The sequence below is a fragment of the Stenella coeruleoalba genome (assembly GCF_951394435.1).
Source record: "Stenella coeruleoalba genome assembly, chromosome: 14".
In the NCBI taxonomy this organism is placed as follows: Eukaryota; Metazoa; Chordata; class Mammalia; order Artiodactyla; family Delphinidae; genus Stenella; species Stenella coeruleoalba.
Window position 1 is genome coordinate 74739813 of NC_137160.1, and position 242904 is coordinate 74982716.

General features: G+C 52.1%; 8 protein-coding genes and 1 pseudogene across 20 annotated transcripts; 4 read left to right on the forward strand and 5 right to left on the reverse strand.

The window, feature by feature from the left end:
* The first annotated feature begins 4945 nt into the window (after positions 1–4945).
* SLC8B1 (solute carrier family 8 member B1) lies at positions 4946–36879 on the forward strand. 2 transcript variants are annotated; one of them, XM_079942202.1, is made up of 15 exons: positions 4946–5212; positions 14574–14726; positions 14816–14868; positions 15018–15075; positions 15192–15297; positions 15379–15546; positions 16464–16571; positions 19244–19303; positions 19530–19660; positions 21155–21296; positions 27403–27524; positions 29069–29222; positions 30008–30088; positions 31247–31311; positions 34305–36879. In XM_079942202.1, exons 1-15 carry the CDS (start codon positions 4979–4981, stop codon positions 34500–34502), a joined length of 1833 nt encoding a protein of 610 aa, XP_079798328.1. In that variant the 5' UTR covers positions 4946–4978; the 3' UTR covers positions 34503–36879. The 2 variants fall into 2 exon arrangements, with proteins under 2 accessions (XP_079798328.1, XP_079798327.1); XM_079942201.1 differs by having other exon boundaries at positions 4946–5182.
* A 12-nt stretch (positions 36880–36891) lies between these two features.
* On the reverse strand, positions 36892–99876 carry TPCN1 (two pore segment channel 1). Of its 3 annotated transcripts, none has more exons than XM_079942197.1 (28): positions 99771–99868; positions 96833–97069; positions 68825–68952; positions 63163–63339; positions 62704–62817; positions 61747–61877; positions 60802–60890; positions 59028–59062; positions 58420–58478; positions 58074–58173; positions 55977–56093; positions 55629–55753; positions 54351–54399; positions 53761–53824; positions 52664–52708; positions 50226–50282; positions 50094–50147; positions 48888–48960; positions 46535–46642; positions 45430–45501; positions 44795–44884; positions 43289–43404; positions 42489–42535; positions 41863–41931; positions 41581–41665; positions 40297–40436; positions 40022–40102; positions 36892–38384 (listed from the first exon to the last, which is right to left on the reverse strand). In XM_079942197.1, exons 2-28 carry the CDS (start codon positions 96942–96944, stop codon positions 38265–38267), a joined length of 2457 nt encoding a protein of 818 aa, XP_079798323.1. In that variant the 5' UTR covers positions 96945–97069; positions 99771–99868; the 3' UTR covers positions 36892–38264. The 3 variants fall into 3 exon arrangements, 2 of the variants coding, with proteins under 2 accessions (XP_079798323.1, XP_079798322.1); XM_079942196.1 differs by having other exon boundaries at positions 99532–99867; XR_013831240.1 differs by lacking the exons at positions 36892–38384; positions 40022–40102; positions 40297–40436; ... (1 more) ...; positions 41863–41931; positions 42489–42535 and adding an exon at positions 45125–45155 and having other exon boundaries at positions 43389–43404; positions 99532–99876.
* A 198-nt stretch (positions 99877–100074) lies between these two features.
* Positions 100075–118713, forward strand: DRC10 (dynein regulatory complex subunit 10). Its single transcript, XM_079942682.1, has 5 exons — positions 100075–100161; positions 110700–111521; positions 114599–114832; positions 116517–116588; positions 117930–118713. The coding sequence occupies exons 2-5, from the start codon at positions 110793–110795 to the stop codon at positions 118245–118247; spliced, it is 1353 nt and encodes a 450-aa protein (XP_079798808.1). The 5' UTR covers positions 100075–100161; positions 110700–110792; the 3' UTR covers positions 118248–118713.
* Positions 118714–120131: 1418 nt separating this feature from the next.
* RITA1 (RBPJ interacting and tubulin associated 1) lies at positions 120132–125163 on the reverse strand. Of its 3 annotated transcripts, XM_079942382.1 has the most exons (4): positions 125027–125163; positions 124714–124853; positions 123933–124298; positions 120132–121190 (listed from the first exon to the last, which is right to left on the reverse strand). In XM_079942382.1, the coding sequence occupies exons 3-4, from the start codon at positions 124241–124243 to the stop codon at positions 120683–120685; spliced, it is 819 nt and encodes a 272-aa protein (XP_079798508.1). In that variant the 5' UTR covers positions 124244–124298; positions 124714–124853; positions 125027–125163; the 3' UTR covers positions 120132–120682. The 3 variants fall into 3 exon arrangements, with proteins under 3 accessions (XP_079798508.1, XP_079798507.1, XP_079798509.1); XM_079942381.1 differs by lacking the exon at positions 124714–124853 and having other exon boundaries at positions 125027–125152; XM_079942383.1 differs by lacking the exon at positions 125027–125163 and having other exon boundaries at positions 124714–124976.
* Positions 125164–125228: 65 nt separating this feature from the next.
* On the forward strand, positions 125229–147335 carry DDX54 (DEAD-box helicase 54). Its single transcript, XM_079942380.1, has 20 exons — positions 125229–125751; positions 128419–128548; positions 131809–131879; positions 132481–132669; positions 132788–132837; positions 133939–133980; positions 134106–134201; positions 134889–135010; positions 135120–135181; positions 135259–135390; positions 136551–136761; positions 139153–139287; positions 140261–140491; positions 140578–140651; positions 141254–141466; positions 142596–142738; positions 142827–142940; positions 143556–143660; positions 143959–144071; positions 146135–147335. The coding sequence occupies exons 1-20, from the start codon at positions 125428–125430 to the stop codon at positions 146365–146367; spliced, it is 2790 nt and encodes a 929-aa protein (XP_079798506.1). The 5' UTR covers positions 125229–125427; the 3' UTR covers positions 146368–147335.
* A 632-nt stretch (positions 147336–147967) lies between these two features.
* On the reverse strand, positions 147968–157199 carry CFAP73 (cilia and flagella associated protein 73; the record flags this gene model as incomplete). The annotated part of the gene is made up of 7 exons (XM_079942988.1): positions 147968–148045; positions 152765–152923; positions 153207–153428; positions 153947–154147; positions 154467–154571; positions 155479–155587; positions 157144–157199. The coding sequence occupies 7 exons, from the start codon at positions 157197–157199 to the stop codon at positions 147968–147970; spliced, it is 930 nt and encodes a 309-aa protein (XP_079799114.1).
* Positions 157200–166296: 9097 nt separating this feature from the next.
* Positions 166297–199446, forward strand: RASAL1 (RAS protein activator like 1). 7 transcript variants are annotated; one of them, XM_079942981.1, is made up of 22 exons: positions 166298–166937; positions 167483–167619; positions 171696–171752; positions 174201–174314; positions 174473–174534; positions 179534–179663; positions 182112–182193; positions 182337–182468; positions 184257–184345; positions 184605–184722; positions 184856–185009; positions 185387–185451; positions 185745–185857; positions 187919–188111; positions 190799–190936; positions 191498–191642; positions 192850–193022; positions 194075–194212; positions 194300–194435; positions 195171–195291; positions 196272–196348; positions 196609–199446. In XM_079942981.1, the coding sequence occupies exons 1-22, from the start codon at positions 166905–166907 to the stop codon at positions 196746–196748; spliced, it is 2547 nt and encodes an 848-aa protein (XP_079799107.1). In that variant the 5' UTR covers positions 166298–166904; the 3' UTR covers positions 196749–199446. The 7 variants fall into 7 exon arrangements, 6 of the variants coding, with proteins under 6 accessions (XP_079799112.1, XP_079799107.1, XP_079799108.1 ...); XM_079942982.1 differs by having other exon boundaries at positions 166299–166937; positions 167411–167619; positions 196609–199445; XM_079942983.1 differs by having other exon boundaries at positions 166299–166937; positions 167430–167619; positions 196609–199445.
* A 19-nt stretch (positions 199447–199465) lies between these two features.
* DTX1 (deltex E3 ubiquitin ligase 1) lies at positions 199466–236854 on the reverse strand (the record flags this gene model as incomplete). The annotated part of the gene is made up of 10 exons (XM_079942987.1): positions 236619–236854; positions 235169–236121; positions 217290–217968; positions 202525–202586; positions 202005–202166; positions 201641–201702; positions 200856–201014; positions 200600–200761; positions 200420–200509; positions 199466–199690 (listed from the first exon to the last, which is right to left on the reverse strand). The coding sequence occupies exons 2-10, from the start codon at positions 235425–235427 to the stop codon at positions 199466–199468; spliced, it is 1860 nt and encodes a 619-aa protein (XP_079799113.1). The 5' UTR covers positions 235428–236121; positions 236619–236854.
* A 2180-nt stretch (positions 236855–239034) lies between these two features.
* On the reverse strand, positions 239035–239490 carry LOC307197297 (small ribosomal subunit protein uS8-like; annotated as a pseudogene). Its single transcript has one exon. The product of its transcript is annotated as a small ribosomal subunit protein uS8-like (transcript).
* Between the last annotated feature and the right edge of the window lie 3414 nt (positions 239491–242904).

A 242904-nucleotide genomic window follows, 5' to 3' on the forward strand; every position in this document is an offset into this window, starting at 1 on the left:
CGTCAGTAGCAAAAACCTGGTAACAACACACATATATCCATCAACAGAAAAATGGATAGATAAACGTTGACGTAGTCCTGCCATGAACTGTTCATTACACGGCACGGAAAACGCACAAACTGTCACCACACAGACGACAGGGTTGAAGCTCACGAACAGGATGGTGCTAGAAAGAAGCAAGTCACCTAAGAATAGAGAAAGCACTATTTGATTTACATAAACTTTTTTTTTTTAATTTTTGGCTGCGTTGGGTCTTCGTTGTTGCGTGGGGGCTTTCCCTAGTTGTGGCGAGCAGGGGCTACTCTTCGTTGCCGTGCGCAGGCTTCTCATTGTGGTGGCTTCTCTTGCTGTGGCTCGCGGGCTCTAGAGCGCAGGCTCGGTAGTTGTGGCGCACGGGCTTAGTTGCTCCGCGGCATGTGGGATCTTCCCAGCCCAGGGATTGAACCCATGTCCCCTGTATTGGCAGGCAGATTCTTAACCACTGCGCCACCAGGGAAGCCCTGATTTATATAAACTTCAAAGACAGGCAAAACACATGTCATTGCTTAGGAATACTTATATAGTGGTAAAGCTATATAAATAGGTATATAAAATCTATATAGATTATATATACTATATAATCTATAGTATATATAATCATATATAATATATATCATAGATTATAACATTTTATACATTATAATGTATTTATTATGTGTATTATATATAAATATTATCTTATAGAGGATACATTATATACATTATATGTGTGAATAAATACATGTATAAAACTAAGTTTTACACTTATAGTGATGGAGTGATTTACACAGTCAGCAGGTTGATGGTGATTTAAGGGACCCCTGAGGTACTGATAGCTCTGTTTTTTAACCTGAATGGAGGGCATTTGTTTGTCCATTTTATTATTTTTAAGTTGTAAAGAAAAAATGTTGCCTCATTCCAGTTCTACAAGGATCTAGTCATCAACTGCTATAGTTGCCCTCCTCCAGTATACCCTGAGGGGAATTCAGGATGGAGAAAAACAGGAGGAAGTATTCTGTGTTTTGGATATATGGCCTCTAGATGGTCAACATGCATATCTAGGGAAGGATTTCAATGACCCCAGATTCTTGCATCTTCCCATCCATAGAAAAGCACTAAAATCATTAACTTGAGACGTCTGATTTTAGTGATTAGCAGTAATCTTTTACGGAGATGTATGCTTGACTACATGTATTTCCCAGCCAAAAAATTTATATATATACTGGCTTCTCCCTGACCTCTTTGGAGCAGTTCCTCTGAGCTTTCTGAGATGCTGTCTCTCTGACTATAGTCCTCAGTGAGGTCCCAATAAAACCAAGACTCAACTGTTGTGCATTTTTTTCAGTTGACATCACCCAGGCCGTGGGCCTTCTGAATAGGGAGGCTGAATGTCAGACAGATCCAGCCTTACCTCTGAGTGATGTAGGACACTCAGCCCATGGCGGTGAAGGGGACTCACTTGGGGTCACACAGACCTAGGTGCAAATCTTTGCCACTTCCCGGTGGGTGTCCTGGGGACAGGTTGTTTCATCTCCTTGAACCTCGATTTCCCTTCTCTGCGAAATGGAGATCTCAGTAGCCCTCACCCCACAGGGCTATTAAATGGGACAAGCACGCGGACACTCACTGTAATCTACGTGGCTATACTCTGTAATAATCACTGTAATCTATATGCCAAGATTCCAAAGATATCGTGCTCTAGACCACAGGGTTGGTGGTCACCACAGAGACCACAGTTGTCCTCTCTAGGGTGGGCAACTAGAGTGCTTGGAAGGTAAGGAAGGCGGGGGCTGGCAGGGAGGAGGGTGGAAGACCACCCAGAGATGGTAGCATTTGAGCTGGGCCTGGCACATGAGTAATAAGAGTTTGTCAGGTAGAAAAAGGAAGGGCTGGGACTTCCCTGGTGGCGCAGTGGTTGAGAGTCCTCCTGCTGATGCAGGGGACGCGGGTTCGTGCCCCGGTCCAGGAAGATCCCACGTGCCGCGGAGCGGCTGGGCCCGTGAGCCATGGCCGCTGAGCTTGCGCGTCCAGAGCCTGTGCTCCGCAACGGGAGAGGCCACAGCAGTGAGAGGCCCGCGTACAGCAAAAGAAAAAAAAAGCAAGGGCTGGCATCCCGGGCAAGGGGGCTCAGAAGGAGCAGCGGTGTGGCCGTGTGTAAGTCCCCCGCTTCCGGGGCTAGAGTGGGGATAAAAGATGAAGTCGGAAAGGTGCGCTAGGACTGGACGCTAAAGGGCCTCGATCGCCCTTCAGAGGGCTCAGAGCTGGGCCTCCGTGCTGAAGGTGATGAGGAAGCAGGACGGACTTTGAGAGAGGGAGGTGGTGGGATTAGATGCGCGCAAACTGTGGAAGTGGGGGTGGGGCTGCTGGAGGAGGAGGAGCGTGACCTCAGCCTCAACATCCCCAGTGCCAGCCTCGGTGCCCTCCCCACCCCAACAGAAGGAAAGACGGAGGCGACCAGAACTTCCCCCGGAGGCTAGGAAACTGGGGAGGGGGGGGCTACATCCGTCAGGGCGAGTAGATCGACTAACTCCCCTGTTTTGACTTATTTGCCATCTTCTTCTTTTTTTCTTTTTCAGCCCCACTGCGTGGCTTGCGGGACCATAATTCCCCAACCAGGGATCGAACCCGTGGGCCCTGCAGTGGAAGCTCGGAGTCCTAACCACCGGACTGCCGGGGATTTCCCTGACATATTCTTCTTTTTTGTTGTTTTGTTTTGTTTTGTTTTGTTTTTTTGCGGTACGCGGGCCTCTCACTGCTGTGGCCTCTCCCGTTGCGGAGCACAGGCTCCGGACGCGCAGGCCCAGTGGCCATAGCTCACGGGCCCAGCCGCTCCGCGGCATGTGGGATCCTCCTGGACCGGGGCACGAACCCGTGTCCCCTGCATGGGCAGGCGGACTCTCAACCACTGCGCCACCAGGGAAGCCCCATATTCTTCTTTTAAAAGCCACCCTGCTAGAGGGAAATGCTGAACCCAGTTAGGAGATCTCTCAAAGGGAGGCAGCACAGCCAGAGTTTTTGTGTGTAAGGCGGAGCGTTCCCTGCCTGGGATCTTCTCAAATACTTTTTTTTTTTTTTTTTTTTTTTTTTTTTTTTGCGGTACGCGGGCCTCTCACTGTTGTGGCCTCTCCCGTTGCGGAGCACAGGCTCCAGACGCGCAGGCTCAGCGGCCATGGCTCACGGGCCCAGCCGCTCCGTGGCATGTGGGATCCTCCCGGACCGGGGCACGAACCCGTGTCCCCTGCATCGGCAGGCGGACTCTCAACCACTGAGCCACCAGGGAAGCCCCTCAAATACTTCTTATCACCACTGATTACCAGAAGCATTTTGACGCCGTCTCACCCACCCGTCCCTCGGGAACAGAACCCTCTAGTTTCACCCTACAATGTACCTCTCCGGCCTCCTACTGTTTATACCCACCAGGTTTCATCTCAGCTTCTGCTTTAGCGGCGAAAACAGAACCGACAGACCTCGAGGGAGCCTGTGCCTTTAAGGGAAGAGGCGGGACGAGCCCTTGGGGGCGTGTCCTCTGGGCGGGTTGTATAAGGGGCGAGGCCGGCGCCGGGCTAGCGGAGGCCGAACTAGGGCTGAGCGGCTGGGCTTAATTCGGACGCTGCCGCAGGCGGGAACCCCGGGCTCTCAGCTTCAGGAGCAGAAGTTCGGGTGGCTCGGGCCGGTGGGCAGGGACTGGAAAGACTGCGAAGCCCGGCGGGGTCGAGGTGCGGAGTTTGCTGGTCCGAGGCTCCTCGCAAGGTAAGAGGAACCTCCCCGCCCGCCTGGGCGCCGCGGGAGGACTGGCGCCCGGAGTTCAGCTTCTCAACATCCGCCCGGATTGGGAAACGGAGTACATTGACGTTCCCGTGGTCTGGCACCTAGAAAGTGCAGCCGCAAAAGTGATTACTACCCCAGTTTCCTGCCCCTGCCCCTTCCTGTCGGGTGTGCAGATCTGAGCGTCTGAACTCCTGACCTCGGACAGGCACAGGTGAAGCGCTCCATAAATAATCCCTTGTGAATGAGTGCGAGAAATCGGCGGCCAATAAATAGGAGACACGTGCTGATCCTCAAGTTGGGAACACCTGAGGCGCGAGCCCTGATTAAGCCCTTATCGTTTGCTCTGATGCTCCAGCATTTGTCTTCATTTTACAGATGAGGAATCAGAGGCTCAGAGACATGAAGTGACCTCCCCAAGGCCGCACAGCTCGTTCGTGGCTGAGATTATATTGCAGACCTGGAGAGTCCGGTTCCAAGTCAGTGCCAAGTGCAGTTACAGAGAACAGCAGGAGGGAAGGGCCTGTCAACAGGTGAGGAAAGAGTGCTGAGACAGGCCCTTGTGCCCCCTTTTCTTCCCCCAGAGCCGCGTCCTCCCCCTCCTGCCCCTGCCAGGACATTGAGCAAAGATTTACCGAAAAACGTTGGTAAATCTGGGCTTTGTTGTTTTCTGGGCTTTGCTTTTCCTGAAGGCAAAACAAAACATGCTCAACTACAACATGTGGAAGAGCCAAAGAAGAAAATTAGTGTGCCGGGGACTTGTTTTTTTCTTTCCAGTTTAATTTCTTTGGAAGAAAAACAAAGCTGGTTTTTCCCTGGTGTTGAGGGAAAAACACAGATGCTAAAGTCCAGCTCAGCTCTACTGCTGACAGGCTGTGTGACTTTGAGCAATTCACTTCCTCCTGGGCCTTGATTTCCCCATCAGGGCAGTTATTAGCCTGGGTTTCCGTGGGAACACTACTGGGGGTTCAGGAAGAAGCACTATCTAATCTGCATGCTAAATGATTCAGGCCCATCCGGAATGTGGGCTCCTACCTGGGCTTTCCGTTGGTGTGGGGAGGAGGAGGGGCAGTTCTTCAGCTGAAAAAGTTTTCAGGCCCCTCCTGTTGGGTCCTGCAGTCTTCAGTGACACTGTTCGTCTTTCTCACCCCTACCCTACAGGCCACTAGAGGTGCCAGCTGTTTGGAACTGAAACATGACAGAAGGGGAAGCGGAGAGTGAGGGCCAGGCCCCTTGGGGGCTGGTGGCCAGAGGACTGCTGAAGCTGTACTGGGTGCTCAGCTGGGTCTGTGTGCTGCTGATGGTGGAGACAGTGTCGGGGGCCGGGGGCCCATCTGCAGGGACCCGCATTAGCTCCCAGTTTCCAGCCTCGGGTGTGAACCAGAGCCCCGTGGTAGACGTGAGTGTCCAGGTGGGAAACTGGCATCAGGTGGGCGTGTATTCAGCCAATCAAGTATGTATTGAGCATCTACTGTGTAGCAGTAGATGTGAGCTGAACCTTGGGATATGCCAGGGCACGTAGACTGTAGACAAAAACCCCTGCCCTCACGGAGCCAGCAGTCTCTTAGGAGAGTGGATAAAGAAGTAAGCATGTAAATTTCAGGTGGTAAGATGCTACGTGCTCAGCAGATAATGGGATAAAGTGATATTGGAGGGTGGGGGCTGTGAGGAAGAAGGAGTATTTCCAACTATTTCAGCTTGGGGGGTCACAGATGGCCTCTGTGAGGAAGGGACCTTTGAGCCAAGCCCTGAATGGAGAAAGGAAGCCACTTATACAGACATCAGAAGGAAGAACATTCCAGGTGGAGAGAAAGGCACGTGCAAAGGCCCTGAAGCAGGGACAAACTTAGTTTCTGGAGCTGTGAGGAGGCCAGAGTGGCTGGAACAGGGTGAGTGAGGGGGAGAGTGTTAAGAATGGGGATGGAGATGTGGTGGTGGTCAGATTACCTTATAGGCTGAGGCTAAGAGGTGGGATTTGTTTTATGACAGTGGGGAGCCAGTGGAAGGTTTTAAGCAGGGGGATGTCAAGATCTGATTTATTTCTTCAAGGGATGTCTCTGGCTTCTCTGGGGAGAATGGATTGAGAGGGTTGAGGGTGGCAGCGGGGAGAACAGTGGGAAGGCTCCTGCAGCTCGCCAGGTGATGGTGGTAGTGGGAGAAAGGAAAGAAGTGGTGGGATTTGGAGGAAGTATTGGAGGCCCAACAAGCAGGGTATGCTGATGGCTTAGACGGAGGGGCATGGTGGGGGAAGAAAGAGAGGCGTCAAGGATGGCTCCAGATTTCTGGCCTTAGCAGTGGGGGGGTGGAGGAGGATGGTAGTGCCACTGACTTGTATGAATGGAGAAGCAGTGGGGACGCTTGGTGAGAGCAAGGAGGCTTCCTCCCAAGGCAGGGAGGTTTGGGCCGTTGAGACAGGCCAAACGGAACTTGCATCATTCTGTTCTGATACCTGTAAGGGGAGGAGAGGTCACAGTGGATCCAGAGTGAAAATCTGAAGGCAGGAGGCTGCTCAAGATGACCCCCTGCTGCACGGGGCTGGAGTTCTCTCTTTGTATTCTCTTCAGTGAGAGAACAAGCGGAGTAACAAACTCCTCCCCGCTTGAACTGACAGCTGAGAGTGCTTAGCGCCCACACCAACTTTCTGGGGCTGCAGAGTACCTTCATGCCCATGATTCGAGGCAGACAGACAGGGAATTATGCCTGTTCTACAGATGGGCAAGTGATTTGTGGTTACTGTGGTTATAAAATTGCTGCCTCTTGGGGGCAGGAAAACGGGGGTTAACTGTGGCTTGTGTCAGATAATCTCTCTGAGTTATTGAGCACTTAGGCCAGCAATGCGCCTAGCTCATCAAGTCCTGTACCCAAACCCCTGAGATGGGTATGGTTATCTCTGTGCTATAGGTGAGGACGTTGAGGTTCAAGGAGGGGAAGTTGGCCACGAGGGAAGTAGCAGAGCCAGGATGTGAACTCGTGGCTGCCTCATGCTGAATCCAGACCCTTCTCCTGTGGTTCACTTGCCTCCCAGGACTGACACAGGTGGCTGCCCTCCTGGAAGTCCTGCCAGCCTCTGGCTGGCTGCTTTCTGGCCAGCTTGCAGGCTGGGAAAGGCCACCCACGCCTCACCTAGGTCCTTTTGCATAGTCACTCGTTCAACAAATATTTATTGAGCACCTATTACGTGCCAGGAACAGTGCCACATGTGAGGGGTAAATCAGGGAGCAGATAAGCTCAGTTCCTGCCCTCATGGAGCTTATACTCTAGTGGGGGACACAGATGAGAAACAAATCAACAGGTAAATCCACAGTATTTCACTGGGGGATGAGGAGAACAAAACAGGGTGGGATGTGATGGAGTGAGATGGAGAGGGGTAGCCGCTCTGCCTCGGGCTGTCAGGGAAGGCTTCTCTGAGGACAGAGACCTGAAGCTTTGCAAAGATCTAGGGGAACAGCAAGTGCAAAGGCCCTGAGGCAAGAGCAGAATGACGTGTCACAAACGAACTTTGAGAGGCCTCTGCAACAGTGAGCTGGGGGTGAGGGATGAGAGAGGAGACAGGAGAGGTAATGGAGGCCGGATCGCCTGGGGCTGTTTGGACCGCTGTGCGAAGTTGGCCCGTTCCTAGGGGTAAGACGGGAGCCATGGTAGGATTTAGAACACAGGAGGGACGTGATCTGATTTCAGTTTTTACAAGGATCCCATTGGCTGCTGTGGGAGAATCAACTGTAAGGGCGGAGGCAGAGAGTAGGCTGGCAAAGCGATCCGGTGAGATGCTGGTAGCAGCTTTGGGAAGGGGTCCAAATTAAGATTTTTGGAGGGGAAGTAGAAGACAAGGTTCTGCTGGGCCACCCAGTGCCCCATGCCCTAAGCCCGGGCTGGCCCAAGTGTAGCCTCAGGGGCCAGGGACAGGTTTGGCATCAGACCACCAGGGCCCAGTGGTTCCAGGACACTCTTTTCGGGAAAGAGGAGGGTCTGGAAAAAAAATCTCCACTTAGGACAGATCTGACCGAGGCTGGACATTTGGGGCTGACCCTTGTGGGGGGTGGAGGGGCCCAAGCTAACAGGTGCAGGGAGCTGTTTAGTCTCAATTTTCCCCTCTGGAAAAAAGAGTAATCAAAGCTCATTTTACTGAGCACTGACTGTGTACCAGGTACTGTTCTAAGCACATGGATTAACTCATTTAATCCTTCATTTCAGGAGTCGGCAAACTTCAGCCCACAGGTCAAATTAGGTCCACTCCTGGGTGTTGTAGTCCAGGAGCTGAGAATGGGTTTTATATTTTCAAATGGTTGAAAATTTTTTTTAAAAGAACACTATTAAGTGACACATGAAAACTTTGTGAAATTTGAACCTCAGTGTCCGTAAGTCCAGTTTTATTGGAATACAGTCACGCCTGTTTATTATGGCAGGTGATACTCTCACACGACAAAGCAGAGTGGCATGGTTTCAACAGAGACTGTCTGGCCTGCAGAGGGGAAAATATTTAGCCTTTTATAGAAAGAGTTTGCCGACCCCTGCCTCATTTTATAAAGGAGGGAACTGGGGCACAGAGAAGTTACGTGAGTTGTCCAAAGTCACACAGCTATGAGTAGGGAAGCAGAATTTGAACCCAGCCTGCATGGTTCCAGAGCCCTCTCCTCATACGCACTGGACCACCCAGCCTTGCTGAGCAGTTGTCACAAGGCCATGGGGCCTTTGGGAAATGGCAGTGTTCATTTTCTGCTCCTGGGTTGGTGTCCTGGTGAGAGTCCTGTGATTTTTGCACCCCTTTGAAAACTTGCCCTATTGGGGTCCAGCTGCAGGGCTGGGAAAACAGGAGGAGGTGTAGCTACAGGACGTAGGAGAGTGGAATTGTAGCCCCAGGTCACATCTACAGTGCCTCTTCGGGGGGCTGATCAAATGAGGTTAAGAACGTGAGAAGCCTTTGAGAGTTCTTTAGTGTCTGCAGTTAACTGACTCTAGATGAGTGTTTGAGTTTCCTGTTGCTGCTGTAACAAATTATTACAAACGTAGTGGCTTAAAACAGCACACGTTTGTTATCTGGAGGTCAAAAGCCCAAAATGGGTTTCACTGGACTAAAATCAAGGTGTGGGCAGGACCGTGTTCCTTCTGGAGGCTCCAGGGGAAGGTCCATTGCCTTGCCTTTTCCAGCTTCTAGCAGCTTCCTGCATTCCTTCCTTATTTTGTGGCCCCTTCCTTCATCTTCAAAGCCACCAGCGTAGCATCTCTCTCAGTCTCTCTCTCTGACTCTCTGACCTATGCTTCCATCACGTCTCTTTCCGTGACTCCGACACTCCCACCTCCCTCTTAAAAAAAATCCTTGTGATTACATTCAAAGGCCTCCAGATAATTCTGGATAATCCCCCCATCTCAAGACCCTCAATTTAATCACCCCTGCCAGAGTCCCTTTTGCCATGTAAGGTCGCATATCCACAGGCTCTGAGGATTAGGACCTGGACATCTTTAGGGACCACTGTTCAGCCAGGGAGGATGAACCAGGAGCTTGTGACTCCACATGTCCCTCCCAGCCCCCTCATCCCCCAAGCCATCCCCGTACTGCCCATGCACCTGCACAAGGAGGGGCCGCTGGCTGCAAGTAACAACATTTGGAGAGGGCATCTAGGTAGGGAAAACCTGAGCCCTTTTTTTTTTAATCCTACTATAGTTTAATTAACGGTATTGTACCAATGTTAATGTGTTAGTTTTTAAAAATATTTGTATTTATTTTTGGCTGCGTTGGGTCTTCGTTGCTGCACCTGGGCTTTCTCTAGTTGCGGCGAGCGGGGGCTACTCTTCGTTGCGGTGCACGGGCTTCTCATTGCGGTGGCTTCTCGTTGCGGGGCACGGGCCCTAGGCACGTGGGCTTCAGTAGTTGTGGCACACGGGCTCAGTAGTTGTGGCTCGTGGGCTCTAGAGCACAGGCTCAGTAGTTGTGGCTCGAGGGCTCTAGAGCACAGGCTCAGTAGTTGTGGCGCACGGGCTTAGTTGCTCTGCAGCACGTGGGATCTTCCCAAACCAAGGCTCGAACCTGTGTCCCCTGCATTGACGGGTGGATTCTTAACCCCTGCGCCACGAGGGAAGCCCCCAAGCCTTTCTTGTTGGGCCCCAACTAACAAAATGGAAACGATTTAAAATTGTCCCCTTAATATCGGAGCTGTTTAATTGTTTGGCTTCTTAATGGAGCCAGCGTGGACTCTGATAGTGTGCGTTCTGCTATTCAGTAATAAAGGGAGTGTGGAGAAGCACTTAACAAAACATATGTGGCACCAAGCTGCCAGCGTCCAGAGTGGGTTTGGTGAGCACAGCTCTGCAGGTGAGGAAGACAAGGCCCAGACCCCTTAAGGGGCTGCTGAAGGTCACCCAGCCAGCTGGTGGCAAAGCTGGGTCTCAGACCCAGGACTGCTCTTCCTCTCAGCTGACCCTGTCTCCCATACCAGTCTTACTGGTATAGGATTGAAAACTGACGGCCCACGGGCTCGTCTGGCTGCTATGATTTTGGTTTTGGTTTCAGTTTTTTTGGGCAGTGTGGGGAGGGGTTTTCTTTCATGTTATAACTTGGATGCCTTTCAGCAGGGCATGCACCCTCCAGCTCACCACCATTGCCAGCAGCCGTGGTGGTTTTAGACATTTATATGATCTGCCTGGCCCCCAAGGCATTGAGTTTGCAACCCTTTCCTGTCCAGCCTGGCCCTTGAAACTTGTTCACAGAAGGGAAAATATTTGACCCTCTCTGGATTCCCTGGGTGTCCTTAGTGATTCAGGGAAGAGGATGAGAAGGGAATGAGATGGTCTGAAAAGTCACCCACCCCAGACTCAGAGCAATGCTCCTTTAACTCTACCACCCCTGGGCAGAGCTGGGTTCAGGTCCTGATGGGCTTCGAGGGAGGGGATGGCCACCTTGGGGCACGGAGGCAGGTAGGCTGCAGAGAAATGCGATTCTGGAGACCAGATTTGGGGGACCCGCCTTGCTGACTCACTCTGCTGTCAGGGAGATGGAGACGAGCTGGGCTGGGACCATCTCCCTGCGTCCTCCCTGGCTAACCGTGAAGACCAGGAGGTGGGGAAGAAGGCAGGAAGAGGAGGCTGCCCTTGCCCAGTTGAGCTGTTTCCCCAAGAGCTTCAGCTAGTAACTTTCAGGGAGACCTGAGTTTGAAACCAGCTAGCAGTGGTAGGCTGTGTGCCCTGGGGCAAGTCACTTTGCCTCTCTGTGCCTCAGTTTTCTCATCTGTGAAGTGGAAACAATTGTACCAGGTCTGGTTTTTTTTTTTTTTTTTAGAAGATGTTGGGGGTAGGAGTTTCTTAATTAATTAATTTATTTTTGCTGTGTTGGGTCTTCGTTTCTGCGCGAGGGCTTTCTCTAGTTGTGGCAAGCGGGGGCCACTCTTCATCGCGGTGCGCGGGCCTCTCACTATCGCGGCCTCTCTTGTTGCGGACCACAGGCTCCAGACGCGCAGGCTCAGTAGTTGTGGCTCACGGGCCTAGTTGCTCCGCGGCATGTGGGATCCTCCCAGGCCAGGGCTCAAACCCGTGTCCCCTGCATTAGCAGGCAGACTCCCAACCGCTGCGCCACCAGGGAAGCCGCCTAGGTCTGTTTTGAAGACTGAGCTGGGGTCCAGCACAATGTGTGGCAAAACAATTATGAGGCCATACTGTGTGCAAGACTTTGGTGGGAGGGACAGACATTAAAACAAGTCTGTGATCCTACAAATAACTGGGGATTTCAAAACACGAGAAGTGCTTTGTAAGAGAAGACCGAGGGTGATGGGAGCTTATAACTGGAGGATCTGCCCTATGCTGGGGGTGATCAGGGAAGGCTTCCTGGAAGAAACGTCTAAGAATTGGAGGATGAATGAATGGTGGTCTTTTGAGGGAGGTGTACCAGGCAGAAGGAACAGTGCATGAAATAGGTACGGTGGGTCAGTGTGGCGTCTGCAGAGAGCCAGTAAGCAAGGGATGAGGAGATGACCTGAGGGCTCAAGGACAAGAAATCTCATCTCCAGTTTGGCATTGGTGGGAGTTCAGAGAAGGCTTGTGGAGGGTGTGGAACTGTGAGTTGACAGAGCTTTTTAAAAAAAAAAAAAAATTGGAATATAGCATACATAACCTAAGATTCACCATCTTAACCATTTTTAAGTGTACAGTTCAGGGGCATTAAAAACATTGACACTGTGCAACCGTCACCACCATCCACCTCCAGAGCTCTCTCATCTTGCAAAACTGAAACTCTCCTCATTAAACAACTCCCCATTTCCCCCTCCCCCCAGCCCCTGGCAGCCACCGTTCTGCTTTCTGTCTCTATGAGTTTGACTATTCCAGTTACCTCACATAAGTAGAATTACATATACAGTATCTGTCTTTTTGCAACTGGCTTATTTCACTTAGCATGATGTCTTCAAGGTTCATCCATGTTGTGGCCTGCGTCAGGATCGCCTTCTCTTTTAAGGCTGAACAACATTCCATCGTGTGGATATGCCACGTTTTGCTTATCCATTCATCCATTGATGGACACTTGGGTTGCTTCTAAACCTTTTGACTACTGTGACTCATGCTGCCATGAGTATGGGTGTGCAAATGTCTCTTTGAGACCTGACTTCCAATTCTTTTTGACATACACCCAGAAGTAGATTTGCTGGATCATATGGTAATTCTGGGATTTTTTCCAGTTTTATTGAGATACAATTGACCTACAGCACTGTATATAAGTTTAAGGTGTACAGCATAATGATTTGACTTAACATATATTGTGAAATGATGCCCACGATAAGTTTAGTGAATATCCATCAACTCATAGAGATAGAAAAGAAAGAGGTTTTTTTTTTTCCTTGTGATGAGAACTGTTAGGAAATACTTTAACAACTTCCATGTATACCATACAGCCGTGTTAACTATAGTTATCACCTTGTGCATTACATCCCTGGTACTGGTTATTGTATTTTTAATTTGGGAGGGGAACTGCCGTGCTGTTTTCCACAGCAGCTGCACCATTTTTACACCCACAGCAGTTGCACAAAGGTTCCAATTTCTCCCCATCCTCCCTAACGCTAGTTATTTTCTGGTTTTGCTCATTTGGTTTGTGTAGTAGCCATCCTAATGTGTGTGAGGTGGTACTGACAAAGCTTTTGAACATAAAGTTTGAGAAGGGGGAGCTTCTAGGCAATGCCTAAGCACATGCATAACCTCACAAGGGCCTAATATCCATTATATAAAGAGCTTCTATAAATCAATAAGAAGAAGCAAACAATTGAAAAAACTAGCAGTTTAAAGAAGGAATACAAATGGCCATTAACACACGAAAAGAGCACTTCACCGTCCTCCGGGACTTGCAGCTTAACAACAGGGAGATTCCTACTACATTGGCTGGAACCAGACTTATGGTAGCCACCCTAACCCGGTAGGGGTGCAGGTGTAAACTCCTTTCCCATTGCTGGTGGCAGTGTGTCTAAGTAGAGCTTTAGGGAGGGTCTTTTGGCAAAATCCATCAAATGTTTAAGATGTTTCTCCCTCTGCAACAGACACTATCAGGGCCCTGCCCATATCCTTTGGACTCTGCCATTTTGGTGGGCTTCTGTGGACTTCGAGTTCCCAGCATCTTTTTTCAGAACCACCCATAAGCATGGTAGGCCAGAAGTGCTGGGGATCTAGCACCTCCCTCCCCGGCAGTGCTCACCTGATGACTGATAAGAGTTGGTGTATAAATACCCCAGCTCCCTTGCCCTTGGGATTACCAGCCCATGGTGGGAACAATCTCAACCAGCCTTCACTGGTTGCATTTCCGTCCCTGAGTCTCTTCTCCCTCTCGGTGCTTGTGTTCTATACACCTCCCAAATATTCTGCTTACTTAGACATCCTTGTCTCTGGGTCGCTTCTGGAGGAACTCAGACTGGGATACTCTCTGACTCAGCACTTTCACTTCTAGAATTCTCCCTGACAGAATATTCTCACATGTACTCAGAGTCATGTGCAAGGAAGTTGATTTTGGTAATAATGAAAAGTAGACACACTCAACCGCCCATCAGTAGGGAAACGTTACCTCTACTATGTATCATCCATGATGTGAAATCCTAAGACCCTGCAGTGGCAGGGGGTGGCGAGGGTGGTAATGGTTAAGGACAGGGGTTCTAGAGCCTCAAGCTGCCTGGGTTCCAACTCTGTCTCTACCACTGAGTGGGCCCTGGGATAGTGTCTTAGTCTCCTCATCTGTATAATGGGCAGGTTAACAGTACCTTCCTCATAAGATCATTGTGCAGATTAATTGAGGTACATTTTAAGCTCTTAGCACTGAACCTGGCATATAGAAATCCCTCAGAATATTTTGACTTTTATCATCCTCCTCATCATTATGTGCATCATAATGATGGCACCTACGTGAAGTGGTAAAAGTTAAGTTGCAGAAACGAGCTTCAGGATGGACTCATTTCTATGAGATAAACTGTAAAGTAGGATGTATATACAAATATCGTTAAACTGAGAAATGTCTGTAAGGGTCTGCTTCAAACTGATCATAGTAGGACATCTGGAGAGAGGCGGGATCATGGAGGGCAGGGATGAGAAGGGAGAATTTAGAAATCTTTATGTATTGTTTCTTTTTGATTCATTTTAAATACACCTATTCAGGACTTACGTGGGTTAGTTTCAAACACAAGTTTATTTTTAAAAATTAAAGTGTGCAGCTGGCACCTGGAGGCCTTGGGAGGCTTAGAGACCAGGATGAAGGAGGTTATCTTCACTGCTTAGGTGGGGCTGGGCCAGTCAACCACAGGGTGTCGGACCTTGATGTCCCCCCTCCCTTCCCACAGTGTCGAGAAGTGTGTGGCCTGAATGCCTCTAGCCGCTGTGATTTCGTCCGCTCCAACCCTGACTGCCGCTGTGAAGGGGGCTACCTGGACTACCTTGAAGGCATCTTCTGCCACTTCCCACCCGACCTCCTCCCTCTGGCCGTCACTCTCTACGTGAGGCCCCGCTCCGGGGAGCTGGTGAGAGGGGCTGGTGGCCCCGGCGGGACTTAATGCCCTTTTCCCTTTCCGGCCCCCCAACCCAGGCTTTTTGGCTGCTCTACCTGTTTCTGATTCTGGGAGTCACCGCGGCAAAGTTGTGAGTTTGGCCTTGGGCTCATATCCACCTTATAGATTGGAAAATGGAATCCCAGGAGGTTGACATTGGGGTGACCCTGGGCTTGGGGGAAGGACGGGGGCAGGAGCCACTCATTGTGGAAACACTCACTGTTTGCCTTTTCTCCATAGTTTCTGCCCTAACTTGTCAGCCATTTCGACCACACTCAAGCTTTCCCACAATGTGGCAGTATCCTTTGTCCCCGAGGGATGGAGGGCAGTTAGGGCGGGTGGCTGGGAGACAGGGTGGCAGCTCATGGCCAGGAAAGGCCCCTGCGCTGAGGCCCCTTGACACGCTCCCCCCATGGCGTCACCTTCCTGGCGTTTGGGAACGGGGCACCGGATATCTTCAGCGCCCTGGTGGCCTTCTCAGGTCCGCGCACAGCCGGCCTGGCCTTTGGGGCACTGTTTGGTACGAGAGGCCCCGGCTAGGGTGGGGTGGGGCAACAGGAGGGGGCGCAGGGTAGACCAAGCTTGGCATCCTCTCCTCCAGGCGCAGGCGTGCTGGTTACCACCGTGGTGGCCGGTGGCATCGCCATCCTGCACCCCTTCACAGCAGCCTCGAGGCCCTTCCTCAGGGACATCATTTTCTACATGGTGGCCGTGTTTCTGATCTTCACTGCACTCTACTGCGGCAGGGTCACGCTGGCATGGGCCCTGGGTGAGTGGCCACAGGACCAGTGTGGGGTCATCCCAGGGCTGATGCGTGGGAAGCATGGGGGCACAGGAGGGAGTGGTCAGCAGGGCACAGAGTCACCTTTGGTTCCAGATGTTGGAAACCCTACTCAAGGTGGCTTGAGCGAAAAAAGGGGACTCGTGGTTCGGATAACCAAGGAGGGCAGGGCAGAGTCGGGGTGATGTTCTGAATTTTCACAATTTCAGGTTTTAACAAGCAGTACAGCCAGGATGCTGACTGTGGCCGTCAGGGTCCCGGCAGCATGTCCATTCCATCCAGATGGTTCAAATGACATGAATGGCAGGACAATTTACAGAGGGTTAAGGAAGCCAACAAGGGATGCTGAGATGCAGAGATACCAGGGACCAGCAACAGTGGGAGCCCCTGAAGGGGCAGAGAATGGGGTGCCTGGAGCCTGCTGAGGGCTACAGGCCCAGACCTGGGACCACCCAACATGAGTGACAGTTATGGAGGGTCACAGTCCCTGCTGGAGACAGGGTACCACAGCAGGGAGGGAGCAGGGAAGAAGCACCCCAGACCCTCCCCTACTGCCTTCTGTTTTGCTGTCAGGGCTCCGTGGGTGGACCCAGGGCAGCCAGGGTTCAGGTGATGCAGTCTGCAGGGCTCAGCCTCCCAGGCCACAGAGCAGGACACCGACCCTTCACACTTGAATTGTGTCCTAGAGGCCACTGTCTATACCAGGCGTTACACCCACCGTTGACTGCCAGATTGGTGGTGGGGAGGGGGCGGGGCTCCAGGAAATGGCCATTTGCCTACTGGTGCTGGGCTGGGCTTGTACAGATAGCCACCGCCACCAAACCCCAGTGACAGAACTGGCAGCTCTTGTTCTCTGGGCCCTGTGGCCAGGATGCCACTTGGTGACAGCGTGCCCTTGTCTGCAGGTTACCTGGGCTTCTATGTGTTCTACGTGGTCACTGTGGTTCTCTGCACTTGGATCTACCAATGGCAGCAGAGGAGATCCTTGGTCTACTCCGTGCCAGGTACTCCAGGTAAGGTCTGAATGGAGCCCCCAAGGGAGCACCAGTGGGCCTGGCGCCCTCCTTGCCCTTCACTGCTGCCTTGTGTCTCTTGAGGCCTTTGCCAGTGCCCATCTCCTACTTTTTCTACTCACTTGACCAGGGTCCCACCTCTGCACTTTTCCTTGTGCTGGTGAAGCCTCATCATCACCTGCTTGTCCAAGTTCACTAGTTCTTCATGCTGCTGCCTGTTGCCAGGGCACATCTTCAAGCTGTCACCACTTGCATCCAGGAATGCGCCCCCTACCGTCGGGGTGAAATCCAGATGCTTCCATATACGCAAATACTTGCACACACATATCTGCAAACACACACAAATACACATCCACAAATACATATACAACACGCACATACACAACATATACATATATAAATACACATTCACAAATACATATACATACACAGCCCACACATATATACAAATACGTGCATAGCACACACTCCCAAATACACGCACATATACAATATATATACATACATGCTACATACATGTACACAAATACATGCACAACACACATACTCAAATACATGTACCACACGCAATACATGCGCACACATATCCACACACACACCTACATCCACAAATATACACACAAATACACATATGTACAAATACACATATGTACAAATACACATATGGCATACACAACACACATATAAATACACGTGCACAAATACATATACACATAGTCCACATGTACACAAGTTCATATATAAACATGCACGCACATATACAGAGACACACATATACAAATATATACATAGCGCACATACAACACACAAATACAAAATACATACACATATACAATTTATTGAGTAAATTATCAATAATTGTCAATAATTATTAAATTATCAAATTCATTCTTTTCAGTAAGACTGTAAGATAGGGCCTATAGTATTAGCGTCTTTTTGGGTGAGGAAACAGGGAAGTCAAATTCTTCCCAGGCCATAGGTACTGGAGAGGGGCAGAGCCAGGACTTGACCCTTGTTCCTCAGACCCCAAAAGCCATCCCCCTACCCACAATGCCAGAGGCCACAACTGGGAACCTACAGACCACCTCTTCTGTACAGAAGTGTTGTTTTTTTGTGGTGTGACCAGTGTGTTCTTTTAAAAAATATTAGGCCAAGATTTAAAATGGAAAGATTTTGTTTTAATTTTTAAAATTTTATTTTATTTATTTTGGCTGTGCTGGCTCTTAGATGCAGCATGCAGGCTTCTTAGTTGCGGCATGCCAACTCTTAGTTGCGGCATGTGGGATCTAGTTCCCAGACCAGGGATCGAACCCGGGGCCCCTGCATTGGGAGCGTGGAGTCTTACCTACTGGACCACCAGGGAAGTCCTTAAAATGAAATGACTTGATATAAATTGTGACTTCTCTTGAAACATGAGACCATCTGGTCCTCCATCCCTGCCTGGCACAATGCCTAGAACTGAATGGGGCTTCCCTCTTAGGACAAGGTGTGGGTCCCCAGTTTGCCCCAGTCCCCACCACTCTCTGTCATCAGCCCCAACACGTGGGGGTGGATTGGTTGCAGACCTGATTGGAAAACCAGAATTCCGCCTCCTAGCCTGTTTCACTTGGCCCCATGATGTGCTTGGTCCCTTTCAGCGTGTGAGCCTGAGAACCTTGCACTGGATCTGCTGCCATTTGTGCTGGGCCTCAGCTTTCTTCTCCAGACTCATTTCATACCCCAAACTCCATGCCCCAGCTGTGCAGGGCTACCCCCGTGTCCCTGAAGACGCTATGCTCCGTCTGGCTATCTCTGGGCCTTTGCGTGTGCTGTCCCCTCTCCCTGGTGTGCACTTCTTCTGAAAGACTTAAGGACTCAGCCTGGAGGGAGCTCTGCAGAGAACCCCAGGTGTCCCTTCTGGGCTTGTACAGCTTTCAGACTCTCCCCAGCACAGCCTTTATTTCTCCATTCTGTTATTAATTTGCTTGTATTTCCGTCTGTTGGACTGTGAGCTTCCAGAGGGCCAGACTCTATCTCATTACCTCTCAAATCCCTGGGGCCCTGACACAGGTGCTGGTGACTCCTCCTACAGGAAGTCTACCATGATTTTTCCTCTTCTGCCCTCTTTATCAACTGAGCCTTCAGAGTTCAGTACATATTACCCTGTGCTGTCTTTTAAACCCATCATACGCCTCCAGGCTGGAACAGAAGGGGAAAATGAGACCTGGAGAAGGGCCCAAAGTCACACAGAGGAAGAATCAGGACTAGCACTCCTCACTTGAGAAAGGCCATTTTCCTTTTAGGAAGCCCTTCTTTACAGGACTCAGTTCTCTAATCATTCCCAAGGACTCCCGAGAAAAGTTGCAACTGGAAAAGAAAAATATGGTGGGTTCCAAATTCTGAAAGGTACAAAATTGAAGTCAGTAGGTGTTTCAATTATGTCTTCAAACACCCTTATTCAATTTAGCATTATGGCTGCCTCATTACATTTGAAAATGTTTTGTGAGTTAGACTTCCTCAATCTGTAAGAATTTCTGAGCGGGCAGGGTGATTGCTGAGAAATCCAAAGTACAGAGGGCCTGGACACTTGCACCCTGAAAACTGTCCTGTCCCAGAGGTGCTCTACCCTAGAACAGTGGTGGAGGGTCTGGGTGCCCCAGTTGGCTCATGGGAAACTCCCCTCTCTCCTCCAGAGGTGCTGTCAGGTTCCGAGGAGGATCGGGTGTCTTCTAATACCAACAGCTATGACTACGGTGAGTCCAGTGCCCTGTGCCTGGCTGGGATGGAGAGGTGGGGAGATGGGGCCATCCAGGTCCCACCTCGGCTAAGCTCTGGGCCGGGTTTACCTGCACCCCTACCAGGCCCTGGGCTTTTCCTTCTTCCCAAGGGTTGGGGGGACTGGTGGGATGGGGAGGGAAGAGGGTTTCCCGGAGGCTGAGCCAGCCATGGACAGCTGCCCCTCCCACCTTTCACCCCCAGGTGAGGAGTACCGGCCGCTGTTCTTCTACCAGAAGACCACGGCTCAGATCCTGTTGCAGGCCCTCAACCCCCTGAATTACAGGAAGTGGAGGACCAAGCCAGTGTACTGGAGGGCCCTCAAGGCGTTCAAGGTAAGGGGGGACTCTGAGCCAGGCTCCTGGCTTCATGACAGCACAGGACAGTTGCCCCTCGACCTTCTCCAGAGCAATGAGGGGAGGGTCGGCCTCTGCTGAGGACTTGATGGGGAAATAGATGAGCTGGAACTTGATGGGGAAACTGAGTCATGGAGCATAGCTGGGGCTCTTCCCCCCATGGAGGAATGAGAGCATCTTCTCAGGGACAGAGAGAGAGGAGATGGGACCCCTCCTGACCAGGTGAGGGCAGGGAACTGGGACGGAGAGGGAGTGGGTCATAGTGAGTCCAAATGAGGCCGAAATTGCTCTCCTCTGATCCCCACTGCTTCCCTGAGCTAAATGTCTCCTGAGGTCTCGATGTGGGCAGGGGTATCCAGGCTGGTTTACATGAGGCACAACTGCAGCTGCTTTCCACCACCCAGACCGAAAAAGTCAGGGGTCTCACCTCACAGCCCTCCAACGTGGATACCTCTTAGGCCTTCTCAGACCCAGGGGTAGATAATAAACTATATTTATACCCCACAGTGGCTCTGGCTACATCATGACCTTGGGCAAGTCACTTCATCTCTCTGAGCTGCAGTTATCTCCACTGAAAAATGGGTATAATGACAGTACCTTTCTTCTGGAGTGGTTATATTAGTAAGTTATTGCTGCAACAGTGCTGTGTAACAAACAACCCCCCAACATCTCATTAACTTATGATGACAATATTTATTCTTGTTCAAGAGCCTATAAGTCATCTAGGGTGACTCTGGTTGGTGGTTCAGGTCTGCCCCCCATCTCATTCTGGGGCCAGTGGGAGTGTGCTCTTTTCTTGGCAGAAAAGACCAAGGCAAACTCTCCAAGCACACTTTATGCCTCTGTTCACATCACATTCACCAACAGCCCATTGGCCAAAGCAAGTGACATGGCCAAGTTCAACATCAGTGGGACAGGGAAATATATTCTGCAGACTCTAGTCATTTGACAAAGTGTGGGAGTGTTTAATTCTGTTACAGGAAGGGACTGAAGAGTTGGGAACCATATCCAGCCTACTACAGTGATTGTGACAATTTAATGAACTAATATATGTAAAGGGCTGACTCTGGTGCTTAGCATATAGTAAGCACTCCGTAAGTGTTATCAGTGGTTTAGTTACCGGCTGAAAACACAAGGTGTGGGGTTAGTCAGAGCTGCCCCTCTATCCTGGTTTCATATACCCTTCTGTGTGGCTTTGGCAAAGTTTCTTAACCTCTCTGAGCCTCAGTTTCTTTACCTGAAAGGTAGGAAAATTAGACTTCCTATTCACAGCGTTGTCAGAATTAGCAGTTGGGGTGCCGTACTAGCCCTCGGTGTGTGGCAGCGTGTTACAGCAGCAGTAGGAGGCTAATCCCGGCACTTTGGGGCCTGCACACAGTGGGTGCTCTATTAGCAACAGCCGTGTTCTTGAGTAACTGAGCTCAGGGTGGGGCCAGCCGAGCACAGGCCTCGCTGCCTTCCCACACTTGACAGCTGCCCGTGGAGTTCCTGCTGCTCCTCACTGTTCCCGTCATGGACCCCGACAAGGAGGATGGGAACTGGAAGCGGCCCCTCAACTGCCTGCACCTGGTCATCAGCCCCCTGTTCTTGGTCCTGACCCTGCAGTCGGGGGCCTGTGAGTATCCCCTCCCCCAGGCAAGCCCACCTCCCTCTGCCCCATACTCCTGAGTTTTCTTCTCAGCCACACCAGGGGACCCTGGGCCAGAGGGGCCGTCCTGGCACTTAATGTATGCTTGTGCCATGAAGGACGCCAGTCTCCCGCAGTCTCTTGGTCCAGGCCCACTGGCTCCACATGGAGGCTGGACACTGGTGGCCCTGGGACCAAGTGCAGCCCTCTGGCTCGTTCCCTTGCCTTACACAATTTGCAGACTTCACGTCAAAATCCAGGCCTGGGCTTCTCAAGAAGGTCTGGGCCACATTCCTAAAAGCAAAATCGGCTGGAGCTGAGCAGAGGGGCACCCCCACACACACACAACGCAGGTGCCCACTGAATGATTCCTCACAGATCCCTCCATAGCCTACTGGGTGACCTGGGTGGGTTACTTCACTCGTTTGTGTGACCTGGCCGGTCCCCACTGGCACTGAGTCTTCCCCCGCCTGCCCCAGGCTTTCCTTTTCTGAACTGCTCTGGCTAAAGCAACACCCAGTCTTGTCGGGTGTCTTCTAACTGCCGCTACATAGGTTCTTCCCGTTGTCTGACCTTAGTATCTCATGCTGCCCATTCCTCTCTCTGTCATCTGGGCTCCTGCCCCTCAACCCAGGGGCATCTCCTGGAGTGGAGGTAGGGCTCTGGTAGCAAATGCATGGCTGGCTGTGGCTTTTTTGCTAAAGAGTGTCTGGATGAAAAGCCTGCCAAATTCTCTGTGTTTCTCCTCCATTTTTTGGGAGGACACAGGCACTGAGGGAAGGAGCGCCCATCAGGACACAGTGTGGCCCCAGAGCTGGGAAGGGCGCCCCCTATGGGTACCAGCTGTCTGGTTCATTGTGGCCGGCCTCTCCAGCCTGCGGGCTGGCTTCACCATCCTTGTGGCTTCTTAAAAGAGGGGCTCCCAAGCGTTAGTCATTCAGGAACGATCTTGATTTTTCTCTCACTCTAAACTGTTATATCTGATACTTAAATCAGCTCTTTTTTTTTTTAATTTATTGGAAAGGAATCTGTATCACTTGCATCAGTAGGAAACTGGCATCATTTCCAATGCATTTAAGGTATTTAAATTTGTTACAGTGAGAGAATCGAAGAAGGAATCCATTTCCTGAGATGTGATTCTATGATATTTAGTGTCTTGTCCACCTGCCCCAACACCATCTAGTGGTAGCTGGTCCAGGCTAATGCATTTGTGACCCCGCTTCTGGGCCGAGCACTGGATGGAACCCCCAGACTGTGGGAGCAGCACAGTTATGCATGATGTACATAGCAGTTTATGGTAAAAATGGGTCATTTTAATACACAGTACTCAATAATCCTGTAAATGTCCCATTAAAAAATGTCAGGGAACAGTTCAAGTAGAATTTCAGCTTTGGGTGCTGATGGTGGAGCTGAAGCTTCTTCCCTGAGTCTTAGGGAGATGTGTTGTCCTTCTTTTCTGGTTTACAAGACCAGAGTAATGAAATATACTACAAAGCCTCTTCATTTTAGGAGATTATTTTCAATGATGCCGATTACTGGTATTAATACTAGAATTAGAAAGAAGTATAAAATAGATGCTAGCTTTCCAATGATGTTGAAGGGGTGTTCTACAGGTTGTCCTCCAATTCATGTTAGTGTTGATAGGTCTGCCACTAGTACTCAGTACAGACACTGACTAAGAGGTCAGAATGTTGGGCTTCCCTGGTGGCGCAGTGGTTGAGAGTCCGCCTGCCGATATGCGGGGGACACGGGTTCGTGCCCCGGTCCGGAAAGATCCCACATGCCGCGGAGAGGCTGGGCCCATGAGCCGTGAGCCTGCGCGTCCGGAGCCTGTGCTCCGCAACGGGAGAGGCCACAACAGTGAGAGGCCCGCGTACCAAAAAAAAAAAAAAGAGGTCGGAATGTTATGCTTCATTGCTTGGATATGTGGAGTATTGGGATAAATGCTAGGATTAAGATTGAAATGACGAGGGCTGGGACTCCTCCTAATTTGTTGGGGATTGATCGTAAGATTGCCTATGCGGATAGGAAATACCATTCTGGTTTAACGTGTGGTGGTGTTTTGAGGGGGTTTGCTGGGATCTCCTAGTAAGTTGGGTGAAAATAAAACGAATATTAGTAGTGCTAGAACTAGTAGTAAGGCACCTAAGATGTCTCTAATGGTATAGTAGGGGTGACATGGAATTTTATCTATGTTGGATGAAATTCCTGTGGAATTATCAGGTACTGTTTCGTGAAGGCATAGCAGGTGGACAGCTGCTAGTGCTGTGATGATAAACGGGAGGATGAAACGGAAGGCAGAGCCTCGTGAGAGAGTGGCCTTATCTACAGAAAAGCCGCCTCATTCATTCGACACGTTCTGTCGAGCGTATGGGATTGCCGAAAGAAGGTTGGTAATGACTTCTCCGCCTCAGAATGATACTTGTCCTCGTGGTCATACATAGCCTGTGAACTCAGTGGCTGTAACTGTGAATAGCAGAATAATTCCACTATTTCATGTTTCTAGGAAAGTATAGGACCCATAATATAGGCCATGTCCTCCGTGAATAAATAGGCAAATAAAGAATATGGAAGCTCCATTTGCATGTATACACCGAGTGATTCATCCATCATTTACGTCTCTGCAGATGTGTGTCACTGATGCGAAAGCGGTTATTGTGTCTGATGTATAGTGTATTGCTAGGAACAAGCCTGTCAGGATTTGTAAAATTAAATACCTACTAGAGAACCAAAATTTTATCACGATGAAATGTTTGATGGGGCTGGAAGATCAATGAGTGTGTTGATAATTTTTATTAATGGGTGTGATTTTCAGATGTTGGTCATTAGTGTTCTTATAGTTGAATAACAAGGATGATTTTTCATGTCATTGGACATGGCTAGATTCCATGTAAGAATGATAACATACATTTATTTTGAGTACTATTTTTGTGATTAGTTTGGTGGGGTGTTCTTCAAAACTTTCACCTATTTATGGAGGACTTGGGTTGATTGTGGGTGGTGGTGTTGGTTTTGGAATTCTGTTGAATGTTGGTGGTTCGTTTTTAGGCTTAATGCTATTTTTGATTTATCTAGGGGGAATACTGGTAGTATTTGGTTATACAATGGCTGTGGCTACTGACCCTGAAATTTGGTTTCTTTTTAACTATTTTTATTTATTTATTTTTTATAAATTTATTTATTTATGGCTGCGTTGGGTCTTCCTTGCGGTGCGCAGGCTTCTCATCGTGGTGGCTTCTCTTGTTGCGGAGCATGGGCTCTAGGCGCGCAGGCTTCAGTAGTTGTGGCTCACGGGCTCTAGAGCGCAGGCTCAGTAATTGTGGCGCACGGACTTAGTTGCTCTGCCGCATGTGGGATCTTCCCGGACCGGGCCACGAACCCGTGTCCCCTGCAGGCGGATTCTTAACCACTGCGCCACCAGGGAAGTCCCGAAGTTTGGGTTTCTAATAAGACTGTTTTAGGAATACTTCTCTCAGGACTGATTGTAGAATTTTCAACAGTGCTATATGTTTTAAAAGACGAAGAGGTGGAAGTTTATGTAAGTTCAATGGACTAGGAGATTGGGTTATTTATGATACAGGTGATTCTGGCTTTTTTCAGCGAGGAAGCCATAGGAATTGCAGCGTTATATAGTTTTGGTACTTGACGGGTGATTGTTACTGGTTGAGTACTGCTTATCGGTATTGTGGTTATTATGGAGTTTGCTCGTGGTAATTAAATAAAATTATGCTTAGAGTAAGGGTAATGAGGAATGATAGGACATATAGTGTGATTAGACCTTTTTGGTCTGAATCTACTGTAGAGAAATTTTAATTGAATAAGGGAAGTGGTTTTTGGTAAAACTCTCTCTAGTCAGATTAGGTCTAGGAGAGAAGATGCTGATTTTTGGCTTGTTGATAGATTTAACTAGGGTGGTACGCGGTGTATGATAGTGGGAAAATACCCTACAAGTTTGCAGAATTTGAAGGTGCTTGAGGGGTAATTAAATTTTAAGTTTTGTAGTTTTTAGTAAGATTAATTTCACGTGCTAAAGTTAAGGCCTAGGACAGTCACTGTCAGGGCAGAACCGTATGGAGGGCAGCTAACGTTAGGCAGAACCGTATGGAGGGCGGCTAACGTTAGGCAGAACCGTATGGAGGGCGGCTAACGTTAGGCAGAACCGTATGGAGGGCGGCTAACGTTAGGCAGAACCGTATGGAGGGCGGCTAACGTTAGGCAGAACCGTATGGAGGGCGGCTAACGTTAGGCAGAACCGTATGGAGGGCGGCTAACGTTAGGCAGAACCGTATGGAGGGCGGCTAACGTTAGGCAGAACCGTATGGAGGGCGGCTAACGTTAGGCAGAACCGTATGGAGGGCGGCTAACGTTAGGCAGAACCGTATGGAGGGCGGCTAACGTTAGGCAGAACCGTATGGAGGGCGGCTAACGTTAGGCAGAACCGTATGGAGGGCGGCTAACGTTAGGCAGAACCGTATGGAGGGCGGCTAACGTTAGGCAGAACCGTATGGAGGGCGGCTAACGTTAGGCAGAACCGTATGGAGGGCGGCTAACGTTAGGCAGAACCGTATGGAGGGCGGCTAACGTTAGGCAGAACCGTATGGAGGGCGGCTAACGTTAGGCAGAACCGTATGGTTATTGGGGAACTGAACGTTGCTGGAGATAATAAATCCGGCAAAAATGCTTCCGGCTAATAAGCATTTGATAGAATTAATCAGGAGCGGGTTATTTTCATTGATTAAAGTTAAGGCGGAGAATCGAGGGTAGAGATAGAGAGCCCTGCCTGGGGCGGGGGGGAGGGCCGTGTCCACCAGCCAAGCCTCCCAATCTCACTGCCAACCTCCATCCTCCCTCTCTAGGCCACCCCCAGAGCCATCTTTCTAAAGTGCCACTTTTCACATGTTGTGGTCACTCCTCCACTCTAAGACCTCCATGGCTCCCGCGTGCCTCTTGGAAAAAGCCCATGTCCTCCAACTATCATTCAAGGCCTCTGAGACCCTGAGCCAACCACCTTCTCCAGGCCTTTTTCTGCTATTGATGACACGAACTTGCTCAATTCCTTCCCACCCATCTCTTCCCTCTTCCTGTAGAACCCTTGTGCCCCTCTCTGCTTATGACTCAGCTCACATCCTCAGCATGCCAAGAAGTCCTTCCTGACTACCCCATGCCCCAGCCACCTGCTGAAATTCCTCTAACGCAGGAATGGGGAATATAGAGAAAGGCCCTCTCACCCAGGCATCAGGTTCCAAAGCCAGCTCTATAAGTAAAAGTCACATCCGTCAAAATTACCCCCTGAAAGTCTCCCACAGTGTATTGTGCACACAATTTTATATATTCAGCCCCCCCCGTGTAATCCTTATGCCCACTGATGTTTGTGAGCCCATGAGCTAGACTAAAGAAAGAATAAAAGGAAAGTCCTGTTACGTGTGCCTGGGCAGTTGAACCATCCATTGCCTTTGAGACTAGTGGTGAAAGGATGGTATGTGGAGAATTCTAGAGTGTTCTGCCTGCCTGCAGGGTTTCCTCCCTTCGGTGTTTTTATATGAAGCCTCTGGAACCTTTGTAACTTTATAATGGACTGGTTTGTGGAGTAGACTTCTCAGGAGAGCCAGGATCAGTGGCTAAGGTTGTATTTGACTGTACAGTTCATCTCATGGAGTGATGCCCATCCATTGGTAATGCCTGGCTGGAGGGTGCTGTCTTGAAGCTCAGTTGGACCAAAGCATCATGGTTGATTAGTGATGTCTGCCATGGGCACGGGAAAGGATAGTGGTGGTGAGTAGTCTTAGCCATTCCCATCCTAGCTCCACAACAAAAGGCTGGAGAGTGTTTTTCATGTGTCTGTCTTTTCTTTCCAATGTAAGTAGCTTGTGGGCAGGGGCTGTGTCTTTAATTTCTCTGTCTCCCTGAAGTGTCTAGGACAGGGCTGGGCACATAGGAGGTATCTACCCTATATCCAAACAATCGAATTTTATCTGTGGGTTTTATCCATGGGTCTCCCCTCCACAGCATCTCAGTCATTCTTAGGGGGCTTCCAGGAGGAGGCGCCAAGTTGAAGCCACGGAGAGTGCCAGCTCCCTTTCTCGTCCCTCTGCAGATGGCGTCTATGAGATAGGTGGCCTCTTTCCCGTCTGGGCCGTGGTGGTGATCGCAGGCACAGCCTTGGCTGCAGTGACCTTTTTTGCCACATCCAACAGTGAGCCCCCCAGGCTTCACTGGGTAAGAAACCTAGACTCTCCAAGCCGGGAGAGGGGACACTGAGGTCTCCTGGGCAGATGTTCTGGGACAATTTGGCCGCTAATCACTTCCCACCATGACAGGTCTTTAAAGCCACTTTTAAGGAGTTTTGTTACTGTTCAGGGTCCACTTCGTTTGGTAACAGCTTTATTTTATTGCGCTATAATTCATACACCATACAAGTCACCCGTTTGAGGTATACAATTTAATGGTGTTCATTATATTCAGAGAGTTGTGCAACCATCACCACAATTTGAGAGCATTTTCATCACCCCAAAAAGAAACCCTGTTCCCAGTAGCAGTCACTCCCCATCCTCCCCGCCATCCCCTGGCCACCACGAGTCTGCTGTCTGCCTCTCTAGATTTTCCTGTTCTATATATTTCCCATACATGGAATCATACAATATGTGGTCTTTTATGACTGCCCTCTTTCCCTTAGCAAAATGTTTTCAAGGTTTATCCATGTTGTAACATGTATCAGTACTTCATTCCTTTTCATGGTTGAATACTATTCGATTATACAGATATAGCATATTTTGTTTATCGATTCATCCATTAATGGACCCTGGGTTTTTTTCCCACTTTTTAGATATTATGAATAATGCTGCCATGACCATTGCTTTAAATTTTTTTCTGTAGAAATAATTCTTTCATTTCTCTTGGGTGTATTTCTGGGAGTAAGTAGAACTGCTGGGTCAAATGTGAACTGTATGTTTACCTTTTTAAAGACCTACCAGACTCTTTTCCACCATCCTAACTGGGAAGCACCTGGGTTCCTAATAATCACATTCCAGTGATGGAGTTGTTTGGTCTTTGGGGGTGTTTTTTTCCCATTCTCTCACCTCTGCAGGATGTTAAAAAAATTTTAGGTAGTTTGTCCAGAGACCTTTTCCTCAGAAGTTTACTTAATTTTTTTCTTTTTTTTTCCTAATTATTGCTTTTAAAAATTCTAGTTTCTATTTTCAGAAACTCTGAATGGATGTACCAGCCCAAAGGAAGTTGAATTTTCAGCCAATTGATTATTTAGAGAAATGGTCTTAGGCAGTGTTTCTTACTAGTCTTTGAAGTACTGACACATGTCCCAAGGTGGATGCACCTTGAAAACATGATGCTGAGTGAAAGAGGCCAGTCACAAAGGACCACATATTGTGTGAGGCCATTTCTATGACATGTCTAGAATAAGCGAATCCAGAGAGACAGAAAATAGGGGAGTGATTGCCAGGGGCTGGGAGGAAGGTTGGGTGGGCTGGGAAGTGACTGATCACGGGTATGGAGTTTCTTTTTCTGGTGATGAGATGGCATTTGGTCCATAGACTAGAAATCTGATGAAAGCTATGGTGAACTCCTTTTTGACAAAATGGTAATATTGATCTAGCATTTTATTGAGCACGTAATATATGCCAGGCTCTAACTGCTTTGCATCTACTAACTCATTTTATGCTCATGACAACCTCACGGAGTAGGTACTGTTATTGTCCCATTTTATAGCTGAGGAACTAAGGCTGTGTCCCTGTTCCCTCCCCCAGCTCTTTGCTTTCCTGGGCTTCCTGACCAGCGCCCTGTGGATCAACGCAGCTGCCACGGAGGTGGTGAACATCTTACGGTCCCTGGGTGTGGTCTTCCGGCTGAGCAACACTGTCCTCGGGCTCACGCTGCTGGCCTGGGGGAACAGCATTGGAGGTGACTTGGGGCCGGGTGGGCTTCTAGAATGAGCACAGCTACCTCACTGCTTTTTGCTCCTCCAGACAGAATTGCATGTGGGTAGGGGCGTCCAGTGCATCTGCCCTCAGCAGGTGGTCAGTGCCCGTCATTTTGGAGTGACCATCATTGGGCATCTGGGTGGGATGGCCCGGAATGTACCTGAGCCGGGAGGCTCTGTAGAAGCCCCCAGCCTCTTCCCCACTCTCTGATGCATGGACACTCAGTGGCTCCCCAGACTTCAGGCAGGACATGGAGCTCATTGCAGCCAACCAGGAGGAATGTGTCCGTGGGTGTGCGACATGGGTAGGCATTCACTCATACATACAGATATCCTTCTCTAGCTAGAGCTGCCAAGTAGGGCTGCTCAGGTTGTACACTGCCCAAGAGCATCCTGACAAGGGATCAGGGGGCCCAAAGTCTAGCTCTCCTTCCACTCACCTTTTTGGGCCCCTTTTCCTCATTTGCCCCGAGGTACTGTGTGTGCTAGCAGCAGACGGGACATGGGTGAAAGATTGGTGGTGGCACGTCACACCCTCAGAGTTGCCCCTGGTGGAAAAGAGGCAGGTAGAAGGAATTAAGAAGGGAATTGTGTCTTACGGGATGATGTGGCCTCCCATAGCACCCAGCCAGCTAGTGCCAGAGCCAGGCAGACCTTCATCAGTGTTTGTTGACTGAATGACTGTGGGTAGAATGAAGGAGTGAATGAACAAGGAGGGCTAGGGGAAGCCCTGCACACCTCAAGGCCTTCTCGTGTTTCCACGCAGATGTCTTCTCAGATCTCACGCTGGCCCGCCAGGGCTACCCGCGGATGGCGTTCTCGGCCTGTTTTGGTGGCATCATCTTCAGTATCCTTTCTGGGACCGCCCTGCCCTCAGTGCTGGGAGCCGAGGGTGTGCTCCACGCCCCCCCCCACCCCAGATTGGCTTTCACTGGAGCACCTGGGGCAGGTGATGCATCTGCTTGAGCCTCAGCTTCTTCATCTGTAAAGATGGGGATATTGAGAGGACTGATCTCATAGGTTGTTATAAGGATTGAATGAGGTGACAGAAGTGCTTTGCACCTGGCAAACAGCAGTGATGGCAGACATTCGTCTTGTTAGGGCAGAGGTATTATTGGTAGGTGCCCACGCACTAAGCTTGTGGAAGACCCCTCCCTCTTGCTTACAGATGTCATGGTCTGTAGATGTCAGGGTTGGCAAACTTTTTCTTAAAGGGCCAGAGAGTACATATGTTAGATTTTGTGGACCATAGGATCTCTTTTGCAGCTCCTCAACTCTGCTGTTGTAATGTGAAAACAGCCATGGGCAATACATAAACCAATGGGCGTGACTGGGTCCCAATATAACTTCATTAATAAAAGCAGGCCTTGGGCCGGATTGTCCTGCAGGCTTTAATTTGCCACCCCTTGGTCTATATAGAAAAGGCAGGGTCAGGCTGCCTGGGGCTGTGAAAAAGACAGGGCTTTGAATCTCGACAGTCTTGGGTGCCAGTCTTGGGTGCCGGTTTCAGCGCTGCCGCACGCCAGCTGTGTGACCTGTGTGCAGCACGTTTCCTGCTGTCTGTCACTCCCGGTGCTCACTGTGACCCGCTCCTGGCTTTAGGGCTGTGGCTTCTCCTGACCACAGCCCTAAAGCCAGGTTGGGGTGGGAAGGACGGAGCCCTGGCTGGAGCAGTGTCCCCTGAACAACCCCTAGGGGTGGCCCCGAGACATGCTCCGTCACCAGTCTCCCCAGTGGACCGTGGGTGGTCACTTCGCCTCGCATCCCATTTCTCCATCTTACCAGGTACCAAGCGTTTCTGTCACCTCCTGCGATTCTTACAGACTGAGGCAAAATGTGCACTGGAGACTCTCTTAGAGGCGCTAAAACTGGATAAGGTCTCCTCAGGTAGGGTGGCTTTTGGGGAGGGGGGAGCACAGCCAGAGATCAGAAAGAAAGCCAGTGGGCTGTGTGGTCGGGGTTATGCGGCGTTATGTTCTGGCAAACTTCCTGAGCTGGGCTGCAGATATCCTGGTGGGCGTGGGGCTGGGCTGCCTGCTCCAGATCTCCAGGGGCCACGTGGCGGTGGAGGTGAGTGGCCAGATGCTTTTGCAGGGGCCTCCTCATAAAGCTCTCTTCTCCTCCTCCCCTCTCCTCCCCCTCCCTCCTCATCCCCTCTCCTCCCCCTCCCTCCTCATCCCCCTCACTTTTCCCCCTCCTCCTCCCCTTCCTCCCCCTCCTCTCCCCTCCCTCCCTCTCCCTCCTCCTCCCCCTCCCTTTCCCCCTCCTTTCTCCCTCCTCCCCTCCTCCCTCCCTCCCCCTCCCTCCTCATCCCCCTCCTTCCCCCTCCTCCCTCTCCCTCCTCCCCCTCCTTCCTCATCCCCCTCCCTTTTCCCCCTCCTCCCTCCCTCCTCCCCTCCCCCTCCTCCCTCCCTCCTCCCCCACCCCCTCCTCCCTCCCTCTCCCTCCTCCTCCCCCTCCCTTTTCCCCCTCCTCCCCCTCCTTCCTCCCTCCTCCCTCTCCTTCCTCCCTCCTCCCTCTCCCTCCTCCTCCCCCTCCCCATCCTCCCCTCTCCCTCCTCATCCCCCCTCCCTCCTCATCCCCCTCCCTTTTCCCCCCTCCTCCCCCCTCCTCCCTCCCTCCTCCCTCTCCCTCCTCCTCCCCCTCCTCCCGGTCCTCCTCTTCCCCCTCCCTTCTCTGGACCGGAGACCATTCACATCTCAGTAGATGACACTTACTGGGGAGAGGACTTGTCTACATTTGCGACATGTCTGATGTGTAGAATATCTTAAAAACATTTTGCATATGGGGTTAAAAAAGGTATTCCTTGCAAGGTCACAGAGTAATTAAGATGTAGCTTTGAGGGAAAGGGGCGGGAAGGCCCAGGATTGGGGTCTTGGTCTCATCACTGAAGTCTCTTGCTATGTGACTTTGAATGAATCAGGACTCTGAGGATATTTGAGCCTCAGTTTCCTCACCTGTGAAATGGGGTTGATGCCCCCACCACCACCACCACCACCACAAGCTTCCTGGATAAGCAGACATGAGGTACGGGCCAGGCTGAACACCTTATCCCACCACTGCCTGGGGTGAGAGAGAATGTTGGCAACAGCCCAGAAAGGGGGGATCTCCATAGATTTGGAGAAGTTCTGAAATGCACTGAGCAGCAGAGTTTCTGTGGGTTCAAGGGCACCCAGGAATTTCCTGGGAGCGCGTGAGACCTCCTGACCCAGGCATTCCAGGGGCTGGGGGCTGGAAACCTGCATTTTAAACATGCTCCCTGGGGACCGATGAAGGTTAGGACACTTGGAAACAGGTTTCCAACAAGGTTGAAAACTCAAACACTACTTCAGGGCAGGTAACCAAATCTTGTGGGTGACTCAGGTGGGCCTCCTGTGGCCAGATAATCCAGCATTTCTAGAGAAGAAATCGAGATTCCTAAGTGAACTTTTCTCTTTGGAAATGGTGCGCAGGGCCAGCAGCACCCCGTGCAAGGCAGAGTCAACCTAGATTCGGGCCCCAGCTTTGCATTCCCAAGGACTTGGATTCAGAGGCCAAACCAGAGAAGGATGGAGACGGGGAGGGGATGTGGCCCAGGGGATGGTTTTAAGGCTAATCGCGTGGAAGCACTTGGAATGTGCAGCTGAATGATGGCGTCGTCAATGGGAACAAAGTCGCCCACCTCTTTCTCCAAGAGGCAGCTAGTTGTTGAACAGATTCTTGCGGCTGACTTGTAATTAACTGGCAGCAGGGCGGCCTTTCACAGTGGCCACGCCCATAAGCAAATAGCTACTTACGCTTGAAAAGTTTGCTTTTCTAAGGGGTAAACACCCTCTGTCTGCAAATTTTGTTTATACTCTTCAGGGGTTTAATAGGTTCCTTTCATTCTCATTTTCAGGCGGCTTCTGATAATGAGGCTTTAGGGGTTGGCCCCCTGAGGGCCCTACTTCTTTTCTCTGGCTCCTTGTGGAATGCGTGTGGGGGGGGTGTGTCTGTCTGTCTGCATTCCACTGCCTTTGTGATCCTGCTTTTAATTGCATAAGACATAGGGCATCGTGAGAGGTCATCATAGAAGGATGTCCGTGGCATATGGTTGGCTGAAAAACAGGTTGCTCTTAACCACACGTACCTATTGTATGGTCCCATTTGTGGTTTCAGGATGGATGGACAGGCCTGTATGTGCACACGTGTACCCACACATCTGTGGGTACACGTATCACTGTATGGGGAGACAGGGTAGGGTATGAGCTTGGACTTCGGACTTGGGCTCTGTCACGTACTACAGCTGACCCTTGAACGACATGGAAATTAGAGGTGCTGAGTCCCTGACACAGTCGCAAATCCGAGTACTGCTATCTCTGCCTCAAAAGCAAAGGAACTGATAAATGACTGACGGGGGACAGGATGCCGAAAGAGTTTGCATAGAGTCACGACTCAAACCCTAGCTCTTTCGATTCCACGTACTGTGATCTCTAATTCAACACCAACTCCCCCCCCCCCCCCCCGCTTAATTTAAAGATCGTGAAGTGAAAATACAAGTACTATAGTTGTTGAAAAAAGTCCGCATATAAGCGGACCCATGCAGTTCAAACCAGTGCTGTTCAAGGGTCGGCTGTACTGGTTTCCTCACTGTGGACTGGTAGCTAAGGTGGGTGTAATATACCTAGCATAGCACCTAGGGTTAAGTCTTCCATATATGTTAGATAGATGCTAACTAAATCTGAAAGGGAGAGAAGTAGGAGGAGGACAATTTCATTGCCTTTTATTCTTCTGTGTTGCTGGAGAATTTTTCAACTACTGCATGTAATATATATATGTATACATATATATGCATATTTTTATATATACATACGTATCTACATATATATATATATATATATATAACCTGTATGAATTAGTTTCCTGGGGCTGCCATAACAAATTACCACATACCACGTGGCTTAAAAACATTGAACTTCAAGGTGCGGGATGCCATCCCACTGGGCAGGCCAGAAGTCCCTCCCTGGCCCCTAACGAGGGGCCCTCAAACCTCAGTTGGACTGTCGGCTGCAGTGACCCAGCCTCTCTCCCCGTGTTCCCCGCAGCTGGAGCCTGATGGACTGTTGGTGTGGGTCTTGGCTGGCACCCTAGGCCTCAGCCTCGTCTGTTCCCTGGTCTCGGTCCCACTGCAGTGCTTCCAGCTGAACAGAGTTTACGGCTGCTGCCTGCTTCTCTTGTACTTGACCTTCCTCCTGGTGGCCCTGCTCACCGAGTTTGGAGTGATTCACTTGAAAACTGTGTGAGTGAAGCTGTGTCGGGGTCCGCCTGGTGGTCGGGAAGTGTCGCTGCAGGCGGTGAGATGGAGGATGAAGTTTCTTCATTCGAACCCGCTCAGGCGAGCGTGGCCGAGACCGTGAACGGGGTGTGCACTCTCTGCTGAAGCTTCCCAGTCGCCGCTGTGTGCAGTTAGGTCAGCTAAACCTTGTTTCTGGGGCTGCGGAGGCTGGGCTTCCCTGTGGACAGAGTTCCAGGCAGCAGGTAGACTTCCTTGCGTTATCTCCAGAGCCTCTTGAAAGTTGGGGTCTGGGGCGAAGGGGATGCCTGGGTGCCTTCCAGGCTGGAAGACCCCAAAGAGTTCAGGGCTGGAGACAGTTGTGGAGGCCCAGGCCCCTCCCCACAGTCACGCCCTGTCGCCTTCCTGCTGCTTCTCTCAGGGCTGCCAAACCCGTGTTTAGGGAGTCAGGGTGACTCGGACCTGGCAGATAGAACAGCTTGTGTGCTGTGGGCCTCGGGCCGATGCGGGCTGAGTTCTAGAGCTGCGCTGTCCAACAGAAATAGAATGCGAGACATGTACCTAATTTTGAATCTTCTAGCCGCCACGTTAATAAAGCCAAAAGAAAAAGGTGAAATTAATGATAATATATATCACTTCAAGATAGCAGCCAGTGGCACTGGCCCACGAGTGGCTGCCGTGTCGGACAGCACAGCTCTAGGCTGCCTCTAGAACTGTCTGCTGGCTTCGGAGGTTTCCCCAGACGCAAAACAGGAGTCAGTGTGACTGTGCCCTGTGCCTACCTCAGGGGGAGCCCTGGGCTGGGGCTGCTTTGCCTGCGACCTCCTGGGAGGGTGATGAGCGCTCCCGGGCGCCTTCCTGCTGTCAGCCAGTGACCCGCCTTTTCAATAAGCAGCGCTTCTGTTTGCTCAATGCCTTATGCCGGCAGTAAAGGGACTCAGTTGTCTTTTTTTCCAATGAAAAAATTATTAAATATTTCAAGTAAACAGAAAACAACATACAGCCGGCTGTTACTGGTTCTTCCTAACCTGGGTCAGGCTGACGAGTGGTCGGTTCCAGGGCCGAAGGCGCTTGGCCCTGACGGATCTGGACTTGGCGGCACGTCTAGGGGTGGGGCTGAGGTGGGGTCAGGAATGGGCATGGATGGGTCCTCTCCCTGTTCCCCACGATCTCAGAAGCCACCGAATGGTGCCTGGTGGAAGTCACGAGGCAGCAGCCGCGTGTACAAAGCAGAGGCTCTTTTATTAATACGCCAGAAATCCGGAGACGCGGTGGGTTTTCCAGGTAACAAATCCCCATTGTACAAAAACCTTACAGCGTCGCCCCCTCTGTCTGTACAAAATGATTGTCACGTGGTGTGGAGTAAGGCTGGGTTGGGGGAGGGAAGCAAGGAGGAGGGGCCAGATGGTGTCCCCCCGAAAGCGGGGCAGGGGCCCAGGGCCATCACAGACACTGACAGGTGGTGTGACCCAGACCCAGTCGGTGCATCTCACCTTGGTGGTGGTCAGCTGACGTGGGAGGTGAGAGGGCATCCGAGCTGGATGTCCTGGGTCCCCAGAGCTCACAGCGCTGGGTGACACCCGCTCCCTGCTCGATGGCCTGTGTACAAGTCGGAGGGTCAACTTGAGGAGGCCCCCAGTGACCCCGAGGGGGCAGCTGTCCTCAGCCTCAGTAATGAGGGTGCCCACCAGTGGCTGGAGTCTGGTGCCTCAGCACTGTTGCCACTTGGCTTTCATCCCGTCCCTGGCTAACACCAGGGCCTTTCACAGGATGGGGCTGGGAGGCCTGGACTAGATCCCACTCTTCCTGGTACCAGCCTTCACCCTGGGGGCTGGGGGGCTGCGCTCAGTTTCCCTGGTGCCCCTCCCAGGTTTCAGCCTCCTGGGGGCAGATGCTGAGGTCGGGGGACTCATGCCCTCCTCTGGAAGCCGCCCCTTGACTCCTGCTTCCAGAATGCCCGTTTCAATAAACAAAAGCTGAAAGGCACCCGAATATGCAAAGTTACTTCTCTGGAGCGGGGAAGGGGTTCTGGCCTGGGGCTCGGTGCCGAGCTGCCTGCGATGGCCTGTGGCCCTCCAGAGAGAAAAGAGGACGTCTGTCTCCCGATTCCCTTGGGGAATCTCAGTGGTTCTCAGTGATTCGTTGTTTCCCTAAAGGGCTGTGCTTTAAAAACAGAAACGTCCACCACTTCTCCCCTAGTGAGGGGCAGAGCTGTGTGGTGCTGGCCATGGGACCAGCCCGTCCAAGGCCACAGTCGAGAAGACTTGGCCGTGGGGATGGGGTACCACACCCCGGGATCAGGCCCTGCCCGTCTGGGAAGAGGATGTGGCGAGGGGGAGTTTGCCCACCCGCCTCCCTAAGTCACAGAGGCAGTGGAGGCAGCTGGAAAGCGGTGCAGGCCGCTTCCCCTGCCCCCTCCCCCCCCCCGCCCCTTTCATCCCTGCTTCTGCCACCTCTGCTGCCTGCACTGAGATAGGCTCACCGCCCAGGAGAGCTGAGCCGAGGCTCCCTCTGCTCTGACCCTGCTTGTTTCTGCCGCTGCCACCACCGCTCACCGGAGCTGCCAACGCCGACAGCCTGCTATGGGCTCAAGCCCCTACTGCATCCTGATCTCAGAGAACTCTCCCAAGGTCCCTGGGGAACTCAGGAAACTGACAGGCCACCTGAACCTACTCCGGGGAGTGGAAACCTCGGGGTGAGCCGTGTCCCCAGCCCTACCTCAGTCAGGTCGACGGAGGGCGACTGCTCAAGGTGAGGGGGGAGCTGGCCAAGGAGACCACGGGTTCAGCCGCAGGGCGGCCGTGGACAGCCTGAGGTGAGCCTCTGTGCTCTCTGTTCCCGTTTCCAGCAAATGCACCCACGTGAAAGGATCTGCTGTTGTCTTTAGCAGAATCCTGAATTAACCAAAATGTCTCTTTGCTTAAACAGGACGATCCCAAGGAAAAGGGATTTAAGGAGAAAAAGCCCATTTCAGGACCTGGTGTGGGTGGTAGCCATCGGCCTGGCCTCTTGCCCGTCTTCCTCCTCCTACTGGGCTGTGATTCCAAAGGCCATCTCAGGAGGATTTTCAGCAACAAGGGTTGAAACCAAAAGAAGGGTAGGTGAGAAGGCTCATGGAGCTGGGATACGGCCTCGCTCGCCTCCTGGCACTGGCTGAGATCTGACCATACGGAATAACCACAGCCCTGGATCACTCGTTCCAATAGGTGCTGGGTACTGGTCCCCCAAGGGAACGCCCAATTTCATTATTATATCTAGAGACATACCAACCCAAGGATGTGGGTTCTTTCCTTCCTAAGTGGTTTTGTCCCTAAAGCAGAACACAGACAGCCCAGGATGTGGGCCACAGGCAGGTTAGTGGGGAAGCTAGCTGTCAGCCTGGGCGGGATTCTGAAAGCAGCAACAGGAAGACGGTATAGATCTGGCCTAGGGACGCTGGCCCACGCTGAAGGCAAGCCCTGCAGAGATCGGCAGAAGCCATTCAAGTGCTCTCGTGAAGGGGCCTTCTGGAGCTTTCCATGTTAAGAAGAGCTCCTAGTGGCCTGCTCCCCCCAAAATGAAATTGACTTCTGGGGTTAACAGGGCAAGGTGGGTACAAACCAAACCTCAGCTTGTCTGCCTGTCTTTCCTTTTTCCTATATATAAATATTTGCATATTTATGAATGTATGTATATATATATATAAAACATATACACACATTATCCTGATACATCGTAGTAAAATAATACGATTGTGTTATTGCATAGAAGAGATGGCTTTTGCAGGCTGGGCTTAGGTGATGGTCTGGGAGCGCTGGCGGCTGCCTGGAGGCTGCGGGGTGGTGGGGACCACACGGCCGCTGAGCTGTCGTTGCTGCTGCTCCTGCTTCCGGGCGTGTTCCTCATACCACTCCTAAGGCAGAGAGCAGACAGGGTGCTGAGCGGGCCCCAGCCCTGCCCCCCAGCCTAACGGGGTCACCCAGGCTGGGCAGCGCTGTGACCCTCCCAGGCCTGCTGGGAGTTCTGAATAGGACCCTAAATAGAAAACTGGCGACGCAACCTTTCCCTTCTTAACTAGAGATTTGCAAACCTCCTTGTCAAGTGCGCCTGCTTTCAGTGAGGCCCAGGTAGTAATAACACCCTTTACTCGCGAACACGATCTGTGTGGTTCACCAAGGGATGTGTGCCCCCCACCCCCTCGCCAACCCCCTGTGTTACCCCTTTTGAGCTGGGTGTCCTCATTTTATACCCAGGAAACCCGAAGCTCAGAAGTTGTATAAAGTTGTATGAAGCTTGAGTGCCTCTCCCGACTCCCCGGTTGCTTTGCTGCCCTCCAGAACGGCTGTGAGAGCTCACCCGCCTAAGACTATTATCATTATATCATCCGACATTTTCAGGGACAGACGTATTCAGGTAATTGAGAAATTTTAAATATAAACCCTATGTTTTTAAAGAGTCTGAACCACAGAACTTTAGAGCTTAAAAAATTAGAGAGATGGCCTAGTTCTGTGCCCCCTCATTCCACAGAGGGGGAGACTGAGGCCAGGAGTGGACGGCCCGGCGGCGTGTCTAGTGCCGTCCCCTCCTCTGCTTCATGAGGCAGGGACTGTCCCCCTCTCATAGATGGGGATGGGCTGCGTGACCTGCCCAAGGTCACGGAGCCTGGGATCAAACCCAGGTTTTATGACACCAGAGCTCATGTTGATTCCTCATCTCTGTGACTCTGAGTGCAGTGATTCGCCAGGTCTTCGCCCAGACCCCTTGTGTTTTTACAGATAAGGTGCGAGTCGCTTCAGGGGACTGCGGCCTCCCGGCCTTTTGGGCTCAGACCCTGGTCATCACTGTCCCAGGGAAACAAGGGTTTCCAGCCTGAAAACAGCATAGTCACAGTGGCTGGTGAGGGAGCTGGGAGCCTGGGCGGATGGGTGGCCCGCAGTCCATGGCTCTGTCTGGGCTGCAGAGCACCAGCCCACGGGCTGCTTCGCAAGCTCTTTTCACTTAGCAGCCAATGTGGGAAGACGGGGAGAGTTCGCAAAAAAAATATCTGACTTTTCCCTTCTCTTAAATTAGAAAACAAAAACAATCAAAAACCCCAAGAGAGCCAGGCGCAGCAGGCCCTTGTTCCTATCGGGTAACGTCTGGCTGGATGTGGGAAGGACCATCCTCTTTGAAGAGGCCGGTCCAGGCCAGCTCGCCAGGGCCCCCCACGCTCCCTGCTCTGCCTGGAACGTCTCCCGCTGTACGCGTTTCCTTTGCTGTTCTGGCTCAGAGGAGGAGAATGAGATGAGGTCAGTGACATATGTGGAAGAGTGGACAGGGTGGCTGCCTATGTTGGGGAATGCTTCAAGGGTTCAAGGCTGAGCCCTGAAGCCCCCCCCACCGCCGCCGACCCGAGCAGTGGTCCACTGGTAGTGGTCAGCAGATAATCCCACAGCTCCCCACTAAGCTCCCCACACATCAAGATGGGGACCAGAGAGCGGCCTCTGCTCGGCAGCGGGAGGACCACCCCCAGACAGGAGGATCTGGGCAGCGCGGCCGGGGTGCTCCTACCTGAATCTCCTCTTGGTACATCTTTAGGCTCAGATCGCTTTTGGTCCTCGATCTCCGTCCCAGAAACACCAAGGTATTTTGCTAGAGAAGAACAGAAAGGCTGCAGGGACCAGCTGGAGCCAAGGTCCTGGTGCCCGGCCTCACCCCCTCCTCTGGCTTCTGCAACGGTGCCCCCTAAAAGTGTCACCAAAACTTGAGGGGATGGACAGCGGGGGAGCGTTTGCACTAAGCCACAGCCCGCTCCCTCCGTGGGACGAGGCCCTGTCGCTCCCCACCTCGTATCTCTCCATCTGGGAGAGGATCTTGAGCAACTGGGCGATGTCAGAGGCGGCTCCCCAGGCCTCCTGGTAGAGCTTCAGGACAGCAATCAGCTCATCTTTGGAGATTTCCTTCTCAAGGGTGATACCGCCGTCAACTGCAGGACGGGAGGGTGGCAGGGGGAAGGAGCCTGGGACTCAGAGCCCCCCGTCTGGCTTGGTTTAGCCATCCTCCCTGCGCCCTATGGGGGCCTTAAGGTTCCCTCTCCCAGCAAAACTCTGGATCAGCACGACCACCTCCCCCCACCATCTGGAACTCACGTCCCTCCCCATCCCCTCCCTTTGCTGGGGCAGTCAGGAGCACTGGTCAGGCCGCCAGCTTACAGGGGACAGAGGATTTCAGGAGGGAGTCTCCGAGCAAAAAGAAAATGATCAGGTAGTCTGAGAGGACAGAGATTTGGAAACAAGTAGGAACAGGGATGTGGCAGTTCTGATGGAGAATCTGGCAAGAATGAAGGATCATTAGGCAGAAAGTGATGCACTCCAGGAAAAGGGAGACAAGGGGTTGCAAGCTGCAGAAGGAAGTAGTATTAGGCTCTGTGGTCAACGGTATTTACACCGTTTAAATCAAGAGCCAGAGGACAAACACGGGGTTTAGAAATGCGGAGACGACAACTAAAAGGGGGAACAGCTAAGGATGAACAGTCGGGGAGATGAGGAAGGCGGGACAGAGGGCTGCTGGGGTCACAATCAGCCTGTGATTTTTCTTGATCTCCGGGCTGTACTGTTCTGATTTTTTAAATGAGATCACGTGCATTTTTCTGTCATTTAGTATTTGAAAAATCAATGCAAATAAGAGATCAAGAAAGCTAAGCCAGGACTTGGGTGGTGGCCCAGTGGTTAAGAATCTGCCTGCCAATGCAGGGGACATGGGTTCGAGCCCCGGTCCGGGAAGATCCCACATGCCGCGGAGCAACTAAGCTCGTGCGCCACAACTACTGAGCCTGTGCTCTAGAGCCCGCGAGCCACAACTCCTGAAGCCCATGTGCCTGGAGCCCGTGCTCCGCAACAAGAGAAGCCACGGCAATGAGAAGCCCGCGCACCACAATGAAGAGTAGCCCCCACTCGCCACAACTACAGAGAGCCCGCGCGCAACAACAAAGACCCAACGCGGCCAAAAATAAATAAAATTGAGGGGAAAAAAAAAGAAAGCTAAGCCAGATCAGTAAGCTGAACTGCCAAAAGACTGGACAGACAGACAGACAAGCGGCAAACGCCCCTGCTCCAGCCACTTGCACAGACCTTCTGAGTCCCGGTTCTTGCGGCTGTAGTTCATGCGGAAGACGAAGGCTTCGAGAATGAAGGCGACAATGATAGTCATCACCACCTGGCCAGGCATGGAGAAGACGAGCAGAAAGAGAGGAATGAGGGGGGCGTGAGCTGCTGCGGGGCCCCAGAGCCGACAGAGCCCGGTCAGACGTGTCCCCGGCCCCCTCCTCCCTGAGCTGCTGCCCAATAAGCAGGGGCAGCTGGAGGCTTGGAGGATGGAGGAGGGTGGAGGGCATTCTGTGTCCCTGGACCTACCATGGTCACGATGTAGAAGGTCATGAAGTAGAGGCGGCTCCAGTGGGAGGTCTGCGAGGTGATGCCTTCCTGGAGACAGAGGGAAGCAGGGAGTGAACGAGCTCCTGGGGTGGGGCCGGGTCGCTGTCTACGCAGGCTTCTCCGTGGCCCCTGCTCTCTACAGACCCTTCCTGATCGGTTGTGGAAGACAAAGGAGGGGGACCTTGCTCCCTTGGGTCTAAAAATCCCTCTGAGCTCCTAAGGCCTGGACACTCCCCCCAGGACTGAAACGGCCAACCTTTGGAAGAGTTTAAGGAATGGAAAAAAGCCACCAACCAGCCACACTTGCCACACTGTTTCTTGATTGAAAAGTCTCCCTCACAGTGGTGGGAGCAGGACAGAGACCCAGAGGCTGACTGGCCTCTCCTGGCTGCTGGGGGATGTGCGGAAAGCAGGCACAAAGGCCACGCCCAGCAAGTGCGGAGGGGCAGGCTCTTGGGATTCAGGCCATACCGTGGTGTCCCTGCAGAACCCTGCCCCCGCGGGGGACGGGGAGAGCAATGCGCCCCAGGCTGCGTGAGGGGAGACGGGAGCTGGCCTCAGAGAATGGTGGGAAGATGCCCCCAGAAGCTGATGGAGGTCCTTACCATGATGATGTACCAGTTGTTGACAACTGTGAGCTCAAACAAGGTCACTGCCGAAGGGAAGGGAGAAACAGAAAGCATCTTGATCAGACCTGCTTTTGCAAAGTGAGTGTCAAGCGGCCTCTCTCCACCTATCCTGGGTACCACGCACTTGTCTGCCGGGGTGGCCTGTGAGCTCCCGAGAGCAGCCACGGCGCTTCCTGAGCGTCCACCCCACAGGGGGTGCTGCCATCTTGGCCTTTTGGTCCCCAAAAGGGTGCCTCTTTGGCCTCAGCAGCTCGTGATGGACCAGGGGTGGAGATACTGGGGAAAGAGTCCCCGGACCTTCCTTGGTGTAGATCTGGGATGTCGTGAGGGGATCCCTTCCTCTTGAGAAGCTGTGTCTGGCCTCCTGGCCTCTCCATGGAAGCCAGGAGCAGAGCTGTGTGGGCCTGGCCTGGGTAATGCGGGACGCTGTGGCTGGCTGGTGTGGCCAGGTCCCACCCTGCAACTGTGGAGCTGTGACAAGGGGGCTGGTTCCCTAGCATCGGGCTGTACCCATCTCCCAGCCAAGCATGAAGCTCTGCTGCTCCCCCGATGCTGAGAAAGTAACAGGAAACAAGCCCTGGGGTCTGGCCTGGACAGTACCCCCAAGGCTGGGCAAACCACAGGCTCCACTGGGGCCAGAGAGGACTCGAGAAAGTATGGCAAACGGCTCGGGATGGGGAGGCCTCGGGCAGCTCTGCTCCGCCCCACCCCACCTGGGACCTGCGGTGACCAAGGCAGTACCCAGGGCACGGCCCGCCTGGGCTTTCCGCACTCACCAAAGCTGTTCAGGATGTTGTCAAAATTGTTGAGATAGTAGTAGCCTTCCTCCACCACGGTCCTGTTGTCCACGGTGTGATTGAGCCAGCGGTAGGCGTCTGCCACTGTGCTCGTACTGGCCGGGGGAGACGGGACGGGGGGACAGAGGGTTGAGTGGGAAGGTCACGAGATAACTGGTCACCTCAACAAAGTACAGAAAGTTTAAGCAAACCAAGGTCTGACTGAGGACCATCTCTCTTGGCCCAGCCTGGTTTCCTGCTGAGCCCCCAGCTCCCTTGCCTGTCTTCCTGTCTCAAGGGGAGTCCCCAGAGTGCTGGTGGGAACACCCAGACTTGCACCCCATTCCACCTTCACTTGGCATTTCTCTGCCGCCAGCCAGGCCTTCTTGCTCTCAGCTGCCAGAGCCCGGCGCTCTGGGAGGGGAGACAAAGGCAGTGCCTCCTCGAACACCACCCCCAGCCCCCTGCCCCCTGCCCCCACCAGTCTGGGATCTGCCCTGGAGGCCGGGTGCCAACGGCAGCCCTCGAGAAGGGTCCTCCCCTCCTCGGGCTTTCCCCAGCACCTGGCTGGAGTGTTCTGTTCTGTTCTAATCGGTTGCCCCTGTTCTGAGAGCTTGTTTGCTACTTTCCTGCCAACCTCCTACGGCTGATCTGCTGTAATTCACGGGGATGTTTTGACAAGCCTGGTCCTCGGGCCCCCAGGGAGCTTGTTCCCAAGGCAGAGTCCTGAGCCTCTGGCCTGTGTCGGACACGCAGGGTGGGGTCTGGAGTTTGCCCTTTTAAGCAGCGGCCCTGAGGATTCTCATGTGCCCTAAGGTTTGTGACCCACTGCTGCAGGCTCTGGTTCTCAGCTTAGCCTGACGCTCGAAACGGCTACCAGTGTCTCTGAGAACTTTCTTTATCAGTGCTTGAAACCATAAGGACCAATTTTAAGAGAACACTGGATGGAGAGTGAATGGCAGAGCACACGGATTTCATCATGGGGGCTTAGGAGGTAAGGGAGTGATCAAGGGAGGTTGTGTCCCCCGCTCTCTATCCCTGCCCCAGAGACCTTCCCGCATGTGTCTGCCCTCATCCTAACAGGCCACCCCTAGCTGATGTGTCTGCCCAGGTCCCCAGTCACCCCCGGGGAGAAGCAGGAGGAAGCGGTGGGACTCGGGCCCCCCCAGGCTGCTCCCGGTCCTGGAGCCGCCGGCGCCCAGCCCGAAGGGTAAGCTGATGGAGACCTGGCTGGAGAGTGGCTCCTAGACCCTGCCTGGGGGACAGGGAAACTTGCTCAGACATCCTCACTTCAGAGAGGACCCTCTGCTTCCAGGCCCCCTCCCTTAGCTGCTGCACTGAACTAAGAAGCCCTGGAAGCAAAGCAAAGTGATTCTCAGGGCTTCAAAGGGTGCTGTGGCCTGGGGAGGTGGGCCCCTGAGGGATCAGAGGTCAGCGTTCCAGTCCTGGCTGGGCTCCTCCAGAAACGCAGGCTGCCTGGGGCTGGGGGCCCCGTTGCATACTCACTTGCAGCAGTTGGGGTAGAGGATCCCACAGAAGAATTCCATGCCCACGATGGCGAAGGAGTAGTAGAAGGTGAGCAGGGTGAGGCCCAGGCTAGGGAGGAGGGTCAGAAGAGACAGGGTGATGGAGGGCCGGCGGGAGAGAGCAGCTCGCCCGGCGGCCCCGGCATCCTCAGACCCCTGAGCTGACTGATGGAGACGCATGCCCCTAGCCAGGTGCACCAGCTGGACAGTGCCTGCAGGGGAGGGGCCTCGGATCCAGGTCTGGGGTAGAAAACAGCTCGAATCAGGACTCTATTACCAGACGCCCCTCTACCAGCGATTCACCCCTTACCTGTGAAGGTAGACTCACAGGTGACCCTTACCTGTGAACATAGACACAGGTGGTAAGTGAGTTGACAGCTCCCTGCCCTCCCTACTAAATATTTCAGACAGGTCAGTGGAGAAACGTGGAACCAGGGAGACCTGTGGTGGTCAAGGTCTCGGTCTCCTTGAAGAGATCTGACCCTGTCAGGCCCTCGATTTTCGTCCTTTTTGGGACTCCCCCTCCCCCTCCCCCCGAGACCACCCAGCTGCCCACCCCGAGGGGGCACAAGCCTCAGGACGCCTGGCCCTGGGGGCCAAGAGGCAGGGCAGTACCTGGCCATCCGGGGCAGCAGTTCAAACATGGTGTCCAGCACGTTGCGGTAACGCTTCTTCAGTTTAAACAACCTGAGCGAGGGAAGTAGGCCGGTCACTTACGGGTGCTGGGCGTGGCCGCAGCCCCTCCGTCCACAGCACCAGGTGGGGCGCGGCAGGCCCGGGGCCCCTCCACCACCTGAGAGCCTACTTTCCCCAGAGCCGCCAGCCGGGCACTCAGCTCGGGCGACTCGCACCCTGGGCAGGGGGAGCGGGGGCGCCAGGACATCGCAGCTGGACGGGCCCTGCCCTGAAAGGAGGCAGGGCAAGACTCTCGTGAGCAGGCGCGGCGGCCACACAGCTCCCGGATGAAGCCCGGAGGCCAGGGGCGGGGCGGGTCCTTGCCTGGGACGCTGCGGCAACCCTGGGAGGGGAGAAGGCCGCGCCTGCAGAGGAGCCTGCAGTGCGGCAGCTCCTCCAGGTAAGAGAGGGGCGCCCTGTCCCTCACCTCCACCTCTCCTCCTGGGCAGGACGGGAGGGGGCGATAGACGTGAATAGGATCGCAGCTGGATATTCTAGAGGAAAACCAGCCTTCTGAGGACACACAGAGATCTCTAACTAGTAAGGGACACCGTCCACGGATCTCCACAAATTTGTGCTGGTTTCCTACGGTGGTCCCTGGGGGAAAGCTGAGAGCAAGTGAGGGTTTTTCTTGACAAGGGACTGTGCCAGACAATCGCGGCTGGCTGTGGTAGGGGCTCAAAAGTCCCTCTGGACCCTCAGAGGCCGAGGCTCTCTGGTTGATGACTCTGAGCACGTGTGTTTCTGTGGCTGCAGCCGACACCAGCACAGGCCAAGTTCACTGGAGCCTTGAGCCACGTTTCTCTTCCACAGTCAGAGGCAACTGGTCCCAGGATGTGAGGAGGTAGGCACACCTGCCCAGGTGGAGACAAGGCCCCCACCATCCCCCCTCCCCCCACCCACACTAGGTGCTCCTGCAGGGGCCGCGCCACCCCTGACACCAGGCCTGTGAGCCTTCTGGCTCCTGGTCACTCCCCAGACCAGTCTCAAGGCTCTCCCCACCCTCCCCTGCCCACCACTCCCAACCCCAGCCCTGCCCTGTCACCTCAGCAGCTGGAGGGGACGCAGGACCACTATGAAATAAAAAGGCTCCATGTTGAAGGCCAGAGCCAGCAGTCCCAGGAAGGCGAACGCTGTGACGAAGAAGTCGAACCTGTGAGGGAGGAGGAGAAGCCATGGTCTGTTCGGCCCACCCCTAGCCTCCCTCACGACAGCCAGTGGCTCCTCGGCCCTGTGCCCAGCACTCCCTTCCAAGGAGCCCGCACGCCAACCACCGCAAAGGCAGCCACAGGCCCCGCAGTGGCCCACAGCCAGCCAGCTTCCTACCACTATCGGGTTTCTGAGGCTGGTGTGGCTGGGCCCCAGTCACAGCACACACCTCAGGGGTCAGACATGCCTATGGACGTCCCTGGTGGCGCAGTGGTTAAGAATCCGCCTGCTGGGTCTGCCTGCAGATTCAGGGGACACGGGTTCGTGCCCCGGTCCAGGAAGATCCCACATGCCGCAGAGCGGCTGGGCCCGTGAGCCACGGCCGCTGAGCCTGCACATCCGGAGCCTGTGCTCCACAACGGGAGAGGCCACAACAGTGAGAGGCCTGCGTACCGCAAAAAAAAAAAAAAAAAAAAAAAGAGAGAATCCGCCTGCCGGGCTTCCCTGGTGGTGCAGTGGTTGAGAATCTGCCTGCTAATGCAGGGGACACAGGTTTGAGCCCTGGTCTGGGAAGATCCCACATGCCACAGAGCAACTAGGCCCGTGAGCCACAACTGCTGAGCCTGTGCGTCTGGAGCCTGTGCTCTGCAACAAGAGAGGCCGCGATAGTGAGAGGCCCACGCACCGCGATGAAGAGTGGCCCCTGCTTGCCACAACTAGAGAAAGCCCTCGCACAGAAACGAAGACCCAACACAGTAAAAATAAATAAATTAATAAACTCCTACCCCCAACATCTAAAAAAAAAAAAAAGAATCCGCCTGCCAATGCAGGGGACACAGGTTCGAGCCCTGGTCCGAGAATATCCCACATGCCACGGAGCAACTAAGACTACGGAGCTCATGCTCTAGAGCCCGTGAGCCACAACTACTGAGCCCGTGCACCACAACTACTGAGCCTGCACTCTAGAGCTCACGAGCCACAACTACTGAGCCTACACTCTAGAGCCCGCGAACCACAACTACTGAGCCTGCGTGCCTAGAGCCGGTGCTCTGCAACAAGAGAAGCCACCGCAATGAGAAGCCCATGCACCGCAATGAAGAGTAGCCCCAGCTCGCCGCAACTAGAGAAAGCCTGAGCACAGCAACGAAGACCTAACACAGCCAAATGATAAATAAATAAATAGACAGATAGATAAATAAATAAGAATCCGCCTGCCAATGCAGGGGACATAGATTCGATCCCTGTTCTGGGAAGATCCCACATGCCGCGGAGTAACTAAGCCCATGCGCCACAACTACTGAGCCTGCGCTCTAGAGCCCACGAGCCACAACTATTGAGCCTGCGCTCTAGAGCCCGTGAACCACAACTTCTGAGCCCGCGTGCCACAACTACTGAAGCCCGTGTGCCTAGAGCCTGTGCTCCACAAGAAGAGAAGCCACTGCAATGAGAAGCCCTCGCACAGCAATGAAGAGTAGCCCCTGCTCGCCGCAACTAGAGAAAGCCCGTGCACAGCAATGAAGACCCAACGCAGCCAAAAATTAATTAAAAAAAAAAAAAAGCCTAGAAACCCCTCCTGAAGGTCCCGCACTGGTCTCATGGCAGACACGGGTTACACCAGCGACTGAGGGGTGGGGCAGGACCACAGGGGAGTCCCACAGGGAAAGCAGGACAGAGAGACCCTCTCCTCCCAGATACACATTAAGGCCCTGCAAACTGCATGCCCACACGCTACTGCTCTGCCCGACTCTTCCCTACTTATTAACTTGTTTTTACTCTCACGACCCAGGACCCTGTGAGTGCAGCCCGATTTCACGGGTGAGTTAACGTTCATGGGCAGTGAGCCGCCTCTCGGGGTCTCTGGACAGGGAGAAGGGCCACCAGCTTGACGCTGACCAAGCATCAGGACCTGCAGCACTTCCTTCTCTGCGGGTGTCATGGTTTTCGTGGAGGAGAAAAGAGCTTAGTTGTCAGGGAGGGGTGTGGGGTTAAGTGACTCACAGAGAGCCAGCTGGCCTAAGGACCTCAAGAGGCCGTGTCCAGGAGAGGGGCTGGCGGGGGTGGTCTGAGAGAGTAAGATGAGGGCCTGACCCTGGGGAGGCCTGGAGCCACTGGCAGAACTCTGCCAGGAGACAGGGGCCTGACCTAGCCTCGGACCTTCCCTCTGAAACTGTGCAGTGGGTGTGGACGGAGAGGACCTGTGGCTTTCGTTAGAGTCTCTGACGTGCGTGAGAAACATGCTCTCTACTCACAGATTCCATCCGGAGGACAAGTACTCAACGGGGCCGAGGCCGGCTACTTTCAGGAACAGCTCCACTCCGTAAACTGTAAGCAGGAAGACGCAGTTAGCAGCGGCCCTGCCACAGCCTCTGCCACCCCTGGCCTGGCTCGTTTCCTCCTCGAGACTCTCCCAAGGTCTGGTCACGTGCCCTCCAGACACCCACGTCACACCCGCACCCCTGAGAGAGTGTGGGCTCCAGGGCAGGGCCTGGCCCAGATGCTGGCCAACCGGGGCCGCCCGCTAACAAGAAGCACTCGCTCCCACTCCCTGGGAGTGGCCACAGGCATTGTCTGTCCATCCAATAGGTATTTCCTAAGCCGTTCTCCCGTGCCAGGCCTTGCACTGGGTGCTGGGTGCCCAGCCCCGAACAACGCAGAGCTTAGAGTCTAGACTCAGGGGAAAGACAGCAAACTGATAATGTCAGACTGGGGGAAGGAGACTGGGGGAAAAGTGTGACATTTGAAAGAAATCAGGGGCCAAGCCGGATATGATCTTGGCCTGCTTGAGGGGCAGAAGGTAGGTTGGTGTCACTGGAACATAATGAAAGAAGGGGCTGAAGAGGGAGCTCTGGAGGGGGCATCAGAAAACACAAGTGACACAGTTGGGAAGAGATTCCAGGTCTTTCTGACCCCAGAGTTTGTGCACTGAATCACTATGCTACTCTGAACTCCACAGAAAAAGCCTAAGGGCACTGATCAAGGCAGTAAAAGTCATGCTTTTTAAGAACAGTGAAAACAACTTAGGACACAGTGTTATTAGTTATGTCTAATGTTTAGACATAAAGGGAGAGGGGTGTCAGGCAGAGCGGTGTGGTGAGGGGATGAGTGCGCCAGGGAGAGGAAAACACCTGTGCAGAGGCCCAGAGGCAGGAAAGGGCAGGGGCCCTGGGAAGTGGGATGTGTTCGGGGGGGGCTGCAGGTGGGGCGCGGGTGGTGGTACTGGCAAGAGATGAAGCCTGAGAGGGAGGCTGAAGGGGCCTAAACGGGAACTTGGTCTGGAGGCCAGTGGGCAATCACCAGAGAGTTTGAAACAGGGATGGGTAGAATCAGACTCGACTTCTGCTCCACCCTCATCATGCTCCCCCACTTTAGAGAAGAGCCATGAGATCTTAACCCCAAAAGAAGTTCCAGCCAGTGGTTAGGACAAGCACTTGAGCAAAGCCATGTCAGAAACTTACTGGTCAGAAAGACGAGGTAACTCCAGGGCACATGCTTGGAGAAGAAGTTCCCACCTGTAAGAAGAGAGGCAGCAGTTCAAGAGGTGGGCCAGGTGTGCCCACAGGACAGGCCAGTCCCTTAGCCGGGCTCACCTTTCAGCATGAAGGTCTCCACAAGGATCCAGACCCCGTTGACTGCCACCACCAAGTCTGCAACAGACAGGCTCATAATAGAGAAAGCACAGGTGGGTGTGGAAATCTACAGGTCACAGCTGCAGCCCCTGGTTAGTTTCCAGGCAGCTCAGAGATAAGCAGAGAGCAGGGCTTGTAACAGATAACTTCCTGCTTAATGCTTTTACCATGAGCTAAATCAGCCAGTAGTTTCTCTTAGAAAATAGCTACAGATTTCTAAAAGTCACCCTCTATGTCACTACAGGGATACCAGTTAAGATGTTTCAGTAAAACCTACAGATTATTCCAAGTTGGCGTAAAAGATGGACCATATACAAAGGGTTTGAGTATTGAAAACATTTGTTTTCCCCTAGAGATATCTGGTTTTTAAATGACTGCAGAAACTAGTTAGCAAAATTGCATATGCGTTTGGCCTTTCACCTAGCAATCCTACTTTTAGGGATCCATCCCAATGAGACATTAGCAAAAACACAAATGACGTCTGAAAGCTATTCACTGAGGAACTATTAGTGATAGCAAGGAAACTAGAAACAACCTAAACGATCAATAGGAGACTGGATGAATAAACTATGATACGTTCATGAAATGGCGTACTCTCAGCTATAAAAAGGAATGAAGAACATCTCTGTATATTAATATAGTGTGGTCTCTAGGATGTATTGCTAACTGAAAAAAAAGGTTGAAAAAAGTGTGTAAATTATGCTAGTTTATTTAAGGCAGGGAAATATGCATATATGCATCTACTTACAGTTTTTAAAAAAATGGAGGATAAACTACAATAAAAGTTACCCACTGGGGGAGGTGACAGGATGGAAACAATTCTTCCTTGAATATACTTTCTTTTGTAGATCTGACTTGGAATCATATACATATTTTACATAATTATAAGGCAAAATTCAATGTAAAAAGTGACCTCTAAAAATATTTTTTCAAATGAAATAAAGAAATGTAGATGGTGACATACCCACATGGAGAAAAACTACTCCAGATGAATTTAAAACACAGTCATCTGAATCCCTGGAGTGGTGTTTCTAGCAATTATATATTAGGGTTGTGTTGGTATTGTTTTTTGGAGCTATTATGTGTGGACTGTGGGATAAAGCAAGTGAGGGACTGTGTCAGTGTTGTTGGGAACTAGGATTTTAAGCCTGGGAATTTAGACGTGAAAGAATGATGAGGGCTTCCCTGGTGGTGCGGTGGTTAAGAATCCACCTGCCAATGCAGGGGACACAGGTTCAATCCCTGGCCCGGGAAGATCCCACATGCCATGGAGCAACTAAGCCCGTGCGCCACAACTACTGAGCCTGCGCTCTAGAGCCCGCGTGCCACAACCACTGAAGCCCGTGTGCCTGGAGCCCATGCTCCACAACGAGAAGCCATGACAATGAGAAGCCCGCGCACCGCAACGAAGAGTAGCCCCTGCTCGCCACAACTAGAGGAAGCCCGTGCACAACAGCGAAGACCCAACACAGCCAAAAATAAAAACAACTAAATTTTAAAAAAAGAAAAAGAAAAAAAAGAATGATGAAGTTAGGTAAAACCCCTATAGTCCACAATTTGAATTAAGAATATCAGGATAAACTCACAAGACAGTTTATCTTTTAAAAATCCAAAATCCTACCTCTGTCCATGGAAAGTCCTGGAAACAATAACCAACTCCAAGCAATGAGCACCTCTAGCATCTCAGATTGTGGTCTCTAAACACCATTTCCCATTAAATGGAACCAGCACTCCTTAGAAAGAGTGAATTCAATCAAGCCTCTAGAGTAGTAGAAATGTCTGCATCTGTGCTGTCCAATTGGTCATCATTAGCCACACATGGTTACTGAGTGCTTGAACTGCGGCTATTGTGACGGGAACTGGATTTTTAAGTTTTGGTTGGTCTAAATTTACATAGCCATATACGGCTGGTGGCTGCCACACTGAACAACACAGCTCTAGCTATAACTACCAAATTACAGTAAGTAAGCAACAGAGGAACATGCAAAATCAAGAAGGAAGGACAAACAATCCTGTTCCTTCAACTAAATATTGCAAGAGGAAGAAAACGGATTGGGGGAGAAACCTACAGGTTAAAACAGACTGAAGTGACATATCAACAAACCACAATCTGTGGTGCTGGAATCTGCTTCCAAAAACACCAGGTCTAGAGAAGGGGTGATGAGCTGGACTGAGGGGATCAGACAGACAAGAAAGACAGGCAATGAGATGATAACTGTTGACGCTGGGTGACAGGTACATGGACGCTCTTTACAATCCTTCCACTTTTATACATGCTTGGAATTTTCTGTAATAAACGGCCAACATCATAACTGCAGGATTTATCCTTGTATCCCCACCTTCCGGAGCAGTAAGACTCAGGAGGAAAGGGACCTAGAGCTGTGATATTTCACACTTACACATGAAATACTGGAAGGCCTTGGACTTCACAAGGATATTAATTCCTATTTGAAGAGAAGACATGTTAACAGTGAAATTTTCATGTACAAGTACACGTTCCCCTACCACAGACATCATGCGTGTAAGCAACCGGAGTGTTTATGCCCAGGGGTGAAAAAGGAAGGGCCTGCTCTCAGAAGGACACCCACGCTTGTGCCCGGACCCCTGGGCAAGACTGCACTGGCAACATTCCCTCTGGGAAGAGGCTGAGCAACCTGGAGCCGGGACAGAGCAGAACAATGCTTTGCTGGCCGCTGCTGAAACTGTAAGTCTGCTCCTGGCCTAGAACCGGCACTGTTTATTTATCCCCTTGAGCAACTATCATCCCAATGGAGTGGAAAACTCGCTGAAGAATATGGAATAATAATAACAGCTGTGCTCAAAGTCCTAGCTGTGGGAGAAATAACAAAATAGGACATACCATTTTAACTCTTGTTCATATGGCCCAGACCCCTGTGAGCTAACCATACCCCATGTGGAACTTCAAAACTGGCATTAAATTCAGGGAAAACTATTAGGTAAGTAATATGGGGCCCTCCGATTTTAAAATCTTCAATTTTATACAATGCAAGCATTATGTGAGGGATCAGATACACCAGCTATATATCCTGACACTGGAGGAAGGTCAAAATCCATCATTAGGTAAAAAGGCAGGTTTCAGAACAGAATACATAATGTAATCCCCACTACTGTTTTTAAAATGCACAGAAAACCAGAAGGAAACGTATCAGAAAATTAACCGTGGTTATCTCTGCCTGGGAGACTTTCATTTTTTTCTAATTATTTGACTTCGTATCAATTTTCTTCAATAAATAAATATTCCACAAATTATTTTTCGTTTGGTTTTTATGTTACTGATTTCCTTCCTAATCCAACACTATTTCCCTGCTGGGGTAATCACACTCTGTCTCTTTTACACACATAGACATTTCGCATGCACACATGCACACATGCTCACACACACACACACCCCCTCTGGACATGTTCTTTAAATGCTTATCTGTGGTCACTGGAAACCTCCATTCGTCCCCAGCTGCCATATTCAGGTCAACCTTACCTTTGAAGATGAGGAATGCTGTCCTGGGAAGCTCATCAAACCAGTGCTCTCTATTTCTCTTTGCCTGGCCAAGGAACAGGGCCATAGGAGAGAGGGCGTTAGGACCAGCGACCAGAGCCCAGCCCTGGGGGCATGGATGCAGCTTCCCTTTCCTGCTCTCCTGGCTAACTTGGGAAACCATGAAAACACTCAGGGATCTAAAGAACAACAAAGCCAGCCAACGTTTGCTGAACCCTTCCATGTGCCATGCACTGCCATTGTTTTTATAGAATCCTGAAAATAATGCGGTAGGTAGGGACTCTCATGACCCCACTTCCCAGGTGAGACAAGCCTTGGAAGGGTTCCATAACTTGCCTGATGTCACATGCTGACTAATGGGGTCTGAGATTCAGTGCTTTTAACCAGGACACCGCATTGCAGATGGACAGGCAGATGCAGGGCCAGGGGCCACCTGTTATCCCTCCAGTGCACAATGCCCAGCTGAGAGCTGAGATGTCCCAGCAGGGAGAGAGCTGGACAGCCGGGCGCCTCCTGGCCTCAACCCCCTCCCAGGGAACCGTCTGCCGGGTCACTCCCTGGAGAGCACCCACCTTCCACTTCAAGGCGGCAACTTCGTAGATGTCTTGAAAGTCCTTCAGGCTGTCATAAGCACGAGGGCAAAATAAATCAGAGCACGTTCCCACCGAGCCGCGGTCCTCTCACTCGCCTGCCTATGGTCACCTTCGAGGGGTGCAGCGGGGGAGGGGAGGAGGCGACATCTGCGAGTCCCAGCGCACCAGGGCCCAGGGGACCCGTACCTGCAGGCATTTCATCTCCTCCTTCCTCCAGGGACTACGGATACTTAATCCACTCAGTCTACACAGACCACTGCCGGCTTCCGTCCCCCAGAGAGGCAGCCCCCAGATCACCACCATTCTTAGACAGACAGGGACTGAGCCTCCTTTAGCAGAGGACTTAATAGAACAACCGGGGCAGAGAGTTCAGCCCAGAGCTCACTCACTCTCGTCTCTACAGCTGGCCTGCCTCATCTCAGATCAAAAAGAAGGGTTTTGGGGCTTCCCTGGTGGCGCAGTGGTTGAGAGTCCGCCTGCCGATGCAGGGGACACGGGTTCATGCCCCGGTCCGGGAAGATCCCACATGCCGCGGAGCGTCTGCGCCCGTGAGCCATGGCCGCTGAGCCTGCGCATCCGGAGCCTGTGCTCCACAACAGGAGAGGAGGCCACAGCAGTGAGAGGCCCGCGTACAGCAAAAAAAAAAAAAAAAAAAAGAGTACATACTGAGAAAGAGACAGAGAGAGACAGAGAGACAGACAGAGAGAAGAGAAGGTGTGTGTGTGTGTGTTTCACGTTGCTCTGTGGATTAGCTCACATGCAACCACCTTGCTCATGGCTCAAGGGTGAGCAGCTGGGCCAGTCCATTCCACGAGCCAATACATTCCTTTTTTTTTTTTTGCGGTACGCGGGCCTCTGTTGTGGCCTCTCCCGTTGCGGAGCACAGGCTCCGGACGCACAGGCTCAGCGGCCATGGCTCATGCGCCCAGCTGCTCCGCGGCACGCGGGATCTTCCCGGACCGGGGCACGAACCCGTGTCCCCTGCATCGGCAGGCGGACTCTCAACCACTGCGCCACCAGGAAGTCCCATTCCTTTTCTCGTCTCAAGTTTAAACTGGATTTGGGTTGGACTTTTGTTACCTGTAAGAAGAAGCCTGAGGAACAGGGTCTACGTGCGTAAGAATCTCTGAAGAAAACTAAAGTCTCTAGAGCCTCTCTGCCTGCCCGCTCCCCAGCCCCCGGGCTTTTGCAGGCCCCAGCTGCCTCTTGTGAACGCCTCGTCCGGCCACACTGCGCCCAACTGGCATCCGCTCTCACCTGAGCAGAGGCGAGTTGCTCTGATTCAGGGCCTTGAACGTGAGATAGCGCTCCCCGGCAGTCATCCGGGGCTTGTAGAAGCGCATGAGGCCTTCAAACTGCCTGTAGGAGATGCCGGCAGGCCCCTGGGGGAAGAGGGAAGACGGCCACGTGGAACACAGCGGGGGCAGCCATGCCAGATGCCCAGCATCACACGGGATCCCAGGACGCCCTGTTCTCTTATTCTCCCAAGGGCAGGACTCCTGGTTTCGGAAGCTGCCGGCCCGCCCATGCTTCGGGGATACCGTGGGGCAAGGGCTGGGGAGCAGGGACCAACCTCCCTCCCTGGCTCAGCCCCTGCCCCGCTACCCGTTGGCTGATGAGCAGGCGGTAGGCGTGCTGGATGGCGGTTCGCTTGTGTAGCAGCAAAGACTTGAACTTGTGTTTCTCGATGTCATTGAAGGTGTCAAATACCACGGCCAGAAGCTGTGAGGGAAGAGCAGAGACCTGGCTCCTGTGCCCTGCGGGGCCTCAAGAACCAGGGAGTCGTTCTCCAGCCTCCAGAGGGTGCTCTTCCAGCCACCCCAGAGAAAGGGGTTGAAAAGAGCCTCTCGCCTGCCTCAGGTGGCGTAGGAAGTTCATCTCCAAGACTCAGCAGAGGAAGGTCATTCATTGCCACTTGTAAATTTCCCCCCTAAAGATTCATGAAGACACTGCTATTACATTTTCCCCAGGTTTTTCTTCTCTCCGCCTGTAGCTCATCCCTGGCTGGGCAGTTTTATAAGGGGAGAGAAGCAGCGAGGGGAACACACTGGGTTTTTTGCCCAATTTAGCTCCTTGTGATGGCCGGGGAGGCTGTGTGTCCATCCTGTGCCCTCCCAACCTCAGAGCAGGAAGGAACATCGCTGTGCCGATGCTTCCTCTCCTGTCCCCTTGCTCCTCCTCCTGGTGAGTCCGCGTGGCTCCAGAAAGCAAGGGTGTGAGGTGGCCTGCACAAAAGGGCACAAGGCTCTGGAACTTTCTAATTCCAAATTTAGCAGGTGAACAACACAGTCTGCGTTATCAGAACGCGATGGGAGGCCAGGTGCAGAATTTGGAAGAACACTTTTTGGAAACACTTTCTTTTTCTTTCAAAAATATTTTGAGGGGAACTCTCTTGTCCTTTCCATCCCTTCTAACTGGTCCCCCATACTTCCTTTTAGATCAAGGGAGAGTTAGCATCTGTAAAGGGCCAGAGAGCAAATCTTTTAGGCTCTGCAGGCCAGATGGTCTCTGTAGAAACCACTCAACCCTGCAGCTGCAGCATGAATGCAGCCGTGGACGATGTGCAAACAAATGGGCCAATAAAGCTTTATTGACAAAAACAGATGGTGGGCTGGGTATTGGCCCTGATTGCTGACCCATGCCCTATATTTTCACAGCTCTAAATATCTTTTAAAGCAAATCAATTACACATAAACTATTTTTTAGATTCTAAACTAACAACAGTGTAAAAGAGCTGTAAGATGTTCAAAGAGACATCTAACATACTTATTTTGGGTTTTGAGGAATTAAAAAAAGAAAATATTTTCCTTCTTAAGATGTCACACTTTTAGGAGATTTCACTGATCTAGCCCAGAGAAAGTGTTTTCCATTTCTATACTGGGCCTGACTGTGGTGACTGGTGTGAGAATGCTCTTCAGAAGTATAAAAATAAAGGCAAGACTTGATAAGGCCTCTTCCTGGTAATTCTGGCGTTGATGTGGGCTCAGCGCCAGCCTGACGGCCCGGTCCGGGAGGCAACCTGCTGGTGGCAGGACACTCCTGGTGGCTGGCCGAGCCTCTGCAAACACCTCCAAAGTTCCCAGTGTGCATGGGGGCTTTGTGTTCTCCCTAAAGGAATATGTTCTGTGTTCCATTTCCCCATGGTTCGTGATAAATGAGGTGGAAATACACACGTGGCACGTGGCTGCAGCAGGATGGAGTGGCTAGGAGCAGGGCTCTGGAATGAGACCAGCTCACCCGGCCACCCCGAGCTGTGCAGGCGCAGGCGAGTTAGCCTATCAGTCTGATCCGCAGTTTCCTCAACTATAAATTGAGCACAATAAGAATTCCAGGGTTTAAGTGTTAAATTATTTAACCCTCATCCATCAAACACTTTGCACAGTGCCTGGCTAAGGCTTAGTAAGTACCAGCTTTTATAGTTATTACATGTTTGCCGTGAGAAGGAAAAGATCCCAGGGTAGCTTTGGTTTAAACTCTAGCACTGTCAGCAGCAGTGGCGGCAGGCTAGTTACTGCTGGCAACCAGCTGCACTTAAGTCCCGACAGGGAATTCCTAGCCACACCACACTTGACCACGGTCTGGGACCTCCTCCCCCAATGGTCTGCCCTCGGAGGCCGAAAGCTGTCCCTACCTCATCCCCACAGTGCCCAGCAGAGTGTGGGCAAGGGCTGCCTCAGTGGAGCGCGAGGCAAGGTCACTCACCAGGTTCATGATGAAGTACAGCTCGATGGAGAGGTACACGATGAAGAAGACGCAGGACCAGGGGTTCCGGGAGTAGGAGGGCATCATCACATCTGGGAAGCTGTGTTTGCAGAGTGTTACCCGCAGGGCGCGTGTCTGCTGGTCTTCGTCTTCTATAAGGACACCTCTTCTCCTGCCTGGCCGGCCCCCTCCCCCCTCCCCTACTCTTGGCTCACCAGGCCACTCCCGTCCCTCATGGGGTCCCAAGAACCTGTCTGGGCCAAGATGTGGAATATTCTTGGCTGAAAAGAGGAAAAGACCCCGGGCACTAGAAGAGGGCAGAAGCCAAAGCAGGGCCCGAACTTACTTGGCGGTGGTCAGAAGGACGAACAGACTGACAATGCTGTTCTCCAGGGTGCTGAAGTACTGCGGGGGAGAGGAGGAAAGGAGGGGACGTGGCCGCCAGGCCGAGGGCACACCCCACCGGGAACAGGCTGCCGGCGGTGGGCCGCCTCCAGAGCCCTCCCCCTCCCTGCCCCGCCCACTCCTTCTTCCTCCCAAGGGATCCCTGAAGGATGGCAGAGGAACAAGCAAACATGGAGTCCAAGGCCTCCTCCTTCCTGAGCTCAATGCTTCCTGCGGCAGCAGACAACTGGCTTTGGGACTTGTCTCCCAGGGAACCACATATGCACAATTAGCTGAGCTCTCCTCCACTGCTCCTCTGCCAAACTGTGCCCGTGTTCCACATCTGATCCCAGAAACACCCCTCTCAAGGCCAGGGCAGGGGGCCCCCCTTGGCATTCAAGGAAGGAGACAGCTCAAATCTGGGTGACGGGGCACTTTCAGGTGCCAGAAGCGATGACGAGAAACCAAGCAGGGCACCCCCTCCTAATACAGCTAGGGGGGCAGTCCAGCCACCTTATCTGAGGGAAAGGGCCTCCCATAAAGGAAGAAACAAACATGCTGATTACTTACGGGGTCTGAAGGATTAGGGGAGAACAAGTAGAAACCTAGAAGAAGGTGGTGGGAAACAGATTGAAAAAAGGGTTAGAGCAGAAGAGTCCAAATCCAGATGTCAGAAGGACTGGACAAATAAACGTGAATCAGTGCCGTAGGCAGAGGAAAAGCATAGGGAGTGGTGGGGACTGTGGCAGAACACCAGATACCTGCTGCCACTCAGGAGGGTGACCCAAGTACCATCAAACATATGATTTAAAAAGGCTGTATAGGGACTTCCCTGGTGGCGCAGTGGGTAAGACTCCATGCTCCCAATGCAGGGGGCCCGGGTGTGATCCCTGCTCAGGGAACTAGATCCCACACGCATGCCGCAACTAAGGAGCCCGCCTGCTGCTACTAAGACTTGGGGCAACCAAATAAATAAAATTTTTAAAAATAATAAATCTGTATAGTAAAAAAAAAAAGCAGTACGTACAGCACGGTGACGATAGTTAATGATACCATATTGTATATTTGAAAGTTGCTAGGAGAGTAGATCTTAAAAGTTCTCATCAGAAGGAAAAGAAATCGTAACTCTGTATAGTGATGGATGTTAACTAACCTTATTACGATGATCACTTTGCAGTATATACATAGCAAAGCATTATGTTGTCTACCTAAAACTAATACAGTGTTATATGTCAATTATCTGTCGATTTTTTTTAAAAACGGAATTAAAAAAAGTTAATAATTTTAAGGCCGAAAATCTGTATTTTCATGTTAAAAAAAACTAGTTTTAAAATGCTGGCTCAACACTTTCAGACCAAAGAAAACTCATCCACAGGCTGGATTTGGAACCCAGACTGCCGGTTTGCGATCTTTGGTTTTGAGAACATGACAGTCAAGCACAACTCCAAAGGGACCCTGTTGTTCCCCTGTCGCCAAATTAACACCATTAATTTTTTCCCTCTCAGAATGAGCTATTCCCCTGAGTCCTTGAAATCCGGAGTGGGAAAGGGAGTAACTCTGCCCTCAGGGGAAGTCAGCCCCCTTGGAACACAAAGGAAATTCTATCGAGAGTGGGGTGGAGGTGAGGTAAGTGGGAGTCAGTGGCTCAGGACAGAGCAGTCACGAGAAGCCGGGGCTTTCAGTGCTGGTGGGGGCCTTAGAGCCAGGGCTCTCTAGTTCCACTGTCTTCACCATCTGAGTACTGGAGAAGGGACCTTGGGCTACCTCGCCGCGTTCTAAGACCTCCACGGTCTAAACCCTGTGTCTGAATGTGGCTGTCGCATCAATACTTGATCTTATCTGAAGAGGCAAGGCCTCCTCGGAGTTAGAAAGGCCATGACCTTGCTTTTACATCTAGTGAAGCTGAAGTGTGCAGACCCTAAGGTCCCAGGCACACGCTGTAGAGAAACCCTCCCCCGTGTGCGCCAGGAAACGCACGAGAATGTTCACTGCAGTGTGACCTGTGATAGTGAAAAGTGCCCACCAACAGAAGACGTGATAAATAAATTTGGATATATTCACATATCAGATCACGACACTGCGGTGAAAATGAATGACACACATCTACGTGCAGCAGCATGAATAAAGGCCGGGGGTACCTCTGGGAGCCGAAGGGAATCGAGATCAGGAAAGGGTACAAAGGTGGCTTCCTTTTTTTTTTCCCGATATTGCATTTCCTCAGTTGGGTGTTTACATCATTGTGAAAACCTTCCTGAATTTCTGAAACGGTCAAAGTACCTTTTTTTCTCAACTGTGAGTTTGCTTTTAGCGAGCGCCTGCATCCTGGGGCGCAGGAGAAACTCACCAAGGATGGCGAAAATGATCATGAAGAAGAGGAGCAGCGAGAGGATGTCCATGAAGGGTGGCAGGGACTGGAAGATCTGGCGCAGGTTGCTGGGGAGACAAACGGGGCCAGGAGGAGTGAGGCGCAGCCGGGGACGGACCAGGGCCCCGGGGGTGCTGGCTGGGACTCCTCAGTGGGGTACGTGCCTGTCAAGATGGGGGTCTGGTGCTCCCGACCCCCAGAACACTAAATCCCCTCTTGCCCTGGCTTGTGACATCATGCTTAGTGATCTCCTAGGCCTTCCACTCAGTGGGTGATGGGGAAAGAACCGGGGCAGGTGTAGCACTTACAGAGCCCAGGCAGGCAAGTGCCTGCAAGAGACGGAGATGGCAGGAGAAGGCCAGGTGCATGGACTCGGGTGACAAGGCCAGCTTGCCTGGGATGTGGGAAGACATTTCAGGGCCACCCAGTCCTAGGACATTTGTCTCCGGTTTTAAGGACGGGCACCAAGCGTGAATGGCCAGCCCGCTCTCACCCACAGTACCCCAGCCAAGAGGCTTTCCAGACGGATTCTCAAAACTCAGTTTGACCTCAGGCTAACGGCCTGGTTTGAGTTCAGTACCCCCAATCTCAGGGGAGGTGTCAGGACAGCCTGCTGAGTCACGTGGACTTTGCTGAGCTCCTGCTTTAGGCTGTGTTTGGGCAGGTACTGTGCTCAGAGAGAGGACCAGCCCCAAAGAAGCACAGGTAAGGCAGGAGAGAGCCCTGGACCCGGAGTCAGGAGACCTGAACTTCAGCAGGAAGACCACCTGCCTCTCTGTGTGGGTTGAGTAGCAGAGGGAAGTGGGCATGACTATGTCCTACCCAAGTGCAGGAGTGGCCCTACTGCTACATCACTCACTGGCCCGGAGGGCCAGGCCAGGCCCTGATAGCGACTGTCTGAGCAGCTCCTCCCCCGGGCCTTACCGCCGGACGCCACCGCAGTACCGACAGTCCACCAGGAAGATGCAGCGCAGCGCCCGGGTCACCCGCACGTGGGACGTCTGCCGTACCAACACCACGATGGCCTCAACGAACTGCACCACCAGCACAGAGGTCTGTGGGTGGAGGGCACAGTGCGCCGTCAGCTCCTCTGACCCAGCCCCTCCTGTACACCCTGAACAGAGGGCTGGTTGGATACTGCCCAGCGCCGCCCGGAGTCCAGAGAGACCTTTCCCTCGCCCTTTCTCACCTCCCCCAACATCAAGCGGGCCCCAGGGAGAAGCCCTCTGGCTGCTGGCATAGATGTGCAGTCCCAGGAGAATGAGCCCCAGGGCGATGCTCCCAGCAGCTCATCAGATGATACCCGCTGAGCAAAGCTGCTATTCCGCAGGCCACATCCAGCCACCCTCTGCTTCCAGCTCTCCCCGCTTGCACCGTGAGGGCCCCTGAAGTCTGCAGCACACCCTGACCTCCAATTCCTTGGGCACATTCTCTTGTACAAGCGTGTGGGCTTTTTACACTGCCAAACGCCACTCTGACACATCCCGACTCACACCTCTCTCTGCCGCAGAGAGAGAAAGCATATAATATGGTCCTGATCGGTGTGGGCGTGGAGGCCACACAGAGCTGGCTTTGAATCCCAACTCACCGGGATTTAGATCCCATTCTCTTCCAACTGGCTGCACGTACGATAGGAAGAGCACTACACCTCCCGCAAACGTCATCGTGCCAGTGCTTGGCACGCGCTAAACGCCGAACCACATTCGCTACTGTTAGCATCACTGTGACACCTGGAGCAAGGCGGGAAGCATGGCGAGTACAGGGACCCAAGGTTACACTTCTGAGCGCAGGACCAGACCCACGGGGGACTTGGAATTGAACTGAAGATACAGACTTGAAGTTGACAGGGGAGGAAATGCTGTAGGGAGGTGGGCACAGCACCTTGACCATGGTCCGTCTGTGCCGGATGAAGGTGTGAAGGCCCAGCCACCGCAACTTCATGCAGAGTTCAAACACGACCACCATCAGGGCAAACAGCTCCAGGGTCGCATGGACCTGCAGCCAAAGGGTGTGAAGGAGACGTGGCTTCCCCAGCGCCCGCCCTCCCCCAGCAGCAAGCACACCTGCCCGCCTTTTCATCTGAGGTTGGAGACAGCGGGTGGGACTGCTAATCAGGTATGCTGCCCACCTGGGGGCCAAAGCGGGCTACGGGTTCTGAGGCAATCCGAAGGCGCCCCTCCCTGGAATTTACAAAGGAGCAGAATCCCAGGGAGACGGGGGAGGTGCATTCAGTCGGGCGGGGACCCCGGGCAAGACGTCTGCCCTTCCAGAATGTTCCCTCTCAGTCTTGAGTTACTCTGCCCCCAGAGAGCCGTGGCTCCCAGCCATCCGGACACTCACGTAAATGCCCAGCCGGAGCGCGGGCACGGCCGGAGCCTCGCACAGGGACAGCAGCAGCAGGAGCAGGGCTGCGGACAGCTCCATCAGGTAGAAGAGGTGGTTGTGAGCAAAGAGGTAGGCCGCCAGCGCTTTGGCATTCTTGGGGTGGGTGAAGAACTTGTCGTTATTCTCACCTTCCTGAAAGAGCAAGCGTCACGTGGGCGAACGCGCCTGGAGACGATAGGGCGGCCAGGATGCGTGGTGGGCGGGGAGGGGGGAGGGCCCTTGGCCGGTGGGAGGAGATTCAGGCCAGAGTCGGGAGATGATGGAGAAGCAAAAGTGTGATCTTCGTAGAACCGCACACCAGTCAAGTCTCACCCTGGCCCGCTGATGGGGCTCCAAAGACTTCCTTCTTCCCAAAACTACTCAGAGGAATCAAAGAAAAAAAAATCCAAGAGATCGAAGAGAAGCGGGCACATCTGGTCCCCTCTGAGGTCAAACGTTCACTCTCAGCTGTGTCTGCGGGATGTTAAGTGCTTGAGGTCGGGGGGGGTGGGGTCTGGGGTAAACTAAGAACAGCTGAGTCCTGGCTCCCCCCCCCTCCTCCCTGGGTAACACCGAGAATGTTCCTTCACCTTTACAACCATCAACACTCGTACTCACTCCCCGGGTTCCTGCAAGACACTTAGGACGGCATCTGGCACACAGGAAGCTCCCCGCCAGAGGTTACCTGTTATTATTATTTTAAGTTATAGTAACACTGAGCGGAAAGTGTGAGGGTACCTTTATCACGCTCCTTCTTTACTCAGCTTTCCCCATCCCACTTCTTAATTTACTCCATTTCCACCTAATTTCCTAACCGCTTGATGCCTTCACCCCAACAGTAATGAGACAGCAGCTGACCCCCAGCGAGTGCCCTCCAGGCCCGGCACCATGCTCAGCACCACCCTCCCCCACACCACCCTCCCCCCGCCCCGCCCCGGCCCCGCTGAGCCCTCCACACTCCTCTCACGCCTGACAAGGAAATCCAGGCACAAAGAGCTTCAGTAGCACCTGAGCTCATAGAGCCAGACAGCCTGATTCCAGCGGCCCTGCTCTATTCTTGGCCTCCTGCCGATGTAGAAAGCAATGGACGGAGCAGACCGGGAACGGTCCGCTTGGGAATACAAGCAGATAACCCTCCCGGTTAGGGCCGGCCTTCTGGGGCAGGTAGGGGATCTTCACTGCCTCCCCAGGGTTGGTGGGCACGGGGATAAGGGCTAAGTAAGGGAGGTCCCTCAGCTTCATCACCCCCGAACCCCACCCAGCAGCCGACGCAGAGAGAGTACTGATTGGCTCGTACTTTACAACCATCATCTTGCCTCAGTGCTTCTCAGCTGGGGGCAATGTGGACCACCTGCCCTCCCCTGACTCCGCCCTGGCCTGGAGACACGTTTGGTTGTCCCACCTGGGGGTGCTGCTGGCATCTAGAGGGTAAACTCCAGGGATGCTGCTAAACCTCCTCAAATGCGCAGGACAGCCCCTCACAACAAAGAATTATCCGGTCCCAAATGTCAATGGTGCTGAGTCGGGAGAATCTGTCTCATTCACTCCCAGCACAAACACTCAGAACAGAGGCTCTTCCCCTTGGCTCCAATCCCTAGAGGAGGAAAGGGGCCGAGCCAGAAGGGATGCCCAGAGCCCTTCTGAAAGCATTCCGGCTGTCCCGGAATGCAGTCTGACCTTCAACTATTCCGACTCTTCTGAGATGAGGCCACACTCAACCGTCCTCATAAACCCTTATTCTGGGGAAGGTGAAACTAACACATGCTCGGTGATTCCTGCAGAGGTTGCCAAGCCAGGCCAATGGGAAGAAGTGTCTCTGTGCCCAGAGGTGGCACACAGTGCCGTGGAAACAGCTCTGGCTGGTGGGCTCCTGTACTAGCCCGAGGTGGCTTCAGCTCGCCAAGCCTGTTTCAGAGATTTGGGAAGGCAAGAGGTACTGTCAGGTCCTCAGCTGGCACGGTGCCTGGTGCACACAGTAGGCATTTAATAGGTGTTTAAATGTGTTTAGTAGGCATTTAATAGGTGTTTAATAGGTGTTTAAATAGGATGAAGCACTCCTGCAAGGGATCATTCTCCAGGCCCCTGCCCAGCCCAAGGACTGCCCAGTAGCTGGGAGGCAGGGAGCTCTGACCTTGGCTGTGGTTTGCAGGGGGAACTTCAAGTGAGTCACTTCCCTGAAGCCGGCTACACCCCTATCCTCGTTATCAAAAAATAAAGACAAACCACAGACTCAACAGGGCAGGGAACGAACATCCTGGCGGTCACACGGAGGGCAGGCTGGACAAGCCTTGCTGCCAGTCCTGTGATCTGTGCCAGGCTGTGGTTTTCACCAGCATGGCCACGGCCACAGGGGACACGCATGGCCTGGGAAGCTTCTGGTTTGGATTTCTTAAAAAATGCAATTCTTGGGTAATTTCTTCCAACAAGTAGCCAGGGATGAAGGTCTGGCTAGAGGAAACCACTAACACGGGGGACTCGGATCTGACCGCTAGGACTTGAAACTGCCACAGACGAGATGGAGGATGAGGCCTCCCCTAGCGAGGACGGAGTGAAATACGACCCGAGTCACTGGATTCTGACCCAGACCCTAAGGAGAACACTGGCCTTGTTTTCTAGCTGCTGATCACGAACTAGGAGATTCATGATTAGGAAAAATAAGAAGGCAGGCCAGTTGCATGTGACTTCCAGGTCTTTGCTTTCTGCTCCCTGGGGCAGAAGTCCACACAGAAAACTAGGACTGTCTTGGAGGCAACAGGAGCGCCGAGCACACAGCTCCTGAGGGTGAGTGAGTTAACAGGTAAAATTTGGGAAGAGAGGAAACTGCAGGCACCAGATAGCCTCAAAGCAGCGAGCGTCCAATTACCCAAGCACACCAGCAACCTGCTTCAGGGGCCATGCTGCAGCTGCCCTGCAAGCATGAAAACGATTACCAGACACCAGCTAAAGCCATCCTCCAGAAACAGCCACGAACTACTGTCCATGGGGATCCAACTTTTGCTTTTAGTTTTAATTTTACAAAATGATGCATTTTTTGTAAAATAATTCAAATCATACACAGAATTATAAGGTAGTAAAAATTCCATCAGCCAAAAATAACCACCTTTAAAAAACAATAATAATCACCTTTAATATTTAGATAAATAACTTTCCAAATGTGAATGGGTATATGTGCATAGATACAGAAACACAATATATAAAACTGTATAATTTATATATAAAAATCTTCACATGATACCTTCTGTTCTGTAACCTCTTTTCCCACAAAGACATGGCCCATTTTCAAGTGAATACATGGGGTCAGGTACAGAAGTGAGGCAACCACATAGAGAAGAAAAAACGTCATTTGGAGGCTGGATGGACACAGTTTAAGTCCAGCCTTGGCAATTTACTCGCTGGATGGCTTTGGACTCATTGAGCCCCTGGGAGTTTCAGGTGTATGAACTGGGAGATGATTAAACTGCTTGGTAGAGTTGTTAGAAAGATCAGCAAGTGCCCAGTTAAACTATATATAATTTGTTTGCGTTTATTTTGGGGGGGGGGGTTGTGTTTTTTGCCGTACCACGCAGCATGTGGGATCTTAGTTCCCCAACCAGGGGTTGAACCCGTGGCCCCTGCAGTGGAAGCAGGGAGTCTTAACCACTAGACGGCCAGGGAAGCTCCATTTGCATTATTTTTTAAAATTCCACATATAAGTGATATCATATAATATTTGTCTTTCTCTGTCTGACTTACTTCACTTAGTATAATATTCTCTAGGTCCATCCATGCTGCTGCAAATGGCAACATTTCATTCTTTTTTATGTCTAAGTAACATTCTATAGTGTATATATACACCACATCTTAAACCAATTGTCTGCTGACAGGTACTTGGGTTGCTTCCATGTCTTAGCTATTGTAAATAATGCTGCTATGAATGTCAGGTTGCATGTATCTTTTCAAATTAGAGTTTTTGTCTTTTCTGGATATATACCCAGGAGTGGGACTGCTGGACCATATCGTAGCTCTATTTTAGGTTCTTTCTGGAAACCTCCATACTATTTTCCATAGTGGCTGCATCAATTTACATTCCCACCAACAGTGCAGGCGGGGCTCCCTTTTCTCCACACCCTCCGTAGCATTTATTATTTGTAGACTTTTTGATGATAGCCATTTTTATTACTAATGTTCTCACCTGCTTAAGGAAAGAAGGAATTACCAAGCAGCTATTCTAATTCCATATTCTGACCCATCCCACCCTCTTGTCTAGCACCTATTCAACTTTGGAGAAGGTGACAGTGCATAAGGGGGCCCTGCCACATCAACTGGCATGCCCAAGCTTGCTAAAATTTCCCTAAAACATTTCTATTGCCTTAACCTGCCTGAATCAAAATACATTTCTTGAGGAGTACAGCCATAAAATGCGAGAAACACACAGACACCCAAACAACTATCAAATAAGTATCTGAATTTCATTATATCTTTTTTAAAAAATAGCAAAGCAAATAATTACAAGGGAGAGCTGCTTCAAACAAAAAAAGATTAGGGGAAAATGATCATTCAAATGAATTTAAGAAAAATTCCATTTCCCCACCCAAACCCTTATTCAATGCACAGCTGAAGCTGAAATCTTATAATGACAAAAATGGCAAGATTACGGTGAAAATGCCATAGACAGACCGGAAGTTAATAGGCAATATCCCCTTTGGAGGGTATTCGATACTATATGACAAGGGCATTAAAAAAGGTTGATTCCTTCTACCCACTGATTCCACTTCTTGGAGTCTTTCCTAATAAAATAATCCTAGATATTAAAGAGAAAAAGAGAGAAATAGCCGTGGGCACAGATTGTCCTCGGATTATAATTTATAATAGGGAAATATAAAAAGAGAAAATATCTTATCAGGATAGTTAAGTAAATTAGTACGCACTTACCAGATAGAATTATAAAGACTTTAAAATTTGTTTACAAGAGTTATAACATGAGAAAAAAGCTTATGCCACATGCTAGGGGGAAAAAAAAGCAGACTGTACAGCTATAGCTACCACAGGACTTTAAAATTATTTTAGAAGACCCCTGAAACCTATGTATTATTCTTTTTTTTTGTATTATTCTTAAATAATGTTGTCAGCGACTGCGTTAGGTGAATTTTTTTTCACATCGCCTTTGTACCGAAACTTATTGTAATGAGCATGCGTGACTTTTATTAAAAAGTATTCTTTTTCTTTAAAAAAAACAAAAACAAAAACTAAGCATGAAACAGCAAACATGAGAGCAGCAGCAAGTTAAACAGGAAGGGAATAAAGATCTCTAGATTCCCCACACTAAGTCAGCAGTGTTAAGTAGATAAAAGAATTCCCTCCGGAGAACCGGCCTCTCAATGTGCCTGAGAAGAGGGAGCGGGGCAGGGGAGGCCAAGTGGACAGACTTGGGGAACCTTGGGGGCAGGCAGAGCCACAAACTGGGGGTCCCGAGAGCAAGCCCGTTCACATCACCCTTCCGTGTGGGCACAATCGGGTTGGCTCTCCCAGCCTGATCTTAGGAGATGAGAAGCTCACACACGGAGCAGAATTGAGTTGCTGGGCACCCAACAGAACCCCGGCTATCCTACTCCACCAACAGGGGCCAAGAATGGCCAGGTCCTGACCGGAAGATACTCACCTGGAGGTAGATTGCTGCCTCTTGATAATTCATCTCCCAGTTGTGTCCGGTGAGGCTGGAGGGGGAACTCTCGCCCCCTGAGCTCAGATTGGGGGTGCAGGAGTCATGGACGGCATATTTGCCTCCATCTGCATTGCAAGAGGAGATTCACTTACAACCCAGGCTTAAGAGAATAAAGACACCATTCACCAGGAGAAAAGGTTGGCAGTCACCTCGTATGCTCACACACATATCCTATTAACTGTAAGTCAACGCACCATCCCGTGTACTAATGACAGCAAGAATTAGTATGCCTAGTTAAAAATGTTTTTCTTACATGGATGGACACGAAGGGTATTATGCTTAGTGAAATAAGTCAGACAGAGAAAGACAAATACTTTATGATATCACTTATATGTGGAATCTAAAAAATAAGACAAACTATTGAATATAAACAAAAAAAGCAGACTCAGAAATAGAGAACAAACTAGTGGTTACTAGTAGGGAGAGGGAAGGGGGGAGGGGCAAGATAGGGATAGGGATTAAGAGATACAAACTACTATGTATAAAATAAATAAGCTACAGGGGTATACTGTGCGGCAGAGGAATATTTTATAATAACTATAAATGAAGCATAACCTTTAAAAATTGTGTATCACTATGTTATACACCCGAAACTTATATATTGTACATCAACCATACCTCAATTTTAAAGAGTTTTTCCTTCTCTTGTTAAGTGAAAAAAGCAAGTATAAAAAAAGCACATACTGTATGCTATCTTTTGTGTAAGAAAGGGAGAAAACAAGAAAACACAGAGATATCTACTTAACAAAAGAAACAGGAAGAACAAATTAGAACTCGATGAAATTGATTGCCTACAACGGATGTAGGGAACAGTGTAGAAGTCACTCAGAGGGAGTGATCTTTTTGATTACTTCTGACTTTTGGAAGCGTGTTAATATACTACCTTGTCAAAAAATAAAACCAATTGGAGTTTTTCACTGGTGCAGTGTCCTCTGTGGCTTTTCCCTGCTGACATCCATGCCCTTTCCTTGCAGTAACAGCCCCATCTGCTTTTGAAGGACATCCTCTTCCTACCTTCTGTCCATATTCTTTGGCTCTGGCCAACTCCACCCCTGGCCCCCAGGCAGATGATCCAGTGCAATGAGATCCCCTCAGCCCCCCAGGACAGGCGTTGGTTCAGGCAGCAGTGCTGACCCAAGCCCAGCCAATGAGGGCTGAACTTGGAACTTTTCCTGGACCAGTTAGAAAGGAGGGGCTCTTTCCCTGTTGCTGCTGGCGGTTGCCTCTGCCACGACCTGGGGAAAACCTGCCCGAGTTACATCCCTGGGATCAAGCTGTGCCCAAAATCTACCTCGTAGCGTTTCTGAAGTCTGAGCCCACAAATATCCTTTTACACTTAAGCCTGTTTGGGTTGGGCTCGTCATAACACTCAGGTGTCTCCACTGACATATGCGATGGCACCGAGAAATGACTCTCAGCTTTGTAAATTTATTGGGAAGAAGAGAATCTAGGATGAGAATTGGGTTCCCCTAACCCACATTCCCAATGACCCACCTATGGGAGGGTAAAGAATCAAATGTTTGGCTAATGAGTCATGCACAGTGGCAGGGAGCAGATGTGTAAAGCTCACAACCAAACAGGAAAGGAGAGGAAACTGGCAGGGTTCAAAGGGCTGTTGGGTCACAACTGGTCCTTCTGACTTTGAACTGCTAAGCAAGGGCAGTCAGGTCTGCCCTCTGCAAAGCTCTTCTCTACCGAGTTTTAAATACTTTTACTGAGATATATTTGACACACAATAAACTGCACATATTTAAAGTATTCAATTTGGTATGTGTTGACATGCGTACACACTCGTGAAACCATTACTAAATACAATCAAGGTAATATAACCGTCACCCTTTCAAGCCCTCCCCCCCACCCATCCATCCTCAGGCAACCGCTCATCTGCTTTCTGTCACGATCAGACGAACCTGCATCTCTTAAAATTTTATGTAAACAGCATCACAGTATGTACTCTTTTTTTTGTTTGGCTTCTTTCACTTGGCATAATTTTTTTTTTTTTTTTTTTGCGGTACGCGGGCCTCTCACTGTTGTGGCCTCTACCGCTGCGGAGCACAGGCTCCAGACGCGCAGGCTCAGCGGCCATGGCTCACGGGCCCAGCCGCTCCGCGGCAATGTGGGATCTTCCCGGACCGGGGCACGAACCCGTGTCCCCTGCATCGGCGGGCGGACTCTCAACCACTGCGCCACCAGGGAAGCCCCGGCATAATTATTTTAAATTCATCCATGTTATAGGGTGTATCAGTAGTCCATTCTGTTTTATTGCTGAGTAGTATTCCATTGCATGGATGTACCACAGTTTATCCATTCACATTTAGATTGCTGCCAGGGTTTCGCTATTTCAAATGACTGCTATGAACATTCACGTACAGGGTATGGTATGGACAAAGGCTTTCATTTCTCTGGGGTAAATACCTAGGGCTGAAATAGCTAGATCATACATTTAATTTTTTACAAAACTACCAAACTGTTTTCCAAATTGATGTACCATTCTACATTCCCACTAGCAGTGAATGAGAGTTGCAGGTCCTCTACCTCCTCACCAACAATTGACATGCTCAGTTTTCTTAGTCAACTATTCTAAAAGGTTGTGATGGTACTGCATTGTTTTAATTCCAATGCTTTTACTTTGTGTTTCCTTAATGACTAATAATGTTGAGCATCTTTCCATATCTTTATTTGCCATTTGTACAACTTAACTGAAGTGTCTCCAAATCTTTCTTTTACCTTTTTCTTTCCTTTTCTTTGGAAGGTTTTTATTTTTAAAAAATTTTTAAAAATTTGTATTTATTTATTTATTTATCTATGTATTCATTTATGGCTGTGTTGAGTCTTCGTAGCCATGTGCGGGCTTTCTCTAGTTGCAGCAAGCAGAGGCTACTCCTCGTTGCGGTGCACAGGCTTCTCATTGCGGTGGCTTCTCGTTGTGGAGCACGGGCTCTAGGCGCACGGGCTTCAGTAGTTTACCTGCTTATTTATTAGGTTATTTTCTTCTTTTTGAATTTTGAGAGTTTACATAAATATACAAATATTTATCTCTGATTAATATGTCTACTCCAGTTTTGATTATTTCTTTGAATTAGTGATTAGTGTAGCTTTTTCCATTCTTTTAATCTCTTTGTGTCTTTTTTTTTTTAAAGGAGAAACATTTTTTTTTTTTTTTGGTTGCACCAGGTGTGCTCCTTAGTTGTGGCATGCAAACTCTTAGTTGCGGCATGCATGTGGGATCTAGTTCCCTGACCAGGGATAGAACCCAGGCCCCCTGCATTGGGAGCATGGAGACTTATCCACTGCACCACCAGGGAGTTCCCTCTTTGTGTCTTTATATTTAAACTTTGTTTCCTGTAGGCAGCATAGAGTTTGGTCTTGCTCCTTTCTCCCAATCCGAAAAACTCTGCCTTTTAATTGGAGTATTTAGATTATTTACAATTAAGTAATTACTAATATGATTAGGCTTAAATATATCATCTTGCAATTTATCGCATAGTTGCCACACCTGTTCTTTGTTCTTGTTTTCTCCCTTCTTTTGGATGACCGTATATTTTTTTATGGTTCCATTTTATCTCCTTGTTGGCTTATTAGCTACAATGCTTTCTTTTGTTATTCAGAGGTTGCTCTGGGGTTTATAGTATACATTTTAGATTTATCACGTCTACCATCAAGAGACCACTTCATGTCTAGTATAAGACTCTTACAACAGTATAGTTCTTTTTCTCCCCTCCCAACTTTGTGCGTCTGGAAGCGAAGGGACTTCCAGTTCACAAGCCTACTCTGGATTGAGCTCCGTTGCTAGCATGTGTAACTAGGACAGTCTTTCTGGAAGGGACTGCACCAGTGAAGGATATAAGAAAAGTAATGAGTTAACACTACTTGCTCTGTGCTGAGTGCTCCATGCTGATTAACTCACGTAATCCTCACCATCCCATCAGATACACACGAGCATAAATCCTACTGTACAGAGAGGTTAACAACTTGCCCAAGGTCACACAGCTGTAAAGGGCTGAGCCAGGATTTAACCCCAGGCAGCGCCCCTCCAGAGCAGCTGCATTTAACCGCTATGCTACACTCCCACCCTCTAAGAAAGACAAGTCTGCGGTGAAGGACAGCAGAGAATGGTTTTAAACTAGTGGTAGCAAATACCTATGGATCGCTTATTACGTGTCAAAATCTATTCTGTGGCAGATTTTTTCCCCAAAGATAGCCACAGCATTATCTTTCATACTACATGCTCTTCTAGAACCCTGCCAACTCCCTACAAAGAGGTAGAGACTATGTCTCCTCCTCCTGAAACCAGGTGAGGCTTTGTGACCCTCTTGACCAAGAGAGGATAGAGGAAGTAATGCTTATGACTTCCAAAGCTAAGTCATCAAAATGCTTCCACCTTCTTCTCTTGGGTCTCTTGCTCTTGGAACGCAGCCACCATGTTGTGAGAGAGGCCCACGGAGGAGAATCAAGGCGCCCAGTCCACAGCCCAGCTGAGCTGCCAGGAAGCAGCCGGCACCAACTTGTTGGTCAGGCTGAATAAGTCATCTCACAAACAGACCCCCAGCCCCAGTCACTGTGTGGGGCAGAGAAGCTGCCCCTCCCCCAAGCCCTGCCCAAACTGCAGACTCACGAGCAGAATAAATGATGTCTTCGTCTTAAGGTGCTGTGTTTGGGGCTGGTTCGTTATACAGCAATAGATAACTGATACATACCTGAGTACTTTCTACCAATCAAGCTATTTAATTCTCACAGCAATCCTATGAAGAAGGTAATATTATTATTCCCACTTCAGACTTGAGGAGATTGAGGTGCAGAAGGTTAAGTACCTTCCTGGGGTCATGCAGCCAGCGAGAAGAAGGGCTTGGATACCAAACTAGGCTGGTTAGCTTCTAATTAGTAGGCTGCATGCCTCTCAAGGATTCAAAACCCGAAAAGGAGGACAAGGTAGTGCCGAAAGGATTAAAAATATAGCAGCGGGGGCTTCCCTGGTAGCACAGTGGTTGAGAGTCCGCCTGCCAATGCAGGGGACGCGGGTTCGTGCCCCGGTCCGGGAAGATCCCACATGCGGTGGAGCGGCTGGGCCCGTGAGCCACAACTACTGAGCCTGCGTGTCCGGAGCCTGTGCTCCGCAACGGGAGAGGCCACAACAGCGAGAGGCCCGCGTAGCGCAAAAAAAAAAAAATATATATATATATATATATATATATATATATATATATATATATATATATATATAGCAGCAGTTCCATCACTCAAATGGAGTAACAGGTAGAAGGCAGGACATCTGGCTGCAGCCAGCCCTTGATCATCCTGGTCCTGCTCTACCAATGCCAACATTTCCCAACTCTGATCCCAGTGCCCATTTCTGAAAGAACTAAGCCCTAGGCAGAGACAGGAGAAGGTCAAACCACCTTCCTCCACCCGCTCACATGGACCAGGGAAGCATGAGCCAAAACGTGACTCCCAAGTAGGAGAAAGATGCCTGCCGGCATCTGGATGGAGCTGGGAGCTTGTGCGCCTGCGCCCTGTCCTCCATGACCTTTGCACAGCACGGCAGGAGCCAGCACCCGGGACACAGCAGCCCTAGGTCGAATAAATAGTGGTGCTGGTGCGGGGTGGGCGGCGACAGGCTGGCACAGATGGCAGCGGACATTAGTGCCATTTTCCCAGCCCGTGCTAGACATAAGCGTCTGCAGGAGCCCCTGCCTTGGAGACCCCCGTGTAAGCCTTCCGAGCCCTTCTTCTCGTGTAGGGGTCTCAGCAAATTGATCCAGTTTCTGCCTCCCGCCCGGGAGCTCTCTCAGACCCATCCTGGTGGGGAGAAGGCACGTGGTCCTCCTCAACTTCTCCCCTTTGCCCCCATCACTTACACCATACACCACTGTGATGGGGGGCGGGGGAACGCTACAGCATCCCCCAGTGCAGGCCAATCCTTGCCACTTCCACCTCACTCACACCAATGGCTTTTGCCTGGGAGCAGGTGACCCTTGGTATCTTTTATTATTTTTTTTGGCGATACGCGGGCCTCTCACTGTTGTGGGCCTCTCCCGTTGCGGAGCACAGGCTCCGGATGCGCAGGCTCAGCGGCCATGGCTCACGGGCCCAGCCGCTCCGCGGCATGTGGGATCTTCCCGGACCGGGGCACGAACCCGTGTCCCCTGCATCAACAGGCGGACTCTCAACCACTGCGCCACCAGGGAAGCCCAACTCTTGGTATCTTGAAGGGCCCTGGTTTGGGTGAGAGACAGTCTTCTCCCCCGATGCACAAACAACAATTCCATCCAGTCTCTGAAATCCACAAGGACCCCTGGGACAGGGAGACAGACCAGCCTTCCAGCTGCCTTGGGAGGACGGTCCTCACGGCCGGAAATCTTTCACATCACCTTCCCCCCACCCCCCATGGCCTATAAGTCGCCAGGTCTGGGAGGGTCTCCTCTCTCTAATCCATCTCCACTCCCCACATTCACTGGAGCCTCCTGCCTTTCACCTAAAAGTCAGCAACAGCCTTCAGGCTGGTTCTCGCTGCCTGGGCCTTTCCCTGACCTCCGGGGAGTCTCGCTGCAGGATGAAGTCGGTAAAGCGTAAATCTGATCCTATCCCTCAGGTGCTTAACAATCTTTCAATAGCTCGCCCTAGGGAAAGACTTCAGACTCAGCAAGGGTCTTTAGGATCTCGCTCCCACTGCATCTCTCTCCATTTCCTGTTCCTTCCCAAACTCCTAAAGGCCATGTAGTTCCTCAGAGGGCAGCTGGTTACTGCCAAGCACTAGGATACCGGGGCCCCCATGCAACAGCAAGCATCACAGAGACAAAACGTATGCTCTCCAGTCACAGATCACACCTGGTGGCTGGCAGGTGTGAGGAGACATGTGAGGCTACAAAGGGCAGAACAAGGACTTGGGAGGAGATGTCACAGGACGGGCATTTCCACCAGATCCCAGGAAGGCTTTTCTAACTACAAGAGCTGCCCCTGGGACTTCCCTGGCGGTCGGTCCAGTGGTTAAGACTTCACCTTCCTATGCAGGGGGTGCGGATTCAATCCCTGGTCAGGGAGCTAAGACCCCACATGCCTCATGGCCAAAAAAACCAAAAACATAAAACAGAAGCAATATTGTAACAAATGCAATAAAAACTTTAAAAATGGTCCACATCGAAAAAAGAATCTTAAAAAAAAAAAGAGCTGCCCCCAAATGCACTGGGCAAAGGGGGCTTTAACTCTGTCATGTTTGATTTATTAAAATTAAGTAAGCACTAAGCTCTGGTGGCGCTGGGTACATATGTGTTTGTCATTTTATTCCTAACGTGATCTGTAAGTTAGAAATAATTCTTGGGCTTCCCTGGTGGCGCAGTGGTTGAGAATCTGCCTGCCAATGCAGCGGACACGGGTTCGAGCCCTGGTCTGGGAAGATCCCACGTGCCGCGGAGCAACTGGGCCCGCGAGCCACAATTACTAAGCCTGCACGTCTGGAGCCTGTGCTCCGCAACAAGAGGGGCCGCAATAGTGAGACGCCCGTGCACCGCGATGAAGAGTGGCCCCCGCTCGCCGCAACTAGAGAAAGCCCTCGCACAGAAACGAAGACCCAACACAGCCATAAATAAATAAATAAATTTTTTTTAAAAAAAATAAAGAATTCTTAATAAAAATATTTTAAAACCAACAATGAATGGCATTGTTCTACTCGTTGTTTTGATGGGCATCCCCAGGGGCGGAGTGCAGCTCCTAGGTGCTGGGGGCCCCAGCTGCTGGAGGTACCTGGATAGTCCCTGCCCTCTGGGGGCGCCTGTCTGTCAAGGCAGCACATACGCCATCAACACGGGGCCTCAAGAGGAGGCTTCAACAGAGGGAGGTTCCCCCAGCAAGCGGCAAGTTGGACCAGCTGCCTTTGCAATTCACAGCATCTATGAATTTACAGATACATAAAGACGGTGAGGGGGACAGGCAAGGGGGTGCAGATGGCTTTAAAAATGACTCCCAACTTATGAACCACCCATGGGGCCAGCCATGCCACACCTGGTGCAGAGCCCAGCCGCTTGGATCCTGCTGGCTACCAGAAGCCTTCCACCAACACTGCCTCGCTGCACCGAGAGGGTGACAGGGTCTTCTTTAGCACACAGGTCTCTCCCCTACCCTAACTAACCTCAGCCCCACAATCTCATCAACTCAGCTTCTGCTGAAATAACAAACACACTTACAGGGCATACTCTGTGTGCCAGGCTATTCTCAGCACCATATATTTATTTATGTATTTATATAAATGTATATATTTCTATAAATTTCATACTCACAATAACCCTATGAGGTGGCGACCATTATTGTGCCCATTTTACAGATGAGGCAATGGAAGCCCAGAGAGATCTGTGAACTTGCCCGGGTCTCACACAGTTAGAAGGTCAGCAGGTTCCGTGCTGAGAATCCCCATGCTAAACCACAGAGCATAGCGTGCTCTACGGGCTACGGGGCTTCCCTGCGTGGACCTGAGTACTTTCTGAGGCTCATCTTAGAAATGATGAGTGTCAGGTCTGGGGTCTTAGAAAGGATGATGGTCAGGTCTGAAATGGATCACAGAGACCACTTAATTGAATGCCTGTCTCTTAGAGATGGGAAACTGAGGCCAGGGAGGGGAGGTGTGCCTGCGTAACAGGGCTGACCCGTCAGAGAGCCAGCTCTAGCACCTGGGCCTCCTGGCTCCCCTCCTAGAGCTTCCCCACCACAAACACTGGTCACTCATCCCTCACTACAGTAATGTGGACAGTGGTCTGACGCCCACTGTCTGCCACTGTGTAATTGCTGGTGCACAACTGTGAGACAAATCAAAGAATAAGCCACTGGCCTAATCCTACCCACCTGGGCCAAATTTGCACTTGCTGGGAGAAACAGCGGCCCCCGGGTCTCCAGGTGAAAGTTGATGATGCAACTTTCGGGGCAACCCCTGCACAGGGAAAGTCTGGACAACAAGGCGGTCTGGAGCGCTCTCACACAGCACCCCAGGCCCAGCCCCCTCCTGTGATCAGGGACCAGCCCTCACACCAGTGGATGTCAGAGACCACATAAGAATCAACACGTTCGACCTCTGACTTTGGCACCGTGCTCGCCCAGGGCAGGGTGGGTGTCTCCAGACGAGCTGGAAAGGCAAGGTCAAGGCATACCGCAAGGGCCCAGCTGGAGGAGGTGGGATGACCTCACGATGGGGCTGTCGGGGAGCTGGCCATCCGCCGCCTCGTCCAGGAACATGATGGCCGGCCCTCGCCTCTGCATTTCCGTCTTTCCTGGGAGGCAGCTGGTGCAGAAACGGGCGGGAAGAAGGAGGAAAAAAACGATACACAGCAGCGCAGGAGGGTGGGAGTGGCAGTCTTCTGGCTCCCACAGCAAACCAGCTTCTCCGCTCGCAGAAGAAGGGCCAGAGGAAGCTGACTAGGAACATTCTTGGCAACCAGGAAGATCCCATGCGGAGCCTCTAGGGCAAGTCCCCCCAACCCCAACCCCCAAAGAGAAACACTTTGTTCTGCACTTCGGGTGCCCTGGGCAGAGAACTCTCCTGTGAAACCAGCCTGCAGCCTTTTCAGGCCCAACGACTTTTGCCACTAAAGATTTATGCATCACCAACCCCTTAACTGCCCTCCCTGCATCCTGGCAGTCAGCCCAGGGAGGTGAACATAGAGGAGAAGGAACAGAAAGAAACTGCTGAACTGACAGGCACTGGAATAGAAAACAACAATAACAACAACAAAAGAACTCCCTCCAAGTAGGAGAGAAGTTCCCCACACAGAGGACAGGCAGACAAACCAGGATGACCTGTTTGCACAGATGGTAACGTTTTCCTCCAAGCTGATGTAACAGGGCCCAGAGGCTCCCTGCAAAACAGCTGGCTGCTTTGCATGCAGCCTCTGAAACGACCCTGTGGGGAATCCAAGATTTCCACGTGCAGCAGCATCCTGGTGGCACTGGGTAAACAGAAACAGTTTCCATATGCCGGCTATGAAGTGGAGCCAGGGAGGAGAGGAAAAGAGCGGGCAGGTGAGGAGGGCTTCTGTGACCCAGCCCCCCCGTCCAGCGAGCGCAGGGTCCACCAGGGCTGGGTAAATCACTGCGGCCTTCCTTTGGGGCCTGGGCAAGAGGTTGCTTTGGATAGAAGGCATATGAGCTCCTCGTGGGAGGTAGTTCTGATCGGAAAGACTGCAAGGCAGTGACTGTTCTTGGGCAGGTTTATACTGAGGACCCCACCCCATTCAATCCTCCCTCCTTTTCATTCTCATTCTCTTACACATACACAACCTTATGCGTTCACACACACACACATCCCGCACATCCTCTTCAAGACAAAACGTAGCCCTGAACACCCAAGTTCGCTCCCAGCTGTGCCCCTCCCAGCCCTTGGTTCACGACCTTGATCCCCAGAGCCTCAGTTTCTTCATCCATTAACCGGGACTGGTGCCAACTGTGCACCTGGGCATCTGAGAAACAAATGCGAGTACCCACAAAGCACTTGGAGCCCTCCGGACACCAGTGCCCACCAGAATGACAACGAGCAATCAACCGTTTGCCAGTTGTCGCTGAGAGCCCCACTCCATGGGAAAAGGCTTGAAGGGGAGGAACACAAACCAGAGGGACGCTGATGAGTTTTCCAGGCACGGCGTCGCCGCCCTGCTTCTGTGCCGGCTGTAGCTCTTTAAAGGCCCCCAGATAAAAATCAGGCAAAAGCCACTACCCCGAAAGAAAGCAGAGCGCACGTTTCCTTCTGCTCGAGACTTCTCTGCTGACGACTGACTGCACGATGGCCTGGGAGGTAGACCCGCGTCATCAACGCACGTTAGGAGAGGCTGTAAACCCAGGCAGAACTCCGGGCAAATAGACTAACCTCCACAAAGGCGAGAGCTGGCGTGCAGCCCTCCCAGTTGAATCGCTGGCCTCAAGCCCAAAACCTGTCCTTCCAAAGGCTTAAGCCAGAGGAGGAAAGGAAAGATGAAAGGCTCACCCAGGCCGGTACTGGGTCAAGCACTGTTCTAGAAGGAGCCCTGGTTTGGAACTAGCCTGGATAACGCCCTGCGCCACCTCCAACTCTGTTTCTGGCCAGCTGACAGGGACCTACGTGGCCAAATCCAGAGGGATTCCCTGCAGATACACAAGGCCAGCCATGGAAGGGACTTGAACTGGGTAGCAAGTTGAGAGCAGCAGCTATAAACAGAGATGTACAGAAAGTCGGGAGGGGTGAAGATCAGAAACAACAGACTCTTGGGAGGGGCCCGGAAAATAAGCATCTCTTGGTAATTTAGAGTAGCAACTGCTGTCCCAGGGGCCCACCCTCAAACTGGCCACGCAGGGAACTCACACCCTGAGGTTGCAAATGTGACCTTGAGAGCAAGTCTCTAGTCTTAATAAATCATGCGGTTATTTGGGGGAGAAAAGGGGAGGGGCAAGTTTTTAAAAGGCTGACCTTCTAGATGCAAACAAATACGGTTTCATTTGAGGAGACATTTCCTCAGCACCTACTGTATACCAGGCATTGAGTTAGGTGTTGGATTTGAAAACGTAAAACCATGAACTTTGCCCTCACGGAGTTCACGATCAGGAGGCAGGAGAAGGGATGTGATTCTGGTGCATTAAAGGCACTTGTTGGTTACAACAGCCGAGAAAAGGATGTGATGACAATGACCGTCCACCGGGGCTGGAGAAAAGAGGCAGAGAGGGATTCAGGGTCGATATCCGTGCTGGCTTTGAAAGGAGGAGGGATGAAAAGGTGTTCAAAAGGGGGATGGGGATGGGGTGAGGGGTACATTCCAGAAACAGGAAGGTCATGCATAAAGCACAGAGAAGCAAATAGCAGGGGATGTCTGGGAAACTGCAGAGGGTTCGGTAATTCTGAAGCCAGAGATAAGGCTGATGTGTGGGAATGAGACCAAGAATAACAGCTCACACTCAGTGCTTTACGTTTGTTAATTCTTTTAAGTATAAAAAGCCCCATGAACTAGAGACTATTAATATCTTCAGTTTCCAGAAGGGGAAATTAAGGCCCAGAGAGGCTAAGTGATTTGCCCAAGGTCACAGAGCAAGAAAGGGGCCAGGCTGGGGTTTGAGCCCAGCAGCCTGACTCTTTTGTGAGGCAGGAGCAGCGGGTGGGCTGTAAGCCATGTTAAGGAGACTGGACTTGAGCTGCTGGGTTTTACCAGCAGAGCAGTTGGACCAGGTGTGCCAATCGGAAAAACACAGGCCGGGAGGGCATTCTCAGTTATACTGTAATCCCATCTACATTCTGCACAGGCAAAAGGGCAAGGTCCTTTCCCCAGAGAAGCCATGGTGAGCTCGTGTTTACAGAGCAGTTAACTTGCCAGGAGCCGCTGGGGTCACCTGCACTGATTGTCCTGACCACCCTGCACGTGAAGAACCATGTCTTGCCACTGCTACACAACCCACCACCACCCTCCGCCAAGGCAAAGAGAGAAGAAGGGGTTTGCCAGATGCTGGCAGATAATTTCTTGGTGAGGCTGGAAATGATTTCCATCTTCTTTAGTCTGTGAATTTCAAGGCTTGACTTGGAATTGTTCCTGCTCCCGGGCCCCTGGGTTTTTTATGAAACAAAAGGCTTTTATTCCCACTAATAACTCATCACAAAGTATTTATTGAGCACCTACCACGTGCAAAAGTGCATCGGATGCTTTGAGAAAACATTTGTAAAGACTACAACCATCTCCAAGGCCTACTTTGCGCACACACACACACACACACACACACACACACACACACACAGAAAAACATGCCAACTCCACTCTGTTTACCCAGTAAAGAGGGCAGCACCTGTGCGAACATCTGTCCTGTATTCACTTGGAAGCACTGGAGATGCTAATTGTGAAACGCACAGGGATGGGGATGGAAGCAGCACAACAGCAAATGGAGACAAAGGCATTTTTCACTGCACGCTGGCGCTCCCTGGGCCTCTGCAGCGGGTCAGCGGATAAGTGGTGCTCAGGGGAACAAGTCTGGCCATGAGACTCGTTCTCCACGTGGCTACTGATCAGAGGTCTGCTCTAGTCCCTACCTGGGAGCGCCTGGGGGGCTGACTGGACCCGGCTCCCATGAACACTGGCCACAGCCCAGCATCTGGATCTCCTGTGAGCTGGTGGCTATACTCAGAAGAGCGGCAACAAGGGGTAAGACGGCCGGGAGGCACAGGCGCCTTGGGGGAGTGACATGTCAGGAGGAAGTCTACAACCCGCAGAGAGTTTGATGGCCTGGGCACGCCACTTCTCCAGGACCCAGGCTGGCCTGGTGGGTGCTGCTCCCAGGGGAGCCGGCAGGGCCTGAGAGCCTGTGCAGTCGGTGGCCGGGCACTGGGCTCGGCCTCCTCTTCCTCCGCCTCGGTTCCCTTTCTGTCGAGTGGGGAAGAGAGCGCATCGTGAATAAAGAAAAATGCAATGGAAACCAAAAAGCCATCCTAAAGAGTGGGCAGGAGGTGGGGCTACTTCAGTTGAATTGTCTCTGCAGTGCACCTGGACGGTCAAGGAAATTAACATATGGTTCCCCCATTCGCCACCACGGGATCCCTAAGAAAATCCAAAACCCAATTAACATTCCTTAAGAGGAAGGATTTAATAAAAGGAAGGGCAAGCTCAAGTCCTCAACGCGGAGTCCTTAGATTACCTACTCAGAGGCTCTAGAAAGGGCATCATCGCTACTTTGTTGAAAATGAAACCCTGATACTTTACTATTAGTTAGAGTTTCCACCTACTGAGGTGGTACCGGGAGATGTTATATGGAATTTCCCATTTAATCTTTATGTCAACCCTGAATGGAGATGTTCTTCTCCCCGTTTTACAGCTGAAGAAAGTGAAACTCAGGGAGAAACCGAAGCTTAGCTCCTCCTTTAAGTTTGCACAGCTGCTGAGAGATGACACTAGAAATTCAACCCCATCCTTTGCTACAGACCAAGAGACTCTGAAGAAATGTCAGAACACACTACATCAGCAGCACGTACGATCACTCTCCCGACACACACACATGTCTAACAACCTGAGGATTCTCCCAAGCTATCCCCGTCTCCAGACTTGGGAGCCCCTGCCCACTCCGGGACAGTGTCCGAGCTCCAAAAGGGAACAGCACAAAACACGCAGCAAAAGCAAACAGCTCAACTGGTCTGAAGGCTGAGCAGGCTCTGCAACTGAGAAAGTCTGAGCCCCATCGAGGTGGCCAGACAGGGTCCAGGGTGCGCAGGAAAAACTGCCATTCACAACGAAAAGGCAGGCCAGCCAAGTGCGAGCAGCCGAGCCGGCAAGAAGAGGGGACCCTGGGGTGTCGCAGAGGAAAGGCATCATGCTCGTCGACGCTCACCCACAAGGGAAAGCCGACGCAGCCGGCAGCCTGGAGTGGCTCCAAGCCATGAGCCAGCGCTGAGCACAGTCACTCTGCCCGAGCTGATTTCCAGCAAGAGCTCAGAGAATAAGAAAAAGCAAATAAATAAAATCCCAGTCTAACAAAAAGAGAGATTAACAAGAGGGAGAGGTGGCCTACGAGGGGTGGGGTGGTGGAGGGGCGAGCTCAGAGGTGAGGGAAGGTGGGACCACACCACCCCGGGGCTGACATGGCAATCATGAGACGTGTGCACCCCGGAGAACTCCGAAAGCAGAGACCAAAGACATCCCCAAAGTAGGCTGCTCCTAGGGCAAGCAGGGGCCAGGCCCCGCCCGGCCTAGTTCTGACCTGATCACACATGAATGAGTCTCCTGGTCACGCCAGATGGTCCCAGGGGCTGGGTAAGCTGTGACAAACAGAGTCACTTGGGATCCTGGGTGTTTTGGGAACCTAGTGACTCACTCCCAGATATGTTACTTCATGGGAGTCTGTTATTAAGTGCCCTGGGTGTGTGCAGAGAAGACGTGGTCCATGACTTTGCAAAAACTTGTGCTCCCAGAAACAGGCACATCAGGACCCAAAACAATAGCACCTACTCAGGCACAAAGCAAACCCTGATTCAGTACGTGAGACATGAATCAAACCTGTCACATGCAGGTGCTAGGGAGCAAGTGGGCCTCCCGCGCAGTGTATTCAGAGGATGCGAAGGTGTAGAAGTGCAGCCACTACCCCAACCGGTTAGGGGCGGTTAGGGAAGCCTCCATGGAAACAGTACAAGATCTTCGGCTGAAGAAATATGGAGTGGGGATAGATCAGAAGCAAGAGACAGCAGCCAGGGGAAGGTTTGGTAGTGAAAGTGGTTCAAATGAAAAAAATGTGAGATTATGTGACTGTTAAATAAACGAGATGATAGGGGACCTCCCCTGGCAGTCCAGCGGTTAAGGCTCCATGCTCCCAATGCAGGGGGCACGGGTTCGATCCCTGGTCGGGGAACTAAGATCTCGCACGCCGCGTGGCACAGCCAAAAAATAAATAAATAAATGAGATGGTATGAACAGCCCTACGTTTAAGACTTTTGCTTATTGGTTCTAATTTCTGGGAGGGGTAGTGCAAGAATGAAGGCCCGTCAGCCAGGGGTATAACTGAGGTGGAATTTCTCATGGCCTGGAAAGTGCTGGGGCCACTGCCACGTGGATGGGGGCCAGGTTGGGAAGGTGGATCAGAGGACTTAGCATTCAAGGTCTTCATTTTCATTTGATCCAAGAACTTGGCCTAACCCTCACCAAGTGAATGGGTCTGAGTTTATGGTTTCCTTATCTATACTTCCTTATCTATACTCTGAAGTTAATGAAAGTTTCAAAGCCACTAGAGCTTGGATGGAGAAATGTTCCCTCTGGGCAAGGCCTGAAAACAGAGGTGGCAGGTCTGTGATCCGAGAGCAAGAGGGACCCACAAACCTGCCTTCCCCAGGGGTGTGCTAGGCACACAGCAGCCCACCAACACTGATGACAAACGAGGCCCACGGCTCCACTGTCTGCCTGTGCAGGTCACTTCCCTCCCCACCCATCGAATTGCACATCTGAAAAATGGGCATAAATACTGTTACTTCACAAGGGCTCGTAGGAGCGACCGCTTATGTTAACATTACTGTACACAGTGTTTCCAGCTGCAATCAGTTGTAATAGTGCTTGCTGCCTCCAGTGAGAGAACAGCAAGAATGGCTCTGGGGAAGACTTCTACTTTAAGGTAGCAGAAAGGATGCTCTGATTTGTAGCTCCTGGATTCACTGTTGGGCCAGGGTGCAGGGGTGGAGCCCACAGAGCACTCATGGGAGATATTTGCTAGTGTTGTTCCAAAGGCAGGCTGAAGTCACCAAATGTTCACCTGGGAGACTCCCCAAACATAACTGAGTCTTCCAGGGAAAAACAAAGCCCCTAAATCACGCCTTTAAAAAAAAAAAAAAAGATGCTGCTACCGTATCATGCGCTTGCTTGTGCTATAGCTAAAATACACAGGGAAAGAGATCTAAAAAAAATATTTTTAGGGCTTCCCTGGTGGCGCAGTGGTTGAGAGTCCGCCTGCCGATGCAGGGGACACGGGTTCGTGCCCCGGTCCAGGAAGATCCCACATGCCGCAGAGCAGCTGGGCCCGTGAGCCATGGCCGCTGAGCCTGCGCGTCCGGAGCCTGTGCTCCACAATGGGAGAGGCCACAACAGTGAGAGGCCCGTGTACCCCCCCCCAAAAAATATATATATATATATATATTTTTTTTAATTTGTCATCCAAACACCCCAGTTGTAATTCAAAATGACAATTCCTCAGTCGACGGAGGGCGGTTATGAGAACAGAATTCAACCCTCCTTTTCTCCACTGAATGGAAATACCAGCTATCCAGGAATTATCATGAAAGAGGATAGAGAGAGTTAGATCTACGCTTCCTGGCTGAGCAGACTGAGAACTTCCGGATCAACTCTCTAGCAGGATGGACTGTTTAGAGGGCTGTGTCAGGGCACTGGAACAAAGCAGAAACTTACCTGCTGGATACAGTTAGAAGCCATGCCTTTTTAACTCAGGAGAATAGGTCCTTTCTGATCCTAAGAGCTTGGCAGCAGAGCATATTCATTCCAATCTCTGCTTTTCTTTCACTAATTACTTTCTCCTTGCCAGATACAGCTCCTGACGTTACTAATCTGAGACACGCCCTCCTACACATGTATCCCAAGCCAGGCGAACTCATGAAAGGACTCACGGGTCCCATATTGTCCAGATGTTTCCTGAGTGCCTACAGTGAGGCAAGAACTGCACTGAACTTCAAGAGACAGAAAGAAAGAGAGAAAGATGCCCAGTCTGGGACTTCCCTGGTGGCGCAGTGGTTGAGAATCCGCCTGCCAATGCAGGGGACATGGGTTCGATCCCTGGTCCAGGAAGATCCCACGTGCTGCGGAGCAACTAAGCCCATGCGCCTCAAGTACTGAGCCTGCGCTCTAGAGCCCGCGAGCCACAACTACTGAGCCTGTGTGCTGCAGCTACTGAAGCCTGTGTGCCTAGAGCCCGTGCTCCACAACAAGAGAAGCCACCACAATAAGTCCGCGCACAGCAACTAGAGAAAGCCCGTGCGCAGCAACGAAGACCCCATGTAGCCAAAAAAAAAAAAAAAACACTCCACCTGCCCATAGGCTGATCTACTCTCTCAGTTGAGCCTTCATTGTCCTTTGTGCTCTCAACTCCTGCCACTGTGCCGTCCTATCAGAATTTACTGCCAGGGCTACAAACTCAAATGCCTGCAGGCACCAGGCAGGTAGCAAACGTGGGAAGCTGGGGTGTGTGAGAAGGCAGGTGCTGAGCCCTCACGCTGTGAACAAGCATAATACCTGCTTAAATACCATTCAGGCCGAACAAAACAAGTCCCATCATGTGCCTAGGCCACCCCCTGCCACCTGGTCTTGCCACCCATTTCCAACCACTCTTTGCAGGGCAGCCCGAGTGAATTTGCAGACGCTCCCCTGAAATGTGACCATGTCACTCCCCTGCTTAAAGCACTCTGGGACTCCTGCATCACCCCCAAGGTGAAGTTCCACTCCTCAGCACGGCCCTGGAGGCGGAGAGACCCCCCAAGATCTGGATCCAATCTCTCCTCCCCGCCCACCAGTCAAAGCGCCAACCACACCCACCCGTCCACTCCAACTCCTCTACACCTCTGCTCCCCTGCTCCTTTCCTTGAGATGGTCTTTCACGTCCAGCTTCCACTTCCTGCTTCCTGTTCATCTGCTCTTTAAAAACTGAGCACAATAAAGCTTAACCTATCTCTCTAAAGCCTTTACTGATGTGCTCCCTCCCCAAATCAAGCAGACTGACTCCATCTCCTGCCCCAGTATTTCACCTCCTTGGGAAAGCGCTTCCACCTCCCCTGCCCATCCTTCCTCTCTCCTCCTCTAAATCCGCCCACGGTTACAATAAAAGCCACAAAAGTAGCACGTCATATACTCGTCTGTCTTATTGCCAACCAGACCATAAATCCTTCACGAGCCATAACTAGATCTGCTACGTTTCTGTGACCTCCGCAACAGCGGTTCTAAGCTCTGAAGAAATCCATGCCTGCCAGTTGAAAAACTCTTAGCTTTTCAGTTGACAAGATGACAACGATTCAAGAAAAAAAAAGAATTAGAAGACGACTAGCTATTAAACTATTATTTTTAAACTTCTAATGCCCACTTGAATCTTTATCACACATCTCAAAGTCAAAGCCACAAAAAAAAAATAAAAGAGTCCCATGATCAAATAGCTAAGAAAAGAGAAGAGGGACTTCCCTGGTGGTCCAGTGGTAAAGAATCCGTCTGCCAATGCAGGGGACGCAGGTTCGATCCCTGGTCAGGGAACTGGGATCCCACATGCCACAGGGCAACTACGCCCGCGCGCGCCACAACTACGGAGCTTGCACGCCTCAATGAGAGAGCCTGCGTGTTGCAACGAAGAGCCCACATGCCGCAACTAAGACCCAACACGGCAATAAATAAATAAATAATAAAATAAATCTTTAAAAAAAGAGAGAAGACAGTTGTAAAGTTGGATGCAGACAAGAAAGAAGGAGCAAAGGGCACTCCCACACGGAGAGTATCAGGTGAACTGCAACCCAGAGGAAGCAAAGAATAAACAGAAAAGAAAGATGAAGGGGATCCCGGGAGATGCACCCACCTGCTCTGTCCTCCCACCTCACCTGCCTGGCCTGGCTCTACCAGGGATCGAACCTGCGCCCCCTGCGGTGGAAGCACGGAGTCTTAACCCACTGGACCACCAGGGAAGTCCCGAAATCCGGTCTTTCTTTAGGTGAAGCACACAGAGGCAGAGAAAAGTTTTCCCCCAGCCAGCTCCGAATCTCACGGAACGGCGTCCAATGGTGAAGAACCTCTCCGAGGCCACGGAGAGCACATCCGTTGGTTCTGTATTGTTTCCTTATTTTGAAGGAGTTCGTTCCGAACAGAAAACAAAGGCTGAACAGGTAGGTTCTATGTCGTAAAGTAGCAGCTGCTGACTAGATTTTACTCAGCTGGCTGTTTGGGAAATGTGAAACGGTTGCTGATATGTAAAAGTCAGAAGGCTTCCGATGAAAAGCGTAGGTTTTGATTTCTCTGGGAACACTGGAAAATGTAGTCACAAGCAGCCCATGAGCCCACATGGTAACGAATGGCCAGAGGGAAGTAGCAGCCAGCCCACCAGACAGCACGTGCGCTCCCCAGCGTGTCCCCGGCCCACCCGGGCCCAGGGCAGCCACGTGCTCAGGCACTTCCTACAAGGTCACTTCAGCTGAACCACAGCCTCTCAAGTGCTTTGAGCAGAGAGAGAGCCATATGTTTTTATGAGTAGATAAGTACCTCCAACAAAAAGCAAACACAGCAGAGGGGGTCACCAGTGCAAAAGGCAACCCAAGCACTGATGGCCTGAATCAGTTCTCCCGTCCAGGGACACCCTCGAGGCAAGTGATGATAGGGGGTCACCTGCCCCTGGGAACCAGTGACCTTGGGGGATGGCCCTCCTCGGCCACCCCAGCTGGCCTTTTGAGTCTCGTGCCCTGCTCCAAGGCCGGCCCTCCTTTGCCCTTCCTTTCCCAAATCTTGACTCCTATGAGTTCCCATTTTCAGCCCAAACTGTCTTGTTCCAGCCACAATGATGTGAAGTTTAGCCAAATGCCTGTGCGTTGGAAAAGGGCGTACGCTGAGGGGAAAGCTGCATGAAGTCATGGCTGTCCTTTGCGGTCTGTTGTTTTTTCACTTGCCCATCTTTTCTAGTTTCTCAGTGATGACCCGATACCACGTGTACAATGAAACCCCCGTAAGTTTTGCTGTTTTTATAACACGAAAGGGAGTTCCAGGTATGGAGCCCCAATTGAGAGTAACATGCCTTGCAGGAAATAAAAGTTTAACTGAAAAAAAAAAAGAGATGAAGGTATAGATATCATAGAAACCAACTTCCTTTTGGAAAAGAAACTCTGGCCTCAAGTTCTACCTCTTTCACAAAGCTTTGCTTCCCGGCGTGCAGCACATCAGCTCAGAATCGGAGTTCCCGAATCAGAAGACCTGGGTTCCAATGCTGCAGCCGACACTTCCTGGCTGTGTGACCCTGGGTAAGTTTCAACCTCTCAGAGTGTCAGTTTCCTTTTCCGTCAGATGCAGATGCTGAACCGACCGCACAGATCTGCTGGGAGGACCCAATGACTGAGATGGCACATGTAAAGTGCTTTCAGACGCTGCCTGGCACGTGATAGGGGCTCAATACCCATGAGCCACTATTATTATTTTATTTATTTATTTGTTTTGGCTGCATTGGGCCTTCGCTGCTGCGCGCAGACTTTCTCTAGTTGCGGCGAGCGGGGGCTACTCTTGGTTGCGGTGCGTGGGCTTCTCATTGCGGGGGCTCTCTTATTGTAGAGCACGGGCTCTAGGCGCCCAGGCTTCAGCAGTTGTGGCCCCCAGGCTCTAGAGCGCAGGCTCAGTAGTTGTGGTGCACGGGCTTAGTTGCTCCACGGCATGTGGGAATCTTCCCGGACCAGGGATCAAACCCGTGTTCCCTGCATTGGCAGGCGGATTCTTAACCACTGCACCACCAGGGAAGTCCCGAGCCATTATTTTTATTGTGAATGACCTTACTCAGCTTGGACTGATGAGGAGAAAAGGGAGAGAGTCAGGAAATGTCCAAATCAGGGAAGTCACCCAGCAAAGGGAGTCCTATGGACTCCCTGAGCATGAAGGTGGGATGGGGATGGTCCTGGGACCGATGTCCCTCCTGAGGGCTTGATCGCTTTGTGCCTCCTCTGGGTTTCCTTGCAGGGCCACCGTGCTGTGATTCGCAAGGCAACCCTGGGGGCGGGCACCGCAGCCAGGGGCCGTCAGAGCCCTCCCACGTTCCCTCCCTGACTTGGAGGCTGAGAAGTTGAGTGTTCTGCCTCATGAAGCGCTCCTGGAGCAAATGCGAACTTAGCCCCCATAAGGCGATGGGTAAAGAGCAGTTCAGCAGCCGCTCCAGCCTGCGCCCAGCTGCCACAACTGCCATTTTGTCACGGTAGCTTTCGGCGTGCGGAGGGGAGAGATGGCATTTCATGGCGGGGGGCCTGAGGCAACAGACAGGATCCCCCATGAAGACTCGGAGGATGGAGGCTTCAAGTGTGGGTTACGAGGCTGGAAGCCAGCAGGCCAGATGCTTGCTCATTTGAATTGGTGCCTCCGCCAGCCTGGTGACACAGGCATTCTGCCTTGGCGGGGCCCTAGGAAAGCCAGGGGACCAACTCCCGCGGAGCCAAATGCCCAAGCTCCCTGGGAAGCTGTGAAAATCTAACTGCTGTTCCGGCTCCAGTTGCCATGCTGCTTTTGCTTCCCAGCTTGGCGGGGACCACCTGCTGTGCCAGGAGTGGGCCAGAAAAGGATTCAGACCTCGGCCTGGGTTCAGCACCCCCGCTCATGCACTATGATCTTCCAAAGAAGAAGCCTAGTCTCTGGTCATGACAATAATGTCTAGGACTGGCTGAGCCCTTACCATGGGCATCACACACGTGATCTCACTAAATCCCCACGATAGCTCTACTGGAAGATACTATCATGATCCCACCGTACAGATGACGACGTTGAGGCTTAGAGATGCTAAGTTCCAAACTCAGCTAGGATTGGAAGCCTGCAGCTCGACTCCAGACCCCGAATGCTTAACCATTCCACCACCCAGGGTTATCACAAGTGACAAAAGCTACCCAAGTCCTCGGCCTTTATTTATCGTTTGGCAAGTATGCTGGGGAAGCTTGGTCAGAGAAAGAACAACAGACACAGATTTCTGTGACGGAGCACCTACCCTGGGGTTGGTCACCCCTGGGAATACAGCCCCACTGCTCTATCCCAGCTCGTGTTGGCTACACCTGCCCTGAGGCCAACAGCTCTGGCCCACCTTGACTAAGACAGGTGCCAGCTGGCTGTGGCTGCAGGAAAACTCTGGAAAAGGAGCCAGGGTGCCTGCCGTGTGTTGGCCCCTGCAAATGGGCAGTGGCCCTCCACCTTGTACTGGGTCTCAGGTTAACTCCTGATGGTACATTAGGCATAGGGGCAAAGGAGGGAGAGGGGGTCCTCTGCTCTATCACCTTAGGCCTTATCCCTGCATGGCCTGTCACCAGAAAGCCATGAACCACCAGCACCAAAGTAGTGCATGAGACAAAGTGCCCTGCTCAAGCCTCAGCCACCGCCTTGCCCACAATCCTTTTACCACCCAGAAAAGGCCGACAGTACAGGCCCATCTTAGGCAGCTGTTGGGTTTGAAGGCAGTGAGAAGGCAAAAGCTGAGTGTGACCAGAAGTCCCCTGGAAAATCCCTCGTATTGCCCACAATATTCAGGCTCTATGGTCTAGAGATGGTCCAGACCGCTGACTGATGCGCAATGCAGACAATGGGCTATCTCAAACTGCGCTGTCAAACGCCAACCCCGCTGACTATTTTCAAGGCTATTCCTAATTCCATGCTTTAAATACCTTTGCTCATACCTGCCTCCTTTATCAACCTGACACCCCCTGCCTGTGAGTCATTCATTAGCATTTCAGCAGCTACTCTTATAGCCCAGAGATGTCTGAGTCCGGGATAAAATCCATCCTTTCCCATATAAGGAAAAAAAAATCCAAACCCTCCAGTTTCCTTTAGGGATAATTCCCCAGCATTGATCACCCCTAGCATAGGGTCAAAGGGCACAGGCGGCACAGCCAGATTCCTGGGGACCGCACCTAAGGAAAGGGCAGGAGTGTTATGGGCTGAATTGTGTCCCCCCCCTAAAATTTCTATGTTGAAGTCCCAACCCCCAGGGCCTCAGAATGTGACTGTATTCAGAGACAGAGCCTTTAAAGAGGTAATTAGGTAAAATGAGGTCATATGGGTAGCCTTAATCCAATAGGACTGGTATCCTTATAAGAAGAGATTAGGACACAGACTCACAAGCTGAGGACACAGTGAAAAGGCAACTGTCCAAGAGTCAAGGAGAGAGGCCTCAGACAAACCAACCCTGCCGACACCCTGATCTTGGACTTCCAGCCTCCAGAACTGTGAGACAATACATTTCCACTGCTGAAGTACCCCCCCCCGCCCCCTTCTGTGGAATTTTGTCACGGCAGCCCGAGCACACTAAGACAGGGAGCGTGTGGTACATAGCCAGAGGAAGGCACCAGTGACAGCTGCTGGGTCAGGGCGGAGGCCCAGGGTCAATCAAGGCACACACCCTCAGAGAGCTGGCTTAGTTCTCAGTGGCAGTCGTGCCCACACAGCTGCCAATTCTGCTGAAGGCCTCTGTCTACATTCTATTTTCGTTTTTTTAAATTGGAACTTGTAAGTTTTATTTATAAAAATGATAACAGAAACTTTCTTACTTTTTAAAGACTATTATTAAGTACACTGCATTTAGTTTCCTTTAGAGAAATGCTATTTTTCAAGGATTTTGTTTTTATAAAACTTTTTTTCTCTTCCCTTCTGCCTGCATACTGCCAGCGCCTTAACACCTCAAGGGTTTCTATCAGCCACAGACCGGGGGGCAATGATGGCAGCCCCCAGGACAATCAGCTGTGCTGGGAGTGATGAGACTCCAACCACTGGTGAACAGAGGCAGGAGGGGCTGCTGCCCACCTCTGACTGGGCCCTCAGACAGCCCCTCCCATGAGCTAAAAGGCCTCAGAGACCCAACTAGGTTTATTTGGACCATGACTTGTTGAGTGCCTGCATACGGTAGGCATCAAGCTAGGTGATGCACAGATGAATGAACACTTGGGGCCTTGGAGGTGATCAGATGGTTAAACAAGTCATTTCCGCACAGTAAGTAGCCATAATAATGGAAGCCTAGACCAGATACCAAAGCAGAAAAGGGTGAGTAATTAGCCCCATCGGGAATAGGAGGTCCAGTGAAGGCTTCAAAGAGATGGGATTATCAGCAGGATTGTCAAGACAGAACTGAAGCTCATGAGTAAACAAGAGCCTGGGGAAAGCATGCCAGACAGTTACCAGCAAGGCGGAGAGGTTTAAGAATATACCGGGGATTCCGAGAACTAGAATTGTGGGTTGAAGCAGGAAATGGGACTGGTCAGGCAAGAAGGCAGTAGAATACACATGCTGGCTAAGGAGCTTGGCCGTCATCCTGTAAGGGACAGGAAGGTCCTGGGGGTGGCAAGCTGGGGAAGTTACAGGCAGGCCTCAGAGATGCTGTGGGTTCAGTTCCAGACCACTGCGATCAAATGAATATCGCCATAAAGTGAGTCACATGAAGTTTTTGGTTTCCCAGTGCATATAAAAGTTATGTCTATACTATACTGTAGTCTATTAATTGTTCAATAGCATTATGCTAAAAAACAATGCACACACCTTAATGAAAAAATACTTTGTTGCTAAAAAATGCTAACCATGGGACTTCCCTGGTGGCGTAGTGGTTAAGAATCTGCCTGCCAATGCAGGGGACATGGGTTCAGGCCCTCGTCTGGCAAGATCCCACATGCCACGGAGCAACTAAGCCCGTGCGCCACAACTACTGAGCCTGCGCTCTAGAGCCCGCGAGCCACAACTACTGAAGCCCACGTGCCACAACTACTGAAGCCCACGCACGCCTAGAGCCCGTGCTCCGCAACAAGAGAAGCCACTGCAATGAGAAGCCCACGCACCGCAATGAAGAGTAGCCCCCGCTCGCTGCAACTAGAGAAAGCCCACGTGCAGCAACGAAGACCCAACGCAGCCAAAAGTAAATGAATAAAATAAATAAATTTATATTAAAAAAAAAATGCTAACCATCGTCTGAGCCTTCAGTGAATCGTAATCTTTTTGCTAGTAGAGGGTTTGAAATATTGCAAGAATTACCAAAATGTGACACCGAGACAGGAAGTGAGCAAATGCTGTTGGGAAAACTGGTGCTGAGAGACTTGTTTGATGCAGGGTTGCCACAAACCTTCGATTTGTAAAAAACGCAGTATCTGTGAAGTGCAGTAAAACAAGGTACGCCCATACCAGGTCAGATTTGTGTTTTAGACGGACTGCTCCGAGAAGCGGGCATAGGGGACCTTGAGAAGAAAGTCAATGCCAAAATCCAAGCATGAAATAAGAAAGGCCCATACGGAGGAGATGGAGCAGGCAGGCCGCCTCTGAAATCTCTCCTTTCCTCTAAGAGGCACTACTGTTTTTCCTAGCCAGGCTTGGAGGGTTATAGCCATTAGTTCTTAGAGATTTTAGCAAATATCGCAGGAAGAGGATGAGACAGGAAACTGAGGCACTAGGGCACTTCGCAGAAAGCACAGTTTCCCTGGACCCCATCAGTTGTTTATTTTGTTTTTCTTAAACGAACTAAAAATGAGCCACCGACTTCGCCAAGAAATGAATGGCCTTACTAGCGGGCTATCCAAGGTTAGTTTTATTGTCTACTTGGCCTATTTCCCAATCATCAAGCGCCTTCATCGTTTCAAAACCTGATCTTGACGCAGAACTAGGCTGCTCTTCCCACTTTGATCCTTCAGGAGACCTGGACAGCCTGTCATCAACACCGATACTGTGGGAGGACTTAAAAGTGGCACCCACAACAATGATTAGGAGTCCAATTTAGAACCTTGAGCCTGGCTATTTCCAGAATGATCCATACCCTGTGCATATCAACCACCCTCCCTCCAGTCCATTCCCTCATTGGCGATGGACTTAACCGCTCCCCTCACTAGGGGGTATCCTACTCTGAAGCTGAGACAATGTCACATTCATTTACATCCCTTTCCCCAAAGCACCTTACATGGTGGTGTTAGAGGGAAGATCAGAGAGACACTGCTGCTTGCTAGCTGTGTGACCTTGGACAAGTTACTTAACCTCTCTGAGGCTTTGCTTCCCCAGTAAATATGGATAATAACAATAACTCCACCTTAAGGTTATATGATGAGATAATATATGTAAATGCTAAGAACCAGCACTCACACTCATTAAAGGCTTGTGAAGGAGGAAAAGGAGAGGGAGGAGGGGAGGAGGAGGAAAAAGGGAGGAAGAGGAGGGGAAGGAACTCTGGGGTCAGTCCTCGGTTCAAATCTCTGCTCAACCGCTTGCTTGGCTGTGTGACATCAGGCAAGTTCCTTAACCTCTCTGACTCACCGTTTTCTCCTCCGTAAAATAGGGATAATACTGTCTACCTTGCAAAAAGGATCTTAGTTAGGATAACAGGTGAGAAAGAGCCTGAGGGGAGGGGGAAGGGTAAGCTGTGACAAAGCGAGAGAGTGGCATGGACATATATACACTACCAAATGTAAAATAGATAGCTAGTGGGAAGCAGTCACATAGCACAGGGAGATCAGCTCGGTACTTTGTGACCACCGAGAGGGGTGGGATAGGGAGGGTGGGAGGGAGGGAGACGCAAGAGGGAAGAGATATGGGAACATATGTATATGTATAACTGATTCACTTTGTTATAAAGCAGAAACTAACACACCAGTGTAAAGCAGTTATACTCCAATAAAGATGTTAAGAAAAAAAAAGAGCCTGACACTTAGCTTGCCAACTCTAGGGTATTTAAGGAGTGGGCCTGAAATCACAGCCACTGATTTCTTGGTCCTGAATGGCACTTAGGGAAAAATCTGGTCTACTTTCTAATCTTCCTCGATCGCCCAGCTCTGCCACTCTGGATGGGTGAACACGCTAAAGCAAAGAGAAGCCAGTTTAGAGGGAGCCAGGCCTCCCATTGCACCCCCATCCACGGGAACAATGCTGTCCTTCACCACTTCCAAGGGGAGGCTGTTAAGCTTCCTGCAAGCCAACTGTGTTCTCTCTGGACAAAGGAGATGGGAGAGCCAGGCTCATCTTTCCCTGGACCCAAGCAATACCCCTGGCTCAACAGTATGGCTTGTGGGTAGAATTTCCATCTGCTAAGGAGACCCTAAAGCACTAGCCCCTGACATCTTAGGACCCTCCATAAAAGGCAAGTTATTTTAAGCCTCTCTTGGACCCAAGGTCTGAGCAAACGAAGCAAATGGCTTCGGGACAAGAAAGGTTTTTAAGGCCTCTCGTTCTGCCAGAAACACACTTAAAATCTAAAAAATTTAAAACTCGCAACCTCTCGCGGGTTCACTTTGTGCTGCTGGGCTTTGGTTTAGAGGAAGACAAAGCAAAACCCCAAACCCTCAAATCAATGGTTCACGACAAATGCTTGCCGCCTTCCACCCTGTCCCGGGCAGTACAAGGACTGAGTGCCAGTGGGGAGAAGCAGTCAACTCCACTTTCCTGCCAAAGATCAGGCAGACAGAGACCAATGTTGAAATCTGTTTCTTTTTTTAACTAGGAATGGGGCAGGGAAGCTAGCCAAGGAGCAGGTTTGCCTGAGGTCCCCACCAAGCATCCATGAACAAAACCAGGGTACCACAGGCGCAAGAGAGGGGAGGCGCTGAGGGAAGCAGGGCAGGCTAGTCCCGGAAAGCACCCCAAAATTGAGGGTGCAGGATTAGGACCCCACAGGATTAGTCTCCCAGTAGTTTCTGTGTCAGAACTTGGGAGTCAAACGTGGGGTCAGGCATTCAGGTACATGCATCTACCAACAGAGCACCAGGCCCACAACTCGCCCCCTGAAACAGAAAAGCTGCACCCCCTCCCCCAGCCCACCCTACCATCTTACTTCTGCTGGGCAGATCCTCTTGGCCCAGGCCGTTGGAGGGAGCTAGCAGGGTGCTGCCACCCTCATCCAAGGTCAGGATGAGGGGAACGTCGTCATCTAAACTCACGGCCATGTTCTCCTCTCCTATAGCCCTCAGGATGTGATGTCCAGAGCTTTAAGTAGTCTCTGCTTCGAGCTCCAGTTCAAAGCCACTGGCCCAGAGGTGCTTCTTAGAAACTCCTCCATCAGTGGCATCTTCTAGGGTTTGGGGGATTAAAAAAAAAAAAAAGGACAATTATCAAAATACAACCACTACTGATGAAAATGTTCTGGAATTAGATAGTGGTGATGGGTACATAACCTTACAAATATACTAAAAACCACAGAATGGTACCCTTTAAGATGTAAGATGATGGATCTTATAGTAACGTGAATTATATTTCAATAAAAAAGAGTATTGCAGTATAATAGCACTAAAATTCTGTGCAAGATTAAATACTGAAAAGTTAAGGGTAATTATGTTTGGAGATTGGGATTATGGCTAATATGTTCCCCCTCTACCCTTCTTAACCCTTGTTTGTGTGTGAATTTTCAGAGGTTTCAAAGACTTAAAAATATATATACATATTCAACCATTCAAACAATAGTAGTTAATACTCAGTGAGCGCTTACTATATGCTGGGGCTCTTCTAGCAATTTTTAAGTAAAGCTGATTGAAACTTCGTAATAGATAAGTAGGATTATTATCCCCCATTACAGAGGGGGGGACTTAAGGCTTAACTTAGAGAAGTTAAGTAATTTACTTGTCCAAGAACCCACAGTTGGAAAGCCAAGCTTTGAACTACACAATCTGACTCCAGACCTGTGCTCCCCGCCAGCATACTACAATTCCTCCATGTCCCAGCCCTGGTATTTAGGCAGCACTTAGCTCCAATGGCCTATAAAGAGTTAGGGTGCCAGGTCATCTAGATTTGCCCATATCATTCTTATTACTCTCCTAGATTTAGGTATTTGGGGAGGAAGGGAAAGAGACTAGAATATTTTTTTAAGTGATGTCCGGAGTCACACAGCAAAAACGCTCATTCTGAACTCCCAATTCAAAACGGTCAGAACTAGCCTGTTACAGTTCCTATTTATAAACATTCCCATTTCCGCTGAGGAGGACCAAAAGAAAAGCAAACACTCAGCAGATCTAACAGCAGAACTTTGAACTTGAAAACAACAGCAGGTTCCTTCCTCAAACTGCTGTATTCTGGTCTCGATCAAGTTTGCCTCCAAACTAACCCACTGAATGGCAACCCATCAATTTACTTCCTTCACGAATCACCAGGACAATCCAGGGCAGGCCCCTGTGCGTCAGTACCTTCTTAAAATTAGGCAGTAAAAGTGAGCACCATTCTTTGCTGCTAAGCCTGTAGCGGTCTGCCCAGTAAACTTCCTGCGAGATTTTTTTTTTTAAGTTTCCTCCAGATCTGGGGATTAATTTCACTTTTAAATCTCAGTAGTGGGAAGACAGAAAAGGAAATTCCAAATGAGATGTTACCATTTGGCTGTCTTAAGCATTATATGTTTTATTTTTTTTCTTTTTGGCTTAACTTTTTACCACAGCTATTTTCAAACACACTCAAACGTAGAGAGAATATATAAATGAACTTCCCTGTGTCGATCACTCAGCTTTGACAATTATTAACATCTTGTCATTCTCTCCCATATTTATTTTGAAGGCTGGAGAGTCTATTAACTTTCTCAACTCATCAAGGAGAGCTTTTTTAATTGTATCATTGTTATCAAAATAGCTACTGTTTTTTATTTTAACTGTATAATATATGACTGGTTGCTTGCAATGCATGCATTAGTTCTGTGGACCTCAGCCGGGGTGATTCCCCTGCGACACACACACATTAGCAATGTATGGAGACATTTCTGATTGTCACAAGTAGGGGGTAATAGTAGGTAGAGGCCAGGGATGCCTGGAAACATCCTACCATACACAGGTGAGACCCACCACAACATAGAAATATGTGGCTCAAAATGTGAATAGTACTGCTGTTAGGAAATCTTACTTAGCTAATGTCCCCACTTCACAGATGAGGAAACCGAGTCTTAGCAGGGTTAACTTAACCTGCTTCTTGTAAATAAACAGCAAGGAAGTGACAGAGTCCAAATTTCAACCCAGGCAGTCTGAATTCAGGGACCCTCCCCACTTAACCATTACCCTTCATCTCTTCCCAGACGGTCCCCTCATCTGAATTCAAACCCATTATTTTACAGAGAGGGAAAAGTGAGGCCCAGAGGAGAGAAGGGAAGCACTTGCCCAGGGTCACAGTGCTTCTCCCTCTGCTGAGAAGCCAGAAGGGAAGGGTCACCCCTAGAGACAGGTCCTAAGGAAAGAGGGCAGGCAGGCTCTTGTGGGGTGGGTCGCCTGAGGGCGCCAGGGAGACAAGCAGACGAGGAAGGAGGGTAACGAAGAGGAGTGCGGGCGCCTGCTCCACGTGCTCGTCCTTGCGCCCCTTCTCCCCGCCCCGGGCTTCCCCGGGGGATCCCTACCTGCGGTCCCCGCAACCAGGGCTGGAGGGAGAGAAAAGCGGCGATGACTTCCCCGCAGGCCTCTTGGCCCTACCTGCCCGCCTCCCACGTTCCAATGCCCTCACGCCGAGCCCCCTGACCCCTGACCCCTGCCCTCTCCATCAGGCCAACCCTCACACCCCCTGAATTCTTACATGCGCCGCCCCAGCAACCCGGACCGCGCGCCGGGGTCCGCACCGCGCAGCCCAGCCCTCCGGCGCCGCCGCCAAAGCCACGAGCCCGGAACTGTTGCAGCTGCAGCAGCCGCCGCAGCCACCGCCACTTCAGCCGCTGCCACCACAGCAGCTGCGCCAGCTCTCCCATCCACCGCCTACTGTCCCTTCCACCCCACCGGCCCCGCCCCATTTTCGCTTCACCGCTGCCTATTGGCTACCTCAGCTGTTATGATGAGCTCTGATTGGTCAAGTCTTACGTCCTTCCCCAGTTCTTCCCTGCTGCTAATGCAGGACTCCCTGCCTCTCTCCTTGAGAAGGGGCGGGACGAATAAGCTCCGCCCCTTTCCCTTCCGTTTCTCCCCGCCTTACTCGGTCAGCCCAACCCAGAGGGAGGCCCGAGTCTTCCAATTGGTGGAGGGTTATAGAGACGGTGCTTCTGATTGGTAAATCCTCAGGAGGTGGAACCAACTGAGCGGAATAAGGAATTTAATGGTGAAAAAGAAAGTCAATCAGACGCTGAGTCCCGCCTTCTGAGATTGGCCGGTAACCTAGCAACGCAGTCACCTCGGTGGTTACCACGGATAGAAAAACCTGAAGCCCTCGGAGCAGGTGAATGACTTTGTGGGGAAGGGCTGGGAATGATGAAGAGATGTTGAATGGGGTCTAGCCCTCAATCCTTTGGCTCTCTGAGGAATCAGTAGCCCCCCACCGTGAGCCCGTCCCCGACTCAGGATCCTGCTCTCCAGCCCCTGCCTCAGTTTGGACCTCCCTCCCAACCCCCTGCAAGGACTACTGGGCATCCTCTACTCTGCCCCTCCACTTGTCCACTTCCTCATCCGTAAAACGTGGATGATACTAGTCAAGTGGAGTCGCATCAAAGTTAACTACTTTCAAGTCAAACACAGGTGCTGGGAGTGAGAGTGTAGTTTATAAGTCCGCTACCATTCCACCCAACGGCCTATATATACATCCCAGGGTAAGCATCCAATGAAAGTGAGTGTTTAAATCAGGTAATTTTGATTAAACCAATTTTGGCCTTTTGTGCTAACTTTAGAACTTAACTCCCGTCCCCGTCCTTGAAATATGATTTCATTTACATACTTAAGACAAAGGGTTTGTTGTGAGGGTTAACTAAGGCAGAAAGTAGAATAGTGGTTGCCAGGGGCTGGGGGGAGGGGAAAACGGGGAGTTATTTAATAGGTACAGAGTTTCAATTTGAGATGATGAAAAAGTTCTGGAAGAGGTGGATGGTGGTGACGGTTGCACATAGATGTGAATGTAACAATTTAATGCCACTGAATTTAAAATGGTTACAATGGTAAACTTTGTTATGTATATTTTACCACAATAATAATTTTTAAAAGCAACTATAAAGCTGGACAAAACCATCTAGTGCTATGTTAGCACACTGAAAATCAACCGAAGTCATACAACGAACTGAGAATTTTTATTCATAAAACCACCGAACTTCAAGTTTGTGCTATACTTACCTGAGACTTCTCTGATTTCCCCACCCCCAGTTCTATGGGCATAATAGTTCAACCAGGGTGGGTAGCCCCCTGAATACCAACAGCTTCACTGTTACTGTCTGATGGGGCTCACTTGGTTTGAAGGAGTACTGGCTAAAGTGGCAATCTTGGTGGGAAGAGAATAGGGGAGGTGGCAGCTGTAGCAGTCCAAGGTTGTAATCCTATTTGGCACAAACAATGGAGTGAAAGCTTGGAGTTCCTGGGGAGTGAGGCAGCCATAGGGGACCTGATGAGCTCTGTGTATATCTTGGTTGACTAGAGGTTATGCGCATGTGTAGCAGAGACCAGAGCAGGCCCAAGCCACTTAATCCCTGGCCGTTGGAGCCTGTGTAGATGTGCTGAGTGCGTGCTGCACTTTCCACGGGAGAACAGAAGCCTTACTGGCTCAAAGTTTGAGCACAACCTCGGACTCACTTTTGGCTGAATATTAAACTATGTGGATACAGAGGGGACCCCTAGGAAGCCAGGTTTAAAAATAAAAATATGAAAAAACAATTAAGCAGAGACATCAGTAGCTGTACATTGTGGAGGAGACCGACTTGACAGATTTAGTCCAGGAAGTAAATTACCAAACACCCAAGCAAAACAAGAACAACAATCATTAGGAAGGAAAAAAATACCGAGTTGCTACAAAAAAAAAAAATCTTCCCTCTAAAATTTCCAGTGTTCAGTAAAAATTGTGAGACGTGTGTAAACGTACTCAGGAAAAAAAAGCAGTCAACAGAAAGTGTCTCTATGTGTCCCTAGATGTTGGCTTTAGCAGACAAAGGCTTCAAAGAAGCTATTATAAATATGTTCAAAGAACTAAAGGAAGCCATGTTTAAATAATTTTAAAAATGTCGGATAACAATGACCCATCAACTAGAAAATATTTAGTATTTCAGAATAGACTGTGATAAATTAAGATGCACATTATAATCCCTAAGTCAGCCACTAAGAAAACAATTCAAAAAAATTTTTTTAAATCAACAGAAGAATCAAAAGAGTAGACTAAGAATATTTATTTAACACAATAAAAGGCATTAACGAAATAACACAGGAACAAAACATGAGATGAGATGAATAAAAAAACATAGGAAAATGGCAGATGTAAATCCAACTATCTGAATAATTTAATGTAAATTATTAAATGTAAATGCAAAAAACACTTCAATCAAAAGGCAGAGCTTGCCAGACTAGATTTAAAAAGTGAGACTGAACTATATGCCGCCTACAAGACACTCACCTTAGATTCAAAGACACAAAGGAGTTGAAAGTAAAAAATTGGAATTCATGCAAAGAGTAAGCATGAGAGAGCTGGAGAGGCTATATTGCTATCAGAAAATATTGATTTTAAGACAAAAAATATTACTAGAACAAAGAGGGACATTTTATATTGATAGGAAGGTCAGTACATCAGGAAGATATAGCTAGACTGACCAAGAAAGTAAAAGACACAAATTACCAAAATCAGAACTGCAGAAACTTAAAGAATTATAAGGAATATTATGAACAACTTCATGCCAAAAAAAGACAACTTAGATAAAATGAATGAATTCCTAGAAATACAAATTATTAAAATTGACCCAAGAATAAAGAGAAAATTTGAATAGACCTATAACAAGTAAACAGATTGAATTAGAAATAAATAGTCTTCAGGAGTTCCCTGGCGGTCCAGTGGTTAAGACTCAGCACTTTCACTGCCATGGGCCTGGGTTCGATTCCTGGTCTGGGAACTAAGATCCTACAAGCTGTGTGGCGTGGCCAAAAAAAACAAATCTTCCCTCAAAATAAAGCCCAGTGCTAGGTGTCTTCACTGGCGAATTCCAAATAGTTAAAGAAGAAAATAGTGGGAAAGTCAAGAGTGAGAAGGGGTAAGTTCTGAGGTCACTGTTCATGCCTTTTCTGAATATTATAAAGTTGTTAGTAGAAAGCAAAAACCTATCCCACAGTTCCCTTTCCCAGACTTCACCCTCTACCAAGCCTTTTGATTGAAAGAAACAGTAACAGAGGCTGCAGAGTCAGTATCAATATCCTTGCCTCCAGGCTGGATAGGCTGCCCCGGGCATCCCAGCCAGACCTCTGCCCTGGCTCAGGGAGAGGCATCCCTTGGGAACACACTCCAGGCATGGTTAGATATAAATGCCAGAGCTTTAGCTTGGGATTTTCACTTGATTTACAGTTAAAAAAAAAAAAAAAAAAAAATAGGGAATTCCCTGGCAGTTCAGTGGTTAGAACTCCACACCTCCACACTTTCACTGCAGGCAACACGGGTTCAGTCCCTGGTCGGAGAACTAAGATCCTGCAAGCTGCATGGCTTGGCCAAAAAAAAAAAAAAAAAAAAAAAATTGAATTAAAGGGGTGAGTCTTTCCTGCCTACTCAGTTGCTAAGTTCCCCACATGTACTTCTCTATTTCCCTAGGAGAAAAGAGCTCTGGGCAATGAGGCTGATACACTACGTGATTTATCCCTCAACATATAATCATCATCATCACTCCCCGTTGAAGAAAGCTTTTAACACTCCAAAGGGCTTTCCTGTCTATTAAACCATCCCTTCTCCACTCAGCTCCCTTTTGATGTGGCTAAGACAGGTGTTGTGTCACCAGGTGCCAAGGAGATAAGGGACTTGCCTAGACTTATTCCAAGAGCCCCTGACAGGAGAGAGTCATGCACCCAGGGCTCCTAAGACCCAACTTGTGAATCTGATCTTGATTCTGTAACTGATGGTGGCTTTAGATGGTGCTGAGGTCGGCTCGTCAGACAGAGCTGGGCTAGGCTTGGGCATGCCTTCCTTTGAATCTGGATAGAGCACTGGACTTAGCATGGGGGAGGCCAGGAGTTTTACAGGGAAGCCAAGCTGCTGTGGTCTAGACCAGTGGTTCTCAACCAGGAGCACCCCACCCACACTCCACAGGGACATTTGGCAACGTCTAGAGATATTTCATCTCCAACTGATCAGAGCTAATGGTGGGAGAATGGTGCTACTGGCATCAAGTGGGTGGAGGCCAGGAATGATGCTAAACATTCTACAAACACACAGGACAGCCTCCACAGGAGAGAATTATCTGACCCAAAATGTCAGTAGTGTGAAGATTGAAAAACCCCGTTCTGCACTGGTATTTTCACACAAGACAAGTGCTACACACACACACACACACACACACACACACACACACACACACACACACACACACACACACACACACACACACCCTTTTTCCCTTCAGGCCCTAGTTAGTGGAACTGAAAGTAAAAGGGATTGAAAATCAAGACCATTTGAAATACAGAGCATCAGGGAAAAGTATCTCTTTGACCTTAGCTCTCAAATAATCACAGCAGGTTATATCCTATGACCAATCAAATGCCTTTAATATGGGGGCTTTTGAACACAAGTTGTTTTTGTTTTTGTTTTTGTCTTTTTGGCTGCGTTGGGTCTTTGTTTCTGCGCACGGGCTTTCTCTAGTTGTGGCGAGCGGGGGCTGCTGTTTGTTGCAGTGCACGGCCTTCTCATTGCGTGGCTTCTCTTGTTGCGGAGCATGGGCTCTAGCCGCGTGGGCTTCAGTAGTTGTGGCTTGCAGGCTCTAGAGCGCAGGCTCAGTAGTTGTGGCACACGGGATTAGTTGCTCCGCGGCATGTGGGGTCTTCCCGGACCAAGGATCAAACCCGTGTCTCCTGCACTGGCAGGTGGATTCCTAACCACTGCGTCACCAGGGAAGTCCCTTTTTTTTTTTAACCACAAGCCAGACAAAGAAATACATTTTCCTCCTTGATCCAGCAGACGCCTGTTTAAATACAAAAAAATACTTACTACATGCAGTGCACTATGATATTTTCTATTCTATTTCATTTATTTTTAATGCTAGTCTCAACAGGCGAATTGATTCCACCAGTCACTAAAGGGTCATGGTTTAAAAAAGACTCTCCTACAACATAATCTGTCAGTCAGGAAAAGCCAGTGTTTTACATTTGCTAAGATTACGATTTAAATACATATATATATTTAAGTGGGGGAAGTTTATTTTAGAAGAATCTAAATTCACTGCTAAGAAATTCTTCCTTATGTCTGAAACAACCTAAGTGATACTATCCACAGTTGGATATGACCAGAAATAAACACATCGAAAACCACACTGCCAAAAGAGGAATTAAGGATTGTGATGGATTCATTTGTAAGGGGGAAGAGTCTGGAAAATGGTGAGCAGTTTAAGGGATCTCTGTCCTCCTCCATTACTAACTGAAAGTCATGAATAATGCAGAAACCTGCAAAGTTAAAAACAGAAATAGTAAAAAGGAGTAAAAAATGGATCCATGTTGGCTCTTTATAAACCTTTCTGCACAAAAACAAATATATATTATATTTGGAAAAATACATGTTCTATTTTTAAAAGTATTCACATGTTAATATTAAATTGTATCATTTGGAAGGTCATCCTAAAATCTCAACATGATTGAGTCAGGACTTCATTTCACACTCACATCAGTTTTATCAAGCGTGGGTTCTGTTACTGTCCCCACATTACAGGTGAGGAAGCCGAAGATGCTTAGAGACGTTCATTGACTTGCCTGAAGCCACACAGCAAGGAAGTGTTGACCCCTAGGACTGAACTTCAAACTTGCCTGACATGGGAACCCACAAACTTAATCGCTGGGCAGCAGGCTCATGTTTTCCCATTCAGCTTCAGAGATGAGAGTCCAGAAGGTCAAGTGAATTTGCTCAGGGCTATAACCGTGGCCAGTGGCCAGTAGAGAGTTGTTCATTATAACCAGCAGCTTAGAGATCTGTCCCTGGGAGCACATTCCCTCCCAACCTCAGTCACTATTCAGGGTCCTCTGTCGCCAAAGCACAGGATAACGCTGGAGCCTGCGGCCACAGAGCCATCACCACCGATGCAATCCAGTCTGTTAATACCTGCAGTGTTCACTGCTTCAGCTCCAGCCCCGGAACCTTCTGCAAGCCAAATGTCATCCATGAAACATGGGTTCTCTAAAAGGACAAGATAGGATTGGGTAATACTTCAAAAGCGGTGATAGAGGGAATTCCCGGGAGGTCCAGTGGTTAAGACTCTGCACTTCCACTGCAGGGGGTGCGGGTTTGATCCCTGGTCCCTGGTCGGGGACCTAAGATCCTGCATGCCGCACAGCGCAGCCAAAAAAAAAAAAAAAGTGGTGATAGGAGAAAAAATGCAACTAAACCATGAAAAAGAGAAAACAAAATATATTTAAATCTTTTACATTAAAATTCCAAGCCCTGTGTCCAGGGATGGGAAACAACTCATATAGGCTAGATCTTGGCCCACCACTTTCACTATTGAAATGTGACACTATTTTCTGGTTCTAATTCAGGACAGAACATATTTTGTGAAATAACATTATCCTATGATGCCAACATCACCCTGTGGGGAAACAGAGCTGTTGTTGAAGCTGGGTCTGCCATCTCTCCATTTATTCAACAGTGCTTTCCTGAGCGCCTACTGTAGGATAGTTGCTTGGGAGATAGCAGTCTTCATCATGAATGTCCTGCCCTTTCCAGCCCCTCACCTTCCCCGCTCTAGACCTGGAAGGCTCACATAAAGCCTAGAGCGTTCTGAAAAAAAGCTAGCTGGGTGGTTCACAGGCCAGTTGGATCTTCCTGAGGCTGAAAGGAAAAGTGCTGCTGCTTCGAAGGCAAAACCTCTGCCCATTAACCCAGCAGGTAGGTGGAGGAATCGGGACTAAGCGACCAAGAGTCCCTTAGCCATCAAGGACTCCTCTGAGTCATAAGCAGAACATCAGGATACAGGTGAAAGCACGGAGTGTAGGTCTTGAAGTCGTGGGGTGGGTGAAAATTGTGCCTCTCAGAAACATGACAGAACTGTCAAAAGCACATGAAGTCAGCTAAGCAAATTATAACATCCACAATGTGTTATCAAATTGATGGCCATAAAGTTCATACTATTCCTTTGTTATCATTTTAACATCCACAGGATCAGTAGAAATGGCCCCTCTTTCTTTCCTGATATTAGTACCTTGTCTCTTCTCTCTTTTTCTTAGTGTGTCTTTAACATCTCCCTACTGTTTGCTAATCTTGCTTTTTTAGCAAGACAGAGATCTGGTCTCAGACCCATCCTTCCTGGGTCACAGTATCTAGCTGGAATGAAATAACACCAGGATGTAGACATTGTTATCTTCTGTTTCATGAAAGTGAAACAGATTTTCCAGTTATAGCAAGGTATAAAGTTTCCTTTTTAAGGAAAAGTACTTAAGGAGGAACATGAACATGTATTTAAAGAAAACAATTGAGTTGATAATAGTACAGCTTGGTCTAGAGATTTGGCAGAAATCACAAAGGTGGCATTCCAGCGAGAGAGATTTGGGCAACACTGAATTAGAACCAGCCATCATGAAGGCATCTTTCTTGCCCCATCAGTTCTGCTCCAACAATCCCCATGTCGTGATCAGTTACAAGGTATGTCTTGGTAATTCGCTGATAATAAAGTTCCAAAGTATGTGAATGATTGACTCCAAAATATAAAAATCAATGAGAGATGATTCAAAGCTTACCCTAAAATAATTTAATCCCTCTCCCTCCTTCACCCGCATTCTGATAAGCTTTTTTTTTTTTTTGCCACGTGGCTTGTGGGATCTTAGTTCCCCAACCAGGGATCGAACCCAGGCCCATGGCAGTGAAAGTGCCGAGTCTTGACCACTGAACCGCCAGAGAATTCCTGATAAGCTTTCTTAAGTGAGGAGAAAGGAATGGGGTGGCAGCTCTGCACTGTGAACTGTGTCTAATCCCAGGTGTACCCATGGGAACGTGACACCGGGAGGAAGACTGTGAGGCACTAGACAGAAAGGTGAATCAAGTCTAGCATTTATATTTATAAGTAGTATAATATAATATGAAGTAATGCAATATAATATAACGTATTATATTATATATGCACATATAACAACAAATATGCACATTCGTGTTAAATAGATTGAATGCTATAGGAATCGAGTTGTGAACCCATCTCTTCTCTACACCTCTACTTAACAGGACTCACTGAAACTGGACCAGCAAAGAATTAGTCTATAAATCATGATTCTAATTTTTCCACCATAGAAGTCAATCTTAAAATCAAGAGGCTGGACAGAATAGTGGTTATGGGATGCGGACTCCTAAGACAGACTGCCTGGGCTGAAATCCCAGCTCTGTGACTTACATGCTGTAAACTAGTAGAAACAGCTAACCTCCCTCTGCCTTCCTTTCCTCTTCTGGAAAATGGACGTAATAAAAACACCTACCCCAGGAGGCTGTTGTGAAGAATAAAGGAGTTAATTTGTGTAAAGCATTTAGAACAGTGGTCGGTACATAGTAAGTTCTCAAGAGTTAGTTCGTTTTTTTGTTTGTTTTTTGTTTTTTCGGGGCCACACCGCGTGGCTTGTGGGATCTTAGTTCCCTGACCAGGGATCAAACCCAGGCCCCTGCAGCGAGAGTGTGGAGTCCTAAGCACTGGACGCCAGGGAAGTCCCAGGAATTAGCTAGAATTTAATGGCATTTCTTAAAATGAGATGCTCCCCACCCCCACATAAACCTCTCTTTCTCCCTCTCTCCCTCTCCCTCTCTCTCTCTCTCTCTCCCTCTCTCTCTCTCTCCCCCCCTCCCTCTCTCTCTCCCTCTCTCTCCCTCTCTCCCTTCAATTTGTTTTTTCACACCCTCTGACTTCTCCATGGACCAGTGCTGGATTTGCAGGGTACTTGTAGGGTAGTTGGGTTTACTTCTCCTTTTTCTCTCCAGGGGAACAAAATATAATTTACCTCAAACCTTTTTTTTTCTTCAAAATGTTCTGAGAGGGAAAGTAAAACATCCAACAAGCTTATCTGAGTGAAAACAGGTAAAATTTGCATGATAAAGATATATTTCCGTTTATAAAGTTCATCAGCAGAATTAATGACAAATAAAGGGAAGATCCAATTAAAGTCCCCCCTCCATTAACAACCTTGTTTCACTCTTAGGGCAAGAATTTTAAAAGGAGAGGCTTAAGTTGGAAATGACTGAAATATTAAGGTTCGTGGCATTAATGAAGTGATCATATTAGAATTCAAGGAAAGGAGATTCTCCAGTGATTTTTGTAATCAGAGTCAGATGCATTTCCCCCAATTCCAGTTCCACCAGCTTTTTCTTGTTCACCCAAATGAGCTGTCAGGAACTGACGGGCGTCATCATAATCAAAGAAAACAAGTTTGCCCTTTAAAGCAAAGAGGTAATTTGGCTGAAAGCAAATTGGAAACATTTCCCATAACGTTGCATTTGCAGCCGCAATCTCTAAAGAATTTGAGAGTTTTGATTTATGCTTGAGAGCCTTGGGGGACCATGGGGAGAAGTGAGTTCATTAAACACTTGGTTCACATTCATTCTGTGGCCCATAGGGCAGAGATCCTTCATTCCCCGGGGAGGCTGAGGAAGCTCCATGGCTGTCCCTAAAATGTTATTTTCAGGAAAAGCCTTAAGGAACTCACGAGATTGATTGGGGAACAGGAAGCAGGTGGGAATCAAGGAGATGCAAGATAATGTCCTCTGCCCCAGTCCTCAGCCCCCAGAGGCTTCTGGTTTGTTTTTTTTTTAAATAAATTTATTTATTTATATTTTTGCATGCATTGGGGCTTCGTTGCTGCATGCGGGCTTTCTCTAGTTGCGGTGAACGGGGGCTACTCTTCATTGCAGTGCACAGGCTTCTCATTGCGGTGGCTTCTCTTGTTGTGGAGCATGGGCTCCCAGCGCACGGGCTTCAGTAGTTGCGGCATGTGGGCTCAGTAGTTGTGGCTCGTGGGCTTAGTTGCTCCGTGGCATGTGGGATCTTCCCGGACCGGGGCACGAACCCGTGTCCCCTGCATCGGCAGGCGGACTCTCAACCACTGCGCCACCAGGGAAGACCCCCACCCCGATTTTTTTAATCCATTCTTAAAAGCCAATGCAAATGCGCCGTGCTGGTCCTCATGCTGTTCGCTCTCGGCACCATTATTTGCTTGTCCCTCTTCTGCTCTGTCTCCAGCTGCTGACCCCTGCGGGCTGCATTGCCCAGGCTCCCTTGTCGCTGGTTTCCCACTGGATTTGGTCAGTGGGAGGCACTGGTGTTAGATTGGAAGGCTGGACAAAGGGAGAAACCAGATTTCTCCTCTTCTCTCTGCTTTGGGCTGCATTTCCGGCAGTGGCCACAGCTCCACTGGGGCTATAGTGACTCCTGGACAGGAAATGGCTGTGGCTCCAGCTTCCCCTGGGTGGCCCTGATCCCCAAACCCACCGCTTCCTCCTCCTTCGTGGTTTCCTGCAATTGACAATCGCTGGGTGGCTTTCCCTTCCCCTGATTGGCCTCTCAATTCTTCCATCACCCACGTAACTGGTTGCTGTGTTTGAATACCTAGAATGATGTCTGTATTCCTGGTTGGTCCCTGCCTGACACATGTGCCTGAGACCCAGCTCCACATATGGTCCCCTTACCCTTGGGGCCCTGAGCACTGTTACAAAGCTAAACGCGGCTTTCCTTGAGAGGTTCTGTGTAAAGGCTGCAGAGCACCTAAGACAAACTCTCCACGTCAACAGTTTACGGCTGCTGTGGCCACACCAGCCGTCCCGAAGTCAGCCTGACTCTGCTGACTACCTACTCCTTCCTTTTTCAGGGTTGCCAGAGACAATAAAAGCAGGAAGCCCAGATAGTCTACCAAAGTCTCAATCTCTCAGGGCGTACAAAGGCGAAGAAGACCGCTCATAAAATGGCTTTGGACATCCTTGCCGTGGGCCCTCTCTACGAAGACCCTGACGTCAACAGAGTAAGGCTGATAGCACAGACAACCAAAAACTCCACCGCCCCGCCAAAACGCTTGCCTCCTATCAAGACCAAACTCACCACCATCGAGACCAAGAGGATCATGTCCGTCCTGGACGAGACCATTCACAAGGTGGAGTTGGTGACCCTGCTGTCATACGTGGCATCCAGTTCCAAGAATTCGGAGGGGATGCTGGGGGAGGACATCATGAAAGCAGTGAGAGAGCACCAGGACCTTTGCCAGATCCTCGTGGATCGTGTCAGTTACCTGCAGGAGGAAGGAAGGCAGTTGCAGGAGGAAGAAGAGTTCGAGGATGAACCGTCGTTCCGAGACCGTGTCCTCTCCATAGAGGTGCAGAAATCCCACCTCCCACCCCTTATGCAGCAGATCAAAGGATCCACCAAGAACATCGTGAGACTCCTGCTCAGTAGCCCCCAGGCTGCCAGGCTGTTGCAGGTGCAGACCCTGGGCAGAAGTGTGGAAGCCCAGAGTTTTATTGATAGCCTGGTAGAACTCCGAGGTTTCCTGTTTGAGAAGCTACTCACTAGTCCCATGGAAGCCAGAGACAAGACTCAGTTCATCCAGGACATCACCAGACGGAATCAGAGGAACCAAGAAATCATCGATACTCTGGAAAATGAATTGGCAGCCTGCGTGAGGAACAGGGATGCAGAGGTATCACTGCACAGTATTGGTCAGGTTATAGGAGGAGCCCCAGGGAGGAGTCCAAATCTTTTGGCAGTTGGGTTTTTTCCTCAGTGATTTAAATAGCTGTTTTCATTCTTTTACTCCATAAATATTGTTTTGAGCACTTACCGGATGCCAGGTCTTATAAATGATGAGTCCACATGGTCCCAGCCTCATGGAGTTCATGATAGGGAAGGTAGGTCTTAAAGAGCTGATTTAATTACAGTTTTGAGAAGTACAAGGAAGGGTAAGTATAGGGTGCTATAAGAGAGTGTTATAGGAGACCTGAACTTGGAACTCAGGGATGTTGAAGCCAAGACATGGAGAATGAGAGGGAGTGAACCAGGCGAGTGAGGTAGAGAGAGACCTTCCAGGCCAAGGCTGGGTAGTAAATACTTAACTTAAGGCTTTGCTCGCAGATTACACAGGGCCTTTGAGGCCTAATCGAGGAATGTGGTCTTTGTCCTGAGGGTAAGGGGCAGGTAGGAAGGGTGGAAGCTCTAGAAGAATTTTTAAGAGGGGAAAGGATAACATGATCCCAACCTAACAAGACACATACTACGTGTTATTCTTCTTTTGCGGAGCACAGGCTCCGGATGCGCAGGCTCAGTGGCCATGGCTCACGGGCCCAGCCGCCCCGCGGCATGTGGGATCTTCCCGGACCGGGGCACGAACCCGTGTCCCCTGCATCGGCAGGCGGACTCTCAACCACCGCGCCACCAGGGAAGCCCCTATGTGTTATTCTTTACACACATTTTCGCACTAACAGCTAGCAAAGTCCCTGGGAAGTGGCGTGTAAGTATAGGTTTGGCTGCTAAATCAGAGATCCCAAATAATAGTGGCTTAGTCAAGCTGGTGGTGTATTTCTGTTTAACAGAGAGCTGGCATGGAAGCTCTGCTTCGTAAACTCGTCAGGGGCCCAGGTTCCTTGCTGCTGGCTTCTCTGCTGCCCCCCACATGGGGCTTCTAACTGTGGACCCAGAAGGTTGCTCCAGCCTTCCACCGTCATGTCACCACTGGTCCAGCCAGCAGGAAGGAGGAAAGGGGAGGAGGGGACTTTGTCCTACCCTTTTGGGACATCACCTAGAAGCAGCGTTCATATAGTTCTTAGCTACACCCAGTGCTAGAGATGCTGGGAAAGTGGTCTGTAGCTGGGGCCACCTTCCCAGTGAAACATTCTGCTCTACAGCCTTTCTGGGGAGAACAGGTCCTGGGGGACAGCCAGCCAGCACTGTCACATTTTCATCGCCCTGTGATAGATGAGAGATCAAGGCCACGCTCCCTCCCTGATGTACTAGCTCAGGGGGCCCCCCTTCCTTCTGTTCTCTCCGACTTTGTCCTGTACAGCATTCATCAGGGTTTGTTGATGACTGTGTGATGATTTGATGATATGATTGGGGTCTGGCTCCCCCACAAGAGAACAGGGACCTTGTCTCTCTTGGCCCTCCACTGGGTCCCTAGTGGGCCTGGCACAAAAAGGGGGACAAGGTAATTATCTGCTGAGTAGAAAGATGACAGGCTCCTGGGTGCTCAGGGGAGACCACTCATAGGTTGGAGGGGTGTCACCTAGGGAAAGGAAGAGGACTTCCAAGTGGCTTTGCTGGTCTCATTCGGGTAGTGGAAACAGCTTGGGGCTGCCAAGTTGGACAGATCTGGGGTCAAATTCCATTTCTGCCAGGTGGGCAGATTTCATCAGGTCACTGGATCTCAGTGTAAAATGAGAGGCTGACACCAATAAGGCATGTTGAGGGGTCCACAAGAAAAGCTCTGACTGCGAATAGTACTGCCTGCTTCAAACCCAACCCCTGAAGGCTGAAGACTTGCCCACAGGACAGGCTTGCCTCAAACCCCTCCCCACCCTGCCTCCCACTCCCTGAGTACAGGAAGTGAGGTCAGACCCGCTGCAGCCCTGCTGCCAGCTGCCCCCAGCCCGAGGCTGCTGGCCTGAGCCAGCCACAGCACCGGTGTGTTCAGAGGGACACCCTAGCACTTGTGATCAGCCTTTGGAGTTTATTTACGAAACAGCGGTGCCCCCCAACCCCAATTCCTGTTTTATTTTACTTTATTTTATTTTTATTTATTTATTTATTTATTTTTAACATCTTTGTTGGAGTATAACTGCTTTACACTGGTGTGTTAGTTTCTGCTTTATAACAAAGTGAATCAGTTATACATATACATATGTTCCCATATCTCCTCCCGCTTGTGTCTCCTTCCCACCCTCCCTATCCCACCCCTCTAGGTGGTCACAAAGCACCGAGCTAATCTCCCTGTGCTATGCGGCTGCTTCCCACTAGCTATCTATCTTACGTTTGGTAGTGTACATATATGTCCATGCCACTCTCTCACTTCGTCCCAGCTTACCCTGCCCCCTCCCCATATCCTCAAGTCCATTCTCTAGTAGGTCTGTGTCTATGCCCGTCTTACCCCTAGGTTCTTCAGAACCTTTTTTTTTTTTTAGATTCCATATATATGTGTTAGCATACGGTAATTTTTTTTCTCCTTCTGACTTACTTCACTCTGCATGACGGACTCTAGGTCCATCCACCTCACTACAACCAATTCCTGTTTTAGAACCGACTGAGGGTCACGAGCCAAGCCAGGCCCTCAAGGGGAGAGCGGGGTGGGGGGGGCAATCCCTGTGGTGTGTGTTTATCTCACACTTTCATGCATCGCGCCAAGTGTCCCTGGCAACTAGGCACTCCCCTGCTGTGCCCCGGCAGGAGGGTCGCGCTGTCGCAGACCTCTCCTCCTGTGACCCCGCTCAGGCGCGCCTGTGCACTTCACACACGCCGGGAAATAGAGGACGGTGGCCAGACAGCCTGTCTGGATCAGACAGACCCGGCTTCAAATTCCATCTCAGCTGCACAACCCCAGACAGACTCAACCCCCGTGAGCCTCAGTTTCCCGGTCTCTAGGCAGGCTGTCCCCGTCCTCCGGGGCCAGGGCTGGGATTTGGTGAGGTAGTAGCGCCCCGTCCTGAGGGGGCTGCAGGCACGCCAACCTCTCCTGCGATGGCTCATGATCGCGGAGGTATCCTGGAGCCTCTCTTCTTCCTGGCCCAGGTGGAGAAGGAGAACGTCGTGATCCAAGAACTGAAAAACCACCTGCACCAGCTGCCCAAGCTCTCAGAGAACAGCCTCCTTCGCACCAAGAAGGAGGCCAAGAAGCAGCAGAAGGCGGACTTCCGGGCCTCGCAGGCCCGGGTGGCCAAGACCCAGCAGGAGATCCTGCTGCTGCAGGCGCAGTTCAACAGCCTGGTCATGGAGAACTGGGAGGCAGAGCAGGCGCTGAGGAAGGTGCCCCGGGGAAGCGGGGCGGTGGGGGCAATGGGGCCACTGGGGCAGGGGAGGGGGCGAAGGGAGGGCCAGGCGCAGGGCTTGGGGTGGGGGGCAGGGCTGCTTCAGCCGCCCGGGGCGCAGCTCCCTGGGGAGAAGGGTGCAGGGAAGCCCAGGATGGACACAGTATCCCTCGGGAGGCAGGAGGGAGCAGCACGCAGGCCAGGGACTGGGGGCAGAGAGATCAGGTCCTGCTGCAGGCCAGCTCTGTGACCTTGGGCAAGTTCCTGAACTCCTCTGGGCCCCACAAGGAGGATGATACCCACATGTCCTGCAAAGGAAATGAAGGCGCACAGAAACCTCTGGCAAATCTCTTAACTCCCTCTGAGCCTTAGTTTTCACATTTTTAAAATGAAAGTGATTGAATAGGCCTTAATGAGTTGCTATGAGAATTAGATGGGATGATGGGGAGGCAGCTGGTAGCACCTAGTCGGTGCTCAATAAATATCCTTTTTTCAACTGCCTTCTCCATCGTCTCAGCCAGGACCCAGGCCCAGCATGCACCCAGTTTGCTTCCGAATCCCTTTCCTCACAAAGGGCACCCTTTCTAACACTTGTTCTCAGATTCGTTTTTGTTTCACTACACTTTTGAGCACCTAATGGAAGCACCGGGCCTCTCCCCCATGAAAAGGCACAGAAGCACATACCCATGGTGGGGGGCAATGCTTGGGTTACAGGCCCCCTGAAGCCAGCCCATCCGTGGTGCCCAAGTTATGACCTCTTGCACTGTAGGACTAAGGAGCTGATTTTTTTTTTTTAATTGAGGTGAAATTCACATAACATAAAATATAACCGTTTAAAGTTATTCAGTGGCACTTAGTATATTCACAATGTCGGACAACCACAACCTTTATCTAGTTCCAAGATATTTTCATCACCTCCAGATAAAACCCTGTACTCATTAAGTAGCTTCTCCACCCGCCTCCCCCCAGTCCCTGGCAACCACTCATCTACTTTTTATCTCTATGGATTTGCCTATGCTGGACTCTTCACGTAAATGGAATCATACCATATGTGGTCTTTCGTGTCTGGCTTCTTTCACTTAGCCTTGCACTTTCAAGGTTCATCCACGTAGCATTTACCAATACTTCACTCCTTTTTATGGCAGAATAGCATTCCACTGTATGTACAGGAGCTGATCTTTTAAAAACAAAATTAGATCACGTTCCTCCACTGTATCTAAATCCACCCAACAGCTTCCACTCTCCCTTACGTTAGAAACCAAACTCCTTCCACTGCTGACACTCCCTCTGTGACACAGCTTCTCACTCTGAGCTCAATGGGACCATTCTCCTCCCCGGCCACGCCATTCCAGCCACACTGGCTCAGTTCCTACTCTTTAAACATCACCAGCTTGTTCCCACCGCAGGGCCTTTGCACCTGCTGCTCCCTCTGCCTACAATGTTCTGGAGCTGGACTGCTGGCTTCAAATCCAAGCTCCACCACCCATCAGCTCTGTAATCTTGGGCCAAGTGAGTTAGCACATCTGATCCTCCGTGTCCTTGCCTGTGAAATGGAGAACATACCTTGTGATGTGGATTCAGGAGGCGAGGCGTGAGGCAGGGCCTGCTGACGCAGAGCGGGCTGAGTGCTTTTTATTGTTAATATTAGTCCATCACACAATGACTAATTGAATTTTTTTTAGAAAAAATATAAAGTGGAAACGGAAATTGAGAACTGGATCCAGAAATACGATTTGGAGATGAGTGAAAAGCAGGTATCTGTCTGCCTAAGTCTCTCTCAAGTGTGTTTCCCAAGATCCTCTAGGAATGGGGGTGAGGGGTGGAGAAGAGAAGCCCTAGTATGGTCCATGGTCTATGCCAAGTTCTGGGCCTCTCCAGAGTGGCTTCCCTGCCCCTTCCTTAGGCTCAAGGGTTTGTCTAGCCTGGGGCAGTAAGGGGAGCCATGGGAAAGGAAGGAGCCAGAAGCTGTGAGCCACTAAGATGTGCTTGACACCAGGCCCGAAGATCCTGGCTCCATCTACTGTCAATATCCTAGACTCCCTGTTCCCTTCTGCTCAGCTCCTGCTAGCAGCCCCCTAAGCAGGGACTCATCCCCATGGGGTTCAAGCATTCACCTCCACCACTTCACTCAGGAACTTTCTACCGAGTGTTTAGATGTGCCCGGTGCTGGGCTCCAGCGGTCAACAAAGTCCCCATTGTCATCTGGAGGTTCTACTCTAGTGGCACTTACTCGCTGTGTGACCCTAAGCAAGGAACTTGACCTTTCTGAGCCCATTTCTGCATGTGATCACAGTAACACCCACGCTGGAACCATGGTGGGGATTTAACGAGTCACTGTTGTCACAGGTGCTTGTACAGCACAGGATCTGGCCTGGAGGAGGTGCTCCAGGGAATAGTAGCCTAAAAACGGGGTGCCCTTAAGCCTCCACCCAGCTCTGTGATAACATCGGTGGCCCACAGCCCCGACTTTGGGGCAGGGAGGCCTGGTGAGCACTGGAAGTGACATAAGCCTCTGAGTGGTCAATGTCAGGTGTGCTGTCTGATCCTGAGTGCTCTATGAAGGGGGAGACTGGAGGCTGTGCTCTTGTTTCTCTGCTCCCAATGAGGGTGGTGGGTGAATGATGGCAGAGACCGAGTCCACTTAGCTCTGTGTTTTCTGGAAGTACTTTTCTTCTGGTAGATGCCTGGTGGGAGCGGGGGGGATGGACGTTGCATCCATCCTGTCATTTAATCCTGGAAATAGCTCCCACCCCTGCTCCTGGGTTTGGAATTGTCCCCATGTTTCAGATGAGGGAAAATGACGGCTTGAAAGGTGAAGCCCCTCGAGATGTGGCTGAGCTGGGATTGGAAGCCCAGCCTGCCCAGCCCACGAGCCGTGTTCTTTCCTCCTTCCTGACCTATTTCAGCTGGGTCCCACCGCAAACTCAGATGGACCGCATCAGCTCTCCCTTTCTCATCTGGGCCTCAGATGCAGAAAGGCTTAGCGTAGGCGGTATTGCTGGGGGCGGAAGCGCCTTCGGGAAGGGTGGGAACAGAAGAGGGTGGCAGGCGGTGCTCTGTGCCTGGAGACACCGACCCCCTGCCTGTCACCCCAGGATGAGTACGAGGAGTTGGATATCATCCACAAGGAGGAGAAGCTGCAGCTGGAGGAGCTGAAGAGACGGCATGACGTGCTGGTGGAAGAGTTCTCCCAGATCCAGGCCGAGCAGGAGATCAACGCCAAGAAGAGGCTGGAAGCCGAGCAGGAGATGGTGCACATGGTGCGGGCTGCCGTGCTCATCCAGGCCCTGTGGAGGGGCTACCTGGTCCGCTCCATGCTCAGGTCCAAGAAGAGGAAGTGGAGCAAGAGCAGAGGGAAGGACAAGGGCAAGGGCGAGGGCAAGGGCAAGGGCAAGGGCAAGGGCAAGAAATGAGTCCCTCCCCCCAGCCTGCCCAGACCCCTGCCCTCACCAAGATCTTACCTCTCACTCAAGAGCCGGCCTGGAAGCCCCTGGGATGTGGAGCCCTGCGATTCATGGCCTTAACACTTTTTCAAAATTAAAAACACTTTTAAACCACAGCCTACAAATAAACTTCACTTTACCCAGGGCCATTGGGTGCGTGTCCATGCTGCAGGTGCCGTTTCCACGAGGGGAACACACAGGCTGGGTGTCAGCACGTAACCATTCCTTCCTTTAGCCTCGCTGGGAAGCTGGACCTTGGGCTGCATCTCCCTCAGTCCCAGCCCAGAAGCTGCCATGACTGCGATGGACACATCACCCACCAGGACAGCTGGGTGTGGGTCACAGCTGCCCCCAGGGGAGGGCGGGGCAGGCAGAGAACTCCAGGAGGAAGAGGGAGGGTTTCAGGCTGCACTCTGCCCCTGCTCTGGATATCAATTTGCCCACAACCTCTCCCTGGTTTAGTACCGTGAAAGCTCAGGGGTCCTGAGGTCATAAACCAGCAACCTCACATTAGCCTTATTTGGTGTCCAGGTAGTTGAAGAATATATTTTTTAATTCACTACTGGTGTTTTTTTTTTAAGTCTTTATTGAATTTGTTACAATACTGCTTCTGTTTTATGTTTTGGTTCTTTGGCCGTGAGGCATGTGAGATCTTAGCTCCCTGGCCAGGGATCCAACCCGCACTCCCTGCACTGGAAGGCAAAGTCTTAACCACTGGACCACCAGGGAAATCCCCACTGCCGGCATTTAAAAAATCAGAGGCTACTGCTTAAAAATGACTTTTCTGGAAAAATCTCATCATCCAGATAGCCCGGGCCTGCGTGTCTTCTAAAGGTGAGGAGCGCCCCCTTTGGGTGGCAGACAGGTTGTCCCAGTCGCCACCACTCCCAATTGTCTTCCAGCCATCATGGCCTCAGCGTCAGTCACCCCTTATCATCATACTTGGGCGGTTGCTTCCCTTTTTTAGTACAGTTTGGAGGAAAGAGGTATTTGTGGCCAATGTCTACTAAAACATAGGGGCAAGGGATAAAGGCAAATGAGAGCTGAATGTTTCAAGTAAAACTGAGGAGGGAGGGAACTAATTCTTTGCAAGTGTTCTAGGAAATTTAAACACCCTACATGTTTAAAATGCTGTCTGTGCCAAGAGCATGGCTCGCTTGCGTCCCTCACGGCCCACCGGAGCCGTGTAGGCGTCTGAATGTGCGCCCCTGGTCCTAGGCACTGTTGGTCCCTCCCAGACTGTTCCCCGGGAGTGTCTGCTCTTCCCTTCCCCAAAGGTGGAGGCACAGAACCAAAGATGTGGCTTCCAGCTGGCCTCTCTGGAATCCCGGTGCTTCCCGGAGGTGCAATCCACCAGGATGCTGGGATTCTGGGTGCAGCTCCATCAGAACAAAGGCTTTGCTGTTCCTCCTGAGGGGCCTGACCCAGGATGGTGCGGGGCAGGAGGCAGGCGGGCCCTGACCACTTAGGCTTCCTCCCCGAGTGCTCTCCAGGTGCCATGTGGAAATTTCTGGTCTTCTTGGACCCCTCAAAGTCCAAGCAAATCCTAGTCACTGTGGGTTTTTTTTTTTTTTTTTACGGTAGGAAATGTATATCATATATATATATATATATATATATATATACATATGATTTCAAAACAAGTCAACTATAGCCCATATTCTGAGCTCAGGAAGAATCAGCTAACCCCCCAATTAGTGGTATTAGCTAGAAACCAACACAGGAGGATTAGTTGCCCACCTGCCACTGTCATGATTGCTATGTTATTTACCTTTGTTATTTAAATCAACTCAGACCTAACACTGGCCTTTATCCTAAGGAAAAAATTAGCAAAACTCACGGCTTCGATGAGCTGATATATTTAATACATGAAAATAAATACATGACTATTAAAATTTTAAATGTCCACCCACATATCACCTCGTGTTCCCTGCTGGTCCACATACTGTGCCTGGGAAAATTCCTGAGGCGTCCAGACTCAGCTGGAAACTCATCCTGAGCAGAAGCTTGGCTTGAAGGGAGGGAGAAGGAACCCTCCGGGTTGGCGATCATACCATTTATTCACTCTTGGTGGCGAGACAATGTTGTGGGTGTGATGGAGGGAGTGGGGGGACCCTCCCGGGGGACACCCCTGGGTTGGCACTGATATGCCGTGTGGCTATGACAGAACTTGAAACAGGGATCTCCAGAGGCGGCCCTCATATCCACACCAGCGGCAAAAGCAGGGAGCAACCAGAGGTTGTCAGAAGAAAGGGCGGCACTGCCCACCCTCTCTCTGTCTGCCCCCAGGAGTGCTTTGCCAATGCCTGGTGGTCTCCCCAAAGGCCCGCCCACCAGTGCCATCCTCTGAAACTCTGCCCTTTGCTGTGACCCCATGGGCAAACCTGCAGAAAGGACCAAGAAATTCATTTCCAAGGTGGCTTTGGTTTCTGGATGGCTCCGCCTCGTCGGGGGGTAACTGGCACTGAAACACTGACTGAATGAGCCCTGGGAGTCACCAGGGGGCTCCGGAAGGTCACTCCTGACGGGGAAGGTCTGGGATCTCGAGGCCCATTTGTGCAGGGGGTACTGGTGGGTGGGTGACTCGTGCTGGGGACATTAAGGTGGGTGAGGGAATAAGAACGCTCCCGCCTCGGAGGGCGTGGAGAGTCTAACCCGTCCACGGACAACCTCCGGGAATCTGCCACCACCCGGCGCTCTGTCTTTGAGGGACTAGCTGGGTGAATGGCTCGCACTGGAGTCTCCCTGGGGCGGGGTGAGTGGCTGCCCCTAGGGGTAGCTGGGGGTGTCCAGAAGAGGGCATGGAGCTTTGCAGCATCCCCCTTCGCCATCCACGAGGCCTCCCAGCCGGCGCCCTCAGGTCGGGAGCCAAAGAGCGACTCATCGCAGTAAGAAGGAGTGTGGCCAATCAGTCTGGCAAGGGAAGAGAAACAGTGAGCTGGGGAAATAAACCCTAAAAACCTTGCCCACCCCCACCCGCACCCCCTGCCAGGCAGCTGCAGCAGCAGAGGGTTGCCTACAGGTCCCAGAAGTCCTTGTCTCCCAGCCTGGCACCTGCAGCGAGGCCACAGCCCTCATGTACCACTACCCCCATCTCTGCTATTTTTCCCCTGCCAAGTGCCCAGTCCCCCTGCATCCTGCCCCACCCCACCCCCACTCCCTGGCATGTGCCCCAGGCCAGGCCAGTTTGCATATCCCATCCTCCTGACCACACTGATTGGCTCAGGAATAACCACATGACCCATTCTGCACAATAAGGGTCTGCCTTAGGACCTTTGCAGAAACTACTAGGAGAGAAATGTTTTTCTTCCACCTAGCCCTGAAGAACTGGCAGGATATAAGGGCTAAGCGCCAGTGACCATCTCCCCTGGGATGTGTAGGGGAAAGCTGCACTAAAACAGAGACAAAATCCCAAGAACGTTTTGAGCCCCTGTTATATGAGCCCCAAATGCCCTTTTTCTGCTGAAGCCAGTTTGGGTAAGTCTTCTGTCACTTGCAACCAAGAGTCCTGATTAATATAACCTTAGTCTTTATAGCTTTCACTTTTTCCCTTAACCCACCACTTTTCCCTTTTTGTAGTGGCCTCGTCAGCCGAACCCTCTGCAGTCATGTGGCCCTTCCAACTATATCTGAAATTGCACAGCCCAGCACCTGGCATGTAGAGGGTTCTCAGTTTGAACTTCTGTGGTCTGGCCTCACCGCCAGAGCAGCTTTTAAAATTTTTGCATATTTACTCAGGGCTTTTCATGTGTAGGTCCAGGACTCAGCATGTCACTTGTGTGTCATCTCATTTCTCACAACACCCACAAGGAGGGCGATATAATCCCATTTTACAGACAAGAAAACTGAGGCATAGGGAGGGTAAAAAGGAGGGTACAGACAAGATTCAAATCCAGCGCCCTGCTCAAAGACCCAAGCTCTTGATCACTAAGTCAGACTTAAGTGCCTTCTAGGCCTCTCACCTTTAATTAGATTCATTCAGCAATTTTTTTTTTTTTTTTTTTGCGGTATGCGGGCCTTCCACTGCCGTGGCCTCTCCCGTTGCAGAGCACAGGCTCCGGACGCGCAGGCCCAGCGGCCATGGCTCATGGGCCCAGCCGCTCCGCGGCACGTGGGATCCTCCCGGACCGGGGCACGAACCCGCGTCCCCTGCATCGGCAGGCGGACTCCCAACCACTGCGCCACCAGGGAAGCCCAGCAATTTTTTTTTTATTAGTCCCACAAATATTCATGGCATACCTATGAGGTGTCAGGTCCATGGTTTTTGGCCAGGACTAAAAGTGCTTCCATTCCCAAACTGCAAGTCTTTGAAAAGTCACTTGATTTAGCTGTTCAAAACCACACCTGGTTGATACCTATGTCTGTCTGGTACCAAAGTTGCTGCTCAATAGCATCTCTAACTCTTACGTACCTTCTAACTTGACACTCTCTACTTGTCAGCGTCCAGCATAAAACTCCATTCTCCAGGAGAGCATGCGGTTGACTGTTATCTGCCTTGTTTAGGAAACCATACTTCTGTTCATACAGCTTACGCTGACACCAGCGTTTTCAGCCATGTTGTAGCTGTCAGTGCCGCTAATGTCAACCTGAGCCTGCCTTGTGGTCCACGGCAATTGCCAGGTGGACATGATAATAATGGGGACTTGCTTTTATCTCTGTTGAATTTTATCTACATAAATAAACACTATTCCCATTCTCAACTACTATATGTGCCTCTTGGCTCAGAATGGATCCTAAATATGATTGGCTAGTTATTATGGACTGAATTGCATCCTCCCAAAATTCATGCTGAATTTTAAGGAGGTAATTAAGGTTAAATGAGGCCATAAAGGTGAGGTCCTAATCCAATAGGATTTGTGTCCTTATAAGAAGAGGAAGAGGCACCAGGAGTGTACATGCTCACAGAGAAAAGCCCATGTGAGTTCCCAGTGAATAGGTGGCCATCTGCAACCCAAGGATAGGTAGCCTTCAGGAGAAAGCAGCCCTGCTGGCGTCTTGACCTTGGACTTCAAGCCTCCAGAACTGTGAAAAAATAAATTTCTGTTGTTTAAGCCCCCCAGTCTATGGTATTTTGTTATAACAACCCTGATTGACTAATATACTAGTCTTCCATGTTTTAGTTCAAGACACTGATGACAATAAATAAGATAGAGCCCTGAGACCTCCCTCCAGGCTGATATTAATCGAAATAATCCAAATAATCTAACTGGAACCTACAATAACCACTGGCATTAGATCCTGTTTTTCTAAATTGTTCGTGAAAATGCAGCAAGAACCATTTTCAAAATGACTTGCTGAAGTTTGGAATCATCACATTTATGTCATTTCATGGATCAACCAAACTAATAATTTCATGCAAATTGCTGTGTGATCTTGGGCAAATCACCTGACCCCTCTGGGCCTCAGAAGCCCATTCTAAGACATTTGGGGATGGGTATTCCACCATCACAACCATTATCACTACCATTTACTGAGAGCTTCCTAAGTGTCGGGTTACCGTGCCCAGCACTGTACATGTCTCATCCCATTTAACCTTGTCAATAACCCCATCAGGTCCCACCTTCCACTGTGAGGAAACTGTGGCTCAGAGAGGTCAAAGTGCTTGCCCAAAGTCACACGGCATGTGAACAACAGGGCATCTCCCCATCCTGTTACCTGTATTTGTTCTTCTTCCTTGGTGCGAGGGTCAGGGTCTTGTCCCTGGAGGAGGTAGTCTCACAGCTCCCGTTGGCCCCTGAGGCCTGTGATGCCCCTGTACCCACTCCTCTGGTTCTGTTGGCCTTCCCCATCCACGGTGGGTCAAAGGCTGGTGGTGTGGGCTGGGTGCCTGCAGGACTGCCAAACAAAGTCTCATCCACATATGACGGCCTAACCTTGACCCGGCAGCTGCCCCGGCAGCGGTGCTGAACGTGGAGGGTCTGCATCCCACTCACGGCCAGCTCCACCGGGGTCTTCACGCTGTTCATGGTCCTGGGTGACAGCAGGTGTGCTCTGCCTGCCAGCCCCTGCTTCCAGGTCTCCCTATGAAAAGTGGTCACGGTGGCAACCATCTGTCATCAGCAAAGACTGGCAATCTCTTAAGTCCCCGTCCCCAGGGCAAAAAGGTCACGTTCTCCCTCACCCAGTCCTCTTCAAAGGGGAGCTGCCAATCCCAGGGGACATTTCGGAAAATTGACTTTTTTTGAGTTGTTGTAATGACGGGGAGAAGGGTGCTACTGGCAAATATTTAGTGAGTAAATATGCATTCCTAGTATACAGTGTGTACTCAGTAGATATTTATAGAATGCTAAGGGGGTGAAGAATAGATTGGGCCTGTGCCTACTTTAGCACCAACCAGAAGACAAACTATGGTGGCGGGGGGCAGACAGGGCAGGCTCCTATATCCTGTACGTATCTATGGGGCAGGAATAATAACCTGCATAGATCTCGTGCCTACCTCCTGCAAAGATCTCTACAAGTATTCTCATTTAATCTTCTCAGCAGTCCTGTGAGGTAGCTTCCACTATGTCCATTCTACAGATGACAAAACTGAGGCTCCAAAGGATGAAGTCACAAGTTTAAGTCCCACCTATAAAGCTAAAACAGTGGAAATAGAATGTGAACCTGATAGGAGTCTAGAGCTTGTGTACTTAACCATTCTACTACTGGGGGATTACACTCAGTCCGCCAACTGCCCCACATTCACCGATCCCCAAGTCAATGTCCCGGCTGATGTTCGAGGTGCCCGCATTCTGGAGTTATTTTCCTACCTGAGCATCTTGGTTGGCTGACGTCGGCGGCCACCCACAGCGCCCCCTCCTCCCAGTCCAGGCCTGGACTCCTTTGCGGGGACGTTTGGACACCTGTGGAGCGCGGTACATCCGAGATCTGCAGCTCTGAATCCTGGGAGCACGCGACCCCTGGCAGCTCAGGCCGCCCCCAGCCCCCGCACGGGGGACCGCGCGGGCCGACCCTTCCCGGGAAACCCAGCCCTAGCTATGTATGCTCCACGCGCGCATCAAACAGCAACCCGCGAGCGGTAAGGCGGGGCGGGGCGGCCAGAACCATTCTCTCCCGGGGGGGGGATTAGGTCACCCTGTTCCGGATGCCCCCGGAGCTCCCCAAAGCCTCGGAGAGGGGTCTTCCGCGCCAATGAGAGGAGTGTGTGCGTATGCGTGCATGCATGCCAAGCCTCCGGAGGCTCCAGAAGGTGAGGGAACGCAGTCTGGGGCGCGTAGAGGCGCCCCCCCCACGTCCTGCAGCACCGTTGGTACGTACCCGCAAACTCCGCCCCCTCCCGGTTCCCTGCGCCCCGGCCCGCATGGCTGGCGGAACGCGTCCGGCGGCCGCACCGCGGTCCCGAGCTGCCATGGCCCAGTGGAGGAAGAAGAAGGGGCTCCGGAAGCGCCGGGGCGCGGCCTCTCAGTCCCGCAGCAGCGACTCGGAGGACGGCGAGTTTGAGATTCAGGCAGAAGATGACGCCCGGGCCCAGAAGGTAGTAGCGCTGGGCTTGGACATACGTCAGAGCCCGAGTCCCGGCTCCGCATAGCGTCCCGCGGCCTCAGTTTTCCCAGCTGGGGAGTGGGCACGGCTGAGGGTGGGGAGAGGTCGGCTGGCCGGGGGTCGGGGCAGGACCTCCGGCCTGAGCACGTGTTTCGGTGTCCGACACGCCCAGGGTCCTGACGTCCCGAGCCTCTGTGCTACGGAGGCTGGGGCCTGCGGGCCTTCCGGCCTTCCGGGCCGGCTCTTGGTCTCGCGCTTCTCATTGGCTACTTCCTGGCCAGGGGCGGGTCCCGGTTCCCATTCGTCCAATGAAAAGTGCGGGTGATGAAGATCAGACTTTGAGAGGGGGATTCTTGGGAGGATGAATTAAGAGAAGACTGCACCTCTTGGCTTGAGACAGTGACGCCCCCAAACCTCTGGGAAACTAAGTTAAACTTGGGTTTGTAGATAGCTTACAGTGTGCTATCCTGCGTGCTAAGAGCTTTGCAAGCCTTATCATTTAATCCCCACACCAACCCTGTGAGCTAAGTAGTCACACTCATTTTCCAGAGGAGGAAACAGAAGCCTGGAGGGGTGAAGGAACTTGACCAAGACCTCACAGCTTGTGAGTGGGAGAGCCAGGATTCAAATCCCGGACTGTATGGTTCCAGGCCCTGTGTTATTTCCACTACTGAATGCCAACTGTATGCAAATGAGGGGGGGTCAGGTGTGAGCACCAAGGGGGCAAAAGAGTTGTAGCCCATTATTTCTCACAGCCTTGTGCTTAGCGGGTACCTGGCACAGAGAAGACTCTGGGTAAGTAGATGAATGAGTGGGGCTTTATATGAAGAGAGAGGTCTACGCTCCTCTGAGGCAGGGACCAGATGGGGACCTTATTCCACACCATCCGAGTCTCACACAGTAGGTGCTCTGTAAATATGGACCAAGGCACAGCCCTGTGTTCAAGTTCAACCCAACCTTGTACTGGCTGTGGGACATGGGAGAAGTTGCTTAACCTCTCTGTGCCTCAGTTTCCACATGTGTAGAAAGCTGTTGATTATGTATGCCTCAAAAACTGTGGAAAGGATGGAATGACAGTGTTCACACATTCTACTCTACAGTAAATATTGCTGGGGCACCAGTGTGTTCCAGGCACTTTGTTATCATGTGTCTAGAATGGGGGTTGGCAAGGTTGGCAAGCTTTTCCTGTAAAGGACCAGATGGTAAATATTTTGGCTTTGCAGGGCCATATAAGGTCGCTGTCTTCTTTGTTTGACTTTTTACAATCTTTTAAAATTTAAAAACCATTCTTACCTCACAGACTGTACAAGACAGGTGCAGCTCTGACCTAGAGGGTTGGTGGAGGACCATAGAGGATCTCATAGGAAAGAATATAGACTCCGAAGCCAGGGTTCAAATCCCTTGCTGGCCGTGTGACTTTGGCAGGTCACTTCACCTCTTGTGCTTCAGTTTCCTTCTCTGTAAAAGGGACTAAGTAATAGCACCTACTTCACAGAGTTGTTGTGAGGATTAAGTGGGTTAATTTATTTTTTTAATTTATTTTATTTTATTTTATTTTGGCTGCATTGGGTCTTTGTAGCTGCACGCGTGCTTTCTGTAGTTGTGGCGAGAAGGGGCTACTCTCTGTTGCAGTGCGTGGACTTCTCATTGTAGTGGCTTCTCTTGTTGCGGAGCACGGGCCCTAGGCGTATGGGCTTCAGTAGTTGTGCCTCGCGGGCTCAGTAGTTGTGGCTCGCGGGCTCTAGAGTGCAGGTTCAGTAGCTGTGGGGCATGGGCTTAGTTGCTCCGCGGCACGTGGGATCTTCCCGGACCAGGGCTCAAACCTGTGTCCCCTGCATTGGCAGGCAGGTTCTTAACCACTGCGCCACCAGGGAAGCCCCAAGTGGGTTAATTTATATGAATGCTTAGCACAGCACCTGGCTTATAGTAAGTACCAGGTAAGTTTTAGCCATTATTATGAATTAGTGCTTTTATAAATGTTATTTCTGAGAAGAAAGGGACAGCGCTGTAGTCCAAGAAGACTCCCCAGAGGCGGTGTCTGAGTTTGATTTAGCTATTGCTAGAACAAGTGGGTGGCAGAGACGAGGACAGGAATGAGAGAGACCAGAGCTGGGGAGGGATGATGGACCAGAAAGGGGATTGGGGAGAGGGGAGCTGGGCAGATTGGAAGAGTCTAGTATCTCACACATAGTAGATGCTTTGATTGGCTCCCTAAAGTTTGGAGGGCTTTGAATGCCAGGCCAGGATGATAATTATGATGATACCACCACCTGGGCACAGTTCTAAGCTTTACACGCACCCATTTAGTCTTCACAACATGCTATGAGGCATACGCTCTTGTCATCCCCATTTTCCCAATGTGGGAACGCAGCTCTGGGAGACGAAGTCCCTGGTCTGAGGTCTCACAGCTGGAAGTGACAGAGTTGGGATTGAAACGCAGGCTGTCTGTCTGCAGAGCAGCTCTCTGACCCTGTGCCCTGTCCTGGTCCGGTCAAAGGAGAGCCCTTTAGCAGAGAAGTCATGTGATCTGGCAGGAGCATCATCATCTTGAATGGAGCAAGGTCAGGGGCGGGCACTGGCAACAGGACAGCCCCCTTCCTTGCCCCAAGTGGACTCACTCTACCTGGAATGATGCTGCCTCTCTGTTGCTCCCTCCCAGCTGGGACCCGGCAGACCCCTACCCACCTTCCCCACCTCGGAATGCACCTCGGACGTGGAGCCGGACACACGGGAGATGGTACGAGCCCAGAACAAGAAGAAGAAGAAGTCGGGAGGCTTCCAGTCCATGGGTGGGTGAGCCAGGCATCCGGGGACTCTGTGTGTGGGGAGCAGTGGGGGCTTATGACCTTCCGTGCTCTGCTCTGGACCCAACACTGTGATGGGTTTGGGGGGTTGGAGGCAGCAGATAGTCTCCAAGCCACTCACGGCCTTCTCGTGGGGGCAACGGGCCTGACACGATGAGAGAACAGTTAGGGCCGGACTCAGGGCGATGCTGGTGCAGTAACAGGCTCAGATGTCTGGGGATTGAGCGGCGTGACAGAGCCGCATTTCAGAGCCGAGGGTAAGAGATGAGATAGTTGGGTGCTGTTGGTACACCTGGCCAGCCGGAAGGAAAGCCGGACTCTTTCTTGGCTCTTTACATATCAGTAGCATCTGGAGTGAAGATTGAAACATCAAGGTGAATAGTTGTATAACCTGAAAGGAAAAGAAGCCTAAGTGTGACCTGAGCACTGTTTTATTTGACTTTTTTTCTATTTAGATGTGTGTATGCCAAAAAAACACTGTAGACTTAAGTAAACACTGTACCAGGAATATATTTGCAACTATGGGACAAAGGGCTGATAACCCTAATATACAAAAAGCTTTTACAAATCAAGAAGAAAAAGACAGACACCCGATAGAGAACTGGGCAAAGAAAATAGCTCACAAAAGGAATCTAGACAGCCAAGTGTGCTAACATTCATCAAAATCAAAGGAAAAAGCCAAAACATCTACATGTGGCTATTTTTGGCCTTTCTGAATCTCTAAGATGAAGGATTGACCAAAAAGCAGCTAAAACCATGGTGCTTCCCTGTCTCCAGGCCTCCCACTGTCCTCCCATCTCCGCAAGCCCAGGTCACATGGAGGCTCCAAAGGCCACCTTCTCCCTCTCGCAGTACCACGTGCTTCAGCTGTCACACCCGTGCCTGCACCCATCACAGGCCCTTGTCACTTAAGATCCTTTTCTTCCTCTTTCCTTCCTTTCTTTCTTTCTCCCTCCCTTCTTCTCTTTCTTTCTTCTTTCCTTCCTTCTTTCTTTCTTTCTCTCTCCCTCCCTCCCTCCCTTCCTTCCTTCCTTTCTGTCTTTCTTTCTTTCTCTTTCTCTGTCTCTCTCTCCCTCCCTCCCTCCCTCCCTCCCTCCCTTCCTTCCTTTCTTTCAACTTTTTTTTTCTTTTGGCCACGCTGCACAGCATGTGGGATCCTAGTTCCCCGCCCAGGGATCGAACCCGTGCCCCCTGCAGTGGAAGCATGGAGCCCTAACCACTGGACCACCAGGGACTTTCCGACACCTTTTTCTTTTAATTATGAAAAATTTCAAGCATATAAAAATTAGAAAACAGTGAGTCTCCACATACCCATCACCAGCTTCAGCAGTTTTAACCACTGGTGTTGTTTTATCCACACCCTACCCACTCATGGCCACCATCCCAGAGGATTCTGAAGCGAATCCCAGGCACCCCCTCCTTCTATCCCGAAATACTTCCCACCTGCCTCCAAGAGAGCAGGACCCTCCTACACCTAAAACAAACACAGTTCCTCAGTATAATCCAAGGTCCCATCAGCATTCAGACTCCCATTGTCTCATGGCATTAAGAGCTTTCAAATCACAGGAATAAAGACGCAGACGTAGAGAATGAACTTGAGGACACGGAGAGGGGGAAGGGGAAGCTGGGACGAAGTGAGAGAGTGGCATGGACTTATATATACTACCAAATGTAAAATAGATAGCTAGTGGGAAGCAGCCGCATAGCACAGGGAGATCAGCTCTGTGCTTTGTGACCACCTAGAGGGGTGGGATAGGGAGGGTGGGAGGGAGACGCAAGAGGGAGGAGATACAGGGAAATATGTATATGTATAGCTGATTCACTTTGTTATACAGCAGAAACTAACACACCATCGTAAAGCAATTGTACTCCAATAAAGATGTTAAAAAAGGGCTTCCCTGGTGGCGCAGTGGTTGAGAGTCCGCCTGCCGATGCAGGGGACACGGGTTCGTGCCCCGGTGCGGGAAGATCCCACGTGCTGCAGAGCAGCTAGGCCCGTGAGCCACGGCTGCTGGGCCTGCGCGTCCGGAGCCTGTGCTCCGCAACGGGAGAGGCCACAACAGTGAGAGGCCCGCGTACCGCAAAAAAAAAAAAAAGATGTTAAAAAAAATTATTAAATGACACTAAAATTTGAATATTCTAAGAAAAAAAAAGATGGGCTTTTTTTTGTGTGTGTGGTACACAGGCCTCTCACTGCTGTGGCCTCTTCCGTTGCAGAGCACAGGCTCCGGTTGCTCAGACTCAGCGGCCATGGCTCACGGGCCCAGCCGCTCCGCGGCATGTGGGATCTTTCCGGACCGGGGCACGAACTTGTGTCCCCTGCATCGGCAGGCGGACTCTCAACCACTGCGCCCCCAGGGGAGCCCAGGCTTTTTTTTTTTAATGTAAACTTTTGACTTGAATATAACATACTGACAAAAAATGCACAAATCATAAGTGTCCAGCTGAATGAAGTTTTACAAAGTGAATGCACTTGTGTAACCACTATCCAGATCAAGATAAAGAGCATTACCAGCACCCCAGAGTTTCCGTGGCCTTTCCAGTTATTACTGTCCATCAAATGTAACCACTAGTTCAACTTCTGTCACCATAGATTTGTTTTGCCTATATTTGTAACTTTACATAAAATGACTCACTCAGTATGTGACAATTTACGTGTCGCCTGTCTCTTTCAAACCTAGGTTTGTGAAATCTAACCATGTTATTAGCTTTTTCAAACTGTTCAGTTTCATTGATGTATAATATTTCATTTTATGAACATAGCACAATTATTTCTCAGCACAGTGAATGAAAGTTCCAGGTGCTAATACCTAAAATTGTGATCTTTGTTCCTTTTAGCTGTTTTGCTGAGCGCGTAGTGGTAGCTCATTGTGGTTTTCATTCGTATTGATAGTTCTCTAGTGACTAATGATGTTGGCCAGCTTTTCATAGACTTATTAGCCATTTATACAGCTTCGTTTGTAAAATGCTTATTAAAGTGGGTTGTTTTTGGTTTGTTTTGTCCATTAAAATTGTTATGTCAGTGAAAAAAAAAAGCTTTCAAATCAGAATCCAAATGTGGTTCATACCCCACAATCAGTAGATTTGTTTTCTAAGTCTCAGTTAACCGATCAGCTTTGCTCTATCACTTTTCTTTTTTTCTTGCTATTTATTTGTTGGTGAAACTGTCATTTGTCCTGTGTAGTTTTCTGTCATGTGTCATAGGGGCTCCTCTAGCCCCCTGGCCATTCCCATGTCTTTCCCAGGCTTGAGCTACCCAGTGTTCAAAGGCATCATGAAGAAGGGCTACAAGGTGCCAACACCCATCCAGAGGAAGGTACGGGGCGGGGAAGCTGATGCGGGTCGGGAGGTGGGGATGGCCAACCTGGCCCTCCTGCCTGGCCTCTTGACCTCCACCCCTTGTCCCATCTGTCATATCTGTCGTCCCCTCTTACTCTGGCCGAAGCCCCACGAGCCTGCCCATTTCACAGGTGGAGAAAGTCAGGCACGGCAGAGTAGAGGTTCGACCCTGTGCCTCTTTGCCACTTAAGCTGCCCACTGCTGAGTCCCTGCCCGGGCAACTCGCAGGCACCCCATCATCACCTGGGTCTCATCTTTGTTGTCCTCAGACATTTAGCCAAGAGAGAGATAACGTTTCTCTGGGATCCTGAGGAGGGTGACTAGATGGGGAGATAGAGTCTGGCTTAACCTGAAGAAGGTTGTTCCAACAGTAGAAAGAGTTGGGGGTAACAGGCTGCTCATCCCCGGAGGTGTGCAAACAGGCTTTAGCAAGAGTGGGATCGGGGCTGGGGGACAGGCCCCATCCCTTTCGCTGAGATGCTCTGGTTTGCCCACTCCCTGCAGACTTGAAGCTCTGGATCATGTGGTGCTTGGGTGCAGGAGCTGACCCCTCCCCTCCCCCGCTCATTCCCCTGCAGACCATCCCAGTGATCCTGGATGGCAAGGATGTGGTAGCCATGGCCCGGACAGGCAGTGGTAAGACGGCCTGCTTCCTCATCCCCATGTTCGAGAGGCTCAAGACCCGCAGCGCCCAGACCGGGGCCCGCGCCCTCATCCTCTCACCCACCCGAGAGCTGGCCCTGCAGACCATGAAGTTCACCAAGGAGGTATGTCCGGGCGCAGGGACAGGGTGGCTGGGCTGAGCTGGGACCAGTCAGTGAGGCCCGAGTGGGCTGAGTCAGCTCCCATCGTTGGCTCTCAATCTCTCTTTCTTTCTCTCCACAGCTGGGCAAGTTCACTGGCCTCAAGACTGCCCTGATACTGGGCGGGGACAAGTAAGAGCCCCCTCGGTGCCCTGTGCAGTGGTCCCCCAAAGCAAACGTGCCCCGTGCCTCCCCATCAGATGGACTGAGCTTGCGCTGCTCATTAATAACAGCAACTTCTCTGCACATTCTTAAAGTACCAACAAGGGGAAATATACAGTAAAATACCGAAAGGAATTTCACACACAAAACTCTGACACAGGTTCTGATGCTTCTAAAAGAGAGCTGGTAGTGCACTGGGTCACCCAAATGGGTCACTTAGTTGTGTATGTTTTAATATGCTTGATTTGGGGCTATTTAAAGTGGAATGCACACAGATGGAGGACGTTTGTAATAGCTCAAATCTGCAGAATACTATATTTTTCCTGATGTGCTTGCCCCATCCTTCTAAGGTAGCAGGCACCACACCTGTTTTACAGATGAGCTAACTGAGGAAGTGATGGGCTCAGAGAGCCGCACAGTGGTCTGGTAGTAGAGCTAAGATTAGAACCCCTGCGCCCCGCCCCACAGTTTCTCCCTCAAAGCGCAGCCCCTTCCTCATTCTTTTCTCAGAATATCACTGTCACCAGTCGTTTTTGATTCTCACTGAGAGTGTTTTGTTTTTCAGTGCTCTTTTGCCTACATTATAATTTATTATCTCTATTGTTGTGACTGTCAGAAATACCTCCATAAGCTGGACCTGGCCCAGAATTCTGACTCCTGGTTCCTACAGGTGTCCCAGGGGTGTTTTCAGAGGAGAACTAAAGTTAGGGATGTGTGCTCAAACGGTTTGGGAACAAGGACACAGATCCAGGAAACCTGCTTCTAGGTGGAGCTGGCAGTTCCAGGGTTAGTTGCTAGGTGGTGCTGTGGGTCAAAGTATGAACGGAGTGAATGAGATGGGTTCCGTGGCTGAGTCTATCTTTGGAGAACTTTGTTGTTATCAGGCCTTTTGTGTGTTTGAACTTGTAGTTCTTGTCAGGGCAATGCTTTTGCCTAGTAGCTCAGCAATAGCTTTTCCCCATTTCTGAGCCTGGGGTCAAGGTGTGGGACTCAGCTGAGCATTTGGAGATGGGAAGGGAGAGAGATAAAAGAGACCTGTTCTATCAAGCTAACACCTCTTCTTCTTCCTAGGATGGAAGACCAGTTTGCAGCCCTGCACGAAAATCCCGACATGTGAGTGTGTGGATTGGGGAAGATGCTCTGGGGTCCCTTCCCAGATGGCCAGGGTCTGGGGAGTGAGAGGAGGGCTATGCTGGTGCCCTGGCCCTGGGTGACCTGGCCTGCACAATCACTTCCAGAATCATTGCTACCCCTGGGCGCTTGGTGCATGTGGCTGTGGAGATGAACCTAAAGCTGCAGAGCGTGGAATATGTGGTATTTGATGAGGCTGACAGGTAAGGCTGCAGGTGCATCCCCGGGCACTTGTGTCAGGGTTGGCCAGGAGGAAGGGCTCTGCCAGAAGAGACCTATGCAGTCGAGATCAAAGCAGCGTTTCCCCAAAGAGGGCCACAGACTGTAGGCAGTGCCAGAACTGATGGGGCTCCCTGGACCAACAGTTTTTTTCTTTTGTATTACTTTTAGGAATATTGAAAAGAATAGTAAAACAACAAACACATGATTTGAAAGAGATAAAAAATAGCACAAGGTTGAAAGCACGGACTGGAGCCAGACAGGTGGGATCAAATCCCAGCTCTATGAACTTGGGTAAATCCCTGAGGGTCTGCAGGCCTTGGTGGCCTCACCTACAAAGTGGGGATAAAATAGCATGTACCTCACAGGGCTGCCGTGAGGACTAAAGGGGTTGATATTTTATAAAGTGCTTAGAACCATGCCTGGCCCAGAGTGAGGGCTGCTGTCATTTATTTCAACATGAATTTGTAAGAAACATAACTGAGACCAGACCTAAGATTTCAAGGTCATTATTGCTTAGGATGAGGTTGTTGAATAGCGAAAAAGTGAGCTGAGTTTAGGAAGCACTTGTCCACGTAACAGAAAGTGTGTTGGGGGCAAGGACGACAGGTTTGGAACTCACTGGAATGGAAGCCCCTCTCCTGACCCTGTGCTGCCCTCTGCCCTCCCAGGCTCTTTGAAATGGGGTTCGCAGAGCAGCTGCAGGAAATCATTGCCCGCCTCCCTGGGGGCCACCAGACTGTCCTGTTCTCTGCCACGCTGCCCAAGCTGCTGGTGGAGTTCGCCCGGGCTGGTGAGGGAGCCACAGGAGTGGGGCCGGGGGCTGGGACGCGTGTCGGCGCCTGGGAGGGGCTTGTCCCTCAGCGACTCCCCCTCCCATCCTCCTCTCTTGCCCACTTCAGGCCTCATGGAGCCCGTGCTCATCCGGCTAGACGTGGACTCCAAACTCAACGAGCAGCTCAAGGTGAGGCTCCACCCGTGCCCCTTCCCGGCCCATGGCCTGGACCCCGTGAGCCAACCGAGTGACCCTTCTCCCTGCAGACCTCCTTCTTCCTCGTGCGGGAGGATGCCAAGGCTGCTGTGCTGCTCCACCTGCTGCGCAGCCTGGTGCGGCCCCAGGACCAGACAGTGGTATTTGTGGCCACCAAGCACCACGCGGAGTATCTCAGTGAGGTGAGCTGGGGGAGGCCCGCACCTGCCCCGGGCCTGGGGACCAGCACGGACTGCATCACCACCTCTGAGCTGCGGCTCCATGCTCAGCCACCAGAGAGCAGCACCAGAGCAGGGCTGAGGCCTGGCCAGGACTCTGTGCTTTTTTATTCTGTTAAGTTTTTCTTATAAAAAATTTCAGACATGTAGCAAAGTCAGAAGACAGCATAATGAGCTCTCAGGTACTCAGTTATCAACTCACATCCAGTCTTGATTCATCTAATATTCCCCGTTCCATGCAGGGTATTTTGAAGTGTATCCCAGCCGTCCTGTCATTTTTCTGTAGATATTTAGTGTCCCATGTGTTTCACGTTTTTCAATTGAGGAATAGCCTGCACGCTGTAACCTGTGTAAAGTGCCCTGATCTTACATGAGCAGCTCGATGAGCTTTTCCACACGTGTATATCTGTGACCCTCCTGGGAAGAGGTCCACGAACCCCCAAGGCTGCCAGGGCCCCTCCTGAGTCAATGCGGCCGCCTTGGGTCAACCACACCTGAGTTCTGTTATCTGAGGACACAGTTCACTGGGTTTCACTTATATGACACACATTTACCGGTGCTTCCTCTGTGTAGCTACTGGGGTCACTGATGAATAAAACCAAAGTAGTAGTTTTTAAAGAGCAGTTAACACTTTCACGGTGCTTCCTGTTTTCCGGGCCCTGTTCTCAGCACTGTATGTGTATTGGCTCATTTAATTCTCATAACAAAGCTACAGAGAGGCAACTGTTATTCTCCCTGTTCTACCGACAAGGAAAGTGAAGGCACAGAGAGGTTAGGGAACTTGGGCAGGTCACAAAGCCTGTTAGTGGCAGAGTCAGGATGAGACTTGTGTCTTGGGGTGGCACTTGCAGCCTCCCTGAGGGAGACCTCTGCACGTGCCATCTTTTTTTGACATTCAGACAACCCTGCAGAGGTGAGAGGTGCTATGAGCCCCATTTATACTGATGAAGACCAAACCGAGGTCACCCAGCTGAGCTGGGGTTTATATTGAGGGCGCCCAACTCCAGAGCCCGTGGTCTTACCGCCATGTCGTGGCGCCCACTGCCACGGCCCAGCCTCCTGTCCTCTCCCCTGTCCGTCTCCTCCTCACCCCTTTCCCTCCCTCTGGTCTTCACTCTGGGCAGCTGCTGACGGCCCAGCGGGTGAGCTGCGCCCACATCTACAGTGCCCTGGACCAGACGGCCCGCAAGATCAACCTGGCCAAGTTCATGCACGGCAAGTGCTCGGCCCTCATCGTGACTGACCTGGCAGCCCGGGGCCTGGACATCCCACTGCTGGACAACGTCATCAACTACAGCTTCCCCGCCAAGGGCAAGCTCTTCTTGCACCGCGTGGGTAAGGAGCCTGTGGCTGCACTGGGCACCGGGGGGGGGTCCCAGCGGGAGCTGAGGGCACAGGGCTCAACTCCTGCCACTGCAGGTGGGGAACTGAGGCCCAGGGAGGGCACCAGTAAATCGGAGTCTCTGGGGAGCGTGGCCCAGGCCCGCTCTAGTGGGCAGCCCTAGACTCTAAGGAGGGGATGCTCCCGCTTTCTGGGTTCCCCAGGCTGGTGCTTAGCTTTCCCATCAGGACCTTGATGACGCGGCCCCTCCTCCCCACAGTCGTCTCCCTACAGCTCGCTCTTTCTAGCTCCTCTCCTGGGAGCAGCCTTTAAACAGCATCCCGACCCCCCTCTGCCTCCTGCTCCATCAACTGCAGACAGTCTCCTGACTCCCGGCCTTGTCCCGTCAGCCTGTCGGGCCCCACCTTCCCCTCAGCCCACCCAGGCCAGCTCACTCCATTTAATTTTTCAGTTATAAAAGTAAGGCCCAGGCTTCCCTGGTGGCGCAGTGGTTGAGAGCCTGCCTGCCGATGCAGGGGACACGGGTTCGTGCCCCAGTCCAGGAAGATCCCACATGCCGTGGAGCGGCTGCGCGTGAGCCATGGCCGCTGAGCCTGCGCGTCCGGAGCCTGTTGGCTCCGCAACGGGAGAGGCCACAACAGTGAGAGGCCCGCGTACCTCTAAAAAAAAAAAAAAAAGTAAGGCCCGCACGTAGTAGGAAAATTTGAAAGTGGAGCAAAGCACCGAGAAGGCAGGAAGTCACCCTCCCCTCACTGGTGATGTGACGGCCACAGGTGCTCACCCAGCACTCTTGGTGGGCCCTGGTCCACGTGTTCTACTTGCTCCACTGGTCTTCACAACAACCCTGTGCAGTGGGTATCAGCAGCGTCAGCTCCATCTTACAGATGAGGAAACCAAAGCAGGGAGGTTACGAACTGGTCAGGTGTCTCAGACGTAGCAAAGTGGGGCCACTGGCATTCTTTTCTTCAATTGTGGTGGAATATACATAACATACAGTTACCATTTTTACCACTTACAGGTGTAAGTTCAGTGGCATTTAGTACATTCATACGAACGTGCAACCATCACCCAGCTTCCACCTCTAGAACATTTTCGTCTTGACAAACTGAAACCCTGGACCCATTAAACTCATTCCCTCTTCCACCTCCCCCAGCCCCTGGTAACCACCAGTCTACTTTCTTTGTCTTTTTTTAACTCATAAATGCGCGTGCCATGTTTATAAATACAAGTAAGTTAAATAAGTGCATGTGAGAGAAGCATCTGGCGGGCAAGTTCCTTGGAATTGTTCTGCGGATGATTGAACATCGTCAAATGAGTAAATTCTGGCTGCCCACAGTGGGCTGGCGGTGGGCAGACCTTCGGGGTGCGAGGGAGGCCTCCACCTGGGTCTCCATCCTCTTCTCCCTGTTGGCAGCTGCATGCTGTGCCCTGAATTCTGTTGCTTTGGGAGGGCTGGCCCTGCACATCCCCTGAGGCGTCCTCAGAACCCCCAAAGGGAATTTCTCATGTGCCGCGTGACCAGCAGTGTGAATCGGACTACCGCAAACGAATCTTCCGAATGTGGTGACACTTGGTTTCTGCAAGATGCAGAAACAAGCCAAAGCGTAATGCTATTCATGGACTGACTGACCACAAAATTAGAATCACCCTGGACATTCTTCTTGCCTCTGTATACATCATGCATGTTTTTCATTCACCATTTAAGCATCATTCTGTAACAGGGGTCAGCAAATTGTTCCTGTAAAGGGCCAGATGGTAAATATTTTAGGCTTTGGAACCGTTTAGTCTCTTAGACATCTCAGCCCTGGGAGCATGAAAGCAGCCACAGGCAATATGTAAATGAAGGAGCACAGCCGTGTGCCAATAAAACTTTATTTACACAGGCTTGCGGGGGCGGCGGGGTGGGGGGCGCTGGATTTGGCCAGGGGCCACAGCTCGCAACTCCTTTGCTTAGCTGTGTAATTCCCACCATGTGGTCATCAGCTAATTAACTAACTCTCTGTCCTTAAGTCTTTAAGTGGTTTCCATTTGGGGGCTGTTCTGGGCAGAGCTGGAGTAGGTGTCCTGTGGGTGAATCTTTGCACCCTGGGTTATTTCTGTGGATAAAAATCCCCCAAAGTGGGGATGCTGAAACTTGTGATGCTGATAAAGAGCAGTGTCTTGCCTCTATTCCTGCCAGCCTCCCAGAGCACCATGGGGACTCACGTACTCTCAGGCAGGTAGCCCTGGTGACTGTCACTGCCTTGCCCTCTTTCGTAGGTGGGACACTGCTGAAGGAGGTGGGGCTGTGGCCTGGCTTGTACCTTTAGGGTCTGGCACGTGGGACTCGTGCTGGGCTGTGGGGTCCTTTGCCTTTGCTCCTGCTTGACTACCTTCTCCCGCAGGCCGTGTGGCCCGGGCTGGCCGAAGCGGCACGGCCTACTCCTTGGTGGCCCCAGATGAGGTCCCCTACCTACTGGACCTGCACCTGTTCCTGGGCCGTGCCCTGACCCTCGCCCGTCCCCACGAGGAGCTCTCCGGTGAGTGGAGGCTGGGGAGGGGCTGGGGTCCCCCCTGGAGTTCATGGTATGGATGGGGGTTGGAGGTGGGCCAAGCTGTCCTGGCTTGGGAACTTGACCCCAGGGGAAGATCCCTGTTGTTTTTTTTTTAAATTTATTTATTTTATTCATTTATTTTTGGCTGCATTGTGTCTTTGTTGCTGTGCATGCAGGCTTTCTCTAGTTGCGGTGAGCGGGGGCTACTCTTCGTTGCGGTGCGTGGCCTTCTTATTGCGGTGGCTTCTCTTGTTGCAGAGCATGGGCTCTAGGCGCGTGGGCTTCAGGAGTTGTGGCTGGCGGTTTCTGGAGCGCAGGCTCAGTGGTTGTGGCTCACGGGCTTAGTTGCTCCGTGGCATGTGGGATCTTCCTGGGCCAGGGCTCGAACCCGTGTCCCCTGCATTGGCAGGCGGATTCTTTTATTTATTTATTTGTGGTACGCGGGCCTCTCACTGTTGTGGCCTCTCCCGCTGCGGAGCACAGGCTCTGGATGCGTAGGCTCAGCGGCCATGGCTCACGGGCCCAGCCGCTCTGCGGCACGTGGGATCTTCCCGGACCGGGGCACGAACCCGTGTCCCCTGCATCGGCAGGTGGGCTCTCAGCCACTGCACCACCAGAGAAGCCCAAGATTCCTGTAATTTAAAGTCAGTAAAGAGCCAGATAGTAAATATCTTAGGCTCTGCAGATCACATGATCCGTGGCAGCTCCTCACCCGTGCCCTTGTAGTGCAAAATTAGTCACAGACAACACAGAAATGAGTAGATGGGGCCATGTTCCATAAAACTGTACTTGTAAAAGCAGTAGGAGCTGCTCGGTAAGTGATGGTTTCTGTTGTGGGGATTATTTTGTAATTCAGGACCCAGAGTGGGGCTGGGGAGGGGAGGTGGGGCCCTGGGCAGGTGGCTGGGCCGGAAGGCCTCTGACCAGGCCTCTGACCGAGCTCCTGGCGGGGAGGCAGGTGCGGGCGGCGGGGACGGCGTGCTGGGCCGGGTGCCGCAGGGCGTGGTGGACGATGAGGACTGCGGTCTGCGGACCAGCCTGGAGACGTCGCTGGAGCTTCGGGGCCTGGGCCGCGTGGCCGACAACGCCCAGCAGCAGTATGTGCGCTCACGGCCGGCGCCCTCACCCGAGTCCATCAAGAGGGCCAAGGAGCTGGACCTCTCGGGCCTGGGCCTGCACCCCCTCTTCAGTGAGTCCCTGCGTCAGGCGGGCGGGGGCTGGCGGCAGGCCCCGTGGAGCCCACTGCAGCTTCACGTGTCCCTCCGTCCCCCCCAGGCTCGTGCTTCCAGGAGGAGGAGCTGCAGCAGCTGCGGCTGGTGGACAGCATCAGGAACTACCGCTCCCGGGCGGTGAGTGCGGGGCCTCGGGGCTCCGGTTGAGCTCCTGACCCCCTGCAGGTCCCCAGCAGGGATTTTCTCAACCCGCGGCTCTGGCCGTGTCAGCACCTCTGTAGCCACCCCTTGTTCTGGAACCATCCCTGCTGGTCCACAGCAGGTTTCCCACCCCTTCCATACAGTTGGGTAGACTGAGGCTCACAGAGGGCAGTGACACACCCTAGGCTGTCAGAGGCCTGAGGAGCTGGCTTTCGATAGCCTCTCCTCTCCTCCTGATTCCCATCGGGTGCCCCATCTTGTGCCTCTGGGAGGTGTACCCAAAAGCAGGAAAGGCCTGCCAGCCAGCGTCAGGAAAAAGGGGCTGGAGCCTGTTGTGGTTAAGGGCACTGGTTTTGGAGCCAATGAACCTGGGTTGAAATCCCAAATCTGGCTTGTCCCAGCTGTGTGACCTTAGGCAGGCTACTCGCCTTCTCTGGGCCTCCCTTTGTAATTGTGAAAAGCAGGTAACTAGTGTAAGGGAATTGGGAGGAATGCTGGACAGAGCACACCAAGCTGGGGATGGTAGAGTTGGGGAAGAAGCGGCCAGTGGGTGAAGGCCTTGGGTGTCCCCTCCACAGACCATCTTTGAGATCAACGCTTCCAGCCGGGACCTGAGCAGCCAGGTGATGCGTGCCAAGCGGCAGAAGGATCGTAAATGCATCGCCAGCTTCCGGCAGAAGCGGCAGAAGCGGCAGGAGCAGCAGGAGGGCCCGGCCATCCCAGCCCCGAGCCTCCCAGCACCGCAGGAGGAGCAGCCTGAGAAGGAGGAGGCGGCAGGAGACAGTGTGGAGGTGCAGGCCCTACCCTGGGGACCCTGGCGTCTGGCCTGGGGCTGGGGGAGCATGGGTCAAGTCCCAGCAGCCCATGGGGCAGACCTCAGGGCTCTGAGCAGTCACTGGGGGTGGATGCAGTGATTCCAGTCCCATCTCCGACACTTGTGGAAATCAGTGACCCAGCCTCAGCCTCCCCATCTGCGGAATGGGATCATAGTCTCGTCCACCATTCCTTGCCTGAAGCCCTGGGGGCCAGATGTGATTCAGGATTCAGAATCTTTACGGTGGGTCCACTGTGTATGATGTAACACCCTCAGCAGGGTCTGGGGTGTCACGGTCGTCAAATGCATCAGTTTCCACAGTGAGACCCACACTGAGAGGATGGACAAAGCCTCTTTTCAGCTCAGGTCAGCTTTTGCCACCAAGTGAATCTCAGGAAAGTTTGTTTTCAGAATGTTGTGGACTAGGGCTTTGCAGCCAAGTGACTGTGGTACCCGCCCCTGGGTCCGCTGGGCAGATTCAGGATGGTACGTGGAGGATTCCCACAAGCCTAGGTAGCCCTGTCATTGTCATCATCATCGCCTTGCCTCAGCTTGGGGTCCGGCAGGTGGGAAGGGGCAGAGCCGGGACTGTTGGTGGCAGTGGGGGCATGACTCAGGCAGGGTCAGGCACTGGGTCTTCATGGCGAAAAGCAGGGCTGGGGGGCCAGAGTGTCCCGTTCGCCTGGTGGGTAGGGCCCTGGGCCTGCTCATCTTATGTTTGATTTGGACAGAGGGTACAGTAGGCAAAAAAATGCACTTGAAAACCCCTGGACTAGTCCACGTCATAGAGAGCAAGTCCAGACCCAGAGAGGGACAGGGCCTTGCCTTGGTCAGATGATCTGGGGGACCAAGCTGGGACTGGAACGTGGTGGGTCTCATCCTAGTTGGCACTCTGCCCTCCCCCACTCCCACCTGTCCTGCCTCTGCTGGTGCTTGAGGCAGGAGTTGTGCTGCATGTGCAGATGAGGAAACGGAGGGTCTCAATGGCAACACCAAGCTTTCAAAGTCCCAGCAGCCCCTGACCCTCAACCCTAGCTGGGCTGGTGGGTGGGGAGGCCAGTCCACTCCCTGGGGCCTACAGGTGACACTGGGCCCCGGTCCACCAGGACCTCTTCACAGAGGTTGTGGGCCGGAAGCGGCAGCAGCCAGGACCCAACCGAGGAGCCAAGAGGCGGAGGGAGGAGGCCCGGCAGCGGGACCAGGTGTTCTACATCCCCTACCGGCCCAAGGACTTCGACAGCGAGCGGGGGTGAGTGGCCGCTGGTCCCGGGTGGGGCAGGCGGGCCTGATGGGCCCCCCTCCCAACCCCGTGGTATCTCCCCACCCTCCCTCTGCAGCCTGAGCATCGGTGGGGACGGGGGTACCTTCGAGCAGCAGGTGGCTGGCGCTGTCTTGGACCTGATGGGGGACGAAGGCCAGAGCCTGACCAAGGGCCAGCAGCAGCTCAAGTGGTGAGTGAGCCAGTGGGCACACCTCTTCCATGCCCGCCTGTCTGCCGCTTGGTCCCCACAAAAGGTGACCCCCTCCTATCCTAACTCCTGTTTGATCCCCTAGAGCAGGAATTATGACATCCTCACCCCTCATTTGGTCCTCAGCACAGATTATGACGCCCACCCTGTCCTGCCCCCATGTGGTCATACACCACAGGGATCTTGACCCCATCTGTCCTTTTGGGGGGCTAGTCTTGCTAGACAGGGGCTCATGACCCAGTTTGCCCATTTGGACTCTGGTTCTGGAGAAGTGATGTGGCTCAACCCAGGGTCACAGAGCCAGGAGGCGGCCAGGTGGGGGTTGGGAACCCTCCAGGGTCCCTTGTCCCTGACCCAGGCCCCCAGGTTGGAGCTAATCCCCTGACTGCCACACTGCCTTTTGAGACCTGGGCTGCCAGGGAGTGGTGAGGAGGGCCAGGGAACGGGCCTTTATGGGGCACCTGCTGCCTGCCAGACGCCCGGCACGCTGCTTTCCTTGAATCTTCCAACAACCCAATGAGAGGGTCAGGGGGAAACAGGCCCGGAGGGGAAGCGGGCCACCTCCCTCCACAGCACACCTCCCAACTCTTCCCACAGGGACCGGAAGAAGAAGCGGTTTGTGGGACAGTCGGGACAGGAGGACAAGAAAAAGATCAAGACGGAGAGTGGCCGCTATATCAGCAGCTCCTACAAGAGGGACCTGTATCCTGGAGCGGGGTGGGGGGCAGAGGGGGTGGAGCCAAGTGCCTTCTATATCCACATCTATTGTGGGTGGGGGGCGGGGTCAGGAAGGGGCGTGGTCTGGCTCCTCAACCACCCCAGCTCCTACAGGTGGGGGCTAGAGGGGGGGCGGGGTCGAGCGGATTCAGCCACCAGACCCCCTATAGGTAAGGCCTGTATCCTCTGGGGGGTGGGCGGGGGGGCCCTGCTCCCAGCCCACGGTTGTCTAGGGCATCTTTCTCTGGATGCTGCACGCAGCTTCCTTAATGCAGCCTCCCAGCTACCAAAAGTGGAAACAGAAGCAGAAAATTGATGATCGTGACTCAGAAGAAGAAGGGACATTTGAACGGCGTGGCCCAGAGCGAAGAGGTGGTAAGCGCGGCCGAGGGCAAGGTGAGAGCCGGGGTAGGATCGTCCTTAAAACGCAGGTTGCCAAGGAGCACATTTGGTCATCTTGGGGGCTTGGTCCCCTTGATCTGGCCTGGGTCCCTCAGTGGGTGACACGCTAAGGTGGGATTTGAACTCAGCTCTGCTGCAGGAGCTTGTGCTCAGTGACCTCGGCTTGGGCCAGCTGCCCCGCGTGCCAGGACCTCGGTCAGCCCCTCAGGGCAGAGGAGCACCTGGGGAGTGGTGACACTCGTGACTCTGAAGGGAGGAGACTGGAGCCTGGGCCCGTCCCACTGCAGCCCCACCTTTGGGGCCAAGCTTGCTGTCAGAGAGGGGCTCCCGCTTGCTGTCTGGGGCCAGGCTGCGTGCTGGAGCCTCGCCGCACGTGACCTGGGGGCGAGAAGACTTGAGAATGGCCGGCTTTCAGGCCAGGAAACAAGTCGCAGTGACTGGCCCTGGGTCCCCCGCCTGCCTGCTGCCTCCCCCGGCCACCCCCGCCAGGGTTGGGGAGCTTGAACCTGTCCTGGGCCTCTTTCCGCTGGGCCCTGGCCCTGCTTGTCTCCCCCGAGCCCGCAGGGCTGCTCACTGCCTCTTCAGCATCAGAGTCTGTGTCCTTCAGCCTGGGGACGCTGTCTGTCACGGCTCCAGGTGGCCCTCTACTCTGCCTCTCCCAGGGCCTCCTCTGTTCTCTGCACGTTCCCCCTGTCCTCGTTGACATTTCCTCTGACGGTGGATACCTCTTCTGTTTCTCCCTGTTTCTGTCTTGGATTTTCTCCGACGCATCCTCTCTCTTGTTCTGTAGGTGTCTTTCTCTCCAGGTCTCTGTTTCTCTTTTTGCCTCTGACTCTGTATCCCTGTCCATCTCTCTGTCTCTTTCTTTGTCTCTGTTTCTCCCCATCTGTCTCTGTCTTTCTGTATCTCTCTCCATCTCTCTCATTGTTCCTGTTCCTTTCTCTCCACGCACACATGCACACGCATGCGCGCACACACACACCCCTCCCAGTCTCTGTCTCTCCTCTCTTTGTCTTTCTGTGGGCGTGTCCCTGCCTCCCCCGGACCCCCTCATCCCTCAGTCCTCAGCTCCCAGTTTTATCTGGAGTGAAGCCGGCTGCTGCTGTGGGCTTGCTGGACCCGGGGTGGTGAGGATGGCCTGTGAGCTTCGGGAAAAAGCAGCTGTTCTCCCCCTGTGCTTTGTCCTCACTGTGTGTGTGTGGGGGTCCCTGACAGGTGGCCTGGCCCCTGTGGAGACATCTGGGGCCGCCTTAATGGCCATCTGTGTGGGAGCCCTGCAAGGCCACTGCTGTGGGAGGGGAGGAGCTGGGTGAGGCAAGTGAGTACAGAAGAGGAGGGGCCAGGCCTTAGTGGGGAGCCAGGGGCTGGGGGGCAGACCTGCCCGCCCAGAGAGCCGGGAGGTGGCGGGCGGGGCCACCAACCACTGCTGCTGCTGCTGGTGCCGCTTTGCTGGGTGACCTTGGATAAGTCCCTTCCCCTCGCTGGCCTTCTCTGATTTCTCTCCTGCCAGAGGAAGGTTAAGCTACAGCCTGTTTTCATCTAACAAGCCTAGAGCATGTAGTCCAGAGAGACAGGGTTTAGAGTCTGTCTGGGTCCCCAGTGCCTGGCATAGAGGAGGCACTGAAAAGCCTTTGTTGAATGATTTATGATTGTAATAGTTACACTTAGGAGGCCATACTGTGGGCTAGGCCTTGTTCTGAACCCTGCACACATAGTAACCCATTTACTCCACATTAGGACTTATGAGGTAGGTGTTCTTATTCGTAATTCATAGGAGAGGAAACTGAGGCACAGAGAAGTAAGGTAGTTGGCCCCAGGTCCAAGAGGTCACAGCTGGGACTTGATCCCTGGCAGTTTGGGCTAGAGGGTTCATGCTATTGCCCATTACAGTAGACTACTTAAGCTTTATTAAGCACTTACCATCTGCCACATGTTGGGGCCACAGCAGTGAACACAGAACGAGAGCGGGGACAGGGGAGCATCCCGGAGGCTTCTGGGAGGAGGAGACATTGGGAGTCGACCCAAAGCCTGAACTCCCTGAATCTCCATCCTGGCAGGTGCATCCCAGCCCCGCACCCCTGGTGCCCCCACAGGCCGCGTGCGCTCAGAGCTCAAGACCAAGCAGCAGATCCTGAAGCAGCGGTGCCGAGCCCAGAAGCTGCGCTTCCTGCAGCGTGGAGGCCTCAAGCAGCTCTCTGCCCGCAACCGGCGCCGCGCCCGGGAGCTGCAGCAGGGCGCCTTCGGCCGGGGCGCCCACTCCAAGAAGGGCAAGATGAGGAAGAGCCTGTAAGGAAGGTGATACAGCCCCGTGGTTCCTCACCTGGTCCAAGCATGGACATAAGCAATGTTCCCCGTGTACCACTGTGTGCCTGGCCCTGAGCTGGATGCTGGGGGGCTCCCTGCAGAAGCCGTGGTCCGTGCAAAGGAATGCTTGCTATACGGCCGCAAAGGGGCAGCAGCTGCCTCTGCCTAAGACAGGGCACGTTTGAGCAGGGTGTTGAAGGGTTCATAGGAGTTTGCCAGCAAGGCCAGGCAGGCCACGATCTGAGTTGGCAACTCGGCTGCTGCTGCTGTGTTCTGGATTCAGAGGTGGTGGCCACATGGGTGTGAGCCCTGAGTGCCTGAGGCCTAGTGATGTATTTTTAATGTAATAAACCTTTATTGAGCGCCTCCAGTGGACCAGGAGCATTGAGTTGGAAGGGACAGACCCGGGTACTAGAGTCCCAGCTAGTGTGCGGATGAGCCAAGAGCATGTGGGCAAGTCCTGAGTGGGTTCTGCTGGAATCTCCATTTTGCAGATGAGGAAAGTCAGGCTCAGAGGGTGGGTCGGTTGCTCAGGTGGGAATGCCCCAAAGCTGGCAGTCGGTCCCCTTCCTCCCACCAGGACAGGCTTGCAGCTGGGACTGGACGGTGGGAGGGAGACACGTAGAGTCTGGGGGCAGAGGGTGCAGTGTGCTTCCTGGATGTGAAGGAGTTCACACTATCCCCACACACCCAGAGGTCAAAACCTGTCCTGGCCTCTGTCCTGCTTTAAGCCCTGTTCTCCTCAGCCCCTGTTGGGGGTCCTGGGAAGGTCAAGGGCAGCCTCCGGTAGCTGGATTCTCAGAATGGCCATCACTCAGCGCCAGTCCACGACGGAGGAGCCTTTGTGAGCAAGCGCCCCAGGATTGGGTGTCTGCCGTGTGACCCTCTTGCTGGTCCTCCTTTATTTTCCTTTACTTACCAAACACTCATCTAAAATTTACCGGAAATTATGCACCAGGCCCCATTCCAAGCATCTGACAAACATCAGCTTGTTTAAATACCCCCAACTGGGGACCTCCCTGGTGGCGCAGTGGTTAAGAATCCGCCTGCCAATGCAGGGGACATGGGTTTGATCCCTGGTCCAGGAAGATCCCACATGCCGCAGAGCAACTGAGCCTGTGTGCCACAGCTACTGAGCCTGGGCTCTAGAGCCCGTGAGCCACAACTACTGAAGCTCGTGCACCTAGAGCCCGTGCTCCACAACAAGAGAAGCCACTGCAATGAGAAGCCTGCATACCGCAATGAAGAGTAGCCCCTGCTCGCCACAACTAGAGAAAGCCTGTGCAGCAACAAAGACCCAATGCAGCCAGAAATAAATAAGTAAATAAATTTATTAAGAGGAAAAAAATCCCCCATCTGCCCTGGGTGGGAGGACCAGGTCCCAGGTCCCATGGTGGATGTGGGATTGGTGCCCTCCATGTAGCCCACATTCATTTAGTATTTGCTGTGTGCTCCTCATGCCCACCCCACTGCAATCTGAGCGGGCACAGCCCTCCTGTCTTTCTGGTGAGAGCCACCCAGCCTGTACCCCGCAGGAATTGTGTACCTCCTGGGGGCCCCTCCCCCACTGCTCACCTGGGTCAGGGTCAGGAGACGGGGACGGCGGGCTTGGCCTGATGGAGGCTGGCCAGCATGGCGGAGAGGTCCAGGATGAAGAGCTTCACCTGGGGGTTCCAACACAGCCAGAGTCAAATCCCAGCCTCTTGAGTGTCCAGTACCCACCCCCCCTCAAAACCCCAGAGGCTGCAAAGCAGGGGTGGGGGATAGAGACCCTTATTAGACAGCAATGATGGTGGTTCCCTGGGGCAGTGAACCTGGCCTAAACCATTCTGGTTTTTTTGTTTTTTTGTTTTTGTTTTTTTTGGCGGTACGTGGGCCTCTCACTGTTGCGGCCTCTCCTGTCGCGGAGCACAGGCTCCGGACGCGCAGGCTCAGTGGCCATGGCTCATGGGCCCAGCCTCTCCACGGCATGTGGGATCTTCCTGGACCAGGGCACGAACCCGTGTCCCCTGCATCGGCAGGCGGACTCCCAACCACTGCGCCACCAGGGAAGCCCCCATTCTGGGTTTTTGAAGCCTCAGTCCAAGCTTCCCAAACAGTTGATTCGCGGGCACCTTCAGTTTTCTAGATGGCTATCACCTGCATTATAGTTGAATTAGTATTTTCACTTGCATCAATTTTTATTCCTTTTAATTGGATTAGTCGTGTTCACTGGTATATGACCTACTCTTATCTTCTCCATGGGGCACCCTCCTTTATTTTAATTAACCTATTTATTGGTACAAACTTAGTGAACACCCACGGATCCACTGCCAAGACCTAGAACTTGATGCAAACTTATCCTTGGGCTCTTCCTTCACATTTGTCACTGACATAAACATCTGACAAGGAAACTCTATCTCTACCAAAAGTGGAAAGAGATTAAATTACTCCTTGCCGTAAGTAAGGGGTAACTGGAAAAATAACACAATGAAAATGAAGCCTGGTTACTCAATTCTGGCAGCTACCATTACCCACACAGGGTGTGAGCCCCCAGGCCCTGGAGACCAGGGAGTATTATGAGGCTAAAGGCATAGTTGCTGCCTCCCCGCCGCCATTGAACCTTTCTCCTTGGTAAGATCAGATGGTTGGTTCAAAAAGCACTGGCTTTCCATCACTCTGATACCAAAACCAGAAAAAGATATCACAAAAAAAATTATAGACCAATATCACTGATGAACACAGACGCAAAAATCCTGAACAAAATACTAGCAAACAGAATCCAACAGCACATTGAAAGGATCATACACCGTGATCAAGAGGGATTTATCCCAGGGATGCAAGGATTCTTCAATATACACCAATCAATGTGATACACCACATTAACAAATTAAGGAATAAAAACCAAATGATCCTCTCAATAGACACAGAAAAAGCTTCTGACAAAATTCAACACCCATTTATGATAAAAACTCTCCAGAAAGTGGGCATAGAGGGAACCTACCTCAACATAATGAAGGCCATATATGACAAACCCACAGCAAGCATCGTACTCAATGGTGAAAAAGCATTTCCACTAAGATCAGGAACAAGACAAGGCTGTCCACTCTCACCACTCTTATTCAACATAGTTTTTGAAGTCCTATTCACAGCAATCAGAGAAGAAAAAGAAATAAAAGGAATACAAATTGGGAAAGAAGAAGTAAAACTGTCAGTTTGCCGATGACATGTTACTATACATAGAAAATCCTAAAGATGCCACCAGAAAACTACTAGAGCTAATCAATGAATTTGGTAAGGTTGCAGAACACAAAATTAATGCACAGAAATCTCTGGCATTCCCATACACCAAAAACGAAAAATCAGAAAGAAGTTAAGGAAACATTCCCATTTACCATTGCAACAAAAAGAATAAAATACCTAGGAATAAACCTGCCGAAGGAGGTGAAAGACTTGTACTCAGAAAACTATAAAACACTGATGAAAGAAATCAAAGATGATATAAACAGATGGAGAAATACACCATGTTCTTGGATTGGAAGAATCAATATTGTGAAAATGGCTATACTGCCCAAAGCAATCTACAGATTCAATGCAATCCCTAGCAAACTACCAATGACATCCTTCACAGAATTAGAACAAAAAATTTTACAATTCGTATGGAAACACAAAAGACCCCGAATAGCCAAAGCACTCTTGGGAAAGGAAAATGGAGTTGGAGGAATCAGGCTCCCCAACTTCAAACTATACCACAAAGCTACAGTAATCAAGACAGTATGGTACTGGCACAAAAACAGAAATATAGATCAATGGTACAGGATAGAACGCCCAGAGATAAATCCACGCACATATGGCCACCTAATTTATGACAAATTACAAGAACATACAGTGGAGAAAAGACAGCTTCTTCGATAAGTGGTGCTGGGAAAACTTGGACAGCTACATGTAAAAGAATGAAATTAGAACACTACCTAACACCATAAACAAAAATAAACTCCAAATGGATTAGAGACTTAAATGTAAGACCAGACACTATAAAACTCTTAGAGGAAAACATAGGAAAAACACTCTTTGACATAAACCGCAGCAAGATCTTTTTGACCCACCTCCTAGAGTAACGGAAATAAAAACAAAAATAAACAAATGGGACTTAATTAAACTTAAGAGCTTTTGCACAGCAAAGGAAACCATAAACAAGACAAAAAGACAATCCTCAGAATGGGAGAAAATATTTGCAAATGAAACAATAGACAAAGGATTAATCTCCAAAATATACAAACAACATATGGAGCAATATCAAAAACACAAACAATCCAGTTAAAAAATGGGCAGAAGACCTGAATAGACATTTCACCAAGGAAGACATACATGAAAAGATGCTCAGCATCACTAATTATTAGAGAAATGCAAATCAAAACTACAATGAGATACCCCCTCATGCCAGTCAGAATAGCCATTATCAAAAAATCTAGAAACAATAAATGCTGGAGGGCTTCCCTGGTGGCGCAGTGGTTGAGAGTCCGCCTGCCGATGCAGGGGACATGGGTTCATGACCCGGTCCGGGAAGATCCCACATGCCGTGGAGCGGCTGGGCCTGTGAGCCATGGCTGCTGAACCTGCGCGTCCGGAGCCTGTGCTCCGCAACGGGAGAGGCCACAACAGTGAGAGGCCCGCGTACCGGTAAAAAAAAAAAAAAAAAAAAAGCTGGAAAGGGTGTGGTGAAAAGGGAACCCTCCTGCACTGTTGGTGGGAATGTAAATTGATACAGCCACTATGGAAAACAGTATGGAGGTTCCTTAAAAAACTAAAAATAGAACTACCATAGGACCCAGCAATCCCACTACTGGGCATATACCCTGAGAAAACCATAATTCAAAAAGAGTCATGTACCAAAATGTTCACTGCAGCACTATTTACAATAGCCAGGACATGGAACCAACCTAAATGTCCATCAACAGATGAATGGATAAAGAAGATGTGGCACATACATACAATGGAATATTACTCAGCCATAAAAAAAAACGAAATTGAGTTATTTGTAGTGAGGTGGATGGACCTAGAGTCTGTCATACAGAGTGAAGTAAGTCAGAAAAAGAAATGCCATATGCTAATGGATATATATGGAATCTAAAAAAAAAAAATGGTACTGATGAACCTAGTTGCAAGGCAGGAATAAAGAGGTAGACATAGAAAGTGAACTTGAGGACATGGGGTGGGAGGGCGAAGCTGGGGCGAAGTGAGAGTAGCATCGACATATACACACTATGGAATGTAAAATAGTTGGCTGGTGGGAAGCAGCAGCATAGCACAGGGAAATCGGTGCTTTGCGATGACGTAGAGGGTGGGATAGGGAGGATGGGAGGGAGGCTCAAGAGGGAGGGGATGTGGGGACATGTGTATGCATATGGCTGATTCGCTTTGTTGTGCAACAGAAACTAACACAGTATTGCAATTATACTCCAATTATGCTCCAATAAAGCAATTATACTCCAATAAAGATTATACTCCAATAAAGCAATTATACTCCATAAAGCTCTATTAAAATAAGATAAAAAGGACTGGCTTTTGCCTGTTGCTTCATATCAAGCCTCTGTCCCTCCTAGACTCGTCTTTTGTACCTTGGGGTACCCGGGCAACACTTGAGAGAACAGTGGTGTACATACGAATCCACCCGACTCAGGATGTGGCACAAAGGTAGGCTCTGGGGACCCAGTTCTTGGCATTTGGTTGGAATTCTGGCTGCAGGACAGGAGTGGGATGGGATGGGTTAAAGGCAGGGGTGTTTCCTCCACTTCTCAAAGGGGCCATGCTTTGGGAACCCACTAGAATCAACAGAAGTGTCCAAAGTCAGAAACCCCCTGCCTCTGTTGTAAACCATGTCACATGTTCTACCACCTTGCAAACCCGAGTGAATAGAAAAGCCGGGCGTACTTGGTACACAATGACATTTGTAATGCCATCGTACAGAAAGAAAAACCACTGTACAACGCTGCCCTCACGCTTCCCAGGGAAGCCAAGGCCTGACTGTGTGGGAGCCAGAGGGTCAGGGACTAATTAAAGGTGAGTCTCCACCTCCTGGTTTCTTATCGATGGCACGTTTGTGCTTTTGATCCTGAGACAGAAGAACTCTTGGCATAACTGTATTGTACCCATCAGTATATACCCCGGCCTCCTGCACAGTGAGGGCACTGAGACCCAGAGGAGATCTTCTGACCTCATAGCAGGTGACCAGCAGAGCCGAGACCAACCCAGGGCTCCCGGGCAGGGGCCCGGGCGGCCACGGAGCTAGGAGACTGGGCTTTGATCGCAGAGGGTCATGCTTAACCCAGAGAAGGCGGGATTTCAGACACCATGATGTTCCCAACCCTTAGGGGGCTGGAGGTGACATAAAGAGAGATCCTCACCTGCTCCAGCTGCCCCTCGGTGTCCTCGATGTCCAGGGCAGGTGGCCGCCTCTGGTGCTGGCACACTAGCTGGAACAGGTTGAGTGCGGCCATCCTGGTGCGTCCCAGGAGCAGGGTCTTCTCAGCCGCGGTGTTCTGGATCTGAATACACTTGGATTCCTGGAGAACACCGCCCCCTTCCCCATTAAGGTGTGAGCTGGCCTGAGGAGGGCTGGGACCACATTCGCGTCCACTTCCCACCAGTCATAGATGCCCCTAGGTGCTATCAGGGAGAGGAGTGCTGGACTCGGGTGTCAAGTTCTCATAGGAAGGGCCTCCTGCGCCCTAAAGTGCTTTCCGATGCCTGAAACCTGCCCATGAGCGTAGCGTTGCCCCATATGGCACTCCTCCCGGCGGTGGGAGGCTGGGGTCCCGGGCGCCCAACTCCTCCCGGCGGCGGTACCCAGTGCAGCGTGCGCTCCCGCGCCGCCTCCAGTTGCTCCAGCAGTTGCGCTCGCCGCTGGCCCTGCCGCAGCAGCTCGTCCTGCCAGGTGTCCCGCAGCCGCCGCAGCCGCGCGCGCGCCTCCTCCAGCTCCGCGAGCCTCTGGCGCTCCGTGAGCCTCAGCGTCGCCTGCGTGTCGGCCAGGCCGTCGAAGCGCGCCACCAGCTCGGGGACCTCTTGGAACTGGGATGGGGTCGGGAGGGGGACTCACCGGGACTGCAGCCCCCCTGCCCTTCCTCGCCCTACCACCCCCCGCGCCTCCTCAACCCAACTGTGAAATAGGGGCATCACACAGCCCCTGCCCCAGAAGTGTGATTACTCCGGCCCCTCCCCACCTCCACCATCAAACCTAGCTAAGCTTCACTGCCTGTGATTAATACTAAGTCACTGTTTCATTCAACTAATACTGAGTGTTTGGATTCCCCCTCTCCCCACCTGCCTGTGTGTCCTTGAGTAAGTTATCTTTCTGAGCCTCAGTTGCCCATCTGTAAAATGGGGTTGGCAATAACAAGACTCACTTCACTGGACCTTGGAAAGAATTCAAGAACAAAGCGTGTTCCTGACATACAGTTAGTGCTCAATAAGTGGTGACTCCTGGCATACAGTCAGCGCTCCAGTAGTGCACACTTCCAAAGCCGTCCCTGAGGCTGCCTGGGGCTGCACGTGGCGCTGAACACCAAAACCTCCTGCAGGGCGCTCACCTCGGGCAGCTGCTCCAGTACTTGCCCCAGCAGGCGCGCGCAAGGCTCGAGGCGCCAAAGCAGGCGCTGCAGCCGCGCGCGCTCCCGCTGCAGCTCCTCCACCTGAGCCCGAAGCTGCAGCGCCTCCGCCTCCCGGCGGCCCGCCAGTTGCCGCTCCTCCGCCGCCCTCCGCAGTGCGCGGCTGCGCCGGGCCTCCGCATCCTGGGAAGGAGGGATGGAGAGGAGGCGACGACCCCCAGGACTTGGGAGCCTGCGGAGCTTGCCGCATCCACTCCACCCCAACATTCGCACGCTGAGTCACGGGTTGCAAATAGATGGCCCACGGGCCAAATCCAGCCAGAATCTCTGATTTTGGTCCCACTCCTCTCCCACGCTTTTTAAAATGCTTCAGGCAGTAGTGTGTATTTCCCACCACTCCCTTTTGTATTGGTAAGCTCACTTTTTAAGTTTATGTCTGGCTCCTTTAGGATTGTGACTTTGTGACCCTCTGCCCTGCCTCCCCCCAGCAGGCTCCACCTACCTGCAAAAATTTTTCAAAGCGGACAAAGGACCCCTTTAACTCCTGCTCTTTCTGTTCCAATTGTTCCCACCGCTGTTTCAGGGATGCCTGTATAGTCTGGAACACCTGGGGGGTAAGGAGTGGGTGTCTGTGTTTGTTTGGGGTTTCAAGTCATCCAGCGCTTTCACGCTCACACTTAACCTCGCTCACCTTTTGCCCTTAATCTTTTCTTTTCTTTTTTTTTTTTTGCTGCGCCTTGCGGCATGTAGCGTCTTAGTTCCCATGCCCCCTGCAGTGGAAGCGCGGAGTCCTAACCACTGGACCACCAGGGAAGTCCCTTTTGCCCTTAATCTTGTCACTGCACCCTTGCTCAAATCCACCCGTGGCTCTCACCACCCACGATGAAGCCCAAATTCCCTCCTGTAGCCCCTGCGTGTCAGCATCCCTGCTCTTCCTTGGGGCCTCATCTTACCCTCTCTCCTCTGACACTGTCTTCTAGCCTCTTACCCACCTGTGTTTTGTCCTTGCCTTCCTGTCTTTGTATATGTTGCTCCCTCTGCCTGTTTCTCCCTCCTCACCCTGTCCCCCTTTGCTGGATAAGGTATTCAGCATTCCCTAAGACATCACTTCCTCCAGGAAGTCCTCCATGACCACCCCTGTGTAGAGATAGGGGCTTTCTCTGGGCTCCCACAGCCCCTGCTCAGTGCTTCCCCCCTCACAGCCATCACCACCTGGACACTTGTCTGTCCCCTTCTCTAAGCTGTGAGCCCATGAGGGCAGGGACTGTGGTGAGACCTCTAGATCCCAGCGCAGTGCCCTGCATGCAGTAGCTGCTCAACGCACATTTATTTGCACAAACCACTGATCTCATTTGATCCCCCATTTGACAGACGAGGAAACCAAGGCTCAGGACGGTGATTTGTCTCAGACCTTGTAGGAATAAGTTGGCTCCATCACTTTCCCATCTTTTTCTTCCCATCTTTTTTTAACTTTTTGTCCCCAAAAGTTTCAGGGACTGCATTGAGTGGCTCACCTCCTTCTGGGCCTGAAGGCCCTGGTCCGCATCCACCAGTTCCTGCCTCTTCTCCAAGAGACGCAGCAGTGGCGGTGGGACGTGGTCCACATTCTGCCCCTGGATCTTCCTGGAGGGGCTCGAGGAAGAGGTGAGGGTGAAGGAGGCAAGAGTCAGGGCCCCCAAACTCCCCACTGGTGCCTGACATACCCCAACTAGCTACCTCCTGGCTGTTGAATTTTTCATTCATTCAACAAATTGTCCCGAGCACCTACTCTGTACCAGGCACTGTTCTGGGCACTGGGGATGCAGCCCTGATCAAGACAGACAGATCCCTGCCCTCCAGGAGCTGCCGTCCTGCTGGGGACCACAGAAAAAAAGCTAGCAAATAATAATAAATAATGCTAGGACATGGCAGGTGCTAAGATGAAAAATTCAGCAGACTGAAGGGACTCTCTCAATAGGAAGATAGAAAAGTCTCTGTGGGGGGGACATCTGAGCAGAAGCTTGAAGGGGAAGAGGGAGGGAGCCATGAGGATACCGCAGGGAACAGATTCTAGGCCGAGGGAATGGCCTATGACAAACCCCGAGGGAAGGACCTTGGTGTGTAGAAGGAGCTGCCAGGAGGCCAGTGCAGTTGGAGGGGAGGAAGGAGCAGAGAGACGGGAACTGAGATCAGGGAAGTTGTGAGGGTGACTGCGGTGGGCCGTGATGAGGGGGTACTTTGGCCTTGACTCTGAGTGAGGTGGGAGGCCTGGGAGGGTTTGGAGCAGAGGAGGGAATCCCCTCTGGCTCCTGTGGGGAGCAAGAACAACAGGAGGGGCAGGGCAGCTGCAGGGGACCAGGGACGGGTCACAGGATAATGCGGAGAGGATGGGGCTCTGATCTGGGTGGGTGCAGTAGAGAGGTAAGGAGGGGGCGGTTCTGGATACCACTGGAGAGCAGAGCTGATGGGGTGACGAGAGGGGGAGAAAGGAGTCGAAGGGGAACCTAGATGCTGGAAGGTTGTTGCTGATAGCGGGCTGAGTGGGAAGCAGGGAGATCAGCTCTTCGCTAAGGCCAAGTTGAGACTGAGCTGCCTATTGACCTCTGCGGGAAGGATCCAGGGGGAGGCTGGGATCTGGAGCCAGGCTCACAGGGGAGAGGAGGGGCTGGACACAGCTCCGCAGGGTCGGCCCTGTAGGGAGCAGAAGGGATGCACTGCCATTCCACTAGGCAAGGCTCTCCCAGCTCTGGTCCAGGGGAAACCCTCCCATTTTACTGATTCTGAGACTGAAGATGGGACCCCCGGCCACACTGCTGAAACAAGGCAGGCACCGGACAAGCTTCCTCCACTCTTCCTTTAAAATGCAGTTTGCAGTGAGAGGGGGCAAGAGCTCGAAGAGTAATTCCTTCCCACCTTGGATCAAATGATATAATCTCAGCTGGATATCAACTAGGGATGGGGATCGAGAACAGGTTAGAGACCTGGGCCTTTGACCCAGCTCTGCCCTAACTACCCGTGAGACCTTGAGGAAATTGCCATTTCCTTCGGAGCTTCAGTTTCTTCCTCTATGAAGTGGGGGCAATAATCCCCCACCAAGAACTGCCCGAGGAAGCCAGAACCCAGGGGTAGGGGGAAGGGAGGGATCTTCCCACCTGCTCCTGCCCTCCTTTCAGCACCCCCTGCCACCCCACGCCACTCACGTAGACAGTTTCTCTTGCAAGGCCAGTCGGAAATATTTCTCCCAGGGCACTGCCATTCTCCTGGCAATTGCCCCAGGCTTGCTTTCTTTCTGGAGTTTGCACTAGCCTAGAGGAGGCCCTGGAGGGTTCTGATGGAGGGTTTACACGCTCAGTATTCCCGGAAGGCAGCCACCCAGCCAGCCTCGGTCGCCCGGGCAACCAACGACACAACATTCCATTGCCTGCCTGAGGCCTGGAGAATCCACCCGGAGAGGGAGAGAGAGGGGGCTGCAGGGAGGGGAGCATCTTCTGCCCGGTCTGGAGGAGGCTTGAACTCCCAATCTAAATTGGGGTGCAGTGAACAGGACGTGGGTCTCTTGGCCAATAATTTGCCCCTCGGTGCCCCATGTCTGGTCAAACCTCTTCCTGGATGGGTGGGATGGGGCCTCACTAATGTGGCTGTGTGCTCAGATGTCTGTTCAAATGAGTAATTATTGGACACCCACTGTTTGCCAGGTCCTTGGGGGGCAGGCATTCACTCCCTGGCAAGGTGCTGAGGTCCTACTATGTTCCAGCCCTTTGATGGTCCACTCCCATTGCTGGCTACCCTAGCCTTGTCTCACGGAGCCCCCAGCCTGGTTAGGGAGATAAAGCAGAGGGGCCATCAGCACTACCCTGTGGAAACCAGCTTGGAGGGACCCAGAATCTGCATTTGGAGGATGGGGGGTAGGGGAGGAGGTGACATAGCTTGCGCAATTACAGTGGGTCAGACACTGTCCTGAGTACTCTACTTACGGTATCTAATTTAATCTTTAAAACAGCACTGCCGGGAGTGGTAATAGAGAAAAGTACCCAGAGTAATATTACAAATACTCATGCGTCCGCCAACTGGAAATAACAAACACGAGCGTCTTGTCCTCTTTGCTTCCAAGCGTCTTATTTTTCCTTTTTAAATAATTTGTTTTTTCATGTAAGGAAATGTATTTTCTTTTTGTAGAGTAACACTATTTAAAAAAACTTTTTATTGAGGTATAATTGATTTATACTGTTGTGTTAATTTTTCTGCACAGCAAAGTGATTCAGTTATATATGATTCAGTTGTACATATATATGTATACTTTTTCATACTCTTTTCCATTATGGTTTATCACAGGATATTGAATATAGTTCCCTGTGGTAGGGGAACAAAGTAGGACTTTGTTGTTTATCCATTCTATATATAATTGTTTGCATCTGCTAATCCCAAACTTCCAATCCATCCCTCCCCTACCCCCCTCCCCTTTGGCAACCATAAGTCTGTTCTCTATATCTGTGGGTCTGTTTCTGTTTCTTGGATAAGTTCATTTGTGTCATATTTTAGATCCCACATATATGTGATATCATATGGTATTTGTCTTTCCCTTTCTGACTTATTTCACTTAGTGTGATAATCTCTACGTTCATCCGTGTTGCTGCAAATGGCATTATTTCATTCTTTTTTATGGCTGAGTAGTATTCCACTGTATATATGTACACCACATCTTCTTTATCCATTCATCTGCTGATGAACATTTAGGTTGTTTCCATGTCTTGACTATTGTAAATAGTGCTACTATGAACACTGGAGTGCATGTATTTTTCAAATTAGAGTTTTGTCCGGATATATGCCCAGGAGTAGAATTGCTGGATCATTTGGTAACTCTATTTTTAGTTTTTTGAGGACTCTCCATACTGTTTTCCATAGTGACTGCACCAATTTACGTTCCTACCAACAGGGTAGGAGGGTTTCCTCTTCTCCAGACCCTCTCCAGCGTTTGTTTCGGTTTTTTCCATAAATTTTATTTATTTATTTATTTATTTTTGGCTGCATTGGGTCTTCATTGCTGCATGCGGCCTTTCTCTAGTTGCAGCGAGCAGGGATACTCTTCATTGTGGCGCACGGGCTTCTCATTGCGGTGGCTTCTCTTGTTGCAGAGCATGGGCTCTAGGCATGCAAGCTTCAGTAGTTGTGGCACTCTGGCTCAGTAGTTGTGGTGTGCGGGCTTAGTTGCTCCGCAGCCTGTGGGATCTTCCCAGACCAGGGCTCGAACATGTCCTCTGCGTTGGCAGGTGGATTCTTAACCACTGTGCCACCAGGGAAGCCCCAGCTTTTTTATTTACAGATAATTGTAGATTCCTGTGCAGTTTAAGAAATAAAAAGAGAGATTCCATACTGCTTCACCCAGTTTCCCCCAGTGGTGACATCTTGCACAGCAACGGTCCAGATCACAACAAGGATATTGACATTGATACAATCCCCCCACCTTATTCAAAATGCTTAGTTTTATAATCACTCGTGTGTGTGTGTATTTAGTTCTATGCAATTTTTACAATTTTATTTATTTAATTGGCCATATAGCCGGCTTATGGGATCTTAGTTCCCTGACAAGGGATCAAACCTGGGCCCCTGGCAGTGGAAGACCGGAGTCCTAACCACTGGACCGCCAGGGAATTCCCTCATTCTATGCAATTTTATCACATGTCCATTCCTATGACTGCCACAGTCCAGATACAGAGCATTCATCACGAGGATGCTTCAAGCTAACCTTATATAGCCACACCCATCCCCTCCCTCCTGCCTTCCTAATACCTGGCAACCATTCATCTGTTCTCCATCTGTATTACTTTGTCATGTCAGGGGTGTTGTATAGTAATTGGAATCATATACTATGTAACCTTCTGAGATTGGCTTTTTTCAACTCAGCATCATTCTCTCTCTTTTTTTTATGGATGAAGAAATTTTATTTTTTAAAAAATATTTATTTATTTATTATGGCTGCGCCGGGTCTTCACTGCGGCACGTGGAATCTTCACTGCAGCATGTGGGACCTTTTAGTTGTGGCATGTGGACTCGTAGTTGCGGCATGCATGTGGGATCTAGTTCCTCGACCAGGGAATGAACCTGGAGCCCTTGCATTGGGGGGCATGGAGTCACCCACTGGACCACCAGGGAAGTCCCTCAACATCATTCTCTTGAGATCCATGCTGGTTGTTACAGGTGTTTGTTTTTTTGATTGCTGAGTAGCATTCCATGGGATGGATATGCCTCAGTTTGTTTAATCACTCATGTTGGAGGGTATTTGGGTTGTTTCCTATCTTTGGCTATTATGAATACGGCCACTGTGAAGATTCCTGTCCTGGTTTTTGAGTGAACGTAAGTTTTCATTTCTCTGGTATAGAAGCCCAAGGGCACAATTGCTGGGTCATATGGTAAGTGCCTGTTTAGGGTTTTTGCTTTTGTTTTAAATTAAGAAACTGCCGTATTCTTTTCCAGAATGGCTGTCCCATTTTATATTCCCACTAGCAATGTATAAGTGATCCAGTTTTTTCCTACATCCTCGCTGCCATCACTATTTTTTGTTTTAGCCATTCTGATCGGTGTGGAGCCATATCTTTGTGGTCTTACGTTGCATCTCTCTACTGGCTAATGATGATGAACATATTTTTATGTGCTTATTTGCCATCTGTATATCCTCTTCAGCAAAATATCTGTTCGAGTCTGTTGCCTATGTTCTAACTGGATTTTTTTTAACTGTTGAGTTTTGAGACTTCTCTGAGTATTCTAGATACGGGTCTGGGTGTTCCAGATAGCCCTCTGTTGGATATTTTCTCCCAGTCTGTAGCTTCTCTTTTTATTCTCTTCACATGGTCTTTTGCAAAGTTTGAAATTGTGATGAGATCCAACTTGCCACTTTTTCCTTTGTGGATTGTGCTTTTGGTGTCAAGTCTAAGGTGGGTTTTGAACTCAGTCCATCTGGGTGTGGAGTCCACCCTCTTAGCCACAACACTCCACATAGAGTTGAGCCCTTTTTGGATCTTGTCCTCCTTAGACCCATTCCCTTCCTTCCATCCCTAGAGAATACCATCATCTTGAAGCTGGTGTGAATCTTCCCTTCTTAATTTCTCTTCTTTTGGAGGTGGTTTTTTTTAACAGTGTTTATTGAGCACCTTCTATGTGCCAGGCACTGTGTGAGGATACAGCAGTGGATAAGACAAAACCTGTCTTCATGGGTCTTAGAGGCTAATGGGGATGCCAGATGAATCAAATCGCCCTGCAAATATGTCATTAGATGCTGACAGGATTGCCAGGGGAGGTGCAGAAGTGCAAGGAGGGAGTCAGGGAGGCCTGCTTGAGGAAGTGACATGTAAACCCTGAAGGGTGAGGAGGGGTGAGTAGAGGAGAGGAGGGGTATTCCAAGTATTGGGAACAGCATGTGCAAAGGCCCTGAGGCAAGAGGATATGGCCCCTCCTAGAAGAGAACAAAGGTCTGTAGGCTGGTGTGCAGAATTCTAGGATGAGGGTGCAGGTCAGGACTGCACAGGGCCAAGGAAGGGCAATACCTGGGCTAGAAGTGACAAACAGGAGATGGAGGTTCAGGGGGGATAAGTGACTCCTCCGAGAGCACACAGGCTGAGAGGTGCTGGGCCCTGGAGTGTGTTTATATAGAGATAACCCATCCCTGCTTTGGAACTGCTCATGGCTTGGAGGAGGTGAGGTCCCTACACACTTGTCTTCAGAGGCTGGAGCTGTGGCTTCAGCTCTGCGGCCAGTGGATCTACCTCCCCACCCCAGGCCACAGCATTCCTCTCTGTTAAATGGGGCATTGCTTCCAAACGCTTCCTTCCGGGGCTCCCCTGCCAAGCTGCTGAGGCAGGCCTCCCCCCTGTCTCTGTCTCCATGTCCTGGGGGATGGGGTGGGCGGAGCTGCTGAGTGACAGCAAGGCACAACTTCTCAGCTGGCCTTGCCCTTGGCCACAAAGCCACAAGCTCTGGAAATATCCACTCTCCCCGCCCCCGCATTCCCCCAACCCCCAGTCTCACGCTTGGGCAGCTTCCCCCTTCCTACTTCTCCATTCCAAAGCGGGGGGCAGGGGAGGGCACTTTGTGGAGTAGGGCTGAGGAAGGAGGAAGCCGGGGTGCAGCCTGCAGACGCACACCTTGTCTTCAGGCTGTGGGAGGAGGGGACTTACAGGCCCTGCTTCCTGGCAGCCAGCCCGCAAGAGGGGCTTTGGAAATCCTGCCCACTCCTCCCACCGCCGCCTCCTGTCCCACGTGGCTTCCTGCCCGGAATCGTGCCTGGCACTCACCAACGAGGCTTTGTGTTCCCGAGATAAAGAACACGCTCCTCACCCCCAAACTGGTCCCGGGTTGGTCTGTCTTGTCCCGATCTTGGTGGCCTCAGAAGGGATGGTGCCACTTCCCAGCAGGGGAAACCGACGTCTAGAGATGCACAGGTCTGCGGAGCCAGAGGAGGGGTCTGTCTCCCGCTTTGGGGGTGAAGGTGTAGCGAAGAGGTGGTGAGTTGGCAGTGTTAGGGCGCCGTGGGGAGAAAGGAAGTAAAAAGGAATATGACCATTGCCACAAGGAGAGAGGCCAGATTCCAGCCCTCGAGGGGAATTGGATACTATGCAACCCAGAGAGTGTCTTTTGAGTCCTTCTTATGTGCCAACTGGTGTGGGAGGCACTGCATGAATCAGTCATTGTCCCTGACATTTAGGAGATAAGACAAGCATGTAAATCCCCACAAAACAAGAGAACAAGAGACCAAGGTCACAGAGAGGTGCCAACAGGCAGGCAGTGGGGGGCGGTCAGCACTACCTTCCCTGCCACCTTCCAGGCTTCCCGGAGGCTGTGAGCAGAGCTACAAAGCAAGGGCAGCGGGGCTTTCAGAGACCAGAGGAAGTATGAATTATTTTCTGATTATAATTTCTGATTAAAAAGAAGCACATGCCATTATGTCAGAGAAAGCCCTCCAGTGCTGTGCTTGCTGTATTGTCTGCATATCACTTCGTACTGCCCACTGAGAGTCTGTTCCTAGCTGCCCATTACTTTTGTCTGTATCACCCTCCTGAGAGCCCATGAGAGCAGGGCTGGGCTGTGTGTACCTCATTGTATCCCCACTGCCTAGTACATAGTAGGTGCTCAATACACATCTGTTAAATAAGAAGAGAATTTCATATATAATATGTAAACATTTTATATATATGAAAGGAATAATACAAGAAAAGAATTTTATATGTATATATAATACTTTATGGCATCAGTATCATGCCTATATAAGGTTGTATATACTGTGTTTTTCCCACAACTTGCATTTCTTTTTGGCTGTGCCACACTGCTAGTGGGATCTGAGTTCCCAGACCAGGGATCAAACCCATGCCCTTGGCAGTGAAAGCACGGAGTCCTAACCACTGAACCACCAGGGAATTCCCTATGACGTGCTTTTTTTTTTTTTTTAAAGCACTTTTCCTGTTATTAAATAGTGTTCAAGAACATAATGCCATTTGCAGCTATATATAGCTGGGGCTTCCCTGGTGGTCTAAGACTCTGTGCTCCCAATGCAGAGGGCCCGGGTTCGATGCCCGGTCAGGGAACTAGATCCTGCATGCCGCAACTAAAGATCCTGCATGCCGCAACGAAGATCCCACGTGCCACAAGTAAGACCTGGCGCAGCCAAATAAATAAACAAATATTGAAAACAACCCACACAGCTATCTAGTGTTCCATGGCACTGCTCTTACATTATCTGCACTTTATTTCACCCCACCTGTCCTAATTTTTATTTAATTGTATCTGTGGGACTTAAACCAGGAAATAGATAGATAAAGGGATGTAACGGCTTTCCTGGTGGAAGGATAGGGCAAAGGTAGGATCAGGGGGTGGGCTGGGGGTAATATGAATAAAATCTTAAAGGTGTTGATTTCAGGAATGGGGTCGAGAGGGCCATGCGGCCAGGGAATCCTGGACCCAGTGGTGTGTTGTTAAATTGCCTCTCCAAAACAAATCGTAGTGTTTATTTGCTGATTTCCATGGTGCAAATTCTCCTCCTGTGGTTGATTTCAATTTCCTGATGCGGCATTGCTGAATACGGGGTTGGAAGGGCGTGGGCGCAGCCGGCTCTCAGGGACCAGTAGGCGCAAGCTTCAGCACAGCCCTGTCAGTGCCCAGGCCTGATCCCCACTCTGGTATGAGGAGGCCTCTCCACTCTGTGTCTGTGAGCCCTCCCTGGGCCCCAGGCCCAGCACCTCAGACGAAGGGGGTGGGACTCGTCCTGGGTAGTGAGGCCCATCGGGGTGCAGGAGCCCAATCTTGAGATCTTGCTATCAGATTTCACAGCTGGGATGCAAACCCCCAGATTCCCCCAGCTCAGCAACTTGGAGCCGCACTGGCTCCACTGAAGTGTGGCTGCTCCATCCACCCGTGGAATTTAGGGCTGGGCCTGGTGCTCTGCCCCAGCCACAGAGCCCTTAGGACCCAGCCTCAGAGCTCAGTCACCCAGTGGGGCTCAAGGTCAGGCCCAGTGGTGGGATCAGGATGTTCCATTACGGCCGTGACACTTATGAGCACTTGCTGTATGCCAGGCTGTGCTGAACGTTTGACGTTTCATTCATCGCATCTTCACACCCAGCCTATGAGGTGGGCGCTGGTTTTATTCCCAATTTACTGATGAGGAAACTGAGGCACTGAGAGGGTAACTCACTTGCCCAAGAGCATCCAGCTCATACCTGTAGGTGCCAGGATTCAATCCCAGGTTGGCTGAACGCTAAAACCTCTGCTCTTAAATCCTCAGCCCAGTATCTCCTCCCACTTGGCTTTACGAAGCACCTGCTCTGTGCATCCCGTGGGCGGTAGACTGTACAGAGTTGACAAGAAGATGATAGTGGGTTTGTCTTGAAGAGGCTTAGAGGATGGGGAAGGGGAGGCAGCTAACCATTTCTTGAGCACCTACTATGTGCCAGGAAAGATGCCAGGTGCCTTACACAGCCGTCTTGATTAACTCTACAACAATCTCACGAGAAAGGTGAGACCCTTTCCACGTGACAGCCCAGGCCTGGGCTCTCAGGAGCCTGTCTTCTTCTTTCCCAAATGGCCTCTAGCAGGTCACACTCCTCTGGGCCACATTTCCCCCTCTGGTTCCTTGACAGGAACTGCCCTAGGAGACCTCAAACCCTCTGCCAGTTACAGGTCAAAGCTTCTCAGAACAACAGGAGGTAGCCAGGCCATTTGGAAAGTATGGAGACTGTGGCCACAACTCCAGGCAAATTGCAGGGCCAGATGCTGGATATTGGATAGGTGACAGAGCTAGCTCCCTGGAGGCCTGGCTGGCACAGTCCATAGCCTTTGTAACCCCCCTGGGAGCCTGGGGAGGGGCGTCTGGGAATGTGGCTTCCTGCTCAGCTCCGGAAGTTGGGCCAAGATGGCTGGTGGTGGTTTGGTTGGCATCCCAGGTGGCCCTAGGACAAGGCCCCCAGGTTCCATCAAGGGTCCCTGGGGGCTGGATAGCCTATCTGAGGTCTCTTTTTAAGAAGAAAAGATTTCGCCACAAGCTCCCACCTAGGTGAGTGGGGGCGGGGAGAGGCAGGACACCTGTCTTGAAGTAGCAGTCGCATAACAAGTACCATTTTCCCCTCCTGAGGATCTGGGGTAACTGATAAAGATTATGGGAGGGCTTTAACTACTCCCTCAGGGCTACCACTGCTCTGGAATCAATGGTGCATCACCCCTCATACCCTGTTGAAGGATGTTGCAATACTTCTAAGCCTTGGGGCCAGCCCTGCTAGGCCCATTTCCCAGATGGGGTAACTGAGGCCCAGACTTTGGAAGGACTCACCAGATGGAGGCCAGCCAGGGAAAGAGTTCCAGGGATCTGAATTCCTCACCAGCCTGGCTGGGGTGCTGGGTGGGAAGTCAAGGAGGGAGACGGGGAAGCAGATCACGGGGCTACTCCTGTGGCTGGGCAGGGCCCTTCCGGAATTGCCAGTCTGGGCGTTGACTCCTGAAATCAGTAAGTAGAGCCTTCGCGTTGGTGCCCAGCCCTGGGTTGACCTGACCGGAAAGAGTCCCTTCTGAGAACTCTTAGACAGGTAAACAACAAACTCATGGGGAGAGATAGTGTGTGTGTATCTGTCCGGGACAGGCCTTTCCAGTCACATTATCACATTTAAAACTCGAAAACTGTGCAAACCTGGAGCTGTGGGAGCAGAGAAAAAGGGGAGAAAACCTCTGCCTGGCATGGGAGGACATCCCGGAAGACTTCCTTGGAGAGGTGATATTTGAACTATGCCTTGAAGAACAATAATAATAATAGCAAACACTTTCTGAAAACTTCTTATGTGCCTGTCGGTGTTCTGAGATCTGTATCTGCTTCCTTCATATCTGTTTTATCTCATCTAATTCTCTCAAAACTCTGTGAGCGAGATACTATAATAACATATGAACCGATGAGAAAACCAAACCAGGGCACAGAGAGGTTAAGAGACTTGCCCAAGACCACACAACTACCAATGGCAGAGTCAGCATTCAAATCCAGAGAGGCAAATCAATGACTGACTGTAAGACCTTCCGAGTGCTATTTAATCCCTCTGAACCTCAGTTTGTGTATCCATACAAGGAGGGGGGGACTAGTACAATAGTAAGTAATGCATAGAATTATTGTGAGGACGAAGGTGAGCTAATCCTTGTAAAACGCTTAGAACAGTGCCCGGCACACAGTAAGCGTTCAAACAATTGTAGATGACTTTTATCATTGCCGTGGTGATCTTCAAGCCCTCCCCTCCCCCTCCAGCCGCGGCTTCCTCCCCCGCAGTGCCAGCCAGTGACGCGGGATCTGCCACACGCACAGTCTGGGTTTAATTGGAAACTAAAAGAGATGGAAGGGGATGTTCGCGGCCCCTCCCTTGACTCTGAAAAGGACCCCCAGGGAGGGTGTGACTCTCTCTAGCGACGCCTCCCGCCATCTCCGATACTGCTCCGGGATGGGACAATGAGGTCGGACCGAGAAGGCGGCGCCGGGATGGTAGGCAGGGGAGAGCCGGGGAGGTGTGAACGTGCTGGAGGCAGGGCAGGCAGGGGACATACTGTGTCTTCTGAGCCCGATGCCAACTCACTAGGAGCCTGCGGCCACGCCCATCATGGCCGTGGGCGGCTCTCCACCTGGCAGTCCCAGCCTCCAGGCGCCCGGGGCTCCGAGGCCGGTGCGCTCTGGCACGCTTGGCTGGGGTGCCGGCAGAGGGCGCGCGAGGGGGCCCGGGAACTGGCGGGCGCGGTGCCCCGCGGGAGGCGGGATTGCGGGGAGGGCCCTGGGCCGCCCCTCCCGCCCCCTGTCCTCCCCGCCTGCCCACCGGGAGCGCTGGACTAGGAGGCAAGGGCTGGCGGTGTCCCCCGCGCGCTCAGCCGGCTTGGCGCCCAGCTCCTACCTGTAGAGTCTGGCGGGGGCGCCCCCTCCCCGGACACCCATCCTTTCTCCTCCTTCGGAAACCACTCGCTCAGCTACCCGCGTGTCGGACAGGCGGCGCTGGGATCCCGGGACAGGGTGCCAGGCTCGCTGTTTGTGACACGTAGACGCCCTCCCCGCCGCGGTACAGCCTCGGAACCTGGACGTCCTCCTGGCCGGAAAGTTTGGGGCTGGGCGCCATGGCCAAGAGCAGCTCCCTGAATGTCCGTGTCGTGGAGGGCCGGGCGCTGCCCGCCAAGGACGTGTGAGTACCCCCGGGGCCAGTCGGGGATGGGGGGCGTTCCAGGCATGGGATGGGGCGGGGGTCGCTCATTCCGCGTGCCAGGGAAGGTCGGTGAAGTGGGCGGGGGTTCTTGTCTGAGACCGAGTATTGAGGCAGATCCACCTTCATGGGGCGAGAGGCCCCACGCCTATCGCTTCATGGTGGGAGGGGACACCAAGACTTAGCAGATGCCCCGCCCCGCCCCCAGGAAAGGGGTGTCTTTGTTCCTGGGGCGTGCTAAAGGGGGTCTTCCAGGGCTTCAGCCCTGGGGATTAGAGGGTCGGATTCTGTCAGAGCTGGGGAGGGGCTTTAGGGGTGGGGGGCTCTCTTTCTTAGTCCAGGCAGATGTTGGAGGTGGGGTTTCTCCAGGCCTGGGTGGGCACCTGTTAAGAGAACCCTGGGGAGGAGCCCCAGAGGGCCTGGGATCCAGGTGGCCCCAGGATTCCTCTGTGTGCATCTGGTATTTAGGTTTGCAGAGTGTCACCAAGTGGCCCACCGGCCAGGCCTGGGGGAAACTGGGGTCCTCTTGACCCAAAACCCTAAGCTCCCCAGCCAGCAGCTCCCAGCCCAATGGGGACCTTCCCTGGATGCTAAGCCGCTTGAAGAGCCAACTTCCCCCTGCAGCCCCCTCCCTAGCCAGGTGTGATGGGGCTGGAGGACCCTCAGGTTCCCCTTAGTACCAGTCCTCGCTGTGCTTCCCTCAGGGCTAAGTCAGCAGTTGCCGAGTCAGCAGAATGGGGGGAGGGGGCCCCCTCCTGCCTGGCCTGGAGCCCAGAAGGGGCTCTAAGGGTGTCAGCACCTGAAACAGGTGTGGGATCCTTGGCAGGACATTGGCTGTATGACCTTGAACCTAGTCCTGTTTGGGTTTGGATTTCCCATCTGGGCAATGAAAACCCTGGACAGGAGTCTCCAAGCCGCATGCAGCTGAGGGTGGAGAACCTCTTAGCATTTACCTGCTGGCCAGGTGAGCAGGACCGTGGATTCTGAGCCTTCGCACAGGCTGGGGCTTAGCTGTGCTCTGACTCCCCCAGCTGTGGGCACCCAGTGAGGAGTATCCTGCCTTTGACTTCATGAACATCCCCCCTCCCCAACCCTGCAGCTATGCCAAGGGGGAAGCTGCAGAGAGCAGTTCTAGCTCCCCGCATCCTCATCAGCGACCTCAAGAAAACACGCACCTGGGGAAGGCAGAGAGCTCGCTTGCTGTGCAAATGCAGCATCTGGACGAGCCCCCTGATTCCCCTCTTATGAGATGCCCTCTCAGAGCACCCGACAATTAGTGATTCTGGAACTGTCGAGGCAGTGAGGTCAGGACTGGGGACCTGCCAGCTGCTGACCTGGCCAGCTGCTCCGGCCCCTCCACCAGTCCCGGGTGAGGGCCATGAGGGAGTGACGGATGTTGTCCTTGGACCTGGCCATGGCTCGCAGGGCTCCCTCTGCCTCTTCTGCGGAGGGAGTTGACTCATACCTGGTCCCTGCGTCTCTTGGCCACCCCTCCTCCCCCAAGTTCCCGGGCCAAGGTGAGCTCTGAGGTGGGCCATGCCCCAGAACCAGAGAGGAGAGTGACTAAGCCCCAGTGGGGGATCCAGCCACACTGCCTCAGTTTCCCTGGCTGTTGGTGCCCTTCAGAGGGGCTCCCTCAGAGCGTGCTGGGATCTCCACACCTGTGGGGACTCTTAGATGGATATGTCCTCTCTTCCCTCTCCTAAGGGAGAGGGCCCAGATTCTTCCTGAAGCCTCACCCGGTTTGAGGGGGTTTGGGCCTGGCTTGGGAGGAGGCCTTAGCTGATAATTTGAGAGTTATTTCTGTCATTAATAATAGCAGCTGTTATGTCTTTGACGGCTTCCTATGGGCCAGGTCCTGTGTTTAACACTTCCAGTAGTCCTATTAGCATTTCCATTTTACGAATGGGCAAACCGAGGCTCAGAGAGGCAAAGTCACTTGCCCAAGGTCACAGAGCTGGGATTTGAACCCTGACTGCCCCCATGCCCCAACCAGACTGGGCAGGCAACGGCAGATGGGCCTGCTTTCCCATGCTTGAGGTGGGGCAGGAGCCGTGGGAGAGGCCAAGGGTCTAGAGAGATTGAGGGTCTGGAAGGGGCAGCTCCCTTCCGCCACTGTTGCCCATGCCTGATAGGAGCCTGATAAGGCCCTTGTGCGTCAGAGTCCTGGAGCTGACGTGCTTGGCTCCCATGAGGGACCCAGGGGTCAGGCCGGGTAGACGGGAGGAGGCGTGGCTCCAAGCCCTTTTCTATGGATCCCAGCCCATTTGCCCCACATCTGCTGCTGGGGAAACTGAGGGATTGGAGCCCACCTAAAAGAAGCTCAGAGAGAGAGGACCCAGAGAGAGAAATGAGATAGAGGGGGTTACCAGCCACGGGCATCCAGGGGGGTGGAGCCCGATGGAAAACTGAGGCTCGCAGGGTTACTCCGCCCAATGGGTTTGGGATAGATCAGATGGGAAAACTGAGGCCTGGGGCACTACACAGAAGGGAGGTCAGAGGTAGAACCCAGAGAGGAGTTCAGAGACACAGGACACCAACCAGTCTGAGGTGTGCAGGGATGGAGAGCAGATGGGGAAATGAAGGTACATCCGGCGGAGGGAACTAGAGGAAGGAGTCCACAGAGGGAACCGAGGCCTGGGGAGGGCTCAGCCAGAAGACGAGGTTGGAGCAGCTCCCGGTGCCAGCGGCCCTCTTCCTGGGAATCCCCGAGGCATTTGTGGATCAATGACAAACGGAGCTGAGAGAGGGGGCAGAGAGAGGTCGGGGGCTGGGGTGTCAGGGGAGGGGGCCATCTGGACAAGGGATTGTGAGCTGGGGTGCAGGCATTGGTGAAGAACATGTGTGCCGAACCCCACAGACCTGGGTTCGAATTCTGACTCTGCGGTGGTGGGAGGAGGTGAGGGTGGGGAAATACAGCTCCTCCCCCCAGGAAATCAGATTTCGGAAGTTGCAGGTAGCCATGGAGACAGACACTAAACGGAGAGAAACGGAGCAAGATGATTTCACATGCTCAGAGGGATCGGAGATCAATTTTACACTGTCTACTGTTGGAGGACAGTGGTGATCAAGGACCACATCTCTGAGGCGGTGACTTTTGGGCTGAGGTTTGAATAATAGGATGGAGCCAGCCATGACAAGATCAGGAACAGAGCGGGTGTCTTAGTTAGGTGGAACAGCAAGTGCAAAGGCCCTGAGGCTGGACTGAGCTTAGTGGAAGACAAAGGAAGCCTGTGCGATGGGAAGGGGGGGCGTTGGGGAAAGAGATGAGGGCCCCTGGTCGATAGCTTGGGATGGACTAGTAACTCTTACTATGAAGCGGGGCTGGAACTGGCTTTGGTTGGCCTATGGCTCATGGCTACTCAAGGGGATGGAGCCCATTTCTCCTACTGGTTGAGTTTTGAGGTCTGGGTGCCCTGGTCTGTGCCTGCAGTGAGAGCAGCTGTCCATCCTCGCTGAAGGCTGAGCTATGGGGAGTCCCGTCCCAGGGAAACTCCCAATGGAGAGGGCAATGCTTACCCTGAGGGTGGCGTTCAGGCACCTGTGGGAAAGCTCTGGGGTCGGCCATGATGCATCGCACTGTGCATTAGCTTCTTTAGCTCCTCCAACCGCCCTAGGGGGTATGTGAAAATATTACACCCAACTTACGGAGCAGAGAAACTGAGGCCCACAGAGGGAAGGGGTCTTGCCAGGGTTCCACAGTTAGTAAACTTGGGGCCAGGGATGATTCCCCAGCAGAGCACGTGCTCTGGACCACCGCTTCGGGCTTCCTGCGACCGGGACTCCAAATTTTCTGGCTTCATGTCTCAATGTTCTATTTCTTTGGGTGGAAGCCCAGGGCCCATTCAAGGAGGTCCGCAGTGGGTGGGCTGGACAGCCATGACATCGTCTGCTGGTCCCCAGAGGTCCTGCCTCCACTGAACTTGCTGTGTGACCCTGGGCAAATCCCCTCCCCTCTCTGGGCCTTAGTTGCCCCCATCTGTAAAATGAAGGCAGATTGGGATCCCCACCCACGGCTGCTCCCCCAAGCCCGCTCCCCAAACCTCCTCCTTCTGCAGGTCTGGGAGCAGTGACCCCTACTGCATAGTGAAAGTGGACGACGAAGTGGTGGCCAGGTAAGGAGGGGAGGGCAAAGGGAGCAGGGCCAGGGGACGGGGCTCCATCTTGACCTGGGGAGTCCAGGCACAAGAATTCACGTTGAAAAGAGGACCTGGGGGAGGGCAACATTTACCCCAAGGGGATACTCGCGGGCCTGATGGTGGGTGCTTTGTACCCTGGCCATGGGCCCAGACAGAGGGGGCGCCGGCTCCCCTCTCCATCTGGTCCCACCAACTGGCCGACATCTTCCCCCTTCCCTCTTGTCCTGATGATGTCCCTGCTGGCGTCCTGGGCTGACTCAGTGGCGGCCAGATTGTACCTTCCGCAGTGGCCTCCCCGGGGATGGGCATCTCACGCTTGGCTGGGCTGGCTGGTTCCGGGCCTGCTGGGTGCTGCGGGCACCGGGGTGTGTACGTGTGTGTGTGCGGGGGGGTGGGGGGGCGTGCATGTGCGCCCGGCTGGGCCTGCTTGTGAGTGTGTGTCGGGGTGTCGGAGGGCTGGTGTGAATGCCTGCGACCACTGGTGCGTGTCCCTGGGGGTGTGCAGGCTCAGAGGTTCATGTTGTGTACCAGCGTGGGGGGGGGGTATACGTGTGTGTGCACACGTGGGCTGCCGTGTACATGCACGTGTGCACCAATGCCTGCTTATTTGGGTACACAGGCGCCACTGTGAACACATGTGAGGATGTGAAGATGTTTGGTGTGTGTGAGCGAGTCTCGGGCTAGGGAGACATCGGGCTGTGCTGTGCTGTGCTGGGCTGAAGGACGGCTCTCAGCCCCCGCAGGCCTGAAGGGTGTGGGTGGGCCGGCGGCTGAGGCCTCGGTTCCTATGGAGACAGCAGGATTCAGCATCCTCCTGGCACCAGTTCTGGTCCAGATGGGCCGGGAGCTGGGGGCAGGGAGCCCGGGTGGAGAAGGGTAGCCTGCAGCGCACCAGCCGACCAACCCCCATCATTCTCTCTGTGCTTGTGTTGCCCCTTATCACATGCTGTGACACCACCCCCAAACCCACAGACTGACTTTCCGTGTGACCCCAGGCTCTCACCCTCTCTGGGCTCTGAGGAGCTTCTCAGCTCGGGGGCTGGGGAGCCTGAGGGGCCTTCCAGCCGGGAAGAGGTCAGGGTAGCGGGAAGAGGGTGTTTGGAGAGAAGAGTCCGTCCGATGGGGGGGCCCTGGGCTGTGTGTGTGTGTGTGTGTGTGTCCACGTTCATACTCTTTGCTGGGGAAGGATGTGTGGAAGGAAGGAGGAAGACAGTGGCAGGTGTGCAGACCAAATTTTGCAACCGTAAATTTTGGTGTGTCTTCACTGGGCAAAGTAGGTTCTTTTTTCCCCATTGTGTAAAGGGAAGTGCATCTGCAGAGGTGTTGGGGTGAAGATGTATGTGTGTCTGTTTCTGGTTTTGTCTTGGTCCCCGACCCTCCTGGGGTTCCCCTTGCTTACTGCGTGCTCTGGCCTCTGCTGACTTCATGGTCTCCTGGTCCCTCACACATCCCTGCCTCCCAACCACCATCTTCTTGTTCCTCAAACTCACCATTCCTGCCTCAGGGCCTTTGCATGTGCTCGTGCTCTTCCAGCCATGCGGAATACTTGTTCTCATCCTTTCTCCCTGCTTTGCCTGGCTAGCTCCTGCAGGAAGCCTTTCCTGACCCCTCCTGTCCTCACCCCAGTGGGCACCACTGAGCTAGCCCATCACAGAACTTCTTTCACTGTGTCACAAGGGCTCAGGAGGGAACACCAGTCTGCTGAGCCAGGCTCTGTGGGGGTGGGGACCTTGGCACCTCTTCCTCTGATTCTCCATAGCCCCCAAGACTTGGCACATAGGTCAGGGTGAGTGTTTATGGAGTGAATGAATGAATGGATGGATGGAATCGTGTGTCTTGTCAGTTACCGTGTGACAGTGTGATTCTGCGTGTGTATCTCTGCTGCATATCACCCTCTGTATGTGAGTGTGTCTGTGGGTCTATGTGTGTCTCCATGTTCGGGCATTTCTTTTCTCTGTGTCTCTGTGTGAATGTTTCTGTTTTCTCTCTGTGCGTCTGCACGTGTCTATATGTAGAAACACACAGATATGTGTTTCTAGAAAATTTTGAGGATGCCTATGTATATCTGTATATGTGTGAATGTGTCTCTTTGTGTCTCTGGCTTCCTTGGTATATCTGTGAATATTTCTGTTTCAGTGTGTATCCCCATGGGAGTGTGTGGTGTGTTTGTGTGTGTGTGTGTGTGTGTGTGTTGAGGTCCCTGGGTGTGTGAGGGTCAGGGTTTGTGTGTGTATTTGTGTGTGTCTCCATGCCTGGATTCTTGAGTGTATGAGTGTGTGTGTTTGTAGCTGTATTTGAGTGTATTTGAGTAGCTCTGGGTGTGTATGTGTCTGGATCCCTGTGTGTGTGTGTGTGTGTGTGTCCCCAGGTATCTGCTGCCTGTGTGGCCTGAAGGCCCCCAGCCCCCCATGTCCCCTTTTGCAGGACAGCAACCATCTGGCGAAGCCTGAGCCCCTTCTGGGGGGAGGAGTACACAGTGCATCTGCCCCTGGATTTCCACCATCTGGCCTTCTATGTGCTGGACGAGGATACCGTGGGGTGTGTGTGCTGGGGACCCAAGCCTGGGCATCTGAGGGAAGGCGGGACACCCCAATACACAGTACCCACCCACCCAGCCGTTGATGCCTTGCCTCCACCTCTCCACGGGCGGGGCAGGGGTCGCTAAGTTGGACCCTCATCTGCCTGCCTTTCTGCAGGCACGACGACATCATAGGCAAGATCTCACTGAGCAGGGAGGCCATTACAGCTGACCCCCGAGGTGGGTGAGGGGCACTGGCCCCCAGCCGGGCAGAGGGCAGAGCGGGTGGCAGTTGTAAGGGCGTAGCCAGCAGCACGGGGCAACACAGAGCCTTCAGGGGAAAATTATTTTGGTTGTTGCTTTTGTTTTTCATTTTAATTTAGTTCGTGTATTGAGCGGTTAGCTTATTTACATAGGTCAATATTCAGAAGATACAATTAGCCATGAAACTGTCCCTCTTACCCCAGCTACTCCATTCTTTTTTTTTTTTTTTTTGGCCGCACTGCACGGCATGCCGGATCTTAGTTCCCCAACCAGGGATCCAGCCCACACCCCCTGCAGTGGGAGCGGGGAGTCTTAACCACTGGACTGCCGGGGAAGTCCCCCCAGCTACTCCATTCTCATCCTCAGTGTTGTCAGTTTCTTGTATGTCCTTCTAGGGACATTTTAAATATATGCAAGCAAGTAACAATAGTAATAGCAGCAAACACTTATATAGTGCTTACTGTATGCTGAACACTTTCTAAGTGCTTTACACGTATCAATTCACTTAATTATCGTGATAACCCTAAGAGATAGGTACTCTTGTTATGCCCACTCTATAGGTGAACAAACTGAGGCACAGGGGGTTAAATAACTTGCCCAAGATCACAAAGTTATTAAGTGGGACAGCTGGGATTTGAACCAAGTTGTCTAGTTCCAGAGTCTGTGATCTTAATTTTAATTAATTTATTTATTTTGGCTGTGCTGGGTCTTCGTTTCTGTGCGAGGGCTTTCTCTAGTTGTGGCAAGAGGGGGCCACTCTTCATCACGGTGCGTGGGCCTCTCACTGTCGCGGCCTCTCTTGTTGCGGAGCACAGGCTCCAGACGCACAGGCTCAGCAGTTGTGGCTCACGGGCCTAGTTGCTCCGCGGCATGTGGGATCCTCCCAGGCCAGGGCTCGAACCCGTGTCCCCTGCCTTAGCAGGCAGATTCTCAACCACTGCGCCACCAGGGAAGACCCAGAGTCTGTGATCTTAACTCTATACTATATGTGTTTTTATTCTCTGCTTATAGGAATGGTAGCCTATTAAACTCATCTGTTCTGTACCCTGTCTTTTCACTTCACCATGTACCTTGGAGATCTTTCCCTAATGGTGTCCCCAGAGCTTCCGCATTCTTTGATCTTCGTATGACTCCGTGGCGCTCCATTGCGCCACCCAGTGCTGGCTGTGCCGTCATTTATTTGTCTGGTCCCCTCGTGATGGACACTTGGGTTGTTGACAGTCTTTTCCTAGTTCAAACAATGCTGCAATGACTAGCCTTGTACAAACGTGACTGCACACATATATGCAAGTTACATCAATCAGCTTGATAAATTCCTAGAGGTGGATTTGCTGGATCAAAGCGTACCCACATTAGCACATTTGATAGTTATTATAGTAATTAAGTTACCCTCCCTGGAGGAGTTAACAGTTTAACCCATCCTGTACCCTTGCCAACAAATACCAAACGCTTGGATCTTGTATCTGATAGGTAAAAAAAAATTGCCTCTTAGCGTGGGTTATTTTGCATTTCTCTATGAGTGAGATTTTTTTTTTTTATTCAAACAGAAAGTCACAGAAATTATAATCATCCTCATCAGTTCACTGAGTCCCATGTAATTAAGTTTTTTTCATCTTGATCTTTTGTTAGCACTTTTATGAATTCATCAGTTTTCCATTAGAGTTCTGAATCTATGAGTGAGATTGAAGACCTTTTTATATATTCAAGAGTCACTTTATTTCCTTTTTTGTCTATTGTCTATTCACATTGTATGTGTATTGTTCACCCACTGAGTTGTTGCCTTTTCTTACTGATTTGTAGGAGCCCTTTACATGTGAGGAAAATGTCATATTAGCTGCAAAATATTTTTCTCCCTTGTGGCTTATATTTTGACTTTGATTACAATTTTTTCCAGAAGAAAATTTGTTTCTTTTTGTGTAGTCAACAATTTTTTTTGGCTTTTGATTTTCTGTGATACCTAAAAGGCTTTCTCAACCCTAAGATTAAGACAATTATTTTTTGTTTCCATTTTTTTTTTTTTGCAGTTAAGCCTTTCATCTATTTGGAATTTACCCAGATACAAAGTATGGGGTAGGGACTAAACTTTACTATTTTTTGTCTAGATGACTACTACTTGTCTTGACACCATTTATTGAATAATATAATAATGTATTTTTTCATTAGTGAGCGTTAGTTGACAGCCTATGTGCCAATCATCATAATCATGACTCCTGTTTAATGAGGGCTTATTACGTGCCAGGCACAATGCTAAGTACTTTACATTTAGTCCTCACGACACCAACTGAAGTATGCACCAGAATGATCTCAAATTCACAGCTGATGGGAAGTGAGGCTTGGAGAGGTGGGGTGACTTGTCCCTCCTAGATGTTGCAGAGGTGGGAATTGACACCAGGCTGTGCCTGCCTCCTAAGTCTGTGTTCTTAACCTGTCCACTGAGCTGTCCCCAGTGTGCCTCAAACATCCACCCAAGGGGGTGGAATTAAATTAATGACATCTAAGGCTTAACTTCAAGGAACTTATGGACAGATAGAAAAATAAAACACATTTACCCAGAACAGGGAGGAAGACAAAATCGAAACTGGCTTGTGTCTGTGGGTGCCTTTTATTTTTTAAAACGACTGCAATGTGGGGTGGAGGTATGTGAGGCATCACTGGCATGATAGAGGGCAGTGAGGGCTAGTGTGGTCAAGGAAGGCTTCCTGGAGGAAGGGGAATGAGTTAGTTCTTAAAGATGCTTTGGCAAAGATGCTAAGGCACATCTCCATGGATCCTCTTCTGAGGTCAGGTGTGAGCCAGGCGAGATGGAATACTCGATGGGGGTTGATTGGGGAGGAGGCCAGAGTCTGGACTTTCTTCTGGAGACACTAGGGAGCCATCGATGGTCCCTGAGTAAGACAGTGAAGAGATTGGAGCCATAATATCAGAGGATGCACTGACAGAAGAGATTAGATACATTTTCAGAAGGTTTCTGTGCTGCTGTGTGGATATGGGATCACAGTGGGACAGGAGTAGATGTGGGAGATCAATTAGCTATCTGTTGCAATAATCAAGTGAGAAAAACTGATGGCATCCTGGACTTGGGGGTAGCGGTGGAGCTAGAGAGGTGAGATGCAACTTACACTTCCAGCAGCATGAGGGAACTAGATCCTCAGAAGGACCCTCCTGCCACATAACAGTGAGATCCGGAATTACATGCAATTCCTAATACACTGTTGGAAGGATGTAAAGAAGGAAAAAACCCTCAGCGTTCCTCCCCCCACCTCCTGCAAATCATGAGCTAAAACCTAACGGGGAGTGGTGAGCAACAAGAAAGGAAATCAGGAAGGATTTCCCTGAAAGTAAATGTCAATATCAAACTCACAGTCAACAAACAGACTGAATCTTAGGCTAGGGGGAAGGCAGATATTACTGTATCTGAGAATTCCCCATTAGATTGAGACCCTTAAAAGGTTCCAGAATAAGCAGCCACCACTGCCCTCCAGGGATAAGCATCTTCACGTTGAATTTCCCACAGAGTGAGCTCCAACAAGCATGGCTTCACAATCAAAGAACACCACACACTCAAGGAAGTGTGCCATGCCACCATGAGCGAGAGTCAGCAGAGACAATGGCCCTCAGATCTAGACCCATAAAGGCTTTAGATTTTGTATTTATGATGATAGAAATTTAAAAAATTCAATAAGTTAATCACCAGAAAGGGCCAGCAATAACCATGATAAATTAAAGCAATACCTTAAAAAAATAGACTGACTTGGAAAAGAACCAAATCAAACTTTTAGAGATAAAAAGTACAGTTGTTGACACTGAAAACTGAGTGGCTGAGTTCAACAGCAGATCGTTCATTCAGAAAGAAATTATTTAAACCTTAGCGCAGAGAAATGAGAAGGAAAGTATAAAAGAGAAGTTGAAGGCATAGAAAATAACTGAGAAGGTCTAACATTCATTTAATTGGAGTCCTAGAAGCAGAAAATAGAAAAAGCTGGGGAGAGGAAATGATAAAAAAAATTGACCACCTGGAATTTTCCAAAACTCAAGGAAGGGCATGAGTCCATAAGCAGGAGAAGCACAACCTGTACTAAGCAGGATAAAAAAAAAAAAAAAAAAAAATCCTTACCTAGACACATTGTGGGGAAACTGCAGCAAACATCAAAGCCATAGTCCTTAAACTTGGAAAAGATAGACTATTCACACAAGATCAATTATTAGACTGAAATGACTTCCCAATAACTACAATCAAAGCTGGAAGTCAGTGAACAATATCTCTAAAGTGTTGAGGGAAATGAGAGAGAGGGAGAAGGAGAGAGGGAGAGGTTAAGACTGAGACTAAGATTGACTTGATTGATTCAAGCAGAGAGCCTGAATGAAGGCTCAGAGATAGGAATGTCCAAGTTGTTTTTTGTTTTTTGTTTTTTTCCGTGGTACACCGGCCTCTCACTGTTGCGGCCTCTCCCGTTGCGGAGCACAGGCTCCGGATGCACAGGCTCTGGACGCGCAGGCTCAGCGGCCATGGCTCACGGGCCTAGCCACTCCGCGGCATGTGGGATCTTCCTGGACCGGGGTACGAACCCGTGTTCCCTGCATCAGCAGGCGGACTCTCAACCACTGCGCCACCAGGGAAGCCCCCAAGGTTTTTATTGAGGGGGGAGTATATTGGGACTAAATGATGCGGGGCTTTATGTATCAGGATGAAGAGTGTGATAGTACATGGTTAGGGGCATTGGCCCTAGAACTATACTGCCTGTGTTTAAATCCTAGCTCTGCTGTTTACTAGCTGTGGGATCATGGGCAAAGCTCGTTCCTCGCTGTGCCTCATTTTCCTCATCTGGAAGTAGGGATAATTACAGTACCTACAACAGAAAGCTAACATGAGAGGTCCAAGACTCAATACCTTTTTAATGTTAATTGAATTTTTAAGTTAATGCACTGTCTAGACCACGGTAGGTGCTTAATGAATGTTAGTGCCTGCGCCCTCCAGGAATTGATAGCTGGATCAACCTGAGCCATGTGGACCCTGATGCAGAGGTGCAGGGTGAGATCTGCCTGGCCGTGCAGATGCTGGAGGATGTGAGGGGCCGTTGTCTTCGCTGTCACGTGCTCCAGGCCAGGTATGGTCATGATGGGGGATTGGATGGGAGGATGGTCTGGGATTGAGCAGAAATCCACTGGGTCCTCCTGCCTTGAGACCACCTCTCTCCTGGCACACTTCTGGCCTCACAACCAGGATCCTTGGCAGGCAAACGGTCCAAGCTCACCAGGTTGCAAATTTCTTGGGTTAAAGCACAAACAAAATCTTTGTTGGGGCCCCAGTGACTAGCAACCAAAGGCCAGATACTCAGGATGACCAGACAGATGAGTGTGGAGGTGTATTAATCAAATTGTAAGTGATAGACACCCAGTTCATACTGGCTTAAGCAGATTGGCTTGTATGAATGGCATGTAGCTTCAGGCATGGCTGGATCCAGGTGCTCCAACAGTGACATCAGGACTCTGTAGAAATAGATTCCTTGGATGTCTTTTGTATTAACTTCATCCTCAGACAGTCTCTCCCCCAGGTAGGGGCAAAGATGACCCCAGAAGCCCCAGACTGGCATGCTATCAACTTGGCAGCTCCAATGGAGAAAGAACTTCTGTCTTTCACCATTTCCAACCAATATCCTGGGACTAATTCTTATTGACCCAATCTGGGGTACATGCCTATCACTAAACCAATTACACTGACTCTGACTGGTCAGGCCTGAGTTCCAAGCCCATTCCTGTAGTGGAAGGAGGGATCAACTCACATAAGTCATGTGGACTGGGAGAGAGGGAGGGATAGGTCCTGTCCCAAAGAAACATAAGAAGGAAGACGGATGCAGGACCAGTAAAACCCACAGATGAACCTCCAGGGGCAGCAGCTTCTGGGATATTCATCTTCCTTCTTGCCTATTTATCACTCCTCTCTGTTTCTCAGCTCCCCCATTCCTCTATTTCCTTAAATACTTCCACTCCTCTTTTCCCTCCCATCTCCTATCTTGTTTTCTGCCTTTTATTTCAACACCTTACTCCCTCGACCCTTACTTTTAGGCCAGTCCTTGCCCAGGTTGGGCTGGATCTCTGTTTCTAGTTTGCTCTGTGACCTTAAAGCCCTATCTTGCCCTCTCTGTGCCTCTCCTACAACCTCCAGATTTCTGTCCCCAGCTGGGGCTCCCTGGAGTCTGGATGAAGTAGCAGGCAGGCATAGGACAAACAAAAGGACTCAGTATGGGGCAGGGACACCTCATCTGCTGTGTGCCTATGACCTCCTCCCCAGCCACAAAGCTGTGCAGGATCCTTGCAAGCAGGAGAGGGACTGATTGCAGTCGCTTAGCAACTAGGCTGGCTCCTAGGAAACCAAAGAAGGCTTTGGATGCCGAGCAGGGGTGGGAGAGGAGCAGCGGGAGGAAACAAGCAGCCCCTGGGTGTGTGTGTGTGGGAATGTCCCTGGATTTGGGGGACCTTGGGAAGGAGGGGTGGGAGAGGCTGACTGGGGTGAGCCTTTGAGTTGTCATGGCAACCAGAGGCAGGCGGTCCCTGCTTCATGCCTTTTCTTCGTCCTAGGCACAGTGTGGGCATGAGTGTTTGTTGAGTGAATGAGTGAGCTGAGCACTTACCACCTGCCGGCTGCTATGCTGAGCCCTTTACACATATTGTCACATTTAACCCTTGGCCCTGTGACGTTGGTCTGTTATTACTCCGATTTTCCAGATGAAGAAACTGAGGCTCAGGGAGGTGAAGTAAATTTTCCCAGTGTCACCCAGCCAGTGAATGGGAGAGTCAGGTTTTGAACCCTGGCATCTGGCATCTGGTCTCCCATCCAGGGGCTCCAGGGAAACTGAGGCTCCCTTCCCCCTCCTCACTGCACCTTCACCTGCTGCTTTGTGATGTTCAACTTGACCTTTCGGTGCCTCAGTTTCCTTCCCTAGAAAATAGGGGCGTAGTAGTGTGTCCTCGTAGGGTAGCATTAGTCAATAGGGAGATACAAGGGGCATAGTAGTGTGTCCTCGTAGGGTAGCATTAGTCAATAGGAAGATACTAGGGGCATAGTAGTGTGTCCTCATAGGGTAGCATTAGTCAATAGGGAGACACTAGGGGCATAGTAGTGTGTCCTCGTAGGGTAGCATTAGTCAATAGGAAGATACTAGGGGCATAGTAGTGTGTCCTCGTAGGGTAGCATTAGTCAATAGGGAGATACTAGGGGCATAGTAGTGTGTCCTCGTAGGGTAGCATTAGTCAATAGGGAGATACTAGGGGCATAGTAGTGTGTCCTCGTAGGGTAGCATTAGTCAATAGGGAGATACTAGGGGCATAGTAGTGTGTCCTCGTAGGGTAGCATTAGTCAATAGGAAGATACTGGGCTTGGATGGCTCTGGTGAGGGATGCTCCTCACTGGATCCCTACAATGGGGTAGTTCGTTGCCTTGGAAACCAGCAGCCTTTGAATGGTCTACCCTGAACCCCCTTTCCAAAGTCCAGCTTGGGTCTTGCTCCTCAAGGGTCCTGTGACCCCCCCCCACCCCTTACTTCATCTGTCCCCAGGGACCTGGCCCCTCGAGACATCTCCGGCACATCTGACCCATTTGCACGTGTGTTTTGGGGCAGCCAGAGCTTGGAGACTTCGGTAAGTGGTGTAGCGGAGCTGGGAGAGTGGGGCATCAGGTGACCTTGGGAAAGCCACTTAACCTCTCTGAAGCTCAGTTTTACCATCTGTAAAATGGGGACAGTGGTCGCATTAGCTCTCTCTCTCACTCCCTCCTTTCCCAGACCATCAAGAAGACTCGCTTCCCACACTGGGATGAGGTGCTGGAGCTGCGGGAGATGCCAGGTCCCCCATCCCCGCTGCGGGTGGAGCTCTGGGACTGGGACATGGTTGGCAAGAATGACTTCTTGGGCATGGTGAGCACGCCCCCCCCAACACCCCCCTCCCCTGACACCCTCCATGGCTTCCCATTGCCTCCAGGGGGGAAGGGGGAGATGGGCTGGGCATCTTCGGGCTTGCTTGGAAGGGTAGATGTGAAGGCTGCCTCATCAGGTCCCCTGGCCAGGCCTGGGTGATGGAGTGCCATTGTTCCATTGGTGCAGGAACCTGTCCAAGGTCACAGGGTGGGCCCAGATTCTTATTCTGGGATGAGAGTACCCAGGATGACTGTGTGCTAGCCCTGTGCTAAGTGCTTCTCCAGCATCACCTCATTGGTCATCATCACCTGATGGCCACTGTTAAGAGGCTAGGACCATTGTTGTCCCCGTTTTACAGATGGGAAAATGAAGGTTCAGAGAGGTTAAGTGGCTTTCCCAAGGTCATATGATTAAGAAATGGCAGAGTCAAGATTTGAGTTCAGGTCTCTCTGATTCCAGAATCTAAGTCTAACTCTTACTCCTGGAAGCACTGGGCTCAAGGTCTTTCTCTTGGAACCTCAGTCTTCCCATCTGTAAAATGCGTGATTTTTCTTGCCTCTCAGTAGTAGTGGATGTATACTCAGACTTGACAGTTTTTGGGTTTTTTTCAGCCGCACTGCGTAATCAGGGGTTGAACCTGGGCTGCGGCAGTGAAAACACTAAATCCTAACCACTAGGCCACCAGGGAACTCCAAAGGCTGACAGTTTTTAAAAGGAGGCAATATTAGAGCAAATAAGAGGAAGACTTGGTTATGCACTCCTGGTGGGACTATAAAATGGTGCAGCGGCTTTGGAAAATGGTCTGGCAATTCCTCAAATGATTAAAGATAGAGTTACCACATGACCCAGCAGTTCTACTCCTAGGTGTGTACCAAAGAGAAATGAAAATTTATATCCACACCAAATAGGTTACATTAATGTTCATAGCAGCATCGTTCATAATAACCAAAAGTAGAAACAGCCCAAATGTCTATCAACAGATGAACGAATAAACAAAATGTAGTATATCTACACAATGGAATATTATTCAGCCATAAAAAGGAACAAAGTACTGACACATGCTACAACGTGGATGAACTTTGAAAACACAATGTTAAGTGAAAGAAGTCAGTCCCAAACCTCCCACATCTTATATGATTTAATTTATATGAGATGTCTAATACGAGCGAATCTATAAAGACATAAAGTAGATAAGTCGTTGCCAGGGGCTGGGGGATGGGGAGTGATTGCTAATGGGTATAGGCCTTTTTTTGGTGGGGGAACTGATAGAAAGCGGACTGAAATTAGTGGTGATGGTCACACAACTCTGTGAATATACTAAAAACCACTGAATTACACGCTTTAAATCAGTGAATTGTATGGGATGTGAATTATATCTCTGTAAAGTTGTTATTTAAAAAGAGAGGGAGGTGGGGCTTGCGGGCCTTCTGGACTGTCTTTATTATTTATTTCGTTACCTTTGGCCGCGCCACTGGACCACCAGGGAATTCCCTTTATGCCTTTTGATAGATGCAAGTTTCGTCCCTAAACAGAGCTGAAAATACACTCAGTCCAGACATGCTGTCTCTAGCAGCTGTGTAACCTCGGGCAAGTCACTCCACTTCTCTGAACCTCAGTTTCCTCAACTGTAAATTAAGTGTCCCCTGGAGGCCCTCAGGATACGGTATGGGAGGAGGAGGTAGCCCTTGGTGGGCTTTGCCGCCCCTCCTTGGGTGGGCAGCCCGACGTCTTCTTCCAGGACTGGGTGGGGCAGAGCTCTGCTGAGGGTCTGTGTGTCCCCCCCCACAGGTGGAGTTCCCCCCGCAGGTCCTACAGCAGAATCCGCCCAATGGCTGGTTCCACCTCCTGCCCTTTCCCAGAGCGGAGGAGGATTCTGGGTAAACGTGGGTGCAGAGGGAGGAGGCTGGGCTGGAACCATGTTGGGTACCACCTTCAGCTTGTATTATTACAGTATTTATACCGGTTGATATCTGTTCACACCTGTTTATACTGGCCACACCTGCCCACACCTGTCCACACCTGTCTTGTTTTACAAATATCTATGCTCTTTACCTGTACTCACACCTGACTATCTTGGCTCACCGCGCTGGCCCATACATACTTACGTTCCTTCACCTGTGATCTGGCCCTGGCCAGGGGGAGCCTGGGTGCTCTTCGGCTGAAGGTGCGCCTGACCGAGGACCGCGTTCTGCCCTCCCAGTACTACCAGCCACTCAGGGAGTTGCTCATGGAGTCTGTGCTGGGGCCGGCAGAGGTGGGTGCGTCACTGCGGGTGGGCAGGGATCTGGATCATGGCCTCCCCTTGCTTCAGGGATGTCTAGCTGGGCTTTTCTGCTTTGGGGTCCCAGGGCCCCAGGCCACCTCTCCTGCCTCCTGTCCTTGTGCAGGAAGATGCTGCCAGCCCCCTGGCTGTCCTGGAGGAGCTGACCTCGGGGGACTGCCGCCAGGAGCTTGCCACCAAGCTGGTGAAGCTCTTTCTTGGCCAGGGCCTGGCTGGGCCCTTTCTGGACTATCTCACCCGGCGTGAGGTGGCACGGACCAGTGAGTTGCCTGCATGACCCTCATGCATCACTCCCCAAGGATGAGTCTGCAGCGCGTCTCTGGGAGAGAAATGGGGGGGCCTCAGGCAGAGGGCAGGGGCTGCTGTGTCTATATGTGTCGGAGGTGGCACGGGCTGTGTACTCCCAGTCAGCTGGGAGCATGGTCCTGGGTTCAGGCCCTGGTTTTGCTACTCATGAGCTGTGTGACCCTAGGCAGCTCACTTAACCACTCTGGGCCTTTGTACTGTGAACGGAGTTGACGTTGCAAATCTCCTCAATTCCTGAGGCTGGAAGAATCATGACCCCCACCTTGGGTGGGTGGGGTGAGGTGGATTCAGCCACCCAAATCCCAGCAAACACTTCCCTCTGTCCTCCCAGCTGACCCCAACACCCTCTTCCGTTCTAACTCCCTGGCATCCAAGTCAATGGAACAGTTTCTGAAGGTGAGTTGGTGAAGGCCTAGGGGGGCCCGACAGCAGCTTCCTCAAGGGAACTCCCTTCCCAGTGCTTACTCGGACCCCAGAGCTTGGCCAGCCTCAGGTAGCACTGGGTGACTGAGCTGCGGTGCTGGTGGCTGGTGGCTGGCCTAGCCCTGAGTCGCACCCCAACCCCAGCCCTTGGGCAGGCCCCCGCCTCGCTCTGAACCTCTCCCTGCGTGGTCCCCCTGACCCTCGCTCACGGGCACACCCTGGCCTCGCCCTCAGCCCCGCCTCGTGTGGTGCCCCCCTGCCCCCAGCTCGTGGGCATGCCCTACCTGCACGAGGTCCTGAGGCCGGTGATTAACCGCGTCTTCGAGGAGAAGAAGTACATGGAGCTGGACCCGTGCAAGATGGACCTGGGCCGCACCAGGTGAGCCAAGCCTGAGGGGTGAACCGTCCACGGGCCCCTTGTCTGCCTGCAGCCTTGTCAGGCCGGGTCTCTGCCGACTGCCCCCCACCCCTCCCTCCAGCACGACTGCTCAGGAGCCCCGCATTCTACCTCAAAGCCTCCCCTGCAAGCGCCCAGCCCCTCAGACGGTGTCATGCAGTGGTTATGGGCAGGACTCTGAGACATGAGCTCCCGGGGTCCAAATCCCAGCTCTGCCACACCTGCTGGGCAAGTTACTTAAACCCCCGTGAATATCTACCTGATGGATTGTCATGAGAATTAACTGAGTTATATACACAAAGCCCAGCATTAACTAATACTCCATAAGTACTAGTTATTTCTGTTATCGTGGTGGTGGTGGCTGAGGCCCTTGGGGGAGGGCCCCGCGTGGGTCTGCGAGCAGAGGTGGCATCCTGCAGCGCTCGATGACATGGGGTTAGGGAGCAGGGCAGTGACGGGGTCAGGGGAGTCAGTTCATGCCTCCTTGGGCTCCTCCTTTCTTTTTTTGTTTTGGCCGTGCCGTGCAGCATACGGGATCTTAGTTCCCTGACCAGGGATCGAACCCGCGCCCCCTGCAGTGCAAGTGCAGAGTCTTAACCAGTGGACCGCCAGGGAAGCCCATGGGCTCCTCCTTTATTGCCAGGACTTTCCTCCTCCAGCTAGGGTGGGCGGGCTTGTTCCTGCCAAGCCATCCGAGCCGGTTGCTGGGCAGTCCATTGGGGACCATGGTGGAGGCAGGAGAGGGTCTTTCCTTCACTTTGGGTCTTGCCCAACAAGTGCTGCCCTCACCTTCCGACCACCCCGGAGGCAGGTATTAGGACCCTTTTTACAGATGAGGAAACTGAGGCTCAGAGAGGGGAGGTCACCTGCCTAAGCTTGCACAGTTGGGAAGTTGCAAAGTGGGGATTTGAATCCAGGCCCTGAGCAGAAGGGCAGAGTCCATCTGTGAAACCCCTAGGCCAGGTCTTTTCCCAGCACCCCTGGCAAGGATGGTGGGAGTCAGTGGGCGCCCGCAGGGAGTTGGAGCATCCAGGAAACTGGGCAGACTCTGGAACCGGCAGTCTTGAGTTATAATCTCTGTTCTGCCACCTATTTGCAAGGGGACCTCTCTGAGCCTCAGTTTCCTCATCTGTTAAATGGGAACAATCAGCCTACTTAATCTAACATTGGGTTGCCATTAGGATTAAATGATTCAATGCCAGAGACAATTAGTTCAGGGCTTAGCTTGTTGGGTCCAGGGCACAGTGGGGCTGAGAACCCCCAGTCTGGCTTCCATGGAATTCACAATCTGAGGGTAGACAAGACAGACCCTAAACCTGCATGGGGACAGGAAGGAAGGGAGCAAGATCATTGCAGGTAGAAAAGTGCTATTCCATCGTCTATTCAACGAAACAATTGTTAAGCACCTACTATGTGCCAGGCACTGGGCTGAAAGCTGAGTTCGTAGCAGGGAGAAAATGGACACAAGTCCCTCTTCTCGGGGGAGACAGATAATAAACTAAAGAAGAAGGTTATTGCAGGCGATCAGTGGAAAGGAGGGAGATAAAGTGAGGGAGGGTCCTGGCAAGAGCCAGGAGCAGGGGAGGGGCTTGCGATATTCCGTAGGGTGTCACAGGGACAGCCTCCCAGAGAAGGGGACATGGAAGCAAAGACTTGGAGGAGTTGAGGGAGGGAGTCGTGCACAGATCTGCTGGAAGAGTGTTCCAGGCAAGGGGAACCGCAAGTGCAAAGGCCCTGGGGCAGGAGTGTGTGTCTGGCAGGTCCATGCTGAAAATGCACTGAACCAGGGTCCGTGATGATGAGCAGTGGGGGAGGGATGGCCTCTTTGAGGAGGTGATTCCCAGCAGGGGGATCAGCAGGTACAAAGGCCCCAAGACAGAAATAAGCTCTGTGTGTTGAAGCAGCTGCAGTGGGTGGTAGGAGGGGAGGCCATGGAGATGGGATGGGAAGGTGGGTGCTCTCTGAGCTCAGTTGGGGCCCATGGAGGGTTTTGAGCAGGCAGATGCCAGGCTCTGAGGCGGAGCCCTCCACTTGCTCCCCCAGGAGAATCTCCTTCAAGGGTGCGCCCTCCGAGGAGCACGTGCGGGAGGCCAGCCTGGGACTGCTGACGGGCTACCTGGAGCCCATCGTGGATACCATTGTGGGCTCCGTGGGGCGCTGCCCGCCCGCCATCCGTCTCGCCTTCAAGCAGCTGCGCCAGTGTGTGGAGGAGCGCTTTCCCCAGGCAGAGCACAAGGTGGGCCAGGCACTCCCATTGGGCAGATGGGGAGACTGAGGCTGGGGAGGGGCAGTAGCTTGTCCAGGGTCACAGGGAGAGGAAGGGCAGGGGCGGGACAAAACCTGAGCTGCCTACGCTGACGTGCTGTGTGTCTTGGCAGAAGCGGGGACAGTGTTCTGATAGGATCTGGGACCCAGGGGTGATGATGATGATGATGATGATGATGATGATGATAATAATAGCAGTTAACACTATATATAGCCCTTTCTAGGAGTCAGACCTTGTTTTACATATTTATTACCTCGGCTAGTCTTCGCTTCCACCCTACGAGCCGGGTGCCAGTATTATTCCATTTTACAGAGGAGGAAACTGAGGCCCAGGGAGGTTAAGTTACACAGCTAGGAGCGGGTAGTGATGGGATAGGCACCCACCCAGGCAGACTCCTGAACCTGTGCTCATAACCACCAAATAATACAGTCTGGCGCAAAGCAAGTGCTTCTTAAATTCCAGCTATTAGGGAGACAGAGAGACAGAGAGACAGAGATGGCTGGCACACAGGACTCAGTAGCAGACACCTAAAATAAAGTCTAAAAAGAAATCCCTGCACATGCTAGTGCTTTTCTAATACTGATACAAAATTGAACTCTAGGTGCTGTAGGGTTCAGGCAGGTGAGGTAAATGAACAGAGCAGTCAAGGTGTTGTACAGTAGGGAGTGGTAGGGACTGTGGCAAACTGGAGCTCCCACAGCTTGTCTTAAAGGGGCAGATCCAGACAATCAATTATTGCCATGTAGGAATGGGGACCCAATATTGCCTGATCTTCAGAGTTTTTTTGTTTTTTAATCCAACAGTCTGGATTTTATGTGTGGAATCTTATTTTTTAAATTTTAGCACTAGTTTACCTAACAACAATAACACAACAATAATACTTTGAGCCAATCATTACATGTTTGCAGCTGGACTGGCCTGTGGGTTGCCAGTTTGAGACCCCCAGGTTTAATGCTCAGCATGCCTTCCGAGGTGGCAGTCACAGTCCTTGCTTACAAATGACACCGAGTGAGGCTAGGTCTTACGCAGCACTGACATAATAGAAATGCAGACTGGGGTTCGCTTTGCAGAAAGGTCTAGGACCCGCTAAATGTTGGAGATGTAATGGCCCAACCCCTAGAGCCTGGGTTAAGAGGTCCTGATTTATGCCACACCTCTCCCCACTTACAGATGGGGAAACCGAGGCCCAGAGAGGTGAGGCACCTTGGCCAAGAGTCGTGGACTCGAGGCGAGGCCTCCAGACTCGCAGTGGGAACCTCTTCCTTCTTCCCTCATCCCCACCTGAGGATTGAGCTCTGGGCCTCCAAACTGGGACATGGGTGATTTACCCCACAGCTGCAGGGCTCTTGCCAGTGGAGGTGCTAAGTGGGACACAGCCAAGGCAGGGAGGAAGGGAGGGAAGCGGGAGGCCAGCGCCCCAGACAGCCTGGCCCTTGTGGGAGGAACCAAGATCAATGACACCCAAGTGTCCCCCAGTTTTCAGCCTCCATGGTAGGCAGAGGCCATGGGCAGGGAGCAGGGACTTCCTCAGGCCCACGAGGATGGGTGGGGTCGCAGGAACCCAAGGGAGCCCCTTTCTTTGCCGCTCTAATACTTGTTCCTCCTTCTTAAGAAAGGAGGAAGTTGATGAGCTGATATCAAAGGCTAAAATTACCCTGGAACATGGTGGGCTGGGGGGGCAGCCTTGGGGGCAGTTCAGGGTTCCAGATGAGTGGGACCTCCACCCTCACCTCTGGGCAGCTCCAGGTGCCCAGCTGCTGTCAGGGCTCACTGTCAACGCAGAGATGCCCCCGGGAAGTTGGCACACACCCAGAGAGGGTATTGTCTTATGTGTGAATACAACCCGTAAATAAACACTGCAGCACATTCTCGGGCTAAATATAGCTTGGTGAGTGTGAGGGGTAGGTGAGGAGCCCCCTGGGGGGAGCTTGCACCCAGGATAGAGAGACACCTTCTCCCCAAGTCCCCTCTGCTGGAGCTGGGGGCACCAGCCTTACGTGCATGCAGGTGGGCCAGGCCTGGGTCTCACACAGAGGGGCGCCATGCTTTACAGTTTGCAGGGGGCAGAGGCTGGCAAGGGAGCCAGCTGAACTGGGTTCACCACTGAGCCTCAGTTTCCTCATCTGGAAAACAGAGATAATAGTATCTACCCCCATGGGATTGCTTTAGGAGTAAAGGTGACAGTTCAGGCTTAGTTTTTGACACTCCGTAGCTAGTGTTGAATGCAGGAGAGTGTGGTGAAGAGCAGAGTTCAAATCCTGCCTGGGTTCAAATCCTGGCTCTGCCACTTATAGCTGTGTGGCCTTGGGCAAGTCACCTGACACCTCTGAGCCTCTGGTTCCTCAGCTGTAAACTGGGAATAATGATGATGCCTCTTTCATAGGGCTGTGCCCGTAGCACAGTGCTTGGCACAAAGCAGACTCTGAGGCTGTTTGGCTAATTCTGATCGTGCAGGATTGGTATTATTACTCCATTTTCCAGGTGGGGAAACTGAGGCCCAGAGAGGAAAAGCCTCCTCGGCAGACCAGGATGGCCTCCTGACCTGTCTCCCATTCTACTTCCCCTTGTACCACCAATCTTTAGTCCTTGCTGCCTCAGTTTCCCCAGCTGAGAAGTGGATTTGAGGGGCCCCTCTCACCTGCCGCTCCTCTCCGCAGGATGTGAAGAACCTGGCCATAAGTGGCTTTCTCTTCCTGCGATTCTTCGCTCCTGCCATCCTCACCCCGAAGCTGTTTGACCTTCGGGACCAGCACGCAGATCCCCAGACCAGACGCTCACTGCTGCTGCTTGCCAAGGTGCCGGCAGTGGAGCCCCCCCATCTCGGGTGCCCTTAGCCAGTGAGAAGCATGGGAGGAACAGAGTGGAGGCCGGACCCATGGAAGACCCAAATGAGGCCCAGAGAAACCTCTGTTTGAAACGGCACCATTAGCTTTCCATCCTGAATGTGAAAGCATTCATTTCTCTTTCTAATTCCCTCTTTGGAACAAAACCCCTACCCTTCCAGGGGGAAAGCGGGAAGCAGGCTAGCAGTCATTTATGCCTTAGTATGAATTAGACCATCCTTTGCAAAGGGGCCACATTCTGAGGTTCTGATGGGCTCGAGTATGCATGATGGCATCAAGCAGTCCTGAATGGGGTTATCTGGGTTCAGGAGGGGACAAAATAAAAGCACTGGGGATACATATCTGTGCACAGAGAGGGACAGATATCGTCTAAAGCAGGTGCTGCTAGGAGTTTTCTCCTTTTATTGAGCACTGATTTGGGAGCCAGGACTCTGGGGCTCTGTTCTGGATCTACAGAGGGCCTTCCTCACTGCAGTGACCTTGGTGCTGGCATCCCCTGCTTCTTTGCTCCAGGCTGTGCAGAGCATTGGAAACCTGGGCCAGCAGCTGGGCCAGGGCAAGGAGCTGTGGATGGCCCCCCTACACCCCTTCCTGCTGCAGAGTATTTCACGTGTGAGAGACTTCCTGGACCAGCTGGTGGATGTGGATGGGAAGGAGGGTGAGTTCCTGTGGCCCTGCCACAGCCAGCTTGTCATTCCACTGGACCCTCGGGACCTGCCCTTCTACCACCCCTCCCCCACCCCTAGCACTGAGACCGTGGACCTGTGGGTCAGCTAGTCAGTCAACAAACATTTCCTGGCACATACCGTGCTAGGTCCCACAGACGAACAGACTCAGGCCCTCCAGACCATTCCAGCCCGTGTGGAGATGTGAGTGGGAATCGTGGCATGGTACTCATGCAATTGACAAATATCTATTAAGTGCCTACTTTGTAATAGCCACTGTTCCAGGTGCTGGGGAAACAGCAGTGGACGAAACAGAAGAAAGTCCTGCTCTCGTGGAAGTTTTATTCTAGTGGAGACAACAAGCTGTGAACAAGATTAATTACCAAATCACATGTGTTAATGGAGTGATAAGTGCTTAGGAGAAAAAATAAAAGAGGGAAGGGAATATTGGGCTGGGGGTGGCAGGTCATTCTTTTAGAGAGGGTGGCCAGGAATGGCCTCACTAGGGTGATATTAGAGTAAGACCTGAAAGAGGACAGAGAGCAAGCCATGAGGATCCTGGGGAAGTGTTCCAGGCTGGGCACAGCATGTGCAAAGGCCCTGAGGTGGGGACAGAGAGTGACAGTGAGGGGGCCAGTGAAGAAGAATGAATGAGAGGGAGTGAAAGAGAGGTGAGGGGGGCAGATCATGTGGGGTTGCTGGAAGGATTTTGGCTTTCACCTGGAGTGAAATGGAACTACGGGATAGTTTTAAGCAGAGGAGTTGGGGGTGAGTCTGTATCAGAGTGTGGGGCCCGGGTTATGAGACAGTTGGGTCCAAGTCACATAGGAGCAGCCTGTCAAAATGTGGAGGCCTGGTTGTGGCCTGATGAGGTCCCTGTGTGCTGGGGAGGGCCTGTGTCTGGACACCCCTAAGAGTGGCTAGATCCAGGGCACTCCCTGGACTGACTCCATAAGGCGTGGCTCCCCCTGCTGGCTGCCTGCACATCCCTCAAGCTGGAAAGGGATCGCCAAGGCCAGCTCTGGGCCCCCCACTCCCTGACACCCCCAGCCCCCATTCCCTATGGAGAAAGTGGAGTCCAAAGTCTTCTTCTCCATCCTCCTGCCTCTAGGGGAGCCAAGAACCACGCTCCTCCGTGAGGCCCTCGGCAGGTTGAGCCCGGGTGGGAAGGGTTCACAGTCCCCCCTCCCCATTTCCCAGAGCCTGGGGGCCCAGCCAGGGCCCTGGTCCCGCCCTCGGTGACCGTTCGAGAAGGCTACCTGCTCAAGCGCAAGGAAGAGCCCGCCGGCCTGGCCACACGCTTTGCGTTCAAGAAGCGCTACTTCCGGCTCAGCGGGGAGATGCTCTCCTACTCTAGGAGTCCTGAGTGTCAGGTGGGGCTCCAGCCCACTGTGGAGGGTTTTCCAGGGGTGGCCTCACTCACAGAGCTGCCTCTTTGTACCCAGGGAGATACTGAGGTCCAGGAGGGGACAAGGACTGCCCAAGGCCCCGTGGCAGCTTAGCAAGTCCAAACTCTGAGGCCAGGCTCTGCTCATATCTTTGGGTCAGTGTGGGCACAGGACACGGACAGGCAAACGCCTACACATAGCATCAAACATTCTTCAGAACATGCACCTCTGGTGGCTGGGACGTATCCTCCCAGATGTGGACATGCACAGGGCATGGGCACTGCTTAAGCCCACAATTGGATCTGTTCACCCAGAGGTACATGCCCGGCTGGACAGGCACTCACATCCAGACATTTGTTCACTCATTCATTCATCCATCAAGCCTTTATTCGAGCACCTACTGTGTACCATGCAGTGTTCTAGTCACTGGAGATACCATAGTAAACAAGACATAAACTCCCTGCCCTCATGGGGCTGCCATTCAAGCCTAGCACAAACTGAGACACACACTGGATCTACCCATTTCTGTGTCTGCACAGCTACAGACCATAATAGCTAACACTGGAGAGGGTGCCCACAACTTCTTCTTTCTACTTTGTCAGCAGAGTGTAGATTCTAGAGTTCAACTCTCTGGGTTTCAATTCTGGCTCCACCAGCTGAGTGACCACAGGAGGGTCCTTTAATCCTCCTGTGCCTCAGTTTCCTCATCTATAAGTTGGGAGGAATAATAGACCCAGCCTCAGAAATGTGTTGTAATGATGAAATAAGTGGAGAAATGTATCGTGCTTAAACTACATCTCAAGCGCTGTGTCGGGGTTGCGATGGTGGAAACTGCTGTCCAGAGACGTTGTCACTTAGAGAGTGATGGGCCAGGACTGCAGGACTCACGGAACTGCCAAGTGGACACGCACATAGCACAGATGCGCGGGGTGAATGTCCCCACGCCAAGGCACACACCCACAGGAAAGCTGTCCCTGGGCACAGCCACGCCAGCCCCAGCCCCCGGCCGGCCCGGCAGCGACAGTCCTCTCTCACAGACGCGATCCTCCATGCCGGTGTCGCACATCCGCGCCGTGGAGCGCGTGGACGAGGGCGCCTTCCAGCTGCCGCACGTGATGCAGGTGGTGACGCAGGACGGCGCGGGAGCGCTGCACACCACCTACCTCCAGTGCAAGGTGAGGCGCTGCGAATATGAGGGAGGAGCGGAGGGAGCCCCTTGGGTCCCACCCCACCTCTGACCGCCCCCCACCAACTCCCTGAAGAACGTGAACGAGCTCAACCAGTGGCTATCGGCCCTGCGCAAGGCCAGCGCCCCCAATCCGGACAAGCTGGCCGCTTGGCACCCCGGTGCGTTCCGCAGCGCTCACTGGACCTGCTGCCACCAGGCCGAGCGCTCAGGTGAGGGGGCGGGGAGGGGCGGACTCAGGCCCCGCCCTCCACACCTGCCAATCAGAGAGTGTCCCACCTCATCCTGGGTTGGCGCTGCAACTTTGGGCGAGTTCCTTAACCTCTCTCTTGCCTTGAAGTCTCCCCAAGTGTGAAATGGGGTTGATAATAGTGTCCACCTTGTAGGGTTGCTGTGAGGAGTAAATAAGTTGACATATGCAAAGCGATTAGAACACTGCCTGGCACACAGATATCTTTCAAGCAGCCACTAAACACCGGGCGTCTAGTGGTTCACAGACATCAGGCTTGCTCTCAAGGAAAACAAGTGAATAACCAGACCATGCAATACAGTGTTACAAGTGCCAAGGTGCGGCTTTTGAGACTCCAGAGAACACTTCTGACCCAGCCCCAGGGTAGGACAGCAAGGAGGGCTTCCTGGAGTAGGTGCCACTTAAATGTGACCTGAGAAGGATAAGAGTTAAGTAGTGAAGTTGGAGGAAGGAAGAGTGTTTCAGGCAGAGCAAACGTGGACTGAAGGATTGAAAAAGATCTGTGGCTGGAGCATAGAATGTGGGAGGGGGATGGAGAGAAGTGAGACTATGGCTCTTCTGGGCGAAGGTTGAGGCGGTGGGGCTGAGGGAAGTAGTAGGTTTGAAGGGTGACTTTAGAGGCAGAAGGGGCAGGGCTTGGCCATGGGGCTTCTGAAAGGGGAATGGGAGGTTAATGATGATGCCGTGTTCCCCTCAGCTGCCGGTTGCAGCCGCACACACTCAGCCGTCACCCTGGGGGACTGGAGTGACCCGCTGGATCCCGATGCTGAGACCCAAATGGTGTATCGGCAGTTGCTTCTAGGGCGGGACCGGCTCAGGTGGGTCCTCCCCACCACCCAGCCCACTTCACTATGCCCTGCTGGGGCAGCTACCCACTGTGCCCTCCCCATGTCCACATGTTCTTTCTTTCCATGTGCATCTGATGAGCTTCTGGGGGTGCAGGCTCCAGGGAAGGACGGGGAAGCATCCTCAGGTGGACCCTAATGTGGAACTGGATCTTGGGATCTTTTTTTTTTTTTTTAATTTTTACTTTTTGGTCATGCTACGCAGCATGTGGGGTCTTAGTTCCCTGATGAGGGATCGAACCCGCACCCACTGCATTGGAAGCACAGAATCTTAACCACTGGACCGCCAGGGAAGTCCCATGCATCTTGGGATCTTTTTATACCCAGGACTCCAGAGACAGAGGGCACAGAGCTTGGATGTGTCCCTCCACCTTGCTGGCTGGCCTCAGGATCACTGTCATTCAGTGACGGAGATGTGTTCCAACTCATAGTGTGGGTTCTGAAGCTGGCCTGCCTGGGTTCAAATCCTGGACTGGCTACTCACTGGCTGTGTGATCTCGGGCGAGTTGCTTACCTTCTCTACCTCAGTTTCCTCATCTGGAAAATAAGGGTACCAATTGTACATACCTCATGGGGTTGTCCTAAGGAACAAATGAGCTAATACAGGTAAAGCACTTTGTAGGTGCCTGGCCACATAATTAACTTTCAATAAAGGGTAACAATTATTATTATGCTCTGTGACCTTAGGTAAGTTACATTACTTCTCTGTGTCTCAGTGATCATCTGTATAACGGCGCTAACAGTAAGTACCTACATGTGTTTTGTGCTAATTAAATGAGTTTATACATGTAAAGGGCTTAGAATAGGATCTGACATGCTATAAATGTTTGCTGTGATGATGATGATGGTTTAGTGGGAACCTGTAATGTCTCCGTCAACCAGCAGAATCTCTGGGTTCGAGAGCAGCATTGGGACTCAGGAACCAGCTTGGTTTTCCCCCTCTTAACTTTCAGGATGAAATTCCTGGAGGATTCCACCCTGGATACGACTCCCGAGGCAGACACAGAGAAGGGCTCCAGTGCCACGGAAGGTAAGGGGATAAGGAGGTCCCTCTTCTTTGCCCTCTCTGATACCTCCCACAACTTGCTCAGCACCCCGCCCTGTCCTCCCCTCCCACTCTCCTCTTTCCAGTCCACCAGCAGGCCAGTGGCTGTGTGTATGCGGCCCGGGCACATTTTAGGATCTCAGGGCACCAGGCACATATGGGGCCTGAGGAAGCCACTGGATCTGAATTACAGCAGCCTGCCCTGGCCTCGCTGAGCCCCTGTGGCCTCCTTTTCTTTCTCCCAGGGGCCTGTCCTGCTGCCCTGGCTCACCAGAGAGAGGCAGCTGCCCGTCTGCTGGAGGTGCTCGCAGACCTGGATCAAGCCCACGAGGAGTTCCAGCCTCAGGAGCAGCGGAAGGTGGCCCCGGGCCCCCTGAGGCCCTGAGGACACGCCAGAGCCAGCCTGAAAGGAGGCGAAAAGAGCCGGTGGGCCCTTCTCAGCGTCCCCTGGCCCAGGAGTCTCCTCGTGGCTGTCTGGTACCTCGTGGCTGCTGTGGCTTGCAGGCTCCTGGAGATATCCTAATCCCATGTGTCCTAAGCTGAGAACCCAGGCATGGAAACCCTTTGGCAGGGTACCATCCTTGCACTGAATGAGTCTTACCCTCTGGGTTGAGGCACTCTGGAGTGGATGGAATAAGGAACCTGACCCACTTGTCTCAGCCTGAGGTTTCTGCTTCACAGGACTGGCCTCTACCCACACTGACATGGCCAGCCTGGCCCTGAGCTGCTGGAGACGGCTGTACCTGAATCCCTGATGCCCATGTGGCCTTGTTGGCCCAGATAGGCACTAAACAGGCTCAGCCCTTCTGTTTTCATGTCTGCCAATCCCTGTAGCCACATTGATCCTCCTGAACCCTGTCCTTGGCCGAGAATCCTAACCACAAGCCTCCAGAATCAGGTGCCCTCAGGAATAACTGAGGCCGAGAGCCCAGCGTGCGTGACTCAGACCCTCGGGAGACTTTGGACCAGGCTCTTTCCCTCTCTTTGAGCCTCAGTTTACCCTGTATAAAATGAGGAGGGAGTGAGTCTAGATGTGTGGTTTTCAAAATGGGTTCCATGGGGATAGCGTGGGAGCCAGGGAGGGATTTCTCAGACTGTGGTTCAAAGCCCACCCTCAGGTTGTCTGCTAGAAATGCAGATTCCTGGGACCGCCCCCAGATCTTCTGAATCAGCATCTGAGGGAGCGTGAGGGCAGGAATCAGGGTTTGAAACAAGTTCCACAGGTGATGTGGTTGCACATGAGATTTGAGGACCATGGGGCTGGGTGGTTTTGTACATTGAGGTGAGATTTTGTTTGAGAATTAATCACAGAAGGTAAAGTGTTTGGGAACACCCAACTGGCAGAATTGGAAGGGCCTCCAAAGACTCATTTCCAGTTTTGTGTGACTAGAGGGTAGGACAGAAACCTAAGCCTATCTGGCTGGGGGAGTGGGGTGTGGTGGCTTTAACATGGACCAGATGCAGTGCTACCCTGAGCGTGGCCGGAAGGGGTCGCCTGGAGCCGTGGCGTCCACCACAGCTTCCTAGCATCCTGGAATGTTGCAGAGACTGACAGGAGACTTGCTGCAGATCCCGGGATACGTCCCTGTCTCTCCCTAGACAGAACCTGGTCCTCCTCCCTGAGGGCAGAGGCTGGGGCGCTGAGGTTCCAACGAGCCGATCACGGCGTCTCCCAGCTCCTCCATATTTTCCAGGAGGCTGGCAGCTCCCAGCCTGAGTTCCTGGTTCCTAGTAATTGTACCAGGGAGCAGCTGTGTGCATTGCCGTGCGCGTGCTTGAGAGCAGAGCTTTCACCTGTGCCCTCTTGGGGACTAGGATTGGGAGGGTCTGCCTCTGCCACCATCACACCCCCTGCCTGCCCCAGGACAAGATAAGTATGGGGACCTTCCATCTCCAGCTGCCCAAGGCTGACGGGGCAATGGTCCTGGGTCATTTTGTTGCAAGCGCCCCCATGGGATGGACCGAAAGCCCCCAGAAACAGAGCCACGCACACCCCTTCTTGACAGGAAAAGACCCAGCGGAGGAGGAGAAAGACCATTTATTTCTCCACCCACAGTGGGACTGGTAGATTTTCAAAAGAGCAATCACTGGCGTCCCTTTAAATCTTGGCTGACTTCCGCCGTGGCAGCCAATCAACAGAGGCAGAGCTGGTGAGTTGCCTGGGCAACAGGCCCCTGGTTGGCCGAGACCATCAGCCACCCCGCTGCCCACTTCCAAGGAAAGGGAAATGGACTCTTTGCTGTCCGGTCTGCTTTTTAAACCTGCTGGCCTAAGCCAGGCCCTCCTTGTCTCACTCCTGAAGCCAGATGCTCCAGCCTTTGGATCTTGACATTGGGAGCGATTTGGTGGAGAGAATGGGGTGGGGAGGAAAGGAAAACAGTGCCTTTATCAGGGACAGACATAAGGCCTGGGGATGGCAGGGGAGAAGAAGGAGGTCAGGGTCGCGGAAGGATGAAGAGACACAAGCACAAAATAAGATTCTCCTTGTCTGTCTCCCTGGCCCGCCCCTTTGCAAAACTGCTGAATATTCTGGGAGCTTCCACCCTGTGGGCCCACAGCTGCCCATCAGCGGGTGGCAGAGATGGGGGGAGGCTGAGGCTCCCAAGTGCCCCCTTTTCTCCCGGACCCTCACCAAGCCCCCAAGTGCTTGACCCGAGTCCTTTTGTTTGCAGACAAGCCTGTACAGATGCGATAGACACAGATGGGAATCCACATGGAGTATCATCACAGGGGTCTTTCTGTCTCTTCCCCCCCAGTCTGGGGGTAAGTAGAGGCACGTGGGTGTGCGTGCATGTGTTCAACAGGACACGTGTGTTTGCGTGAGGGGGTGGGGCTCTCTGTCTTTTTGGTAGGGAGGTTGCTGTGGTTTCCGGTACACCCTTGCGACCCTCTCAGGTAGCTAGGGTCGAAGCCGGCTGGCCCGCCATCCTCCCATCATCCCAACTGCTACCAGCCAAATCCTGGGAACGCTTCTGGTTCCTCCTGCAGGCTCCTCCCCAGCCCTGAACCTGGGCCGCCAGGACACACCTGGCGGAGGGGAGGCATGTGCTGCATGTGCTGGACCAGGGGCAAAGCAGGAGGGAAGGTGGACAGCCTTGGGCCTCAGGCCTTGGCCACAGCCTCGGACACACCCTGGGCTGTGAGCTCTGCCAGCACGTTGTCTAGGTAGCTAGCGTCTGGGTAGCCGTGGCCCGTGAGGTTGGATCCAAACTCGGTCTTGTGGTGGATCTCGTTCCACACCACGGTGTCCGACTCGCCCGTGGTGTTGGATGTGCCGATGGTGAAGATAAGTCTCCGCTCCCAGGCGGTGATGAGCAGCCTCAGCACCTGGAGGGCGGGGCAGGCAAGGGTCACAGCCAGCCCCACCCACAGCCGGAGTCCCTCCCTGACCACACTGTGGCTCCCCTGCAGGATTCCCTGTGGCTGCCCGGCTTGGCCACTTCCTTCCCTAGACTGGCTCCCACTCTGAGCTCCCTCAGTAAAAGCACTTTCCATGTTATCAGCCTGTTTCTCTGGGGCGAAGGGTCTCAAACTGATGGCCCTCAGCTGTGTTTGGTTTGGACCTCATGCTGTATCAAAGAGCCACTTTGTGACTTCGTTGGCAATATTCAAAAACCCGGGGATCTCACGTGAAAATCAGAATTTCTGGCTTCTCTTGAAAAACAAAAAGTAAAAGCAGACAGTCTCTAGCGTGGCAGTGAAGAACCTAGACTGCTTGGGTTCAAATCCAGGCTCCACTGTTTGCTAGCTGTGTGACCTTGGGCAAGTTACTTGCCCTCTCTGAGGCTTCGTTTCTTTATCTCTAAAATGAGGTCAAGACCTTGACTTCAGCGGGCTGGTGAATGAGATGAGGTGTGTGAGGCGGGCTGGTGAACGAGATGAGGTGTGTGAGGCGACTGGCAGGGCTAGACACACAAACACAGACACACACTCACACACTGGGTGGTTATGGTCAGTGCTGGTGCAGGGACTGGGGAGAACGGGGACCACAGGTCCAGCTGATGGCGGCTGGGGGCCCAGCCTGCTCCCACATCCCCGCGCCCTCACAGCACCCACCTTCCGGCCCTTCTCATTGTTGGGCAGATAGCAGTGGCGTGGGAAGCCTCTTGCAGTGAACTTCTTGCCTGGGTTGGGGTGCTCGGGGCCCTGTGGGAGAGGCAGCAGGGGCTTGAACCACAGACAGCGGCGGTGGCAGTGGCCTCGGGAGGGCTCAACGCTAGGGGCCTGGGGGCTTACCTGGATGCCTGTGGGGATGTCGTAGACGATGCGGATGGTCTGGGTGTCAGCGAAGCCAGGCAGCGAGTGGGGGATGAGGTGAAACTCCATCTTCCCGGGTGGCTGAGTGCCCGTCTTCTCCCCGTAGATGGCCTTGCAGGTGGGGCACTGCAGGCTGCCATCCTGGGGTGGGGGAGAGTGGCCGTGAAGTCCCCAGGTGTCCTGGCCCCGCCCGGCCCCCCTGCCTACTCCCCACCCACTGCCCCACCCAGCCCACCTTGTTGCCATTGGAGTACATGGCCACGAGGCACAGCAGGTGGTACATGTGGCCACAGCGGCCCAGGCGGCCCACGAGCTCAGGTCGGACGCCCTTGTGCCGAAGCACGCCCTCGTAGCCGGAGGCTGTGACCAGCCGCTCCATGCAGATGGTACAGTCCTGGGGGAGGGGGCACAGACGGGAGACTGAGGACTGGGGAGGGCGGGACACCCTTCCCCAGTCAGCGCTGCTCCTGGGCAGGGGCCAGACACCCTATCCCCCAAGGGCAAGAGACCACCCCCTCTCTGGTCCCCATCTATCAAAAGGAGAGGACACCCCCAGGTACTGAATTCAGACACATGCAGAGGAAGAGATGGCTTGCTCACACCCCCCTCCAGAAGGATTAAAGGCTTAACGATCAAAAGCAAAACTTAAACACATTTGGTGGAAAATATGGGTAAAAATAAGCTGCAAACGGGAGGGGCTGCTGCGGCGAGAGGCCTGCGCGCCGAGGCAGGAGTGGCCCCCGCTCGCTGCGGCTGGAAAGGACCCACGCGCAGCAATGAAGACCCAGCGCAGCCAAAAAAAAAAAAAAGCTGCAAAACTAAGATTGATCAGTGTGATTCTGTTAAACGTAGCATTTCTGTTCATCAAAAGACGCTGTAAGAAAGTGAGAAGGCAAACCCACAAACTGGGAGAAGAGACTGTAACACCTAGAACCAGGTGAGGAGGTGAGGGCTGGGCTCTCCATCTCTGGAGGTGAGGCTGCCTGTCCCCCGCACAGGTACCCTCCCCTAGGGGCTCACCTCATCAGGTGGGTTCTTCACCTTCTGCATGTACCTTCGGACCACATCCTCAGGGTTCTTACCTGCAAGGACAGAGTGGGGGTGGGCTTGAGGGTACCCAGAGTCTAGTCCTGAGGGCTTGGCCGAGGACAGGGTCACGGGTCAGAGGGGTGGGGTCAGAAGCTGTAAGGGTTGGCAGGAGTCACATGTCAAGGGTTGCTCGAGGTTTGATGTAATCGGAGTTGGTGGCGAATGGTGCCAGGGAACCAGAACTGAGATGGGGTCACAAGTCTTTAGACCAAATTGGAGTTGAAGGGCCAGAGGGGTTGCGGTCAAAGGTTAGTGGGGTCAAGTTCGGGGTCAGGATCGGGCGCGGGAGGCATACTCCTCTTGAGGTGCTTCTTCTTGGTCTTGCGGCACACCCCGGGCACGCCTGGCACGGGCTTCACGTCGCTCTTGCTCACGGGCGGTGGGTGCAGGATGGGCTTGGGGGCCCGCGTCAGGCACACGGGCAGCCCCGCAGCGCAGAGCAGAATCCCGGTCATCCCTGGGGGGCGGCGGCGACAGTCAGGGGGCGGGATGCTCATCCAGGTCCCGCCCGCCCTGCTCTCCCAACATCGCGTGGACCCATGGGGTCTCTCCCCAGACTCCGCCCATCTGGTAAGCCCAGGAATCCTCAGATGGGTGGGTGGGGTGCCCGATGGGCCCCGCCCACTTAGCTCCCACCCACGGTTGAAGCCAAGTGGAGTCCCTTCTGCGGGCCCCATGGACCCCAGTGTTATGGCCCAAAGGCAGGGGGTGTGTCCTCTTGGCCACGCCCTCCAAGGGGACGGGCCAAGGGGCCGAGAGGTGGGGCTGCCACCTTGTGGGCCCCGCCCTTCTTTCCCGTCCTGGACTGGACTCACCTGCCAGGGCCGGGTGGACTGGCCCCGTACCATTCAAGTTCTTCACCGGGAGCGCAGGGACCCTGAGGGGAGAAGAGAAGAGGCTGCAGCACCCCCCCCCCGCACCAGAAGATCAGGGGACTCTGCTTTGCCTTCTGGCTCTGGCTCGTGGCCATACTCTGACCCGTTTGTGCCTGTCCCAGTTATCTAGAACGACCACCAGGGAACTCCATTCCTACTCTGACATCCTTCTATTATGGAGTTCGGTGTGAGCAGGACCTCCGCGCCTGTGATAACGGAATGAACCCCTAGACTTAGTACTGACCCTCCCCTACTCCACAGCTGGCCTCCTCCCTGGTGAGAGCACTTGGCTCCCAACTGCTCCCTTTCATTGGCCACTGTGACTGAAACCCAACTATTTGTGATTTAGCCATTCTAGCTGCTCTCAAACTTTGCTATATGGAGCACTGATCCCCATAAAAGGTTCTGGGAAAGGAGGATTTAGGGATCAGTTAGGAAACACTTCACTGTCCCACTTGGAAATTCACAACACATATGGGCATATTAAAGGCTCTGATAAGTCCTGCATAAGGAAATATGGTTAGCAATGGTAAATCCAGGTTTCCCAAAGACATTTGATGATGAACATTTCCCCCCTCTGGAATATTTACTGATGTCAGTTCCTGTGACTAAGGCACTGTCACCTCTTCAAATGAAGAGGCCCTAGGAAAATGTAGCCTGCTTCCCCTCTTTGCCCTTCCCTCCAAAGAGGCCTGGCTTTTGGAATCATCCAGAGCTACTTTCATATTTCAGCTCGACCGTTAAGCAGCTGGATGACACGTCATCACACCTCTCATAAACCTGTTTCCCCATCAGTAAAATGGGGATAATGTGGCGCCTTCCTTAAGTTTGCTGTGAAGAGTCAATGAAATTCTGCATGTCAAGGGCTGAGCACAATTCCTGGTACCTAATAAAGACTCTAATAGCTTTAACCATCATCACCACCATCATCACTATCGCTGTGTAATCCTGGCTAATTTCACCTCTCTTGCACCTGAACCCAGTTAAGTTACAGTGTAACTTCTCTCCATCTTGGATAGGAAACCATGAAAGTATTGCAGTGATAAGCTTGGGAGAGTCACTTAACCTCTGTGATCCTCTGTTTTCTTATCTGTAAAATGGGGATGACAATAAAGGAGAAATCTTGTTGTGATCTGTACAGTGTGCCCGCCTGAGTCTAGACTTCAGGGCTTAGTTTTGTGGATGAACTGGTATCTTCCTGTTGATGGGCATGGAAGGGTAAGTTTTGATGAAGAGAAGGAGTGTAATAAAAGCCACAGGGCAGCCTGAGGGGCTTGGGGATGTGCCAGGAGGAAGTGCAGGAAGGGATGCGGGCAGTGACAGCTGGGGAAGGAGCTGCTGCAGCCCCCTTTGCCTGCCTGCTCAGGTCTGAGCCTGGCCAGTGCTGCCTGGACACCTGCCCCAGCAGGTACAGTCGGCACCAGGAAGCTGGCTGGAAAGTGCCTTTAAGCAAATAGTACGTTTGGCAGGTTTTCATGCTGCTGCAGTGGGTCCAGAAACACACACACACATACCCCTGGGGAACATGGGCTATATATACATGCACACGTACACTTGGAGAACACGCCAAATGCACAAGAACACACACACACACATACACACACACACACAAACACAGACGGAGAACACTGCTCAAACAGGCACACACTCCTGAAAACATGCCCCCCATGCATGTACACACATGCTCCAGGGAACACACGATAGATACACGCACACACAGGCATGCACACACAATCCAGGAAGCCCCCTCCCTGTACACAGATACAGACACAGGCACACATATACTTCGGGAGCGTGCCACACACGCTTGCATGCAAACACACACACACACCAGGCAGTACACACCATGCATGCATACATACAGAGGTACACAGAGACACACCTCAGGGAACACCCCCATGAACACACACAGGTTCATACAGATACACACACCTCTGCATGGAGAACACCATACAAACATGTACACACACACTCCAGGGAACAGCACACACAGAGATACCACGTGCACACACCATGAGGACAATGAACTGGACAGGAGAAGAGTCAATGGACTCTTCTCGTGCCACAGCCACCCCTCCCCCAATTCGGGGTAAAGGCACCTTGGTCCTCAGAAGCACCCAGCAGTCTGCAGCCTGCAAAGGGACCCTGCCACCTGCACGTGGGGACACACAGACACCATGACCCATGCTCCCCAACAATGACAGGTAGACGCTCGGCTGGGGGACTTCCACTTTACACACACAGTAACACACGCACACGCACTACACACAGCCGTCCACTCTGTGGCTGCCCAGCGGCACGGGCTTACACCTGGTCGGCCAGGGCACTCCTCCCAGACCCCTCTTACTGGGGGTGGCAGCATCTGGAGCAGACATCAGGGTCACCAAACACTCTGGTGACCCAGAGTTGTGAGGGAGGTGCAGCGGAGGGTAAGTACCCCTGGGGGCCCCCAGGGGCTGGACAGCTGAGGTGTGGGAGGGGGGAAAGATGCTGTGCCTCGGTTTCCCCATCTGTAATGGGGATAGAGTCTTGTGGAGGTTCAATGAGTTAAAACACATAAAGTTCATAGTTTGGTGCAGGGGTGAGAGCGGAGGTGTCCTAATTTTCTCCTTCAGCAGCCTGCTGGGACCCAAGGGATGGGGGCTGAGTACCCATCTGCCCCTTCACAGGGTTCGTCATAATCCCCCAGGACCTTCCTTGCAGGGGCATTACCACCCTAGTCTCATCCCTCCCCGTCCTCTTACAGGAAAGCGTGGAGGCACCTCCAGCTTCTCCTCCTCCTGAACTGTCCTTCAAAACACTACTAGTGTATTATTATTTTATTTATTTTTAAAATTTATTTATTTTTGGCTGTGTTGGGTCTTCGTTTCTGTGCGAGGGCTTTCTTTAGTTGCGGCAAGTGGGGGCCACTCTTCATCGCGGTTCGCGGGCCTCTCACTGTCGTGGCCTCTCTTGTTGCGGAGCACAGGCTCCAGATGTGCAGGCTCAGTAGTTGTGGCTCACGGGCCTAGTTGCTCCGCAGCATGTGGGATCTTCCCAGACCAGGGCTTGAATCCGTGTCCCCTGCATTGGCAGGCAGACTCTCAACCACTGTGCCACCAGGGAAGCCCTTCTAGTGTATTATTATTATTATTAGGCATGCAGGATCTTAGTTCCCTGACCAGGGTTTGAACCCATGCCCCCTGCGGTGGAAATGCATAGTCCTAACCACTGGACCACCAGGGAAGTCCCTAAAACACTTCTAGTGTAGACACACTGTTAAGGTCCTCTACATATCCAGGTCTTCCCATCCCCTTCCTTCCTTCATGTCTATCTCATGAGAAAACATCCTTCCTTCTCTCCAGGGGTATCTGTAAAATGGTGGAAAGAAAAGTATTTGGCACAAGTACCACCACTTCTTGTCTCCTACCTGTGGCAGGCATCACTAATCCACCACAGCACTTTCTCAAGCCAAGCAGAATCATCAGCACAGCTCTCCAGGCAGCCTCTACCAATCAGCAAGGACAGTTGGCTACCCCAGGTCTATATAATGCCCGAAGTCTGGTCCAGCTCATGACACGGGTCTTGCTGAGCCTTTGCCAGGGAGTTAGGCAGGAGGGACCCCAGAAGGGGAATATTTTAGATCTTAGCAGCCCTTCAATCTCAGGCACGCTTTAAAAACCACGGAGCCCTGGGTTACAAAAGTCAGTCTTGCTCCTGGGAGGAGGGTTGTGAGTGGGGCGTGATGGTGGGGCTGTTTCTTATTTACCCGTCGGCAAGCTGGGGGACAGTCCCCAGGTGGCCCCCAGCCTCTCTCAATCTGCGGGCCCCCTGCGAGAACACAGGGTTGCTGGGTTCCCACGATGCCAGAGCGTGGGAGCCACCCAGGCCCCTTTTTGATGTGGGATGCGCTGTTTCCTCCGAGTCAGTGAGAACATCCTCCTGCCCTGGACAGGAGACTGCTGCCCACAGGCCTCCCGGAAGGGGGGCCGGCCTTCACTCTCTGCTCCGCCCTCTTGAGGCCCTGCCTGGCAAAGGGTCAGAGGAATCCTTCAGGCCTTGAAATCTGCTCTGACCGGAAGCCAGCCCTGGCTGCCCCAGGGCAGGGATGGGTCCCGCTGCCTTGCCCACCCCTGCATCAGATCCTGTTCCTCCCACTGCCCTCAATCCCCTGTGGCTCTTACCTTGCTTAGAGTGAAATCCAACCTCTTTACCATATGCAGTATAGCCAGTACCTACCCCTTGAACTCTGTTTCTCCTGTGCTCACCCCTCACCCACTCCACCCCAGCCTCCCTGGTCTCCCTGCCATTCTGCAAACATACCAGGCCCGTCCTCACCCCAGGGCCTTTGCACTCGCTGATTCCTCTCCCAGAATGCTCTCCCCCAGATTATCCTCATGCTCTGCTCCCACACTTAACACAGGTTTCTGCTCAAATGTCACCCTATCCGAGATCTTCCCTTCCACTTTATTCTAGAGAAGCCCTCTGCCTTTGCCTTTACCTTACTTAATGTTTTTTGTCATTGCATTAATCACAGCCTGATATTATAAAGTCTTCAGCATGACCAGGCCCTCCCTGCCTCTGTGACCTCATCTCCACCCCCTCCATCTCTCTACTCCACACACCTCTGCTCTAAAATGCTGAGCCCTTTCAAGGCCTTTTCACTTGCTGTGCCCTCCGCCTGAAGGCTTTTCCCGCAGATGCTGAGTGGCTCCCTGAGGTCTGCTTCAGCGCTGCCTCGGTAGAAAGACCTTCCTCACCACCTGCCATCGCCGCGAGTACATGGCACATAGTAGATTGTCAAGAAACACTTGTTGCATGAAGGAAGGAAGGAAGATTGGATTTTGCGGGGATGTTCCAAGCCGATGACTCACGCTCACGTGCTCGGGCGCCGTCTCCCCGTGCATTTTTTGCACACATTGGAAGTGAGCCTTGAAGCAGCTGCCCCAGAGAAGCCCCTCTGAAGCCTTTAGGCCCTCAGAGACTCTGTGCCAACTTTCATTCTGAAGTGAGCACACTAAGTGGGCATCCGTGGGAACAGCACGAGCAAAGCTTCTCTAAGAAGTTCCCAGAAATGCTCCCCATCCAACTCAAGGCAGAGATTCCATGGCAAGGTTTGGGGGAACCCAGACATTTCCCGGAAACTGTCTCACTGAACATGCCACACTGAGATGGGCCAGGGGTCAATAATTCCAAGAGCTCTCTATGTCCCAGACTCTGTTGTAGACCTTCCCTCCCTCATCTAATCATCCCAATAAGTCTGTGATATCCCATTCTACAGAGGGGGAGACTGAGGCCCAGAGAGATGAAGTAACTTGCCAGTAAGTGGTAGAGCCCAAATGTGAGCCCAGGATGTCAGACTCCAGAGTCTATTTTCTCAGCCATGTGACACGAAACCAAGTTCTCTCACCCTGGCTCAGAGACTGAGGCAGGAGGCTGTTATCTGAGGAAAAAAATCTCCCCAGGACGAGTTTGGGGAAGAGGGTTAGGGTGTTTGGCTTCCCTCTCTTTCCTCTGCCACAGAAGAGCAAACAGAGATGCCTCATACCTGCCCTGGCTGGGAGGCAATGTTCAAAGGCAGGATGAGATAACTTGGGGAGATTTTCCTAGTTGCTGTTCCTCACACTGTTCCCTGCCCTTTCCTGTCTGCGTACCTTTGTCACACTGTTTCCCCTGCCTGTCCATACTGTCTATTCCCAATTCACATCTTCCCTTTGAAGACAGGTTCAAAGGTCACTGTCTTCATGAGGCTTTTTCTGATCGACCTCAAGCAAATACATAACCACTCCTTCTTTGAATTCCCAGGGGACTGTGTTTATCTTTTGTTTTTTTGAGGACACATTTCCTGTCTTGCTTCCTAGTTGTGGGGTTCCACTCTTATCTCTTCCACCAGACTGTGAGCTTCTGACCCAGTCCTGTGACCCCAGGATTGAGGATGAAACGTGGTGCAAATCGGTACTCAGTAAGCACTGAATGGAGGAGTTGAGCCAATTAAGGAATCGGTCTACTAGTTCTCTGGTCTCTTCAGAGGGGTGCCTCGTGTCCTTAGAAACAGTAGTTCTTAAAAATAGAAGTACCATATGACCCAGCAATCCCACTACTGGGCGTATATCCAGAGAAAACCATAATTCAAAAAAACAAGAGAAGCAACTGCAATGAGAAGCCCACGCACTGCAACGAAGAGTAGCCCCCGCTTGCCACAACTAGAGAAAGCCCGTGCGCAGCAACGAAGACCCAATGCAGCCAAAAATAAATAAATAAATAAATAAATTTATTTATTTATTTTTTAAAAAACAAAACACATGCACCCCAATGTTCATAGCAGCACTACTTACAATAGCCAGGACATGGAAGCAACCTAAACGTCCATCAACAGAGGAATGGATAAAGAAGATGTGGCACATATATACAACGGGTATTACTCAGCCATAAAAAGGAATGAAATTGGGTAATTTGCAGAGATGTGGATGGACCTAGAAAGCGTCATACAGAGTGAAGTAAGTCAGAAAGAGAAAAGCAAATATTGTATAATAATGCATAAATGTGGAATCTAGAAAAATGATACAGATGATCTTATTTGCAAAGCAGAAATAGAGACTCAGATGTACAGAACAAATGTATGGATACCAAGGGGGAAAGGGGTGGGATGGGAGGAGGAATTGGGAGACTGGGATTGACACATATACATTATTGATACTATGTATAAAATAGACAACTGATGGGAACATACTGTATAGAACTACCTAATGCACTGTGGTAACATAAATGGGAGGGAAGTCCAAAAGGGAGGGGATATCTGTACTCGTATGGTTGATTCATTTTGTTGTGCAGTGGAGGCTAACACAACATTGTAAAGCAACCATACTCCAATAAAAATTAATTTAAAAAAAAGAAAAAAAGGAAAAGAAAAAGAATCAGTAGTTCTAACACCAAATGTGCCCCCAGAGACAAGGTTGGAGCAGGAATGGCAAATACATGACATAGATACCATTACTGCCTATCTAGCACCCATGGCAGGCATCACCAATCAATCCTAGCACTCCTTTCCACTAAGCTAAAATGCAACTTCAGAATCCTTGTCAAGAGTGCTCCAGGAAGTCATTTCCATTCAAGCAGAGCCAGCCCATGAACTGAAATCTGTTTGTCATTTATCTTGCAAATGATCGGAATGAGGCCCAGAGAGGGGAAGTGGCTTCACGATGGTCAACCAGCTGGTTAGTGGTCCTGGAGTTTCTGAGTCAGAGGCCAGAGCTGAGCCCACCAGGCGGATCTGTGGGGTCACCTGGAGTTGAGCCAGCCTTCTGAGCCCTCTGTGCCCTAGAGGTGGGCCAAAGCCTTTGACCTGGACCCTGGAGCTGGCTCAGGTTTGGGGGGCCTGCATTGAGGGCTTCACGAGTGGATACATTTGCCTGCTCTGGCCACTCCTCTCTGTCCCAAGCAACAAGGGGGTTCAGGACCCCAGAAACGCAGGAAGTCACAACCTAGGCTGGCCTCCCTGTCCTCTCCCTCTCCTCCATGCCCCTGGCAGGCCCCAGGCATGTCACATTCTCTGATGGTGGTTTCAGGTCCTCTGATTGGCCTCGGATGCTCTCCAGACACCTGGCACTTACCCCATGGCCCCTTGGGGAGCCTCTGGAGGGTCATGCCTCAGTCATATGGGTCCAAGTGGGTGAGGAGGGGGCAGAAGTGAGAGCGCCATGTCATGGGGAGAAGGAAGTTGAATAGTGCATGGGCCCCCCCTCCCCTGTTCCTTGGGCCTGCTCCTGTCACCTGCCCCCATTCAGTGCCCACTCGTCCTGTACCTGAACCCCTGACCCCCACAGTCCGGGGTCAGCCAGGTCTGCACCCCCAACCCCTCTGCAGAGCCTGAGAACATCACGGCAAGCTCCAGGGAGACAGGGTGCCCCATGGGTCCAGCAAAAGCCACAAACCATCAAGCGGCCTGGCTCGCTTCCCCTTTCCTCGCTCCAGCCATCCCCGCCCACCCCCTGCCTGAACAAGCTGCTGAGCTTCTATGGGCCTCAGTTTCCCCTCTGTCAACTGGGACCTCTCACCCCTGACCCCGTCCACTCCTAGGGGTTCAACGGTACTAAAGTCCCCCTAGAGCGATATTTTGAGGGGTGGCTGTCATTTAGGGCCCAGGTTTATCCAGAGGCCTGGGGGCTCCGTGTCACCCTCCCCCACCCTCCTGGTCTCCCTGCTCCGTCGGCGCGGCCCGGGGTGGAGCCCAGGCAAGGGAAGGGAGGGGAGGGGCGGGCTGTCGGTTGGTTCCCACGGCCGGGCCGGGGGCAGACACGTAGACAGGAGTGTGTGGTTTGGCCTCCCAGGGAGCAGGGCAGGAAGTGCTTCAGGTCTGGGGGGCGGGGAAATGGGGCAGTTTGGTTTGACCTTGCGGTGAGGCGCTGGGGGAGCCCAGCGAGAGGAGAGGCAGGGTGACAACCAAGGCACTCCAGCCAGGACAGGAAAAGGGGGAGGGTGGGCAGGCCAGGGGCCCCCTGAGGACGTGGTGAGGGTGAGACTTTTCATGTTGTGCCTTTCGGGACTTTGTTACTTTTGAAGCATTTAAAAGTAATACCCAGGAAAGAGCCGGAGGAACAAAATGTGGATTCTTCAGAACATAAACGTAAAATCACTGCAGGAAATAAAAAGAAGAAGGAAAACACCCAAACACACCCACCACATCAAAGCCCACCTCCCCACCTATTCTCCACATCCAGATCGAACCTGTGACAACAGAGTCACGCCAGTCTGGCTCCAGCTCCCAACCCCGCTGACTACCATCCCACGCAGAGTGAAAGCCGAAGTCCTCAGCACAGCCTTCGGGGCCCTGCAGGACTGGCCCCATTTCATCTTTGGCCTCTTCTCCCACCCCACATCCCCTGTAGCCTCTCCAGCCACACTGGCCTCCTCGAACATACCAGGCCTGCTCCTGCCTCAGGGCCTTTGCACAAGCTGTCCCCTCTGTCTGCAATGCTCTCCCCCCAGTTCTCTGCGTGGCTTGCTTCTCAACCTCCTTCAATCCTTTCTCAAATGTTATATTCTCAGTGAGGCCTTTTCTGACCTCTTCGTTTACAATTACATCCCTCCCACCACCCCCTACACCCCTTCCTTTCTTTATTTTACCTCTGTAATCATGACTACTCTCTACCATATTCTAGAATTTATTTATTTTGTTTATTGTTTGTCTCTCACTAGAATGTGAGCTCCAGGAGGGCAGGGATTGTCTGTTTTGCTCATGGTTGTATCTCCAGGGCTCCAAACAGTGCCTGGCGCACAGTAGTTGCTGAACATAAAAAGATTAACTAATTAAAAAGCAAACATAGGCTATAAAGAAGATAAAAAGAAATAGCAAACTGGGGAAAGATGACAGTTAAAGGGTTAATACCCTTAATGCAGGAGAAGCGCTTGCAAATCAATAAGGAAGTAATAAAGAGCCCAAGAGAAGGAGACGCAAAAGAAAGAAACAAGTGATTGGTAAAAGAAGGAATCACTGGTGGCCAGTAAACAGGAAGAGGCTCTCAGGCTAAGAACCAGAGGTATGAAAACTCAAATGGCAGGACTTCCCTGCTGGTCCAGTGGTTAAGAATCCGCCTTCCAATGCAGGGGACGCGGGTTCGATCCCTGGTCGGGGAACTAAGATCCCATATGCCGTGGGGCAACTGAGCCCATGCGCCACAACGAGTGAGCCCACGTGCTGCAATTACAGAGCCCATGCGCTCTGGAGCCTGCGCACCGCAACCAAGAGCCCATGCACCAGAACGAAAGATCCCACATGTGGCGACTAAGACCCGACGCGGCCAAAAATAAATAAATAAATAAATAGTTAAAAAAACAAAACAAAACTCAAATGGCATCTCGATGGCTCTGATTAGGGTGGCAACACTGTAGTCTGATAGGGACGTACGGGCAGGGCCAGATTTGAAAATGCAGGCGCTCTGATATCTGCCCCCACGTTGGTCTTTGTTGCCAGCCCCACTCCATAGGTGCAAAGACAGGTCCAGAGAGGGCGATAAGCTCCACTGGGGCCACACAGTGAGAGGAGACACAGAAGCTGGGCCCAAACTCAGCCTCTGTGGGTCCATCTACTCCCTGGACTCCACAACACCTTGTAGAATCAGGGCCAGGTCTCTCTGGGACCCTGGCTGGAAACTTGGAGTGGGCAGACAGCGGGGTGGGGTATCCCAGTACCGTGGCCGACTGGGGTTTTTGAATCAGAGTCCTAATCACGTGACCTTGATCAAGGGCCAGTCTTTCAGAGCCTCAGTTTCCTCATCTGAAAAATGGGGATAATAGGACCTGCCACCTTGGGTTTCTGTGTGCATCAAGAGAGGCGATGCATGTAAAAGCCGTGAGATGGAGCCTGGGACGTACTGAGCGCTCAGTAAATGGAAACAGGCCTGCAGCTGTCCCCCTCCCTCTCCCCTCCACCACGTGGGCTGGAAACTCTGAGTCTGTCCCACAGCTGTGTTCCAAAGTGCTGGATGCTGCCCTCTCAGGTGACAGGGTGGGTCTTTCCCACCCCTCTGTGTCTGTCCCCCAGGCCCCGGCTGCCAGCTGGCTTCTCGCCCCGTCACAGGGGGAGTGGAAAAAAGCCCTGGCCGGGGGACACTCTGGCCCCACTGGCTGTGTGGCCTGGGGGCAAGTCAGTGCCCCTCTCTGGACCTCTGTCCTGAGATGAGGATGGGAGGTAAGAAGGATGACAAAGAATGATGTCAGAGTTCACCCCTCCCTTGCACACGGATCGTGTGCGGTGATTTGAAATGCATGTGCACGCGCATCAGCTCTGCTGAGCCAGCACGTGTGGACTGGGGCGATTTTAGCTCCGTTTGGCAGATGGGGAAACTGAGGCCAGGGAGGGTGAAGCCATGCACCTCTCTCGGCAGGAGAGAGGTAGGGTGGAGAGAAGGGAGCAGGGGAGGGAGAGAGCTGATGAGAGGGAAAGAAAAAGGCAGGAGAGAAGGAACAAGAGACAGAGACAGACAGAGACAGGGAGACACAGTCACAGGGAGAAAGAGAGAGACTGAAAGGGAGGCTGAGACTCAGAAAGTGTAACAGGAAAGTCACAGACACACGGCTGTGGCTTGAATTGTGTTCACCCCAGAACTCAGGTGTCGAAGTCCTAACGCCCCCCAAGCCCCCAGACACTTTGGAGACAGGATCTCTGAAGAGGTGATCAAGTCATGAACAAGGTCATTAGCTTGGGCCCTAATCAATATGGCTGGTGCCCTTATAAAGAGGGAATTTGGACACAGGGGTACAGAGGGTAGGTGACATGAAGACACAGGGAGAAGGGGCCCATCTGTAAGCCGAAGGAGAGAGGCCCCACCAGAAACCCACCCTACTGACACCTTGATCTCAGACCTCCAGCCCCCAGAGCGCGAGACCACACATTCCTGTTGTTTGGGCCCCCCAGCCTGTGGCAGCCCAGGCACAGTGACAGACAGACACAGAGGCAGAGAGACCGTGAGAAGGGCCATGAGGGGCTCTGTGGGGTTTGGGGATCAGGGTGGAGTGGGGGGCCTGGCTGCCTAGCTCCTCAGAGACCCCATCCCTTTCCCATCATGGGCTGCGCCAGGGCCTCAGTTGCCTTGGCAACGGGAAGCTTCAGTCTGGAGGAACCAGGGTCTGCCATCCCCATGCCTCCTTCCTCCCACTCCCCTCACTCAGCAGGAGACTCCACGTGTCCTGTACCTACCCCCCCACTCTGAACCAGGGGTATTTTTAGCTGGAGTTCCTTGGAGATGAGGGTTGGGGGGCCTCCACCCAGGCTTGTCTGGCTGGGGAGGGTCTGTTAGAGGGGCAGGGGTGAGACTGGGCAGGGTCTACATGGCCAGGGAGGGACGAGGGAGCCCCATCAGTCCCCCACGTCCCCTTTCCAGGCCAATGTCTGGTCTCAGAGAGGGTCAGAAAGAGCTCCCAGGAAGGGGAGGGGGAGTGATACAGACTGGGTAGGGGGCACATGGCTGGGGAGAGCAGGGTGCTGGCAGGTCAGAGGAGGACATGTTTAATGATCAGCAACCCCAGGGAGAAATCTTTCTTCTCTCCAGAGCCCTCGTGAGCTCAAGCACACTCTATAGCTCCCTACTGCCGGCAGCACCAAGCCCAGGCCCCACCTCAGGCCCTGCCATCAGGCTCTTACTCCCAACATGGAAAAAATCTCAGCCCCTGCCGTTCCACCTCTATCCCTGCGCAGTCTCCAGAACCTGCTGGATTCATTCTCACCCCCGCCCCTTTGCGCTTGCACTGCCCCTGCCTGGGATGCCCTTTTCTGTTCTCACTGGCATCTCACACTCCAGGCCTCCCCACACCTCTAGCCCTTCTCTAAACGCGCCGTGTCCCCTAAGCCCCATTGAAGCTGGGCTTGCTGTTCCCTCTGTCTGGAACGGCCTTTCTCCAGGCCCGGCTACCTACCTCCTCGGTGGGGTCTGCCTTGACTATCCCGTTCCCTCTCAACCACACCACCCCATCCCACCACCTTCCCCAGCACTTCCCTCTCTCTTCAGCAATTGTGTTCATTTACTCGTTTGCTGGCTGTACGTCTGGCAGTTTGGACCCTGTCTGTCTTGTTGGTCTCTGTAAACATGCACCCACAGTACACATGTGGAGAACCGATACTGAGCAATTCCGAGCTTGCCCTGAAACAGTGGCTTTCAAAACTTTCATCAGTGACTAAGAAATTCATTTCACCTGGCGACCCATTAAACACATGTAGAAATCATGCGAAAGGTTCACGGAACAATTCTTACTGTTACTATGTATGACACATGCCAATATTTTCTTTTCTATTCTATTCTATTCCATTCCATTGCCAGAAAATTCTGGTTACAACCTTCTGATTTCATAATCCACTAGTGGGTTTCAACAATACAGCCCCGGAGAGAAGGTTCTTGAATTCTTGCTGCAAAGGCCCCTGGGACTTTCCCGCTTCTGCCCCCTCCTGCATCTACTCCAACTTGCTGTTCTACTCTTCTTGTCATTCTGGGGCCCTCCAACCCCCTCTTTTCATAAGGGAGCCAGAGCCAGGTCGCAATTTACAAGGAGCCACAGTGAAAACCTGTCTGTGATCCCCAGATGGGTGAGTCCCTCCCGCACTGCTTCCCCGAGATGCTTTCCCTGACCTCCTCAGGGCTCCTCTCTGTGGGCACTGGGACGGTCGGGCCATAGAGGAATGACCTGGAGGGGAAGGTGGCGAGGAGGGGAAGGGAGGGCGAGGCTGGCAGGCGGTGGTTGCTGTAGTCCTTCCCATGGAAAATCACAGCTCCCCTGCCCCCCACACCAGCCCTCCTCCTGGATAACAATGGTAGTCCTGGCTGCCACTGCAGGACTATTGCGACACAGGTGCTACGATCAGGCACACAGCTTCCATTTCACAGATGAGGAAACCGAGGCTCAGTGAAGGGGAGGGACTTACCCCAGACCTCACAGCTCGTAAGTGGCTGTCAAGAGGGGATCTGAACCCAAGCAGTCAGATTCTCAAAGGTTCAGAAGGGCAGCCTAATTCAGAGTCCCTTCCCTTCCCCAGGCCTCAGTTTCTGTTGGTGAAAGGGGAGACCTGGATACGGTGACCTCAAAGGTTGTCTCCATGCCTGACCTTTGCTGAGGTCAGATCAGCACGGTCGCTCTCCTGGGCCGTGCCGGAGGAATTAGAGCAGAGCTGACTTTTGGTGCCCGTTCCGCCTTTTGGGCACCACGACCCACACCCCAGCTGCTCTTTTCCCTCTGGTCTATCTCAAGATCGAGGTCTTTGCCCCTCCCTCTCTCTCCCACCACTTCAGGGTCTGGCCCTCTGCTGAGATCAACTGAACCTGGGCTCCAGGGTGGGGAGCTGACAGGCTCGCTGGGTTCCCATCCCGGGGCCTGGATGCCTTAACCCAGGGACTTCCAAAGTTGGTGTGAGCCGGGTTCCCTTCCTCAGTGAAATCCTGCTGGGAAAGCCAGTTCACAAAAGAGATTCCAAAAAGGGCTGCTCTGGTTAAAACAAGAGCAGAGAGGCTGGCTCTTGTGTGCCTGACCTCTTAACCACCACCCTCTCCTGCCACTATCTCGGGTCACCCCAGGAGTCCCTAAAGCCCAGCTTGAAAATCACAGTATTAGCCCCAAGTGATGGTGATATTTAGACGTGGCCTATAGGGGAAATGTTTCGGACAAGGGCCTAATGCTTGCTTTGAGCCTCCACATGAGATGGGTATGGACTGGGGCAGGGGTGGAAACCCTCCAAAAATTCGAAGACAACACAGCACAGAATCCTGGAATTGGTGTGAACTCCAATCCCTGCTCTCCACCTGGGAGGCCCTCAGAAGGCGCCGTACCTCTCCCAGCCTCAGCCTCTCCATCTGTAGCAGGGGCATGGTGGAATTTTGGGGTGTGTGTGTGTGTAATAAGTGAGGTGGTGTAGATCAGGAGTTTAGTAAATAATAAACATGGACTGTACACCATTATAGTTGCTGCTATGGACCCATCACTGTGAATTGTGCGATCTGGCAAATGTTACTAACTCTCCCCGTGCTTCAGTTTCCTCATCTGTAAATCGGGGATGATGACTCTCCCTACCTCACAGGGTCCTTACGCCTGGAGATAAATGAGCGTTAAGGTGCTTAGTTAACGCTTGGCACAAAGTGAATACTTAATAGATGCTAGATATTACTTGTGGTTATTATAATTATTATTGTAATTCTTTGGTCCTAGCCCCAGTGGGCAGCTACCCCTGCGCCCAGGGCCCGGCTTACCCCGGCGGGATGGAGGCGCGTGCGCTCACGCTGGTGGCGCGCTGGGGCCCGGGCCGGTTGAGGTTGTTCTGCCCCGGGGTGGGCGCGCCGCTGGGGGCGCTCGGGCTCCGCGGGGACGCGCTGAGGGGCTGCGCGGGCTCGGCGGGGCCGGCGGCGGGCGCGGCCCAGAGCGCGGCGCCTGCGAAGGTGGCGCTGGGGCGCACGGCGAGCGTGCCCGCTGGTCCTCCGGGCGGCGGCTGGGGCGGCGGGGGCGCGGGGGGCGCCTTGCGGCGCTGCGAAGCCAAGATGGCGTTGGAAGCGGCGCGCGTGCTGTTGACCAGCAGGCACTGCTGGCACGAGCAGGGCTGGCCCGAGCTGGCGCCCACGGGCCACGACTGCGACTTGGGGATGGAGCCGACGGTGAGCGGGTAGGCGAGGTCCAGGCGGCGGCGCAGGCGGCGGCGCCGGCGCGTCTGGCGGTTCATCTGCGACATGCTGTTGAAGTAGATGAGGTAGCAGAAGCCGAGCGACGAGAGGTCGAGCCACGGGTGCTGCTTCTCGTAGGCGTTCTGGATGGTGATGCAGATGTCCATGTCGTAGGCCGTCCACGCGCCGCCGTCGTTCTCCCACTCCCACACGATGCCCTTGCCCGGCGCCGACGACGGGTCGTAGAAGTTGCGCCGCACCGGCCGCATGGTGCCTGTGCTCACAAGGGGGACGGGAGTCAGGACCGGAGGGCCGTTAACATCCGCGGCCAGGGGGATCGGGACAGGCCGGAGGGGCGGGGGACAACACCGGGGTCAGCACGGGCTGGAGGGTCAGTACGGCAGGGGCGAGCTGGAGGGTCAGCACATATGGGTTGGGGCGAGAGGAGAGCGGGCCCGGGGAGGGGGGCGTGGAAGGCAAGGAAGCGGGGTGTCAGGACGGGGATGCAAGTCAGCAAGGGGGGCAGGGGTCGCAAGCTGCCCCCACCACTGAAGGGTCAACACAGGCACTGAAGCAGTGGCCCATCACAGGCCCTGGGGGAGGAGAAGGGAGAAGGGGGTGTGGGCTGTTTAGACAAGGAGGGGGTGGGAAGCAGAGTCAGAGCCTGGGGTGGGAGCCGGGATCCACAGAGGCCACGACCGTGCCGACACTGACGGTCCTTCTTTCCTTCATTAGTTCACTCATTCAGTAATCCGTTCATCAGCCCATCCATTCATTAATTACTTCAAGCACAAGTTCATTTATGCATTCCTTAATTCTTTCATTCGTGCATTCCTTTATTCATGCCTTCCTCAGTTCATTCATTCAATAATTCTCTCAGCTCATTCACCCGTGCCTGCCACCATTCATACCTGCACTTATTCTCCTGCAGCAACTTTATCCATGATTTCAATCATTCCCTCACTTACGACCATCCTATATAAAAATGTGCACCCTTCCACATTCCTACCTTCCCTTCTCTCCTTCCCTGTTCCATCTGGTATACTTTATATGTTACATATATATCTTGCTTTCTGTCTGTCTCCTCCCACTAGAATGTCACTGCCACAAGGCAAGGACTTCGTTTTATTCACTGCTGTATCCCCAGCGCCTGCACACAGTAGGTGTTCACTGGATATTTGCTGAATGTGTGAATGAATTCATTCGTTCAGATATCGATCCATTCTGAGTTCGGTTATTTTATTCTTTCATGCCTTTTGCTATCCTTGCATTGGTCCATTCCTTCATCCACTTATTTATTCCTTTTTTCATGCATCTGTTTGTTTATTTGTTCCTTCTTTTAGCAAACATGCTGCCTCTCTGCTCTGTGAAAGGCTTCGTGCTGAGCGGTCATTCAAAATGAACATAACCACGTGACAGCCCCAGCCAGGTGGGTAATCATGCTCCCATTTTAAAAACAGGGGCCCTGAAATTTGGCTCCCAGCCTCTGCTCCGTGCTTCCCAATTCTAGATGCTTTCTGAGAGCAAGGCTCCATGGACACTGGGTTAAAAAGAGATGAACAAGGTCCAGGCTGCAAGACTTTTCAGTGCCTTTAGGCTGCCCTGTGCCTTGGGGCCAGCGTGGAGAGGTTCTTTTGGTTCACGTGGCACACCGGCAGGAAGGCTGCACGCTTGACTGCTCCTCAACTGTGGGCAAGTCCCTTAAGTCTCCCTAAGTCTCGGTGGCCCCATCTCGAAAATGAAGGTGATGGTAATCCATGAGCCACCCCTCCCCTCTCACACGGGGCTGCTGGGAGGATTTGGTGAGAAGAGCCACAGAGCACAGGGTCTGGGTGGGGCACCAGGGCTGGGAGGCAGACAGACCTCATTTCAAGCCCCAACTGCCCAACTTTCCAGCTGTGTGTCTGTGATCAGGCAACTCAATGGCTCTGAGCCTCAGTTTTATCATCTCTAAAATGGGCACAAGGTTGCTAAAAGGATCCATCAAGACAAATAGTGTCTCTACTCTGATGATTCCAATGTCCTCTCCCCTTAGAGCCAGACTTGTGTATCCAAGTGCTCCCTCTGCACCTTCCGATGCAGGTCCAATGGGCTTCCCAAACTCAGCTCTGCCAAAGCAGAGCTGTGGTCTTCCTCCGCCCCAAACCTGCTCCTCCTGAAGCCTTCCTTGTTGCGGTTACTGGCAGCTCCATCCTTCCTTTTGCTCAAGCCCCAAACCCCCAATCCTTGGACCCATCCCTGACTTCTCATGTCCTACCCCACGTCCAGTCTATCAGTAAATCCAGTGGTCTCTATCTTCAAATACATCCCGCATCTGACCACTTCTCCCTCTCCGCATCGCACCAAATCTACCTGGTCCAAGCCGCTGTGTTTCTCTCGCCTGGACTATTGCAGTAGACTCATTACTGGTCACTCCTTCTGTCCTTGCCTTCTGTCGTCTCTTCCCCACACAGCAGCCAGAGGGATCTCATTCAATGCAAGTCAGATCACGTTCTTCTTTGACTCAAAATTCTCCCATGGTTCCCTGCTTACTTGGAGTCAAAGTCAAAGTCCTGGCCATGACCTACAAAGCACCACATTGTCTATAAAGCCTCTACAAAGTCCCACGGGTCTATAGAGCCCACCTCTCACTCACTCCCTGGCCCCATTGCTGTTCCTCAAACAACTGAAGCAATGTCCAGCCTCGGGCCCTTTGCATTTGCTGTCCCCTCCCCCTGGAATATGACCTAGCCACTCCTAGACGTTCTCACAGTTTTCCCCCTCCTTTCTTTTAGGTCTCTGTTCAAACATCCCCTCATTGGAAATGCCACCCTTCCATGGCCCTCCATTGCCACCCTCTTCCCTTGCTCTATCTCTCTTCCTGGCACTCAGTGCTACCTGCATGATACATTCACCTGCAGACTTGCTTTACTCTCTGTCTCCCCCGTACAAGGTCAGGGATCTTGCCTGCTTTACTCCTGGCTCTATCCCTGCGCCTAGCACAGTGCCTAGCACGCAGTGGGCCCTCCCTACGTGGGGAGTGTTTCCACTGTCAACTGGCACAACCCCAGGGTGCCTGGCCCTGGAATCTGCAGCCAGATGGATGAGGACCCATCATGGTCCATCCTGAGGACCCCCTCCTTCCCCTGCCTTGCTTAAGCTTCTCTCTCCTGGGCACAGACTCTATCTGACCTTCACTTGGGTCCTGACCCAGGGCCGAAACAGCTAGTCCTCTGCTCTCTCTGTTTGAATCCCAAGGGCTACGGGCTACCCCCTGCTCTCTGTGAACCTCCCAGACTCCGAGAGCTGGGGAAGTCGAGGCACAGAGCTGTAGCTGTAATGAGAGAGGTGTGGTGGGCGTGGAGTCCCCCGGGCTCCTGTGCCAGTCAGTCGTATGAAAACTCCCCACTCCCAGGCCTCCAGGGCAGCCTCATTCTCCAGTCTGTTTATCGTTTTAATTTAGCGTGTGCATATTGACTTTTTCCTTGACAACGGTGTTCTTCCAGGGCAGGCCTGAGAGGGGATTAGTTAGAGGGAAAATCTGGGATCCTGTTCCCATCTGCTCCCAAGTCCTGGTCTTCCCCTCTCAGAGCCCCAGTTTCCTCATCTGCAAAATGAGGGCTCGTGACAGATGATCTTCAGGTCCGATGTGTCCAAAGTACCACCATTAGCCTCCCAGTTAAGGGTTGGGGTGCTGTGTTACATGGAAGGTGTGACCCCTGAATGGGAAGGCAGGGGGTGGGAACTTGCTATATCTAATCACCTCCGTGTGCCAGGTCTTGAGCTGGGCAGGGCAGGGTCAGGGGTGGGAGGGGCAGAGTGAAGTGGTTGAGAGAAACAACTCAGAAGTCTCACAGGCCATGTGCCAGTCCTGGCTCCACATTTAGCCTCAGTGTCCTCATCTGTCAAATGGGGTATTAATACCCACCCCCAAGGGATGACTGTGGGGCTAAGTAAGATACTGCACATCACAGGTGCTTGGCGGAGCGCTTGGCTACGGTAAGTGCTTGAGGAATGTTAGCTAAGACGCTGTTATTAGTATATACATTACCCACCTTTTCCCAGCCCTTGGTCACTTGGCAAACTCCTATTCACCCAAAAAAACCCTCTACATGCCCACCTCCTCCAGGAAGCGCTTTTCCGTTCTGCTGCTATAGCTAGCACATGCTGCTTTTTACTGCATGTGTATCTTTGCACTATCATTAAGTGATTTGTTTTTGTTCTTAATCTCCCTCACTGGCTGATGACTTTCAGGAGGACAAGGACCAGGTCAGATCTATGTTTTTGTTCCCAGCACTAGGCACAAGGCGCAAATGAGGCATCTGCAACTGAAACAGGCAACCTACTTGGCATAGGTCAGGGCTCAGAGGGAGTGGGAAAGAGGAGGGGTTGGTCTTTTTTTTTTTTCTTTTCTTTTTGCGGTACGGGGGCCTCTTACTGTTGTGGCCTCTCCCATTGCGGAGCACAGGCTCCGGACGTGCAGGCCCAGCGGCCATGGCTCACGGGCCCAGCCGCTCTGCGGCATGTGGGATCTTCCTGGACCGGGGCATGAACCTGCGTCCCCTGCATCGGCAGGCGGACTCTCAACCACTGCGCCACCAGGGAAGCCCGGAGGGGTTGGTCTTGCTAGAGAGGGAGTGCAGACTGGAGCAGAGGCCAAAGTGCACAAGGGGTCCCCAGGGAAGGAGGGACAGGGTTCCTAAGGTCAGCATTGGCCAGCTCTGTAACAAAGGACTCTGGGAGCTCCTCCCAGCCAGCTCAGGGCCAACCAGCCCAGGCGTCCCTCTCTCCAGGGCTCTATTTAGCCGGTATTGATTTTCCTGCCTGTTTACTGGTAGTTATTAAAGGCTGCGTCCCTGGGGTCCTTTTCAAACGAGATCGGAACCTGGTGAGCTGGAGTAATTAGGGCAGCTGCCGTCCTCCCCGCTGGGCCCTGCACCCTGAAGCGCCCAGTGTTGCCTGCCTGCCTGTCCGTCCACCTCCCAGCTCACGCTGGCCGTGGACCAGGCCGAGGGGGGCCAGCTGGTTCCCTGGTGACCTGCCTGGGCTGCGATTTCGAGATTTCCAAGGGAGCAGCGGCGGAAACACTCTTTCTCTTCCCCAGTGGCCCTGGCCTAGATTTTTGGCCAGAACAATGGGTCTAAGATGAGGCTGGAGGTTCCTCAGCCTGGGAGATGGGAAGGGCCTCAGACTGGTGGCCTGAATGCACGGCTGGTCCTTCTAACATGGACCGGCTCTGCTGGGTCCACTCCCCTTCTCTGGCCTCACGGGTACCCAGCTGCACTGGCCACCAGGGTCCGTGTCCCCATGGCAGTTAGGAACCTGTGTCAAGCACGTACTATTTCTGGGCCTGTTTCTGTGTCTGCTTTTGTTCCCTGTCCCCCCACCCCCTCCTTCGCTTCTTAGGAATGTTTGGTTGAAAAATTCCAATCTTGTTCCAGATGAACTGAGGGGAAAGGGGCTTTGGCCAAATGTCAGCTGGAGGATTGCAGGAGCTGGGCCCCTGGAGACCGGGTGTGGGGACGGCCGCGGCCACTGCAGCCAGTGACCAGTTCGTGCCTGGGGCAGAGACAACCAAAGAGAGATCGAGACACAGGTGGGGAGAGCAAGAGACAGGGAGGGAGGGGACTTCCCTGGAGGTCCAGTGGTTAAGACTTCACCTTCCAATGCAGGGGGTGCGGGTTCGATCCCTGGTCAGGGAGCTAAGATCCCACATGCCTCGCAGCCAAAAAAAACCAAAGCATAAAACAGAAACAATATTGTAACAAATTCAATAGACTTAAAAAAAATGGTCCACATTAAAAAAAAAACCTCAAAAAAAAAAAAAGAAAGGGAGAGAAAGGCACAGAGACAGAGACACACATGCACAGAGGGCCGAGATCAAAATGGGAAATGCTAAGGCAGATACAGGAGAATGGGGGGCAGAGAGACTTAAAGAAACAGAATCCTAGGACTTTCCTGGTGGTCCGGTGGGTAAGACTCCACGCTTCCAGTGCAGGGGGCCCATGTTCGATCCCTGGTCGGGGAACTAGATCCGGCATGCTGCAACTAAGACCCAGTGCAACCAGAATAAATACATAAATAAATAAATATTAAAACAAAGAAACAGAATCCTGAAGCCTAGAGACTGAGACAGTCAGGGACAGTCAGGGAGAATGAGAGAGCTAGGCCAGGAAACGGAGGAGCAGAGAGGGGGGACGGGGTGGGGGGGAAGACCGCAGCTACAGCAATACCAATAAAGCTAACGTTTACTGAGTCCCCACTCTGTGCCAGAGGCTGTGTTCAGTACTTTCCTTGCACTAACTCATTTTATCCTCACACGGTTCCTTCTAGGGAGGGACCAGAATTATTCCCATTTTACAGGAGACAACTGAGGTCCCAGAATAGTGAAATCTTGGGAGGGTTGGGGATAATGCTTTATTCACGGAGCCAAGGAAAGGCCAGGTTAGACTGGTTCTAAGGGGTTTAACTCAGCCAAGTGGTAGCCCAGCCTAGGATACCTCCAGCGACGGGGAACTCACTACCTCAGCTTTGCCCTCAGTTGTTTTGTTGTGAGAGGTTTCTGGCTGGAGAACGTGGTCCTGATCTGACCCCTCTGCCTGAAGGCGGGGTGTGTGGGTGTCTCAGCCCTCCAGCTTTTGGCTTTAAGAAAAAGCTGACTCTGTAGAGAGACGGGAGGGTTCTGAGCCCTCCTGTCTGCCTCTCTAGTCTCCAAAGTGTTCCTCCCTGGGCTGAGCCAGTCCTAAGGCCCAGCAACAAACCACTCCCTCTGGGGGTGGCTTCCCGGAGGGAAGTGACCTCAGTTTGGGGGCACCCAGACCCTGACGGGAAGGGGGGCCCGTGGGAGGCAGTCATGGGACATCCTGTCAGGTGGGGGGAGTCCCGCTGCTGGCTGAGGCCTGTGACTGGGGGTTGGGCAGTGGGTTAAGCATGAGTTCAACACCCACTGGATGCCAGGCCCCAATGGGGTAGTTTCCTGATTCCTCCCCCAACCCAGAAGTCATCATAACCATCATTCTCGCTCAGAGAACACACTTTTGTGGCCCAGGCTCACGTGAACTCATTTAATCCTCACAGTGGCCCTATGAGGTAGGGGTATTACCATCCCATTTTATTTTTTTTGGCCGCGCTGCGGAGCGTGAGGGGTCTTAGTTCCCTGACAAGGGATGGAACTTAGGCCCCGGCAGTGAAAGCGCCGAGTCTTAACCACTGGACTACCAGGGAATTTACCGTCCCATTTTAGAGGCAAAGAAATAGAGGCACAGAACAGGGTAGGAACGTGTCCAAGGTTATCTGCAAGGAAGTGGTCCAGCCAGAAGCCATCCCAAGACCACCCGGTTCCAGACGTTCCCTTCACTGCTCCACTTGTACTAGCCCATGTTCCAGGGGAGGAAACTGAGGCATGGAAGTTACACAGTAAGTAAGGGACACAGCTGAGGTTCAAACCCAGACTGTTATATGGCCTTCTGGAATAGCGGCCCTCTCCCTTAACCCCTCGACAGATTATCTGCGTGGCTGGCCAACTCCCTGACAGCAATAACAGTAACCATCCTGCTTTATCGAATTCTTCTGTGCCAGCTACTGTGCTAAGGGCTTATGTGCGCCCTCCAGTCCTCGCAATAGCCCTAGAGGTTTTGTGCACTACTGTTAGCCCCATTTGGCAGATGGGGAAACTGAGGCTCCTTGGGAGGACTTGGAGGTCCACCTGGGGGTGGTGGCTGGGCTGGGATTCGAACTGCAGTCTGCGGACCTGGGGCACCTCCCTCTCCCTCCCGCCCTGTGATCAATAATCCCGCAGTGTTCTGTTTCCCTCCAGACTCTCCCAGGGGACTTGTCAACAGAGCCACGGCCCATTAGCGGTTTCTGCACATTTGAAGCTGGCCCAGGCTCCCCAGGGTCTGCTGGCAGCTGGGCAGGCGAGGGGAGGGGGTCTCCAGCCCTGCCTGGGGAAGGCTGAGGGGCTGCACGGCACTCGGAGAGGCTACCACCTTCAACTTGGTTTCAAAAGGCCCTCGCTCTGGAGGCTGCTGGCAGCTGCAAGCTGGCTTTGCCCACTTTATGGGCTGTGTGTGTGTCTTCCCAGTCACCTGGCTTCCAACACACTCGGGTGCAGACCCCCAGGCATGGCAGCAGCAGCTGAGAGACGGAAACGAGAGGGTAGGAAGCAGAAGGAGCAGAGTCCTCTATCCCCTGGAGCCCTCATGGTGTTGGGCAGCTGCCCTGACCCTGCCAAGCCTCTGCTTCCTCATCTGTGAAACAGACATCCTCATCATCACGATGGTAAACACTCACAGAGGGTCTGCTCTGTGCCAGGTACTGAGCTAAGTGTTTCACATGTTAAATCTTTTTTTTTTTTTTCGGTACGCAGGCCTCTCACTGCTGTGGCCTCTCCCGTTGCGGTGCACAGGCTCCGGACGCGCAGGCTCAGCGGCCATGGCTCACGGGCCTAGCCGCTCCGCGGCATGTGGGATCTTCCCGGACCGGGGCACAAACCCGCGTCCCCTGCATCGGCAGGGAGACTTCCAACCACTGCACCACCAGGGAAGCCCCACATGTTAATTCTTAATCCACATGACACTCTACAGAATAGGTACCATTATTATCATTGCCTTGTACAATTGCCAAAACAGAGAGGTGAAGTGATTTACCCAAATCACACAGCTAAGTTATTAAGCCAGGATTCAACCCAGCCAGATTTGAACTTCTCCCCGCTTCCACTGCCACCACCCTGGTCCAAGCCACCATGACTGCCTGCACAGACTACTGCAGCAGCCTCTGTCCTATGTCCCGGTTTCCACCTTTCGCACCCCGTAATGCATTCTCCCAAGGCAGCCAGAGGATCTTCCACAGACTCAGGTCTGACCACATCACTCCTCTGCCCAACACCCATCAATAGCTCCCTAGTGCCCTTAGGAATGAATCAGTCTAAGCTCTTTAGCTCATCTTCAAGGCCCATTACAAGCTGTCCGCACAGCTTCACACTCTGACGACACCAAACTTCTAGTTATTCTCTGAACACATCACGCATGGCTATGCCTCGGTGTATGTGCACATGCTGTTCCCTCTGTCTGGAATGTCCTGCAACCCACACCACCCCACTTCCCTCCCTGCCGAGTTCCTACACACTTGTCACGGTTCAGCTCAAGCACTGGCCTCTTAAAATCGTCTCTGCCGCCCTCAGGGAGAATCACTTCCTCCTTGGGACTCACACAGCACCTTCCACCTACAGTACCGCCCTTAAAGCACAGAGCTCACTAAGTGTTGAGGCGTCTGTGCCCTCCAACTTGGAAGCCTCTCAAAGGTTGGGCTGGCTTTCAGCCACCTTAGCATCCCTTTATAGCCAGGAGCACAGGGAAGTAGGTACTTGGAAAATGCTAGCTAAATGAATGAATGAGTCAGTGAATGAATGAATGACCGAATACACACAAGTGAACCTACCTGAGGACTACAAATGACTAGGCTGGAGATTGCAAGTTGAGGGGGAATTTGATATTGTCTTGGGCGCCACGCTATTTGCATCTTGTAAATATAATGACCAGGCATTTAACAACTGGGGTGGACTCACTCAAGTCTGGATTTCAAAAATCACCAAGTATCCAAAGAGGCAGCCCCACGGCAACAGTTAGCAGAAGCTGAGTCACAGTCACTCCGTTCATGTTTTCAAGTATTTACTGAGTGGCTACTGTGTACCAGGCGCTAGAGAACAACAGTTGAACGCCGTTGCCTTCCCAGCCACGGCACACACTTCTATTGGCTGCCCGGGTCCTGGAAGCATCTGAATTTTCAGCCTCTTTCTGGATGGAGAAATTGGAACCCAGAAAACGAAAGCGGCTTTGTCCAAATCACTTACAACTTAGAGATAGATGTTGACCCCAGGCTCCTTGACTCTTATTTTCACAGCCCCAGGTGACTAACGCCTTGGCATGAATGAACCTTTGTTCCCTAGAAGAGAGGAACCTGGGGAGGGCTCCATAACGTGCGATTTCAGGTGAACCCTACGCTTCCCCTGGCGTGCCCTGCTTGCTCTGCTTGCAGTGGGCAGGAGAGGGCACAAAGGCTCAGTGGCGGCGGGGCCCAGCCTGTCATCGGCGGAAGAGGTGGCTACGCTGCAGCTGCTGGCAGGACTGTCCCGGTCACCAGCGCTGCCTTCTTTGATTGCTTCCTCCTTTGTTCTGCATTTCAGGGCGTTCAGCTCCACGGCCCAGTGCCAGACTCCCTCCCATTGCCCATCACCCGCCTGCCACTCCTATTCAGGCAGGTGGAGGTGGCAGCCTGGAGCAGCTCCAGAGGGACGATGGGAGGAGCCCAGAGAGGGAGAGGTGCTTGGCCAGGGTGACAGAGCAAGGATGCAGCTACACAGGACCTGGGGGAGACTCAGTCTCCAGCCTGCCTGCTCCTGGAGCCCAGAGGTCAGGAACAGCCCCATATCCCCGACCTCCTCGGCGTCCGGCCGCCTGTATCGTGCCCATCACCCCTACCAAAACACAAGGGCTTTGAGGCCAGCGATTTGTATGTGTCCTGTTCACCGCTGCATCCCTAGTGCCTAGGACGGTGTCTGGCCCATAGTAGGTACTCATTAAATTCCTGCTGAATGAATGAACAAATTAGTACTGACCACAATCCCATGAGAGAGTCCTGCTGTTGGACCCATATTACAGAGGAGGAAACTGAGGCTCATGGAGAGAGTGTGGTTTACCCAGAGTCAAAAGCCAGCACCCCCTCACCCCCTCACCCCACCCCACAGTTACCAGAGGGCTGCGAAGGAGGGAATCTAGAGCCTGGGCCGCACCAACAAGGCTCCCTGAGGCAGCCAGTTCCAGATTTGGGGCCCCCTGTTTTCAGCTGGTATCAGCAAGGGCAGCTGGCAGCTGGTGGGGTGCCTCTGTGGACTGGGAGGCCAGGGGGACTCATGGTGGGGGCAACTGTCTTGGGACCTGGAGTCTGTCCTGCAGAGTGGCTACCACTGGGTGTGATGCAGGAGTGAGAGGAAGGAGGGAGGCCCAGGGAGACACAGGTGTGCGGGGAGGGAGGCGTGGGAGGGCTCTGGGCACCTTCCATACCCTGAGAATACCACCCTGAGGAGGGAGCTAGGGATCCCACTGCCCACAGCCTGAATGGGCAGCTCCACTGTGACCAGTCCTGCCCCATCACCTCCCCATCCTGGCCCCTCCTCATTACCCTCCCATCACATCCCCCGTCACCCCCTCTGTAGAACCCCCATGCCTCCCCCTTCACTCCCCTCCATCACAGCCGTTATTACCCTCCCCATCACGGTCCCCTTTATCACACCCCCAACTCCACCCCACCATCAATAGCCCCAGTCATGGTCCCCAACGCCTCCCCGGCCCCTCCCCCCTCCACGGCTCTCATCACCTTCCCTATCACCTCGCCTACTCCAGCCCCACACTTCCGCATCACAGCTTCCGTCACCTCCTTCATCTCTAGGTCAGACCCTAGCTCCCTTGGACGGATGTGGGGGTGGGGGGGCGGGGGCGTTGGAGAGAGCAGGAAAGGATGGAGAGGGGAGGCAGGGTACATGAGAGGAGAGAGAAGAGGCTATGGGGAGGATTTGACCCGGGATCTCTCACACCCACACCCCACAGGACTGGTCCAGCCGTGGGTGGGCGCTGTCCAAGGTACTGGGGCAGCCAGGCCTGGCGCAGTGGGCGCTGCAGACCACCTAGATCTGAATCTCTGATCCATCTCTTCCTAGCTTGGGCAGGTGGCTCCCCACCCGCTGAGCCTCACCTTTGCTATGTATAAAATGGGTCAGGAAGGGCCTACGTCAGCCCCTGCCCAGCCTGCTTCAGCTCTGGCCTCCAAGGGCCCTTGATTAACGAGGCTGGTCCTGCAGTGTGACTCTGGGTCCCCTGGGGCCTGGCCGCTAAAGGGTGACAGCTGGCAGCCCGGCCATGCCCGGTGGGACTCAAGAGGCCTCCCTTCCGCTCCTTACCTCTTCCCACTTCTGTCACTGCCTCCGTTTTCCACTCAGGCCTGGGTTTCCTCTAGCCAGAAGTGTTCCTCAAACCATACAAAGTCTTGGAGGATTCCTCCTCCAGGAAGTCCTCCCTATCAGAGGCCCCAGGCACACACTGCCCACATCACTTGGCCAAGGGTAACCTGTACCTCTCCTATGAGGTACTTAGACCTTTTTCCTACTTCAGCATGAGTACTACGAGCAAAGCAATATTCCCCATGCTTTTACCTACATTACCTCATTCAGTCCTCACGGTAATAATCCTCTCAGGTAGGAACTATTCTTATTCCCATTTTACAGAGCAGGAATCTGAGGCTCAGAGAGGTTAAGGGGCTTGCGCATGGTCACACAGCCAGCAAGGGGCCAGGCTGGAATTCAGATCTATATCTGAATCCAAGAGTTCAACTGCCGTTCCCATGATATGTATTGATATTTGTCTTTGCCTTCACTAGACCCTGAAATCAGTTTGGCAGCGGCCTTGTCCTTCTTTCTGAGTTCCTAGGAACCAGCCCAGGGCCTGGTACTGAGCAGGCACCAGTGACTGTCAAATAAAAGTGATGATGAATTTATGGTACCAGAAGAGACTCCAGGAGCCAGACAAGCAGCCAGAGGCAACAGGATGGGTCTGTAAGGGTGGAGGTGCAGGCAGTGTGACAGGTGGTGGTGGGAGACACCCCCGTACGGACTAGTTGGACCTGCGGCCACCAGTGGACGGACCCTTCCTAGTCCAAACGCACATCCTTCTTGCCCCTGGTGTCAGGCCCGGCCCCCTGGGGCCCTCCAGGTTGTCTGCGAGAGGGTCCCAAGGGGTCCTGTAACCGGGTAGCTGGGCCCTGGAGGCCTCTGGGGTTGCACAGGCTGTTTCTGCTTTGGTACAGAATCCGGCAACAAGCCAGAGCTCTCAAGGGAGAAGGGGGAGGGGACTCTCTCAGCTGGCTCGTTGAATGTCACCTTATTCTCCACCTTGAGACCTGTCTGAGAGGCCTGGGTTCCAGAAGAGTGATCGACTGTGTGACTTTGGGCAAGTCACTCACCCTCTCTGGGCCTCTATCTCTCCATCGATACAACGACCTGCCTAGGAGTCTAAGTTCTGGCGGTGCCTTCCCCAGTGATGGCTGCTCCTCCCACTGGGTGGCCCCACCTGGTCTCCAGCAGCCTAAGTGTGTCTTCAGACAGGATGTTCCCATAAGGGCACCAGGGCTGAGTGGTGCTCCAGCTACCCAGAGAAGGGATGATGTAGGCTTGGAAGATGCTGAAACCAGCCGCCACCTGTGACTCCAGCCTGACAGCTTGGGAGTGCCGGGCACAGCTGTGCTTTGAGTCGTGGGGACAGTAGTTGTGGATGGTCCCCAGCCTGGCCTCACCCAGCCTCAGCTGTCCCATCTACAGAATGGGCAGAAGGCTGCCATAAGTGCCCCCAGCGGCAGTGGGAGAAGAGAATGGGCGTCGCCAGCCAGTCGGAAAGGTGGCCCTCCCTCTGCCCCCAGCCGTGTGAGCTCAGGGAGAAATCTGGAAATTGCCTAGGAATTGGTTAGGTCATATGCCTGTGAAAGGAACACCAGGGTCACAGCATCCCTGCCACTTGGGTTCCAGACCTGCTGGGCTTCAAAGGGAACCTCACCCCGTGTAGAGAGTGATGAAAACAGCCCAGCAGGGGAGAGGTGACGGGGCACCAGCTGAACAAACAGCAGCCCCATGGGAGCAGGCCTGGCCCTTCCCTTGTGGTCCAAGCCTGACATCTGGGCTTTCTTCCGCTGGCCGCATGACAGGCATATAGACAGGGCATTTGTGGGTCAAGCAGATTGGTGCTGTGTGCGTGTATGCACACACGTGTGCACCTCGGCACACGCCACGAGGCGAGTATTTCTGTACAGGCCACGCTGGGCATGCCGTGGGACCACTGCTGTCCTACCCCATGGGCAGCTTAAAAATGTATTCGGGCAGGGGTTGGTGAACTGCAGCCCGCGGGTCAAATCCACCCGCTGCCTGCCTTTGCACAGCTCACGAGCTGAGTGGTTTTTACATTTTCAAATGTTTGGGGAAAAAAAAAAGAGTTCATGACCCGTGAAAATGATATGAAATTCAAATGTCAGCGGCTGCAACTAGTTTTATCAGGACACAGACACATTCATTCATTTGCATACTGTCTGGCTGCTTTCAGACTACAGCAGGAGAGTTAAGCTATAGCAGCAGTTACAATAGAGACTGTAGGGCCCACAGAGGCTAAACTATTTACTATCTGACCTTATCAGAAAGTCTGCAGCTCCGAAGTCAGGGCACTGGGGCATGCTGCTACCTCCCACAAAAACTTAAAGTTTGGCTTCAATGAACCTATCGAGAATTTTACAATTAGAAAATCTAGAGAGAGGTTGTGTCCATTTCAGTACATGCATGTGAGCTTTGGGTTTTACAACGTTATATTGTTTGTGCGTGTGTGTGTCTGTGTACCATGATCTTCAAGATGCAGGATCTCCGACTCATCTTTCATGCATCTGTAGTGTTCAGCACATGCTAGGCTCATGGTGGGTAATTAGTTAAGGTCTGTGGGATAAAATAACGTGTGGTTCTCTCCATCAACTCAACAGTCCTGCTAGCAAAGCGATACTCTTGCCCATTTCACAGATGTGGAAACTGAGGTCTGGACAGGTGACAACGCCTGCTTGAGGCTCTTTCCTGGACCATTAATTATGAGGACAAGATGTCCTTCCTTGACTTTGTATTGCTCCTGGGAGAACTGGGCGATCATGTTATTACACGTCTGGTGGGAGACATCTTGCCCCTCCCTCTAGCAGTTTTCCAGGCATCCTAGGTCCCCTGCCGGCCCCGTAGGTTTCCAGGCCTTCCTCCCTTGTTGGGGGTCTTGGCAGGCTCCCAGGGGCCTGTGGAGGGATGAGTATTTTTTTTTCCCTTTTCCGGCAAACAGGGGGCAGGTGTGGAGTGAGCAGCTCCCGGAGGGGGCAGTGGGAAGACGACTGAAGCTGAACTTCTGGGGGATCCGGCGAGGCTGACCCATAAGAGGGGTGCCATTGAGAGTAAGGGACCTGCTGAAAGGGGGAATGGAGGGAGTTTGGGGCGTTAGGAGCCCAAGTGGGGGTGTGGGGATAGAAAAGGAGCCCCGAACAGGAGTGTGGAGATCAAAGGCAAAGTGGCCAAGTTGGCAACCTTGGGTGGGGCTTTCGCTGCTTCTGAGGGACCATAAGTCACGCCCTGGAAAATCCGCCCCCACCCCCCCAATAGCTTTGAACCTACAGAACGCAGACCACCGAGCCAAGGAGAAGACACACTCCTTCTGCTGTCAGACCCCTGCCCTCCACCAGAGACGGTTCCAGGATAAACCAGAGAGAATGGGGCAGGGGACGCCTAGCAATTCGCCACCAGGGACTCTGCCTCTCTGGAAGGATTGGCACCAGGATTCAATGGTGACTTCCTCTACTCTCAGGATAAAATCCAAAGCCCTTTTCACGGCTGTCCAGTGCTGTACGTCTGGTCCCTGCCCCAGCCTCATCTTGTACCACCTTTCCCTCATCCACTGCACTCCAAACGCAATGGATTTGAACGTACTCTGCTCCTTCCCACCACAGGGCCTTTGCACTGGCTGTTCCCTCTGCTGGGAGCACTGTCTCCCACACTCATTCCTTAGATTTCTATTCAAACCTGACTTCCTCAGATTAGCCTTTCTGACCACTCCTAGACCAAGTTCATTTCATGTTCTCAGACCTGCAACTGATTATCTGTGTGGTTATGTGTTTGCCTGCTTACCGACTACATTGGAATCTCCAGCATAAGTCCTCCACAAATAGACCTCTACTAAGGACCCTGGCTGTCTTTTTTTTTTTCTTTTTTCTTTTGGCCGTGCTGCGTGGCTTGCAGGATCTTAGTTCCTTGACCAGGGATCGAACCGGGGCCACGGCAGTGAAAGCACCAAGTCCTAACCGCTGGACCACCAGGGAATTCCCTGACCTTGGCTGTCTTGCTCCTTGCAGTATTCTAGGGCTTAGCACGGGGTCGAACACACAACAGGAGGTCAGTAAATCGATGATGGCATGAATGAACGATTGGTACCACCAGTGACTGCTGCCAATACCTGGTGTTTTGGAACACAGACGTACTGAAAAGTAACATCAACAAACCATCTGTTATGATTTTGCCTGTGTTTCCACACTTGGTCACCACCCTGTAGGCACCAAGCAATGTTCTAGAGCAGAGCTATCTACTAGAGCTTTCTTTGGTGATGGTGATGTTCTGGATCTATGCTGTCCAATACAGTAGCCACGAGACACACGCAGCTATTGAGCACTTGAAATGTGGCTAGTGGGACCGAGGAATTAAATTTTACTTAATTTTAATTAAATGTAAATTTAAATTGCCACGTGGGCTTAGTGGCTACCATATTGGACAGCCCAGCTCTAAGAGAGAAGGAAAGTGTCCTCCTGTCCCCAAGGTTGCTACATGCAGTTTTGTCATCTAGGGATTCACTGTAATTCCCTCAAACCTCCATCAGCTGGTCCTTGGGGGTGAACATGCCAAGGATTCCTTGGTAGCTTCCATGAGGCAGGACCTCACCATTCCCCACTGCCCACCGAGCTTGTCGTAGAGACCACCAGGCAACAATGACTAGGGAGATCTCCGCAGTGGTGGCAAACAGAAAGGCTGAGAGTGGGACATCCCCATTTTTACCACCATCATCACCTGTCACACAGCACCAAGACTGCCACCAACCTTATCCTCTCCATCATTACCATCACACCACTCCCAAGACCACCACCAACACAGCCATCAACACCACCACCACAAATTTCACAATCAATACTACCACTGACACTATCTTCTCCAACATTACCCGCCCCCCACCATCAACACCACCAACACCCTTACCCCCCCATCATTACAACCACCATCACATCACCCCAACAATACCAATACTTAGAGCCAATATAAGATACCAGTTAAGAGTTTCGGTTCTGGAAATCAATTGGGCTTAAATCCCAGCTTTAAGTTTAAATCACTCAACTTCTGTGAGACTCAGTTTCTTCATCTGTAAAATGGGATGGCTACTACTACCACTACTACCACTAACATAATAGTGAGACTGGCTGTAACAGTTGGAAAAAATCAAATGAGGAAGTGCATGAAAAGCCTTTTTACTATGATGATTGAGCGCTAATGATCTTCTAGGTTCTTTGCTCAGTGAGCACAATTTTATTGAACCCTCACACAGCTGTGAGAGACACTGACCCATCCATCTTGCAGATGAGGAAACTGAGGCTCAGAGAGGTGATGTAACTTGCCAACAGCCCCACTCCTAATATGAGAGGCTGGACTGGAACCCAGGTCTTCAACAGGACTTTGCTAGACTGTCCCTTTTCGGGGGAGGGGGTCGGATTAGCAGATTGGCCTTCCGCAGTTCTGTGCTCCCTCTTCAGGGATGCCGGGGGGGCATTTCAGCATCCCGCCATGAAAGGCGGTATTGTGGTGGTGATGGTGGTGGTGGGGTGGGGAGGGTAGCGAGTCCACTCACCTGTGTCCTGGCGAAACTGGTGCATGGACTGCAGGTCGATGATGTAGGGCACCAGCTGGGCATCCACTTGCCCCAGGACCACAGAACCACGGGCATCCTCCTTGAGCACGTTCTCGATGTGGTGGCACACGGTGGCTGTGTAGGGCCGCCAGCGGCTGTGCTCATTCAGCCACTCCCACACCACCACCCGGGCTACATTCTGCGGTGGGAAGCCCAGCCCGTTCACGGGCATCATCACACCCTGGCCTGGTCGTGACATGGCCGCTGCTGCCTCAGGGGCCAGGACCCTACTGTTACTGGCTCAGCTCCTCCTGGGCCTGGGAGCAGGTGGGGAACTTCCTCTCTCCCCAGGGCGGCAGCAAGGGCTCTCCGGCCTCCTTTCTAACTGCCGGCCCTCTCTGAGGCCCAGAGGCCTCAGTTAAAGGCGTGTGGGCTGGTGTTCCGGGCGCCAAGACCCCTTCCCGCAGAGCCGTCTCAGGTAAAGGTGCTGCTCCGGGGAGCGAGTGTCTTTCTTACGATGGGAAACGGTGCTCTAGATTCCTCGGTTCCCTGGGCTCCGATAGGGGAGTGAAGCAGCCGCCTCTACTCTAGGTCCGGGCTCTGTACTGCTGGTCTCCCGTTCTTCCTGGCCGAGCAGGGCCTGTCACCAGGCGGCCCGGCCCCGGCCCTCTGCGCTCCCCACTGCGTCCCAGACCCTGCGCCTGGCTCCAGTGGGGCTGCTTGCCTTGTCTCAGGTCCGCCCCCCCCGACGGCTCCCGCTGAAGGGGGCGTCCCTGTCCCCGTTGTCCCCGATCCACGGCGTCCTGGAAGGCCTGGGTGGCTGAAGAACGCACGGGGGAGGGATGCGGCGCGTACTCCCTGCCCTCCGGCCGGGGCTACGGCTCCGGAGCTGGGCTGGGGGAAGAGGGGGGCGGGGGCCCGTGGGCACGCCCCACCCCACTCGTGCTCGCGACCTGCCAGGAGACAAGAAGGGGAGAGGGCCCTTTAAGAATAGAGCGCGGCACCCCCTCCCCCCTTCCCGGGAGAGCGATGGGTTGAGAACAATGGGGAACAGATGGGGGGGGGCAGCAAGGGGGGCTAAAGGGGGTCGCCTGGTCGCGCTCCCTTGGGGCAGGCCTGAAGGGAGGGCTGGGGCCGGGGGCGCGATTTCCCGAAACTCCTCGCCTGCTGCGCCCCCTCCTCAGTTCCCTGAGCGCTCCCCTCCCCCGGGGCCCGCTCCTGGCCGAGGGATGCAGGGTGCGCGGGGATGTGCCAGGATGCGCGGCGCTGCAGGCTCGGCCCAGGGCCCCTCGGGGGTCGCGTCACCGAGGAGGCGAAGCCGGGAGCTGGATCGTCTATGCCTCCCTCCCTGGGGGAACAGCCCTCCTTCCCCAGCCCAGACCTCCCCAGAGCGCGCGCGGGCCTCCCAAAGGAGCCGGGGGTGGGGTCCCTAAGCGCCCCGCGCTCTCACCGCCTCTCCTCTGCTCTGCCTCGTTCTCCGGTTCACGCTTCAGCACCGCCGCCTCCTGGGCTCCCCCCGGAGTGGGAGGGAGCCTCTGTCCCCCCTCCGTGCCCTTTGCCTCCCAGGCCGCGCGCCGGGGCGCTGGGCTTTCCGCACGCTTACAGACTACCCCGCCGACCGACGGACGCGTGAGCCTGCTGCCGGCCGCCGGGATCCCGCGGGTGGGAGGCGGCCTCGGCAGTGCTCAGGGGAGGGAAGGGGGAGGGGGCGGAGAAGGAGGAAGGGGAGGAGACAGATCGCGGCCCTAAGCGCCAGCGGCGCTGACACGCGAGTCGCCGGGCGCCCCATATCCTCGGCTAGGCCCACCTGGGACCCCGCGAGGCCTCCTGACCCAAGCAGGATGCAAGGCATGGAGTGGGGTGTCCACTGGAACGCCTGCTTGAATCTTAGTCATCTTTACATTCTAGTTGCCCAGTCCAGGGCCTGGTACAGAATAGATGCTCAATAAATGCTTGAATGAATGGAATACGATCCAGAGATTGTTTGAAGAAAGATCTTAAAGCCTTCTAGGGTAGGCTTCTTTTCTTCTTCCGCTATTCTGGGGGAGGGGAGTGAGGAGGGGCTGGCAGAGGGAATCATAGAATCTGAAGTGTAAGTATGGGACAACTGAGGCCCATAGAGGGTAAGAAATAGGCCCAGGATCACACCGCAGCTTGGGGCAGTGCCCAGACAGCACGCAGCACTGATTCTCCTCCCAGTACCCAATTAGCCAGCCGAGAGCCCACTTCCCCAAGGCAACAAACCCACTCCAGGTAAGTGTGATGGCAACAACATCTTGCCTCCAGGAGGGTGGGGTGGACCTAGGCCAGGAGGCAGAGACCTTGGAGGAAGGTAAGGGTAGGCCCCCCCATCATCTCATTAAGGGATGCCTGCAAACAACAGGTGCTCGATAAATGCTTGGTGAGGGTTGGCTGGATGGAAAAGGAGGCAGGTGGTGGCAGCAGCTCAAGTGTTAATGGGATGACCAGCTCTCCCTCCTCTGGCAGGCTGAATGCAACTGAGAACACACATCATCTTGGAGGGGGATGGACCACCCGGGGCCCGCGGGTGTTTAGATTAGGGAAGATGAAGGATGCGTCCGGGAACTCCAGCCTGGGTGGCAGACGGAGGTCAGCGGCCTGTTTGGGAGTCTGTCCAGAGCAGCCCACGCTCCTCTTCCTCTCCAGGGCAGCTGGTGATAAACTAGAAAAGGTCAGGGGCAGATTGCTCAGGGGAGCTTTCCCAGAACCGAGTTCTGGCTCCCCAGACAGCTGGAGGGATCTCCCCCCGACACCGCGCCCCAGGGCCCCTGCTATCTCCTGCTGTCCAGTGCTCAAGGGGCTTTTCCCGGTTGGGCATGATTCTGTTTGCTTCTGCCTGCTGCAGGCTAAAGACAGAGGCTCTGTATAGAGCCAGCTCTGCAGTGCTACCACTCCAACAGGATGGCTGAGCTCTGGGATTTTAGTCTAGGGCTCACCGATGGCTTTGCAGGGGTCCACGAGCCCTGTCCTCCCATTTACAGGCAAACTTAAATGTCTGTGCATTTTTTCTAGAAGGGCTCTGGCTTTCATCAGATTTTTCTCAAAGGAGGCTGTGACCCAAAAGATTTGGAGCTGATGCTAAACAACCTTATGTTACAGAAGGGGATCTGGACCTCAGGGTAGAGAAGAGACTGGCTCAAGGTCACATGGAAATTTAGCAGCAAGTTGGAAAGAAGAAGCCAAGACTCCAGACTGTATCATGCTATTTAAGGTCTGACTAAATGTCACCTCCTCCAGGAAACCTTCTCTGAACTCATCCCATCTTCCTCTGTGTTCCTTTGCACATACCTTGATGTGACACCCTATATCACAACTAGCCGCTTCAGTGGAATCTGTCCCTGCTAGAGTGAGACAGCCATGAGATCAGAGACTGTGTCTTATTCATCTTTGTGTGGTGTGGCTGGTGTGTATTACATAAGCATTGTCGTTTATTGAGTGCCTATTATGTGCCAAGGCACTTACATAATGCTCACTCCTCTTCACAGTTGTCCTGCAAGGTAGGTAATATTGTCCTCATTTTACAGGTAGAAAAACTCTCCTGGAGCTCAAAGGGGTTAAGTGGCTTGCCCAAGTCCCACAGGGAGTGAGTGGCAGAGCTGGGATTTGAATCCCAAACCCTTTGGCACCACCCACATCACCACACTGCCATGGTGTCTGTTCAGTGACGAATGAATGGCAACCACCTGAGGATCTGGTGCAGCGTGGCCCTCATGGCCCCTCTCAGCTAGATTGTGGAGCATCTGGAAGTACAAAGCCCTGCTCCCCAGGCATCCTGGGAGAAAGGGATTCCAAGGAGGGGAAAGGAATCTGGCCTTCAAGGAGCTCACAGTCCACTGGGGAGATACTCAGACACCAGTGGGGAAGCCAACAGAGGAGAAGCAATCCATCATGAACTCTTTTAAAAATGTATTGTATGTATGTATGACATCCCTAGTAGAAGAATCCCAGGATTTTGTCTTCTGTGTGTTTCTGTCTTGCTTCCTTGAGGCCATGATACTAGCTGAGGTCATCAGTACAGTGAGTTGGGAAAAGATGATTCTGCCACTTTTCCAGATCTTTGAGTGACACGTCAAATCCGAGGCTGATCCCACTTATTTAACCTGTGTGTGAGTTTCACACTGATTTTCTTGCTCTGTGATCATCAGTGATTTCAAATTTGCTGATGTAGCCATGCTTCATCATCACAATTAGAAACCAGACGATGACTCTGGAGCATGACCTAAAGGAACTTGGAGTTTTTCTTTCTTCTCAGCATTGTTGATGCTCTTAAGAGCATTGGCCAGGATGTTCGTGTGCACCATTATAGCAGCATGGGAGTACGGCAGAAAGAGATGACTCACTTTTTGTTCTCCTGTCCATCCATCTGTCCATCCAACCATCCAGCCATCCATCCATCCATTCATCTGTACAAGTACCCTCCCTCCCTCCCTTTCTCCTACCTACCCATCCCTCCGTCCATCTATCCACTCATCTATCTGTCCATCTATCCATCCAAAAAATACCAGACCCAGCCCGTGAGCCAGGCACTAGGCTATCTAACCCAAATAGCATGGTTCTTGCTCTCCTGTTTCTCAGACTCTAGTGGGAGAGTGAGCTGTGAATCAAAGAATCACATAAAGTATGATTAAAAATTTGCAAGAGCCATGAAGAAGTTCAGGATATCATGAGGGCCTCTACCAGGGGTCCTACCAGGTCTAGGGAGTCAGGGAGGGCTTCTCAGAGGAGGTGACATTTCAGCTACTCCCCGAAGGATCCATAGTCTTAATGTGGCTAAGCCAGTGGGAGGAGGAGCAGGAATGTGCGAAGGCCCAGAGGTGGGAAAGAGCTTGGTGTGTTAAAGCAACAGAGAGGAGGCTGGAGTGGCCACTGAGAATGGATCAGGGGTGAGCGTGGGGCAAATCGAGGTGGGCAGGGCCACCATGCAGAGCCTAGCATGGGTTTGGGATTTTTATCCTGAGAGCCATGGGGAGTTACTGAAGGGGATTTAATGCAATCTGAGTTGTGTCTGAAAGAGCCCGACAGTAACTAGACTTTATTGAGCACCTACTGTATGCCCAGTGCTGGGCTAAGTGCCCCAGAGGGGGAAGTGAAGATGTGGGAACCGTTTTCTCTGGGACACAGAACAGGATGGGTGACCCTGAAGACCATACCAAGGTCAGGTATAATCGGGGCATGAGTCCTGCGAGGCAGATGGCACCCCTGCCCTGCACCCCGAAGGGCCAAGTGAGTTCAGACTTTTCCGAATTCTTCTCTCCAGCTCCCTACATCCTGGTGCGTGGACCAGCTGTGACCTTTCCTACAGCAGCCGGGGGAAAGTTTAAGTGGGAAATAAGAAACAGAGCAAGAAAGATTGTTTGGGTGTCTTGGGGACTGAAACAGGGCCCCTGGAACTCAGAGCGTTCTGCTGAAAACAGGGGACTTCCTCCGGCTTGCAGGATGCAGGTGGGGTGGCGAGTGGTACAAGGTCATTTGCTGCCAGCCGAGAACCGGTGGTGGAATTAGAGAAACCCCAGAATGGTAACATACGCAGCTGGCCCTGGTGGGCGAGGAGCGTCCACGGGCACAGCGGCCAGGGTGGGAGCTGCTCTGATGGCCACACGTCCAGGTCGTGGGGTTGCTGCCGGGTGAACACAGATCCCTGAGCCTCACCCTAACATTTGGATCCAGCGGGACTTGCGTGGGGCTTGAGTATCTCTCAGTGAGACAAATGGCTTACCTTAGAGCTCTGGGCCTCACTCCGGATGCATAGGAGAATCTCCTGGGGAGTGGTTAAAAACTATCCATGTCCCAAGCCCCACCCTCAGGAACTCTGAGTTAGTTGGACTGGGGGTCCTGGCATCAGTAGTTTTTGGCCAGTGGTCCTTTCCTGGCTTGGGGCGATTGAAACTGAGAGAGGGTTAAATCAGCCCAGGTAACTGGGCCGATAATACGTAGTATGAGCTCTCAGCTCTCGTTCTGGGCCATCCGCTTGTTCGTCCAATCAGAAGATGTTTATCGAGCATCTACTATGTGCCACACACTGATCTAGGCACTGGGAATACAATAATAAACAAAAGAGTCAAAAACCTCTGCCCTCCTGGTGCTGACATTCTAGTGGGGTGGAGGGCAGAGATAGACAGTAAACAAAGACATAAGTAAAATACATAGTATATCAGAAAGTGTAAGTGCTGTGGAGAAAAATAAAACCTTCTTAACATTGCTGGTGGGGATGTGAATTGGTGCTACCGTGTTGGAAAACAGTCTGGCTTTATCTCCTAAAGCCGAGCATGTACGTATCCTACGACCCAGCAATCCTACTCCGAAGTAGGCACCGTGGGGAAATGCTGGCCCATCTACACCAGGAATCACCTGGAAGAATATTCATAGGGGCGCTGTCCACTAAGTGTCCAAAATTGGGAAACACCCACATGCCCATCTATGGGAGAGCAAATGAATAAATTCCCATGATGAAATATTACTCGGCAGTCAAAACACAGGAACTATAGCCACACATTGCAATGTGGATGGATCTCTGAGATAGAGTAGCCAATGAAAAATGTCCCATTACGTAAACACGATATCCTTCCTATCAAGTTAAAAGCAACTAAAAGCATACACACACATATGTAATAATAAACTATAAAGAGGAAACAAGGGAAGTATCACTATAGGATTCAGGATGAAGATTATGGTGAGGGGATTATCATGGGGCGGGGGGAACCATCTGGTTAGATGCAGGTTATTGTCAAGGCTATAGTTTTTGTTTCGAGTGGTGGTTTCACAGGTGTTTATTGTATTATTAAATTTAATAATTAAATGCTGATGAGAGTAGGCTGTGAATCAAGGGTTATGATTACCCCCTCTTTATTTTTTGTGAACTTGGGTTAAAGAAAAAAAAGCAAGCAAGCAGGAGGGGCTAGAGCACGCTGCTGGTGGGAGGTGGACTGCAATTTTCTTTCTTTTTTTGGCATGTGGGATCTTAGTTCCCCAACCAGGGATCGAACCCGCGCCCCTTACAGTGGAGCCCCTTGCAGTGGAAGTGCAGAATCTTAACCACTGGACCGTCAGGGAAGTCCCAGTTTGCAATTTTCAATCAGTTAATCAAGGAAGGCGCCATGGGGTGACATCTGAGCCGAGACTTGAGGGAGGGGGTAGTGAACCACAGGAGAGATGTAGGGAAGGGTGTCCTAGGCAGAGGACAAAGCAGGTGCAAACGCCCTGAGGTGGGAGTGTGCTTGGCATGCTCTAGGCATGGCAGCGGGGTCCGTGGGCTGGAGGGAGGGAGTGTGGGCACTTGTCCTGCATGGAGGAGAGAATAAAGCAGGCTTCGGGGAGGGGACAGGGAGCATGGTCCAGAGTTCCCCGAAGAGCCCAGATCCTGGATCTGCTCTTCTCAGCAATTTGCCTTTCGATTTTTTTTCTTGGATTCCATGAGACACTTCAGTTTCCTTGAGGTAGTTTAACTGAGTTTCTGTTACTTGCAACCCAGTGAGTCCTACTTGGTTAAATCACTGACCCTGTCTGGTCCAGAAGACCGTGGTGCGGGTTACTTCGGGAGAGGTTTCTCAAGAGATAAGTGCAAACTCGAGAGTGGATGCTGTGCAGTAGAAAACCACCCGGAGATGGGAGGAGACCCAGGCCAGCATCAGATACGGGGCATGGAATGGTGATTAGCCCATCCACTGAGTGCTTTTTAAGCATCAGGGATTTTATTAACTTCTTTCCAGCCTCCTGGG

Coding starts and splice junctions, on each gene's coding strand:
- SLC8B1 (XM_079942202.1), top strand. CDS start 4,979: ATGACAGAAGGGGAAGCGGAGAGTGAGGGCCAGGCCCCTTGGGGGCTG. Junction 16,572..19,243: donor CTCCGTGCCAGGTACTCCAG/GTAAGGTCTGAA, acceptor TCTCTCCTCCAG/AGGTGCTGTCAGGTTCCGAG. Junction 27,525..29,068: donor AGCCCCCCAGGCTTCACTGG/GTAAGAAACCTA, acceptor TCCCTCCCCCAG/CTCTTTGCTTTCCTGGGCTT.
- TPCN1 (XM_079942197.1), bottom strand. CDS start 96,944: ATGGCCGTGAGTTTAGATGACGACGTTCCCCTCATCCTGACCTTGGAT. Junction 50,148..50,225: donor GGAGACCTTCATGCTGAAAG/GTGAGCCCGGCT, acceptor CTCTTCTTACAG/GTGGGAACTTCTTCTCCAAG. Junction 38,385..40,021: donor TGTACCAAGAGGAGATTCAG/GTAGGAGCACCC, acceptor TCTCTGCCTTAG/GAGTGGTATGAGGAACACGC.
- DRC10 (XM_079942682.1), top strand. CDS start 110,793: ATGGCTTTGGACATCCTTGCCGTGGGCCCTCTCTACGAAGACCCTGAC. Junction 114,833..116,516: donor CAGAGCAGGCGCTGAGGAAG/GTGCCCCGGGGA, acceptor AATTTTTTTTAG/AAAAAATATAAAGTGGAAAC. Junction 116,589..117,929: donor TGGAGATGAGTGAAAAGCAG/GTATCTGTCTGC, acceptor CTGTCACCCCAG/GATGAGTACGAGGAGTTGGA.
- RITA1 (XM_079942381.1), bottom strand. Junction 121,191..123,932: donor AGGAAGAAGAACAAATACAG/GTAACAGGATGG, acceptor TTCCCTTGCCAG/ACTGATTGGCCACACTCCTT.
- DDX54 (XM_079942380.1), top strand. CDS start 125,428: ATGCGTGCATGCATGCCAAGCCTCCGGAGGCTCCAGAAGGTGAGGGAA. Junction 133,981..134,105: donor CTGCACGAAAATCCCGACAT/GTGAGTGTGTGG, acceptor AATCACTTCCAG/AATCATTGCTACCCCTGGGC. Junction 144,072..146,134: donor TAAGCGCGGCCGAGGGCAAG/GTGAGAGCCGGG, acceptor CCATCCTGGCAG/GTGCATCCCAGCCCCGCACC.
- RASAL1 (XM_079942981.1), top strand. CDS start 166,905: ATGAGGTCGGACCGAGAAGGCGGCGCCGGGATG. Junction 185,010..185,386: donor GCGTGAGGTGGCACGGACCA/GTGAGTTGCCTG, acceptor CTGTCCTCCCAG/CTGACCCCAACACCCTCTTC. Junction 191,643..192,849: donor GGATGTGGATGGGAAGGAGG/GTGAGTTCCTGT, acceptor CCCATTTCCCAG/AGCCTGGGGGCCCAGCCAGG.